This window comes from Mustela lutreola, chromosome 12 (assembly GCF_030435805.1).
Source record: "Mustela lutreola isolate mMusLut2 chromosome 12, mMusLut2.pri, whole genome shotgun sequence".
Lineage (NCBI taxonomy): Eukaryota > Metazoa > Chordata > Mammalia > Carnivora > Mustelidae > Mustela > Mustela lutreola.
In genome coordinates, this window is record NC_081301.1 from 86,220,911 (window position 1) to 86,465,599 (window position 244,689).

The 244,689-nt window shown below is 38.3% G+C and overlaps 1 protein-coding gene and 2 long non-coding RNA genes across 4 annotated transcripts; 1 reads left to right on the forward strand and 2 right to left on the reverse strand.

Moving 5' to 3' along the window:
• Positions 1-62,268: 62,268 nt before the first annotated feature.
• Positions 62,269-79,072, reverse strand: ANXA1 (annexin A1). The gene is made up of 13 exons (XM_059142413.1): positions 78,902-79,072; positions 72,295-72,374; positions 72,092-72,200; positions 71,479-71,573; positions 70,539-70,652; positions 70,023-70,113; positions 69,704-69,783; positions 69,458-69,514; positions 67,484-67,577; positions 66,508-66,603; positions 65,194-65,252; positions 63,501-63,623; positions 62,269-62,625 (listed from the first exon to the last, which is right to left on the reverse strand). Exons 2-13 carry the CDS (start codon positions 72,358-72,360, stop codon positions 62,572-62,574), a joined length of 1,038 nt encoding a protein of 345 aa, XP_058998396.1. The 5' UTR covers positions 72,361-72,374; positions 78,902-79,072; the 3' UTR covers positions 62,269-62,571.
• A 2,918-nt stretch (positions 79,073-81,990) lies between these two features.
• On the reverse strand, positions 81,991-88,242 carry LOC131812527 (uncharacterized). The gene is made up of 3 exons (XR_009346384.1): positions 88,068-88,242; positions 84,504-84,748; positions 81,991-82,058 (listed from the first exon to the last, which is right to left on the reverse strand). It is a non-coding gene; the product is annotated as an uncharacterized LOC131812527 (long non-coding RNA).
• A 418-nt stretch (positions 88,243-88,660) lies between these two features.
• LOC131813035 (uncharacterized) lies at positions 88,661-209,160 on the forward strand. 2 transcript variants are annotated; one of them, XR_009346580.1, is made up of 7 exons: positions 88,661-88,795; positions 96,243-96,507; positions 115,487-115,681; positions 121,137-121,325; positions 134,778-134,894; positions 155,510-155,607; positions 209,031-209,160. It is a non-coding gene; the product is annotated as an uncharacterized LOC131813035 (long non-coding RNA). The 2 variants fall into 2 exon arrangements; XR_009346581.1 differs by having other exon boundaries at positions 121,221-121,325.
• The last annotated feature ends 35,529 nt before the right edge of the window (positions 209,161-244,689 follow it).

Here is a 244,689-nt window from a genome sequence, read left to right on the forward strand (position 1 = left end):
CTGCTTACTTGTAATCTGTGCCTGTCAAATAAATAAATAAAATCTTTAAAAAAAAGACTTCGCCATCTTAAATAGAAAAAAAAAAAAAAAAGTGCATCCTACTAAAGAAATGGGTCAACCAGGAAATTAAAGAACAGTTTTAAAAATTCATGGAAACAAATGAAAATGAAAACACAGCTGTTCAAAATCTTTGGGATGGAGCAAAGACAGTCCTAAGAGGGAAGCATATAGCAATATGAGTCTTTCTCAAGAAAAAAGAAAGGTCTCAAATACACAGACTAACCTGACACCTAAAGGAGCTGAAGAAAGAGCAGTAAATAAAGCCTAAACCCAGTAGGAGAAGAGAATTAATAAAGATTAGAACAGAAATCAATGAAATAGAAACCAAAAGAGCAGTAGAACAGGTAACGAAGCTAGGAGCTGGTTCTTTGAGAGAATAATAAGATTGATAAGCCCCTGGCCAGACTTATCAAAAAGAAAAAAGAAATGACCCAGATAACTAAAACCATGAATGAAAGATGAGAGATCACAGCCAACATTAAAGAAATACAAACAATTGTAAGAACATATTATGAGCAACTATATGCCAACAAATTAGGCAATCTGGAAGAAATGGATGTATTCCTAGAAATGTATAAACTACCAAAACTGTACCAGGAAGAAATAGAAAACCTGAACAGACTCATAACCAGCCAGGAAATTAAAGCAGTAATCAAAAATGTCCCAAAAAACAGGAGTCCAGGGCCAGATGGCTTCCCAGGAGAATTCTACCAAACATTTAAAGAAAAAATAACACCTATTCTTCTGAAGCTGTTTCAAAAAATAGAAATGGAAGGAAAATTTCTGAAGCCTACGAGGCCAGCATTATCTTGATCCCCAAACTAGGAAAAGACCCCACCAAAACGGAGAATTAACAAACCAATATCCTTGATGAACATAGATTCAAAAATTCTCACCAAAATACTAGTCAATAGGATGAAACAGTACATTAAAAGGATTATTCACCACAATCGAGTGGGATTTATCTCTGGGCTGCAAGGGTGGTTCAACATCTACAAATCAGTCCATGTGATACACTGCAGAAGTAAAGGAAAAGACAAGAGCCATATGATCCTCTCAATAGAAACAGAAAAAATTTTTTTTTACAAAGTATAGCATCCTTTCTTAATTAAAACTCTTCACAGTGTATGAATAGAGGGTATATACCTCAATATCATAAAAACCACCTATGAAAAGCCCACAGGGAATATTATTCTCATTGGAGGAAAACGGAGAGCTTTTCCCCTAGGGTCAGGAACATGGCAGGGATGTCCACTGTCATCACTGCTGTTCAACATAGTACCTGAAGTCCTAGCCTCAGCAGTCAGACAATAAAAAGAAATAAAAGGCATCCAAAATGGCAAAGAAGTCAAACACTCATTCTTTGCAGATGACATGATACTGTATGTGGAAAACCCAAAAGACTCCACCCCAAAATTTCTAGAACTCATACAATTTCTAGAACTCAGCAAAGTTACAGGATATAAAATCAATGCACAGAAATCAGTTGCATTTGTATACACTACCAATGAGACAGAAGAGAGTGAAGTTAAGGAGTCAGTCCCATTAACAATTGCACCATAGTTTATTCACTCTCTTATAAATAGATTTTGAGTTACTTCCAATTTTTAGCTATTATTTACAAACTGCAATAAATATTCTTGTGTAAGTCTTCTGTGAACAAAAATTTTGTATTGAATAATTACCTAGGTATGTAATTGCTAACTCATGGGATAATTTATTTTTTGTTGAGGTTTAATTGACATATAACATTGTGTTAGTTTTAGGAGTACAACTTAATGATTTGATATATGCATATATTATGAAATAATTACCACAATAATTCAAAAAATCTGTCACTATACACAGTTACAATTTTTTGTCTTGTGATGAGAACCTTTAAGATTTGCTGTCTTAGCAACTTTCAAATACAATATGGTATTGTTACCAGTAGCCACCATGCGGTATATTGCACCCCCAGGACTGACTTATCTTGTAACTGGAATTTCATATCCTTTGACCACCTTCATCCATTTTGCCCATCTGCCACCCCCAACTCTGGCAACCACCAATATGTTCTCTGCATCTATGAGTTTGTTGTTGTTGTTACTGTTGTTTTAAGATTCCACCTGTAAGTGAGATCATACAGTATTCAGTTTTGTCTGACTTACTTCACTTAGCCTAATACCCTCAAGGTCCATCCGGATTGTTGCAAATGGAAGGATGTTTTTCTCTTTCTCATGGCTGATTAATATTCCATTGTGTGTATTTGTGTCTATGGGGGGATCAGTGGGTGGGAGTGGATAGGACATTTTCTTTCTTTATTCATCTGTCAGTGGACACTTAGTTTGTTTCCATGTCTTGCTTATGCAAATAATGTTTCAGTGAATGTGGAAGGGCAGAAATCTTTTGGAGATTGTGATTTTGTTTCCTTCAGATAAATACTCAGAAGTAGAATTGTTAGATTATATAGTAATTTTATTTTTAAATTTTTAAGGAAGCTGTTTGCTGGTTTCCCCAGTGGCTGCACCAATTTACATTCTGACCAACAATGCATTGAGGGTTCCTTTTTCTCCACATCCTTGCCAACACTTGCTATTTCTTATCTTTTTGATACTAGCCATTCTAACAAGTGTGAGGTGATACTTCATTGGGATTTTGATTCACATTTCCCTGATAATTAATGTCGTTAAGTACCTCTTTATATACTTGATGACCATATGTATGTCTTCTTTGAAAAGTGTCTATTCAGATTCCTTGTCCATTTTTTTAATTGGACTTTTTTCTATTGAGTTATATGAGTTATTTGTTTAAAATTTACATCCTGGATGTCAGAGGAGAGGGGGGAAGGATGGGTTAAATAGATGATGGAGATTAAGGACAATAATCGAGATGAGCACCGAGCATTGTATATAAGTGTTGAATCACTAAGTTGTATACCTGAAACTGATACTATATTGTATGTTAACTAATTGCAATTTCAATTAAATTAAATTAATACATTAAATTTAATTAATAAATTTAATGTATTAATTTAATTTAAAAAATAAAATAAAATTTCCCCCTTCCACATTTAAGTGTATAGTCCATTAGTCTTAAGTATATTCACATAAAACAGATCTCCAGCATTTTTTCATCTTAAAAAAAGTCTTTAAATACTTCCTTTCTTCCCCTTCCCTCCAGCCTTTGGGAACCACCATTCTACTTTTTTGTTTCCATGAATATGATAACTTTAGATACCTCATGAAAGTAGTATCATATAGTATTTGTCTTTTTATAATTGGCATATTTTACTAAGCATAACGTCTTCAGAGTTCATCCATGTTGAGGCATATGACAGGGTTTTGTTTGTTTGTTTGTTTGTTTGTTTTTTTCCTTTATAAAGCTAAGTAATGTTCTGTGGGGTGTGTGTGTGTGTGTGTATGTATAGTGAAGGTATATATATCTCAGTATCCGTGGATAGATATTGATGCTGCTTCGACCTCTTTGCTTATTGTGCATAGTGCTACTATGAACATGGGTTTGCAAATATCTCCTCAGGATCTTGATTTTGGTTTTTTAGGATACATACTTAGTAGTGGAATTGCTGAAATTATATAGTAGTTTTATTTTTAATTTTTGAGAAACTGTCATACTGTCTTCCACAGTGATTATATCATTTTATGATCCCATCAACAGTGCATAAGGGTTCTAATTTATCCACATCCTCGCCAACATGGTATTTTCTGGTTTTTGGTTGTTTTTTTACATTGGTCATCCTACTGGGTGTAAGGTGAGAGGTTTGTCAATTTTATTGATCTTTTCAAAGAACCAGAACCAGTTCTTTACTTATTTTTTAATTTTATGGATTTCCTCTCTTACCTCTATTATTTTCTTTATTCTGCTTGTTTTAGGATTATTTTGCTCCTCTTCTCTAGGTTCCTGAGGTAAGAACATAGGTGTTCTTTATTTGAAACTTTTCATTTTCTCTACTGTATTCATTTAGTGCTGTAAATTTGCCTTTTAGCACTACTTTACCTGTGTCTAAGGAATTTTGATGTGTTGTGTTTTCATTTTTATTCAGTTCGATTCTTTTTTTTCCCCCTTTAGGACTTTCTGTTTGACTCATGTATTCTTTAGAAGTGTGTTGTTTGGTTTCTAGCTGTTTGGAGATCTTTCTGTTACTTTTTATTATTGATTTCTACTTTGATTCTATTGTATCAGAGGATATACTATGTATGAATGCAGTGCTTTTGAACTTGTTGAGGTTTGTTTTACGGAATATGGTCTGTCTTGATATAGATACGACACTTGAAAAGAATGTGTAGTCTTTGTTGTTTGGTGATGTGTTCTATAACTGATATAAATTATGTGATTTATCTTCTTTAATGTGTTAACGTGTGAGTTACATGGATTGATTTCCATATATTAAACTAACTTTTTATTGCTGGGATAAAACCCACTTGGTTATGATAATTTAATGTCTTTATATCTTGCTGGATTCAATTTGATAATATTTGTTTGGACTTTATGTCTATGCTTACAATGGGTATTTGTCTGTAATTTCCCTCGTATATATATATGCCCTTAGTTAGATGTGGTATTAGAGTTATGTTGGCCTCATGAAATAACTTGAGAAGTGTTTCTAGCCTATAATTATATGAAAAAGTATGTAGAACATTAAAAATGCTATTTTATTAAATATTTGATAAAATTCCTTATGAGGTGCTTTGGATCTGAATTTTTCATTGTGGAAATTGTTTTAATTACAAATTCAAATTAATAAATAGATATGGAGGGGACCTTGGGTGGCTCAGTCAGTTAAGCATCTGCATTTGGCTCCGGTCATGTATCCCAGTGTCCTGGGATCTAGCCCCAGGATCCTAGAATCTTCTCCCTATCCTTCTGCCTTTTCCCTTTGCTCCTGCTCTCTTTATCTCTCTCAAATAAATAAGTAATTTTTTTTAAAAAAATAGATAGAGAGATTTTAGATTTTCTGTTTATTGTGGTCAGAGCGTATACTTTACCCGATTCTTTCCCATTTATCTTATCAAAACACAGTTGACATTCAGTAGAACTTGTAATTTTAAGCATACATTCTAGGGGTTTTGACAAACATATTATAGTCACCAAAATCAAAATACAGAGCAGGAATCATCCTTTACGACCTCTGGGCCAAATCTGGTCTATGGTCCACTTATGTTTGGCCCTTCAGGTAAGAATCTTTTTTATATTAATAAAAAGTTGTAAAAAACAATCTATGACAGACACAACACGTGATTCCAAAATATTTACTGTTTGACCCTTTATAGAAGAAAATTTGCCAAGCCCTCATATAAAGCAATTCCACAACCCCTCAAAATTCTGTGCTCCTTTGTCATCAGCTATCCACCTTAAGTTCAGCCCTTAACAACCCCTGAACTATTTTCTACCTCTGTTAGATTGGTGCTTGCAAGAATACCATCTAAATGCAATTGCTAAATTATGTAACCTGCAGAGTCTGGCTTGTTTTACTTAGTACAGAGCATTTGAGAGTTATATGTGTTATGGCATAGATGCGTAATTCCTACTCCTAAAGGATGGACTCCTAGTTTCTCAACTCCCACCTGGAGCATTTAGTCAGATCTCTTTGGTCAGAAATCCAACATCCCCCAGCACTGGGCAACTGCCAGAATCTCTGGTTTGCAGCACAGCATTTGGCCAGAGACCAAATAACTTTTTATTATAAATTGCTGGGCTTTCTTCTCTGCATGGGGTCTCCTTTCTGTTACTATACCAGCAAATTCCAGCTGACTCAGCACACCCAGATGGTGCTCCATAAGAACATTGGGCCTCACTCTTCTGGGCTGTAGTTAAGAACATTCAGGAAACTGAATGCTGAGTTCACTGCATCATTTCCCTTCTCTCAAGGACCATAGCCCTGCATTTGTCCAACACCAAAAAGCAGTCCCTTTGTATGTTTTGCCCATTTCTTACTTTTTTAATGGGGTTAGGGGAGAACAAATCCAATACTCATTCCTTCATGGCTAGAGCTAGAAATCACTTTGTTTTGAAATACTTAAAAAACTAATAAATTATCTGTAAGCATTTAAACAATACTGAGATCAACCCAGACAATGTCAGTTTGGCATTCTATTCTAGGTAAACTACACTTATACAAATATCTCTATAAATATAACTTCATAAGGGTGATGCACATTTATTAAATTATAATAAAATATAACACACATTTATTGAATTGTTTATAGAAGGCAACTTTGATTTTACAAAACTTTGTATAAAATTCACCTGGAAGTGCTGTCTTTGAATTGTGTTTATTATCTGTAGCTATCCTGCTATTGTATGTAATTAATACAACTAAAAATAATGAGGCCCAACACAGTGCAATGGTTTCTCCTTATCATTGAGGTATATGTTTCAGGACCCCCAGTGGATGTCTGAAGCCATGGATAGTACAGAACCGTGTAACTCCTAGGTCTTTTCCTATATGATCATACCTATGATAGTTTAATTTATAAATTACACACAGTAAGAGATTGACAATAACTAAGAATCAAATAGAATGATTATAACAATATATTATAATAAAAGTGACCTCTGTCTCAAAATATCGTATTGTGCTGCACTCCCTTCTTCTTGTAGTGATGTGAGATGAGAAAGTGACTACCTACTGAGTTGCAGTGAGGTGAAGTTGGCTTTATGACATAGTGTTAGGCTACCATTGATCTTCTGACAATGCATCAGAAGGATTGTCTGCTTCTAGACCACAGTTGACCACAGTAACTGAAGCCACAGAAAGCAAAACCACGCATAAGGGGGGGACCACTGTATGTATTGCATTTAATCCATTGAAAGTCACATCTTTAGAGTATTACATTTCTCTGTTAAGAGAAAAAGATAAATAATGAAGGGCTGGCCATTTTGAATTTTTAGTCTTACCATTGCTTTGATGCTCCAAATATGAATTAGAAAATGTTGCATTATGTACCATAGTTTGCAAGTCAAGATTTATTTGTTCTATACTTTTCCTGCAAAACCCTGGGGTTTTGTGAGGAATGAGCAAAAGTAACTGTCTTCTGGGCTTAGAAAGTACCTCCCAGCAAATCAGGGAAGTGGAATGGAGTGAGACTATGGTTCGGAGTCAGCCTAATAGAGACTTAAATCTTTTATTGAGTATATTGCTTTAGACAAACTTTCTTATTTCCCTGTGCCTTATCTTCCATTTTAATCATAATGGAGGCAGAATTTCCAACTTAAATGGATCGTTTTGAGATTTAAATGATATAGTATATACAAAGAAACCCCGCACCCCAATCCTGGGGCATAGTAGAAACCCATTGGTTAGGTACGTCTATTCTCACCTATTCTACTGCCAGCACTTACTAAAAAAATTTTCATATATATATTTTAATTTTATATGTGTGTATAATATATATAATGTATAATACAGACATATTTGTAGAAGAAAGAGTTAGCAGTTTTAAATCACATCTCTGTCCTGTGAAATTGGAAATTCACCACCTTTGTGCCTCAGTTTTCTAATCTGCACAAGAAGTGTTATGTTCAGCTGCTTGGGAATTTTTTGAGGATGGATTAGCTTTCTGTAGAAAAAGTAGAGGTTTTGGAAACTCAGAGAAAGGAAAAATGAAATTCTAGGAAAGAATTTATTCATCAAGATCTTACAGAGGAAAGACAAGCTTTTGGTACTACCTTTAACTGCCATTTTCATTTCTCTCAGTCTTAGGTTTGGGTTTCTCTAACAACCATAAGCCAGAGTGTATTTTTGTTCTAAAAACAAAACAAGTGAAAATCTTGAGTTGTACAGAACCAGTTCCCACAGCCAGCATCACCATTCTGGAGGCTACAGCCCCTTTGATTCACTGTCACAACCCAAAACATAGTGCCTTTCAGGTGAATGCTTCTTGGAAGCATCTGAGTCCAGACGGACATCAGTGCGAATATTGTCATCAGCATTGGCAAGATCTTCTGACCTAATGTTTGGAGGTGACATGTAGTCCCTGTGCCGTTCAGCAGGAGTGCCCTGTAGAGCAGTAACAACCAAGTACCCAAAATCTGATGATGACAAATCTGAGTATGTTCCCTCCATTTCAAAGTCCCAGAGTCCCCTTTTAGTCAGAAGGAAAGAAATACCTTTAAATAAATGGGAGAAATAGTGAAGTTAAATTCTTGCTTAAAGTGTTTTGATCATCAGACTGCATGATAGAAATGAATGTGTTCACTCCAGCAAACATATAGCATTACACAAAAGGCCTAAGGAAAAAAGAAATGAGTATGCTTGAGAGAAAAGGAGAGACAGAAAAGAAAAAATCTGCAAAGCCATTAGGGTGCATGTGGGATGGGGGGTGGAGGATGAGCAAAAGGCAAGAATATCACACTTGCATTTGTTTTTTAGTAACTTTTTTTAAAAAAGTTATCTGTGCACCCAATATGGAGCTCAAGCTTAGGACCCCAAATTAAGAGTCAGATGCTCTACCGGCTGAGTCAGCCAGGCACCCACATACTTGCATTTAAACAGAACCCAGAGGTTGAAATTCACACTCACTCTGAGTTGCCATTTTGCTATCTTCAGGGCCTATGTGGCAAGATCGTTCTAAGGATGAGCAGGGACAGTGGAAAGAAGATTTAGAGTCCAAGAGACCTGAGATCAGCAACCCTAGCCAAGTTACTTTAAGCCTTCTGATCCTCCATTCCGACTTCCTGAAAAGGGGTGTATAGCAATAATTGTATTTTTACATGGGTGTGATGAAGAGCCCATGAAGCCTGATAATGGTCACACAGTGATAGAAACTTTTTAACAATGCAAAGTTTACTAACTCTTATTTGTAAGTATGCAGTGTTAGCCCTGCTTTGATTCAGCACACAGTAAATTCCACAACAAGGCAAATTATATTAATTTCCAGTTCACAGATCATTTTTAAATCAAATATTTTAGGGTCTTTAAAGTATTATTATATTTCACAATAAAGAGACTGTTTTACACAATTTATTGCCAAAGGTCTACCAATAACCATTTTAGCATATTCTTCTACCACTGACCCTTCTAACTCCCAGAGTTGGATATATCTTATAGGATTACTTTGTCTCATAAAAATACCGAAGACCTCAGACATGTACCCCTGAAACAAATAATACACTATATGTTAATAATAAAATAAAAATAAAAAAGAATGGGACGCCTGGGTGGCTCAGTTGGTTAAGCAGCTGCCTTCGGCTCAGGTCATGATCCCAGCGTCCTGGGATTGAGTCCCACATCGGGCTCCTTGCTCGGCAGGGAGCCTGCTTCTCCCTCTGCCTCTGCCTGCCTCTCTGTCTGCCTGTGCTTGCTCGCTTTCTCTCCCTCTATCACTGGCAAATAAATAAATAAAAATAAATAAATAAATAAAAAATAAAAAAAAAAGAAAAAAATTTGAAGACCTCTATAATAAGGGTTTTTTTTTTTTAATATTTATCTTAAAATTTAGTGGGTAAAGTTTTAAAAGAATCAGCTTCATGAATTTTCTTACAGGTTTCAAGGTACAAATTAATAACCAGTATTGATCAACAGAATGATATTTCTTGCTCTGACACGTATCCTTCCTCTCCCTTCTCACCATCCCCAAATGCCTTACTTCTAAGTCTTTTTTTCCTGTTGAGTCTGTGGCAAAATTAACATGGAGTTCAGCAATTTATTAAGTAAAGTTTCAGAAAATGTCTTTTGATCTGACATATCAAAGAAAAGAATCTGGGATCCCAAAGTCACCCAGCAAAAGGCAGCATTGTCTTTTCATCCTACAGCTGTGTTGAGGCATATTTGATAAAGCTGCTTGGTTATACAAAACAGAACTGCACAGGACTATCCTTCTGGGGGTTAACTCCATAACCTCACCAGTTCCTCTAGGGTTCTCAAGCAAGAAAGACTTTGTCCATATTGCTTCTGCACCATGCTGCTAATCTTTGAGGACACAGAGTGACATTTTACCAATCTCAATAACACCTGGTAAGTGCCTCCTGTTGATAGTAGTACTGTGTTTTAATGAACAAATAAATGGCTTATCTACCCTTCTTGGCAAGAAACCCCAGCTATTGAGGCGAAGCACCAGCTCTCCCTATGTTACTTGGGCTAATTGACTCTTTGGATGAAGTTAAATCACACTTATCCCCAGTGGGATGTATGTTTGCCAGTAATCAATAGCTCAACAAGATCCACATGGCAGGTAATTAAGTGGAAAGTAATTAATACCCATCAAAGGTTTTATTAACTGTTTGCCATTCCTTCACTCAAAAGTCCCACTGTCCTGTAAATAAGGGAGGAAGAGGCAAGAGGCGGGAAGGCGGGGCTAGTTTTATTTTGTAGGAAGCCAAAGATTGCGATTTTCCTCCTGGGTTTGTCCCATTTTGAGGCTGGAAACTGCTCTTCAAGTTATTGTTTCATTGGACGTGTTCTCTTTGTTTCATTTTTGCACATACTCAAAAAACAGGATCTCAAATAAATGCACTATTGTAGAAAAACTGTTTTATTCTGATATGAAGAAAAGAACATAGGCACAGTACTAGTGTGTTGAAGAAATTGTGTGCTGATAGGCTAAATTTGGGGAAATCAATTCTACCTAAGAGGAGGAAACTCTTTTCTTGGTGAATGGAATGCTCTAGATGTCTTCAGTTATTTTTTGTTACTCTCTTATGTTCTTTAGTTTAAATTAATCATTAAAAATATTTTTATTTTCACTTCTAGTGAGAATAAATTCTGCCTATAAAACCTCACTTACATCCAGAAAGATTTTATGTTGTGGACTATCCTCTATTTTTTTTTTTTTAATCTGTCTTTTGTGCCAATACTCTTTGGAGGATACGTTCAGAGGACCAGAGTCTTTTCTTTATTCTTTTACCTCCTTGCTCATCTTTTGATCTGGGAAAGAAATTGAGTCAGTTTCCAAAGAAATCCTGACTGTAGGTGAGACTCAAAAAAGGTAGGAAAATGACATCAGAATGATGCCTAAATTAAGAGAACACAGAACAGGTTAAATCCCTGGGAGCCATACTTCATTTACTTAGAAATGTCTCACCTTGGAAATGTCTCACCTATGGTAAAACTTAGGTTTTGACGTCTGGATCATTTACTTTCAAAGTCCTTCAGTTAGAGATTTAAGAATACAGCAGCATATTTTAATGACAGGGCCATGGGGAAGAGATTGTTCTCAAATAAGATCTTTGTTACCAGACCTCTATGATATCATACTAGCATCCCTTTCTTATAATTACTGAGACTCCAAAACAATTTTCTTTGGAAGTAATAGAGGCACATATGTTCGGGATGACAAAGGCTACCAAACCTATGAATACTTGCCCAAGTGTCGTGGGCACATTTCACCCTGTTAAAATGATCCCATACTTACAGAATCGTTATAGTGCCAAACCAAAAAAAAAAAAAAAAAAAAAAAAAAAATCTTCAAAATATAACACTGTTTTATTCCTGAAAATGAGTGTTTTAGCTGTAAGTCTGAGGACGAAATTGAGCAATGAGCATGTATGTCTCTGTAAACTTTTCTGGAAAGGGAACTAAAACTACAGATGCTTTGAGTATTGTCTAACTTTTCTATGGATTACTTTTATGCTCGGAAAAATACATATTGTTTAGCTTGCTATTATTTATATTAATCAAACATTCTTATAAGTATTCATACGTGGATAACATCTGAATAATATAAATGAGTAAACCATGTGATCACATTATAAATGTTTTTTTCTTTACAGCAAATGTTCCCCCCCTCCTTTGCTTGACGTCCCTACGCAAACCTCCAGAGTACTCTCTTACCTTATTGTATGTATGTGTATAATAAAATCACATATATAAACACATATACATACATACATAATATACATACAATCACATATATAAACACATATACATACATAAACTCACATGCATGTATTAAAAATGTTGAATTTTTTTTTAAGATTTTATTTATTTGACAGAGATCAGAAGTAGGCAGAGAGGCAGGCAGAGTGGGCAGGGCGAGGAGGAAACAAGCTCCCTGCCTAGCAGAGAGTCCAATGTGGGTCTCGATCCCAGGACCCTGAGATCATGACCTGAGCTGGAGGCAGAGACTTAACCCACTGAGCCACCCAGGCAGCCCCCAAAATGTTGAATATTATCTAAGTCCTTTGCCCTTGCAATGGCACAGGGGTTGGAAAATTCATCCCTGCCCCACCCTTTTGTGACCTCAAAGAACCACCCTGCCCCCTGTATTAGGAGATAAAACCCATTAGATTCTTCCTTAGAATTCAGTCTTCCTGTTCACCTTTCCTAATGACTCCCTTGTTCATTTGTCTTTGCAAAAACCTATAACCCCTTCCTCTTTAGTCCTTTTTTGTTTGACATGTCCCTTATTAGTGAATGTTCTCTTCTATTGCAGTTGCCTGAGTAATAAAATTATCTCATTAATTGTCCACTGCATTTTGCCTTCCACCATACATCACACATACACACACACACCCATGTACACAGTCACTGTTTTTTGTTTTTTCTTCTATAAGAAATGAAATCGTATTATCCTATTCATCTCAATAGGACCTCATGCAAATTCTCCCAATAAAACTAGTGTTGCTTGAATTCCCTATATTTAACAACTATGTGATATTCTTCGGTTTGAATGCACTATAATGTATTCCCCTATTGATGAACATTCTCTTTGCTTTCAATTTTTGCTACCATAAACTTCACTTTTATATTTAAAAGAGGATACCATATAACTTTAAAAAAAAAAAAGTAACATTTCACATTTCCAAAATTTAAGAGTATCCTTTATTAGCATCCCTGCCAACAATTTTGCCAGTCTGATTGGTATCATATTAATGTGACTTTACTAGTCCACTGTCTTTGTCAATATAGCTTTGTTGTTTTGGGAGATTCTTACTCAGAAAGACAAGAGTTGGAAACAACTTTATTTTTAATTCCAAGAACTGCCTGAAAAATTCCTCAACTCTTCAACAGAAAGTGTCAAATGACAGTTTACATCCAAGACTCTAAGCATCTTGCCTCAATATACCTGGCTCTATCCAGTAATTTTAAATCTTATTTCATGATTCTTTCCCAGCCCTCACCAGCTCCCTGCACTGACAGACCTAGTTTAAACTAGACTTCAAAAACTCTTGAATATCCTCACTTGGACTGCCTCTCTCTGAAATACTAGTAGGCTCTCTAGAGGGGGTACAAAAAAGCAAAATAATTCATCTCTGTCTTATCTATAGGTTGTTTTGGTGTTATTTTGCAAAGCCTGTATTTACAGGAAGAATTTCAAAATTTCTTTCCATGGGAAGTTGAATTCATCCATTTTGCAGAGAAAGGGATAGACAAATTTTTTCTTAAAGATTTTATTTATTTGACAGAGAGCACAAGCAGGCAGAGCAGCAGGCAGAGGGAGAGGGAAAAGCAGGCTCCCTGCTTAACAGAGAGCCTGATGCGGGACTCATCCCAGGACTTTGGGATCATGTCCTGAGCTGAAGGCAAATGCTTAACTGACTGAGCCACCCAGATGCTCCACGATTTTTTTAATTTATTCATTTGAGAGAGAGAGTACACAAGCATGAACAGGGGAGGGGCAGAGGGAGAGGGAGAGGCAGACTCCCCACTGAGCAGGGAGCCTGGGCTCAGGGCTGGATTCCAGGACCCTGAGATCATGATCTGAGCTGAATACAGCTGCTTAACCCACTGCGCCACCCAGGCGCCCCAGCAACAGGGACAGAATATGACTTGCCCGTATCAGTTAAAGAATGCATGACCTAAGTGACTGAAGGGAAAGGTCCTAAAATTTTGTCTTTTGCTACTATGTTTCCAAAAACTTATCAAGGACAAGCATTGAATTCTAAGGAGAGAAATGGCTCTTTCTCCTGGAATCTTAAATTATTCTGATATTATGAGAGAACAGGAATGTTTTTAATTTGACACATACCTCATAGCTTCTCACATGTATCCTGTACTCCATCACCAGAGCAAGACAAGTTTAGAGGATTTTCTTATAGTTGCAATACTCAAAAACATACTTAGGGGAAAAAAAAATGGGTATTCTGCTGGCTTCTTTGTATGTATTTTCTCATTTACTTCTCATCCAAAAAGTACCTATGAAGTAACTATGACAACAGTCTTTTCATAAATGAAAAAAAAAAAAGGCAGCTACAAAAAAAATCTGAAGTCACTAGTCACCACTCACGCAGGTAAGGAGTGATAAACTGGACCTGAGATCCACACATACCTGCTCTTCTCGAGCTTGTCATTGTCCCCTAAACTCTGCACATTCCAGAGGAGAAACTAGCTATCTCTGTTAGAACCATAAAACGCTGTTAAATGGGGACTTTGATAGTACGTTAACACTGTTGATGGCTCAGAAAAACTCCCTGACTTTATTCCTGAGCCAGAATTTCTGTGAGACATGGGAAAAAAAAATACAGCAGTCCAAGGCCCCGCAGCACTGTTATACTGTCTGCATTTCCACAGAGGAAGACTATGAGCAGGTCGGTTGTTGAATGGCCAAGATTCTGGAGCTGGGCTGGAGCTGTATCCAGATTTGCTTTTTAGCACAAGCGTAGAACTCAGGCAACTTGACATGTGCCTAGGAAACCCAACGACAGAGAAAGGAAATCCAGCTGAGTGGACAGGGTTTCAAGAACATGAAAGAAGGTGAACTCAGACAAGAGGATTTTTAAATCTCTTTAAGAAAATGAAACACTTACTTGCTGATTTCTAGTAATATTGTAGGAAACACATCAGCAGAAGGTTAAGTCAGCAACGAGAAGGAAACAAAAAATAGAGTCTGGATGATTGCTTCCTGTGCCATAACAATCACAACAACGTCATTTCAGCTACCGTTTTTCACATACTTCGTCCTCTGTATCCAGAATTTTTATTTTTAATGAATCTTCAAGGGGTTGCTATTCTCAACCCCACTTTTCAACTAAAAACTAACAAAAAAAACCACCCTGAGGCTTAAGAAAGACATTTCCCAAAGTTCGTAGACCCGGTAAGAGGCAGAGCTTATACTCAAAGTCAGGCCTTTGACCATGAGGCCAAAGTCTAAAGAGAGGCAAATCCTAATATATGGATTTCCACAATTAAATAATTTCAAGGATTAAAATAAATTCAATGCCAAATATTCCAGTATCAGTCTTCTGATAGGTAGAAAAGAAAAGATCCTGCTACCTGGGTCTAATAGGAAGCAATTACCAGTACAAAGAGAATATTCTGCTGAACTACTGATGCCGCATGCTATATTGTTTTAAAGAGGAGTTGGCTCCTAATACACCCAGCATGGGTGCCGCTCTATAATTACACTGCTAGCAGCCTTGTAACGAGGACTTTCTTTTTCCCCTCCAATCAATAAAAATGCCTATCAATGTAAAATAGCCACATAGTTTTCTACAATCAGAAAGCGAAAAAGCAAGCGTGGGCTTACATAGTATCTCTAATATATCTAAATGTGGTGGTCTTTTTTCCAATATGCATTACTGGTATTATTTAACATGCATTGAGGATGGCCAGCATGCAGGAATAATTAGAACAATGGACACCTCAAAGGGAACACGTAGATAATGAAAGGTGCTATCGGAGGCAAATCACACCCAATTAAGACATAAAAAGGAGACATTATTAATGCTTAATTCTGACTGTGTCAAGAATCTCTATTTGCCTTCCTTTCTTGCTGATAAAATCATTGCCTGGGCCTTACTACAAAATTAGTGGTTTGCATTACATTGTGCTGTAGTCACTGTAACCTACTAGAAATTTTTGTGTTTGTGTGTATATTTGTGGGCTTTGTGATTTGTATCTTTATCATCATACCACTTAGCAATAACTTTATTCATAATTCTTCCAAAAAATGCAAAGCCTCAGAGCAAAAGCAGGAAATAAAGCAAAAACTCTTTTCACAGCATTCAGAACAATTCAAGATGAGCTTGATTTATGAGCTATATGGACTTGTGAGCTGGGTCTTTGTTTGGTTTCTTATTTTTTTAAACTCTGTACACTTTATCGTGACTATATGAAGACAGTACATTAGTAAGTATACAGTAAGGAGTTTTGGGGGGGTGGTTGTGGGGATGGTTAAAATGATTGTACCTCACCTCACTAGGAATTGATGGTAATCCTTGAGCAGTGTGGCTAGATTACCTTGGTCTTGAACTCCCCTGGTAGCTGTTCTGTGGCTTTCTGCTCCTGTCCCTCACCATATCTCTGTTGTGTTAGATATGTGGTTCCCGCTGCAGGACCCTTTGCTCAGTCTTGGTCCTTTCTTGCAAGTTCTTGAACGGTCAGTATTTCAGTTTTGATCCTATCTTTGTGAAAGTTGGGAATATCTATGTAATGATGGAGAACCTATATTCTCTGTAATGACTTGAGATGTTTTTGTTTTACTTTGGTATATGAGAGGGGTCATAAAGATCTTTGGAGGCAACACAACTCTTCCCATTTGAAATCCAAAATAAGAAATGGTCTTCCATGATAGCAGTGTCATGAAACTTTCAGAGTAACACCATTCACGTTCTCCGGACAATAGGAGCTCAGTGTCCTGCGTAATACGGCATACTTTCATACGTGTGAAAGTATACAGGATAAAGTCAATTCAATTCAGCAGATATATGTTGAGTGTTTAGTAGAAGTCAAGCTTATGTAAGCTGGTTTCTCAACATCAAAATAATTCATAAGCTGGTCCACTAAGGACTCGTGTCCATGATGACTCATGCTATAGGGAAATTCTGAAAGTGGTACTGATGCAACATAAGAGTGCACAAGGATCCTCCCACACATGTTCTAAGAGAAGAGAGAGAGAAGCACATTGCTCTTCTGGTAATAATTTTACCTCTTCAAATGTTACACTTTTCATAGTCAGGGTAGGAGAACAAATACAATCTAATCAACATGTTGTATCTCTACTGGGTCATCGTTACTCTTGAGTAGCATGATATTTCACTGCTCTCTACCAAAAGGGACCATGTAAATAATTGTCAGCTGGTGATAAAAGAAGGGAGAGTTATGAGTGGCCAGTAAAGGGACTAATGGCTGAGTCTTCTATGGGAGCACAATGAAGGGAAGAAATCGTGCCTTTTGCTTTGCTTCAGTGTTCCCTCCAGTTCCTAAGTAAACACTGTTCACTGATGGCATCAAAACGAGGAGTAGAGATGGCAACAAAGGGCCAGGCCACAGCAAGGCCAGTCTGCATCTCTCGGGCTGGTGACTTAACCCTGGGAGATAGAATCTGAGCAGGCCCTGGTTCCCTTTATTCCCCAGCAGAAGAGTTTAGTGTCCAATCTAAATGCTCAAGAAAATAGGAGTTAAATATGCTTGAAATTGTCCAACTCTATGACAGATGGATTTCTGAATTCACAGAGACAATGGAATTGTTACATTTTAATATACCTTCACTTTGAACGTTGTCTACGATCGATCGTCTTTGCTGGTCCTCTATCATACATTGTTTCTTCAAAATCAGTCATTTTTAACATGCAAGGTTATGCACATGGATGTTAATTAAATTTTTTATTTTTAAGTTCTGCTTCTAGTCTGGAACTTTTTCTTTCATATTTCCCCAAATCAGAATGCCAGGTACTTCACAGGTATGCTGATGATCTGCATTCTCCAGCCATAGCAGGTCTTACTAATTGATTTTCATGTGTATTCCTGTTGAGTCTCAGAATCCTTCTCAACACAGCTCTCCTCCAACACCGTGATCAGTCAGAGTTGTGCTATGAAATTTTAAAAATGACCCTTGATGTAGATAGCTGCAGAAACTGTAATTCAGAGTTCATCCCTTCTATTCTTCTCTGTGTTGTATACTCACTGGCTTGTGACTGGATCTGTGTGAAACAGTTTTTTCGTTAATGATGCTTTTCTGACGTTAACTTTATATCTTTTGTTAATTTTTTATATATTTTCTTGTGTTCCAACTTTAACCAGAGTATGAATCAGTTATACCACAGTATTGTTAGCTGCCCATTGCTCCGCCCTCACTCATTTCAGAATGTCTTTACCTTTGCCATTATGATCCCAAGAATTAGTTACTTCAATTTTCAGTGGGTAGAGTGAGCTCTGGAGCCAGACAGCCTGTTTTATATGGTCTTCCATTGGTTTCTTTATCTGAAAATAGGGATACTTAAGAGTTTCTGCCTCCTATAGCCGCTATGAGGGTTAAATGGGTTAACGCATGCCAAGCACTTAGAATAGTACCTGTCACATGGTACGTGTCTGGGACGCGTTAGCTGTTGGCCATTCTGGTATCACTGGCTATTGCTGTTGAAAGCGTTCTCAAGTGGTCCTAGGAATCTTCAAAGACTAACTTTCCAGGGTTCCATGCTACAGCTGTCCTGTCCCCCTGCTTTCTGATCTCCCACTCAGCATCACAGTCTTTGTTGTTACTCTGCTCAGCCCTGCAGTCAGATTCTATTGCTGTCCAATCCATCTTTCTGCGATTATGGGAATGCTTTATGTTTACCCTCTCCAGCATAGGAGCCACTAGCTGCAAGTGGCTATCGAGCACTGATGTGGCTGGAATGACTAAAGACCTGCATTTTTTATCTCGTGCACTTTAATTACTCGAAATGTAAATAGCCACATATCACTAATGGCCATGGAATTGGACAGCAATTGAACCTGTAGCCAGAGCTATGCCATGTTCCATGTGGATAGGAGGAAGGCATCCATGTTCCTATATTGTGATCACTTAGTCTCTTGGATGCTTAAAACAATCCTGTGTGTGCCCTGTGCCTCACAGAGCCCTCTTTGAGAAGATCTTCAATTTCTCTCTGCAGCCCCCCATTCTCCAGGTCACAGGTACTAGCCAGGCTGGAGAAGGACACAAAGGAGACATTTAAATTACGTTTCTCAGTCCCCCCTCTACCTTCCCACCTTCATCACAGTGCCCTCTTTCTAATTTCTTCCCTTCCACCTTCCCTTTTCCAAATCAATCTATTCGCATTCACTTCCCCGAGAGTACACAACAGTCTGATAGGCATCACACACATGAATCCACCCAGATATGGTGCACATGGATAAAAACAAACTAGTATGTACTGTGTTCAAAGCTATTAGCACCAAGAAGTGATGAGATAGAAACTTCTCTGGTTCCTCTTCCTGCTCCTTTCATCTCGTCTCAGTGGGGTCTACCAACCTCCAGGAACTCCCCCCAGCATGCAAGGATTCAGCCCATGATGCACATCTTTGTCTTTACACTTCCAGTCATCCTTAGTATCTGAATTGCTTGAAAAATGCAAATTTATAACCCCGAAATACTCCAGCTACGCGGTTCCTCAGTGTTAACAAATTCATTTGCATTCCTTCTTTGACACCTAAATGTGGCCGTATCCTGCCTCCCTCATGTTTTGGATCTAAAATCCTATGAGATCCTGGGGCGCCTGGGTGGCTCAGTGGGTTAAGCCTCTGCCTTCGGCTCAGGTCATGATCCCGGGGTCCTGGGGTCAAGCCCCACATCGGGCTCTCTGCTCTGCAGGACGTCTGCTTCCTCCTCTCTCTCTGCCTGCTTCTCTGCCTAGTTGTGATCTCTCTCCGTCGAATAAATAAATAAAATCTTTAAAAAAAAAAAAAAATCCTACGAGATCCTCAAACCCAGAAACCCTCTTTCCTGAGCTGCTGTTATCCTTCCCCTCCTCTCTCTGTGTTTTATGACATGCTACCTTGGAATCTAATTACTTGTATTTATTGCTTCTCGTCTTTAAGATATTGTAAGTTTATTGAAGGAAAAACAATCATTTGCTTCCTATTTACCTTCAATGCCTTATGCATACAAAGTGACATTTTACTGTATGTAAAATAAATCACTATGTTGGATAAATGTATAAAGATATCTTCCCCTATTCCTTGACTGCTCTCCTGGGCTCCTTTGCATGATCTGTCCCTAACAAATCATCCTGTACTTAGTTTTCATAAAATAAATCTATGCCATTTGATCACAGACCTGCACTTTAGCAGTGGGGTGTTTTGTGGGAAAGTTTTTTTTTTTTTTTTTTAAGATTTTATTTATTTACTGAGAGAGAGAGAATGCCAGAGATAGAGAGAGAACGAGAGCATGAGCTGGGGTCCGGGGTGGGGGAGCAGGGGGAGAAGCAGACTCCCCACCAAGCAGGATGCCAGATGCAGGGCTCAGTCCCGGGACTGTCAGATCATGACCTGAGCCCAAGGCAGATGCTTAACAGACTGAGCCACACAGGCGCTCCTGTGGGAAAGATACTAAATCTCCTAGAGCCTTGTTCCTCATTTATATAGAAGAGAGAGTCTTTCCAGTGTTGTTATGAAGTGATAATAATAAAAAGTGCCTAATACAGAGGTACAGCTGTTATTCAACGTACCCCTCTTGGGTATATTATGTGCCCTTTCAAAAATTTGAATACACTGAATACATTTTAATACATGAGAGATTACTTTTCGCATATTGAAAAAGAGTGAACTTTTTTTCTTTTTGGTAATGCCTAGTTTTTATGAGAATGTAAAGAAATAGAGGTGTTCTCCATAAATGCTGCTGTTGGTGTAAACTCTTGTCAACTTTTGAAAAAGGCATGTGGCAATTGAGAAAGAAAGAGAAGGAAAAGGAAAGAGGAGAGCAGGGAGACGGAAAAGGGAACTCAGAGGGAGAGAAGGAAGAGAGAAATCAGAACAGACTGGGGGAGACAGGAAAAGGAGAAAGAAAAGACATGTAGGAGTAGCGAAAAAGAATAGCAAGGGGGACAGAAGAGCAGAGGAAAGGAAAGGGGCCGTAATGCCACAGGTCAGCACGACGCTTCTGGATGGGGAAGAGACTAAGCCCCGGAGGACTGAGCCGAGCACCAAGCACCCAGCACTGCTTCCGCCTTCCCGTCCCTCCTCTCCCTCCCATGGGCCTCTGCTCTGCTCTTTTCCCTGCAGGCACCATCTGGCCCTGCTCCCAAAGAGGGGAGAACGCGCCGCCACTCTAACAAAACCTTCTGTCCTACGCTTTGTTTTCCCTGGCCACGCTGAATGTTTCTCGTTTTCTTTTGATGGTCACCTATGAATGTAGGATCCATAGGAATTTGATAGCCAACTTAATGGACATCAGAAAAAAACAAGAGAAATAATGTATAGTATTTTCTCATTCATTCCACTTAGCAACTCTCAGTGTGTGAGTGTGATGTGATTTATGATAAGAATTACACATTTGGTGTTTGTCCCTATTTTTGGCACAGAGCTCCTAAAACCCTAATTTCCTATGTGATGGGGGGAAAGGGGAGGTGGTATCTTTTGTTATGTTGATGAGGTGACTTCTGCACCCCACCGAAGGATGGGGGCTGGTTGCTAGAGGAGCCAGCTATATGATTAGAGGGTTGACTTTCAGTCCCACCCCAGACCTCCGGTCAGGGGCTGTAAGATGGAGGTCAAATTAGTTGCCAAAGGCCAGTGATTTCATCAGCCATGGCTATGTAATGAAGTCCCCATAAAACCTCAAGAGGATTGGGTTTTCAGGGATTCCAAGTTGGTGAGCATGTAGAGATTTGGGGAGAGTGGTATGCTCAGAAGGCAGGGAAGCCCCCCACCCCTTCCCCTACCTTGCTCTATGCATCTCTTACACCCAGATGTTCCTGATTTAATATCCTTGTATAGCAAACTAGAATCTAATAACCAGGATGTTCCTCTGGGTTCTGTAAGCTTCTCTAGCAAATTAAGCAAACCCAAAGATGAAGTCATGAGAACCTCTGATTTGCAGGTGGTTAGTCAGACGTACAGGTAACCACCTGGACTTGTGAACCGAGTCTGAAGTCTAAGGAGGGAGTCGGGGAAACTTCCAGTGTGAGCCAGTCAATCAGAGCACAGGTGGCTCGCAACTGACATCCGAAGTGTGTGTAGGGGGACAATCTTGAGGGCCTGAACCCCTAACCTGTGGAATCTGAAGCTGTCCCTGGGGAGGAGAGTGTCAGAGTTTAGTTGAATTGTTGGAGACATCCTACTGGTGTCCAAGAATTGCTTGTTGCTGGTGTGAAGAATCCCCCCTCATGGACACACACACACACACACACACACACACACACACACATTCGTATCAATACCAGAACCTGTTTTATAGGAAATGCTAGCTGACCCCATTTCTGCCACCACCTTGATGTGTCATTTTGCTTCTTTTTGCTCTCTGGGCCTCAGTTTTCTATCTTTCAGCTGAGGAAATCGGTAATTTTAGTTAGACATCTGAGTTTCCCAGAACCTGGTGAGTTCTATGGCTCTTTGGTTAGACACTGATGTCAGCAACTCTCACAGAAGGTCAGGAACTATCTAGTGGACAGGGCTCAGTGCAGTGACTCTGCTTTTTTGCATTTCATGCATGACTTTGACGGAAAAAGAGTTTGCATTCTCTAAACCCTCATATATTTAGTGGTCACACAACTGTGTCCTGTTGGCAGAAGACACACTCACCATGTTGCCTGTCTCCTCTCACTTCATGTATCTGTGGCCTGTCCTTCCCTTGTTTCCAGAGTTTGCCCAGTTCACTCCAACCCATGGGTACTAATGGGTTCACATTGATGTAACAATTACAGCCCTCAATGGTGAGTGAATTAATACCCTTAAGAATGGCCTGCACTCTCTACAGCCTCCTGCAGTTTCCCTTCCCTGCACTGGTCTTTCCGTTCTCATGAAGTATGTACTGGGGTGTCTGTGCCCGGTCTGGTCCCCTCTGTCATCAGCTTCTTCTCAAGCCATCTGAGGTCAACCATCAGCCTTGCCTTCGGGAAGGTGGGATTCCAGTGCTCCAGAAGCTAATGCTCAAGGAGCCAAAATGGGATCACATCCTCCACAACACTGAGCACTTGGAGTCACAAGATATTTCCTACAGAAGAGAAGTTGCTACTCTGCCCCACGCTGTGATACCTTTTGTCCTCTAAAACTCTATTTCCTATAATTCCCAGGTCTTCCCTTCCTAGGATTACTTTGTTCCTCCTATTCCTGACCCCACCCCCTTCTCCTCACCAGACTGAGACACTAATCATATGATGGTGGTGGCATGATACCAGCCTCTGACCTAGGTGCCATGCTGCATTTCCCACCCACCCTCTCTTTTACCAGGCAGGCAGTATAGACCTTTGCTCTATGAGCCTTTTCTTCCCAGACGACTCATCACATGAAAATAGTGGCCTTGGACAACCCAGTTCATCAGACTTTCAGAAATTTCCAAGCTCATGTGAATACCAGAAATGCCTAAATCTCAGCTGTATCCTGGGGGTAAGCACACAGGTTCCTGTTCCTTTGAGATCATGCTCTTTACAAGCTGGTGAAGGATGAGTTTGACAATGAATTTGAGGAATGACTCAATACATAGACTCCAAAACTTAAATTTTTTATGGTAGAAACAAGCAAAATGAATATGGCTTGGTGTGGTAGGCAAGAGATGGAGGAATGTATTTATTCTGTGTGTGTGTGCATGTGTGTGTGTGTGTGTGTGTGTGTGTGTGTAAAATCAGTGACCTATGTCTTATGTGAATATTTCTATTTACTGATCCACCAAGGGAATGAATGTAGAGCACTAACATAAGAAAGTATAAGAAAGCAAGTTCTTACTATAACAGGAAAGTAAAAGCCTGAACCAAGGCCCCCGAAGAATCGTAAGAAAGAAAAACAGCAAGTTAATCATGTCCCTAGCTTCCCATTGGCTATTAAAAAGGCTTTAGACCCACTTGTGTTGTTTCCCTGAAGCAAACATACAGATGTACACTTTGTGCATATTAAACCATTTCCTGGATTTATTGTCTCTCCCAGGATGATCTCATTTTTAATATTGTATGTGTTTTTGAAAACTGAATAAATTGTTTCGTTAAATTGTTAAATTATATTGTGAAATATATAATGAACACAAATACATACATATAGACACAATTTATGTGTGTATATGTGTTTTCAGATCAAAACTCTTAAAATATTTTTAGGATTGGCTAAATTATGTTAACTTAGCTGAGGAATATATATCAAAACCAAAATAACTTCCACTGAATGCTTACTGATATTATCAAAACTGCCTAAGTGCTTAGAATTGTGCTTTGCAAAACAACTAAAATGGTTTCACATCATCTAAAAATAAAATGTGTATCTTCAGAAATAAGTGCATACGAGAAGATATGAGAATGGAGAAATAAAACACGAAAGGAATAAGGTGCAGTTCTAGAGACTCTGATGCTTACTACATCCACAAGTAAATTTATTATCATCTTTTAAATATGCAAGTATAAGGAGAACCCAAAGAATTTCAACTCCAATGCTCTAAGTATTCCTGATCAAACACAAGTTTCTGAGGTGTTCTAGAGGGCAGTTGGGGAAGTGTGCCTACCTCAGTGTTTTGGAAAATATGAGTCAAGACCCTCATTGAGTCATGAAATCAATACAATATAATAGAAGCATTTTTCATGGAGTAGAACAAAACAAAATAGAATAGAACATAAAACAGATAAGATAATGTCCTTGTATTATCCAAGCAAGACTGCTATTTCAAAAAACTTTGTTTCAGATACATACATGTATGGAGATAGAAGATGCATTTTTTTTTTTTTTTTTAATGTGGCTACCTGCCAAATGTTTTGATAGCTCCTACCTTTCACGGTATTTGTGAGAAACAATTTGCATGGCACCCATAAGGGGATGTTCTACTTTGGAAGTGCTGCCAATGGTGACCTTTCAGCTAGTACGAATGACAAAGCACTTCACAAATAAAACCCTGCAGTCCAATAATCAGCACGAAGTGAGGATGTTGGGGAAGAAAAGGAAGGGAGGCGAGAGCGCCAGCGAGTGGTTGGCGGTGATAAAGAGCCACTTCAATCTATCAAAGAAAAAAAAAATGTAGCTATTAGATTAGCTCCTGCCCACAACCAGTGGTTTATTCTCCACTTCCACATCCCATACACCCCCCCCCTTTTTTTTTTCAAATGTGTGAGTTCTTGGACAATACAGATTTTGACATTTCTCATAATATAGAATGGCTCAAAAATCATTACAATCAACAATCATTACAATCAACTGGGGGAAATGGCTGGAAGAAGCTTAAATGCCTTCAGTGCCAGCTTGTCACTCACGGAAGCAGACCGCAGACCATCTCTTGCCACTGATTAGGCCGTCACTTAATGCATTTCCAGCAATGGAGCTGGGGCTCTGATTTCCTAGGAAAAGGGGGGAAAAGGAGAAAAAAAAAAGAAAAAGTTAAATGTTTTCATATGAACTGAAAGGTTTCCCTTCATCTTTCTATAGCCTGTAACTTCACATCAACAGTTTTTCCCTTCTAATTGTGCTGACAAGAGATTATTTTGGATACTACTATAGGGCAAGCTTCTTTAGTCTTTGTGTTTGGCTTCTCGGTCACAAGGGAGCACTAAGAGTGAGAAGGTTTCCCACACGTGTATATTATTCTGGCATTTATTATGAAAATGAGCTTCTCAGAGAAGGTCAGGAGAGACCGTGCCATATAATGGAGGGAATCGTAGACTGTGAGTCAGTTCATGTGGGATTCTCCCCCAGTCACTAACTAGCAGTATAAAATGGAAATATTCCTGTACTTCTCTGGGTTTAGTTCTCTTGTCAGTAAAACAAGTAAGTACTTGGACTAAATGTTATCAGATATTCTTTTCATCCTAAAACTTCTATCTTTAATTTCTCCCTAAATCCATGGAACAAATACAAAAATGCTCAGCAAATAATCCATTTCTCCAAAATTCCCAACCTCCTTTGGACTTGGGTTAGGACCACATACTAGTTCTAGGCAATGGGTTGTGAGTGGAAAAGAAGTGTGTCACTTCTAGGCTTAGATACCTAAAAGCAGGTTTGATTTAGGATTGCTAGATTTAGCAAATAAAAATACAGGATACCCAGTTAAATCTGAACTTAGGGTAAATTAAAACATTTTTAGGTAAGTATGTGCCGTGTAATATTTGGGACACACTGATACTGAAAAAGTTATTCATTGTTAATCTGAAGTTCAAAATTAACTGAGTACTATTTTGTCTGATAACTTTTAAGAATCCCTTATCCACTGCTGAAGCTATACTGCCCTTGTTGCCCTAGAGGCATAACTAGTTGTAGGAAGATGGGATTCCTGAAAAACTAGGTACAAGTTAATTGCCTTGGAGAGTCCTACAGACAGCATCAGAATTCGCGGGGGGTGGGGAAGGACTTGGTTGGGTTAAGTCTTTGCAATTTCAAGATGTACTATTTAACAGCTTTATTGAGATATAGACATATAGCATTACATCATCTTAGGTCTACAACATGTTGATTTGAAAAATCCACGTACTACAAAATGATTACCACCATTAGCTAACACTTCCATCACATCACACAATACCATTTCTTTTTTGTGGGGAAAATATTTGAGATCTATTCTTTTGAGCAACTTTCAAGTATGTAATACTATATTATCAACTATGATCATCAAGCTGTACATTAGATGCCAAGAGCTTGTCTTATAACTGGAAAGTTTATCCTCTTTCACCAGCACCTTCCCATTTCCCTCAACCCCCCCCCCCCAGCTCCTGGTAACACCAGTCTACTCTTCCTTTCTATTAGTTCAGTCATTTTAGATTCCACATATAAGTGATACATATAGTATTTATCTTCCTCTGTCTGGCTTATCTCACTTAGCATAATACCCTTAAGGTCCATCCTCAAGGATGTCAATGGCAGGATTTCCTTCTTTCTCATGACTGAAGAATATTCCTTTGTGTACATACACTTTATCCATTCATGGACACTGAGTTTGTTTCCCTGTCATGGCTATTGTGAATAATGTTAAAACGAACATGGGAGTATAGAAATCTCTTCAAGATCCTGGTTTCATTTCCTTTGTGTAGATAGAGAGAAGTGGATCCTTCAATACTTCCATTTTCAATTTCTTGAGGAACCTCCATACTGTTTTTCATAGTTGTTAACCAGTGCACATTCCCACCAAAAGAGGTTCCTTTCCCCCCACAACTCCACCACTACTTATTATCTGTTGTCTTTTTGATAGTAGCCATTCTAATAGACATGAGGTGATATCTCATTGTGGTATTAACCCTACAAGAGGCTGTTTCCCCCAGAAAATTTTCTGTTCCAATAAAGGGGTCTGACATTCAAAATAGTTCAGATTGAGTCTCTCTAGGATGTTCCTCTGAATGTTCAAACCATAGAATGTTCCAATTTGTTATGTGAGAGATTCAGATTTTAATCTAGTCTATCTAGGATAGAGTTGGAAAACTCAAATGTCTTTAGGAGAGAATATATGAATAAGTAAAGCATCCCAGGAATTAGAGACAGGAGGAAAAGCAGGACTGGAGGGAGCATGTTCAGAACAAAGGACAGCCCTGTGACTTATGTCCAATTAAGTAGCCGTGGGATTAGAAGTCCAGTATTGCCAAAGATTCCATTATCCAATGGAAGCCAGATATTCAAGGGAAATATTGTGTGAAATCAGCTATATCATATATTGGGAAAATGTTTGTTTGTTGTTTAAGCACTGAGCCCAGATACTAAATAAAATATACTTACTGGCTAATACTTAGTTGCAGCTTCTTATTAGTTATTAGTTGTTAAAAACAGAAAAACTGTAGGAAAACTATGTGATGCAAGATACGGAAGAAAATTAAAAAACAAAAAAAAAACATAAGATTCTACCAAAGAAGAGAGCTCCAAAGACATACCTTTAAGAAGAAGTAAAGAGAGTGGCAGGCTATATTCAATTTCTCCTTTGGCTGGAGATCATCAACAATGCATTACACAGTCTGCCTACCAAATTCTACTTGAAAAAAATGACTGAGGGAGCTTGTTGGTGTGGGGAGGGGGACAACAAGTGATCCTAAGGGAAGAAAAAAAATCAAGCTCGGTTCATAACATCTCCATACAAGGCTAAGAGCGTTCCTCCGTACCTTCACCTTCTCCTGCCTCTCCCCTCCATTCCAGCCACACCAACCTACTTGCTGTTTCTTAACATGGGAAGCCCAGCTGCCATTCAGCGCCTGTCCTCTTGCCTGGAACTGCCTTCCCCAAATATATATGTGACCTTCCTCTATTCCTTTATGTCTTCACCTGAAAGCCACTCTGTCCACAGAGCCTGCCCTGGCTACACAATCCCCATTCTTTACTGGCCCCTCTACACCCACAGGCCCTCAGCCCCATTATGTGTTCTTCTAGCACTCAAGGGTAGAGTCATTTAGCACTCCATCAGAGTCAAAACAATACATTTTGCTTATCTCTTCTCCCCTAATGCATCTCCTTTCCCTTTTAGCTAGAAACTAGTTTCTGACTAGTATCCTCAATGTATTTTCTACCCCTTCTATTAATTTTTCTTTTCTGCTCTTACATCTTTTTCAGAAATCCAAGTGTATACTTACTGACTTTAAATATCGCTTTTCTCAAAATAGTATCCCAGCCTAAATTCGAGAAAACAATATCATATTTCTTTGAGGATATTAATTATAGTTTTTTCTTTAACGTTCTCATGTTACCTTCTGTGGATTGTATTTGTGTTTGTGTGTCAGCTGGTCCCTCATGAAGAGGCTTTCAGCAAATACTGGCCACACTTGACCGTCTGCTCATATTTAAACTTGAGGCCCTGGGAAGCTTGATTAGATTCTCTCATTTCCCAGGCTGGACTTGTCACCTTGTGGATGCTGTTGTGTGTGGATCTTACTGGTCAGTTTCATTCTAGGTGGCCCTTAGTTAGGAAGGTCAGTTTCCCACAAAAGAATCTTCCAAAATGAGCCTGGGAGGTACAAGCCCAGCTGCCAGGTTCTGAGTCATACACGGAAAGGCAGGTGTCCAAGGTCTCACCATTTAGTAGGTGGTTCTTCCTTCCATCCTCTGCTTTCAGTTCTAGTTGCCTAGGCCTCTTCTGGGACTGGGAGGAGATGGTTCCCAACTCTAGAAAAAAGAGGCAGAGATGTAGGAGTCTAGTTGCTGCTTACTCCTCAGACTCTCATCCAGTCCGATATTTGAGATCTACCTTTCCCAGGACTCTTAATTCCTGAGCCATCACAAATCAGCTTGATTCTTAACTTCCTCTCTCATTAACTTATATCTCCATTATTTTCTGTGTTCTTCCAGACCAGTTTCTACTTACCCTTCTTCAAAACCTTTCTCCTCCATCAGTCTTTTGTTTTTATGGACTTATTTGGTACTTCTCATTTTTATTGAAATTTTGAGAAACTGAGATTTGACCCTGGACCTATAAAATTTAATGGCCTATCTACTTTACCATAAGCAACTGTTGCCCAGCACAGACTTTGATGGCAAAAATGGGACACGTGGAAAAAGTGTTGACCAAAAGAGCAATAGCTTTGACCCAAAGAAGAATAACTTACTTGGATAGGATATAATTTCAAGTAGGCAAAAAAAAAAGTGTCAGTATATTAGCTGCAGAGTGGCAATGGTTATGGGATACTGTACATCATTTGGAAGACACTGCTTCTAGAGAATGGAAAGGGAACATCATTTTTCCTATAAGACATACCTTTCAGGAAGGACTAGTGGAGAAGGCAACCGTGCTGGTGGTAGGGTACTGAGACCAGTCCCACGTAAAGATTGTTGCAGGGAAAGGCAGAGACAAAGGAAAGCGACAACTCAGGGTTAGTTTCCTTAGGATTAGGAAGTGACTCCTGAGACTGCATGAGACTCACCCGGTAGAGAAGTAACTGAACCGGCCATTGGGAGATCGGAGTTCTGGAATAGCTCTTAATTTAACTTGCTTTCCAACTGAGGTGGTGTTAGGTGAGGGACTGGGTAGGATGGAGAGGCCAACAATTATTTTCTTTCTTATTTTTTTTAAGATTTTATTTTTATTTATTTGACAGAGAGAGAGAGAGAGAGATCACAAGTAGGCAGAGAGGCAGGCGCGGGGTGTGGGGGGGGAGCAGGTTCCCCACTGGCAGAGAGCCCAATGCAGGACTCAATCCCAGGACCCTGGAATCATGGCCTGAGCCAAAAGCAGAGGCTTTAACCCACTGAGCCACCCAGACGCCCCCAACAATTATTTTCCTGACACCTTTAAGCCCACACATTTCCCAGTGAGTTAAAACTATGAGGCCGATGACATTAGGTGGCACTGAGATGAATACTGTTTTGTTTTAACAGGAATATATTCATGTCATAACTTATATATAAAAACCTATACATTTTAGAGATATTTTTACTGGGATGCCTGGCTGACTCAGTTGGAAGAGCATGCAACTCTTGATCTCGGCATCGTGAGTTTGAGCCCCATGCTGGGTGGAGAGATTACTTAAAATCTTAAAAAGAAAGATATTTTTCCTTAGGATGTTGAATAAAAAGAGACAATTTTTTAAAATGCAGCAAACAATAGTATTTGTGGCATGCAGATGTAGTAAATATCTTAACAGTAACTAACCCATGAGTGGGCAGTGTGAGAAACACTTGACTTGCTAACTTCCTATCAATGTATTTATGTTTGGATTTCATACATGGTCTCTTTTTTTTTTTTTTTTTTTGAGAGCATTTTGAGAAGACACATTTTTAAAGTTAAAGAATCAAATCAAATTGCTAACATCAGCTTCCCATTTGTTTTAAGGGAGATATTTTTTTCTCCTCCTAGAACAAGGAAAGGCAAGGCTAGGTACAGTTCATTACGTCCAGGAATCTTAGCAGAAATGGTTTGCTGTAGGCACTGTTGAAACAGATTGGTTATAGCACCCAGTCTAATAATACCAAAGAAAGCAAAACTATGACAGGCGTCCAACTTGGCAGTGCTCCTCCAATGAGACCATTTCGTTTTTGGCAACCAAAAATTAAAGCTTCATCTGATATACATAAGAAATGATGCATAGCACTCGAACTCCAGATCTTACTCTCCTTCTTCCCAGGGACACAGGAAAGCCAAGGCTTTTACCTGTGGAGACAACATTATAGGAAAAGGTTTTCAAATTCCTCTTCCTAGTCGCTGACTCCTATGGATTGGAGAATTTTCCTGTTTCTTCCATGATGATGAATAACAACAACAAGACACATGTTCTCTGAACTGAATTAGGTAGAGATGTATCCATCACTTGACCCTCAGGTGATCTGAGGTGAGAAATCTAAGTTCTTAGATATACCACGTTACGCTGATTAATCAGTTTAGTAGTGCTATGGAAATTACTGTAGATACTAAGTACGTTCTTTTTTTTTTTTTTTTTTTTTCTCCCTTCATTGAAAAATAGCCAGTCTTGAAAGGGACATTAAATTGCCTCAGAGCACTGGTTTGGAGGACGGGTCTAACCAGCTTGTTGGCTGTTTGGCCCTAGGACTGATACTAAGCTTCCCTAAGCTTCAGGTTATCTATCTGCAAAATAAAATAGTAAGAAAATCCAACTAAAGAGGTATGCATAAGTATTAAATAATATAATATATCAAGTGCTTGGAAAAAGCAATTGGCATACTTAAGATTAAAGGCATTTAGTTTTGTATTGATGTTCCAAGGTCAGTTTGGTACTATAGTTAAAATCTGGAAATGTCAGATTTTTCCACATAACAATACTTTATTAACGTCGTTCATTAAATTTCCACATTTTCCCCCTGTTTTGCTCTATTTTGTTCTCTATTATCTTCTCTCAAAACCCTGTAGTTGTTGCATTGTTTCCCTGCATAGTGGAAGATGTTGGCGGCCTAGGCTTTTTGTTGTATTTTATTTTCAAAGATGTGTTCTCAGACCTTTAAATGTGGCTCTGCATCTCTTTTTTGTATTGTCAACTTTTTTAAAAAGCTCGATTCATTTAGCTGTGCGCGGGCATGTTGTTAGAACGAGGCTCTCACCATCCACTTGGGAGAACAAATAAAATCTTGCAGCCTTTGCTGATGCATAATCAATCAGGACCTGGCTGCCAGAGATTTTACTTATCTTACAGCTACCTCTGCAGCATAAATGGAGATTAGAACACTCGAGGGTTCGGGGGATATTCATAAACTTTGTTGAAGGATTTTGGTTTCAGACTTCCTGAACCTACTTTGAATGCTTTTTATCATTTTTCATCTGCTGGAGAGAAATTATCTATCTAAATTCCCTAAAGACAGCCAATGTTAGCACCCTGATTTATTCTTAAATTAGTAGGTCCAAATCCTTATCTCATTCCTATTGAATGAGAAGCCGTGCTTCTAAGAGGCTATAAAAGCATGGAAGTATCCTGATAGGACGGTTGTGAAGGGTACTGCAAACTTCCCACTGTGTTAGTTCGTCTTTTTCATTTAAGAGGGAACATGGCTCACAGACTAACTGTAATTATTTTCCGGGGCTGCATCACAGATCCACACACTGAGTGGCTTCAACAACACACATTTATTATCTCATAGTTCTGGAGGCAGAAGTCCAAGATCAGGGTGTTCATGGGTCCAGTCTCTCTGAAGACTTCAGGGAAGGATCTGTGCTAGGCCTCCATTCTAGCTTCTGATAGTTCCTTGATGTGTGGCAGAATGATTCCATCCTCCACGTGACTTTCTCCCGATTTGCGGGTCTGTCTCTCTGTCCAAATTCACTCTTTGTAAGGACCCTGTACCCTGGTGTGACCTCATCTCAACTAATCTGCAAAGACCCTATTTCCTAATAAGTCACACTCTGAGGTACAGGGGTAAGGGGGGATTATGACTTCAACATAGAGGTCAAGGAGGAGATACAGTGCCACCCATAATTCATTTACGAATCACATTTTGAACATATAACTTCATTTATGAATCAATCACTTTATTCTCAGACCTAGTCCATAAGAAGAGCTTATTCTTCCAAGTAGTCCCTAGGAGATGAATCTATAGCATAGGACTCAGGGATTTCCCTGACAATCCGCAGGAATACCTCTACAGTGTTGCGACTGAGGTTTACAGTATGTAACGTTTTAGCAAATCTAAAACACACGGAAGCAAAGCACATAAGACTCTGATACGGCACTGGGTCCCAAAACAGTCACACCTCTGAGTCCGTCTAAAATTTCAAGGTAGGTCTCTTCCTGAATAGAGACCTAAAATGAGGTATAAAATTGTGAATATGTTACTCTAATTCAGATAAATTAATCAGTTGTTAAACCTTCCGATTCATAGTTCAGAAATGATGGAACTTGATATAAATTTCCATCTCTTATCTAGCCACTCTAAATTCTTTAAACTTACAGGGGTGGGTCTTCACCACTCACACTGGCATACAGAATTTAGTGAAAAGTGTGGGTTATGAATTTTTGGTATGCATTTTACTTATAGTAACAGAATTTTACTTGGGAGGCAGTCACTTAAATAATTCCTTTTAAGGACTATAGCTTACAGAAAATCATGATTCCGCCTAACAGAATACTTAGCACACGGTTATTGCTAAAAAGAAGTATTTGTTGAATGAATAAAAGTGCTTTACCAAGAGATCAGTGCTTATCCTACTTTAAATTTTTTCCATCAGCATTCATTCACTTCGGACAAAATTTGAACTGAGGAAAAAGAGAATAAGGGAGAGAAAAGGCTGAACACAGAAGGGTGGGGGAAAATGACAAAGAAAAGGAGAGAAGAAAAGAGAGAAGATCATGAAGGGATTAAGAAGAGATCCTAATTCCTTTAATCACGTGCGCGTTACAACACGCTGCTCTTGGAGAAGTCATTCTTATTAAAGTACCCTTGTACCCTCAAACAGAACTTGGAATTTGAAATGGCTTTCAAAAATTCAGTACATCCATTTAATGCAAAATAAGTGATTTGTTAAAAGCGGGGGAGGGGTGGAATCCGAGAGGCTGAGTCATGGCAAGAAGTCTTAAATCCCATTGGCCTATTTTGATTGCATTTGCAAGTACCTGATGTAAATGTGCAAATCAGCCCATCTCAGCATCCCAGCATCTCAGGCTTCCTGTTGATTGTGTGACAGAGTTGCCAGGCACATAACACATTTGTTTTACAGCACTGCACGATGAACTCACAGCGTTTTACCTCCAGGACTGAAAGTCCTTAATTTGTTCTTTGAGGAACAGTCTGTTTTCATCAGGAGACACGCTTTCTTGATCAAGCAATTCTACGGAGAGCGACATTAGAGAAAAATAATCTGGGGATAAGGGTTAGCAATGAAGTATCTGCCCAGTGCCCAGAAAGACATAGCAGTCCTTATTTTCCAATTAAACACATTTATTAATTTTTAAATGAAGTTCTCAGAATATGCCCACGTCCAGCACTATAGCAGTCTCCAGGGCGAAGGAAAAATGAAACAAAAGCAATGGGGAAAAAAAAGATCAGTGAGTTTATAGTGAGTGCTCTGTTTCAGGGAAGTAAGATTAGGTGTCGAGGCGTACGAAATGTGTTTAAAATATGGCTTTGAAATATGGTTTTGGGAAAACATTACCGTCTGCTTAAGAATGAATCTATTATCATTTTACTAAATCAAGTTTAAAAAGTTGTGGGGTGAAAAAAATATATGTACAATAGATACTGCTTTTTGAAAATTGGTATTAGAATGCCTCTCAGGGAAGGCCTAGTGGGATTCATTATATAGATATATATTATTATATATCTCCAACATTTTAGCTACCTCCACCCCAACTCTTGCTTCTTCAGACAGGAAGGAGATGCGAGGATAAAATGAAAGATACTCTCCCTCCCCACATGGAGCCTACATTCTAGTCTGAGCTCATCATCACAGGCCTTTGGGGGTGAAGGGGAGGAAAAATCAAAAGAGATTCATATAGTGCTCAGGGTGGGAAAGGAGCTGTAATTTAGGAATCAGTGCAGACACGAAATCAAGTAGAACTTGAGGCAGTCTTGGGTAGGTCAGGATTGAAGATGAAAAGCTAAACAGATCATAAAGGCCAGATTGGGACCCCAAATTGAGTGCACGACAGAAATCCCTCCCTGTCTCTGCTTGTTTCTCTTCATATGTGCATATATGTATTTATGAATCACATGCAAATAATTCACTTTAAACAAGAATTTTAATTTGAACCTCCAACTCAGTAACCAGTGAGTTTCTGTTTGGTTTCTTAAGTTGTAAAATTGATCTCTGACCTCATATCACAGAGCCTCCGTGTTCTCATCTGTGCAGTAGGGGGTTTCTCTTTCTAGTCTGCAGGACATTTCCAAAAACCAAATTCAAGAATACACATGAAAGCAATTTGTAGATTGCCCCCAGTAAACAAGTCATGATAGCAATGACTGTATTTCTTTATAAAGCTTTTTTGCCATATATCGCCTGCTTTTTCCTATTCACAGTCACCCTGCAAGATAGACCTTACCGATCCTACTGATAGATGCTGAAGTTCTGAGAGGTTAATTGAGTAGCTCAAAGTCACACAGCAACTAAATCGCAGAGGGGCCCCGTCCTCCTTCAAGAGCAGTCTTTTTCCCAGGGCGCCTGGGTGGCTCAGTGGGTGAAGCTTCTGACTCTTGATTTTGGCTGAGGTCGTGATCTCAGGGTCATGAGATAGAGCATGAAAAGGCTCAGCGCTGGGCATGGAGCCTGGTTAAGATTCTCTCTCCCTCCACCTCCCCCCGCCCCTCCCCCACACCTTGCACCCACGCAGGAACGCACTCACTTTCTCTAAATTTAAAAAAAAAAAAAAAGGCAGTCCTTTTCCATAACCTCCATTTCCTTCTAGCTATTTATTTATATATTTATTTTTGTTTTTAAAGATTTTATTTATTTGACAGATGGAGATTACAAGTAGGCAGAGAGGCAGGCGGGAGGTTGGGGGGATGGGAAGCAGACTCCCCGCTGCGCAGAGAGCCCGATGGGGGGCTCAGTCCCAGGACTCTGGGAGCTTTACCCACTGAGCCACTCAGGCGCCCCTCCTTTTAGCTATTTAATGAGACATCAGATAACCTTCAGTAGCCTCGGCTTCACCTGACCCACCTTGCCTGCTGGTCACAGTGAGCCAGCTCTGTACAAATGACCCCCTGTCAGAAATCTTGGACTATCCAATTTCTCTATTTAGTTAAAAACAAATACCCAGAGGTATGGTGAAGGTAGACTAAAAAGAAGGCAACTGGAGAAGACACTGAGGTTTAAAACAGAGCTCTTATCGTGCTGGTTAATTGCTCTTCATAGTTCTGGGTTGTTTTTTTTTTTAAGCAGAAATTATAGATCCATAATATGCTAATGAACGTTCACACTCACAGCATGCACTGTAATGACTCTGGTGGAGGAGCTCGCAGCCTCCCTTGGGTTCAGGACAGGCTGCCAAATGAGATCATACCTAGTTTCAAGCAATCACAGATTAAATAATATCTGTAGCTTACTCTAATAGACACACCATCACCACCACCACCACTTAAAAAAATAACATTTTAAATTACTATAGTATAGAAATGGAATCAGAGAGGAAAAGAAATCTCTAGAGCGAACAGTGAAATTGGGCCAAAAAATTAAGCCTTTTTAAAGGTTAAACCAAACAAATAAATTAGGGATCTGACGGAAACTTTATGCTCACCCGAGCTTACTGTCACTCATGGTTCTTAGAAATGCTAGAACAGGGGCGCCTGGTTGGCTCAGTGGGTTAAGCCTCTGCCTTCAGCTTGGGTCATGATCTCAGGGTCCTGGGATCGAGCCCCGCATCAGGCTCTCTGCTCAGTAGGGAGTCTGCTTCCCCTGCTCTCTCTCCACCTGCCTCTCTGCCAGCTTGTGATCTCTCTGTCAAATAAATAAATAAAATCTTTAAAAAAGAAAGAAAGAAAGAAATGCTAGAGCCTGAGAGACGTAGCATCAATGAAGAAAATTGCAGTCCCATTAGACACAGGACAATCGCCTTCACGCTTTGCCTAGACCCATACGGCTTCTGCCCTCAACATGGAGAGGCTGAAGTGTGGGTCTGTTTTATGTGGGCGTGAAGAGACTGCTCCATGCAGCCCCTGCCCGAGTCCGCCCACAGTAACAGAGTTGCCAACATTTCAGATCTGAGCCCATCAGACTTTTTTTTTTTTTTTTTGTAGGCAGAGGCTTTAACCCACTGAGCCACCCAGGCGCCCCAAATCTGAGCCCATCAGACTTAAATAATTTACTAAAGGTCTCCCCACATCACTTTGCCCACTGATGGACGAAGACCCAGTGTCAGTACGGAGCTGATTCTTTTTACCATTCCTGTCTCTGTGACTGCATTTTTGCGCAGCCATGGATTTTACAATGCTGGCCCCTCTCCCTTCCTCTGTTTTCTCTAAGAACTGAAATAGACTTGACTCCCTGTCATAATTTGAGTCTGTGTGGTTAGTGCCCTTCCTTAAGCTGAAGTCCATTCTATTCTCCTGTCCCCCTTCTGAGGCATTCCATGCAATGCTGAGGTAAGACTGTCCCAGTCCCAAATATACACATCTCATTTATTTCCCCAGTGCAAGGCAGCCTCTAAGTGTGTGAATGCATGTACAAGTGACTCTACAGATGTGTCTCCATTTGGGTTCTTCCAGAAGCCAACCCTGAAATAAGGATTTGAGAGCAATTAGGATATTTGGAACATTACCCAGGGAAATAATAGTGAAGCGCAGCAGTGGTGGGTTGTGTTAATTCTCCTGTACTTCATATTGCTGTGCAGGAAGGGAGACCTAGCTCCAGCTGTCAAAAAAGCCACTGGGCAAAGAGAAGCAAAGGACTCCAGGGGTTCCATGGTAAAACCCTAGAGAATATAATGGAACTTCAGCATCGTTGGCAAGAGGATAGATACAACCAAATGGAGTAAGAGTAGAATCCATAATCAGGATGCCGTTAGGATGAAATGTATACATGTGTGTAAATCTTGTAGGGCCCATGTATGGTAAGTATTCAGTGGGCATTATTATGGTATACCTATAATTATTTAGATTACTGTGATATTTATTTTACCTGATTGTTGTATATTCATTTTTATTTTCTTGGTAATCATTCATTTCTGTGATTTTTTTAATGTGTTTCTTGTCTATCCCAAAAGTTACTTTCATGACTTGCAATAATATATAAAATGTAAAAAATTAAGATGTGAAAAAGAGAAAGACATTTAGCATTATAGTATGGATCATTGAAGGTGAGAAACAGCTATCACAATGACTGGCTAGACATTTGTTTACAAGCTATTTAAGAGACAATGTAAAAACAGCAAGATTGCCAGCCAAAACTAGCTTCTTATTTAATTTGAGCAAAAATGCCAATGGAAGAATTGGGAACCTCTTCTGAATTCAAGGGGTGTGGGTATTTGAAAGTCAAAGAGAACATGGGGAAAATTTTGGCCACATTTTCCATAAAACTTGTATTCTGTTACCAGGAATATAGAACCCACCAATATATAATATGTGTTTGCCATTTATACAGAGATAGAGTGTGTGTGTAGTCATGTGAGGTTCCTCCTGCTTCTGAAATCCCAAATAACTTGAGCGTGCAGAGAGCAGGTCTGTTCTTACGGACCCCCCCTCCCCCCCCCCCCCCACCGCAGCCCATAGCAAGAAGAGGTAGGTTAGTGCTTCTCAAACTCTGGTGCATGACACTCTAATGTTTAGCAATACTTCTGTGGTCACCAAAGTTAGAATTAATACCTCACAGTTCCATTTATTAAGTAGTTAAGAGTTAGGTCCAAGAAATTGAGAAAGTATTTATGTCCTAGCAATAAAATAACCATTGAAAATACAGTTGACCCTTGAACAACGTGGGGGTTAGGGACACTGACCCCCTCACAGTCGAAAATCTGTATATAACTTTTGACTCCCCAAAACTTAATTACTAATAGCCTGCTGTTGACCAGAAGCCTTACCAATACCATAAATAGTCTATTAACACCTGATTTGCAAATTATATGTTCATGTACTGTATTCTTGCAATAAAGTAAGCCAGATAAAAGAAAATGTTATGAAGAAAACCATAGGGAAGAGAAAATAACATTTATAGTACTAGACTGTCTTTATGAGAAGAAATATATGTATAAGTGGGCCTGCACAGTTCAAACCATGTTGTTCAAGGGTCAACTGTAATAATAATAATACACACAAATTTAAAGAAGATATAAGAGTTTACTTATTTCTTGATAACACTGACGATGGGATGTGTTTTCTGTTGGACTCTGCATGCTAACCCTACTTCCAGCTTCCAACACTGGCATTTCTTCAGCTGAAAATAATCTCTGGCCTCAGAGCCCAGGTTGGGTAAAGCTCACTGCACTTGAGAAGTGCAAGGGAATTAACATGCCCCAAGAGCACTCCCAACTGACCAGTAGTAATGTCAGTGCAGGACTACTCCAGCTCCCCTAGCTGTTAAGGGCCTAACTCTAAGGGGTTTGTATCTGTTTATCTCCCAGAGCTCCCCATTTGGAGTAAGCTCCCATTACCCACAGTGGGAGTTTGCTCGATAATGACCCCTTTTATTGGCTGCCTTCCCTTCTCTGTCTCACTTTCCTACTTCCTCCTTCTAGTATTGCCAGGAGTTACCTCCTTAAGCAATATACTACTGCATTTGAACTCTCAAGGTCCTCTCCTGGAGAAAATCAAGCTAAGACAAATGAAGTAATGATTCATCAGCCTTACACCACGTACTAGCTATTCTTAGAAAGTTTCTCACTTCTTTCCTTTGCTCTTCATCCAGACGCTAACTTGAGATGTTATTTACGATAGGCACAGAGCTAATCATTATATTCTTATGGTGCCTAATCACACTACTGTTCATTCAGCTGAAATGCATCAAGCTCCCAGGTTTTACACACTGTGCTCAGGGCTGGAAATACCAATATAAATCAATATAAATAAGACATACAATTTTTGCTTTCAAAAGTTCATAGTCTCAGGTAGAAAGATTTATCAACTGGTGACAATTAATATATAGTAAATACTTGAAAGCCCTCAATAAGTAGTTGCTGTGTGCCTGAATAAATAGGCATCCTCCTCGCTCCCATAATTTTCTTTACTGCTTTCATTGTGTTCTTTATTTCTTTATACAACAATGTCAGGAAAAAGTAAGAGCAGTGGGTAGAGGTCATAAGTCACATGTTAGGACAAGTTCACATTGTCATCTCTGCAGGAAAAGGAGGGTCTATTTGGTCCATTTGTTTAGAATAATGCATCGTGAGACCAAGACGATAAGTCTCACCTTGGCAGACATATGGAAAAGAAAGCGGAAAAGAATTAACACAAATCCATCACTACTCCTAAAGAAAGAGCTTAAAATTATCACTCATGGTGGGATAATAGCATCACGCTTATTAGTAAAGGAGATAGATTTGTGAAAAGAATCATGTGGAAATCATCCCCTTTACCCAGCTCGTTAATAATAAAGGTCCATTGGGAAGGTCTTCCTCGGCGGCCCGGGATCAGGAGAGTGCTATCTCGTCCGTACAGATTAAATTCAGTAGTCCTCTGTGAGATGAGCCATCACTTTCCATACAGAATTAAGTTAAATACCTGGAGAGCTAGATACACATAGAGATATCTGTTGAGGGATATAATGAGCTCATAATGCCTTGCTCACTGCCCCACAACAACAAAATGTAAATAAAATTACTTTAAAATAATTAGAAGTTATTTCCAATTTAAGTATATTTTCATCAAAGGTTCACAGCCAGTCTTATTAGCAGAGTAGAAAGAAAATAATTCTACTTTTCACACATGATGTCATCAAGCGATTTATGATGTGAGCACCACCACCGCTGGTAACCACAGTGCGAAGATGTAGCTCTCGGGAGCTAGTGGAAGTTTGCAGCCACAGTGGCTGCACATCTGTCGGGTGCAAGGGAATGCCATATTTCCCCTGAAGAGTTAGTCCTCTGTTGGTCAGCTAGCACCTACGGTGTATGCCCCTGGGGTTAAGTGTTGAAGGAAAAGAGATTTAAAACTTGGGGGAGTGGGTGGTTCTTCAAATGAATCACAGACAAGGAGATACTGTGTTTACATGTTATGGTCGCCATGTTGCTGGGACAGCCCTCTCGAAAGGAGCGACATGAAAAACAAAACTCTTCATTGCTCTCCATTTCATTCATTTTCAGACAACAAGAAAATTGAGTTATCCACACCTGTGTGCATGGATGCATATGTGCGTGCACATACACACACACACCCCAACACAAACACATGCACACACACACACACACACACACACACAGAGGCAGGAATAATTTAAATCCCCATACAAAGTCAGACATGGTAACTATGTCCCTGAAAATTTCTGCAGACAGCCACTGGTTAAACACAGGGAATCAATAAGTGAATATTAAATTTGTATTATAATATATTCAACTCCTGTGCATCGCTGCCAGGGACAAAGGAACAGGAATCACTTTAGAAAAGTACACTTCTTTTTTTTTTTTTTTTCCTTTATTACTTGTAATGACCTTTTGGAAAATAGTAACAGAGTAACTGTTCTTGTTAGATTCAATATAAGGAACTCACAAACACTATGAATTTCCATTTTGTAGTATTTTCTGGTTGTATTTCTAAAAGGAAAGAGGCATAGGTTTTTGTATGTTTGTATTATTTAAGGGATTTTAAATATGTGTGTTGAAGCAAGGGGAAATAAATAATCGGTTTAGCAAACTCCCCTATTTTTAACTAACTAAAAGGGAAACCGCCTGAATTAATGACTACGTTGGAGTCAGTGCCATCTTTTTCCCTCCTGAGTATGTTCAGTACCTCACACCAGGCTAATAAAATGTTGCCTAGAAGCAGTCATTAGAGAAACTACTTTACTAAATAAGAATGTAAATAAGAACAAGTCACAATTTATAGTGTATCAATTGTTTTAAGGGAATATTCCAAAGCACCATTTACATAAACCAATTAAAGGCAACCCCAACGAACTTATTTACATGATAAAATCAAGCCATGGGCTCCTACAACTAGAAAACTAATAGTCCAAAAGTTTGTAGACATTTACATAGCAAGCTGGCTTCAAGTGTTGCATGATACCGCTCATCCACAATTCTGATACTCACCCATTTTACTTATATTGGACAAAAAGCGCTGACGATTCTCCATAAACATATAATGCACCCATCCTTTGTTGGTGTTTAGCACAGAGGAAATGAAAACCTCATGCCTGTTTTGCTCCTGCTATCTGGGGCCTGTAAGAATACCTTAAAGGGTGAAAAGTAGAACATCTGAAGAAAAAAAAAAAAAAAGAAATCAGGATACTGATCACCAATAATCAAGAATAATTTTGTTCTGGAACTAAACAAAGCAAAATACGAACAACAAAAATAGTCTTTTTAATCTCCCGGGAAATAATTTTAATTACATCTTTGTTTTTAGGATGCAAAACTCATGATACCAGAAATCAAACGAACAAACAACTGTTGCAATTATAGTTATGGTCAACTGCTGATGCATCGATGCAGGGTAGAGTAGAAATGAGAAGAGAATTAAGACGGCACCTTTAGAAACATGATTCTCTTAATCAAAGGAGGAGGCCAGACAGCAGGCAAATGCCAAGAAATAAGGGTCTGATGTCTGCCCTTTCCAGGACATTTGTGTTAAAGAGCAATGTAATTTTTAAAATGTGGGAGAGAGCAGTGCCCAGTCAAAGAACACAGTGCATTTGGAGTTTGCAATGAAGACTTTTCCTTGATAGGCAGGGATAGCAAACACTGTTGCTGGATTGATTCAGGATAATTAACCACCAATTCTGTAAAGGATTCTCTTCAAAAATCACAACAAAAAACAACCGTTCTTTGTTTCAGCTTCAGTCAGATACTGTTCGTCACTTATCAATAAGGAAAAGACATGACTTGTTTTTCTTATTAAGAAAACAATTACATTTCCTCCACTGGTCTCTTCATCATTTTAATTTGAATTTCGGAGGCTCCTATAAACCATCTAAGCCAACATCAAAGATGCAAGAGGTAAAATGATTTCCTCGGTCTCCTAAATATTTGGAGACCAGACTTCAGCTAGAATGGGCTATCCTGACTGTATCTCTAAGTCAGCTGAGGGGACTGAGTGTTTCTTTGGTACAAAGATAGAACAATAACCGAGAAAGACAAAGCAGCTCACATTTCCTTTTTTTTTTTTTTTTTTTTTTTCCTCATCAGTGTCACAGAATCATCAGCGATTAAGTGTCCTGGTACAAACAGCATGGCAATAATCAACACGATTAGTCTTTTTACTAAAATGAGGAGAGTCTGAAGAAAGTGTATTTTAATGACTCTCAGTGTAGTTAGTCCTTGGCTTCTCTGCTAGGATGGTAAAGGAGAGTCAGGCTTCATTAATGTCAAGTCTGATCAAATTGCTGGGGACATGGGGACTTCAGATGTGGAGAAGTGGACTGAGTCTACCAGTTCTTTTTAAACCAACATTTAACAAAGCTTTCTGAAAATATTACATATGGCACATATCAACTTATGACATGTGGCCAATAACAACAGATGTAAACTTAACTTGGGAAATTAGATATGAAAGGCATACTAACTCATTAATAACTTGTATTATTGAACTCTGGAGACAATACACAAGTAATTAGGCATGACACAGTCAGTGGAGAGTTTTGACCACCAGCGCTGTCACCATCAAGGGTGCCATGTAGGATTTTACAGGAGCAGAGGAGATGAAGGTGTAGTTTTTGAATGTTCCCAGAGACTCGATATTGAAAACAGCCTTCTGGCATACATGTCAAGGTTACCTAGGAACAAAGACAGTGGTAGCCAGGAAGATGTATTTTCATTGGAAAAGCAAGCCAACAGTGGATACCGCAACATACGGGGAATAATGGCATCTACTGGAACTGGTTCTCATCAGGGGGCAACAGCCCAGCTGTGGAGGGGATGCTAGGAGTAACAATTATAGTCCTTTCATCCAGAAGCCTGAACTCTACCTGAGACATCCACAAACAAGAGTCCCTAAGAATACACACAGATACGGTTACCAGAAATGATGTACTGAAGATAATGATCATTTAGAAGATATTTAGCTTTAAAAAGAGAGGAGTCAAGAAAGGCTATTGGAGGAATTACAGTAAGAGCTGGTCAGTTGAATTTCACATAGAAAAGGATAGAAGTGCGTTTAAGTTGTAAGGTATAGGTGTGAGTTGTAAGGTGTAGGTGTAGTTAGAAATGATCACTCTTTCAAAGGGATTGTGAGTAATTAGACTGGACTGCAGCATTAGGTTCTGGACTGTGAACATCTTGACTGCCTCGCTGAAAATGACATTATCCTCTAGAACAGGGCTGCCCCATAGAACTTTCTGTGATGAGGAACTGCCTGATATTTGCACTGCCCAATATCGTAGGCATATGTGGCTATGGGGCATTTGAAGTCTGGCTAGTGCAACTGAGAAACTGAATTTTAATTTTATTTAATTCTAATTAATTAAAATTTAAATTTAAGTAGCCACATGAGGCTAGCGGTGTCAGTGTTAAACAGCACAGCTCTGGGGAGTAGGGAATCACTGTAGGTTTTAAGCAGGGAATGACAAGATAAAAACCATATTTTAGGCAAGTTAATTTGGCAGCAGTGTTTAGGAGAGTTAGGTGGAAAATAAGTAGTTCTCTTGAGATTGTACTGAATTTATAAATCAATCTAGAAAAATTGACATTTTAAAATATGAGTCTTCTAACAGGAGCATGTTAGAAGAACATGTCTATGAGCGTGATGTATTGCTACATTTATTTACGTTTTCCCATCTTTAAACACCTCTGAACAGGTTTTGTAAGCTTATGGCAACACAGTTCATAACCACCAAAATATGGAAACAACCCAAATGTTCATCGGAAATATAATGTGTAAGTAAAATCAATGGTGTGTTCTATTGCAAGGGAAAGGGAAGAGCTATTGCTCTCTGCAGCATTATGAATATATGAGGTAAATGAAGTAAGTCACTAAATGATACACTTAGTATTACTCCATTCAAGAAAAGATACAATAATAGGCAAAATGAAATTGTGTTATTTATATGAATCATAAAATCATATAGAAAAGCAAAGAAATCATTGATTGTAAAAGTCAGGATAATGATTTTTTCTACATGGAAGGGATGAGGTTGCAACAGGGTCTGTTTCTAAGATTACGGTTGACCTGGTTATTTCTCAGTCTGGGGGGTCTGTGTCAAAAGGCGGTTTCATTGTATATATTAGTGATGACTAAAGGCATTGCAGCCATACACGTAAAAGATATTATTTCAAACAAAAACAAACATAGCTCAAAAACTTTGCTGTTACTGTCCACAAAACCTCCAGGCTATAGGCACCCACCAGTTTCCTTTAACATTATTACCTACAATGGTGTCAGATGTTACACATACTCCGTTTATATGTTGAAAATCAGAGGGTTTGCTGCTTGTTGGTTATAATTTGTCCTGCTTGACAGTCTTCCATTATCTTATTTCACACTTGTATCATTTCATATTGATGACAAATCTACTCTTACTGGCTGGTGCTACAATTTCCAGTATTGATAAGATTCTGAAGTTAGGTCAGCTTGCTAAGGCAAGAGTAGTAATAATCACAGACCACCTGACAAGTGATCAATAAAAGGGACCGCTCACCTCTCTGCTCCAAAAATAATAATAATCATAATACTTAAAAATAAGTATACTTATTTGACATATATAAAGAGCACACAAAAAAAACGGTAACGTGAGTCCAGGGCTCACTGTATTTTATAAATTTTTACAGACTATCATCCAAGGGAAACTAACATTGGCATATGGCAGCTGGATGGTTTAGAAAATAGCATAGCAAAGAAAAGAGAAATGAAGATTTTTAAGAGTTCTAAAATTTGATACAGTAATCTCAGGGGCAGCTAGAAGATTTAAAAAAGAAATCTTGCCTGCATTCTCTGAAGTTTTCCTATACTTATTTAGTCACTCTCTGATTCCTTGAAGTGCTTTTCAGTGTCAGAGAGAAGAGTGGAGGATTGTTTGGGGAGGACAGGATGTGGGGGGGAGGGGGAGGGCAGAGCCTCTTGGGAGAGAGAAGAAGAGGATCCTGAAGAAAGGGAAAGAGAGTTATTAGACCCAGCGATGGAAAGAAGCTGAACATATTCTGAAATTCAGACGGCTGAGCAAAGGAAACCGTGGGGGAGCTTCTCAGGACCTGAAAAGGGAATACGGCATGAGAAGCCAAAGGCTTGCACGCAGCCCCCTGACATGTGGCAGAAACTTCAGTGAGAGCCCACAGAATAATTAGTCCTAAATGCTGAAAAACAGGCACACCGGCAATATGTGTCTTTGCTTTGTTCTAGATTCTGAATCCGAGTTCACGGTCCACAGGAGCGTCTTTCTCTTCTGTCTGTAACACTTAGCACACAGCTACAACATTTAACCCCTTTCTGTTCGTACAGCTATGAATGTGTTGCACACTTCTTCGCACATTTAAAAACAAAAACAAAAACCCCTTACCTTTATTTCAAATGATGTTTTCACAAGAATCCACATTGCCTCCTCATCAACTTCTCTACCACCATGAATGGAAAGTACCGTTGTACCTATACGGACTTCGTGGTGTGAAATTTAGGCACCAGAGTGGTAGAGGTAGGCCTTTTTCGGAAGCTTCTCCTTCCGCCACCACCCCTCCCTTCCAGGAAAGGATTTAACATCCTTAAATTGCAAAAGGCAGGACAGAAAGGTGATGTTTTGACAAATTGAGTTTGGTTGTTTGGAAGCAGCCCCCAAGGCAGAAGCTCTGAATTGGGGGCCTGATGTGGATTTCTCCATAATACAGATAAAACTTCATGATATATTTAAATCCTTTTCCGCAAACATTTCCCTGATTTGTTGCCAAGCTGTCACTGAATTTAGTAATCCAGACAGATTACCATAGGGGTTCTATTTTTAGGGTCCTTCTGTTACTGTGGCAGTTGCAGCTGATCGGATTACAGCTATATCCTACCCATGTAAAATGCATTGATGCTTCAAGAGGAACCTGCACTCCACTCCCGTAATTACAATGTCAGACTCATCGCTGGATATTTCTCTCTGAATTTACTCTGTAGCTCCGTTGTGGCCAATCCATTATTAACTCATGAGATGGTGTGTTGTCTTTTAGTTTTGCTCTGTGCCTTCCAATACTAGCTCGTGTGTGTGTGTGTGTGTGTGTGTGTGTGTATGTTGGGGGGTGGGTGATGGAAAATGCATGCTGTGGATCACAGAGGACATATATAATTTCTCAGATTCTGAAGGCAGAAAACTATGCAACGCAGACATTAGTCTCCTGTAAATGACAATATCTCCATCTAGTGGTGAAAATGAGCATAATAATCATATTACCTTCCCTGATGAGGAAAGAGACATTTATGAATATGTCTCAAAACAGAATCTGTATTTTACCTACAGAATATAAAAATTTTCCTAGGAAGAGTAGTTATTCACATAGCCAAACTGTATCCCTTCCTGCAGGCTTTGCAAGGAAAACATAAGTCCATTTACGTCAAAGAAAGTTTGGCTTCCCGAAATGACTGCCCCTCAATGCTCAGGTGTGCAAGATTTGTCAATAATCTCTTTTATGGTTTTGTTACGAAACATTGGAAAGGAGATAGTTATCAAGTATAGTGAAATAACAAGTTGAATTAATTTCATTTGGACTTTTGTATTTGCCTGAGAAGTAAATTTCCCAAGAAATTTTTCATCTCCCATAAACTACCTTTTAATAATTTTATAGTGTTTATACCCCAGTGAACTATTATAAATTATACACATATATGCAGTAAATTGCATTTTTTTCCTTGAAGGAATAGAGGCTAGAGAAGAATGTGGAGTTTTTCCTATTCTGCTGATTACTGCAGTCTGCAACCAAAAGTCCTTGCAATGTAAAACCAGTAACGAAAGGCTGTCTTTCAGAAATGCTCTCTATTATGTTCTTGTTATTTGGTAGTGCAAACTCATGATTGTTTCTAATTAATCTTCCAACTCATACCAATTTATATAACTTGTAGTAACAAATTTATTTTCCTCGGTTTAAATACATAGTGGTCAGGCAGAAAACCAAGATGGCAATGAAGACAGACACCAAACTTGCCGCAAAGCCCCACCAGGTAGCAGCACTCCTGTGGGCATGTTTGAAATCCTGATCCTTGGACTTAAGAGTACTGAAATCTCCACTCATTTGGTGTGCCACAAGAATTTAGTCTCTCCAGAAGGCCTGAGTCAATAACCCAGTGCAAAAGAGTGAGGTCTTCCAAACCAGAATGCCAACCTATTAATGTAAAATTGAGGATATCCCTTTCCTGAGATTGTAATGTCAGAATATACAAAGAGAAATTGGAGCGAGTAGGTATGGAAATATATACAGATGTGTGGGCATATACATGTATCCGTCTCCCCGTTCTGTGCACTGAGCAGCCCTAAAGGGAATCACACTGCAGTAGCTAGGCAGACCTAGGGACAAGATCCTGGTTCTGAAAATCATTCTCCCTTAATGGAGGTAGGGCTCTATGAAGAAATAAATGATTCCAGAGCTCCTATAAGAAGTACAAGATGACCTTGTAGCATATTTTTGCCCAGAAAATATGGAGGTTCTCAAAACAATTGGGGCGTATCAAAATGACACAGAGACCAGCCCAAAGACTCTCCCAGCGTTTAACTTTGGAAAACAATGCACATCAAAATAAATTATGATATTAAGATGTCAGACTTATAAATGTCAGAGATAAACTGAGGAATTATTCCAGAATAAGGAACTGCAAAACATAAAGTAGGTCTATAGATTAGATAGAAGTATTGTATTGAAGTTACTTTCCTGATTTTGATAATTAAATTTTGGTTTTGTAAGAAAATATTCCTTTCCCCAGGAGACACCTGATGAGATATTTAATAGTAAAGACTAAAAGTTACTTTCAAATGAATTAGAAAAAAGTGTGTGTGTGTGTGTGTGTGTGTGTGTGTGTGTGTGTGTTGAAAGACACAGGACAGAAAAGAGGGAAAATGTTAAAACCGAGGAATCTTAGTGAAAGATATATGAAAATTCTTTGTACTATTCTTAAAGCTTTTTTGAAGGTCTGAAATTTTTCAAAATGAAAAAAAAAAAATAGAGGGTGCCCAGGTGGGTCAGTTGGTTAAGCAACAGCCTTCGGCTCAGGTCATGATCCTGGAGTCCCACGATTGACTCCTGCATCAGGCTCCCTGCTCAGCATGGAGTCTGCTTCTCCCTCTGATCATCCCCCCTCTCCTGCCCTCTCTCTCTCAAATAAATATATAAAATCTTAAAAAAATAAAATTAGAAGTTTAGTGTCTAGAAAATATTATTAACAGATATCCAAGGACATGCAGCTTTCATAAATGTCAAGCTTAGAACTCACGATTTTCACAGAGCATTGTGAATTACTCACTGGGTATGAGAAACCAAAGTAACATGTCTCCATCATTTATCATCTAATAATTCACAAGATAAAAAATAAAATATCCGTATTGTTATGTTTAGGTTAAAAAAGACACTTCAAAGTGATGCTGACAAGCTTTTAGTTCAAAAAAACTGAAATGAGCACAGGATTTTTTCCTTCTTTCCTTTTTAGAATCTCCCTGAAAAAAAAATAGTAAATATACAAAAGAAGAAAAAATTACTTACAGTGCTAAAAGCAAGAAAATATGCCATCGACCAGCCACATAAACCTACATTTTTGTAATCTAGAAAGTTGGCAAAATCCTATTGATGGATAATTAGAACAGAGAAAAATGACTCCAAACTTGTGCAGGAGAAGGCTGAAAACAGATGGGAACAATTTCTCTCTATGGAACCACAGAGTGGCCAAGCTCAACATTGGCAAAGATGGAGACAGTGAGGGGTCAGAGGGTGTCCTCAGTATTACTAGTAAAAGGCTGGATATGGAATGGCTGAGTTTCTGTAGTTTCAGCTGGCTGGGCTATATACTCCCAAATAATGACCCAGAAAAAGAAGTAATCAGGTGGAGACACCCTTCTCCCCCTCCCTCTTCGGGTGCAAATGAGTGAGGGTGTCCTCAAGAAAGAAGGCTGAGAGACTTCAGGGTTGTAGTCCCGCTGGCTCCTCGTCCAACCCCAGAGCCATGCACCTCTAGACCTCCTCTTATGAGCAGGAAATAAATCCTGACTTGTTTAAGCCATAATCCTTCAGGTTTTCTTATATCTGGAGCCAAAATCATTCCAAAACGAACTGAACATTTAAGTGCACAAATACAATCATTAGAAAAACCAAAAAATAATGCAAAAATTAAAAGAATATTTGTTAGGAGCAGGTGGGACTGGGGAGGGTAAGAAAGCTATGTTCATCTTTTGCAGGAGAGATGTTAAAACTTTCTAAAGTTCATGAATTAAGAAATAGATGTATAGGTTTGTAATAAGAATTTTGGGGCTAAAACATCAGAGGAAGTAAAAATACATTTTCAAATGAATTTACCCACTTTCTCAGACAAGAACAGATGTAAATGATTTAAATGCCAACATTTTAAATAATAAAAATCATATATTTTGAGAATATGAAAAGAGATCTCATGGAATATGACATATCATTCACATAACATGTGACTACTTATTTGTACAAATCAAAGAATATAATAAAAAAATACGTACCAAAATCCCAGCTATTTCCTGAGTCTCTGTTTTGCAGTTTGTTCTCAAGATGGACTAAAGAAAATCAAAATAATTTTCTTTTTTTTTTTCCTTCTATACAACTGAGAAGGAATAAAATGCTTCCATTGTAAAGAAAATTTACTTAGTCCTTGGAGCAGAGTTTAAAGATCCCTGGGAAGATGTGATTATATAATATTACCTGATTTCATATACCATCAATGCATGCTTTTTTCCTTCTGTAATATTTCCATTTTTGGTACTCTCTTTTCATTACTCCTCACCGGGTCAGGTATATACCCTCAGTTTGATGCTGATAGTCTTAATGATTTGAAAATCCCCATTTAGAGTGTGACCTGACTTCGAGCAGTCTGCAATAAACCCAGGGGTCCTTTGGCATAGTACCAAGGGCAAGAAGCAAAGAGTATTTAAAAGCAAGAATCATTCATCCAAGCACAGGGATGCTTTCTGCCAGATTTCAGTTTTCAAATTACTGAGTTCTAAATGGAGTTATGCTTTCTTATTAATAATTTGCTATCTTAATAGCCAGCAAAATGCTTCTGGTTAGTCAACAGAACTGGGATTTGTTTTGTTTGTTTGTTTGTCTCAACCCTCACATGGGCGGCAGTCGGGATCCTCGCCATGTTTCTGTTCTGTACCAGCACAGTAATGAGTCTGTAAGAGGCTGCTGTGCCTGATCCTGTCTCTCACAGATTCATTCACTACTTCAACGGGACCAAAATTCACGTTTAGATTGAAAGTGCAGACATGATGAGCTTTGGTTCCCTGCAGGACATCCTAGTGTTCAACCAGGCTAGCACTCTGGGGAGTCAAAGCTTACACATTAGATTGGACAGTCATCAAAATGTGGTCAGAAGACAAAAACATACTTGTGAATGATACCACCGTCGGCGAGTCAAGTACCCCAGCCATGGTTAAAAGAGTCTGAATGTGTCCCCCTGAAATTCCTGTTTTGACGTCTAATTTCCAAGTTGATGATATTAGGAGATGAGGTCTTTGAGATGTGCTTATTAGGTTTTAAGGGCAGAGCGCTCATAAGTGAGGTTTAATGCTCTTATAAAAAAGGCTGCACAGAGACCCTTCGCCCCTCCACCATGTAAAGTTGCAGGGAAAAGACAGCCAGCCGGCCATCTATGAACTAGAAAGAAGGTTCTCACCAGACACTGACTCTGGACTTCCCAGACTCAGAACTGTGAGAAACTAATTTCTGTTGTGTTTAAGCCATACAATCTGTGGTATTTGGTTAGAGCCGCCCGAAAGAGCTAAAACAACCACTAACACCTCAAACTTAGGCAAAGGAAAAGGAACCCATTAAAAAGGAGAATGGAGGGAACCAGGAAGTCACAGGAGGAGGGGACAGCATCAAATAGCACATCAAACCCACCAAAGGAGCCCAAGAAAATAAGCACTAACCGTGGTTACTGCACTGATAAAGCCACCGTGGGTTGGCCAGGGGTCATTTCAGTAGAGTCGCCTTTAATAAAGGGAAGTGAGGAAGCAGAGCTTGTCACCGAGCTGAGCTCTGTTAGGAAGTATGGACTCGAAGGAGGACAAGAATGACTTGTTTGGTTCCTAAAATATGCACTCCCTTAATCAAATGCGGTGTACAACGGAATTACGGAAAATGGATAAGTTGGCTTTCTAATATCTCACTTCAAATAAAAATAATATGTATAATACATAAAACCATTGCTCTGTTTTTACTGCACACACAGCTTTTCCCCTTGATCATTTTTACTCCTTTCTATTCTTTTAAAGATGTTTTTCTCTACTTTTCCTGGCGACAGTTATGTCTCTTGGGCTAGACTGTAAACCACAGGAGGAAATAGAACTTCCTTCTAGTTCTTTTATCCTTCCTCAAGCAGTTCTTTGTATACACTTAGGAGGAAGTTCTTAATGTTTATCACTAGATGGCGGTAAAGGTCAAACGTTGAATGAAACCAGGCCAGAAAACTTCCACGAGTAATACTTTTGAAATAAATGATGAAGGAAAACATTTGAAATCAATAGAAAAGTTATATTGCCAAATGCTATTGCCAAAATATCTGAAAATAATTCTGGCACACTGTTGGGTCTTAAAAAAGCAGAGTCTTTTGGGAAAAGCAATGGAAATATGAAAGCCAAATGGTTGAAAAACGCAACTTAGTATTGATGTGCCTGTTTGTATGACGACGACTCCTAGAGACACACTCACCAGCTTTTTAGACAATATGAGAATCATACCTAAAATGTTAAAGTCCAATTCTGTGCCTTCTGTCAGAAAACGTGCATTTCCCCAACAAGTAGAGTAGAGCAATTTCTTCACTTAGTATTTTACCGTTCCTCATTCTAGCCTCGTGTCTGTTTTCAGGAATAATTGGCTAATGCAAAAAATAGAAAATAACATCAGGATAGTGTATAATAGTTCTCACCGGATTTAATGGCATTCGTTTTTAATTTAAAATAATTTTACACTTTCTAATTTTTTGCCAGCCTTTTATTTTAGAAAAGACGTAGGATTCTTTGCTGGTTTTTGAGTATGTTTATCATTTGCTTCTTTGCATAATGTGAATAGTTACAGTAGAACAATTTGGTAATATAGCTTTTGCTCTCCAAACAGCACCATTTGTGACTTTTGAACAGAGATGAAAGGGACCTCTAGCACCTAAATGGATCTATCTCCTAGAAAGAATCACAAAAATATGGGGGGCCTGGGTGGCTCAGTCAGTTAAGCGTCTGCCTTCAGCTCAGGTCATGATTCCAGGGTCCTGGGATCAAGCCCCGAATTGGTCTCCCCGCTCAGCAGAGAGTCTGCTTCTCCATCTCCCTCTGCCTGCTGCTCTGCCTACTTATGCTCTCTATCTATCTCAAATAAATAAATAAAATCTTTAAAAAAAAAATCACAAAAACATGATGGTTTAGTGAAAATAGCCTGCTGGATCGGATGTTCCTGCCCTCAGTCCGTTTTGATGTAATTTTTCCCTAAACAGCCCCTGCGATGATTCACTCATTAATTAATTGTGAAATGGGCAGCTTATGCTTCCAGTGGTACCAGACCCCAGGGGCATATACTGAACAGGACACTATTTCTGTTTTTATTTTGTATCGTCTTTTGAGATGGAGAGTCCTTGACTCTTTTAAATGAAGATGGGAAAGAACCCATGAAGGAAGAGATTCAAAATAACAAAAAGCAGTAATGAGTCCCATGAGGTATAAATGTTTCCCTATGAGTCGTATTTATGTATTTGTTTCACATAATCCACCCAAACACATAGAAACAAGGAGATACAGTGGATTAGTTGTATCTACTTAAAACAAAAACAAAAACAAAAACAAAACCATATAGTGAATCATTTTACTTCTCTGTTCCTTTAAATAAGAAGTAAAATTTGTGATTTTATATCAAAGTGAGGATTTTCTTGTTTGATATTTTGTTTCAGGAAAAAGATATAAAACTCACCCAAAAAAAAATCAATATCTACTTGTAAATTATTTTCTTTATTTTTTACATCTTACAGAACTGTCACACATAACTAGGTCTGAAATTTTACACATCCTAAATTTCACAGGAGTCATAGCTCGGATGTAGAGTCAATGTATGAACGTTTATTTTGTCTTTGGTTAATCAGGTCTTTCCCCCAAGTTCCAAACACTGGAAGAAAGAATGATCTTTGAATCCTGTCTTGTTTAAAATTTGTTAAAGCCAGTGCCTCTGGGAACAAATGACTAGTTCACCTCCAGTGTCAAGTGTCCTCCAAGTAGAAAAGAGACGTTAGCCAGCAAACAGAAAGGCCAGGGAACACTGAGCCAGGGACCTCAACCTTTCCTCTGCAATGAACCCCTTCCACTAAGCACACTCCAAAACATCCTTGAGACTAGCCAAGGGAAAAAATGGAGGAAAAACAGAAACTAAGCTCTTTTTTTTCTGGACAGGTAGAGGGTATCTAAACAATGATTAAATCAGACTAAAATTCACACCAGATGGCACTAAAAGTTCATGTTTCCCCTCCTTAAACTGAGTATGAAGGTTTCTGATGAATAGATTATTTTTAGATAACATAAAGTTATCTTTTTTAAGAGTTTACATTCTGGGTCAGCTTCATGAATATAAAACCTGTGCAGTTGCCTAGGTTCAGAAATTGTCCATTCAGAATGGCCCCACATTTGGTTTAATGGTCTGTTCCCACCATCTTTAAATTGTTAAGTTTTGGGTAACGACCCTTACATTTTTATTTTGCTGTGCAGCCATGCTTGGCTATATTTTCTTTATATTATGCTATGACTTCTTCTTCTTCTTCTTTTTTAATCCCACTAGAGATAAACAACTAAATTTGCTTTTTAAATTTTTTTTCCTTTTCCTTCTGAGGATTACTATAGCAGTTGGTTTTTCTAGGACTATATGGAGAAATTTTGTGTGTTCTTCTTTGATGTTTTACTTCTATGGTAATAGATTTAGAAAGTAGAGGACTGAACCTGGAGGAGTTAAAAGGAAGATGCACGGGGTAAAGATTTTTAAAGTATAAAAATTGAGACATTTGAACTCAATAATTGGTTTCCTTTTTGACAACACAGAATTTCCAGTTGTTAACAATCTTTGTGAAAATGGAATGGCAGTAATTGTTTCCAGTTAGAAGCAAGAGACTATTTCCATTAGACAGGTCCAAACAAAACAGCCTTCTTTCCAGATGGGTTATGTGGTAGATGACTCAGCCTGGGACTAAGCTTGAGTTTCTGTGGATTCCTGCAGCAGGGCCTAACACACACACACACACACACACACACACACACACACACACACACACAGTGAAATTCTTCATGTACAGATATATTCAAGTCATTTTCATTTCCTTTTCCCTCATATCTATTTTTTGCATTCTGCTCTGCCCCTTTTCACAGATACTTCCCCTACTTTTACATTGGATCCATGTGTGGTTCCATATTCAAAGAAAAAGATAAGTTTTCCACTCCTTTAAAAGCTGACACTATCGAATGTAATAATCTAGATTGAGATAAGAATATAAAGACTATAATCCACGACTTAGTTTACTACATGAAGCCATTTATCTTTGTAGTAGCTAGGAATGGTCTGACATTTCTGATACTGTAAGACATATTATAACAAACGACCATAATAAAGGAAGGTCTTATTGGTAGACATGCGTTGGATAACCCCTCGCAGTAGCAGCTCCTACTTCATGTTAATATTTCCTTAGTTTTTTAATTGGTGCTACAAGCTGATTATCTTACTTAATTTTCATCACCACTCATCACTACAGATGAGTAAACTGAAGCACAGAGAAGGTAAGAAACTTGGCCAAGTCGCAGAGTCCGTTGTGAAGACACTGACTTTTGAGTCAAAAAGTAAACAGTGGTGACAACTGTAGGAAGGCGTATTGTTTACACATCAGTGTTAAAGAAAGGATTTGGAAGGTGTCCCTTTGGTCACTGAGTCAATATCCAAGTTTCCACATGACTGCGTTTTGGGTTTCCAGACACCAACAAGCTCTTTCTTTTCCTGTATTTCTGGCTCAGCCTGAAGGAGATACACAAACTCCAGGACAAGGATTTCTTTTCAGGTGCTCCAATATTTTTTTAAGTCATTTTAATTTGGAGCTGAGAATGAGCTTTGTCCAATTTAATCACCATAAGATTTATATCGTACCAAGAGCTGGAGGGAACATAAAAATTCATTCAATCATGTTGACTATTCGGCCTATCGTTGCTAATCATCTTAGTGTTATTTTTCTTTTCACTTTCTCTCAGGTGGTTTAATGCTAGCTGTCCCTCCAATTTCTTACGCACGTATTAAATGTTACTTTAATTTCATTAGGTCAATCCTTATAGCAACTCTGTAAGGTAGGTATTAGTAACAATAGTACTAGAAGTAGTAGTAGTAATGGTATCTTACTGATGAAGAAGAATATGTTAGAAAAGGTCATTATTATCCCCACAGTCAATGAATAAGCACTAGAGGTTTGATTAGAACTCAGATCTCCCTGCCCCCAAGTCACTGCTCTGTGTACTACTCCACTCCCATGTGGCCGTGAACCTTTAACAGGTATCCACAGATGTCTTTTCTTCTCCCTTCTCTGTGCTAGCAACGCTCTATGATTTTCATTTTTAAAAAAGCATAATTAATCTCAACCTTCATTTGCTAAATGTCATCTTTTGAACTATAGTTATGCCAGGAAATTGAACATACCTTATCAGCATCCCCACTAAATATTTTTCCCAAGATGATTATTTAATTCTTGTATCATAATGACCAGAATAGGAGACTCCCGACTTTTTAAAAGCACTGCCAGTTTGTGAACTTGCACAGCCACTCCATGGACAATATTGCAAGCAATGGTACAAGGAAAGGAAAGACGTTCTGGTACCTTATGCATGGCCTGTCATCTTTACAACAATGGGTGTCACCATATCGCTGGTCTTCCCCAAGTCATCCAGGACCCTGCGACTTCCCTTTTAAAGCTGAAATGTAATTACCCTCCATGTGGACGTAGGCAGGATTGTGACTTGCTTAAACCTAAAATGATGTGTCAGAAGTAACGGTGGGATCTCTGAGGCTAGGTTGTAGGAGGTGATGTAGCTTCTGCATTGGTAGACAGAACACTTGCGCTGGAGTGGCAAATTGCTCTTAGGGGGCTTACTTCCCGAGGACACCATGCTGTAAGGAAGCTCAATCTAGTCTACTGGGAGAAGACTTATATGTATTATCATATAAAGAGAGAGATGCCTGGCCGGCCCTTATTTTTCTAGCTCCAGTGAACTATGATTGTAGGAGATTCCTCTCGCCAGAACTGCCTCACCAGGAGGAGAGAGCATTGGTGGTGATTCCCCACAGAGGTCTTGGTAACAGCAGAATGGTGAGGGTACGGGAGCCCTAAGCCGATTGCTGTGCTTTTTCCCTCCTGCTTCCCATCCCTTCATAGCTCCCAGGTTCTTGCCTATTTCTAAACCTGGACTCTTGGTCTTCTACTCATTCCTAGTCCTTTACCCCAACACACTCATATCTGTAAATCCCTCCTTTGTAAGTTAGCCAATCTGTTTCTGTTTCTTGCAACCAAAGACCAAACGGATTTTCCTGATATTTAAGCTTATAGATGCCTATGGCTTCATATCAGCACATACATATACTGATCCAGATCCATGTTTAAGTAAAAGGATGGGTTTAGGGAACCTGAGTAGTTCCCAGACATGATGAACCCAGACATGAGGTCTGAAGCTCTAGGCAGCCTCGTTGAGTCCAAGAGATAACCAACATAAGGCAAATGCCAAATAAGCCTGAGATTTCCTGATATTGTTCAGCCTCAATGCAAGCAGTAGTCTTCCCTAGATTTCCTGTGGGGGGGAAAAATGTTTATTTAGCCACTATTAGTCATCTTTTTCTGTTAATTACAGAGGACCACAAAATTAAGTGATATGTACACTGAAAATATCCCTGCGCATTCCATATGAGGTGTGTAGGAACAAGGACAGAAGAGGAAGAAGAAAAGTCAAAAGGGAGTCCTGTTCAGAGTACTTAACCTCGGCATTCTGGTGACAGAGGTGTCACCTGAGGTGCCCCATAGGATATAAAGAGCAGAGGAGGGTGACTTTGTAATCCTAAGAAAACAAACAAACCAATGAGGGTAGATAAAACTAACATAGAAGCAAGGACCAACTACCTTAGGGGACATTTTAGCCATAGATGAAGTGTGCGGAGCATATGTGTGTGGAGCGCAGATAGAAAGGGATAAAAGACCAATGAGTAGTATATGGGGTGTGGATGGTTTCCAATGTTAAATAGTCTGTCTTTTGTATTGTGCCTATATTTATGTAGATTGTTGAAAATAATATCACTATTTTCTTTGAGAAAGTTATCGCTAGTAGTATATAGTTTCTACTCATCCATGCCAGACTCAGCAAGTGTTGTGTGTGTGTGTGTGTGTGTGAACAAAATCACTATAGCTTTACAAAAATTCACGTTATCAGACAACAAGGGATAATGGAAGGTTTTTTGGCAAATGCAAAATGCTGGCTACCTGTTTTATGTGTTTGTTTACTTATTTACAAATTTAAATATTTAAGTGTATGCTATCTACTAGGGACTGGGTAGGGTTCGAGAAAACCGGAAGTGAATAAAACAAACACAGCCCCTCTCCTTCAGAAGCTTAGAGAGGGAAAGGACAACTGAGCCAGCAACTGTAATCCAGTGTTACAGAAGCACTGAGGCGGAAGGCCAGATCACGATTTCGAGTTTCAAGGAAAGTTTGGAAGAACTGCTGTCCTGACACAGAGCTGAAGTCTTAGTGTGAGTTAGAAACAAATGGAGGGAATGAGGAGTTTTCCTAGAGTTTAACCATTTTATATAATATTGTCAGAGGTTTAACCTATACCATGGTTTACCAAGAGGACTATCTTATCCACATGGAAAAACTGATTTCTTAGCATCGTGTTTAATTTCAGTGTCTGGTCATGGAACCTGAGATGTTTTGTCATCTTTTTCTTTCTCTTTGTCAATCAAATCCTGACAATAAATACACTTAAAACTAATAGTTGACATTTATATCTCCAATCGTTTTTTTCCTTTAAACCTAACCATTGAAGGGAAGTGAGCTATCAAAAAAAAAAAAAAAATTGACAGTGAATAAATTGCTTTTCATGGCCTTGTGAAGTAGATTCGCACACACACACACACACACATACACACACACACAAATATCACTGTAAGCAGAAGAAGATGTTCTTATCTTTACTTATTATTAAAATAACATCTTTGTCAAAAAACATAGCTTCCAAAGTAGTTTCTCATTCAGTCTCGCTCGTTCTTTGGCCTTTCTTCCCACAGATAACTTCAGTAAGATGGATCTGAGGCCAGGAGATCTGTGCTCAAATTCACATTCATTCATTCATCTACTGTGTGAACCTGGGCAAGTCAGATGACCTTTGGGAACTTTTGATTTCTCATCCATAAAAAGCAGATAACACCCCCCTCACAGATTTGCCTGAGGACTAAGTAAAAGAAAATTAAACACTAAAAATAGTTTTTAACGATGAAAGATGCTTGATAAGCAAATGTATTCATTTAATCTTTCAACAAAATGAAATACCACTTGTTCTTCAGGCATTCCCTATTTTCTACCTTTTACCCCAGTTCTGTTGCCTATTTCCTATTTTGCTAAAATATTTCATATGTGTCTTTATTAATAATCATTACATTATGCTGTCATCTTATGCACAGTTCTTTGCCTCTGGACTTATTTTAAGCTTCAAAAGTTGAGAACTGGTTTTTCATAAACTTTGTTTTTTAGGACACTTTCAGGTTTACAGATTATGCAGAGTTCCAAACACCCTATCTCTATCTTAGTTTTCTTTATAACATCTTGTCTTAGCTCCTACTAACTGGGGCTCATTGTTACAATTGATGAACCAATACTGATACATTGTTACTAACCAAAATCCAAGATTGAGTGGTCTGTGGTATGTTGAACATTTCTGTAGGTTGTAAAGTTCTCTGGGTTTTGTCAGATGCATAATAGATCCACCGTTACCGTATCATACAGAATATTTTAATTACCCTAAAAATGTCCTGTGATTCTCCTGTTCATCGCTTCCTTCCTCACCCTAATCTCTTATGCAACCACTCATCTTTTACTGTCCCTATACTTTTGCCTTTTTCATCACATCTTATAGATGGAGTCATATAGTGTGCAGCCTTTTCCAACTGGCTTCTTTCACTGAACAATATGTGCTTAAGATTCATCCATGTCTTTTCCTCCATGTCTCGCTGGTAATTTTTTTGATGGGTGACTAATATTTTGGTGTATGAATGTACTACAGGTTTTTTTAATCATTAGAAGATAGCTTGATTGCTTCCATGTTTAGAAAATTATGAACAAAAGTACTGTATTCACTTGCGTGCAAGTTCGTGTATGGACATAAGTTTTCAACTCATTTGAATAAATACCTAGCAAGGTCATTGCTGAATTTTACAATAACACTGTCTTTTAATTTTGTAAGAAACTGCCAAATTGTCTTCCAAAACGGCTATTCTATTTTGCATTCCTATTAGCAATGAATCAAAGTTCCCACTGCTGCACATGAAATGGATTTTGGTTATTCTAATAGGTGTGTACTAGTATCTCATTGTTGTTTTAATTTGCAATTCCCTAATGATAGGTTAAGTATCATTGTATGATTATCTGCCATCTTTATATCTTCTTTGAGGAGGTGCCTATTCAGATCTTTTGCTCATTTTAAAATTAGACTGTTTTCTTACTATTGAGTTTTTAGAGTTCTTTGGAAATCAATCCTCTATCAGATACTTATTTTGCAAAGATTTCCTCCTTCTCCTGGGCTTGTCTTCTCATTCCCTTAGCAGTGACTTTTGCAGAGCAGTGCTCCCTTTTAATGAAGATGACCCTTTTTTTTTGTTGTCCTTGCATGGATCATGGAGAGCTATGTATTTTTATCTTCTAAGAATTATCTTTATATCACTACTTACTACTCTACTATGCAATTGTGTATCTGCTTACCTATCCTAGTGTATGGAATATAGTCAGGAACCCCCTATTCGTTTTTGATAATAAAATAATTTAGCACCTTCTCCTCATCTCCCATCTTCTACCACTAACTTCATCCATAAGTTGGAAGGCGAGAGAACCTGCATGATAAAGTCTTCGGAATCATCTAGAGGAGAGCAGAAAGGAGCAGTCAATGGACAGGAGTGAAAGGCAGCCAAAAAGATAGTAACTCACTTAGGCAACTTCTCCCAAGTTAATTAGAAAGAGGAAGAGGTGTGGTTGCAGTCCTGGCTAGCAGAAATATTCATACCACCTTGACCCTATTTTTTAGAAGAGTGCTAATAAAAATACCTTGATAATTTCATCCTGCCTCGATGTAGCAGCCCCAGGTGCCCTCTGATTTCCCACTCAGGTACTTCTCCAACCAAACAAGCACACAAAGGAGGTACCTTATGTAATAACAAAAGAACTAAAAAATTCAGAGGCTATAATAATCAGCATATCTGCCAGCTTCAATTTGGCTGATATATTAGGACCCAAGCGATCATGATTGTTCCACAGGAGCTTTGACCTAAGTTTCACACTTCACACAGAAATTACTTCAATATGGATCACAAACTTTAAATGTTAAATGGAAAACTATAAAACTTAGGAGAAAACAGTGGAGAAAATTCTCAGAGATTAAGGTCTGTAAAAAGTCTGTAAATGGGACACCAAAAGCACAGTCAATGAAAAAAAAATTGAAAATCTGAACCACATTAAAATTTAAAGTGTTTGCTCTGAGAGAGACCAAGTAAGACGAGCTGCAGACTAAGAGGAAACATTTGTGAACCATGTATTTGACAAAGGACTACTATCTAGAATATAAAAAGAATTCTCTAAAACTTAACAATAAAAAATAAACAGTATCAAATGCAAAATAGTGGCAATTTCAAATGCTGGCAAGGTTTTGGAGAAACTATTCATTTATTATGGAAAAGTGAAGCGGTATAGCTACTCTGGAAATAGCTTGACAGTTTCTTTGAAAACTCAGCATGCAACTACCATTTTTTAAAAAGAGAGAAATTTTCATTGCTCTTATCATTTTGTCTTCACACTGGTTTGTGAAACAGCAGAATGTTCAATTGTTAAAATGCCAATGCCATAAATCCATTATGACACAGGCATGCTCTCAATTATCTGCACCCAGGTGATACAATGTAAGGAGTCCATCTTCCAACTCTGTGAATATTTTAAAATTTCTTAGTAATTTTAGTATGCAAAATCAATTTCATTAAATTATTGTAATTTAGGATTCAAGCTCCTTTCCTTGATACAAAGTTAAACAACTGCCTTACATACACACACACACACACATACACATACATACATAGAGAACCAATGATTCACAATTGTCCTGCAAAATCATTTTATTTTCTACTGCACAAACATCTTTCTCAGGTAATGTTACTAGAACAACCTGCTTACGAGGTTTTTATAGCTTGGGATAAATATAGTTGTTGTTTTTTTTTTAAAAAAACTTCTATTATATGGAGTTGTGATATAAAAATGATTTATAGGCTATATTTTTCAGAAAGCATTTAGCTAGAATGTAATCCCGCTGAGAAAACTTTCCCATTTAAGTCTATGATATGGAATGAAAAGATAGGATTAAAAGTCTTCTGATCAAGAAGCTTGCGATCATCAAAGGAATGTTAGTCTCCACAGAGAGCCACCAGGATTTTTTCGTAATCTCCCTTGGTTTCATCCTGTTGGTTAAGAAATAGAGTATACTTAATACCATCTGAAACCGTATTCAACATAAAGTATTTTTAATTATAGAAGAATTGTGTATTTATAGATTAACAGGTATAGAACATATATCACAATATGCAAACTCCAGGATCTTTTATAATATCATTTAAGTAATATAATTAATATAGCAGATAACTGATATTCATTAATCAATGATTATATAAAAAGCAGTAGCTTTCAAGATTCAGATTATGTTGACATGCTGTATATTAGAGCCACTATTTTCCAAGTATGAAATATCACACAGAATTGAGTGAGCTTAACACAGCATAATTTCATATCATAGTAAAGGCTATCTGACTCACTCACCAGGGAGAAAGTGATAAGTCTGTGATTTTCTCACCTTTCCTTGGTAGATTTAGTTATCCAGTGTAAGTGACAACTTAACTTGAAATAGTCATCTTTCAATCTTTCAATAAGTTTAAAAACCTTGACTTGTCTTTTTCTTTATTCTTAACATCATAATGAAAATTCATACATGCATGTTTTAACACATTATGTGTAACAAAATTAAGGAAAACTTAGAAAATTAAGTTTCTAATCTCTGATCGATATTCATTGCAAAATAAATCACTATATCTCCCTACTAAAATATTTTGGTTGCTAAATTTATATACGGGAAACTAAGTATTTCCATGGCTACTGAAAAATCTGTGTAGTTTTTCACTGGTCCAATCAAAGTTCAATTTACTTATAAATTACATATCCTAATATTATGAATTAATTTTACATATAAAATCCACAGATACGTAAGTCAGACTTTTTCTCTGGAGAAGTTGCAAAGAGGACTGCCATTTGTGGAGGCAGCATTATGAAAATCACAACCTACCAGAATGGCTTGGCAGAGAGAGATACCATACAGCTTCTGGTAGCATGCTTTGATATCATTCATGTCGATTTCAGAACGGGAAACCATGATTCTGATCAAGGTCTTATGACGAGTTCCAGAACCCTGTTTAAAAGCAGTGTTGGTAAATGTCATATTCAGAGCATACTCTTCATAAAGCGGGGGCAGGTCTGAATGTGAAGCTCTTTTGTTCATTCATTAAAACACCCCCCACACACACACACGACACAGATGGAAATAAAATAACAGGAAACCTACTGCTGCATCAGCTGTATGTAAGAACTTTTACAACCTCCTCACTGTCTTCCATCATCCAGGATTTTTTTGGTCTAAACTATTCAAAAATTACCAATAATGTGAACCTTCTAAATTGCAATCTGACCATTGAATCCATCTGTTTAAACCCCCCCATGGTCTTTGGCTGGTTTTAGGCTGAAAAGGAATCATTTTATCTGGGTTTACAATGCCTGCCTAATTCCACAACCTCCTCCACTCTGCACCAACGGCCTCATTACATTCATTATCTTGAAGAGTCATGCTAACTCCTCCCCTGGACCAACTTTTCCCTCCAGCTCTTCCACAGCTGCTCTCATCTAGTTAACTCCTATTCAAGTTTCAGGTCTTCGTTTAGCAGACAGCAAGTTGACATTGATTCCTCCTGCTCTTCTGTCATACTAGGTGTTCGTCCTTACCCACCTAGATAGCAGCAGGCATGAGGTCTGGGACTCCACTGCCTACCACATGGGGACACGATGCCTATCATGTATCATTTCAGAAGGACTCTTTCCATTAACTGAATGGTTAGCTCTCTCTCCCTCTCCCCCCCACTTTTTCTCTTGATGCTTCCTTATTTTGGAGTTGCAAAGGGAAAAAAAAAAGACTACCTAATAACTTTTCACAATACCTGCATACAGGTGGCACCTGATGCATGCTAGAGAATAAAGTTCAAATGAAAAGTGGCTGAAGTGGGGCGGGGGGGGGGGGCATGGTTGGCTCAGTGGGTTAAGCCACTGCCTTCGGCTCAGGTCATGATCTCAGGGTTCTGGGATCGAGTCCCGTATTGGGCTCTCTGCTCAGCAGGGAGCCTGCTTCCCTCTCTCTCTCTGCCTGCCTCTCTGTCTACTTGTGATCTCTCTCTGTCAAATAAATAAATAAAATCTTTAAAAAAAAAAAAAAGGAAAAGTCGCTGAAGTGGGATTGCAAATCTATCTCAATAACACCTTCCACTTCTGTATTAAAATGACATTTTAAAATCTTAGAATGAAATATGAATCTAGGGCATGGATGACAGAATAATAAAAAAGGCAAGTGAAACTTAGAAAGGAGGAAATTATAAAACCCACAACCTTAGCGGAAGTAGGTTACTAAAATCATGCAATCAAAGAAAAGGTACAGAACTTTCTCTGCTGACTCAGGTTTTATGCAAACACTGAGAAAACCACAAATTATTGACAGGCTCACCTGATTACCTTAACTGTAAAAAAAATACAACAAATCTGACAGAATTTTATTCCAATAACTGTGTATTGCCTCTTGCATTCAATGGAACAGTGATTCTTTTTAATAGGAAGATATGAAAATAAGTGTGGTTTACAAACAATACGAAGTTTTCTCTTTTTCTCTCCATAAACAATAATTTCACCCCTCAGCGAAGCATGAAAATAGAATGTTATACCTTCATGGCCTGATGAAGCTTCTCGGCAAAGAACATCGGTTTGCTTGTGGCACACTTCACTGCAAGACAAGCACACTTTAGTGGACACAGTCACCACACAAGAAGAAAAATGCGTGTGAAAGTTTTACCAGCCAGACTCCATTTTCCACTTCTCGAAGTTCCTCATCCCCCACTTAATAGGGGCTATTGGGCCTATAACAAGCTTTCTCCAGATGGTGGTCTTGAGGAATCTTTTCACTGACAACATCGCTATCTCCTCTATCTTAAATCCACTCAATGGCAACTCCCCTTGGAAGTGGGGAAACTGGCAGGTGTTAAAAGTCATGTGGGCATAGAGTAAATACTTTCTTCATGTCATAATAAGAATTTTTTTTAAGGGAAATAGGATTTTCCTTCACAGATAAAACACGAACAGACAGCCATTAGTAATATTCTCTGGCATGCTACTCAAAGTGTGACCCATGGACCAAACATACTGATACAAACTGGGAGCTTGTTAGAAATGCAGAATCTGAAGGCCCCACTATGGACCTGCTAACTCAGGATCTGCATTTTCAGATGATTTCCAGGAGATTGACGTGCACTTTCCTGTTTGAAAAGCACTGCTTTAGAACATTGGTTCCCAGGTCATGGGGGGAGCGTGGGACCCCTATAAAGCCTTTTTATTCTGAACACCTACTGAGCTAATCCCTCTGGATTTGTCCAAGATGACCCAAGCAGCAAGTGACAGACCAGGATTTGAATCTGCATTTATTTATTTCCAAACCGCATGTTCTTAATGACCACTCTGACTTTTCCCCGAGCCATGCCCAGCCTGGTGGATCACCTGGCATACGTAAATGCTCAGAAAGTATTTCCCACTTGTCCACCTTTTGGAAAAATTATTATTTTATTATAATATTATAAATATCACATTACATATTCAAATATTATATTAAACATATTACTTTAATATAACATTTTAATGTAATATTAAGAAGGCATTATATAGCTTTAGCTAAATTTATAGTCGTTATCTTCTACATTCCCTCTATATAAAACACAAGTTCATTATATCTTAGTTTTTTGCTTTTTTAATTTTTAATTTAATTTTATTTGTGTATTCATTTATTTTTAAAGAGGCTCCACTCCCAGCATAGAGCCCAACCTGGGGCTTGAACTCATGACCGGCAGACTAAGACCTGAGGTGAGATGAAGAGTCAGAGGCTTAACCAGCAGAGCCACCCAGGCACCTGTGTTTGTTGTTGTTGTTAACTGTGGGACGGCATTGACCGTTTCAAGTTAGAAAAGCCTCCCCCCTCCGTGACTACATACCGATAGCCGTGAGGCATTTCTCAATGTCGCCTTTCATCTCCAGGTCCAGGACTTTGTTCATGTCGTGCTTACTGTACTTGCGGTACTTCTGGAACACTGAATATGACATTTAAACTAAGAGAGGTACAAAGGATCCTGTTCTCTAGCAAACTAGCAAAATCAGGGTGACTGACGCAAAGCATTCCTTTGGATGACTGAATTTCAAAATACACATTTTAAAGCTAATCATTTAACCGGGCATATTTTGGATACGTCATCTCCTCCTAGGAATGTAACTCATGTGGCCATTTTAGGTGCTCCTGTATATTTTGGGGAAGTTTTAGCAAGTTCTGACATTTATTAGAACTGGCATGTGACTGACAAGCATGACACTTACTACTTCAGAGCTACATGCCGTACCAAATGGGTCTTCCCTTATAGAAAGATCTGTGCAGGAAATGTCTCTTACTTTTATCCTTAAAAATCAGTGTGCTATTATGAGATAATGAACTTCAAGTAATCAGTAGGATGTCCCCTTTGCCTTGGCTTCTGAAAGGTTCCAAATCTAGTGCTTGAAAGACAGAACTCTTGTGCTTTTTGATTTGGGAGCATCTCTGTCTTTTGTTATTTTTTGGTTTTTTGTTTTGTTTTGTTTTGTTTCCCACGTAATCTTGAGTTTAATGTTTTTCTTCATTGTCATTTCATTCTGTTGTATGTGTATATTTGTCACACCTAGTCCAAATATTAGGGAGGAGTAGAAATAGTCAGGATAATTAAATAGTGTTCTGCCTGCCAAAGTCACAAAGCGTGTTTCAACTCTTACAGAATGGTGGCCGTACAAAGTTGGACAAATGCACAAACAGCAGTAAAGGGTCAGGAGCACTACATCCACTTGGTACGAGTGACACTGAAGAAGGCTTGTCTCTCTCCTTTCTTTGATTTGCCCTCAAGAAAACTGCATCTACTATAAAAGGTTTTCAGGAATTTTTCTTCTTACCTTGGCGAAGATGGGGATAGGCTCTGGTGGTAAGGATGGTCACGAACACGTTCACATCTGTCCCCTTTCTCCTTTCTCCTGCTTCATACAAAGCCTACCAAGAAATACAAACATAGGGGCACCTGAGTGGCTCAGTCGCTTGAGCGTCTGCCTTTGGCTCGGGTCATGAATCTAGAGTCCTGGGATGGATCGAGCCGTCCGTCAATCCCCTCGCTCCTAGGACTCCCTGCTCATCCGGCTCCCTGCCCACGGGCTGCTTCTCTCCCCCACCTCTGCCACTCCCTGTGCTTCTGCTTTCTTTCTCTCTCAAATAAATAAATAAATGAAATCTTAAAAAAGAAAAAAGAAACACAAACATAAACATCGGACTGTCTGCTGACTTGATATCTGCACAGGAATGTCAGATCTCCTCAGAGATTTTCTAGGCAGCTGCTTCATGTGTGTCTAGTTCAATGACAGTAGGCAATGCCAAGAATGCAGGTTCCTTAAAGATAGGGACCTTAATTCGTTTTCAAGTATCTTCCACAGTATGTCTTAAGGCAACCCTGCAAACAGTAGAGACTGAATATATTTTTGCAGAATAAGTATTTGCTGTATTAACTTGCTTTCAGATGATGCTTTATATCAAGACAACTCCATGGGATCCTCTAAAAAAATTTTTTTTAATTGTTCAAAGTAACTAATACATCAGTAATACAACCATAACCTAGATCTTGAATTTTGATATTAAAATTTCTGGATTCAGATTCTGACTCTGCAACTTAGTTGCTCTATACTCTTAGATAAATAATTTAACCTTATGAAACTGCAGACTTTCCTCTTTTGTAATTGGAAAAGATAATCCTCGCCTTATGACCACAAGCATGCTCTGTTAACTTTGAAATGTTAATTGCTGTCATCCTCCTGGGCCACACTAATCCACGTAGCTTCCATAAATATACATCTAGCAGCCCTGTTCGTCTTTCAGAAATGTCACAGGCAAATAAAAATCATTTTTTTATTATGGGCAATTATTCAAATACTGACTTTTGTATTTTTTTTATATGCTTACACAGTTTCTGTTAAAATGGCCCAACTTCTGATGGACATAAGGTATTTTGGACTTTTTAAGCAAACGTCTGGAATGCATGCATTTACTCAACAGAAAGTTAATGAATGTCTTTTATGTGAAAGGTAGCATACTGGCACTGTGACGGGGTATGGACACATGAGTTTCTATCCTATTGTCTCACTGTGAGGAATTTATAGATACAGTACTATCCCAAGAGGGAAGCATATGCAAGTAGTAGTTGGGTATTTTGTTTGTTTCCTTCTTTTTTTTTTTTTTTTTACCTTTAACAGAAAATCTAGGCCCTAAAATGGCACAGTTTATCTAATATTGCCAATGGATTGGTGTATAAATAACCAACAACCTCACCAAAACTATGTGTGTCAATATACTTGAAAGTATATAAATACATTATTACAATTTTTATAATTATAGTATCTTTACTATAATTTTTTTATACACTGAATGCCTTTACAATATACACTGAATGTCTATAAACCAGTCCATTGTTCACTGGTAAAAGAATGTTCGATGTGCTTGCCTACTCTTTCTACTTAACTTAAAAATTGTTCTTACTTTTCTTATACATGGTAAGATAAAAATTCAGAGTTTTCTCAAAAAAATGATCCTTACGAATGACAAATCAAATTCTCATTCTTTTCTTTCCATCCTTGCCTACTTTGTGGACAATGAAATCTTTTAAAAGCATAAAGACCACATTTTTCTCTCTTGAGCTCTCCAAGCACAGGAGACACATGGTGTGCACCGTTCAGGGAATAAACGCTAGGGGCCATCGGTCTCCAGAGGACCTCAGATTTGCTTTCACGTAGCTTTCACGTAGAGGCATCAAGTGGTGACCCCAGCTAGCTCAGGACGCATCCAACATAGGAAAGTTGGCTCCAGGAGTATTTGCAGCACTTGCTTACCCTAGCATCTGTATCAGCCAAGTCATCATTCCAGCCCAAATCCTCAGATCGGTCACCCTGAAAAAAATCCCATTCTCTGGTAAGTTGTTTTCTAGCATGTAATCACAGGATTTGCTTAATTCCCTTAAAATCAGATAAATAATATTTTTTGAGAAAAAGAGACTCAAGTGCTTATTTCAAGGGAGAGAGAATCTCATTTTACTCTTCATAAAGGAAGAGGTATGTCCTGACCCAGAGGAGGTATACCTTAGCCAGAGAAAGCAGAGCATTCCGATAATCTCCAGATGTGTCTGAGGTGATATCTTTAGCCAGATCTCTCTTCAGTTCTGAGAAATGAGAAGACCGTATTTTGCAGTAAACTAGAGATAAATCGGCACCCTAGCAACTTGAATACTGTCCGGTAACAGCGTGCCTGCGCCAGACCCATGCCCAACAATGAAGAAATATTATACACTGCAGAATCCCCAAAGCCCCATCATTAACATCTACATTCAATTTTAAGAAATGCATTATCAGATTTAGTTTCCAACTGAGGTAACTTGGATGGTTGGGCATTGAAATGTACCTTCTCTATAGACTCTGTTAATTTCTCTGATCTCTTTGTTAGTTCTTGATGCCAAAATTTCATCCAGAGTGTCTTCATCAGTTCCAAGGCCCTGAATTAAAAAAAAGAAATGCAAGAAAAACTTTGTTCAAAAGCGTCTGCTAGTTTATGGGTCCCAGAATTCATTTGAACCTAGCATTTAGTAAATTTCCCATAGTATTTAGTAAAAATCCACAATGTTTAATAATCACAATCAACTCTATTATATTGCTCTAAAAACAAAATGGGTTTAAAGCCATTACTTTGCACAAAGACACCTAAAAGGATGTATAGAAATCCGTACAGTGACAGACAACACGAGGAGAATGCAAGTCATACAGCTGCCGACATCAACATGTGATTCATGCTACTCACTTATTTTATTTCTGCTGACCGGTGTGCCAGCACTAGGTAGAAGGATATAACAAGGACATATAAGGAGACTTGACCTGTCCATTCTGCCCAGGAAAGGAATTTTGCTTCACCCAGATTATTTACCTTCATGGCAGCACGAAGTTCATCAGCGTCAAACTGGGCTGGAGTTTTCAATAGCGCCAAGACAACTTCCTCGAGGTGACCAGAAAGGGCTTTCTTCAGAGCTTCATCCAGGGGCTAAAACAAAAAGATTAGAGTCAGGGCTTCTAATAACAGACATGCTGGGCGATATAGCCATATAGGGTTACCTAACCTTTAGGATCAAGATTTCTAAATCCAGCCAACTTTTAGATACAAAATATGGTATTTAGAATGTTAGCTTCATTTTTTTTTTTTAAGCTATAGAGTGATTACAATGCAATGTACTGGCTTCATTGTTAACTTGAAAAGGATTTTTTTAAGGTTTCCCTTGATCTTTTACAGGAGGAGGAAATCACAAAGCTCAAAACATAGGGGTTTGTGTATGGATAGAAACAGAAGTAAGAATGCCTTAAAAATAATGCATTAGTGATTTTCCAGACTTTGGAGTTTGCACTGCTCAAATAAGCTCACATCAGACATTGGCTTTAGATCATTTTCTAACTGCACTCCTTAAAAAAAAAAAAAAAATGACCCATTTTTGGTATAAAAAATACAAAGCTTACTTTTAAAGTAGAATTATAGGGATATACATTTAGACATGAAATTGCTGTTTTAAGTTTCAGCAAAAAACACACATCAGTCTGAGCACAGTCCTTATTGCCAACAGTGCTCTTGATATTTGTTATATTCAAGTTAAAGACTGGTCTCCATTAGAGGAGTCATCTGCAAAGAACCAAGACAGCTAATGTCTGAAACCAGAAATTTGCTAGTATTGATTACAATTAAATGGGTAAATACTGTAATCCTAGTCTTAGTTGTAAATGGAGCACAGAGTTAGAGACTGAAAAAACTAGCTTCAAAATTCATGCTTAGACATAAATGTAATTGAAATTGAATATCGAAGTTTCCCACTCCAGCCTACCTTTCCTTTTTCCTGGAGATACGCTGCTTTAATCTGCTGACGCTGTGCATTGTTCCTCTTAGTTAGAATGTCAATGATGGTTGCTTCATCCACACCTGGAAATAAAAGGCCATGAAGCTTTAAAAGCAATTTTCGTCATCATCCATAACTGACATAAAATAATTCATTACCAAGATGGTCCAAATGAAGTTCTAGAAAACTAAAAAACATAAGTGACAGAACCCAAGGACATAGAGGCAGTATTAAAGGGAAGCATTTCAGATGGCACTCCAGCCATTTGAAGGAGAAAGAAAGAGGAAATTATTCCTGGCCCTCTGTGCTGCATTGTTTGATCCCAAATGAAACCCTAAATGTGAGCAGAGTTGATTTCCACAGTGAGTTTCTGCTAGCAGTGAGCTGGTAAAAATATCAGTCGTTGCAACAGAGATTGTACTGATTTGGCCAAATTTCCTAAATGCTGAGAAAAGAAATTCATCTTTGTTTGACAAAGAAATCTTTTTTATCTTCAAAATGAAACATACTTTTTCCACCGCATATGTCCCTTTTTTGATAGCCATTCAAATGGCCATTGTGAAACGTCCAGGAGGGGACTGTTTGGGGAAGACATACTTACCTTTAACTGTTATCGCGTTATGCAAGGCAGCAACATCCGAGGATGGATTGAAGCTAGGATAGGGGCTCACTGCTGACCCAGGACCGCCTTTGGATCCTTTCACAGTTTTCTGTGGATGAAAGAGAAATGGAGTCAGGTCCACTCATTCTCATTAGTTTCTATTCTGATCTTTAACGAAGTTATTTTATGGTCACTTGACTTACAATGTATTCCTGCTCTTCATTTTCAATAAACCAGGCCTGTTTGAGGAATTCTGATACCATTGCCATTTTGAAAGAAGGATCTGGAAAGAAAACAGGTAGATGCTATAACAAAACACAAACTGACTATATATCTGTATCACCCTACTCTCTCACATACACAAGACGCAGAGTAGCCTTGACCTTACTTATGGATTACTTTAGGAGCATAACAAAATGCTAGAAGTAAGCTTTTTACAAGGAGGGTCCTGCCCTGGAACAGAAACCCATAGCCTCCACTCAGACAGTTGGCTCTTTCTTGGCATATTCAGTCCTAGCCAGAAAATATTGAAACAGCATCCTTGTCTCAGCAAGTGTGTGCTTCCTGTGCGAAAAGACAAAAGCTAAGAGGCTGTGCTGGCTGATCTGAGCCTCTCTTGAAATGAGTCAAGATTAACCTGACAGAAAAGTTAAAGAGAACAAAACAGAGAGGAGGTTATCATATTTGGGACACGGAAAGAAACCTACCAAAGCAAGAAATATTGACAGAAGCCCAATCAAAGAAGTCTAAATGTATCTCCAAAGCTTTAAGAAAACATGAATGGATTTCTAAAAAGACGGCAGCATGATTCCTTTTATATTTCAGAAAGATCACTTATCCTGTATCATAGAGAATGGCTAAGAGATGGGCAGGATGAAAGATTGGAGACTGCTTGTAGACCTTTAGAGAATCTGTGTAGGATTGGTGAGGGCTTAAAGAAAAGTAATGGCTAGAGAAAGAGCAGAAAGTTTTACATTTATGAGGTAAAAACCATCTGTGGCAGTCTGCTGTCTGTCTCAAAATTCAGATTCAGACTCAAAATGTTAAAGAAGTTTGATAAAGATTCAGAAATACCATCTGAATATGGTATTTCTCCCTCAAATAATTCAGTTTCCTTTTCCATTCCTTGATATAAGATTATTTCAGTACTTGGAGTAATTGCTATACTCACATTGCTTCCTAGTTGAGCCGTCCTAAATACTAGTTCATATTTTCCCACCCAACACACAAAAAAACTCGGATTTTGTAACGGGTTCTTTGTTCTCACAGGAAGCACCAGGGTAAAGGTTGCAACATAGATGCCCCCTTTTGGCAAACTCTATCTTGAAATTTTTTGAATTGCTATCATGGCTCAGCAGCATTTTTATTTAATCGATCATGTATATTTTTAAGATCTGAAGCATGTTTGAAACCTAACGTGTTCCCTGGTTTATCCACAAAAGAAGCTACCAGTGATCCTTTTTGTCTGGGGATGTGTTTTTAGGAGTCCATGTTTAAGGTCGATGTATCTCTCCATACCCTTTTGTTTATCCCTCTAGAGACTATGACCGTGAATACATCTGAAAAGAGTTTGGAAGGGTAATCTCAGTAGTTTTAAATTCTTGATATGAAGGTCAATGAATCATGAGGAGTAAGACTCATAACCTGATCCCTGAACAGCATGTTCAGACAAAGTATTTCAGCCACACCTGCTGAAAAATAACCTCAGTTTCAAGTAATGAGATTAAATACGTGAGGGAAATCGTATCTAAAGCAGAAACTATCTCCACTTAATTATCAGGGGATTGTTCAAATTACTATTCTGTCATCTGTGAGAAGAACCAATATATTGTGCATTCATTTAAAGTAATCTCCTCCCCACCCCACCCCCGCAACTGATAAATTTGAAGTTATTTCCTGAGGTAAAGTCATGATATACAATTTTGCACAAGGCTTTAGTTCCCATTACAGTCGTAATCTGGTGCAATTGCTGTTGGCACGTGGAGTTTCATTTTCCAGTTATTTAGTTGGCGCATCCAGAACGTCTAGCAATTTCTGGCAAGGTTTCTGGTAGTTGAAATTCCCATTTTTATAATCTCATCTATGACCTTCGTAAAGTAGAAGCCTCAAAATGACTGATGCGATTGGTCACTTAGAAAAGTATTTTCCCATCAGCAAAATAAGCATTCCAGTATTTCCACTCTTTTCAGTTAGAAAACCAAACAGAACAAAAACTTCAGAAGAGACCAGAGACTAAGAATACTGTCAAATATAATTTTAAACATGAATCTCACAACTTCAAAATAATTTTTATGAAAGCTTTTCTCTCCTTCATTTTTTCACTTCTAAAAAATGCTCACATAATCCATCAGTTTATTTACATAACACAGAACAACAAAAATAAGGGGACTGAATAATTTGTATGACACAACAGAGTCTACAGAGGAGACAGCTTTGTAACATATCTTCTGAGTTCCTAGAACTTGTCATCTGAAACAATTTGGATAGTCTAAAATCATGGCCTAGAGAAGAAAAGCAGTCTGAAGAGACCATCTCAGAAAGGCAATGAGAGGAAAACAGAATCTCAATGTAGCCAAATAATAGCTCCTAGATCTTAGCTTTAAAACATAGGAATAGTGGTAGGATATAAGAAATTGCCCTGAAGGAAAGAGATTTTATCATGTACTAATAGTTAATTGCTTAATGCCAACTGCATATATTAGTAGAAATCTTTAACAGTTGCAACATAGCCTTGCAAATACCACAGCAGAAGTATTTTGGCCAAAAAAAAAAAAAAAAAAAAAAAAAAAAAAAAAAAGGCAGGGAGTGGGGCACCTTGGTGGCTTAATCGATTAAGCCTTCAACTCTTGATTTCTGCTTCTGTGGAGATCTCCACAGAAGGGTTGGATGGAGCCCCCATCAGGCTCCACATTGGGTGTGGAACCTGCTAAAGATTCTCTCTCTCTCCCTTTGCCCCTCCCCCAGTCTGCCCCCATACACCTCTGTTTCTACCCACCTCAGCACACACACTCCCTAAAAACAAAAAATTTTTTGGCCAAATTGAATTGCTAAACCATTCGGTCTCTTCAGTAATTACCCTCTGCATAAAAACCAGCATTAACCTATTCAATAATAGAAAGATAACACTTGGCTTAACTATACATAAATAATATATCCAAACATACTTTATAGACTGCTACATGTTATACAAATATCAGATACGATTACTATTCAGAGAATAATTTGACCTAGAAAATAGAACTGTACAGTTCAAAAAGTAAACTAGATAATTCTATGACTTCACAAAAGATCTTCTTTTTTTCTGTTTTTTTTTTAGTTGCAGTGTTTATAGTAGGTAATTAAGAGCTTATTTTATTAATATACCTTGGCTCTATGTATACATATATATATATATACACATATATATATGTATATATATAAAATCTGGCTACTAATGAGCTCTGAAACCAAGTTTATCTCAGATCTTAACAGCATCTAATTTGAAGATGAAATTGGTCATTTATAGATAGGTTGACCTATATGGACATTAATATTTCAGAGTTTCTTCTAAATGTGTTTGTGAACGTGCACTGCCAACCGATCTCATTTATTTGTGCATAAATGTGTAACTTTCTAGAGATGAGTCTTTTTTTGTATATTTATGTTTCAGAAGAGAGATCTTCCTCATTCAGCAAGGAATTAAAGAGGGTAAGACACATAAAAATATAATAGGCAGAATGCAGTATCCATGCTTGCTAAACTAGAAGATAAAGGCATTCCAGAAATGGGTACATTAGTAATTGCACCAACTCGAAATTTGAGAAACTAAGGCTTGTATCAAAGTTAGTTTCCTGATTTTTTAAAACTGCACTATTGTTGTGTCCTTGTTTTTTTACTATATAGAGACAGAAGTCATTTAGAGGCATAGGGACATCATATCTGTCATGTTCTCTCAAATGTTCCAGAAAAAAATACATTGAGAGGGTGGAAGGGGGAAGAGGCGAAAACAAATGAGGCATATTAGCCACGGGGGGATCTGGGTATAAAGGATATGGTAATTCTGTGCAATATTCTTGCAGCTCTTCTGAATGATTAAAATGATTACAAAAAGTGTTTGTTTGTTGTTGTTAATCACAATTTCTATCTCTCTTGGCCTCATGAAAGACCACTTCCAAGATCTGACAGAAGCTGAGTTTTGTGGCCTCTCACGCCTTCCTAGTATGATCTGGAATGATCAGTTACACAGCAACTAATCCTTGCATCAGACAACTCCCTTCTTCCCATTTTCTACCTGGGAAAAATGGTGTGATTTCCTGGCAGTGTTTTAGACGGAAGTGGCAAGCATTAAGTCATACATAAACCCATGCCTTCTGATTGCATATTCTTTTAAATTAATGACCAAAAGACAGTGGCAGCAATGTTATTTTTAAATAGCTCACACTTGAGAATCAAATTCATTAAGAGCGAAACCATGGAGACTGGGGCAGAGTTCGCCCTAGCCCTCGGGTGTTTATTTTTTTCAATGATTTGGCGTGTACTCCATTTTTCCCTTGAATGTACATTTCACAAATCTTTTCCACACCTACCTGTGTGAGAGAAGGAATTAGACTATACAGCAGCATGACTTATGAAGAACCACTTTACAAAACGTAGTCTCATGAATATTTTGTTTCTGGGTCTTTGGACAGGGTGTTTCCTTTATCTGGAATACCATTTCTTCCTCCATATTCTCTCTCCTATGCCAAAATGTTGCTTCTAAAAGGACTCAGCATAGATGTCCTCACATCCTCCAGAAATCTCCCCTTGGTTCAGCACTCAACTGGATGAGCTTCTGTGTTCTCCCAAGGCTTCTTCCTTTACTGCACTAGCCCCTACCATTCTGGATAATTACCTTCTATTGACCTATCTGTATTCCCCAGTAGGATTACCATGAGAGCAGAGCTAACCCACTCTTCACTAGGTTCCTCCAATCCCTGGATTTCACTATGGTAATAAGTGTTATTGAATCAATCAGCAGTGTACCAGTGCTAATTACTTAGGAAACATATCTATACATTTAACAAAAGTTTTCTCATAACTATAGGATATAAAAATAAGTACTGAGGAGTGCTAAACCCTATTTTGATTCTCTTTAACGGACTGTATGGCCTCAAGAAAACATTAAACTTCTCCAGGGGTCTTCATTTGTAAAAGTAAGCGTGTTGGAACAAACAGTATCTAAAATGCTTGAGATCTCTGAAGTGTCTACTTAAATTTCACCTCAAGTGGATGGAGGTGAAGAAAATTAGCATAATTAAGGAAGATATTATATAAATTGTATCTGTTCTGATCTTTCAGATAAAATCTTATCCCATTTTAAAGAAAAATGAACTCATTTACTCTAAAAACCACTTTGGGTTTAATCACGGAAAAATAATAGTTCCATTGGTTTAGCTGTTTAGCTCTGATTTCAAATACAACTCTAGGGTCTAGAGAGGATTAAGAACAACCAACTCAGCAAACTAAGGTCATACACAGAAATTAACCTTTGCAGATCTTCTTATTGAGATGGTACTTAAGAAGCATGAAACTCTGAATAATGTTATCATAAACTGTTTTGTCCAAATCAGTCTGGTGTTGGCTGGCTACCTCCTGTGGTTGGGCCTGAAGCCAGGGTGGTATTGTAACTTCTGGAGAGGAGGCCCTTTCAGAATCAGGAAACCAGCACTTTACCACATCTGAATCATCTTACAATGTGCCTTCTCTTCCAGCTACCAAAATAACATTCCGGGGTGCAGAGGGGAATGTTCTTTTTTCAAAGTCCATGTGTAATTTTAGATATAAACAAGGCAAGAAAAAGCACACCTTTCCTAATCAAACTAGCTTTAAAAAGTCAGACTTCAGGACATTTAATTTAACATTTGAAATGGGCTAAGAGAAAAAGTCTTGGAGGAAATCTTGTAATGAACACTAGCTGGCTATATTATGATTCAAATTCTCTCACTTCTGCAAATATATCGAACAGCAGTTAAAAACTCTGCTTTAGATCTGCTTTGTCCTTTTCTGGGGAGTTTTATGGCCATAAGTTCTCATTCACAATCTAGATACTACTAAACAGAATAATTTTTGGAGGACCCAGCTGGCATTCACAGGAAGAACTTAATCTGATGCCACCCAGAAAATATTTCCCTTCCCCTTAGGTTTTCAGAGCAGCACTGGAAAAGCCTGTCTGTGACACAGACTACAGGAATAAGAATGTGGCCACACCCTCTTTAAATGAAATGATTAATAAGCGGATCCTCTTGTTTATTTATGCTGCAAGAATAAACATAACGTAATTTCAAATGTTAATTACAAAGGGCATGATTATCACTCTGAGGTCGGAGTCTGTTTGATTCTTACCAAAAAAGAAAATTAAGAAATCCTGCTATTTTGAAACCGTTTCCTGAAACCCACCTCTGGCACTTCTGCTCTTCTGTGCTAACTGCCCTTAAGTATCCAACCTCCATCATGATTTCCATGTAAGACCCACACAGCTCTTGGAAATGTATAACTCGGGGGAGGAAAACACATTCTTTCCTTTTTTTTCCATGCTAACTCCTCAACACTACAATAATCCAGTACTAAGCAAACGGTCCATATTTGTAAAGCTGTATTTCTTAAGTAAAACGAAACATTACGATTTTGTGGTTTCCAAAATATAAATACCCAATGTGATTTTACAGAAAGACTTATCAAAACATAACGAAATGCAGGCAGCCATAAACCCTGGAGAAGCAGTAACATGTAACGTCAGGATGGAAAAAGTTTTCCAAACAATCAAAACTAACTAAAAAGAAAGCTAAGACTTACCCTCTTTCCCCAACTTCTTCCAAAGCACTGAAGAGAGATTCAACTGTGAATGTTTCCTACTAGAAGTGAAGCCTTGTGCTTCTGATTTTATGGAGTTTGAAAGGGGACCACACCTAGCAACCAGAAGTTAGTAATTGGTTGCCCTTTGTTTGAAATGTGTGGCTCAGCCTCCTCTGAAACAAAGTGAAACAAGTCTTGCAAAACTATTCACTAAACCAACTCCTAGCTGACAGCACAAAGGGGAAAAAAAAAAAACAAAACGGAAGGACAGATTTTTTTTTCTTTTTCCTCTTTAGTTTGCACTACTTTTTCCAGAAAAAATAGAATGCAGTATGTTTTCAAGAACACAGGACTGTCTACCCCAATCCTGTTACCAATGATTGGCACCCTTCTTTAAACAGATTGTGAAATGAAAAATGTATAAACTTCAATATAAACCCAAGAAAACCCTTTCAGCTTGAATCCCCAGCTCCATCACTTATTACTATGTGATCTTGGGGACATAGTTAATTTCCCTGAATCTGTTTCTACTTTTTGTAAAATAGGGGTAATATTATCCAGGCTGTCTAAACAGTAGAATTCTTGTGACAATTGAGAAATAATATATTTTTTTTTGTAAATTTTAACATCTTGCAGTGCTGATTACCTTTTATTTACATATATTTTTTAAAGATGTTATTTATTTATTTGACAGACAGAGATCACAAGTAGGCGGAGAGGCAGGCAGAGAGAGAGAGAGGGAAGCAGCCTCCTGGCTGAGCAGAGAGCCGGATGCGAGGCTCTATCCCAGGACCCTGAGATCATGACCTGAGCCAAAGGCAGAGGCTTTAACCCACTGAGCCACATAGGCAACCCCATTTTATCTATATTTTACCAGCATTTTCCTGCCTTAAAATAAAAGATTTCTTGGAGCATCTGGGTGGCTCAGTTGATTGAGCATCTAATTCTTGACCTCAGCTCAGTTCTTGATCTCAGGATTGTGAGTTTAAGCTCTCCATTGGGCTCCTCACTGGGCATAGAGCCTACTTAAAAACAAAACAAAACAAAATTAAATTAAATTAATACTTATTGTGCTTGCATATAGCTTGTAGATATAAATTAGAAATGTAAAAGAAATAAAGCTCCAGATCATCCCAAAATTGTGAACAAAATCAATGCTAGAAATATGATCATTATGACATTCAAAAAAGGTATTGGCCTTTGAAGAAGGCCTATTTATAGTAATTTCTTTATATAGAATGAGTGTTACAGATAGACATGCATACACCCTTGACATTCTAGAGTAGTTGAACATAAACCAGAGCATTAGAACTGTAAAGTGAAAGGATTAATAAAGCTATTACAAAACGGGTGCCTTAAGAAATTTCCTACTTGACACAAAGAAGGGAAATTTGTTTTGGTAGCCTCAAAGGTGATTCAATTTTATTCTTCACAAAACCTAACAAAATTTTATGTATTTCCATTGCACTATGTAGAGGTATAAACTCTTTCATAGTGTGTGGTTCCGTTTATGGGACATTTTAGTGGTTTGTTCTTTTCCCTCTTTTCCTCAGAGACATTTCAGGTCATTATATAGATGTTACTATATGTGTGTGAGTGTGTGTGCGTGTGTGTGTGTGCGTGTGTAAGCTTTACAAAAATCAATGAAAATACTTTCTTAATATTATCAGTTTTAAAATTCTCAATGCTAATTGCAATGAAGTCAACATATCCTGACGTAGGATGATCAGCTAATCTAAATATTTGAGAAAATGCCAATTTATATCTTCGGCACCCAGCGTAAGTATGTGTTGAATGAATTAATTAGCTACTACCTAATTAGTTGTTTCATATTATTGCGTTACATTTTGACAGAAGACACAGACCAGCTTTCTAATAATACATTTATTTAGTCAGGTGCAAAGAGGAAAAGATAACTGATGAAATTTGTGTATGTATATTTGTAGTCCTAACTCTGGTAATGGAAGATTTGGAACAATTTTGAACAGAGACACTCTTGTGAAAGGAAGAAAAAAGTCTATGTGCCTTTTTTAAAATACAACAACGTAAGAGGAACATATAGGTTCATTTTGTTTTGTTTTTGTGGTTACCAGTAGCACAAGTCCAGAGGAATTGCTTTATCTCCCTGGATTTGTAAGGTACTGGCTGACCTTTATAGCAACAATAGATGTGGCCCTTGTGGAAGAATTGAGAACAAAAAGAAGAAATTTTTTTTCAAAGTTAACTTTCAGCTATAACTCTAAAAGATAGTGAAATTCCCAAATATAAAAAGTAACGAAAGTCAGTAATCATATAGGAATATTGTTGTTAGTAATCTGTTGGAAACTTCCTCCACCCACACAATCAAGTGGGTTTGTGGAAATAAAAGAAAGCATAGCATATGTTAGCATTAACAGCTGAGGGATAATCAGGAGTTAAATGTTTTCTGCATTTGAAATGCCACATACTGCAGCCTTGGAGACATGACTCACTACTCCTGCTGCTTTTATAAGATGAGTCACCAGCTCCAGCTCACTTTACTGAGAGAGACACCAAAAAGTAAAGGAAGAGAAGAAAAGAGAAAAAAAGATCGCAGAAAGCAACCACTATGTGTTACATTTTCAAAGCCTATTTATTTTTACTCCTTTAGTGTAGGCCTGATAGGGAAGAGGAAGCAAAACAATGAGACAACATATGGTGTCTCTCACACACATTATGTGTTAACAGAGCAAAAGTATATGCCTAAGACTCCATCCAGCAAAAGATCTGGTTTACTAAGGGATTTCCTCGCACCCCTTTATGTTAGGCTCTGTTGGATGCATTACTTCTCATATGGAGAAAGACATATATTCAGAATCACCAAGAACAGCATTTCACTCATCCCAAACTTTATCCACATCCAGACTTCTTCACTCCTGCTGTCCACAGTCCATGGAAACATTGCTTTAGTTGGCATTTAAAATGTTCTAAATGGGTTTTCCCTTTACCTCTGGATATGTCAATAGTCAATTATCGTACGTGCACACACAGACTGAGTTACTAGGGTGATGACGATGGTTAATACTCAGTTATTCCCAACAGAAAAAATATATACACTTTTTAAATTTTACCTGCTCAAGGTAATGAGGTCGTCACATGGATAGTGAAGTTCATATGAGTGCATCTTTATTGGACCTCACTTAAGGAAAAACAGACAAAGTGAGCTGTATAGAACAAGTGGAGGGAACTTTGTTTTCTTAACATCAGTGTGGGAGGCTGAGAATGTGATGGATTAATATTTGATAAGTTTATCTTGCTAAGGATTCAGCAAGAAAAAATGAAAGGAATCACCCTGCCTCCCCCCCCAAAGTAAACCATGATTGGAATTCCTGAGATTGGAATTTCCTTATCCCGATGGACTTTGGAAAGAAAAAAAAAGTTTCTCAGTAGGTCAGGTCCCAGCAAGACAATTTTTTGGGTTTTGGATATCCAGGCACATCTGTAGCAGTGTGTTTCAATGTTTAGGTCAAAATCATTAGTAGAGTACGAAGTCGATTTACTATGTACTGACTGACCAAGATTTAAAAAAAAAAAAAATAGGAGAAACTAGACGAAAAGGAAAATCATGGAAACTATCAGAGTGTGCCATATATTATAAAGTAAATACTATTTTATGAACACTTAGCTTATGGTGATATGTATATATATTTATGAGTGCCCGATGTAAAGATATAAATGTATTCCGACTGAATGTTATGTTGTGTTTTAAAAAGCTTGAAAAAGATTGAAGATGAGGAGTGAAGTACACATACCCAAAAAAAGTAGAAAATATGTGTCTTCCTAGTTATATAATCGAGAGAATACAATTATATCATAAGGTGCTATGTATACATATCAAGATTGAAATATCACTTGTATTATCCAAAAAATGAAAACAACCCAGTTATCTATCAGTAGAGAAATTATCCCAAAAAATGATATAAGAGGAACAAACTAGGTTAATAAACTTGAATCCATGCTAAAAATGTAATGTTAATCAAAAAGAGCAGTATCCTCTGAAGAAAATGATTTAAACATCAAAACAATAGTATATATTTTAGAAATGCTCACATATGAGACATTACAATAGCGTGATTGAGAAGGACAATTACAGACTCTGGGTACAGGTTAACCCCGAGGAGAAAGGAAGGTGAAAGCCAAAGAGTAAGGGTTTGTTCACCATTTTGTTCACCATACATACATCGCTCTCTCTCTCTTTTTTTTTTAAAGCATTCTGAAATAAGTAGCATTTGTTAAACTTAAGTGTTGGATACAAAGGCGGTTACTTTGTTACTTTCTGTATGCTTAAAAATTTCAAAATTGTATGTTTAAAGTAATCGGACATTGTGTCGAATGTTTCGTCCAAGGTCCTGTTTGTGAGATCCAACCATGTTATGGCAGATATCATTATTGTTTGTACATGTATATATATATCTATGTATATATACATATACATATATATGTGTGTATATGGCTTTTCATTATTTTCATTGTCCTATGGTATCCTGTTGTATAACTATATCACGATTTTTTAATCTTTTTTTCTAGTCAAATATTGGATGTTTCTAATTTCTGGCTACTACAAACATGTGGCTATAAGTATTTTGTGTGTATCTTCCGATCCTTTTGCTAGTTTCATAGGATATGCATACATTTAGCGTTAGTCAGGACTGCCACATAGTTTCCCAAAGTTGTGCCAACGTACCAACACAGCAGTAAAGGAGAAATCTAGTTGTTCTTTAGCCTTCTCAGTATTCGACATTGTCTTTGTTCATTTCAGCAACTCTGGTGTTATGAAGTAGTATTACTTTAGAGTTTTAATTTACCATTCTCCATGACTAATGAAATTGAACATTTTTTAATGTTGGTTATATGTTATATATATTGGTTATATGTTATATATATATATATATATATATATCCAATAACCAACTTATATGTATCCAATAACCAACTTATATGTTGGTTATTGGATATTCTTTTTTTGGACTGCCCGTTCAAGTTTTTGGCCCATTCTTCTAATGGACCATCCACCTATTCCTTATTGATTTGTAGAAATTATTTTTTTTTTCATTCTCTGTACAATGTTCACAAACAGGCAAAACTTTCTACTTCAATTTTTTAATATTTTAAATTTAAATAAATTTACTTACACACACATGATATGCACAAAATAATTGGTCTGATCTAAGGGAGTAATTGAAAGATTCTTAGTCATGGGAGAAACATGGGTTTCGACTTCTCTAAAGCAGATAGTCGACTTGAATCTGCTCATATACATTTGTGTTAGCATGACCACAGCAACGGTTGACGTTGGGGCATTAATTCAGGTTCCACTACTAAGCTGGTCGTTAGCAGTTGAGATCACTGGGGAAAAGAACAAGGTGGTCCCATTTCCCATTTCACTAGATTTTCTGAAACTTCGTATTCTGGTACGATCTAAGGATAAAAGAAAAGGTGCTGAAAACTCATTTATGTTGGGCTTACTGCTATGTTCCTGGTGTGAGTTTAGAGGTAAAGGCTAATTTTATTTATAACTTAGATGAATGCTACATTTTTTTTCTGTTTAATTCCAATGTCCACCAAACAAAAACAGCTAACATACTTAGGCTTGGGTCTCTCTGCCTTTCTATATTTTCTTCTGTAGTTGAGAAATCTTAGAGAAGACAGAAACTCAGATTCAGTGGTGGCTTAGTATCTATTCCTGTGTGACTGAGGAAAAGTCAGTAGATGATTTGGTGAGTCATTTCTGACACTTCCGTCCACAGGATCATGCTAGAATTAGTGACTTGATGTTGCAGAAATCTGTCTTATCTTTGCATATGGAATCCTTCTTCCTCTCTTTTTATCCTAAAAAATAAGAGAGAGAGAGAGAGTATAACACTGTCACATTGGCTGTTGTAACTAATTTTATTCCAATAAATTTTCAAGAAGTTTTGGAGGAGGAAAATTAAGATGTGTGTTAAGATCAGGAGGTCAAACTCTGTTTTCTAGGCTCAAGGAAAGCAATGGAGTTATTTAAAGCCAAAGTTAGGAAATTTCAGGTTTCCTAACGCCAGTTTAACTACCACACATTTTGTACACAGATCCTTCTACAGCTCTTAGTATTTTGTGCCATCACAGTGATTTTCCCTTCTGTGTCAACACACTTGGAGCAAAACCTTTCAGTGGCAAAAGAAAAAAGTAGGAACTCATTGCATAATAATATTTGTATGAGCAATAGATACTTCTTAACTCAAAAGCCCAACTGACAAGACACTCATTCATTGCTGCTAGAAATACAAAACAGCACAGCTTTTTAGGAGATAGCCTGTCAGTTTCTTACAAAATTAAACAAGATCTTTTATAACCCAGCAATTGCACTCCTAGATATGTACTCAAATGACTTGGGAAATTCATGTCCACACAGAAACCTGCACAAAAATGATTCTAGCGGTTTTATTTACAAATGCCAAAAACTGGAAGCAACTGAGATGTCCTTCAGTAGGTGAACACATGAACAAACCCTTTCATGTCCACACAATGAAATTTTATTCAATGATAAAATCAGGTGTTAATCCTGGAGAAGACCTGAAAAAATCTTAAATACATATTGCTAAATGACATGAGGGGTTTGAGAAGGCTCTATACTATACGATTCCGACTACATGAGTTTCTCGAAACGCAAACTGTAGAGACAGCAGAGAGTCTCATAACTGCCAGGGGTAGGGAGAAGGGGAGAGGGAAGGAGTAAGTGGATTTTTAGGGCAGGGAAATTCTTTTGTGTGATACTGTAATGTTACATGCATGACATTATTATTATATGACATTATTAGCAAAATCTACAGAACTATACAGCATGGAAAGTAAACCCTAATGTAAAAGTAGGGCATTAGTCAATAATAATGTATCAATATAGGTTCACCAGTTATAACAAATGCACCAGACAAACACAAGATATTCATAGTAGAGGACACTGAGGGGCACCTAGGTGGCTCAGCCAGTTAAGCATCCACCTTCAGCTCAGGTCATGCTCCCGAGGCTCTGGGATCGAGCCCTGCACTGGGCTCCCCTCTCAGCTGGGAGCCTGCTCCTCCCTCTCCCTCTGCCCCTCCCCTGGCTTGTGTGTATGCTCACTCTCTCTAATAAATAAATTTTTAAAACTTCTAAAAAAGTAAAATAATAGAGGACACCAAGGCCAGTGGTAGAGGGAATAGAACTCTCTGTACTTTCCATTATTCTGTAAATCTCGAATTTCTCTAAACATGACATTATATGGATAAGAGTTTTGGAAGCATCTTGGAGAGAAAGTGGCTTGAGAAGAACCTAGGAGCTAAGAATGTGGGGGAAAGTGTAGGCAACTCTTAGATATTTGCATATACTTGCATAACATGTGGGAAAATGGGGAGCGACAAGATCTTAATTGTGATGTAGAATTAGAAAATCGTAATGTATTTTTAATTGAAAATCTATAAAATCATTAAAGGAAGAGAATTGAAGTAACAGGGGAAACAGGATACTGAAAGAACAAGCTTCCAGAAGCTTTTGCAAAGACAGAGCTCTGGTACGGAACAAGAGTTACTGCCCTTTGGGATGAGGGATATCTCTTCCACAGAGAAACTCCTCATAGTCTCCTTTTTTGATCATTTGATGGGAGAAAAAAGAGGAACACTGAGTCCTTGGGTAGAACAAATGTAGTCCTGCTGAGGGGCAGCGACAGAGAAGTAGTGGCAAGAAACCTCACCTATGTTCAAAGGGAAGACAATACAAAGACACAGGGAGAGGACAGCCATCTACAAAGAAAGAGCATTTTGGAACAAGTCCATGCCTCACGGCCCTCAGAAAAAACCAACCCTGCCAATACCTTGATCTTCGAACTTCTAGCCTCCAAAACTGTGAGAAATTAAATTTCTGTTAAGTCTATAAATTTCTATTACAGACTCACTTAACCAAGTACCTGCTTGATTAAAGCCCCACTAGCATATGATTAATAATTTTTTTCCTTGTAGAAAATTCAGTGAATTAGCAAATTGTGAGTGTTCGGTATTGTTTTTTGTAATTCCTGCTAAATCTATGAGCCCAGTGTCCAGAGATAAATTATACATATATTATAATGGAGATAAAATGTAATGTTTAATGGATTTCTGTGAGAAATTTCTCTTTGTTTGGAAAATATTGCTACTTGCCTCTTACTTAATCCTTTCCAGTGACCCTCCCTTCTTGATGTAGCAGAGTTGAGACTAGAGAGTCCTGTGGTCTTAAGGAAGACAACGGATGGGTCAGAATGCCTCCCTCATGACACCATTGCCTCGTCATGCCTATAGAATTATAGCTAAAGATCAACAAATCCTTTAGTGTGCATCCCCAAGAATGTGAGGTCCAGAAACTTCTTACAGTTGAAAAGAAATTTATCTCACTGATGAAAAGTGAAGATAAATTTTGTTTGTACTCTTTTAGATAAAACAAATAGCTGGACAGTAAGATAAACTTTTGACTGATCTTTATCTCCTGGTGTCTTGAAGTATTGATATTATAAAAATTAAAAATATTTTGTCCACAGTAAATGGCTATCTCTAATTTTGACAAAGTCCTAAACAACCTCTTTCACTTCCTTATTGCAAGACAGATGTAACTTAGTTTAATGGTAACAGATAATGCTTGGGTTTTACAACAACACACCACCTTTTTTCTCCATGCATAATGATGGCATGGAATTTAAGACCAATTTTCATTATGGAATGATTTGAGATGTCTTGCAATGCCATAATTGTAAAAAAGAAAAATAAAAAAACTATGGGAAGTGACTTCTGTGTAGCTAGCTAGTATATAAAAACCATCTTTGAATTTTTTTAGATATTTTATATTTTTTATACATCCATGTAAATATGGAAGATTATGAAACTGTCATAAAATAAGCATCAAAATATAAGCTAAAAGGGGGGGAAACGCTGCACACATTTTATAACCAAGATCACATCTTTAAGCTCAAAGCCAAACATGCAAATTCTAACATTTTCCCTAAATCTGCTACATAACCAGGAGTCTTTTGGAAAGACTAAAAATAAGCAAAATGTGAAAAAAAACAATTCTAAATTCCTCATGTGATAGCCAGATTCAGAAGAACCCCAAGAAATTTAAATGCAGCTAATGAGTGTACAGTGCACAATCTGAGAGAATTAAAGATCCTTACCCTTCCGATGAAGGGCACCAATGTAGTTCTTCTTCCTCTCTGAAACTATATCCCTGTTGCCTGGTTAAGGTCTTGCATTTTTAAGAGGCTGTGGCAGGTGCTTGCAATATGCACATTGAGGTTTAATTTCCATCTGGGTGAACAAGAAGTCAGCTGCCTGGGGCTGAGGCATATTTGCTGTGAACACAGGTAAATTTGTTTAAAGTACTCTAAGTGTCAAGAGAATAAGGGCTTAGTTGGGTGGAGAGAGAGCACAAAAAAACTCACCAGGATTAGAAATGATGGGTTAGGCAAATACTCTTTACAGCACTTGATATTTGCAATATGGAAATGAAATGAAGATCAGAAAAACTGCCTCATGGACTTCTTAAAATTTAGTATCTCCTCAACTTCCTTTACACCAAAACATCTAAGTTACATGTAGCTTGAGTGTACTGAGTTTCATATCACCATGAGATTTTTTTTTTTTAACTCTATAGATGGGGTTTTGTGAAAACAAGTACTGCTTTGAAGGGAGCTGTTGTGTGGCGAATGTCACTACCCTAAGAGAGACTTTCTTAGAAAATGAGTGAGGAGTCCATTTTGTGAACAAACCTGTTTTGCTGAAGGAGTTACCAAAGTTCAGCATGTGTAACTGCGGTTTGATGAGTCACGACTTTAAAATTTTCCCCAAAGTGTTGAAGAAGGGGAGGGAGATTTGTCAGGGGAGAACATAGTCCTGTCAGAAGGTAAGTAATATCAAGCTAATATCATTCCTTTGCTTGGAATAACTGTATTTTTCACTAATAGGTAGTTCAGTGGTAATGTGGCAGAGGCTTAAAACGGAAACCTGAACTCTTAAAAAAAAATTTTTTTTTTTTTTTCAAATGACTCATGTCTCTTCAAGGAGAAGTGGTAGAAAAGTCACATTTTTCCCCTTGGGAGGGCACTCCAAACAGCTTAAAGCACTTATGTCTTAAAGAAACCAAAGTGCTTCATGAAGTACAGTAAAGTTATCTCAGCTATCTGAACACATTATGTTTTATTTCTGCTGGCTTCGTAGAGACTTAGAAAAGACATTAAGACTGATGTGGGGGGCTAGTCATTCTCTGGCTTGGAGCTTCTCTCTGTTGGAATCCTAGTCAGATTTTCAGACCCAACTTAACAGCCAGTCCTCTACAGCGAAACTTTAAGTCTCTGTAGAAAGGAGTGGTAGCTTCTCTGGAAAGCAAACAGTAGTACGTTGGCTGGATCTTGAATACAGAATCATTTCATTTGAATTTTTAATATGCCTGTTTTTAATATCATCTCTCTCCTCTCCTAGACTAAGTTTCTTCAAGATGAATTCTGACTCATACCATAATTGTCCAGAGGGCTTTGCGCATTTTAGGAGTACACACACAAAATTTAAAACATATACTCAGTTATTTGGCAAAATGATTCAAATCTAACCAGTCACAGGTTAGGTCTCAAAAAAAAAAAAAAAAAAAAAAAAGTTAGCTATCACATGTATTAGCTGCTCTTTCAGGCATGGGGAATTTGGTTAAAAACACCACCAAAATTTACCACCCTCACAGGACTTAAAGCTAAACACACAAGTTGCCCTATGTTAGAGAATCTGTCCTGGGAAGGGCGCTTACTGTTCTTTGCTGTGTGGAATTTCTGAATAGTCTACTTACAAATAGTGCAGATTTTGACATTGTACTTTGACCTCATAAGGTGATTTCAGTCAGCAGATTATACTCTTTTAAGCATAGCCAATATCTTCCATAGACGAACAAGCAAAAAAAAAAAACAAAAACAAAAAACAAAAAACAAAAACGAGAAGTTTGATAACCTAAGGCAATAATAGTTAACCTATGAAGGCATCAAAATTCAATTCTCTGCCCCTTGTGGCTCAGTCAGTTAAGCATCGTGTCCCTTCAGCTCAAGTCGTGATCCCAGAGCCCTTGGTTCAAGAACCACATCAGGCTCCCTTCTCGGTAGGGAGTCTGCTTCTCCCTCTCCGTCTGTCCCTTCCCCCGCTCACTTGCTCTCAATCAAAAATCTTTAAGGAGGAGCAATTACAAGAGAAGGGATCGGAAGACAAATCAATGAAAGCCAGCTGTAGCAGTTCTTCATAGCAGAGGGGCAAGAGGCCAGACTGTTCCAATCCCGTGTAAAGGGCCAGAGAGATAGGAATAAGGAATTACTAATACGTATTGAGCTCTTGCAGTAATGGCACGTAGGCTTTAGTAGGGAGGAGGGTTCGAGACACAGAGGGAAGATCTTAGCAAGGTAAGCACTGTGGGATCCTTAGCAACCCACAAGGGAAAATAACATTAGGAGCAAGGGACACTTTTCAGCTAGCTTGTATCATTTTACTATTTAATGAACCTCTCCTTAAATATGAATAACAATTCTTAATATATAATAACCTCACCTTAATATAACTAATATTGTCAATTTGTGTTTTGGGATTAGTTAGGATTGTTAGCTTAGAAGCTGAACCCCCGGCAAGGTTAGTCAGAAAGAGGAATGTGTACGAGAAAGATACTAGGGGGTCTTGGCAACTCATTCATAGATCTGGCCCTCAGACTCTTAGAAGTAGGAATTAGGATGCAATTAGAAGTTTCTTTCTTTCTCTTATATCTGTATTAATCAGAGTAGCTCTTCCCCTAACAGAAGGAAACTTGACAACCAACGCTTTTGTTGTTCACACTTCTGAATGCCAGAGAAGCATTGTTTCTTCTGTTTAGGAAGGAAAATCCTGGAAAAGTGTTCTGATTGGCGTAACTTGGATGAGTAGCCTATATGTAAATTGCCCGCTGTGGACAGAGAGCTGATGTACTGTGACTGGAAAGCCCTGCTAGCGCTTGTTGGTTGGTTTTATCCAAAAGAAGATACAGCTGGGGCGCCTGGGTGGCTCAGTGGGTTAAGCCGCTGCCTTCGGCTCAGGTCATGATCTCAGGGTCCTGGGATCGAGCCCCGCATTGGGCTCTCTGCTCAGCAGGGGGCCTGCTTCCTCCTCTCTCTCTCTCTCTGCCTGCCTCTCTGCCTACTTGTGATCTCTCTCTGTCAAATAAATAAATAAAATCTTTAAAAAAAAAAAAACAAAAAACAAAAGAAGATACAGCTGTTCTTAACATGAGGAGGAACGCTTCTTAGACAAAATAACAAATGTCCACAACGTTCTTTCAGCATTGGAACCCACCGTCTCGTCCTCAGTACTTCTTTTATTGTGTGGAAAGGCTTAAAATCTGTAAGCTTCAGTCCAAACTTAATTGCCTTTATTTTCCCCTTAGTATAGCTGAGAAAAAGTCTTCTGAAGTCTCTATAGTGATTTGTGGATAATTGGGAATTTTAAAATAAGTAAACTTTTTCTACATTGCTCCCATCAGAGCACAGAACAAATTCTTCCTCTGGTACTGACTTAATCTGAAAAAAAAAAAAAAAATCAAATCCCACTTACAGTATAAATATCATCTCATTATTATTTGAGCATCCAGGTTAATTGGTTTAATGTGTATGCATTTGATATTTTTGCAAAAGTGGTTCTGTACCCAGTTGTCACGAACAGCTATAATATGACAAAATTTGAAAACTTATATAATGAAGGCCTTTTTTTTTTTTTTCTTTTTACAATTGTCATAGAATCTCACTCCTTTATTTTTTGGCTTAGTGAAATATTGTGAAGATGGAGCAAATACGGTTCGTATCCCTGCACAAGCACTGACCTGATCCTTTTGTTGTTCTTAGAGTTTGTTACTCTGATCACAGTCCTTTCCATTTTATAGCAGAGCACTGTTCGCAGAGTCCCATCATGTTACCAGGTTGACTGCCGTGTACTTTTTTAGTTCAGCTCGGTCTAACATAACCCAGCTTTTGGGTTAGAGATTGACTGACTTGGAATAAGGTATGCCTTATCGTATAGGCATAGACAGAGATCAAAAGATTAAAACTGAGTTTTCATGTACATTCAGCTGCACATTCAGGTGGAGAGCCCTCAAAGCTACCAAATTTGAGATAATTAGAGATTATTAAAAGCATGTTTTTGTTTCATGGCTGGTCTGTAATGCCTTTAGTCTCTGCCAGTTTACTGCTTAGCTTGCTGGTCCATTTGTAGTCAGAGGGGAGAAGTATTCATGTAAGGTTTATAATCTATCCCAAATCTGAACAATCCATCCTAATAACAGACACATAGAATGTCCATCATTTTATACTTAGGAAAACCACCACTTTTCATATGGAATCTAGGATTTATGTTCAGATGGGTTCTTGGAATTCACACTTAAGTCAATGGTGCATTTACCAGGGGCGCCTAATTGGCTCAGTCAGTAGAGCCTGCAACTCTTGCTCTAAGTTGGAGCCCCACATTGGGTGTAGAGTTTACTTAAAAAGAAACGCTTTAAAAAAAAATAGTGTATTTACCAAAGGTACTGATTCAAGTCATTTTGTAGTTATAACTCTAAATAATATATATGTCATTGATAGCTCCAGAAGAAGGTTTGATCCAGGTTCTGGGAACTAGAAAACAATTGCCCAAAGCCTTGGAAGCTTCCTGTGCAATATTACGTTTAGACCTCCTTTAAAAGAAAAACAAAATTTAACTCAAAATATTTATTTTGTTTTAAGATATTAAATATTCTTCTGTTAAAAAATAAAGTAATCTTTATATGGAGATCAGCACTGAGATTATTAACCAACATCCCTTATCTTAAAACTTTCTTTCTCTCTCAATGGTTGACCTTCTCATGTTGTTCTGTTGATGCCTAAAGTAATGACCCTCTTTCACACATATTCATAAATGGTGATTTCACTTATAAAGGAAAATGATGGTTTCAGGTAGAAGTCTATAGAAGAAAACTGGTGAAGGTAGGTATATAAATATATATGTCAAGAATATGTATATATATATATATATATATGTTATATACAGACATACAGACATACATACATACATGTATACATAAAGAGAAATAATGAAATCATTCCTATTTCTAATTGACCCTCTTAAGCAACCTCTCTGTTCATTCAAAGCCTATTGTCCTGATTCTGACCTAACCTTCAAATTTTGCAGTTTCGGGAAGAAACTCTTTCCCTCACTGTCCTTTCTGAGGAAAAACACAGAACGCATTTTTAGAAAGTAAAAAAATAAGAGTTTCATCTATTGCCTGACCTGACAAAAAGACCTAAAACAGGAAGCTAACGCAATGATTAAATATTATTTTTGTTTGTTTTATTTTATTTTGTTTTTCTCATCCCATAGTTAAGAGCTAAGATCCTGAGGATTTGCCTCTCCCTCACCCATTCTGCGTGCTCAGGACCACATGCATCCTGATCCTGACAAGACCGGATTCCCTACCATTTTTCAAATAATCTCGAGTCCCCCTTGTGCATATTTGCTCATCATGTTCCTAGTAAAGATGCTTCCTCTTCCCCACCACATATGTTTCTATATTCTTTCAAGTCCAGCTGCAATATACTGTACATTATACTATATAATATACTAATATACAAGTGCACGATATACTCCTTAACTTTCTAATTCAGTCCTTGGAGTAATCAATCACATTTTTGTTTATAATAGTACTTAGCAGTTCCATAATTTTGGAAACTTCTTTAGAGCATCCACTACCCTTTTAAGACCCCTTTAATTTAAACCTTAAAAAAAATCCTGCTGGAAATCATGACCATCTCCATTTTTCTGCTTATAACAATGAGATGAGGCTCACAGAATTTCAGACATTATTTTCTCTAAAGGAAAAGTGAATTAAGTGATAATAGTTTAGGACTACAAATGCATATCCACCTACCACATAGAACTAGGCTCAAAATAAAGCAGATGTTTGAATTCATTGTTATACACACAGAGACTGTGGACTCTGAGAAATGAACTGAGGGTTTTAGAGGGGCGGGGGGTAGGGGGATGGGTGAGTCTGGTGGTGGGTATTACGGAGGAAACATTGCATGGAGCACTGGGTGTGGTATGTAAACACTGAATTTTGGAACACTGAAAAAATGAAATAAATAAAATTTATGTATATTTAATTTTAAAAAAATAAGGAAAAAATGAGAAAACTATAATTAAGGCCTAGGAAGAAGATTGTACTGGGCCACCTGGGTGGCTCAGTCAGTTAAGCGTCCAAGTCTTGATTTCAGCTCAGATCATGATTTCGGGGTCCTGAAATCAATTCCCATGTCGGGCTCTGCACTGGGTGTGGAGCCTGCTTGGAATTCTCTCTCCCTCTGCCACTGCCCACCACCCCCCTCTCCCTCTCAAACAAACAAACAAACAAACAAAATACCGTACTGAACTTCTTTTTTTTTTTTTTAATGTTTTGGGGTTTTTTTGTTTTTGTTTTAATTTTTTTTTTTTAATTTTCTTTTAGTGTTCCAGAATTCATTGTTTATGCACCACACCCAGTGCTCTATGCAATACGTGCCCTCCTTAATACCCACCACCAGGCTCATACCCCCACACCCCTCCCCTCCAAAATCCTGTTTGTTTCTCAGAGTCCACAGTATCTCATGGTTTGTCTCCCCCTCCAATTTCCCCCAACTCACTTCTCCTCTCCATCTCCCCATGTCCTCCATGTTATTCCTTATGCTCCACAAATAAGTGAAACCATATGATAATTGACTCTCTCTGCTTAACTTACTTCACTCAGCATAATCTCCTGTAGTCCTGTCCATATTGATACAAAAGTTGGGTCTTCATTTTTTCTGATGGAGGAATAATACTTCATTGTATATATGGACCACATCTTCTTTATCCATTCATCCATTGAAGGGCATCTTGGTTCTTTCCACAGTTTGGCGACTGTGGCCATTGCTGCTATGAACATTGGGGTACAGATGGCCCTTCTTTTCACTACATCAGTATCTTTGGGGTAAATACCCAGTAGTGCAATTGCAGGGTCATAAGGAAGCTCTATTTTTAATTTCTTAAGGAATCTCTGAATTTCTTTTTAATGAATTTGATGTGAATATATAGTTACTTGTGTGGTTATCTATGTAATTACATGTTTGATATCAATCTCCCCCAACAGACATTAAGTTCCTTGATTTATTTCTTACTAGCTTCATTTATTAGCACAATGCTTGGCACATAGTAGGCACTTAATAAATACTTCTTAAATGAGTAATGACCCATGAGTTGCCTCTATATTAGAATGAATTCATTTGTCCAAAGAATTCTTTAGTAGTAAGTAGTTAGGAAAATCTGGTTTACTCTCCATGATTGGGAAGCTGATAATGTTCTCGGCAGTAGCTCAGAGGAGATCTCCTGGGAGTGCTTATACAGGATAAAGGTGAGCCAGTACTGTCTGCAACATAATACAATGGCAGTTCTATGACTGAACAACAGATATGGAAAGTTGGTCCCTTGAAATCAATTCTAGTTTCAGTTTCTGCATTCTAACATGTGTCTCCCTTTCTCATCTTAAAATGAAATCCTTCCGTATTAGTGATATGATGACAGTAAGGAAGAATGGCTTTCTTGTTTAATAACCCACTGGAGACCTGCTGTTAGCTAACACAGTTTCTAGTGATCAGAATAGGAGTTAGAATGATTTCATTGCGAGGGGCGCCTAGTGGCTCAGTGGGTTAAGCATCTGCCTTCAGCTCAGGTCATGATCCTAGGGTCCTGGGATCAAGCCCTGTATCGCTTTAGTTTCCTTGCTTGTTGGGGAATCTGCTGCTACATCTCCCTCTGTCCCTCAGTCCCTCCCCCTGCTCTTCCTCTCTCTTGAATAAATAAATAAAATCTTAAAAAAAAAAGAATAATTTCATTGCAAGGGAAAATAGATATTTAGGTATATAAAAACAAACAAAAAACCCCAGCACTAGGAGGTAGGGGAGGGTGGAGAGGAACACACTGAGGGTGAAGCTAACAAAGAAAATAAAAGATAAAAGAAGCACTGTTAATACCTGTCTGACTTGAATAGGTTGGTGAGTAAATAAATACTTCACATGGGGCCAGTACAAAGATATTTGAAATTGAATGAGTAAGGAGGAAATTTAATCTATCATTATAAACCTGAATTAATCCTCTTTGTTTTTTTTAATGCTCTGGGTTACTGATGATATAAAGGACATCTGCAGTCGGTGTTTTTTAATCTACCCATGACTATGAAACTCTGAAACATACATCTTGCTGAGCATCTGCCTAGGTGGGCTGGTGGAATGTAATGGCATGATTATTTTTATTTATAGGGCTGACTAGCTGACTCCTTGTGGCTGAAGACTGAAACTCAACAGATTCCACCCTCTAGGGTACACTTGGAACAAACAGATCCCTGAGGCCTTCTCGAACTTTCCTCAAAAGGGCAGATGGAAACCAAGGAAGATAGAAAGGGATGTCAGCAGCCTCATGCCTGTCTCTGACAACTTCCAGAGAAGCAGCAGCTCTTGTTCCCTGAAAGTTCTTACACTGAACTCCACGCTGCTGGAGTAAAAATGTCTTACCTTCTATAACAAGGTTTGATCATTTAAGTTTTAAAACGGAGTTAGTTCTGTTCTGCTGCTATACAGATGTGTGTGTGTGTGTGTATAAACATTTACTCGATGTCAAGGATCCTAAATAGCAGTTAAGTTACATTTTCTTTTTTTAATGAGTCTTTATTTTTTTAAGAGTTTGTTTATTTATTTATTTATTTGGCAGAGAGAGTGCACACAAACAGACAGAACTGCAGGCAAAGGGCAAGGGAGAAGCAGGCTCCCCACTGAGTGGGGCTCTATTCCAGGACTCTGAGATCATGACCTAAGCCAAAGGCAGACACTTAACCTACTGAGCCACTCTGGCGCCCCAGTAACTTACATTTTCTTACTATTTTTAACCAAATGGTAATCAACAGCATTGCATTTGGAAAAGTTTAAACACATTGGGACAGTAGACTCAGCTACTAGATCTGGATTAAAAGGGGCTACAATTATCACATTATGTTCATTTTACTCTGCCTTCTGCATACAACATATAATACTGTATAGATTTTTTCAAGAATAATATGGCAAATGATTATTCAGAAAGGTAGGTCTAATCATGATCATTATTCGATTTAAGGCTGCTTTATTTAGAAAATACATTAGAACTATACTCACTAAAACCAGGAACAGTTATTTATTAATAATTTGCTGCATTTATTAGACATCTCAAAAAAGGCTTCAGACTACTTCCTTGAATGAAATACATATGAGTGTGTATATATATATATATACACACACATATACAATATTGTATATTGTATGAAGAAGTCAGAGTAAAATGAACATAATGCGATAATTGTAGTCCCTTTGTGATCCAGATCTAGTAGCTGAGTCTTCTGTCCCAATGTGTTTAAACTTTTCCAAATGCAATACACACACACACACACACACACACACGCATATATATATATACATATATCTCCACTTATTTTTGAGTGTAGATGATAACGTTGTTTCATGCCAAGGATTATGTCACTATGCCAATTAAGTATAGCATTGGTTTTCTAGAACTTAATCTTCTGACTACCTGATTCTTAAACTGGGATAATACCACCCTAAGAGCAGGGATATTAAAAAGAGCCTGTGGACAGCTGGGTGGCTCTTAAGTGGCTGACTCTTGATTTCAGCTCAGGTCATGATCTCAAGGTCCTGGGACTGTTCCCCACATCAGTGGGAAGTCTGCTTGAGAATTCTCTCTCTCCCTTTCTCTCAGCCCCTCACATGCTCTCACATGTGTCCTGTCTCATAAATAAATAAATAAATAAATAAACAAACAAACCTAGCATTTTGGTCTCAAATATATAACTATAAAGTCTTTTATTTTATATTTTTTAAGATTTTATTTATTTATTTGACAGACCGAGATCACAGGTAGGCAAAGAGGCAGGCAGAGAGAGAGAGAGAGAGGGAAGCAGGCTCCCTATGGAACAGACATGCGGGGCTCAATCCCAGGACCCTGGGATCATGACCTGAGCCGAAGGCAGAGGCTTTAACCCACTGGGCCACCCAGGTGCCCCAAGTCTTTTAAACCAAAGAGATAGAAGTGAAATCCTATCCGCTACATCTGTCAGAAGAACTCCTAATTAGTTTACTACGTCAGCAGTTACAAAACTTTTTTACATATATTTATTCCATCCTCACAATTATACTGTGGGAAAAATAAGGGGGGGGGGTGATACTGCCATTGTATACATTTCAAAACTGAAGCCTGGTGAAGTTGAGAGTTAGCTAAAATCAATGATTAGTAACTAGAGGAGTCAGGACTTGAATTTATATCTTCCGTCTTTGAGAGCAGACCATGGTGCCTACCTTAGCTTAGATATTTGGAAGCATAAAATTACATAAATTCTAAATATAGATTGATAAAACATTACAGGATGCAAGATTATAGACTGACAGTAAAAGCCAAAAATGAGCCAGTAATTTGAGGACTTTAGTGACAATGAACCCATATATGCTACCATTGAACGCTAAAAAGCCGGTAAACTCTCCTCTCTAAAGTCCCATGCTCAGAGTAGGTAGAACTACAGGCATCTACTTTGTTTCCCCTCTGTAGGAGAGTGTGGGAACCTCAAAAGGACACATATGTTTCTAACTGCTTCATCACTATTTAATTTCTGGCATGATTCTTGAAAAACCAGCTCTCCTGGAGTTAGCACTCATGGTGTGTTCATACTGTTCAAAGTTTTCTTTCTTTTTGAAATTTTGTTCTCAGTAATTTTTCATAACTGACAGTTGAAACAAAGCAAGATGATGAAATAATGAGACAGTTCGACTTATTCATTGTCATTATAATGAAGGGAATGCAATGTAAAAGCATTGTGCGCGCTTAGTTTTTGTCCATCTGAGATCTTTTCTCTGGGTTGATTGTTCCAGAGCGCTATTGTTTTTCATGATTTTCTTCGACTTTTTCTCTGAAATTCTTCCTCATTGAATTACCTTTTATTCTTCAGTTCTTATGTTGAAATCTTCTTTCATTATTTCTTTGCTACCATTCCCTAAAATCATTGACTATAAATAAATGCTTAATTTCCGATTATCTTAGAGTGTTTCAGAAACATAAATAAATAAGCTGACTCTCCAGACAGCTTTTTTTTTTTTTTGTATTTTTGGTTTCAAGTAAGTTATAACCCCTACAAAATTGCCAAGAATAAGTTTTATCAATTGCAGCAAATGTAATAAAAAATGCCAATATTCCCACTTCAAAACAAACCAACCAGAAGAATACCAAAGCATAAGCTGAGTCAAAGAGATAGATGTCGTGGTTTACTTTGATCTCTAATTAAATGAAATTCTGGATACTCGACTTCTGGATACTCTGAGATGTATTTAAATTACTGGTGATACTACTGACTAGAATTCATGTCTATTCATATTTCTTGAAATTTAGAAAATTTTATGATATAAAATACTTTGCTTGCATTGATGACATGAATGACATAATTTGGCAGAAATACTAACAATTCCATCTGAAAGTCTTAATAATTGTTAAAGAGCAAAAAGCAAATTATTTGATTCTCATCTTTTTCAAGCTACTGATCTTAAGTTTAAAAAAAAATTATCAAGATGATGATACCAAAAGAAAAAACCTGAAAGCTCTATAGATTCTTGGATTAAAATGTAGTAATGACTTTTAAGAAATAAACTTTAGGAAACCATGGATTTCTTCTTAAGGAGATAAATTTAGGAAAGAAAAAGAAGCAACCCGATCTACCATGAGTTTATCACTGAGAAGAGAGGAGATTTCGAAAGTTCTGGTGGGTCACTGGTAGATTTCTTTGCCTAAGAGTGTGATCGCTCACGTAGCACAACTTCTGATAGAGAAACCATGTAACTGAGAAACATTCCAGGAAATAGGCTGTCCTCTTTCACGTGATACACAGCTGGTGTGAGGATGGCATAACTCCTCTCTGAGCGTATGACAGGACATATGCGGAAAGTCAGGGAGTATCAGTCTACCAGGAGTTCTTGAAAGTATCTGGGTTGTAGACGGTTTCCTCAGGTGTCACCAACACAGAAAGCTGCTCTGATGAGTGAGTACAAATGCTGGGCTTGTTGCAACTGACTGGTCAGGGTGGGGCCGTGTAGTCACCCCAGTCAGAAACCACATCACACACCAGATGCAGATACCATGCCAGTTTTTGGCCAGAGTCCAGAATAGAGTCCTTAATAACATTATTAAGAAATCAACCTCTTCATTCACTATAGAGCATACAGTGTGAATCACAAATGTTCATCAGGGTGACTGATCCTTACGGACATTACAGGCTCTTAAATATTACCAACAGAGTTATGGTTGTAAAGGCGGTTATGCTCCTTTAATATTTTGATTATGGAACTGGACACAAAGAAAAACTCATAGTTAGGAGTGAATTTACCTGAACTTTACCAATGTTTAATGAAACCCTGAGTTATGAAGTATTTTTATTTAATTATTTTTATTGAAGCTACAATATAAAATGTTAGATGAAAACTAGAAGTAGCAAGAAAAACAAAAAGAACTGAACGAAAATAGAATTCATAATCCAGTTTTACAGACTCAATCAAAGTGAATCAATAAGTTACAGAATAAAGCAATGGCATTAGGTGAAGATTTAAAGCTAAAATGAATCAAACTGCTTCCAAAATATACTTATTTCTCATATTTCCCATTTTTTTCTTAATTTTTTAATTTTTTATTAACATATAATGTATTATTAGCAGCAGGGGTACAGGTCTGTGAATTACCAGGTTTACACACTTCACAGCAATCATCATAGCACAGACCCTCCCCAAGGTCCATAACCCCACCACCCTCTCCCTACCCACCTCCCCCCGGCAACTCTCAGTTTGTTTTGTGAGGTTACAAGTCTTTTATGGTTTGTCTCCCTCCCGATCCCATCTTGTTTCATTTATTCTTTTCCTACCCCCCAAACCCCCCATGTTACATCTCCCCTTCCTCATATCAGGGAGATCATATGATAATTGTCTTTCTCTGATTGACTTATTTCACTCAGCATAATACCCTCTAGTTCCATCCACATCATTGCAAATGGCAAGATTTCATTTCTTTTGATGGCTGCATAGTATTCCATTATATATATATATATATATATATATATATATATATATATATATCACCTCTTCTTTATCCATTCATCTGTTGATGGACATGTAGGTTCTTTTCATAGTTTGGCTACTGCGGCCATTGCTGCAATAAACAAACATTCGGGTGCACCTGCCCCTTCAGATCACTACATTTGTATCTTTAGGGTAAATATCCAGTAGTGCAATTGTTGGGTTGTAGGGTAGCCCTATTTTCGACTTTTGGAGGAACCTCCATGCTGCTTTCCAGAGTGATTGTACCAGCTTGCGTTCCCACCAACAGTGTAGGAGGGTTCCCCTTTCTCCACATCCTCGCCAGCATCTATCATTTCCAGACTTGTTATTAGCCATTCTGACTGGTGTGAGGTGGTATCTCACTGTGGTTTTGATTTGTATTTCCCTGATGCCGAGTGATTTTGAACACTTTTTCATGTGTCTGTTGGCCGTCCGGATGTCTTCTTTGCACAAATGTCTGTTCATGTCCTCTGCCCATTTCTTGATTGGATTATTTGATCTTTGGGTGTTGAGTTTGATAAGTTCTTTATAGATTTTGGAAACTAGGCACACTTTTTTTTTTTTTTAAGATTTATGTGTTTATTTGAGAGAGAGTGATCAAGGGGGGAGGGGCAGAGGGAGAGGGAGAATCTCAAGCATTCTCCCTGCTGAGCACAGAGCCAGATCTCAGGACCCTGAGATTGTGACCTGAACCAAAACCAAGAGTCGGAAGCTTAACTGACTGAGGCCCCCCAGTGCCCACCCTTTCTGATGTAGAACCTGAACATTATCCAACGAGAAATCCTGTCATTCATTCAAAATCAGCTTCCATATTTTCTGTCTTCCAGTTTTGCTTCAGGCCTACCTTAAGTAATAAGGACAAAAGATAACATTGACTGCTTACATACCCACTGCCCAGCATTATGCAGAAAGTTTGTAACATGCATTCCTGGAGGTAATCCTCCTCACAATCTGCAAACTGGATTCCACTATTATCCTTACCGGCAGGAGGCCTCACATTGGTTGGTTAAATAATTTGCTGAAAGTTCCATGGTCCCTAAATGGAAGAATTAGAACTTAACTGGGCGATTATTTCCTAAAGACCAGGCTTTGAAAAGCTATGGCATAAACTATCCAAGAGCAAGCTTCTTTCTTATAGAATTTGAGTGTGAATGCAATTTATTTTTTTTAAGATTTTATTTATTTATTTGACACAGAGAGACACAGTGAGAGAGGGAACAGACATAGGGGGAGTGGGAGAGGGAGAAAGAGCTTTTAAAATTTTTGAGAAAATATATTAAACCGGGGCAGTAAAACTATATGTTTCAAACACATGCACACACAGTGGGTTTGTTTTTGTTTTTGTTTTTTTAGCCATTTATTATAGAGGTCCTTAGACAAGTGACTTTACAACCAAGTTCCCTCATCTATGAAACAGAGATGGTGTCACTTACTTTTTTGTGTCTGCATAAATGATGTAGAAAATGATGATTTAGCGATTCACAGACCTGTATCCCTGGGGCTAATAATACATCGTATGCTGATAAAAAAAGAAGAAGAAAAGAAAATTATGATTTATGTTTTAAGAATGATGAGCTGATGAGGCTAAATAGGAGCTAAGAGCTAACAGCAGAGATTCTGGAATCCAGTTGTTGGACAACAATCTAATGTGTTACTTACTAGCTAACTTTCGACAAGTTTTGTTATCTCTCTGTGCCTTAGCTTGCTGTCTATAAACTATACATAGCAGTTAGTATTCCATATAGTTCGTGGACGATAGGAGAAAATCTATGTAGAAATCTGTGTAGAAAGTTTAACGTAGTTTCTGATACATACACATTTTTCAGTGAAGATTCATTTTTGTTTCCTCACATCAAATGGACTAAAGACTACATTGTAAAAATAAGAACAAAACTGTTTCCTAATTAGACCATATTAAGGAAAATGATTTACATAGCTTTGAAATGGGACAAGTAAACATTTTCATTCAGAAATGGTTATTTTACCATTTTGCATTTTTTTTTCATAGTGAAAATGAAGTTATGTTGGGGAGTAGATTCACTTTACGTACATCTTCAATGTTCTCGGAACTTCTCTGTTGTTAAAGACACAGGAGTTTGGCCCTTCAGGAGAAGAGAGTAGAAGGGATCTTAAGAACTGGAAAGAAAATAAGTGAACTGTTGTTAGTTGTTCTCCCAGTCGTGATTATAGGTTGCCATTCAGAACAAGCAAGATGTTTATATTATCAGAAGACTCTTTGTCATTTAAAAACAAACAAACAACAACAAAACAGAAAAGGAGGGAATACCATAAGTGATTCTATGAAAAACACTGATGGGCGCCTGGGTGGTTCAGTAGGTTAAAGCCTCTGCCTTCAGCTCAGGTCATGATCCCAGACTCCTGGGATTGAGCCCCACATCAGGCTCTCTGCTCAGCAGGGAGACTGCTTCCCCCTCCCTCTCTGCCTACTTGTAATCTCTCTCTCTGTCAAATTAAAGAAAAACACTGAAATGAAGAAACAGCATGTTCAGGGAAATTGCCAGTCATGCTGCAGTAATGGGAGCCCAGGAGAGGGAGAGACCACAGCGAGTGCTTCCTTCCGGGGCTGCAGTGTTTTAACACTGGAAACCAGAGGGATACAGCTCTATGGCTGAGCTCTAAACCTGTCACAGCAGGTTTTCCTTTTGAATCCTGGTGCTGTGAAGTCACTTCCTCAACTGGTTGTTATGGAATAATTATACTACAGAACTTTGAGAATCCAAAGCACATGGGTGGTAAAGGAGAGATGCGTCATCTTTATGTGTTTGCTCTAACAACCTTAGGATTCAAAAGAAGGGAAAAACAAAACGCCTCATTATCTGAACTGCGGATTTAGAAATGCAGGCTTCCTAGTTTAGCCAGGTAGCTCAGTTCAGCACAAGGAAACAGTTAAGTGAAGGCCATTTTCCCAAGGCCCTCAGAGTAACCCAGGGAGTGCTAAAAAAAACAGGAAGTAGGGGTCCCAGTCAAGTGTCAAGTGAAGGGATGTCTGATTTTAATCAAGAAACTAAGGATAAGTATATCTTTGAAGAGATTATTATCATCCTGTAAATGATCTCTTTTAAGTTTGTGGTTTATGCTGGGCTGTCACTACCTTGGGGGAAAAAAAAAACACTCAAAAAAAAAAATTCAAGCTTTTTTTTTTTTTTTTTTTTTTTGCTAACACCATATTCACTTTGATTCTTTCTTTGAAAATTCTTTTCCTGTGAGTCTTATCATATATAAAGAAGCTTTTACAAACCATATATTAATGTGTGCATGTGTGTATATAGGTAGGTAGATAGATATGCTCTTCTGTTCCATCTATATTTTAATCTTTCTCTTAACCAGTACCGTAGAATCTCAAATTTGAAAGTTGTCTAATGCATTCTGACATCAGCTACGGTGGTTCCAATATCGTCAGGTCTCTCTGGACCAAGACCCTTTGATAGTTTTTGGCAGTTAGGAAACAGCTAGTCACATACCCCACATTGGTATGATACTTTATGAAAAGATTTTTTAATAAGTATTGTGGGGTTTTAGTCATTATGAAAAATGAGATGACAGAGTTACAAAAGAGCCCAAATGGTAATGTGTATCTGTTCTATAGTGGCTATTAACTTTCCTATGACTCATCTGATGTTGAAAACTTATAATTCCAGTTTAAAAAATAAACAGCCCTGAATTTAATCTACATGTATATGCAAGCTAATCACCCCATATTAAGTTCTCCTATCTAAGTTTATTTCAAGGATTTCAAGTAATTCTGCCAATTAAGAATCTAAGATAAATGTATGGGTGTAATTGCATGTTTATAGGTAGTGATAAATACATCCATTCCTAGTTCAAAGAACGGAAGGGATTAAAAAGCTAAATGGGAAATTCTAATTAAGATTTTGTTAGACACAGATCATGGTAATAAGTTGTGGGGTATAAGATTAATCCTGTTTGCAAGGGTCTAAGAAGCAGGTTGGAAAAATGAACTTTCCTTTATATATAAAAGTTTCAATAAACAACCAGCACTAAATAGTTAATGTTAAATGTGTTAAATGTGTTAATGTTAAATAGTTAATGTGAAATGAATGTTTAGAGGTAGGGGTGATGACCAAGAGATGGGGGCCATTGGGAAAGGCTTTTCTGAGGCCTTAAAACAGAGTAAGACTCACATAGAGAGAAGGTGCAAAAGGGTATACCAGAGATGGGAAGCATCACTAGAGACTAGAATGTTCATAGAGGACTTGCTGATTGTAATTTCAAATTATATGCAAAATATATAAAATTATATTACAGAAATATATATGAGCTGTACTTGTAGCATTGTAGGGGCCTTCTGTGGGTGTAGGCACTAGCTCAGGTCTCTAAACTGGATGAGGAAGTCATGTTCCACAGGCAATAATGATATCAGGCTTCTGCTCATCCAATTTTAATGCTTTTTTTAATGTGTGTCAAACCATGCTCTTGTTGGCTGCCCATCTATTTTTCCTATAGAAACCCCCTGGTATATTAGCCATCACCATAGATCCCTAATGGTTCAGTATTGCCCTTGCCGTCTGCTATTCTGGAATCCTGTCATTCCCACGGACAACAGTTCTCTAACAATACCGTCTATCATCAACCCTGCCACAGCTGCCGCTGAGCCATTCAGACATGCCAATGCCTCTATCACTAGCATATTCCTTATGAGCTTACTGATGACAGCATTCTCTGGCCCTTCCGAGAGCATTCTCTGGTTTCCAAAGAACCCAGCCAGTTGGTGGGCTCTCAAGGGTTATACAATACAACCATTCTAGCATGTTCACTCCTCTGAGCCTTTTGATCCCTTCCTCAAAACCCTGCCAGGGTAGCTCTGTCATTGCACTTAATTTGGTATGAGCCTTTTGTTTCCCACAAGCTTCTAGTAACCATCCAAGCAGTATATTAGGACCCTTTCCAGGTGCTCTTATCAGTCATGGGAGAATGCTCTCTTATTGGCCAATTCTCCTTTATTTAACTTATCTTTCACCACCCCCAGACCCTACCCAAGTCCAGTGCTATCAAGACTTACTTTCCGGCATGCTCTCCCAACCCCTGCTTTCTTCTGCTGCAATTAATCATGTCCTGAAATTCCTTTCGTGAATAATTCTTTTTTTCCTCTAGCAAGAAAGTAGTTCCCTAGCTGGCTCGTGCTGAGACTTAATCCTAGTTACAGGAAGTGGGTCAGATTTTGAAGAGAACAAGTATTATTTTCCAAGGCATCCTTCTCAGTTGATGTTTTCATGGTCTTCAGGCAAGAGAAGGCTGCTCTTCTGCAGCAACACAAAGTAGGCCATACCAGCAGGCCCAGTGATTCAGAGGAATCTGGGGTCCATCCATGTCCCCATTCAGTGCCTTAGGGCCCCACTCCTTTCCTAGCAGGGTTTGATTTTAGCATTAAAGACTTGCCAAATCGTGCTTGCTTCAGCAGCACATATACTAAAAAAAAAAAGACTTGCCAAATCAATGGATTCAGTCGTCATTATAGTTCTATTATTTTTACAATAAAGTCCATGTTAAATAATAGAAAAATATATATTATACATTTTATATAATTATATTTAATAATTTACATATGGCTATGTGTAAGTATATATATATATATATATATATATATATATTAAATATTTTATTTATTTATTTGACAGACAGAGATCACAAGTAGGCAGAGAGAGAGGAGGAAGCAGGCTCACTGCTGAACAGAGAGCCCGATGTGGGGCTTGATCCCAGGACCCTGGGACCATGACCTGAGCTGAAGGCAGAGGCTTTAACCCACTGAGCCACCAGGCACCCAATATATATAAGTATATTAAAAAAAAAAAAAAATATATATATATATATATATATATACATATATATATACATGTTTCTGTCCTGGGTTCCTGACATAGAACTCCTAATCTTTGTGATTTCCTCAGTGATAAGAGCACTAGGAGCATCACTCCTAACTCCCTTGGAATTTATTAGATAATAGCAGTATCTTTCGTTTTAATGAGGTGACTCTTAGTGGGCTCCTAGATGACATTGATCACCAGAAAAACTCAGCCATGCTTAGAAGCTTGGTAAAATGAGGCCATCTGGGCGATCCTTAGTCCAATACAACTGGTGCCCTTATAAGAAGAGATTAGTACACAGACTGCACACAGACAGAAGGATAACCGTGTGAGGACACAGCAAAAAATTACCATCTACCAGTCAAGGAGAAAGGCTTCAGAGGAAACCAAGCCTGCTGACAACTTGAACTTGGACTTCCAGCCTCCAGAACTATGAGAAAATAAATTTCTCTTGTTTAAGCCACCTAGTCTTTGGTGCTTCGTTAAAGCAACCCAAGCAGACTCACCCTGACAAACCTGTAGGTTCCAGCTCGTGGAAGTGAGAGCACACTGGGGGCAGCTATGCATGGAGTGGAAGACAAATCAGAGGGCATGTAGAAAGAGAACCCATGGTGTCTGCTCTAGCCTGGGACCCTTAACTCCCAGTAAAGCGTTTCTAGAATGTGTGCTTCTTGTCTCTACAACTTTGGCCTTTACTCCATTAGACCTTCCGGTTTCCAGAAAGGACATAATAAAGGTTCTCCTGGAACCTGAAGTTGTGACTCATCCTTTGTCAGAGGGGTCTCTGAGGCATTTACTAAGGCTTGCTTTTATATAATGGAGGTGGGAACACATGTATCAGGACCTTGGGAGATTCATCTGGATGAGTTGTACACCTGGAAATAGCAGTGAATGGGTTGATACAGCAATGGCCATAGGAGGAAGGCAAGGAATCAAGAAAACAGGCCCTTCAGAATTGAGGAAATGGGTCACTCCACAAAGTGATCAGCCTGGACCAAGTACAGTGTAACCAGCAATGAGGAAAACGTGGGATAATTAATAGAGGAGTGAGGACAGCCTTTTGTTGATTGGTTACTACTAAAAACTCATTGCTTAGTTCAGTATATCTTAAATTCTATTTTTGTATTTGTACCGACAAGGGATTTACATCATAGTTCTAAAACATGAAAGGTATGGCCATATTTGGGGCATCGTGGTCTGTAGATGGGAAACTACACTAAATAATCACACGAAACAGACTCTCTTTGCTTCTATAAAGGACTCATTGTAACACTAACATATAGTCTATTAGGTTAATTCTGATTTTATATGTTTTTGTTTCCAAATCTAAGTACTGTATGTCACCAGAAGGGTGTTCTGTATAATACAATATTAATGACGCAAAGTTGATCTTACTTTAGTCATTTCTAATCATAGCTCTATTGCTGGAACAATTTTAACTTTACTTGAAATTATAATTGTATATATTCATTTCCTACAAAGAAGTTACTATGGGTCTGTTAAGTAAAAAATTAAATTATATTTTGAGTATCTTATTATACATTTAAAGAAAATTGTCACAATGATGGTAATTCAGCTCTCAAACCTTTAAGAGTAAAATGTAGAAGTTGCGTTTCTATTTTAGAAAAAGGAACAAAATGGTAAATGCAATATTACAATGTTGTTCTTTTTCAAATCAGGAATACTTTGAGTAAATATATACAAAAGAAGACAATTATGTTTTTTATTTTGTCAAGCTTAACAATGAATGCGAACTCATTTGGTATAATTTTTAATAATAGAAATTGAAATTTTTGCTTGTGTGACTCTATAGGTGATTTAAGAAAATTATAGCTTATTGCAGGGATGAATTTACTTCGAGACACTGTTTATAGCCATAGAATGGAAAATACTCTAAAATAATTCAACCTATGATAGAATAATCTTCAACATATTTTCAAAACTAAAATAAGCATCTAAATAAATCTTACATTATGTTCTGTATGAATAATTATTTTGATGGTAGTTTCACAAGTGTTTTATTCATATCCAATGTTAATTAACTTCTACACCTATTAATTAAAGCAGCAGAATTCCATATTGTAATACAAATATAGAGACAGTTTTCTTCCCAGGGAGCCAAGCTAAGTTAGTATTCAGAGCCTAAAAACAGAACATACACAAAAATATTAACGCCCCAACTCAGCCCATCTCCAATGAACACATGCAGGAAAAAATAAATGAAACAAAATTCCTAAAACTGATAGCACATAAGGTATTAGTTCATGATGAAAGACGAAAAAAAAAATTGCCTAATTATTACATATTTGGGCAAGTTATGAACTGATGGTGGAAATATTTTATAAAAACACAAATTAGTATATGTTCTACTACTACCTCATTTAAACCTCATGAATCTACCATCTTCCTGATTTTCCCTGCCCTGCAGACATTCTCCTTTATTCTTCATCCCTCAATATCTCTGATTGTCCCTAGGGAAGTCACGGAGTCCAGTGGCTGAGGAGAGTTCCTCGGAGGACAGACATCCACTTACCTTCTAACCTAGGCAGCCAATAGCAATCAGCCAGGCAGTATTTTGGATACTGAAGATAGAGGTGTGAACAGAAATTCATTCACTTGTCTTCATCAACGTTATATTTTCATTGGTGTAATAGTCATAAATAAGTGAAAAAGTAACTTAGTAATTATCTTAAAATCTTGAATCTTACCATGTAACTTTGAGTAAGTTTTTACCCTTCTAAGCCTCAGCTTCAGCTATGTCTTTTTTTTTTTTTAAAGTTTTTATTTATTTATTTGACAGAGAGAGATCACAAGCAGGCAGAGAGGCAGGCAGAGAGAGAGGAGGAAGCAGGCTCCCTGCTGAGCAGAGAGCCTGATGTGGGGCTCCATCCCAGGAGCCTGAGATCATGACCTGAGCCGAAGGGCAGCGGCCCAACCACTGAGCCACCCAGGCGCCCCTTCAGCTATGTCTTTAACCTATAAATGGGTATGATAATATTGCTTACCAATGGGTGTGTGTATGTGTGTGTGTGCATATCATATACAATAAATAACATTATATGCTACATATGTTTTATGTAATAAATAACATGTTATATATAATGTTATATGTCTTATATGCCTTGTAGATATTTTATATATATATATTTTTTTCTTCCTTGAGATAAAATTAGCCTTTATTAGAAGGGAATTATAAATCACAATTAGACTGGGCATAGAGCCTTAAGTAGACCGAAATCAAACTCATGGAACTACACATACCTTACTCAGATTTTGGATAAAGATTGCCTCTGTTGACATGATCAATTATAAAGAAACATATGAATTAAGGACAACCCAGTGAGCAAAGACACTTGTTATCTGACTTCTTGGACTGATCCCCAGAAAAAATTAGAACATGTGCTGTTCTCTATCAGACGTTGGCAGACTCTTTCTCTATCTTTCCTGACATTCAGTGTGAAGATAGTCAAGACTCTCCAATATATCAAATCATTTTACTAAAGAGACCATCATTTTGTGTTAACCCCAAATCTTGGAAATCTTAATTTTTTAAAAAAAGTTATTAAAATGACAACTGTATTCATTGTGTAAAACGATGTTCACAGATTTTGTCTTTCATTAATCAGTGAGCTTGTGAATAAACTCGAGTTCTTTTTTTTTTTTTTTCTTTTCCTTTGATCTTCCAACCAATCTGAAACCTCTTACAGGAGAGAAGCACTTGCTCAGAAGTGACTTGTCTCGGGCAGGTGTTCAAGTCAGCCTTTGCTTGACCCTCTCCACAGTGGAAAGCTTTGGTTCTTCCACTTTATCTCATAAGCTTGTTGTGACATTAAAGTGAGATAAGTCATGCAAAATTCATTGCACACCGCCTAGTATGTAGTAAGTGATCACTAAGTATTAACTACTGTTATTATCTGATCCCCTTCTGTATCCTACTGGGCTTACCATAGTTTAGAATCTTAGTACTTTTTGCCTTGTTATATTTGCAATAGCCTCCCCAAAAGGTTTTTCCATGTCTAATATAACCTACCCTCACCTCCCGTACGTGTTATGTATTGCCGCCAGGATTAAATGTCCTGATATTTATATAATAATTTACATAAATTTTTATATTATATTTATATAATAAATAAATATTTATATAGTAATTTATATATTAATAATTCTGGGTCATTCAGGTTACTGATCAAATGCCTTTAATGACTTCCTACCTTAATCAGGCATTCAAGACTTACCACCACCTCAATCACTTTCCCTTTCTAATTTAATGCCCCTTGTGCGTTATACTGAGTACCATATTCTGGCTCAGATAGCTTGTTTGCTCTTCTTTTAAGTGATTCAGACTTTTCTTTCTACCTGGAATGCCCCACTCAGTGCCTCACGCCCAGCTGGCCCACAGCTACAGTCCCCATCCTCCAAATGCCTCTTCCTCATAATCCAGTCCTCTGAAAGCATGTTTTCTCCCTTCTTTCATTTTCCTCAAAGCCCTTATCAGTCTCTACCTTTCACCTGCTAGCGTTGTTATTTGTGTACCTTCCTTACCTCTCCTAGTAAAGTGTAGGTACTTGATGGAAGAATCCATATCTGGTTCATATTTTCATTCCCAAAGTATCCACACTGAATAAATATTTGTTGGCCAAATGAATGAATTAATGTTCCAATTCTCCAGGCCAGCAAAGTGAGCAGATTAAATGTCAGATATAAATAATATTTTACTACAAGGCTGGTTTCTTAACCAGAGAGGTGCTGACTTAATTTGTGATATGATTTATGGAGAATAAGGGAGGTCACCTTGTTCCAAAATGCCTTCTAGACCTCAATATTTTGTAAGTAGAAAGCCAGTAAGAGTTATTTCCTTAGTCTTCTTAATGGCTTTAAGTGAGTTTAGCTTTCAAGAGACACATACTTGCTAAATAAAGTTGGTTGCCAGGTTACCGACTATGCAAGAGACAAGGCAGGTTAAAATGGCACTGAAGGAAGACACAGATTGGTGCAGAAGACACCTTTTGCCTACATTGAACTTTTTTAATGGATAATGCCGTTTTAGTATTTGGCAGTGATCTAATTTCTCAGTAGGATGTGTCATCATTGACCCGGCATGAGCCAGTCTACCAGCAACTTCCAAGAACCTGCCAAGGAGCGGAATCAGAGGGTGTAGCTGAACCTGAGATAATTTGAGGGACCTCAAAGGCAGGCAAGAGTCACTGTGAAGAAGGGAATTGCAGGGCCAGGAAATAGGAGATGGGACTCGAGCAATTCACCCATGCAAATTCAAAAGTCACTGCTGAGTCAAAGCAGGCGTGAGTGGTCACATGGTACTTTGGGAAAATCCTCAGCCACGGAAACGACTGTGTTAAGTTGGGAAGAGAGAGTTACTAAAGCAGCAGACCTGAAAGGGAAATAACCCTGTCAAACTGGAAGAAGACCTGGGACCCACATGACCTTGTGTTAGACATTCTATTGTTCCATTCTACTTGTATTCCTGTTTGAGCCATACACAAAGCTCTTCAACATACCTTCAGGACCTTTCATAATTATGACGTTATTCATGCTGCCCAGATGTCTCAGATTTCCCTGACCTCAGACCATAGGGGAAAGAATTAAGTAACACTTCCTAAAAGGTGTTCTGATTCCTAAATCATGATGCAATAGTCCATCCACTTGGCTGGTAAAATGTAATGATCATGAAAGTGTAAGACCATCGTGTGCATCTTAAGTCAGTTTTCAGCTACAATCAGGATATGCGGTCTGTGATTAATGCCGTGCTGGGGTGTGTTCCCATGAGCTCACAAGACCCAACTGTGTATAACTCTTCCCAAGTCTGTGTTCAGTGAATTTATGATGGTAGCTTGACATTGGATATGGGGGCAAAAACTAAGAGCTATGCCTTTTTCTCACCAGGTTTCCACTGGCCTTTTTTTCCTGCCAGCTCTCATTTGTGGTTTATTCCACTGCCCATGAAGCCATCTGGAAGAGCTAAACCATTGTCACTCTTTTCCATGAGTTCAGTAGTAATGCCCATAGTATAGTTTACAGATGCTTCAAAAACTTCCAGTCTTGGGATTGCCAGAATATTCTTAGATTCCATGCAAAGATGGTGAGAATAACCTGTCTCAACTTTTCATTTTGCCACTAGGACTCTGCAAACTCTTAATATTTCCATGGCTTTTCAGTCTATCTTACTGACTTCTTTATGGTGTCTCAAAATGAATCCAACAAGCCTTGTAAGAGATAAACACTATTGCATACTTTTTCTTACTTGTTTTGCTCCTTAAGGGCCTCCTGCCAACCATGAAAATGTATTTCTCCTTTTCTAGGGACAAAACAAAAACATGAGGAATAGAAGGGCAGATAGAGTCCAGCTTACCCAGAAAGCAAGCCTGCCATTTGAATTTATTTTTAAAAATATACATTAGTTGTGCTAGATCTATATTTTTTTTGCCTCCTTTCCCAGATGACCTTTCACCCTTTTTCATCCTGCTCTGTGTGCTAGGAAATTAGTACACAGGAACTTCTTCAATGGTTCCCTTTTCCTCTAACCTCCTTTTGTGTTTGGCCAAAAGAAAAGTTTGGCAGAAGATTTGGAAGTCATTGTTGAATGGTCTCCATGTAACCGCTCTTTCTGGGTTCTCCTAACTGTCCTCTCCTCTGTCCCTCTGGCCTAGGGAAAGAACCAGCTCCTTGGTGGTGGTGGTCCCAGGAAATAGCACCCTCCTCATTGTCCTCCTAAAGCCTCACCCTATTCCTTTAAAAAAGAAATCTTTTCTATTAAAACCTCATCAATTGTCCAGTTTGAGTATGCTTTCTTTATTCTGTTGGAATCTTGGCTGATAAGCTAATCATGTGAAATCATAACCTCTGAAGCTTACTGTTCTTCTCACTACAAAAAGGTGTTTCTATTTGATATAATTAGGAATCATATAATCATGTTGTTTCAACTGTTGAAAAGAACTAATAATCATTCTGCCAAAGAGAGCTATTTATTTGACCTTAATATATCTGCCTCATGTAATTTCATGAGACTTTGTCAGTTTGTTACTATTTTAAAATACATAACTCCACTTGAAATAAATAGGTACTTTAAGAGAAACTTTGGGAAAATAAAGGAATAGTGAGGACATAGAATCTTATCATACATATAAAAATATTGTTGATGCATATGGGTATAAGGCAAATCTAGCAATTAGGGGCACCTGGGTGGCTCAGTTGGTTGAGGGTCCAACTCTTGATTTCGATCTCAGGGTTGTGAGATCGCCCCCCACCCACCCACCCACCCCTGTCAGTCTCCCACTCAGTGCTCAGCATGGAGCCTGCTGGAGATTCTCTCTCGTCTCCCTTTGTCCTTCCCCCTGCTCACACTCTCTAATTAAATAAATAAATATTTTTTTAAAAAAAGAAGAAGAAAAGAAAAATTCAGCAATTTTATCAGAGTGTTAAATGCACAGTGATAAATTGGAATAAGCTATACCTCACGATCATCTCTGGATTCAATTGCGTTAAAGTGAAAATCAGGTGCTTAACTTTGGCTTAATATGGGGACGTGTTAGAAAATGGACTCTGAGGTTAGCAGGACCTTGAGTCTCAACATTATTTGGGTGAGTAGGTTCTGGAAAATATTTTCCAACTTACCTATCCCAGAAAAGCAACAAGTGAGACAATTCAAGTGAGGAATTAGCTGGGATATGTTTTAGACTCTCCAGCCCACTACGCCCCAGGCTCTCCTGAGTCATTCGTCAAACCAAGGTGCTGCTGAGGCAATGTCCAGGGTGAGAAAGTCAAGGCACCCTCACCCTGACCTGCAACCAGAGACTAAGGGAAAGGTTGTATGACATGATTGACTCATTGTGAAAATGTGGGAAAGGAAATACTGTCTCATTATGTGTATCTCAGTGACTACATAGTTTGTAAAACCTATGTATTCAACTTATGGAAGATGTTACCTTAAACTTTACCTTCCTAATGATACATTTTCTACTGTCTTACTTAATGGCTCTAAAGAACGTGATCTCATAACTCTGTGTTTAAATGTAGTTAACAAATAACGTGATAAAAATGGAAAGCAAAACAAAAAAGAAAAAAGAAAAGGAAAAACACGTTAAAAAAACAATGTGAGGGCGCCTGGGTGGCTCAGTGGGTTAAGCCGCTGCCTTCGGCTCAGGTCATGATCTCGGGGTCCTGGGATCGAGTCCCGCATCGGGCTCTCTGCTCAGCAGGGAGCCTGCTTCCCTCTCTCTCTCTCTGCCTGCCTCTCTGCCTACTTGTGATCTCTGTCTGTCAAATAAATAAATAAAATCTTTAAAAAAAAAAAAAAAACAATGTGAGTGCATGAAAGGAAAGTTATTACCTTACCCACCCCATCCCTCAAAGGGCCTAACTTGATGATATGAACATATTAGGACTTCAATGCCTATTTATTAAATTTAATGCAAATATTCAAAACGAAGTTAAAATCAGACTGGCTATTTCTGGAAAAGTTCCAGACTTAAGCATTTGGTTTTCTTTACATGTCACGAAAAATTAATCCATTTACAGAATCTTGGGGACTCCAAGAAATCCAGTGACTCTCTCGAGAAGCTAAGGGTTACCTAAGAAGGGTTGTCATCGGAGCCTTGACATCAGCAGTCATTGTCCCTGATGCTTCCTTGCCCGGAATTGTTCCTGATGAAATGCAAGCTCCTCCGCCCTGTGTGACTAAAGGCATTGAAAGCAATGAAGAATATGAACAGGGTAAGCCATGATTAATTGCTTAGTACAATCAAACTAATCCACAATGTACATGAATCTTAATTTAATGCTCGTTATAAAAAAGGGGATCTCTGATGTTTTAACACACCTTTGAAACCATTACGTTCCTAAAATTTTCTACTCATGAGCTCTCAACTCATGAACAGTGATAATTCTAGAGAAACTGGACAATCTAAATTGATCAGGTATAAAGTTTCCCAGGTTATTATATTTATCTGGCATGAAGAGTTTTGATGATATCTAATTATACTGATGTTTTTTATTTAGAGTTGTCTGTAGATTGATAGGTTAAAATATTTTCTTGCTACTCTTAAGCAAACAAAAGAAAAGAAAACAAAACAAAACAGAAAAACATTCCCATATATAAATCAAAACATCAGAGACCCTTGAACCCAGAAGTACCGACAGAGCCAAGGTTGCAACAACAGTATCTGACAAAACCCTGGGGGTGATTTGAGGATAGAAAAGAGTAGAGTTTGTAGCAAGTTGGTGACCTGCATTGATAAAGGAAGACAAGACATTTTCAATCCAATTGATTTTTCAGGATAAGGTAGGTTATATTATAGTAACAAGATGACCCCTGAACACCTCTTTGTCTTCTCTGCATGGGGAGCAGCTCTCTTATCCCCTGGAAATGGACGCCTGTGCAGTTTGGCTCTGCCCCCTTCTTAGTCCGGAGTCCCTCTCAGCTGTTGAGCTGATCACTGTCTGCAGGGGTGCTAAACACCTCCCCCCCAGGACACTGACAGATGAGAGCCTTAGCAGCTTGACAGCCACAAATCCCCTATCCTTACTTATTCCTAACTACAGTTCTGAACTAGTGTCATTTCAAAGGACGTGGACACAGCAGCCAAGTTCGTTGGGGCTGGGCAGCCATGGGAGAGGAGTTGGCTCTGGGGCTGGAATTGGGACTGTGTTTGGGAGACTTATCATTGGTTATGGCAGGAATCCCTCTCTGAAGCAACAGGTTTTCTTCTAGACCATTCTGAGCAGTACCCTCTTGGAGGCCATGGGGCTCTTTTTTCTGACCATGGCCTTTCTCATCCTCTTCACCACGTGAGAGAGCCATCTCTACCTCCTGTGGGTCTTTCTCCTGTGTCTCGTCTGCCCTCTATGTTCCTTTTCCTATATCTCCCCAGGCAGCCTGGGGAAAGTGGCTGGCTCAGAGTTTAACAGAAGGAAGCAAACTGTGCTTTATTGATAAGGGAAAAAAATGACCCCTGAAATCTCACCCACTTGATACGTAAAAGTTGATTTCTTGTTCACCCAATTCAGATATAATTTGGTGGCTTCCTAGAGCTGTGTCCTTCCCAGCGACAGCACAGATACCCAAGCTCTTTCTATCTTATAGCTCCATCATTGAAAATTCTTGATTTCCGGGGTTGCTGGTTTAGGAAAAAAGAGAGCTGGGGATTGGCTGCACTTATCACTGCGGAGGCTCCCAGGTGTCATGCGTCCTGAGGCACAGACCATGGAATTTGTCAAATATTGCCTGGGCTTTCCTACCTATCCCAGTTTCCACATAGGCTACTCTTGGCCAGTGTTCTATGAACCAAAATGATGTGTCACCTCTGGGATGAAGCATTTAAGAGCCAGTGTGGGGTTCTTCAAGCTTTTTCTCCCTCTGTTATATGACTGCAGTTCCAAATGGTAGAACTATAAGGGTTTTTTAAACTTTTTTTTAATTTTTTTTTTTTTTTTTGGTAGAACTATAAGGTTTTGTCTCCTCCTCCTTCTTCTTCTCCTTCTCCCCGTCCTCCTCTCCAGGCCCCTCCCCCCCTCCTCCTTTTCCTCTTTCTCCTTCCTCATCTTCTTCTTCTTCCGTCTTCCATTTTCTTTCTTCCTTCCTTCTTTCTTCTTTATTTTTCTCCTTCTCCTTCTTTTTTTTTTTTTTTTTTTTTTTAAGAACCTGATCCTCAAATTCATTGTTCGGATGGGAGCTGCCCTACGGAGCTCCTGGTCCCAGAGATGGCTCTATGCAGGCAAGAGAAGAGTCCAATTGTATGTGCTAAGTCTTGAAATTTGGGAGTTTGTTCCCACAACATAACCTGGCCTATCTTTACTGATGCCCCCAGGAAAGATAAACACTTCAGAGCCCAAGTCTTCCAATGGAAGGAGTTCTGTGGAGCTGTTTTCTAGAATCCTACTGTTGTTGAAATGTATTATAACTCAAAGTAATAGCATCACATAACCAGGGATAACGTTCTGTGACTGGAAGTGTATCTATCCAGTTTAGAAGCTGCTGTACATTTTAAGTATAATAAAAGAGCTAGTTCTCCCAAGAACAGATTTTATCTTACCCCTAATCATTTTCCCCCAGTTTTCCTTCAGGACCTATAAAAGTCTGGGTAGTGTTTTTAACTGACGGCCAATAGATACTTTCATAGCAGACCTGAGTGGTCATTTCCTCATGGAAAAGAATAGTAAACCCTCACAAACTCAGGTTTGTTTTGTTTTGTTTTTTATTAAACGGGGTCTTTCAACTGCCTTTTCTGACACATCAAAAATAAGTTCAAATCTATTTTTTAATTGAGTATGATGTAGATTACAGAACTGTCAACTCATTATCTCACTCCCTATAGAAAAAGACACTGTTAGTATTTTTTAATATATTGACTTCAGATGTGTTTTCAAATATTCAACAGTAGAAAGGGTCTGACCCTCTCTAACATTGGAAATGATTCATGTTAAGTATTCCTAGGGCAAGCAAGGCTATAAAACTACTTTTAGTAATTGCAAATATTAGTTTAAACATAAATTGCACATAGTTTGCAGTTACTTAATGGGACACAGACATCCTTGTCTCTGGGAGAGCCAAACCTCATGAACTGGAAATGTACAGTCAGAGAAACCATTTATAATTTTGATTTGAGCTTTGGATGCTTTGGTTTGAGTCAAGATATATGAAGTCAGGTTTATGACTGAGAAAGCTACTTTTCCCTCTCATGCAATGGACAATTAGCTACAGCTAAGCATAAATTAACAGAGGGTATTGCTAAATTGCCAAATATTTTCCTTTTTAAGCCAATAGAAGAAAAAACAGCATTCCAGTACTACTTTAAATTCATAGAACTATTACAAACTAAGAACTTTCAACACCCAAAGCAATGTAAACAAGAAGACTTAAAGATATCTTTCAGGCCCCTGGATGGCTCAGTGGGTTAAAGCCTCTGCCTTCAGCCCAGGTCATGATCCCGGCATCGTGGGATCGAGTCCCGAATTGGGCTTTCTGCTCAGCAGGGAGCCTGCTTCCCCCTTTCTCTGCCTGCCTCTCTGCCTACTTGTAATCTCTGTCTATCAAATAAATTTAAAAATAAATTAATTAAAGTTTTTTAAAAAGATATCTTTCATAGAAGAATATAGAAAGTGGCCATGTTATGAAGTGATGAGAATAAAATAGTTCTCTCCTTGTTTGTGTTTCTTTAATAATCACTTTTAAATACATTAGTCTTTTGAACATCTTACCCTTTGTAATGATCCAGGAAAAAAAAATGACAGTGACTATTCAGAATCTCTTATACTTCTCACATCCCCAGGAATTCTTTTTTATTTTGTCTCCACAACTGGGGGCTTAGCCATGTACACAATCTGGAATGATGAGTGAGAAATGAAGCAGGAAGATCTGTAAGCTGAAACCTACCTGACTACTGTTCACTGCTCAGGGCCAGGAGTTATTTGTAGAAAAGGAAGGATAAAAGGGCAGGTACAAGAGAGGTGAGAGATTGGGCTGGGTTGGAAGAGGAGATTAAATAAGACTGTAGAAACTGAGGGAGAAGATTAGGACTAAGTTGTCCAACGGTGATGAGTGAGTCTCTGCAACGACCGAAGGGTAGGCAGAGAAGATTTTTATTGTTGAGGTAGGTGTTATGCATGGAAGTATTCTTTTGGAGAGAATTCAGCAAAGATTAAAGAATCTCTCTTTCTCTTTCTCTCGGTGCACCTGGGTGGTTCAGTTGGTTAAGTGTCTGACTCTTGTTTTAGGCTCAGGTCATGATCTCAGGGTCATGAGATTGAGCCCCGATTAGGGCTCTGTGCTGGGCATGTAGCTTGCTTAATATTCTCTCTTGCACTCTCCGTCTGCCCTCCCCCTAAAATGAATGAATGAATGAATAAAAGAAATTCTTTCTCTCAATGAGAGATGATGTTTCTAAAACTAAAAAAATGCTGAACTGAGCCAAAGCATGATCTGCTTTGTAGGTTGTTCTGACTTGTAATGAGATATTTTAAATTTCTATAAAAATAAAGTGAAACAGACATCGTTGTGCTCTACCAGGCTGATAGGAAAACACCAAATAGTGATGGATCAACATGGCCAATCATTAATGAAAATTGCCAAAACAACAGGCTGGAATCAAGATGTGAATTTCAGTGAGGAACACTTCCACGTACAAGGAAGATAAAATTTGTCTAAAAGGAGGTTAGCATTAGAGAGGTTCTTTTCTTATATAACAAAAGGTCTGAGAATTGGCCTCTGTTGGCATTTGTTACCTTCCTTACCTTTCTCTCATGATTGAAGAGTGTCTCTGACACTCCATGGCAAGTCCTTGAGATGAGAGAAGACTGGCTTGTTGGCAAAGGAAGAGGAGGCATAGAACGCAGAGTGACCTTGAGAAGACACTAGAAAGGCTTCTGTTTAGTTCAGTATTACATACTTCAAGTTTAGTTTCTAGGGGTATCCCACAGAGAGCAGTATCTTTGCATTTTTATGATTTTCCTGTGAATATTCTCACTATTCAGATGTTGCCAATTAGCCTGGTTAATACCAAGTCGAAACCAGTCAGAGAGCAAGGATGTATCTGGGCCCTGAGGCATAACTTACCCTTATTCCCTCCTTCCCAAATAAAAATCCTTGCACAAAACAGTATTGATGGAAACAATTTGACATGTATTTGTGCCATTAAAAAAAAAAATCAGGCTCTTTGATTCTCAGAATGAATGCCTCTTGGATCATAACGGAGGGGAAAGTTGCATCATCAAGAATGTTACTGGCAAAGTGAAATAGTATGTTTTATAATTCTAAGATCTTTAACAACATAAAAAAAAAAAAGTTCCATAGGCTTGGATTGAGTTTAGTTTGGATTGTGACTCAAACCTTTCGTATTTCCACCTGGATGATGGAGATCTGAAAACCAGAGGGGTTTCCAACAAAACAGAGTAAAGTCAACATAACCCAGGCCACTTACTAATTAAATATTTTAGATATGTTTGAAATAACCAAGAAATTATAGCTTCCAACATCTTTCCGTTGGCGCAACAGCCTGCTCGTCTATGCAGTGGTCTCTGGTAGAATTGCTTTGGTCTGACCCTGCTCAGTAGATGTGAGCATCTTTCATCTGAGATAGAAAGGCTTGAGCCAGAGTGAGGAAGTGTTCATTGCAGGAATATTTTCTTTTGTCTTCATTACTGGGTGGAATTTCTTACCACATCTCTTTCTTAGGGTTGGCTTGAAGCTAGACCTTGATCGCTGACAGATACATTCCCATGGATGTTTTTCACCTGAGTTCGTTTATCTCTTTTGAAGTGGAAGAGCTGGGAGTACCCGGGGAATAGATTTGACATCAACAGAACACGGAGTTTTCTCAGGTGGCTCATCGGATAGAAAGAAAAGAATACAACAGTGGAAAAGGTATTTTTATTACACAACAGGCAAGTATTTGTATTAACTTGTAGAACAAGTTTGATAAAGCACACCTCAAAGCAAAATAAATAACATACAAATAGCCTATTCTTTCTGCTAATTCTAGCACAATAAAGAATGTTTCCAACCCCCTTATCGTGACAGAGGATATTCAAGAAACAGCTTTTGGCGCTATATTGACAAAATCTAAAGATGGCAATAATGGGTATAATCTAAAGGTGATAAGAATAGGAATAAACCATATACAAAGAGGTCTGCTACTGACATAAGTCAAAAAAATATAATTTGTTTTCCAAAAAAGTAGAAATTCTTTTTATTATTGACAATGATGATAATGATAATAATATAATAATGATAACAGCTACTTTTGAATGAATGGCTTGATAAATATCTGGTGGCAAATAGATTTTATTTAAAAGTAATTTTTTAACTACTTTATTGAGGTATGATTGACATACAAAAAAACAATATATAGTTAACGCATATAACTGGATGAGTTTGGGGGTAAGTATATGCTTGTGAAAACATCACCACCATCTAGGCCATAAATGTCACCATCAAAACTTTCCCTATATATATTTTAATTTTACATTAGCCCATTTGATCCTCATACCAACCCTAAACAATCAGTAGGTATTGGTGTGGTTTCACCACTTTACAAATGCGAAAAATGTGCCCTGAAAGGAGTAATTTGCCCGAGGTCTAACTGATTGAATGTTGTAGAACTAGGAATGGAGAACAGGTTTTTAATACTTCAAAGCTTATTCCTTTAACTATTATTGTTGTTATTTGCTTCTCAAGCTCTAGAATATATCAAAAGGAAATAGTAAAAAAGAGGAAAATAATCAGGGATATGTATCTGTATATTGCAACATTATTTATAATAGGGAAATTTTGGATTAAAATCTCTGAAGCATGCATCAGTAAGTAAAAATGCTTATAGTAGGATGGTTAAAAAAAAAGCTTATTGTACAAAAGATAACTGATCTGTAGCAATAACTAATAACTCTACTTCTCTGGACAGAGATTTAGAGATACATAAATAAAAAATATTTATGGGGGCAAGGTGTTTACAAGATTGGAGCATTTTAAGCGATTCTAACACTGCTTTCAGTGTCTTGTTTGTGGACATTGGAGCAAAAAAATAGAGGCTAATTGTCTTCTTTTTGAAAATAGAGTAGTAGGAACTTTCATTCATAAATTCAGATTAAAGCAAAAGTTACAGAACAAAACAAGCCCCTCTCCCTTCACACTCTCCCTAGTGTCATGTTTTTTGTGGATTATCTTCTAAATTCCTAATGGTGGGAGGCTCACAAATATAAATTATCAGTTGCAATTTTAGAACAGTGTTTTGGAAAGAGGCACTCTAAAATGGGGTGGATTACCCAAATAACAAACTGAAGTGAGCGAGACAAAGCATCCACATCCTGGGAACTTACAGAAACATCAACGTGGGATAGAGGACTACAGACAACTTCCAAAAAAACAGAAGAGGCTTTGAAGGAACCAAATAAATCACAAGAAAATTAGGGCCAAGATCTTGGAAAGAAGAGAGAACAGATATATTCAGGGCTACTTCGCTAATTCAGAAAAAGCAATAGAGAGGCAAGATACCAAGCAGATACTTACCTGTTTGTCTCATGGGGCTAATGGAGAAGAAAGAAGAAATACAGTTTGAGTCCTCTTAAGGAAGAGAGCTCTGGTAAATTTCCCAGCTTTTAGCTTGAGCTCTTCTTTCTAAGAGCTATTTCTGAGGAACAGAGGTGGAAAGAAATCAGTCCTCTTAGAAGCTGAAATTTAGCTTGAAATCATCTCAATCCTTGATTGGAAAGGGGTAGTCATCTACCCTAACTGCCTGCCAAAAGCAAAATAAAACCACCGTGGAAAGGATAATATCATCAAGAGACTTAAATTGTCATGTACGTTTCACACTGAATTTCCAGAATTAATAAAAATTACCAGGTATGCCAGGATACAAGACCAAATAGCTAAAAACCCAAAGACAAAAGCCAGACAATAGAGAGAAACAAAGTTTTGGTTACTGGAAATTAAAATAGATGAGAATCATAGTCTAGGAAATTGGATGGCAGAGATTTTCAATAAAATATTAGAAACTAGAAAAAGAATCAAATGGATATCTTTTTTTAAAGATTTTATTTATTTATTTGACAGAAATCACAAGTAGGCAGAGATGCAGACAGAGAGAGAGGAGAAGCAGACTCCCTGGTGAGCCGAGAGCCCAATGCCGGGCTCCATCCCAGGACCCTGGGATCATGACCGGAGCCGAAGGCAGAGGCTTTAACCCACTGAGCCACCCAGGTGCCCTCAAATGGGTATCTTAAAACAAAACAAAACAAAACAAAAAGGCTAAAATGGTTTAATAAACAGATTTTTACAATGATGAAAGGAGACAAGAACTGAGAGACAGGCCAAAAGAAAATATCTCAAGTGGGGAAAAATAGATAGAAATTATAAAAAAAATTGTGTAGAAAACATACATAAATGATGTGGTGGGAAGTTCTAACGTATGTGAAATTAGAGTTCCAGAGAAGAGGGAGGGAGTGTTGTAATATTTGAAGAGATAGTGGGAAATAATTTATCAAAACTCTTCCATGGATTAGGAAAAGAGGATATACATTCTAACTCTATTTATGATGCTAGTCTAATTTTGATATCAAAACTTGAGAAGAAAGATTACATGAAATCAATATAAACCCATCTCTTTTCTGAATATGTATGCAAAAATCCTAACCAAAATACAGGCAAATTGAATACAGAGATATAAAAAGGATGATATCTATCATAACCAGTTTGGGGTTATTCCAGGAATCTGAAAATAATTAAATTCACTGAATTAACAAAATGGAAGAGAAAAATAATTTCAACTAGATGCAAATATAATTCTTTAAACTTTAACCCATCCATGATATACAAAACCTCTCAACAAAGTATAAGTTGAAGGCCATTTATTTAATTTAATAAAGTTTATGTAATGAAACACTATAGCAACCATAATAGTAAAATATGGAATGTTTTCCCTGAAATGAATAAGACATAGAACAAGTTTGTCCACTATCACCACAGTTATTCAATATTGTCAGAGGTCCCAAGTAAATAAATGAAAGGAATATAAATTGCAAAGAAAGAGATAAAACATTATAATATGCAATTGACATGATAGTGTATTTTGGCATTCCCCCCCTTAAAAAGAAAAGGCAACTGTAGCCACCTGTTACGATTTGTAAACATATTTAGCAGTGTTATTGAATACTGTTATTAAGTATTCAAATATCAATACATTTCTTTTTACCAAAAAATATATAAAAATAAAGATAGAAACAAGTATATATTACACCAAAATTTTAGGAATGTATTCATAGATGAATCACATAATTGTTGAAATAGAGGCAGAATATATATTACAAAAAAAATGTAAGAAACAGAATACGTCATGAGACATCATCAATTTTTTTACAACATAGGAAACATGCATTAACTAAGGCTTTGGTGTGTTTCAGGCACTGTATTTGACTTAAAAATAGTATGAAAAAAGTAGTATGAAGTGAGGTAGAGAGCATCGGGTAAGAGAGATAACCATTTTCTGCAACTAGACACATTAGTAACAAAGATTAAAAAGCAAAGACCTTGAGGTACCTGAGTGGCTCAGTTGGTTGGGCATTCGGCTTTTCATCTGAGGGCCATGAGTTTAGGCCCCACAACCAGTGTGGAGCCTACTTTAAAAAAAAAAAAAGCAACTAACAAATACTTTTTCTCATAGGTTGGAATTTGAGGGAGACTGTAATTGTAAATACTGGTATAAGTGAAAATTCAAGGCAATTCTTTGTTTTGTTCATGGATATAGCCTTTAACTTTGGTAGAAAACCCAGCATGTAATAGAGCTCTAAGAATATCTGAGCTCTGCTCAGAATCTCATAAATTTCTAAATATTGATGCAAATTAGATAAAAATGACAGGCATAACTACAATTCTTATTTTGAGCCAGGATAAGTTCTAGGTGCCTTATTCGTACTAACTCATTTAAATTTGTCAACATTATGAAATAGGTGCTATTTTTATTCCCATTGGATAGGTAAGGAAGCGGAAGCTTTAGGCAACCTGCCCAAGGTCACACAGCTGGTAAGCGTAGGAGTTGGGATTTGAACTTAAACCAGCCTCCTCTGAGTAATGTGATCGTAAGTAGTGTGCCACACTGTCCCCAGAGGACCTGAGGAATTATCTAATCTAAATTCAAGCCTCACCTGAGATCTCAACGCGTTATGGACACAGTTTGTTGGATTAGATCCTCATTCTTCCAATTCCCTGCCTCACATGCCTGCCCTCTCTATTACAGCCCCGTCCTTTAAATCATGCGAAAGGGGAAGAGGAAAGGGTGGTTAGAGATGTGTGTGCAGTTTTAAATAAATAGTAGAATTGATACAATGGTTTTTTTTTTTTTTTTTCTTTTTGAGAGAGAGAGGACATGAGAGTGGGGGAGAGGGAGAAGGAGAGAATCTAGAGCTAAGTGAGGAGCCCAACTCAGGGCTCAGACTCAAGACCCTGAGATCATGACCTGGGGCAAAATCAAGAGCCGGATGCTTAACCGACTGAACCATGCAGGCACTCCAATATTTAACTATTGTTAAGGAACCAGTCATTCAGCCTACTGGACATGTCAGATTAAGCAAGAATCGTTCGACAAAATCAAAATGGTAAAAATTTGGACATAATATGTTAAAGTGAGGACAAGAACCCACCCATAACAAACAAAATCGAAGTGTAAGCATTGCCAATATAAACAGTAGTATCTTTAAGATAAGTTCGTAATAAAATAATGAGTCTTTGGCAAATGACTATATAAATACACACAAAAAAACCTCATGAATCATAACTTTATTTAAACAGAGGTTATGCTTCTGAGTCATGTTTCTTATTCAAATGTACTTTATGGGCAATTTCTAAAAATTAAATGAAATCATTTAATAACTCAACTTCCATTTTGATAACACAGTGTTGATATAGAGGACACACCTTAGCTTTCGAGTAACATATACTGATGGTGATCTTGATTACCAGAAGATTTGGATTTAGAACATCTCTCCTTATACCCTAAAATGCAATCATAAGGCGTTTTGTGTTAGATGGTGAAGCAAATGCAAAATCAGCATCTGTCAGAGAGTGAGCGAACATGGGAGAGGGAAGGTCAGAAGGAGAAGCAGACCCCCTGCTGAGCAGGGAGCCTGATGTGGCTGGGACTTGATCCCAGACTCCAGGATCATGACCTGAGCCGAAGGCAGTCACTCAACCAACTGAGCCACCCACACGTCCCCTACTCAGCTTCTTGATGAATCTTAGCCTCAGTCAATTTCCCAGTATTCTAGGTGGGTGACAAGACCACTGACCACCTCAGGTCCCCAGAACATTCTGCTGTAGGCCAGGCCAGCCAGAGCAGAGCAGCACAACAGGCTCTTCTTAGATTTCTTAACATAAAGATCACATGTTCTTTGAGTGACATCAGTGCCTTTAGCACATGGCGAAACTCGGCAAGATTTTGTTCTCAAAAGCAGAGCATGAGAATGAGGAAGAGAAAACTTATATCCAAGAGAGAATAATCCCATATACGTGGCGTGTACCAGGGACTGGGTGAACAGCTGACTGGAGGAGTAATTTAGGATAAGCTGTAATTACATGGGAATAACAGTCAACAGATTAAAGCTGATATGTCAGATTAACCACTTCTTAGTCATGTGAGTGTTAAGAAGTCCCCTACCTTCTCTGAGCAGTGATTTCCTCACCTGTAAATTTGATTAATAAAACTGAGCGAGAACATGATTTTTGAGAATTAAGTAGGGTAAAATAGGAGCCTATACATAGTAGATGATAAAAATTTCTGAGATAAATTTCGAAAACATCATGTTACATTTTAAAATTTGATTTATAGGTCACATGGACTTTTCTCTTCCTCCTTTTTAATTTTTCTATTTTTTGTGGATGGTAAGGGTATGTACCAAGTAGGAGCACCTGGGCGGCTCAGTTGATTAAGCATCTGCCTTCAGCTCAGGTCATAATCCCTGGGTCCTGGGATCAAGCCCCATGTCAGGCTTCTGCCGTGTGGGGAGCCTGCTTCTCCCTCTGCCTCTACTGCTCCCCACCTCTTTTGATGTGTGTGCTCTCTATCTCAAATAAATAAATATAATCTTAAATAAAGATATGTACCCATACAACATAAATACAGACAAATATCCAAACAGTGGAGTTTATGAGAAAAGAAGATAAATGCTGATAAACATCTGATACCCTACGAATGCTGTGGTAGATAAATGCTAATGATTTACCATTGATCCAATTTATTATCTAATATTATAACTGATTTACTGTTAAACAAAATCTAGTATGTACTATAAGCTGTCTTATGTTACTCATTCCTAAGTCTCAATTTATCTGATTGGCCTATTGACATATTGGCCAATCAAAATCTATAGATTTATTTTGGTAGAAGTTACCACTAAGGTACAAGTCCTCACACAAAATGAATTTGCACCTACAAAGTCATGCCACAGTGACAGGTGACAGCTCCCCCTACTGGCCACAAGTGTAGAGGACAGTATGCATATTGGATCATTAAGAGCTTAATCTTGAAGGTATGTGGGTGAGACAGTATCTAACCATACACACATGTACACGTGCACACATACGAAAACACCATTTATTCGTATTTTCATTCCTGTCCCACATACATAGGCTTGACAAATGCTGAGCATCTGGAAGTTAAGTTGATACAATTCACATCTTTTTTTGTACTAACAGGAGTACAATTCAGGAGGACCAATTTAATAATAACCACATAAATCTGCGTTCCAAGCACCAAGACTAGATTTTAATTTCAACCAAGTATGAAGTACTCAGAAATCAATGTCTGCATTAAGTTTAAGTGCAATTAATTTTTTGTCATATTTATTAATTTTTAACTGTTCAGATTCATCTTACTTTATTGAGCTTCCTTTATTGAGCTTTTCACTGATATTCATTAGATATCTACTCTGGGCCTGGCCGTAGGCTAAGTGCTAAGGAGGGAGCAATTAACGAAGCAAAATCTCTTCCTTCATGAGGGTTACATTCTATTGGAGAGAAATAAATATTCACATTAATTCACACTAATCTCTGAAGTTTTCAATGTATAAAAAATTTCAAATAAGTAAAAGTGAGTTTTAATTTTTCCTTTAATGAAACCTGGAAATGTGAGTTTTAATCCTTCTATATTGCTTAGACACTGTAGTTGACCTGTTTCTTAGGAAGTTGATAGATCCATTTCTAGTTTCCTGCTGATGTTTTTAAGTAAGTTCAAAAATGCCAATAGAAATATTATGAAAATCAGATATCGTGATATGAAAAATTTAAAACTCAGTGGTGCTTGTGATATGGCATTCAGTGGGAGATATAATCATGGAAGAGAAGATACTGATCTTTCTTTAAGACCTCGATCCTTTTCCGCTCTTCCGGTATTGGAGCCATTTCTATCACTACATTTATCATTCTCCTCATTTACAGGGAGTTACAGAGAATGATTTACAAAATCCCCATAATCCTTGAAAGAGCAGGAAAGATTGTCAAAACAAAAATGCCTGTGCACAGACCCTGGTGGGGGGTTGTGTTGAAGGTTACCTTCTGTGAAAGCTCTGTTTTTAAGCTACTCAGATTAGATTTTTGAAACCAAAAGGTTACCTTCCCAAGGCTGCTATGTGAGCATATTAACTAAGTCTAGAGCGGGCCACAGAACGCTCTTGTGTTACCATTGAGTTGGAGGCTGGCGTTGACTACCATTGGTTCAAAAAGTGCTTGAGTACCGGGAGGCGTGAGATCCAGAGTTCCCAGCTGCTCTTCTGCTTCAGGACAACAGCTCGATGAGAAATGGGTGGCTTGTGTGGTGGGGTTATGGGCATTGGGGAAGGTATACTATGGTGAGTGCTGTGAAGTGTGTAAACCTGGTGCTTCACAGACCTGTACCCCTGGGGCTAATAATACATATATGTTAATACGTTAATTTAAAAAGAAAAATAAATAAATACATTTTATAAAAAAAAAAAAGAAGAAGGAAAGAAATGGGTGGCTTGACAGTTACTGTATCTCTCTACCATAAGGGGCTTGTGGAGGTGTCCTCCTATAGCATGTACCCATGTACTAAGGACCAGAGCTCACACAGGTTTTAAGGATCCTCCAAACTTTTCTCTTCTCTACATAATGACCATGAGAGGAACACAAAAATACTAAAGAGACTTTTTGAAGAGTTTGATGACCAAATGATACAGAAAGGAACCAACACTGGCAAGATATAGTGAAGATAATGTTTGAAAGTTAACTGTCTTCCAGAAAGGTAATTCTGCACAACATACTAAGTAGGCCCACAGAGATGATTACAACACGCCAAGAAAATAAACAGCTCCCTTTGAATATTAAACTTCATTACTGCTGTGTTTTTCACACATTGTTCTCTTCTGCTCTTTTCTAGCTTTCTACTCAGTTGGGAAAAGAAATGATTCAAAACGATTTGCAGCAAACTTCTTCATGTAAAGTAAACTATGCAATGGGTAAATGCTAGTTCTTTCTCAGCCTTCAAGATTCTTACCCTAGTTCTAAAGAGTAAGGTTTCCTATGACTGCCATGCCCTATTTGAACTGATTTTCCTCATTTGCAGAAAACTATTAAATAATAATCACATATTTTTAAAATAATAAAAAATAATTTAAAAATAATAAAAAATAATCACCTATTTTTCAAAGTCTGAAAGAGCAGTTGTAGGTCATTTAGAGAATTCCATATTATTTCAAGTGTCCTGTTGATATTTGGTTTACTGAAAGAGGAAACAAAGAATTTCCACAGCCGGAAGTCACTTAGGAAACCTTTACTCTCTGAGACAGTCCTATTCTGTAAGACAGAGTACTCGTCCCACACATACCTAACTGGAGAATTAGGTTAGGCAAACAGGTCTCATTGACTCAAATCGAGGTGTCAGCAGAATGGCATTCCTTTGCAGAGACTCTAGGGCAGAATTTGTGTCCTGCCTTTTCCAGCTTTTGAAAATGCCCACATGCCCCAGTTCTCCCTCCAACTTTGAAGCCAGCAACACAGCGTCTTTCTGATGCCTCTTCCATGTCACATCTCTGTCCCCGACTCGCTTCTGTCTCCCTCTTCCACCTTTGTGATGACATTAGCTCCACCCATGTAATCCAGGAGAACCCGTTAATTTAAGATCAGCTGATAAGCGACCTTAACTGTATCTGCAATTTTAGTTCCCCTTTGCCATGTAACCATAACTTATTCACAGGATTTTGGGGTTAGGACATCCGTGGGAGAACATCTTGGGGTGCTACTCTTCTGCCTACTGCAGAGACAGTGGGTGAGTGGCATTTCAGTAAACTTGATAATATAGGGTCAGTTTATAAATCCACATAACAAAACTTGAATTAAACCTTCAACCTGACCTCCAGATAATGGGGTGAGGTAACAGCTCATTTTGGCCTCTACTAATAGGACCAGATGCTACATCTGAATTCATCATCTCTATGCTGACGATTCACTCGATTTATACTCCAGCATGCAGGCATGATATTACTCTTAGTCCCCAAAAATACACTTTAAAGTTTCTGAGACCATAATTGACTTTAAAGTCTATTTTTCTATCATTTACAAAGATGACAAAAATGTTTGAATGGGAAAAATCCTTATTCTTCCCTTTTCCTTTCATCTTCTTCCAGTGTAAGTAGGCTCTGATGAAGAAAATGATTAACTTAGGGAAGAAAAGAAAAAAAATCTCTTTCACCAAGCAAATAAACAAACAAAGGGAACTAGGAGAGAGAAAAGACAGGTTTCAAAAAGGTGTACTTCATTCATCATGATTTGAGCCTGGTGGAGTTTCGGTGAGACACTTTGATCGGATTCTTGCTATACCATGCCTCAAATTTCATTTCTAGCTTTTGTTAATAATAACCCCTTTTTTTCAACTGCGATTAATGAAGCGAAGTGCTAGCTTCTAGGATTAGAAAGAAAAATATAATGTAGTGTGGCATAAGGACATATAATTTCAGTGAAGTAAAGGAAGTGTGTTAAGAAAGTTGTTTATGGATTATTAAGGAAACACTAAGAATGGGTATCTAGACATCTTGGAGAAGAAAAATGAAAACAGATTCGGGAATAACTTCCTAGCATATAGATGCCTGAGCTAAATACTAGAGTTTAAGCAAGTATGAGTCAGGCTTTCGGAGAAAAGTAGAGTAACTAAGTCAGACTCGAGGCAAACCATGAACTAAAGAAAAGAAAGTGATGGAACCCCTGTGTATTGGGAACTCCAAGCTTTTCATCCTTAGCATGGCCAACTTCTTCTCACTCTCAAAGATTCACTTCAAAAGCCACCTCCTCTGGAAGTCTTTCCTGACCAACCATACTGAATCCAAACTCCCCAGTAATTCATTATCAAAGTACCCCATTTCCGTCTTTACTGGTATTTCTTACAGTCTTTAATTGTGTTCATATATATGTTTCGTTTTTTGCTTCTCTTCTCCCTTACTAGAATGTAAACTATCAGGTACCGCCACCATTGCATTTTTCTAGAATCATCTAGTAATGAAATATCCACAGTGATTTTTTAAAAGATTTTAATTTACCTATTTAAGGAGAGAATGTGAGAGAGAGAGAGATCATGAGCAGGGGGAGGGGGTAGTGGGAGATGCCGGCTCCCCACCGAGCAGGGAGCCCGACGTGGGACTCAATCCCTGAACCCTGGGATCACAACCAGGGTCGAAGGCAGAAACCCAACTGACTGAGTCACCCAGGTGCCCCCACAGTGATTTTTTAATGATAATTTATTGTAAAGCTATTCCCTACTCTTCCTCTTATTTCTGCTGCTGATGAACTACAAGAAATCAGTGTGGAGTTGGAAAAAGTCCAGGAAAGTTTGAAACTTGCACATAGCCATCCAAATGCAACAGTGTCCCCAGGGAAGATAATATTTTGGGATTTGCTTGTAGCCCAGAACAAGAGAGCATAAACAAGCTTGGGAGTGTAATCCTTTCTCATGGCTTTAGAATAACTAGAATCATCTTTAGCAGTGTTAATCTGGCCACCCTTTGAGTAATATCCTTCTCATGTTTGCATTTGTCATACAAGAAAGCAGGCTAAAAAACTGAAACCATCATGTTACTTAACATCCATAGGGAATACATTTGAGGCATTTATTTCACAGATGCACAAACACATATATGCCAATTCTCCTACAGATCTATTTTTACCCCTCAAAAAGTTATTTAGAAAATTACTTCACCATAATGTGTGGAGATATAGGCTCTAGCTGTTATAGGTAAAGCACATTCTCAAGATAAACAACTCATTAAATTCTGTATCTCAGCCTGAGAATCTTCGAAACTATATCTTTGAAATCTGAAATTTATTCTTTCTGACTTTGGGGGAAATAGACAGATACCTTTCTATTTAGAGGTCTACCAAATCACTGCTTATACCTAAGACAAAACCCATCTTGAATGTTAATGATTTAGGCCTTACTTAAGGTAAAACAGCTGAGGAAAAATACTTTAAAAGAAATAAGACAACAAGACTATCATTTTCTTCATAAGGGCTTAAGTACTATTTTAAAAGTAAAAACTCAGGACTCCTGGGTGGCTCAGTTGGTTGCACGACTGCCTTTGGCTCAGGTCATAATCCCAGAGTCCCAGGATCGAGTCCTGCATCAGGCTCCCAGCTCCACGGGGAGTCTGCTTCTCCCTCTGAGCTTCTCCTCGCTCATGCTCTCTCTCACTGTCTCTCTCTCAAATAAATAAATAAAATCTTTAAAAATAAAAGCAAAATCTCTGAAATCTAATATCTAGACAGATAGATAGACATAGATAGATAGATAACAGTGTATTTGCCCAGAAAAACTAGAGGACATCAGTTGTGTTCTTTCCCTCATCAGAGTCTTTGCCCCTCAATTATTGGTATTACAACTGATTTTTAATTTCTAATAGAATTACTGATTTTCAGAGGTGCAGTTTAACCATCCACTTTCTCACAGAAGGCCATCAATTCCCATGCTGTATTTACATTTTTAAATTCACTTCAGGGCCCCTGGGTAGGTAGCTTAGTCAGTGAAGTGTCTGTCTGCAGCTCAGGTCATGATTCCAGAACACTGGTCCGGCTCCCTGCTCAGCGGGGAGCCTCCTTGTCCCTCTATCTCTGCCCCTCCCCCTGCTTGTGCTCTGTCTCGTTCTTGCTGTCTCTCAAATAAACAAATAAAATCTTTAAAAAAATAAAAATAGATTTATTTCAGTATAACAAATATTTATTTTACTTTTAATGTTCGACCTCAGATTTACTTCAGTGTTTACAAGATTCCCCTCTGTAAGCAGGATCCTCTGAGACCTCATGTGGTAGTTAGTGGATAATCGTGGGAGACACCACCATAGATGTTGTGGAGAAAGAATGTTTCCAATCCTGGAACTGTCAATACTTATCTCTGATACAAGAGAGAACAGGAAAATAACTTTAACAGAGGAAAAAGTTTTGTGAAAACAATAACATTATAACTAAATAGTATTTCTGAAAATGCATAGAGTATCCCCAAAACAGATCTTGAAATTAATCAAATAATTCTACTTTTTAAGCTTTGTAGCAGCTGATAAATTACCATGGAGTCCATAGGAAATATTTCAAGATGACTTGCAAATTAATGAGTTACTAAGCCAAGTTCAAAGCTCAAGACACCCCTGAAAATTTCTGAGAAACACGTAACTTTTGACTTTGCAAACCTTAGAAGAGGATTAATTTTATGACAAGAATTACATTCAAGAATGCAATTATATGTATGAATTTTATTTTAACTTACTTTTACACCCCCAAACCCATACTCTTACTCCCTACTTCTTTAATGCATCGATTTCATAGCATCGTAGCAAATTAAACATGAGAACAGTTGGCTAACATCATTTAAATTTACCAGAACAAAATATCAACTAGATATGTAAATTGTGACTTAAAGAATATATCAAAATATTACTCCCACTGGCTGTAAAAATAATTGCTGAAAATTGTCCTGTTGCAGAACTTTTAAGAATCTATGCTACTAAAATTAATGGTGATGTAGTGATGTTTCTCTAACATTTAGATCATTAATTAAATGTAATTAATTGTTTCTTGATGGGAGAATAATTTTAGAAGACAATTGGATAACTCGGGGGCAGAGATGGTGTCTCTTTCACTTGCATGATATTTGTGGATAACCACAGTCCAGGGGAAGAATACCGTGGAAAAGTGTCTTAGGATTATGATGGAAGATGGGAGATGCGTTGTGGTTGGTGGGATGGAGCCGTTGAAAGTCTAGAGGGACAGATATTTGAAGATCCTGGAAAACCTAGCCCTCCAGGACACCAATGACATAATGCTCTCATTCTGTCCTAGGAACAGCAAGGAGTTTATGTGACAGATAGCTAGTACCTGGTGAGCTGGCATCCGTCGACTTCTCATCTGAGGACCTCGAACATATCTTCCTTCAGCCCGTCTCTTCAGAATAGACAGGTACTGCAACGAAACATTTATTAGATGTGCAAGCAGCGCTGTATTTGCCTTCCCAAACCTCAATTCAATTTATGATTCAAGAAAAAGGAATCAAGTATGCATGTTTTTCTTATCTTTTATAGGAGAAAAGCATGGATAATACAATGTATTTCTTTGAAAGGATGCTCAGTAACATAGTAAAAGGTGACACGATGACATTTTAATATAGACTTTTTCTTGTGCTCTTTACCATAATCAAGACTGTGGTTAATGTGTGTAGCACAGCTGATTAGAACATTGGGATAATCATAGGTTTGATTTCTGTGTGGGCCGCTTGGTATATATCTCTCACTGGCCTTTAATTAAAGCAGTTAATTATCTTTCAAATGCTAAGGGCAAGAAAATGTTGATGGATTAAATCTTAAATCTTGACAGGCTACTAAAAACAGATGTGGAATTATAATGGCCCCTATCAACTTTATCTATAAAGTATCCTGTTGCTAATACCAATGTCTTAATAAACATTTAAATGTCATGATTCTGTTCCAAATTTTATACCTTTATTCTCCACCCCCCCTCCCCGACTGGTTGAAAGTTAAAGTTGAGCAGGTTAGTGTCAGGTTAATGATGAAGTTTGCTCTCAAAAGTTATTGTGTATGATTCTGATGACCTAAGTACAGGAGTGATATGGTCTAGATGAATAATTTAAGTGGTTGCTGCATAAAGACCACCCATGGACAAAATGAAACATTTAATGAAAAATCTCAACAGCAGACATATCTTAAAATTAAAAAATGGGATTATTTGCTAAAACATTATATGTCTATATGTATTTCCACAAATAATATCATAGCAGAAAGTGCAGACCATTTTAGAGAAAACTTTTTCTCACCCTTGAAAGGAGAAAGCATAAAATTTGAGAAGCGATTCTGACTATTTCCAAAATGTCAGTAATAATTCGCTAAAAAAGAAGTCAGGAAATAAAAATTGTGTTACAACAACGCAGAACTCAATCAGAGCAAAGCGCTGCGGTTCCATGGAGTTACAGTGGGTGAGTTGGTGTTTCTGCAGCTCTGGGAGATGCAGACACGAGCGTGTAGCCCTAAATAAACATGGTCCCAGCTCAGTTACTGGAATTTATTTTAAAAATTTGCAAACCAACGTTGAACTGTTTTGTCAGTGTAAAACACAGTTAGTCGGCGTCACGTGCATATCTGATCCAATGACTCTCCTGACTCTTGAATTCTTCCTGTAATTTCCCAGCTTCTTGACCATTTAAATTTTGACCCTGGAGGGGCGCCTGGGCAGCTCGGTCCCTAAAGGGGCTAGCTCGGTCCCTAAAGGGGCTAGCTCTTGATTTCCTCTCAGGTCATGGTGCCAGGGTCCCGGAGTTGACCCCGGTTTGGAGCTCTGAGCTCAGCAGGGGTCATGCTGGAGGACTATTTCTCTCTCTCTCCCTCAGCCCCTCCCCCTGCTCACATGCTCACTGTCTCTAAAAGAAATAAATAAATAAATCTTTAAGAAAATAAAAATAAAAATAAACTTTGTCCGTGGAGCAAACGGTGGAAGAGAACTTGAGTAGTGGTTACGCAGAAAGTTCAAAGCTTCTGTCAGAAATGACCTCATTGGTTTGAGCAGGTCCCCGTTACATATTGTGAAATGTCAGCTGCTCAGCAAGGAATCCATGATCTGTTCACGTAATGATGCTGAAGTATTTGAGCACAAGAAAACAGCTTGTCTCAGGTTGGCAAACAGTTGATTTCGTGAAGATTTTGGAAGGATGTACCAGAGAACCATGAAAAATAGGTTGGGGAGTTATGAATGTATGAGACATATTCTTGAATTTTATTTTTTGTATCATTCACGAGTTAATGAAATTATTGCTTTCAAGGGAGAGTCATAGCTTGTAACAAATCCTGCCTTATTGGAGATTTGCATAAAAAAGACAATTCTATGAAACATCTGAAAGCTCAGCAAGGAGAGAAATAATAGCGTGAGACCTATTCCCCTGCTTTTTAATAGGCACTGCCAAGTTTCCTACAAATATCTTACTTTATTTTGATTTTCCGTGAATATCAACTGATCTCAAGGTTGTAATTTTATTTTAAAAAATCTGACAATTTATCCAGATATATGTTCTTGCAGTTGAATGGGAAGAAACCAGAAAGGGAGACAAACCATGAGAGACTCTAGACTCCGGGAAACAAACTGAGGGTTACAGAAGGGAGGGGGTGGGGGATGGGTAACCGGGTGATGGGTATTAAGGAGGGCACGTGTTGTGATGAGCGTTGGGTGTTATACACCACTAATGAATTGTACACTACAACAAAAACCAATGATCTACTATATGTTGGCTAACTGAACATCATAATAATTTAAAAAAAAAGAAAAGGAAAAAAAAATGACAATTTAAACTCCTGGCTAGCAAATGGACACCCTATCCTAATAAATCCAAAGACATGAAAGTAGTATTTTCTAAGGCGTAATGGGACTCCAAACTTTTAAATCAGTTTTACTTAATGTAACATGTGACCTGTTACTCAGAATGCCTTAATTCCAGTATCAAAATGTATTATTTTGATCCTCAAAGTCTTTGTGACTTCCTAAACTGTGTTGTTGATGAATTTGTGCCACATCTTTTCAGAAATCTTATGATGCCTAAAACTCACTACATAGAGAATCCTCAAGACATAGAGGAATTAACACTGGATTGCATCAGAAATGGCAAACTCCCTGAAGTATCCCACAATTGCTGACAAGTGAGATAATTTGTGACATTAATTCTGTACTTTCCACATCTATAATCTGTGTTCTGACTCTGTTTATAAACCGACCCATGGGGCTATTATGAAAAATAGATTTCTCCTAAAATTATAAGTTATTTAAAGAATAAAACTGACATTAAGTAAATACACAATATCTGTTGAACATTTTAGTATATACCAGATGCTGTTTTTGTTAATCAGCTTTATCATGATTTAATTTCACTAAAATGAGCTCTTCACAAAGGTGAACTTTTTTCTACTAAAAGGACCCCTTTAAGTGTACAATTCAGTGAGTTTTAACAAATGTGTATACCGTAACAAACACCATGATCAAGACACAAAGATTTCATCACTTGAAAACACTCCCTATCCCACACCCTCCTCTAGACACCCATTGATCTTTTGATTATACAGGCCTATTCTAGAATTTCCTATCAATGGAATTAGTCAGTAGGTACCATTTTATATTTGGGTTTTCCATTTTTATTTTTATTTTTATTTTTTTAAGATTTTATTTATTTATTTGACAGAGATCACAGGTAGGCAGAGAGGCAGGCAGAGAGAGAGAGGAGGAAGCAGGCTCCCTGCTAAGCAGAGAGCCCGATGCGGGGCTCCATCCCAGGACCCTGGGATCATGACCTGAGCCAAAGGCAGAGGCTTAATCCACTGAGCCACCCAGGCACCCAGGATTTTCCATTTTTAATCAGCATAATGGTTTTGAGAATCACCCATATTTTTGCATTTCCATAGGTCATGCCTTTCTATTGTGAGCATTCTTGCTGTATGGATAGACTAGAATTCCTTTCCTCATTTGCCTATTGTTAGGCCATTGTGAACAAGTGTTACAAATATTTATGAAAACATCTTTGTATAGACATGTTCTTATTCCTCTTGAGTAAATATCAACAAGTAGAATTGCTGGGTCATGTGATAAACTTGTGCTTAATTTCCAATTGCTTTTTTAAACTCTAAAAATGCTGTTGTGAGAAAAAAGAATAGGGTTTCTTCTCTCATCAAACATATGCAAACTTAACTGGAGTAAGATAAAAAAATCTTTGAGCCTTGGTTTAAACAACATGCATTTAAAATCCATTTTTATGATTCATAAGTCTAGGTGTAACTTAGTTGGCCCTCTAATCAGGATCCCACAAAGTTGTAATCAAGATGTTGGTCAGGTGGTGGTCCTTTGTAGAGTTTGGGATCCTGTTCCAAGTTCACATGGCTGTTAGCAGAAATCAGGGTTGCTTGTGGTTGTAGGACTGAGGTTCTTATTTTCTTGCCAGCTGTTATCAGGGAGTTGAGCTCAACTACTAGAGGCTGGTCAGTTCCCATGTGGCCTTCCCACAGACCTCCCGCAACATGGAGCCCACTTGCTGAAGGCTAGTATGATAATCTCTCTGACTTCCAGGACAGACCTAACCCCTCTTTTAGAGGGTTCACCTAATTAGGCCTGGCCCACACAAGATAATCTCCCCTTTATTTAACTCAAAGTCAACTGATGATGGACCTTAATTATATCTAAAAAACTCCTTTTACTGTAAAATGTAACATAATCATGGGAGTAATACCTCATTATATCCAAGCTTATCTATACTCAAGGATAGAAGATTATACAGAACATGTATATTAAGGGTCACATATCTTGGAGGTTATTTTAGAATTCTGTCTGCTACACAAGGCAATACATCGGATTTATTCAAGTTTGTGGACTTTATCTCTATACGTCTCTTAATTTGAATGGTTATTTTTCTGAGCAAAATAGAGTACTCATTTTGCCCCACAAAGGAAACACTTGAACTTCCATTGCCTTAGAAGGATCATGCCACATGTTTTTGTTCTGTTTATAGAAGTGTCTACTTTAATCATTTTAACACAAACACTTTAAGAAAATATCTTGTTTTTTGAATCTGAGTAATTTCCTGGCTATGATAATGGGTTTTTTGTGACATTAATTTCTTTGATTTTTGATTCGTTTGTTTCTTTTGAGTTATCATCTAAAAGTTACTTAAATGAGTTTAGATCTACTCTTGGATATATCTTACGTTAATAATACTGTTCTCCCTTAGCATGGGATGTATATCAAAGGACACCACTCACAACAGATGGCCCATAAAGCAGAGGAGCTAAAAGAGAACTAGAAGGATAAAGCAATAAAGAATTCTCCCTTTCGGATATTGAAAAAGAAAGCCAACGTTGGTGGCATCACAATTCCGGACTTCAAGCTCTATTACAAAGCTGTCATCATCAAGACAGCATGGTACTGGCACAAAAACAGACACATAGATCAATGGAACAGAATAGAGAGCCCAGAAATAGACCCTCAACTCTATGGTCAACTAATCTTCGACAAAGCAGGAAAGAATGTCCAATGGAAAAAAGACAGCCTTTTCAATAAATGGTGCTGGGAAAATTGGACAGCCACATGCAGAAAAATGAAATTGGACCATTTCCTTACACCACACACAAAAATAGACTCAAAATGGATGAAGGACCTCAATGTACGAAAGGAGTCCATCAAAATCCTTGAGGAGAACACGGGCAGCAACCTCTTCGACCTCTGCCGCAGCAACATCTTCCTAGGAACAACGCAAAAGGCAAGGGAAGCAAGGGAAAAAATGAACTACTGGGATTTCATCAAGATCAAAAGCTTTTGCACAGCAAAGGAAACAGTTAACAAAATCAAAAGACAACTGACAGAATGGGAGAAGATATTTGCAAACGACATATCAGATAAAGGACTAGTGTCCAGAATCTATAAAGAACTTAGCAAACTCAACACCCAAAGAACAAATAATCCAATCAAGAAATGGGCAGAAGACATGAACAGACATTTCTGCAAAGAAGACATCCAGATGGCGAACAGACACATGAAAAAGTGCTCCATATCACTCGGCATCAGGGAAATACAAATCAAAACCACAATGAGATATCACCTCACACCAGTCAGAATGGCTAAAATCAACAAGTCAGGAAATGACAGATGCTGGCGAGGATGCGGAGAAAGGGGAACCCTCCTACACTGTTGGTGGGAATGCAAGCTGGTGCAGCCACTCTGGAAAACAGCATGGAGGTTCCTCAAAATGTTGAAAATAGAACTGCCCTATGACCCAGCAATTGCACTATTGGGTATTTACCCTAAAGATACAAATGTAGTGATCCAAAGGGACACATGCACCCGAATGTTTATAGCAGCAATGTCCACAATAGCCAAACTATGGAAAGAACCTAGATGTCCATCAACAGATGAATGGATCAAGAAGATGTGGTATATATACACGATGGAATACTATGCAGCCATCAAAAGAAATGAAATCTTGCCATTTGCAACAACGTGGATGGAACTAGAGCGTATCATGCTTAGCGAAATAAGTCAAGCAGAGAAAGACAACTATCATATGATCTCCCTGATATGAGGAAGTGGTGATGCAACATGGAGGCTTAAGTGGGTAGAAGAATAAATGAAACAAGATGGGATTGGGAGGGAGACAAACCATAAGTGACTCTTAATCTCACAAAACAAACTGAGGGTTGCCGGGGGGAGGGGGTTGGGGAGAAGGGGGTGGGATTATGGACATTGGGGAGGGTATGTGATTTGGTGAGTGCTGTGAAGTGTGTAAACCTGGTGATTCACAGACCTGGGGATAAAAATATATGTATATAAAAAATAAAATAAAAAAAAAAAAAAAAAAAAAAAAAGAATTCTCCCTTTCAAAATTAAATGTAAATCAGGTCAAACTCTTCTTAATTTAGAAGGCAATGAGATGGTGTAGTCCATAAACAGAAATGTTAATAACATCTGGTTAAGCATAGACATAAAACTCAAAAGCATGTCGAAGACGTAATTTATCCCAAGCAAATTCTGCAGATTGGTGGAGATTTGGGAATCATTTCTCTAATCTGTTCAACTAATCCCAAATGCTGTGCCAGATCTTAATTTTAGATTTTTGGACTATAACACTGAACTCTTTCAACACTGAATTAAATGCTACTTCATAACTTTCTGTGCTAAATATATGAGGGGGAAGGATATTTCTTTTTTTTTAGCAGTCATTTTTAAAGAAACTTTTATTTATTTGTTTGTTTGTTTATTTATGGAGGAAGGGACATAGAGGGGGAGAAAGGGAGGGAGATAATCTCATGCACACTCCATGCTGAGCTTAGAGCCCAACACAGGGCTGGATCCCAGGACCCTGACACCATGACCTGAGCCAAAAACAAGAGTCTGACACTTAACTGACTGAGCCACCAATGTGCCCTCTAAAGAAACTTTTAATGTATATACAATGATTTAATATATGTACACATTGTGAAATGATTACCATAACCAAGTTAATTAATGCATTCAACATCTCTCATAGTTACCATTTCTTTTTTTTTTTTAAGATTTTTATTTATTTATTTGACCAAGAGAGATCACAAGTAGGCACAGAGGCAGGCAGAGAGAGAGGAGGAAGCAGGCTCCCTGCTGAGCAGAGAGCCCAATGCAAGGCTTGATCCCAGGACCCTGGGATCATGACCTGAGCCGAAGGCAGAGGCTTTAACTCACTGAGCCACCCAGGTGCCCCCATTTCTTTTTTATTATATTGGGAAATACTTCATTTTATCCCAAGGAGAAAATATAAAGTCAGAAATCCAAATGAATGCATTTCTAGAAAACTCCATATGAATAAAAGAAAATAATTATGTATATTATTGAACAAATTATTTCACAAAGAAAGCATTAATGTTTGATTTTAGAATATTCTTAAATTACATTGCTATGATTCAATCTCCCTAGTTTAAAAAAAAAAAATCCAAATAAAACAACATAGAGGACCATGAATTTGTTTAACTCTTTGGAAAGTCAACTAAAGTAATTTAGCCAAGGCCAAAAGATTCCACTATGGTTCAGTGATAAGAAAGTTGGTTTCTCCATTCTGCAGACCTATTCCCTGTGACTCCTGCATTATCCCGTCCTTTCTAGTCTCTGGAACATTACCATAAAGGCCCTTTCTGTACTTTATAAGTTTGATCCAAGCTGAGGCAAAGAAAAACAAGTCTTCCAATATTTATTTTTATCCTTTCTGATGACTATGAAACATAGTTAATGGGCAAAGGGAGATATCATAATAAATACAGTAAGACAAAAGAAAACAAAATGAGGAAACCAGCAATGCCTGATATCAAAGCAAGATTATCGAACCAAACTGGCAAGATCTTAGAGGATTGTCAAGGGAATGTCAAGGGGTGGTTAAAAGTTGATTCCAGTTATCCTAATTGTCTAGAAATTATAATGCCATAGGAATAAAAACATACACAAACTGAATCTCAAATGTCCATTTGAAAGCTAGATAGTCCACTTAACTATCTGTGACTTTGAATGTGTTTATTTTCTATATGTTAAAGCATTCTCATCTTAGAATGAGAGTAAAAGAGTACCTCCATCACAGGGTGATGATAAGAAGAAAAGTGGGAGGATTTTAGGGGCAGGCCTTATTGAGTGTTCTTGCCCAATACATTTTAGCTGTTACCATTATGTGGTAATCATAAGCTTGAAACTGCATTAAAAACATCATAAAAAAAGGTAATAATGGTTTTTTTCTACTATACTATACACAATGCATTTTCTGCCCTGTATTGAGACAGAAAATACTGATTAAATGTTTTCAAATATCTTTTCTAAGAAAAAATTTAGAATTTCAGCGATGGAAATAGTAACACTGTTTATTTGTAAATAATTTCATGCTTTCTAAATGTTTAACTCAAAAGGCAGTTACTAAGTTTCGACCTTGGATAAACCCCCTTCTCTGCACTCTAAAGCTCTAGAAGTGAATGAAAACACAGTGTCCTCAGAGGTGTAATAATAACAGAAAACATTTACTGCACGTTTATTTACTGCATCGGAAGGTGCTCTGCCGAGGAATTTATGTGCATATGTATCATTCATTTCTGACATTACTGTGAGTTATGTGATGTTAGCACTGCCTTTTTCCAAGTAAGAATATAGAGATACGGACAATTGGGCAGGCTCATAGCTAGCTAGTAGAAAAGTGGGATTCAGTGGGGTCCAAGCAGGGAAATACTAAGCCTTAATATGAAGTATTAATAGTTAATACATAGGAACACCTGGGCGGCTCAGTCGGTTAAACATCTGCCTTCAGCTCAGGTAGTGATCCTGGTGTCCTGGGATCGAGTCCCATGTTGAGCCCCTGCTGAGCAGGAAGCCTGCTTCTCCCTCTCCCTCTGACCCCCACTTGTGCTTGCTCTCTCTCTCAAAAAAATAAGTGAAATCTTTAAAAAATACTTCATATATAAAACAATGCTTTTCTGAATCCAGTTAGCCACGAAGCATCATTTTTAAGGTGAAGACATACGACCTGACGTGGACCTCTTTTTTCCCCATCTGCAGCCTCTCCACATGTCATGAAGGGGCTTGTTTTAGACAATCATGTATGAGAATTACATCGAGAAAGTCAGAGTATTTCTAACAGGTAAAGGAAAATAAAGAGAAATGAATAGAAAAGCAACAAGACTGAGGAAAGGGAAGGAGATAAATGAAATGTTTGGGGAAAGAATCAGGTTTGGGGTTTTCCTTAGAATTTGGGGCACTGTAAACCAATAGCCAGTAGGTGGCGCTAGAGTATGCGTCTTCCAACATCTAAAAGGTTGGCTGGTTCGCCTTCCTCCTGCTTACAAAACAAAACAAAAGCCAAAAATAATAATAATAATAATGATAATAAATCTCAGAACTGATCGAATACTGGAAGTTGAGCACTGAGTATATGTTAGCGATGCCAGCTTTAAACTGTTCCCTATGAAAGCAGACTATTTGAAATGGGGTGCTGTTGTGAGGAACAGCTAGAATGCCAACGTGCATCTTCATCTTGCGTCCAGTTCTCTTCCTCTCTGGTTTCTTTCCGGCATTCACCAGAGACGTTTTCTGGGGCCGCGTCCGAGGTCGAGCCAGTGGAACTTTAGAGATTCCCAGCTGCGCAAAATAAACGCAATATAAGGGGGGTAAAAAAATGCTCACGTTCCCCAACTCCTTTCTCAGACTGAAATAAAGAAGGAGAACAATAAAGTTTCAGTCTAATATGAGATGTTAGTTAAGAACACATTGACAGGGGCGCCTGGGTGGCTCAGTGGGTTAAAGCCTCTGCCTTCGGCTCAGGTCATGATCTCAGGGTCCTGGGATCGAGCCCCCCATTGGGCTCTCTGCTCAGCGGGGAGCCTGCTTCCCTCTCTCTCTCTGCCTGCCTCTCTGCCTACTTGTGATCTCTGTCTGTCAAATAAATAAATAAAATCGTAAAAAAAAAAAAAAAAAAGAACACACTGACAGGTAAAAAAAAACCAACTTTTAAAATTTTCAACCAATGGACACAGTCCTACATTCCCAAGAAACGGAAAAGCTGACAAAATAATAGCTCTTTCCTTCCTGACCCGGGATCGTCTCCAACATACACATGCTCATTGGTGCCGATTAGACTTTCTGGTTTGTTGAGGAATGATCACTTGCCGTTTGCAACGATGTCTTTCATTTAACTACATATGACTATTTGACAAGGCATTTATAAAAAGCAAACCTATCTCCATTGGTTTCTTAGCAAAAGCAACATTCACCTGCTTATTATTCCCGGCAAGATCTTTCCACCATAGTCTCACCTGCCCATGGGAGGCAAGAGATGATTTCATTTCTTTCATACACTAAAGGATATGCTAGTACAGAAGGTTTAGAAAGATGGCGAGAGAACACGAAACATCTGTGTAAGTAGAATGACATAATTTTTAAATAAATGCGCCACAACATTTGTAATCTAAGTTTCCTCCTGCCTCTGACTTCAGATTTCAGAAATTAAAAAACTGTGATTGTAAAAAGATTATAAAGGTCAGGCCACTGATGGAGGCTTTGGGCACTCCCTTGGCTCACCCACAAACTGGGCAGTATATTCGGGAAGGACCTTGCCCTCCTTTATCAGGCATTTCCGGTTATGAGGGGAGGGCACGCTTGTAAAAGTTATGAAATTGTAGAATTGGGATATTAGTTCGTGCTTTGTCCCTAATGCACTTTCCCGCACTCAAGCGCACTCCAAGAGGGCGGCGAGCCCCTGCGTGTTTTCTGGCCTCATAGGAGGTTTGTGCTATAGGACAGAATGGATGGTCTTTCTGGCCCTCCTGGAAGGTAGGGGAAAAGAGACCAGTGCCTGTGCTACAGAGGAGGGGGTGGGGGTGCATCCTCTGAAGGCAAGGGTGGAAAAGCAGATCTGGCATTCCCAGTTGGAACCTAGAGCTTAATCCCTCCGAGCATTTCCGGAGATGAAGAGAGTTTTTGATTTGGGGTGGGGGGCTATATTGTTGCCTGAGTCCACAATCTAGGCTCAGGTTCTTAGCCTTTGCAAAGTTGACTGGGCTTCCAGGTGAAACAGAAAGCCAAGGCTCTCAGTTGTCAGTAGCCCTGTATGAGCTGAAACAAGGCATCTTAGAGGGATCCCAATGGGTGCAAGATGGAAGGCCTTTCCTCAGATGCCCTCTTTTTCATAAGATGCCTGCTCGCTTACTCACACCCAGATAGAGTCCGACTGAATTACCATGGGACTGGAGCTCAGAGAAAGGTCTAAGTTAATTTTAAATATAAGTACTCTCTCTGAGATTTTGAGCTAAGATTTATAATTTCCCTCAAACTTAGTTTCTCATCCTGGGATTTTTTTCCCCCTTCAAATGATTCATTTAACCATTTCGGCAAAGGAAAAGAATGTCTGTTTAAAAGAAAAGAAAATATGGGAGGAGGGGAAGGAGAATTCTGTGCGAACCACTCTTTTTCTTTTTTAGGGTTCTTGCCTGGGGTGAGCAGATTAATTGACGGATCGAATGACAAAATAAAAACTTAAGTAAATATCATTATCATGTCACCAACCAATTCTTGCGAGATGAGACTTGGAGAGGGATGGAATCTGCAGATTTTAATATCCTTGTGACCTGTATGTGTGCACTGCAATGGAAGAATCATGTTTGGGCTTTTATAAGCCAGGGTGAAGCGAGAGACGCCCTTCTAGCTGAATTATGCAGTGAAATAGAGAAGTCATCCTTTATAAATTCCATGTCGGGGTAGCAAGGAGGTGACAGACAAGGACCTAGAAAAAGAATCTCTCCCGGGTCACATGACTACGCCTTTAGCTTATTATGTTCTCTCTAAACCTGCCTCATTTGCGTTCCTCCACACATGCATAGTGTGGGCTAGTTTGTGGTTAGGAATTCTCAGCGTGAAGTTTCTTCTTTTATTCTGCCTCAGCCAGAGCTAGGACCAAAACAGGGCAAGTACTTTCACTGTCTCCGTTTTTAAGGGAAGGCAGGTTTGCCCTTGAGAGCTGACCCTTTGAAGAATCCCAGTCCTCAGTTGCCCTCAGAGTCCTCCCTCCTACCCAGCTCTGGTCGCCAGCTTTGTTTCCTGTTCCAAGGGCACAACTAGTTCTCGGTTAGCCCTCTGGATTGCTTTCTTATTATTCAAGTGTCTAGTTTCCTACCATGCTTCAAAAAGTTGATCTGTAAATTCTACTAACAATTTTCATTGTGCTTTACCAAAAAAGATTTTGCTGAATATCAAACCGACTGTCTTGACCCTGTTTTCCCTCAAACAGCTTGAGTCGGTCTTCGGCCCACATCTCTATACCAAAACTAATGTTCAAAGACAATTTTCAGAAAAAAAGGTAAAATCGTGACTCTCATGCAGATGTAAAATGAACATGAAAGAATTTCTTTTATTCCTATAATATGAGAGAACCAGGCAGGTGTTAATCAGTTCAAAGGAAAAGTCAAAACAGCGAAATTTGTATGGAGTAAAGCCATGTTGAAATGAATCATAGAATGGAGACCAAACTGGTTTTTCCATAGCCAATTAAGTCCCCACCGAAGTGGACAGAAAATGTCGACTAAATACTGCCAGACAAGCCAGAATTTCCCTATCACTTACCTATGTTCACAAGGATTTGCAGAAATTGCTCAAAAACAATCAACTGATCACCCAGAATGGTTGCGATGAAATGCATCGTTTTCCATTGAAACACAATTTTTTTTCTACACTAATCTTAGGAAGGTCATTAATGACTTCTACATTGAAATAAATTAATATCATTTCTCAGTAATCATTTTTGACATAACAAATGACTCTCCTTTTTTCAAAAAATTTTCTTTGCTGTCCTTTTTGCTTTTCGTGATTTCCTCTCCGTCAATACTCATTGACTAGGTGATTTCAACAAGTTCCAAGGGTTTATACATCAACCGTATGCTTAAGATTCCTCCTGTGCGGTCTTCAGTCCCAACTACTCCCATGTCCTCCGGACATACATTTTTAAAATTCACATCTACTGTCAAATTGCCAAATAAAACTGTGTTATCTGAAACTGAACTTTGATTTCTTTTAATCTAACCCTTTTTCTTTTTTTTTTTTTTAAATATTTTATTTATTTATTTGACAGACAGAGATCACAAGTAGGCAGAGAGAGAGAGAGGAGGAAGCAGGCTCCCCGCTGAGCAGAGAGCCCGATGCTGGACTCCATCCCAGGACCCTGAGATCATGACCCGAGCTGAAGGCAGAGACTTTAACCCACTGAGCCACCCAGGCGCCCCTTTTCTAACCCTTTTTTAAAGCACGCACACACACACACACACACACACACACGTACGTTCACACACACCCTATCATTAGGCAATTCCAAGTACTCAAGCCAAGTCTGAAGGGTCATTGTGTCTTCCACGTGTCCTCCAAGCTCATTCTCCGCCCTTCTTCCCCTTGATTCATGACAATAAAGCACACACGTGTAGGAACTAAATCAAGATGGTCTCTTGCTCTTTGTCTTCCACTTGGTTTCAGTCAACGGAGCCTTTGCTGAAGATGGGAGCTGGGGAGAAGAGTGAGGCCAAAGCATTGTTTCCCTTGTCTGTATTTTTATGAGGCAGCTTTGGGCTGGGTGTTTTCCTTAAGGCTGGTCTGTTCTAACTCCACTTAACACAGGTTTTTTGGGGTGTTTTTGTTTTTGTTTTTTACTGGACTTTCAACTTCCAAGATTGAATAACCACACCTTCCCTTCATTCTTCAGGGCATTGCGCTACCTGCTGCCAACATCTTTCTAAATAATTCCTTTATTAAACACACTTCTAATTATCTTAATTTAATGTCCTGTATTACAGAGAGATATGAGCCCTGTTTCACATCCAGCAAATTCTCTGCACCTATTCTCAAAGTATTTCCAGTTTGACCTCTTCTCACTTAGAGTTTTTTGGTCCAAGCACTGTCATCTCTCTGCTGTGTTCTCATAATAGTCATTTCACTCGTTTTGCCCTAGAATCTGAAAACACAGAAAAGCCTGCTATGGAAAACGTATAACTTTCTGTCAACACCTAAAATTCATTTTTTTCTACACTAAGTCCCCATACCTCCTCATCTTCCTCCTTTAAATGCAGTTCCCACCCACTGCCCGTCTTGTGGACAGACTCTCCCTTTTGCTGTGCCGCCTGCTGCCCCCCTGCTGCGCATTCTGTCGTTTTCTCTCTTTTGTTCTGCCTCAGGTGAATCCTTTCACTGCCATGTGCCGCCAGCTTCCACCCCTTGGCCCCACATTTAGGCGCCCCCCCATCCAATCGGGAAAGACACTGCAAGTAGGTAATAGCCCTTTACCCTTGCACTTCTAGAGTCTATTCTCATACACAAACACGAGCCATCTTCCCAAACAAGTATGTCCCTGATGATAGAGCTCCTGAACACGGGTCTTCTGTCTCTCCTGTTTCCTCGTAAGATTCCAGACCTGCCACATTCTTGCCCCTCCTTGGGTATGATTCAGTGTATTCTCATCTCAGGGTCTCTTTCCTTGTGTATCCCTTAGATATCCGTTTAATCCCTCATTCACTACAACCCTCTGCATGAACGTCACCTCATAAGAGGGGCCTTTCCTCGCTGTCACATGAAAGGGCATCCCCACCCCTCTCCGCTGTCATTCTCTGTCCTCTTCTGTCTGCATGACTTCCTGGTGTTCCTCACCACTTTATTTATTTATTGGGTCTTTCCTCACTGAAATCTAAGTTTCATGCGAGCGAGATCTTTGAGACCCACCCAAAGAACTGTGCAGAGTGAAATGAAAGAACACGTAAGTGAATTATCAAATGACACACGAATTCTGTTTTGAGACTCTGAGTCATAAATGGTCAGTCCTAATCCTGTCGGAGTCTCCACCAGTTTCAAAGAGGAAGCAAAAGAGTCTCCTGCATATAATCTCAAATATAATCAAATATTTGCAAACTGTTGATTGGCCTAAAGGCGACTTTAAAGCTGAAAAACAAACAAAATCAGAGTTGTGCAATGATTTGTCAGAAAGCCAATATTGAGGAAACCAGTCAGCTGGACAAACAAGATGGAACAAGATGGATATGAAAGAAATTTCAGTATGTCCTTGTGGCGTTAAGCTTTCTTTTCCTTAAGTGGAAGAACATGATTATGCTATTAATATTATGATTAGGGCTTGTTTTTTTAATTAATAAAATTGCCTTGAATAAAAAAGTGATTATCAAGTGAATTTCTAATCACTCCATTAGAAGGGAAATGTTAATGTCCCATTTATGTTGACACTTTATGGAAATCAATAGCTTTTTCTCTGTCTTCACAATAATGTTTAAAAATAAAGTGGAAAAATATATCCATTTATAATATAGACAAAACAAGAAAATTCTTGGACCTGAATGTAGCGAGAATAGTGTTAGACCTAAAAATTAAAGTATGAAATCAAAAAAAGTACATAAATCGCTTGAATCAGAACTAACTACAGAAATGTCAGTACTTCCAAAATTAATATAAATTGTTATGCAACTCAAATTATAATCTCAATGAACTTGTCTATGGAACCATATAAAATGATTCTGGAATGTATGTAGAAGACCAAATCTTGAAGAGTAGTCAAGAAAATTATGAATATTGAATACGAACCATTAGAAAAGTGAAGTGAGAGACTTCCAGATAGTAAGATAACTATAAAGTCACTACAGTCAACAGTGTGTGATATTGGCACAAAAATACACAAACACATTAGTCAGATATGACTGAGCATCTATAGAAAGATCAGTATATATGTGGTTTTAATCTCACTTAAAAAGAGTGACTAATTTAATAAATGGTGCTATTGTGATTGATTATGCAGAAAGAACTGGATCCTTATTTTATTACTTTTTTTAATATTGGAAGGAACTGTAAGAGGCTATTTGTATAAATTTGGGGTAGGAAATGTAGGTTTTCCTAAGGATAGTAGGAATCTCAAAAATCATAAAGGAAACATCAGGTGGATTTGGCTATTTTAAAATTAAATGTATTTATGGTAAGATATAACCATAAACAAAATGAAGAGACAAATTCAAAGTTCAAAGATATGTTTATAAATTAAGTGTGGTAAAGATTCTTTTTTTTTTTTTTTTTTAAGAGAGACTCATCATTGAAGGATCATTGCATATAAAAATCCCTGTGGAACTCATAGGGTCACCTCACTGTGTTCAACAGAAGGAGAAATTTCTAACTTTCTCAATCAAATTACTAGAAGAACTTCAGAGTTAAAACGTAAGCTTGTATTACCAAAAACAAAACAAAACAAAACAAAAAAAACTTTCTAAATAAATGACACTTTAATAAAAAATATGAAACTTAATTCAAGTCTTTACTATAAAGTAGCTAAATGTTAAACAGAATGCTATTAATTGGAAATTACATGAAGTAAAATAGAGCAAAAGAAGCACAAAGACAATGAAAAATACTAGATCTCAAAATGTTTCCTCCCTGATTTTCTTTTCCTGTCAGAAAGACACAAGTTTGGAATGGTCAGCAGACTTACACTTTTGACCAAGAAGGAATTTTAGAAATGTGCATCAATAAAGGGAACATCTTGTTTTTCAGTCTCAACTGTTGCAGTGAAAAGCAGTGTCCTGAAAAATACATGAGACATATACTACAAGACCAACAGGTATAAAAAACCACTTCTACCCTCCCCTGGAATCATGAACAAAACATAGACGTGGTGGCAACAGATATATTTTGAAAGCTGAGATTGTTTTGGTTCATGGGAAAAATCCTATAGCATCTCTTCCCAAGGAAACTAGAAAAAGATAGTGTTGGCAAAACCTACTTTCTCAGGAGGCCATGGTAACTGTGAGCTAAGTCATTTGTATTTGAGGGGAGGTAGCAGAAGGTTGGGAGATCATTCACTTTTGAGGGACTCAAGTGGCCGAATCCACTTAATCTGCCCTAGATTCCTTTCATTAAGAGAGAACTAACCCGCACACACTGCCAAAATCAAGTTCATTTAAGGTAACAGGCCAGGGATGTTTCCGACCATCATACCTCTGAGGGTATGTTTGGCATCATGGTGGCTAACACAAAATTACAGAAAACAGCAGTTGTTGAAGAGGGTGTGGAAAAATCTGAGAACTCTTTTACCTTGCTGGTGGGAGTACACGTTGATACAGCCATGCTGAAAAACCGGCTGGAAGTTGGAAAGAGAAGCATATGACTATTTTATGACTCAGCAATTCCAGTCCTATGTTTGTGTGGCCAACAGAAAGGTAGGCATAGGTCCACCCAAAAAATGTTTATAGCAGCACCCGTCATCATAGACCCAAACTAAAAACTACCCAAGTGGCCTCTATCAGCAGAAAAAAAAATCCGTGAACTGCAGTGTAGTCACCTAATGGAATACTACGGCAATGAGAAGGAATGAAAAGAAAACTGCGCACAACAGGGGTGGGACTTGGGAGCACAAAAGAAGTCAAGCCCCCAAGGGTATACGCTGTGTGATTCCCCCATTTCCAATTCAAAAGCAGATAAACCAAACAATGACATTGGAGGGCAGGGTAGTGGTTAGCATTGGAGCACCGAGATCTGAACGTGGGAAAAGGCACAAAATGATGGCGGGTGGGGGAGAAGCTCCAGGACACTGGTGGTGTTCAGTCCGTAAACATGCATCAAACCTGAAATTTATACTTTGTGCAGCTGTCTGTGTGTGTGGTTTAATAAGAAGTTTCCCGGCAGACTTGTGTTTGTAGTTTAGCGCAGGAAGCCATGGGCAGGAGCAGGGAGCCCATTCACTTTCTTTAAATGGAGAGAATAGTTTATAAACATTTTACCCAGAAACACAAGCGGCAGCTTCCCGGGTCCGGAGTCCTTGGGTTCATGTTACCTCGCCCAACAGCCAGGGAGAAACACCACCTCTCAAAACCAAAGTCAATCATTGTCCCTGCTCCGAAGAACAGTTCTGATATACTAGGTTCTGATGAAGTTCCTGAACCTAGGTGGGGTTCGGTGGGGTGAGGTTCGGACCCGACGGCTAAAGAAAGAATTCTTAAGACGTCTCTGGTGCAAAAAGGTGGTTTATTAGAGCACGGGGACAGGACCCGTGGGCAGGCAGAGATGCAGCTGCCCAGGGCCTGTGAGGAGTGGCTGGTTATATAACAGGAGTTGGGTAGGTGAGGATAAAGGGGTGTTCAGAAGGGCTATTGGGGTAAAGAAGACTGTCAGGATATTGAAGGCCTGGTTACTATCAAGCCAAGGCCACTTTCCCTCTAATGAGGCACTAACATAAAGACAATTGGGAGTCTCCTGGTGGAATGTTACATTCCTGCTATCAAACGTCCTTGTTACTGAGATTTAGGTCTTTAAAAGAAATTTAACTTTATTTACTTTTCCTTCTACCTCCGTTTCCTTTGGTTTTTTATGGAGGGGAGGGTGACATTAGGGCTTGAAGAAATGAGTTATGTGTCTTTGGAAATTGGGCTATTGATAAGACAACTTCTTTGTTGTAAATCTCAAGGACATTTGTAAACCAAGAGAGACTCCTGCCTTGCAGGACTGTGATCTCTGCAAGATAACCATATTTGCTCTTCTTTTAGGGCAGTCAGGGGTGCCTGTGAAATGTCACACATATTACCAAGGGGAGTGGGTGGAGAGGGGGTGCAAGGCGCCAGCCCCTGCTCCGTTCTCAGCCAGCCTCCTGCTCCCTCATCAGGTTCCATTTCTCAATCTTCTGAAATACGTAGAGTATATTGTTAACTAAAGAGAGATCCCCTTATAAATCATTTCACCGCCCGCCACAACTTTGACTTCAGAGAGCCTTTGCACACAATACTTTCCCATAGCCCACAGAGCCCATGAAGACCCAATGAAGATTGCCAGTAAATGCTTCAGGAGTGATTCATCTGAGTCCATGCTGAATGACTTTATGTTCCAGACTCTGAGCTAAGCCCTGCTAGGACAGGAGCTGAATTTCAGCCCTCCAAAGGCGTTGAAACCCTCTTCCCAAGGTGCTGGATTCTGAACGGCCCTGTTCTCGCCTACACTGATGTGGCAGACTCCTTGGCAATTCTAAACAGATAGATGAAGGTCAAACTACAGGCAGAACAGTTCAAGTTACACTGAGACCCGGTGAGGACCACAAAGCGTGCAGAGCTCTGCCTAAAACAGGCCAAGTTAGCACAGAGGCGTGAACGAATAAAGAACCAGCTGTGCAAATAAGTGAATTAGCAGAACTATACAAATATACTTGATTGAAAAAGGACATTCACCCTGTCAGGGACTTTTTACAAAACAGAACTTGCATAGGAATTTTCAAGCGCACACCCACCTTATTTACATGAGAAGAGTGAGAGGAAGCTTGAATTTTTTACGGCCAGTCTTAGAACAATTAAAAATATGTATGCATAACTATGTATATATTCTCATGCATATACACAATTATCAATATTTGCCTCTCCCTTGAAGAGCTTCTGAAGTTAGGGATGTATCTCGGTCATCCATTTTATGCCTGGCTTAGAATAGACACCTGAAAACACTCATGAAGAACTAAACAAAAGGGGGCACCTGGGTGGCTCAGTGGGTTAAGCCGCTGCCTTCGGCTGGAGTCATGACCTCGGGGTCTTGGGATGGAGCCCGCATCGGACTCTCTGCTTGAAAGGGAGCCTGCTTCCTCTTCTCTCTCTCTGCCTGCCTCTGCCTGTTTGTGATCTCTCTCTGTCAAATAAATAAATAAAATCTTTAAAAAAAAAAAAAAAGAACTAAACAAAAGTGTTTTGTTGGTGTGGAGAGCTTCTTAATCAATCAGTCAATGATCCTTGACTTTTAAGGTTTTATAATAGTTTTTGCTTCCTATTCTCAGTTGCCAAATTTCGTTTTAATTTAGTTAATGCCAAGTTTCTGTGACCTGGAGTTTGAAGTCAAAGTTCCTTAGTCTAGTTCCTTTGTCAGAGAGTCTGAAGAGCACCCCCGTGTCTAGACCAAATCCATGAATTTTATGACACAGATTTGCCATCCATAGGCCTTTCTTCCCCCTTGATGTGAGTTCACAGAAGTAGAAGGAATTTATAATTTATATAAATGCAATATTCAGAGTGTAAGCCGAAACAGAAATAGAAAAAATATCGTATTTAAAAAAATTTTTTTCAAGATTTTATTTATTTGAGAGAGAGAGTGTGCCTGTGGGGGGACGAGCGGGGGCAGGGGAGGAAGAGGGACAAGCAGAGTCCGTTCTGAGCACAGAGCCCAAGGCAGGTCTCCATCCCGGGGCATAGGGATCATGACCTGAGTCAAAACCAAAAGAAGGATGCTCAACTGACCGAGCCTCCCAGGAGCCCCCAAAATTGTATTTTTGTGAGCATTCTATCCACATCACAGCTTCCTCTTCTCGTGTAACAACAGGCAATAGAATCAATAAAAATGTATATGCACAATCCACAAGATACTGAATTTTGTGCCAATTATCCCTGTACACAAGTCATGGAAGGCTAGTATACCGGTTTACACCGTTGTATTCTATTATGTAATTGCAACATAATTACATTTGCCTGGCATCTCATTTACAAGCATTAACTCGTTTCCAGTTTTCCAGCAATATAGGAGATAGAAAGCTGGAGTGGACAACGCGTGCCTTCTCATGCATACGTGCGACCGCTTCTCTAATGGAATTGCTGAATATCAAGTAAGTGCATCTTCCAAGTTTATTAAAAATCTCCAAATTTCATATTGGTTGTACCCTTTACACCCTGAACAAGAGGGAAAGCAAGTTCTCATTTCTCCAAAAACTCAACATTGTTTATATTGTCAGACTTGTAAATTGTGACCAGTCTACTAAGTGAGAACTGATAATTTAGGGCATTTTAATATATACTTCACTGATTATTACTGAGATGGGTGACAGCTCATGTTACTTGGCTTTTCCTTTTCTTTTTTTGCTTTTCTGCCTATTCAAAAACTTTGCTCATTTTGAGGGGGTATGGGAAGGCAGTACTGATGACTTTTTCATACTGCTCCGAAAAAATTCTTTTTAATTCCGGATGCAATTCCTCTATCTGTTGTATGTGTTGCCAACATCTTTTCCTACTCTGTGGCTTGTTTTTGCTTTTGGGTTTTTGTTTTTGTTTTTTGCTTTTGTTTTTGTGTTTTCTTAAGCAGAAATTCTAAATGTCAATGTAGTTAAATGAGGTAGTCATTTTTCTTACAGATTGCATTTTCTGCACCTGGTTTAAGAATTTTTCCTTATTTTTCTATGAATAATTTCTTCTAAACATTTCAAAATTTTCCTTTTTTCATTTAAGCTTTAATCTACCTGAAATTGATTTTCTGAATGATGTAACTTTGGAATATATTTCAATCATTTCATATATACTTAGATGGTTTCCCTAAATCCATCCTACATATTACCTCTAGGTTTCTAGCCTTATGGGTGGTGGCATGAGAAACAAAGGGGCCAAGTTCTAAGCTCTTGATCTTTATTTTGACTAGAAGCCTAATTTTATATATTAAAATGCTGCCAAAATTTCATGTGAATTAAGGGATATACTCTGGAAACCATTACCATCATGGAAACCATACAAGCTTTGAATTGAGTTTGATGTAGATGTTCATCCTGGATTAAATTATTATCAGCAGAAGGAACTCAGACATATCACTTCCTCTTTCTGAGCCTTGTCTTCTACAAAAAAGATACTATCAGTAACTATTCCATGATTTGTGTTTAAATTAGTAATTTAAAGATGCTTATTACATTGCCTGACACGGAAGATATTCAAAGACTGCTAGAGCTTCTGTCTTTGGCAGTGGGACAAAGAAGCTTGAGAAAAGTGGAACAAATCAAGACAAATGCTTGTTTTTCTAATTTTAGTAGAAATATGGCAATGAAATGGGAATAAATATCCCAGATTTTGGAAAGCACAAATACGAGTATCTGTTGAGATTATATGACCAGCTTTCTTCTGTGGGACCTAAACTTGGCCCTGAATGAAAGAAACATTTTGGCTTTAGTCATCCCTGGCAGGGGTTAATCCTAGGGTAGGAAGTGGAAATTCAGAGGTTATGCCTGGGACAAGGGTCAGAAGACAAACTGCCCCCCTCACCGCCCCGTCCAGGACTGAGAGAAGGCTAATTTGTTTCTGTGTTTGACCAGCCTCTGAGTGTGCAAAAGCTGGAGTGAACAGTTCTAATGGGGATAGGGTGCTGGGGGAAGGGCACCTGTCCATAGGGAACAAAGAGAGCAGGGACTTGGTTCAGGATGAGGTCCTGGGCACAGTCTGGGCTTAGGTCTGGGCAGTAGGTTACAGGACTTGATTTTTTTTGGAGGGGAGTGGAGGGTTCAGTCCTTTCCAATATCCCCAAACCTTCAAGTAGGCTTTCTTTAGAATTACCAGTAACTCTCGGTTGTGCCATTGTAGAGTAGGTAAATGCCAACACTCATCCTTGAGTATAAACATTATAGGGAGGAAAGAGTGACTGCTTCTCAGTCTCAGAGTGGGCAGGAGAAGTGACAGATGGTACTAGAAAAACTGATGTTTCTCATGAAGTCAATGACATGGTCAGCTGCCTGTATGTATGTGCATTGATAAGACAAAGAGGTTAGAGTGGGAGAAATATAGTGACATTCTGGAACATGTTTGAGGTACTACTATTGGAGAGTTTTCCTGAATGCCTGGGATATACTTTGACACTGGTTCCGGGGAGAGAGACAGGCAGCTAATTTCTAGCTGGTATCTGGGGCCATAAAAATGTAATGGAAAAAAAAAAAAAAAGACTCATTTGATGAGACTTTCATCTTATAGCTTAAACAAGTGTGAGACGACTGAACGGATTTGCAGACAGAGGAGATGTAGGCTATGAGGTAGAAGTTAAACTGGGAGCAGACAAGCTGGAAATAATATCCAAACTAGAAAATCTCAGACCTTTCTTTTGCTAAAACCTCTCCTCCTCCTCCTCCAACTAGATCCACTGACGGAGCAAACCACTAATTGGTTGTCTGCTCCGTGCCTGAAACGGTGTTGGACACTGTAGCTACAACGGGAAGTCAGCCAACATGTTTCTGTGGAGTTTGCAGGGAAGTTGGAGAGATTGCCATTAAAATGATAAAGCAAACCAAGTACTGGGGCTGGAAGGGAATTATGACCAAGAGAGCATAAAATGCTTCCAGCTCAGTGCAGGACCTATAGAAAAAAAATGTCACTATAAAGTCTGGAAAATATGAAAGTGTGTGTAGTAAGTGCATTTTCAAACACCAGGAACCCAAAAAGACTTTTTTGAAGAGTCATTAAAATACACCTTTGGGAGCTTGGTTATCTCGCTTAGCTGGAAAATTCATTCATGCCACATGTTTCCATCCACAGAGAGGAATGGCAGTGGTATGGTGTGTCTGTTGTAGCTTCCTGCAGGGGGGGCCTGAGGGTTACACTGAGTTGAAGTGAGCTACTCTCAGTAAACAACTTGAAGGAAAGGGGAAGACCTATAAAGTTTTATGATTTTTATTTATTTTGGCTCTCTCCGTGTTAAAAATGTATGTGATGGGGAATCCATTGCCTGCCTCCTGCATTATTACTCTTATCTTAAGAGAAAGCCAGCAGTGTACTCCCTACAGAAAATTTGCTTTATAGCCTGTTAGGCCATAAAACAGCTCCCGTTAGCTATTTCTGATTTAAGGTGTACGTAGTCGGGTACTGTTTTCTTTGCTTTAAGTATGAATCTTGGATTTTGTGGGGGAAGTCCTGTGTGAATCAGAAATAGCATGCCGTGTATCCACCTAGCTGGAGGGCCCGGAAGCATCTGTAGACTTTACAGCCCAATTAGTAATTATGTAAATGGTAAAATCCCCTTCTGCCTCTCAAAAGAGGATGATTTCTCATCCTGTTGCCTGGATTGGTATCACACCTTCATGTTGGGCTTAACTGGGATGAAATTAGAGAATTGCAATACGGCAGTATATCGATGCCTTTCTGAATTTTGGTGCAAGATTTCTTCTTTGAAAACCTCTTGAAGCAGACACATTCTGTGCTCGCTCACATCATGAAGTGGATAATGTTTCTAGACGGGTCTTGGTCCTCATAATGTGACAAAGAGCCCCAAGGGGTTGTAGCTACAAGAAGGACAGGAAGTTATCTGTAGATGCTTGTGTGTAGCAAGAGGTCTAATTTTTATGACTCTGCGTTTTTGCTTCAGATGTAATGATTTTGGGGACTTTACTCATCTTGGATTATCACTGATGCTTAAATCCATATGCTATCAACTGCTCTATAGTCATAAAGAATTCTGTGTGTGGTTTCCAGATGATTATTTAAAGTGTGTATGTTAATGTAAGTTATTTCAATATAATATTTTGGTACACTGTATCGCTTTGGATTATAATGTATAAAATATGTTACTTCCAGATAAATACATATAATTAAAAGTTACTCATTTTTAGATATTAAATGAACAAGGAAGGTTATTCCAATTTTGCTTTTAAACTTCCTTTTCGTTGGGGTGCTTGGGTGGTTCAGTCAGTTGAGTGTCTGCCTTCAGCTTAGGTCGTGATCCCTGGGGTCCCAGGTCGAGCCCCACATCAGGCTCCCTGCTCAGCAGGAAGCCTGCTTTTCCCTCTCCCACTTCCCCTGCTTGTGTTCCGTCTCTCACTCTCTCTCTCTGTGTCAAATAAATAGCTAAAATCTTTAAAAAATAAAATAAAATAAACTTCCCTTTCCTTGTTTTATCTATGTTTTTAAAAATACATAAAATGTAAACCATGAATTAAATAAAAAGCTTATAGTATCCTATTTAATTACATCTTAGGAGCACAGTAAAAGTGAAAATCAGCATTTTACAATACAATGTGTGAAAATAAAAGTATAGAATCATATTTGTTGTATTGCTTAGAAAAAAACAACAAAAACAAGAGGCTAGAAAGATACAATTCTTTAAAGAAAATACCAGATAAACAGATTCCTGTAGTGGTCTAGTCATTCCCATAATTGTTGAGTACACAGAAGATTTGACAGGTTTTTTTACAGAAAAAAAAGGAAGAATAGTTTCAGTTTGACACACTGTCATGGGGATAATATAAATAATTTCAAAAGATTTTACAAGAAAGGACAAGCAATCCAATTTGTTTATTTCCAAGGATAATGCTGGGTTTATGTATATTTGGAAAGAAAGACCCAGTCCTGACACTAATTCTCGATGTCTCCAAATTATTTTAACTTCTCTGCTTCCATTGCTATGTCCTAGTGGGGAGGTCAGTAGCTAGAGCCTCTCCCTCCCCATGTGCATTAGATCTGAGATCTGCTCTTATCTCCCAGCTTTGACTCTAAGTCCTTTATATGGTTCTCCTTAACCCTTCAATCTGAAATACATGGTCTTTCAAACTGTCCATTTTATGTTCCTTATATGCATTAGCTCACTACCACTTTTAATTAAAGGACTACATACTTAGTGTTGGGTACCACACTGAAAATATATATATATATATATATATATATATATATATATATATATATTAAAGATTTTATTTCTTTATTTGAAAGACAGAGCTCACAACTAGGCAGAGAGTCAGGGGAGAGAGAGCAGGCTCCCCGCTAAGCAGAGAGCCCAATGCGGGGCTTGATCCCAGGACCCTAGGATCATGACCTGAGCTGAAGGCAGAGGCTTAACCTACTGAGACACCCAGGCGCCCTGAAAAATATATATTTTTTAATTGCTATCTTTTCTTTCCCCCTCATAACATGTTATGGACTGTATTTCCCCTCCCCCACACAATTCGTATGTTGAGGGTCCAACTCTCCGGTATCGCAGAATAAAATTGTATTTGGAGATGAGGTCCTTAAAGGTATAGTTAGGTTAAAATGAGGCTCGGGGTGGCTCGTTGGTCTACTGGGATGATTCTCGCTTTAGGTTAAAATGAGGCTCTTAGAGGAGGCTATAATCTAATATGACTGGTGTCCTATTAAGAAAAAGGAGAGATACCAGGAATGTGTGCACACAGAGAAAAGGCCATGTAAGAAGGTAGCTACCTACAAACCAAGAAGGGAGGCCTTGGGAGAAACCAACCCTGCCAATACCTTGATCTTGAACTTTCAGCTTCCAGAACTGTGAGAAAATAAATTTCTGTTGTTGAAAGCACCCAGACTTTGGTATTTTGTTAGGGTTTCCCTAACAAAGCAATACACAAGTGTATTTAGCAGGTATGAGAAGAAATCTGTGACATGGTAAAAACACCAGTTTTCTCCAAAGTTAAATAGTTAACACAGAAAATATAAGAGCTGATATAAAAATGGGTTTTGAAGAAATTGGCCCTCATGTGCTTTTCCCTACCTTCCTATACCTAACATAGCTTACTTCTCATCACCATTAAATCTTCTTTGGTGTTCTAGGTGACTTTAGCTCCTTTCTCTGAACCTCCTTGAGCATCTGTTATTTCCTAGGCAACTGAAAGAAGTATATTTAATACCAGAACCTTGTTCTTATTCTGATCCCTATATTTAAAACAGATATAAGTGTACCTCTCTTTTGGGAGCTGTGGTAAAAAGAAGGTAGACGGAGTCCTGTGCTGCTGGCTCAGTCCACCAGCCATCTGTCCCTTCTTCCCCACTCACAGCACTTCCTCAGTGACACCAGGAATACGACCACATGAGACACGGACTTCAGACCCCCCGAATTACATCACACTTCATTATCTTCTTAGAAGAGTCTCAGGAGACAAGATCTCGTATATTAGAACTGAGGCTATGACACACTTTGAAAAAACACTTCCTACATTAGGATGATAGACAGGGACAGGAACTAGTAGTAGTTCAAGGGGTGGGAGCTTTAATCTGCTTTTATCAAATGATTTTTGAACCCCATTAATCTTTTTGAATTACACAAGAAATCTTCCACCCAGTCTGAGAATCTAAGAACACAAACAGAATTGGGTTTCTGTTTGGCAAACAGAATTGGGATTCTGTTTGGAGTTGATACGTTCTGGTTTCTTGGTTAAGTTACCTGTGGGTGTCCAGTCTCCTTCAGCTCGAGCCACTGGAATGATGAAATGCATCTCTCCTTTTGTTCAGTTTCTTCCCCGAGACACTTCCAGAGCCCCGTTCCAAATATCAACATTCTGTCCTCAAGACTTTCATTTCCTGTTTTCGTTTAGAAATCTCTGACGTCTAAATAAGTTGGGATTATCCCAAATAGTTCTGTATAAAGTAGACAAAAGTAAAATTTTAAAAGGAAGTCATTTTATCACTTTCACCTTTGCTGCCAGCTTCACAATAATTTTGTTTTGCATGAAATGTTTTGTTCAACTTTGGCATATCTGTTAGGGATTTTATATACACAAACACACAGTATGTATGTACATATATACCTGTGTCATATGTATCTACGTAATTATGAATATATATAATTTTACATATATAATTATAGTGGATGTAAAAGTCATTTTTTCTTTTAGTTTATTGACAAATTTAGATTTAGTATAATTATACTTAATTTTCACTAAAATGACTTCTGAGTCATTAGTGAATAAGATATTTGAGTATTTATTTCAATTTTTAAAAATGTTATATCAAGGCTTCCCCCAAATTCTCATAAGAATATTCCAAAATTATGGTATAAATGAAGAGTAATCTCCCCCATCTGCTCTGCTTTAAGCAAAATGAGCCAGAGTGATCAGACTTGGAGCCACACCTCTCACTGTGCTGCAAACATATTTAGGAAATGGCCTTCCTGGGGTGCCTGGGTGGCTCAGTCATTCGTTAAGTGTCTGCCTTTGGCTCAGTTCATGATCCCAAAGTCCTGGAATCAAGCCCCGCCTCGGGCTCCCTGCTCAGGGGAAGGCCTACTCCCCCTCTCCCACTCCCCCTGCTCGTGTTCCCTCCCTCCCTGTGTCGCTCTCTGTCAAATAAATAAAATCTTTTTTTTTTTTTTTTTTTTTTTTTTTTTAAAGAAAGAAATGGCATCCATGCATCACCACAGAGAGAAACCATGTTTCCAGAAAGTGGCCCTGGTTGACCGGGTTCCCCACAGCTCCCAATTTGTGCATCTGGTTCTCTCTTCTCCCTCCACATTTTGTTAACAGGCACCATATTTGGCTTATCTATGATGACGAATGCCAGCATGTCTCCTAGTACATCCTAGGGGACCCACTTGACTTTACAAAGCAATGGGCTTTTTTGCGTTATAGATGTCATCCCTCTGTCTAGGAGAAAAAAAAAAATGTTTCTCTTTGCACCTGATGTCATCTGGAGACCTACAAGTCATAGTTGGTCTTCTAATAAATTTCATTTTCCTCTCATAATCTTTTAAATGTAATTCATTGTTGCTAACATTTAAAAATCAGAAGATTCCACGTGAAAAGCTGCATTTCCAAGTTCTGTTTCATAACGGAAAGAGCGGACAACACAGGGACAATGGCAGTTTACTGGGCTAGATTAGAAAGAACAAATGACCACTTCCCCGTGTTTCAGTGAATGCAATTCTCTTATTTTTGGTATTTTCCACTGCTCAATGGGTGCTTGAGTTTGTGACCTCTGTTTTTGATTAAACATTAATATGTTTAATTGAAATGTTTTCTCCATTAATATCAGGTCTTGAATCACATAATTACTTAGCTTCAACGAGTGCCTTCCTGCCAAGGGCATTTCTTTATCAACACCTGTGTTAAAACTCTGTCTGAACATGACTTAATATTCAATACAGCCACAAGTGCCTGGCATCGTAGACCCCTTGGGATACTTGAGCTTGTCCTCACTGAGAATAAATGCCATTAAATTTATATCAGCTGTATTTCTTCTCATATTGGGTTTCACAGTGCTTAGTTTCATTCAGTACAATCACCAGGTCTAGTGAATGGAAGCATCACTCTCGCTGATGGTTAAGTTTTCCAGTGGGACTGCCCATATGCTGTGTTCCTCTGTTTTGCTGGCTACAGAGATGATGAAGATGCAGTTAGGTGCACAGAATACAGTCCCCAGCCTAGAGCAGGAGATATCACCCAGATGAGGTCTTGCATGAGGACAAAGACAGAGGAGCTGTATGTAGAGCCCGCTGGGTGCATAAGGATGTCGTCTTTACTAGTTTTCTAGAAACACTGAGCCTGGACCACATGGGGCATCTGCTTTCCATTAAACAAGATTTAAGCACCTAGATGTGAATCCTGCTTCTGCTACCTGCTAAACAGGTGATCTTCAGCGATTTGTTTAGCTTGGTTGAAAAATTTCTTCTGCAAAACTGGGGTGATGGTAGTCCCACAGTATGGGGTGATTATTGGGAGTCAGAGGTGGCAGTTCAGGATTTGGGGCTCAGCACACAGTAGGGCTCCATGAGTCTTAGCTGCGGAGCTCAAGATTCCCACCAGAACCTCGTCATGACCCTCACTTACGCTGTGTGACACACCTTCAGCTTGGCCTGCCTGTTAATTGTTGATAGCGGTGAGTCTCTAGCGACATTTTATTCACAAATGTGTATTGAGTGCCTACTCTGTGCCAGACATTAATCTAGGTACTGAAAAATAGACAAAAAAGCAAACAAAAACAGAGAGGGGGAAAACAAACCCTGCATTATGATGTATGGTCCAGTGGGGGTTTCAGGCTACATTTTCCAATATCAGTGGGCCATACCCACACACAGGCTGAGTCCACATCTTAGGTTCGCACATCTCCCAGGAACCTGCTTATGAAATTGGGTGGCCCTGAATGAATTTATTTTTTTTTAAAGGTTTTGTTTATTTATTTGACAGAGATCACAAGTAGGCAGAGAGGCAGGCAGAGAGAGAGAGAGAGAGAAGCAGGCTCCCTGCTGAGCCGAGAGCCCGATGCGGGCCTCGATCCCAGGACCCTGAGATCAGACCTGAGCCGAAGGCAATGACTTAACCCACTGAGCCACCCAGGCGCCCAGCCCTGAATGAATTTATACTAAGACTTCATCTTTCCCGTTATCAGTGAGGGGAGAAAACTGAATTTCTCTCCGGTTTCTTTTAAGAGAAACAGAAGGAATGATGTTTGGTTAGGAAGAATGTAAATCATTCCCAGGTTAATAAACAGTAAACAAACAACCAAAAAAAACAAAACAAAACAAAACAAAAAAACCTGGGAAAATGTCATACCTAATCTATGATTTCATTTCCTACCTGTGAAATAGATGTTAGTTTTGTTGGGTGATCTCTAAGTTGCCTCTAGAACAAATAGTCTATATTTTAGTCCCATACTCAGACTTCTTTATACAGACTGTATACTTCTCCCCTTATGCCTCTGTGATCATATGTGAATTGGATTAGATCTGTTTGTTTCCATCTGGTGCTCCCTGACTTCCTGGATGGTCCTCACACTTCTCAGAAGAGAAGCAGTGACATTTCCATTGGATGTGTTTGAGCAAAGACGCTGGACCCATCTGGCTTAGCCACTTCTCAGTTCTTGCTATAGGGAAGGTACATTTCATCTATAACCAAGAATGGGCTGTGGTTTTAGGAGCAGGTTTTGTATTTCTAGGAGAGACCGAGTGGACAAGTGTGACTAATTCAGGTGAGAAGTATGAGCTAGCCAACTTGCTCTAGCTCTGAGATAAGTTGTGCAAACTAGCTCTGATTATTAAAAGGCTAATATTTGAATCGTTATCTGATCTGTGTTCATCCGGCAACTAGTGCTGATCTTCGCCAAATAATATGGACATGATTTATTGCGTGCCCCCAAAATGCAACCAAAGGGGAGGTAGACACACAACAGATCTCGTTTTGGAAGGATTACCTCCTCCTATGCATGGTCACTTCCCTATCTCAGTACATTCCTGTTCACACACCCTCTGTGGAATAAGCTGCTCAAATTATATTCTACATTAAAAAATAATAATAAAACCCACACTCTCCTATTTTATGGCATGTATAGCAGGCCATGTCTCGTTACATGTATAGCATATAAAATTTGATTTCACCAATATTGAAATATAAAAGTGACTGTTTATTCTAAATATTGATTCAGTATAGAAATGCATTAATTACAAGGTTTCTCTCTCTACATATATATTCCTGGTTAAAGATGAAATTTGTTTCAGCCAGAAGGACATTTGAAGCAAAGGGATCACTGCAGACAGAGTGAGTATGGAGAGCAGCTATAGATGCCAAAGAAGGAGCTGCGTAGCTCAGTCCGACCTTGACTCTGCTCAGCTTGTGGTCGGAGGACACCTGGGCTGAGGGCACTAGGCACCTGGTGTGCCAATTAGCACATGATCACAGCAGCTTCCTGGAGTGAAAGATATTCCTACTCCTTCACTGTTTAAAGACGCGAAGAGAAAAGAACCCGAGAATTTCATTTTTTAATATTAATTGTGTGCAATGAGAAGAGAGTCAAACTATGGGAACTTTGTCTCTCTGCATTACGATTCCATAAAGCCGATCTGCCTCCTCTATACGGTCATGCATTTGCAGGCTGGGGAGCCTGGCATAAGTTTTAGTCAACTTTAAGACATTTACAAATGGATACTCTGTTTCTTCTATCTGTGGCCACACTGGTTTTATTAGTCTGTCACCCAGTAAAACTGTGAGCTGCTGAATATAAAACCCCATCCACAGGTGACTAAAGCTGTTCATAAGAGGAAGTTAAGTGTCTGTAGGACACCTCATAGCCAGATACATATTATGGCTGGATTATCTATTGTTTGGAATTTCTCTTTCTCTTCCCTCACTTAGTCCATATAAGATGAAAAGTAATGATGTCATAGTTCAGTTATGAAAAATAGTCACAAAATGTGCCTTCGTTCTATGTAAATATTTCAGCAGAGGGTTTCAAAACAAAGTGAAATTAGATTAAAATAATCAATATAATAGAGATTTTAAAGCACTTATTCTTTTTTTTTTTTAAAAGATTTTAATTATTTATTTGACAGAGAGAGCAAGGAAGCACAAGCAAGGGGAGTAGCAGACGGAATAGCAGAAGGAGAGGGAGAAGCAGACCCCCCACTGAGCAGGGAGCCGGATGTGGGACTCTTTCCCAGGACCCTGGGATCAGAACCTGAGCTGAAGGCAGAGGCTTAACCAACTCAGCTACCCAAGTGCCCTGGCTCTTAAAATATTCTAATGCCTTTGATGCCTCATGCTCCTACCCTACCATCAGTTGCCATTTCAGAGGAGACTCATATGCGGACCAATGTGAAATAGTCAAAAGGAGAAAAGAGAGATGTCTGAATAATTCATTTATGGAAACTTCTCTGCAGGGTAAAATTCTCCTGCCTTCAAATCTGACTCCAGCCCAAAGTGTTCACCTGAAAGAAAAGTATTATTTTAACTTAATAAGAAAAATAATTACATCAAATTATATTTGTAAACTGAAAGCATTTTACTTATTTTGGCCTGAATTTCTGAATAGTGTATCAAAAAAGAAAACTCCAAAATAGACATGTTGATACTGTTTCAAACCCCGAAAAAGAAATGAGACAAAGTGTCTATTGGCAAAATTGCTATCTTCAATTTATTTTATATTTGAACACTTAGAATTAGGGGGAAATGATACAAGTATAACCACACATTAATCCGATCACAATAAAGCAATTATTATACATCAGAGTTTCTTTCAAAATATAGGCATCACCTCTCACCCATTGGGATAGCCACTATCAAGAGGGCAGAAAACAAGGGATGGCCAGGATGTGGAGAAACCGAAACCTTTCTGCAGTCCCCGCGGGAAGGTAAAATGGTTCGGTCTCTGTGGAAAATAGGACGCAGATTCCTCAAACAATTAAAAAAAGAATTAGCATGTGGATCCGGCAACCCCACTGCCGGTATGCATCCAAACAAATCAAAAGTGAGGTCTGGAGATTTTGCAGGGAGCCCAACGCAGGACCCTGGGATCATGACCCGAGCCGAAGGTGCCCCTGGAGGAGATTCTTGCCCACCCAAGTTCACTGCAACATTATTCACAATCCGAGGGGTAGAAACAACTCAAATGTCTATTGACAGGTGAATGGACAAACAACATTTGGTCTATACATACTGTGGAATGTTATGTAGCCTACAAAAGACAGGAATCCTGTCACTGGCTGTGACACAGAGGAACCTTGAGGACACTGCTATGTGAAATAAGCCAGTCACAAAATGACAAATCCTTGATGTCTGGACACACATGAATTATGTAAAGGGGTCAAAGTTAAAGAAACAGGAAACAGAAAAGTGGTTGCCAACGGCTGGGAGTAGGGTAGCAAAATTGATGTTTAATTGTCAAAACTGAGTTTCAGTTTTGAAAAAAAAATTCTAGCGATCTATTGCACAGTAATGTGAATATACTTACCACCACTGAGCTGTACACTTTACATGTTTAAGATCGTTATTTAACATTATGTTTTATAGCAATTCAAAATAAAACAGTTAAAAATGTATAATCGTTTCTTATAAGACATGTGAAAAAAAGGGGGGGGGTCTTAATAAACCGAAAAACGTTCTTGCAAACAGCAAGGAATTTGTTTTCCAGTTTAGAGGAAAGTGATAAGGTGGTAACAACCAGTACATTTGTGTTCTATTAAAAAAAAAAATGCACCAAGCATCAAAGATGCTTTAAAGCTTCCACTCTCAATATGCAAATAGGTTCTTTGTCACCTATCTTATATGTTTATTTCATCTTTGCAAGGTCACAAATGTGACTAACTACTCTAGCTTGGTTTGCACTGTTCCCTAAGGAATGAACTGGATTGAATAAAAGCATGAGATCAGCTTCATTTTTACAGGGTGTGGAGCTGGGGTAAAGCACCCAAGTGTGCTTTTAAACTGAAAAGAAAAAACTGAGTCCCCAATCAATGCAACAGCTACAGTTTGCAAAAATTCCTTTTTCTCTCTGTTCAGAAGGAAAACAGCGAGATCTTCATTGTGTTTCTGCTTTGCAACGGGCTGATTTTGCAAAACCCCTCCTGTTACTACAACCGTATGTTGTTCTCTTCCCACGTGACAGGTCCCAAACTAAGCACTGAATCCGCTCCCTCTTTTCCAGTTCCTACCTCTGTGAGGTAATGCATCTTCTTGCTGTGGAGAGGTTTGGAGAGATAGAGTCATTTTTCCCATTTATTTCCCACATTTTTTTCGAGTTTAATAATGAATCACCAATTACCACTAGCACTTGCTTGTTTACAAAATTCAATTTCTCTTAGGCATTTACCAAACCACCAATTTTTATGTAGCCGGTTAGCGGCCCCATTTCCAAAGGAGACTAAACGTGGAGAATGGGTGTGGCTGGAAAGACAGTGGACTCGCAGGCAGATGACTGTTTCCTGCCTCCCTCTTCCCCTGTGCAGCTGTGAACCTTATGTCCAATCATGATCATCTCTCCTGGCCTCACTTTTCTCATCTGTGAAATGGTCCCCTCAGACTAGAAGACTTCAAAGTCCAGCTCCAGCCATCAGCAATCAAACCTAGGAGGGAAGAGGGGGCAGAAACTCAGGGGTGACACACAGGGTTACTGCCCAGCACCGTTGTTTTGCCCCAGTTTCCAGGGAAGTTCACAGTTCATCGAAAAATGTAAGCCACTGTTGTGTGATCACCCTGAATTCCTTTTCAGCCAGGGCCCTTCTCCTTTCTTCTATTAAATCTTCTTTGGTAGTTCACCAGGCCCAGATGGGTTGCCAACTTTCCCTGCAACTTTCTTGGAAAGCTCTGAAGGCACATTCTGTTCCTGTTGTTTTGGGGTGAACTAGGGCAGAGGACAGGGGGTGAAGCCTCCTACAGGTGGGCTGCTATGCCCTCAAAAGTTCAAGGTGAACTCTAACCTCCTTGGAGAAGGGCCAGGGGAGATGAGCATGTGTAGGTTGAAGCTTCTGGACTGATTCCCAAACCTAGACAAGCACACTAGTGTTAAGCCATAGCAATGTCCACATCCCACCCGTCTAGGAGGATGCATTTTAAAAAGCTCCTCAATATGACGAAAGGGCATTCTAGGTTGAGGACCTTTTGTAGGGAAAAACAGCCTGCTAAGGAGATCAACAAATCCATTCAGCCAAATCACAATGAAGTTTGGAAGGCTCACCTGTGCCCAGAAATCTTGCCCATCAGTGTGAGGAATCTGGCAGAGGAATCAAAAGACAGAGAAGGTTTGGGGGAAAGCCGTGGGTATCCTAGGAAACAGGATCATTCTGGTCAGAGCAGCAACAGCAGGCCTGGGGAAAGGCTGGGGAGAATGTTCCAGGAAGAGAGGGTGAGGGACGGACCTTTGATCTGTGCACAGAGGGGTCCAGAGATGCATTAAGGCATTTGAGAGCTGGACGAAGGGATAGGAGGTCTCTGTAGTCAGACTTGGGCCTGGGCAGCTGGGAGAATTCAGCGTGAGTGACGGAAGAGACGTCACATCTGGAACCATGGGCTCTGATGAAGGGGGTAGGATGGAAATTAGGGAAGAGGGCTAGGGAAACTAGGGAAAAAGCAAGACAGAACAGGGGAGACAGAAAGACTAATCATTTCTAAATTGCTGGTGACAAGCAGGGTCGATGGAAAGACCTGTAGCAGAGAGGGAAGGGGCAGGGAGGAAGAAGACAGGGGACGGAGGCATCGTTTTGCTGTGAGTTTCCGGAAACCAGGAAAACATGCAGGCACAGGGTTGGGAAGATGGACGAAATACAAAATCCAGGACATTTAGGTTCTCCTTCTCAGGTGGGTTGGGTAGGCCGTTGGGAGTTTCACCAACTAGACAGATCTGTATTTCCACAACTAGAACAGTTACCTTATGAATATGATATTCGTAACTTTGGCTCGAAAAGATATTTCTGTGTCTAGGCACTTTTCTCCAACCTGGATAAACACCAGTTTTTCTACCTGAAGGCTCCTTTTTCTACTTGTGACCAGGTAAACAATCTGTGGTTTAGGGACATCTTTCTGTCAAGATGTCCGCAACTTAATACATAAGAGAGGTTTTTTTTTTTTTTTTTTTTTTTTTTTTTTTTTTCTTAGAGCTTTGCAATTTGGGGCTGAGTAAATACTAGAGGTTTTGAGGTCACTTTTTTTTTTTTTTGAGGTCAGCTTTTAATAAGAACATCCAAGAATGATCATGGGAGCCCCCACTTTCTCACACAGGGAAGAAAGCAAGCCTCCAAATGGAACGGGAAACCTGACATATTCCCTCAAGAGTAACCTTCAGACTCTGAGCTACATATTCATATTAAAATATATCTATAGATATATCTATATATGGCATAGATTTCTAATATCTGAAGTCTAAAAGTCACATGGCCAAAAAAATCAGACAAAGACTTACAAACCATAGGGATTTTCTGACCCACTGGCAGAAGTTGTGTTAATTAGCATTTAATCGTGTCATATTTCGCTACTGAAAAACAAAGCTAAATATTTTTACTCCTAGTGTTTCTCCATGAAGCGTCACCTTCTCTAATATAATTAAGCCCACGCTGGATTCGTGTATAGACATTATGTACCCATATCTAGTTCCTTGTGCAAGTACTCATATTACAGACAATTGAAACTAATTGCCTGACAAATCTGTTAATTAAAAGGTTTGTTAGAAGAGGATAATGAGAATTACCTTGTATTCCTATTGGTCAAGAGGAAATTGTAAAATAATTGTGGCAGTTCATGTTGTGAGCTTACAAGAAACAGGCATTTTAAAATGCTTTATATATTATTCCAGTTACTTCTCATAGCCAAGATGGGACAGAACTGCTCCTTTTTTCTCTATTTTGACTGATGATGAATTCTGAGGCACAGAGAAGCTACAAAATTTGCTCAAGTGAACAGCATGGCATAGGGGTAGAAGAGATTTGAACCCAGTTAGCATAGCTCTAGTGTCTGGGTCCCACCTCATACTGGAGAAATCTTCAGCTGAAACCTGTGGCTTCTACCGCTAATGACAGCCGTCCTCATTGAGGTGACTTCTAATGTGAGAGATGCTCACTTAAGATCACGTGGGCGACTCCTCCAAATTAGCTGGCAGGGTGTGAGTTCCACCCTTGCCCTGTGTCGCGGGGGATTGTGTATTAGTGTCTTGGGGATGCGGTCAGCAGTTACCATGAACTTGACGGCTTCCAACAACAGGAAGTCACTAACTCAGAGCCTGGAAGCCAGGAGTCTGAAATCAAGGGGTCAGCAGGACCCAGCTCCCTGGATAGACTGTAAGAGGGAACTCTGCCTTTCCCAGCTTCTGGGGGCTTCCAGGCCTCCTTAGCTTATAGCTGCATCACTCCAGCCTCTGCCTCAGTTTTGTTTTGTTTTAAGATTTTATTTATTTGACACAGAGAAAGAGAGAAATCACAAGTAGGCAGAGAGGCAGGCAAAGACAGAGAGGAGGAAGCAGACTCCCCGCGGAGCAGAGAGCCCGATGCGGGACTTGATCCCAGGACCCTGGGATCATGACCTGAGCCGAAGGCAAAGGCTTTAACCCACTGAGCCACTTAGGCGCCCCTCTGTCTCAGTCTTTATGTGGCCTTCTCTTTCCTCGGTTTTGCCTCTCTGTGGCTCTTAAAGGACATGTGTCATTGGGTTTAAGGCTCAGGTCTCAACTTGAGATCCTTAACCTAATTATATTTACAAAGTTATTTTTCCAGATGAGCCCCTTGATTTCAGGAAAATCCCTAGCTCTCACCTTCCTATAGCTGGTGGTTGGCTGATGAAGAGAAGCAGAGCTCCCCTTGCCCTCACTCCCTTTAGGAGAGCTGCAAAGGCTCATTCCTGCCCCCATCACTGCCTGAGAGGACCCACTGAGCTGGTGGTCACAGCTGTACCCACCTGGTTCCCTTGCTGCCCAAATCTGCTTTCCTCACTTCCTTGCAAATGTATCTTCTGGAAGTCCTCCTCAACAAGACTTCTAGGTCGAGATTTCCATTCAGAATCTTTTTCTTGGGGACCCAATTGAAGACAACTCTATTGGAATTTGTGACCAACTGCATGTAATCTTTTGGCCAGTCTCGGCCTTGGAGGGATATTTAGCATTTTTATAAACTGATTGTTGTCTCGCATCAGCTTTGTGGCAGGGGTCTGGACTCCTACCAAACCAGGAGGATTTTGCATCTTGCATTCAAAGTTTAAAATCAGAAGACATTTTCTAGAGAAAGTACTATTAAAAAGGCTTGCGCTTCCTCCTTAAAATACTAGAGCTTTTGTTTGATGCTTCTCTTTTTGTCTTATCAAAATTACAATCATAAAAGCCACAATCTACGAATACAAAAGTCTGTATCCATACAGAAGACTTACATTACCTTTTAGCATCACCCCTCTATCTGATTATGCCCTCATGAGCCTGAGCCCTCCCCACTGCCACCACACACATCAATACCCTCCCACATAAACATCTAGCGTGTCCTTGACAGTGAGTAGGGGGTATACAAGAGGTCTCAAATACAGCCCACCTACATGGGCCCCTTCTCAGAAAAGTAGCTTTAACCTCTTTGCCAGGTAGGCATATCATATAGAATAAAACTGATTTGCTACCCATTTTGGTAAATGGAGTTTGGTGCAAGCGCTGAAGGTAACCCACTGTGGATGAAGTGTAGTAGACGTTGTCCGTGTATCTTTGCTCCTCCCAAGATCCAACCATTTTCTTACTAGGAAGAACCAGCACAGGGAATGATGAAAGGTTAACTCTGTGATAACCACTTGGGGGCTACCAGATGTGGGGAAAGGAAGCAGTAAAATAGGAGCTTTATGCTTTTATTTTGGTGCTCAGTCTAGACTCCTTGAAATGATGTCTTCTTGAATATTAGAAGTGCAGACACCTTCTGAAGGGTATTTCAATCTGGTGGAGTCTGAGATCAGGAACTAAGGGGTCCACAGATCATTCTATTAGCCTACAATCTGTGTTGGGATCTGAAATGCCCTCATTAAGCAAGTATTTCCAGTATATCAGTAGATTACTGTACCCCTATTGGGGACCTGTGAGGCCAGCTGATGGTTGTGGCTCGCAAAGGCCGTTGTAATTGATGCCTCTGTTAGAGAACCAAAAGTCTTCATCAAAAAGGACCACGTAGCCTTAGAAGAGCCTCAGTTTGTTCATTAAAACCCAATAACTATTCAATAATAAATTATGAAAAACAGAAGTCAGCTTATATATCATATATTACAAGTATTGTGTATAAACTTTGGCAAAGCAGTTAAAGTAGCTAATACACATTTCTATCCTTCTAAGAGTGGCTTATGGTTATAGACTGCAATATTACACTTCTGTCCTTGGACCCAGACAGATAATGTCTTTGGACTTGTCATAAAGAGATAATCAACCAAGGACATAAAATGTGGGCTCAAAGATTAGGACAGGGAAAATTTTGAAGTCACCTAAGCTTTGTTCAGTATAACTTCTTTTTGAGGAGTACTTTGCATCCCTAGAAAGTATAGTAAGAATTCACTATTTATAACCATGAAGATGTATATACCGTATTGCTTAGTACAAAACAAGATACCATACCACATGCATAGGAAGAAATCATCTCTAAAATTATCCATGCAAAACCAAGCTCACACACACACATAGTCATAAAGTTACAATATCTGGAAACATAATCCTCTGTGATCATATGAGAATTGCAGAAACCATTTACTTCTTCAGACTTTGCTGTACTGATTAAACTTGTTGGCAGTGAGCATGTGTCATTTCATTCAGTTAAAAATGTCTAAAAATCTACTTTTGATTTTTAAATCATGCTTTTAGAAGTCATGCTTTTTTATCAGCATGTTCATATCTATACTTGCTATACTTATTACTTGTTTTTACCTGTTATACTATTATTTGTGTTGTTCTGATTATTAATGACACAACACTTCACCTTACTTGAAGAGACCATTTTGGTGGGTTGCAAACCTTTCGGGAAATGGGACTGACACACATAGCCTGTGCTCTGACCTGACCAGTCCTGGTAGCAGGCAGAGAGTGTATCCCCCATCCTCCAAGGCATACAGACTAGGGGGGAACATGCAGATATGATTGGGGAGCCTCTCCAGTCATGGTCAGGTGGTAGACAAGCTGGCATCAAAAAGAAATACAAAAAAAATTTTTTAAAGATTTTGTTTATTTATTTATTTGACAGACAGAGATCACAAGTAGGCAGAGAGGCAGGCAGAGAGAGAGGAGGAAAGAGGCTCCCTGCTGAGCAGAGAGCCTGATGCGGAGCTCGATCCCAGGACCCTGGGATCATGACCTGAGCCAAAGGCAGAGGCTTTAACTCACTGAGCCACCCAGGCACCCCAGAAATACAAAATTTTTAACATTAAAGAAAGTAGAAGAGGAAACTGAGCATGATCCTAGCTGAGTAACCCACCTGTCCTTTCTAAAGGTGCATTCCTTTTCTGTCCTTTATGAAGGTACATTGAAGTTTGCTGTGGTGACTAGAAAAATCTATGTTGGGGCATCTGGGTGGCTTAGTCCGTTGAACGTTTGCCTGCTACTGAGGTCATGATCTAGGGGTCCTGGGATTGAGCCCTGCCTTGGGCTCCCTGCTGCAGGAAGTCTGCTTCTCCCTCTCCCTCTGTCCCTTCCCCTGCTCGTGTTCTCTCTCAAATAAATAAATAAAATCTTTAAAAAAAAAAAAGTGTATGCAATGCCCAGTTGATAGTTAGGCTTTTAATGGATGATACTTTTACATGTTATTATTGTTAATGTTGTGGCTACTATGTGCTACTGAGAAGTGTTGCTATGAAGAAATTTAACATTGAAAAATCACCTGCTGAATTTTATCATGTGGCCATTCAAAACAGGTAGTTTGTGGAGGGGAAGAACTATGTCTTGCACTATGCAGGACATTTCTTTCTTTTTGTAAAGCATTAAGTATTACCAAATTTCTATACTTCCTTACTCAGAATGATTCAGCCTAAAAGGGAGAACTTTTTCTTCTATATCTCACTTGGATGTGATAAAATGTAAATTTTAATTTAACAGCACCTACTTCTTTCCTAGAAAATCCAATTTTCTGTGTAGGAACCAGACAATTAATTTTACCTCAGATAGGCAAGACTTAGTCCGTGGCACATTCTGCACTGTGCTAAACTTTTTCTTCAGTCTCAATTTCCACAAAGCACAAAAGCAGTTTCCTTCATATACTGCAGAATATTTTTCATTCTGATAAATTTCATATCACCAGTGTGAAATATTACTATTAAAAACTGCTTGCGTTGAAAGCAAGGGCAGCATTAATGAGTTTCCCCTTAATTTTTCATGTGTGTGTGTTCAGGCTTGACAAATAAATCACAGTCACATATATTGGTCTGTGATGCAGTTTATTAGCCTAATACTTCCTATATCTAATACCTGGTACCATGGCAAAGAAATAAAATGAATCAGGTAGTAAGCTTTTATCATACAGCAGTATTCAGTAGGAAGCCGTTCACATAAGATAAACTTTATAATCCAATATTCAGAACTCCATAATACTGATTTTTAACATATAATGATCTCTCAAGTTGTTTAGAAATGTGAATTTCTGGTTAACTTAGTACTTGGATTGACTGTATAAGAGAAACTAATGAACTGTGTGGGATTAACTAATGGGAGAAAATATTTACGAATCACATTCCTGAAAAGGGATTAATATCCAGAACATAAAAAACAAACAAATAAATAAACAAAAAAACTTCTACAACTCCACCACAACCACCCAAGAGAAAAAGGTGGGCAAAGGACTTGGGTGAGCCTTTCTCCAAAGAAGATACACAAATGACCAAAAAGCACATGAAATTTGCTCAACATCACTAATCATCAGAGAAATGAAAATCAACACAACAGTAAGATATGACTTCCCACCATTAGGGCAGCCATTACAAAAACCCCAGGGAATACCAGGTGTGGTCAAGGTCGTGGGGATATTGGAACGTCTGCGCCTCACTGGTGGGACTAGAGAACCATGCCAGTAGCTGTGGAGGGCAGTTCCTAAAGAAATTAAACATATGCTTGAAAAAAATTCTTCCAAACCAAACAATAACTAGCCTTTTCTGAACCTTCTTTCATTTTTAATTAAATTTTTAAAAATATTAATTCTAGAGTAGTTAACATACAGTGTTATATTAGTTTCAGGTGTACAATACAGTGATTCAAGCATTACTCAGTGCTTATCATGGAACCTGTACTTTTCACCCCCTCTGTCACCTAGTTCACCTGTCCGCCCCACCCACTTCTCCTCTGGTAAGTATCAGTTTGTTCTCTATATTAAGATTCTGGTTTGGGGAGCACATGGGTGGCTCAGTGGGTTAAGTGTCTGCCTTTGGCTCAGGTCATGATCTCAGGGTCCTGGGATCGAGCCCCATGTTGTACTCCCTGCTTAGCAGGGAGTGTGCTTCTCCCTCTCCTTCTGTGCTCTCTCTCCAATAAATAAATAAGATCTTTAAAAAATAAAAAGTAAATAAATCTTTTTAAAAAATATTCTGGGTTTTTTTTTTGTCTCCTTTTATCTTTGTTCCCTTGTTTTGTTTCTTACAAAATTCCATGTATGAGTGAAATCCTATGGTATTTTTTTCTCTGACTTACCTCAGTTTTATACCCTCTACATCCACCTATGTTGCTGCAAATGGCAAGATTTCATTCTTTTTTATGGCTGAATAATATTCCTTTGTACAAATATGCACCACCACATCTTCTATCTATGGACACTTGGGTTGCTTCTGTAATTTGGCTACTGTAAATAATGCTGCAGTAAACATAGAGGTGCATCTCTCATTCTGAATTAGTGTTTTCATATTCTTTGGGTAAATATCCCATAGTGGAATTACTCTATCATCTAACAGTTTTATTTTTAATTTTTTGAAGAGTCTCCGTATGGTTTACCACAAAGGCTGCACCAGTTGGCATTCTCACTTAACAGTGCAAGAGGGTTGCTTTTACTCCACATCCTCCCTGAGCCTTCTTTTTGACAAGGCTTTGTCCTCAACCTCATCTCCATTTAGCCTCGCGCAGTTGTAGCAAGAATCCTGCTAACTCATAATCTCTCACCTTTGACATCAGTTCAAGTTCTTCCTCCTCCTGCCTTGATAACTGATCACCTGGTCAGCCTTCGGTAAAAATCCTAAGTCAGTTTGGCACAAATCTCCCTATCCTTGATGTCTCTTCTTGGTACTTTTTCATCCACTGACCCCCCTCAATCTGCTCATTGCCTAGAAACCTCCATCTGTTCTTGCTGTAATCAGAGTCGAACCCAGTACCTCTCCCCTACTGTGATAGTCTTGACACCTGCTGCAGTAATCCTGAATAAAGTCTTTCTTACTGGCTTAACAAATGTCTGAACAATTTTATCTTTAACGTGATCCCAAAATTCACTTCTGGCTACATACTCAAATAATCAAAATTGGGTATTTTGTACAGATATTTGTGCACCCATGCTCACAGCAGTGTTATTCACTATAACCAAAAGGTGAAAGCAATGCAAGTGCCCATTTGTGGGTGAATGGATAAACAAAATATGATATATGTAGAATGGAATATTATTCAGCCTTAAAAAGGGAGAAAATTCTAATGTATGCCAGAACATGAATGAACCCTCAAGACATTATACTAAGTGAAATAAGCCAGTCACAAAAGGACAAATATTATATAATTTCACTTATGTGAAATTCCTGGAGTAGTCAAATTCATAGAGATGGAAAGTAAAATGGTGGTTTTGGGGGGTTGGGGACAGGAGGAAATGGAGAGTTACTATTTACTGACTATAGTTTCAGTACAGATATCTAGTTCATTTGTTCAAAACGAAAAACATCTGGAGAAGGGAGGCTGTGGTGTTTGCTCAACAATGTGAAATGGACTTAATACCACTAACCTGTACACTTAGAAATGGTCAAAATGGTAAACTTTATGTTCTGTGTTTTACTGCAATTAAAAAAATGACTGAAATTCTCAAGTGAGAAAAGCTATAATTCTCAACACAATGAACTTCTTTTTTAGTTCATAGCATCAGAATACAGTTTCCACTGATTTATTGTGCGTTTCTCACTCAGTGGTACCATGATATGACTAAAACCAAAACAAAAACAAACTTGTGAAAAATAAACAAAACCAGAAACAGACTCATAAACACGGAGAACAAAACAGAGGTTGCCAGAGGGGATAGGTGAAGGGGGCTAAGAGATACAAGGTTCCGGGGGCGCCTGGGTGGCTCAGTGGGTTAAGCGTCTGCCTTCAGCTCAGGTCATGGTCCCAGAGTCCTGGGATTGAGCCCTACATCGGGCTCTCTGCTGAGCAGGGAGCCTGCTTCCCCCTCTCTCTCTGCCTGCCTCTCTGCATGCTTGTGATCTCTCTCTGTCAAATAAATTAAAAAAAAAAAAAAGAGAGAGATACAAAGTTCCGGATAGAAAATAAATTAGACACAAAGATGAAAAATACAGCATAGGAATCATAGTCGATAAGACTGCAACAACTATGTGGTGACAGATGGTAACTACACTCACCATGGAGTATTTCCTAATGTATATAATCGTCAAATCATTATATTGGATATCTGAAACTAATATATTTGTCAACTAGACTTCAGTTAAAATGTGGTCAAAATTTTCTTCCAAGTATCTTCTTTTGTTGATTAAGAAAAAAAATAGTTTAATACTTTTTTTTCTTTTTTCTTTATTTTTTTTTTGTTTGTTTGTTTTGGTATCATTGCTAAACATTTCAGAACTGAGTAAGCCGGAACACTTTCTTACCCTTTATTTTAAAATTGTGGAAAAGCTTTCAGTTTTTCTCCATTGAGAATGATATTTGCGGTGGGTTTTTCATAGATGGCTTTGATGATATTGAGGTATGTGCCCTCTATCCCTACACTTTGAAGAGTTTTGATCAGGAAGGGATGCTGTACTTTGTCAAATGCTTTTAAAATTGTGGTGGTTGAATACTTGAAATTTTTAAAAATAAATCCAAAAGCTGCATGCTTGACCCCCAAAGTAATTACGATGACTGTTTTAATAGGTCTGGATTTGCTCTGAGACCTGATTTGGCTGGATTTACTTGAGACAGGGAATCCATTTAAAGGATTGAAAACAAATTCTAGAACCTATCTAGTCCACTTGTTCTAAGAAGGACTCACCCATTCCAGGAAGATTGCTCTTTATTATTTTATTCACTTTTCTAAGAGTCTCATTCAAAAGAATCTATTCTATGTCTTAATGATACTCTTCCTGGTTCAAATTGTCCATCTTTAACAATAGCTCTTAATAAAATGTATTCCTTTTTTTTTTCCTTCCTACTTAGGAAATAATACAGTCTGTTTCTATAAGGCGTGTTTCTGCAGTCAAATGCTCTTCCCCTGAGCTATACTCCCTATAATGCGTGTTTCTGTAAGAGGAATGTGCTCCTATCTGTCAGGGGAGTCTTGCTAGTTTAAAGAGCAAGTCAATTTATTCAATTTATTGTTCTCCCCAGTTACGCAAGCTGGACAAAATTTCTCTCTAAGAGAAATTCTCTCTCAAAGACAGAAATTATCCCTCAAAGACAGAAATTATCCCTCAGGGGGGAAAAACATAAATCTGACAAGAGTCTTTCCTGGTGATTGGTTTAGTGGTGATGCTTTCTACACATTAAGCTATTTGGTGAAACAGAAAGAAAGAATCTCTAAAAATATATTTACTCTTGTGGTTTAAAAACTAAAAAATGGATTGCTTAAGAAGCCTATGATCTAAATCAATTTTTTTATTAACATATACTGTAGTATTTGCCCCAGGGGTATAGGTCTGTGAATCATCAGTCTTACACATTTCGCATCACTCACCACAACACATACACTCCCCATGTCCATCACCCAGCCACCCGATCCCTGCCCCCTCACCTCCCAGCAACCCTCAGTTTGTTTAGTGAAATCAAGAGTTTTCTATGGTTTGTCTCCCTCCCTATCCCATCTTGTTTCATTTTTTTTCCCTCCCTATCCTTCACAAACCCCCACCCTGCCTCTCAAATTCCTCATATCAGAGAGATCATATGATAATTGTGTTTCTCTCATTGACTTATCTCACTTAATGATACCCTCTAGTTCTATCCATGTTCTTGCAAATGGCAAGATTTCATGTTTTTTAATAGCTACATAGTACTCCATTGTGTGTGTGTGTGTGTGTGTGTGTGTGTGTGTGTGTATACCACATCTTCTTTATCCATCTTTATCCATTCATCTATTGATGGACATCGAAGTTCTTTCCATAGTTTGGCTATTGTGGACATTGCTGCTATAAAAATCCGGGTGTACATGCCCCTTTGGATCACTACATTTGTATCTTTAGAGTAAATACCCAGTAGTGCTATTGCCAGGTCATAGGGTAACTCTATTTTCAACTTTTTGAGGAACCTCCATACTGTTTTCATAGTGGCTGCACCAGTTGCATTCCCACCAACAGTGTAGGAGGGTTCCCCATTCTCCAGATCCTCACCAGCATCTTGTTTCCTGACTTGTTAATTTCAGCCATTCTGACTGGTGTGAGGTGCTATCTCACTGTGGTTTTGATTTGTTTTTCCCTGATGCCCAGTGATGTGGAGCACTTTTCATATGTCTGTTGGCCATTTGGATGTCTTCTTTGCAGAAATGTCTGTTCATGTCTTCTGCCCATTTCTTGATTGGATTATTTGTTCTTTGGGTGTTGAGTTTGATATGTTCTTTATAGAATTTGGATAATAATCCTTTATCTTACATGTCATTTGCAAATATCATCTCCTATTCTGTCAGTTGTCTTTTGGTTTTGTTCCAGCAAAGTTTCCTTTGCTGTGCAAAGGCTTTTGATCTTGATGAAGTCCCAATAATTCATTTTTGCTCTTGCTTCCCTTGCTTTTGGCACTATTTCTAGGAAGAAGTTGCTGTGGCTGAGGTCAAAGAGGTTGCTTCCTGTGTTCTCCTCAAGCGTTTTTGATGAATTCCTTTCTCACACTGAGGTCTGTCATCCATTTTGAGTCTATTTTTGTGTGTGGTGTAAGGAAATGGTCCAATTTCATTCTTCTGCATGTGGCTGTCCAATTTTCCCAACACCATTTGTTGAAGAGACTGTCCTATTTTCATTAAACATTCTTTCCTTCTTTGTTGAAGATAGTTGACCATAGAGTAGAGGGTCCATTTCTGGGCTCTCCATTCTGTTCCATTGATCTATGTGTCTGTTTTTGTGCCAGTACCATACTGTCTTGATGATTACATCTTTGTAATAAAGTTTGAAGTCTGGAATTGTGATGTAGCCAACTTTGGCTTTCCTTTTCAACATTTCTCTGGATATTCAGGGTCTTTTCTGGTTGCATATAAATTTTAGGATTATTTGTTCCATTTCTTTGAAAACAATTGATGGTATTTTGGTAGGGATTGCGTTAAATGTGTAGATTGCTTTAGGTAGCATAGACATTTTCACAATATTTGTTCTTCCAATCCATGAGCATGGAACATTTTTCCATTTCTTTGTGTCTTCCTCAATTTCTTTCATGAGCACTTTATAGTTTTCTGAGTACAGATTCTTTGTCTCTTTGGTTAGGTTTATTCCTAGGTATCTTATGGTTTGGGTGCAATTATAAATGGGAACGACTCCTTAATTTTTATTTCCTCTGTCTTCTTCTTAATTTTTTTTCTGTCTTTGGTGTATAGATATGGAACTGATTTCTGTGCATTGATTTTATATCCTATTCTTGTATGAATTCTAGTAGTTTTGGAGTGGAGTCTTTTGGGTTTTCAACATAAAGTACCATATCATCTGCAAAGAGTGAGAGTTTGAGTTCTTCTTTGCTGATTCAGATGCCTTTTATTTCTTTTTGTTGTCTGATTGCTGAGACTAGGACTTTTATTACTATGTTGAATAGCAGTGGTGATAGTGGACATCCCTGCTGTGTTCCTGACCTTAGGGGAAAAGCTCTCAGTTTTTCCCCATTGAGAATGATATTCACTGTGGGTTTTTCATAGATGGCTTTAATGATATTGAGGTATGTACCCTCTGTCCTTACACTTTGAAGAGTTTTGATCAAGAAAGGATGCTATACTTTGTCAAATGCTTTTTCAGCATCTATTGAGTGTATCATATGGTGACTGTTACTGTATATTCTCTATGTTCCTTTCTAGTTTGTTACTTTTAGGCTCTCTCTTTGCTTAGAGGACCCCTTTCAATATTTCCTATAGGGCTGTTTTGGGTGTTTGCAAATTCTTTTAGTTTTGGTTTGTCCTGGAAGCTTTTTATCTCTCTTTCTATTTTCATTGATAGCCTAGCTGGATATAATATTCTTGGATGCCTATTTTTTTGTTTAGTGCTCTGAATATATCATGCCAGTCCTTTCTGGCCTGTCAGGTCTCTGTGAATAGATCTGCTGCCAATCTAATATTTCTACTATTGTGTGTTATAGACCTCTTTTCCTGAGCTGCTTTCAGGATTTTCTCTTTGTCACTGAGACTTGTAAGTTTTACTATTAGATGATGGGGTGTGGACCCATTTTTACTGATTGGGGGGGGGGGGTTCTCTGTGCCTCTTGGATTAGTGAAATTCTGTGCTATGATTTTCTCCAATATACCTTCTGCCCCTCTCTCTCTGTCTTCTTCTTCTGGGATCCCAATTATTCTAATATTGTTTTGTCTTTTGGTATCACTTATCTATCAAATTCTCCCCTTATGGTCCACTAGTGTTTGTCTCTCTTTTGCTCAGCTTCTTTATTCTCCATCATTTGGGCTTCTTTAACACTAATTCTCTCTTCTGCCTCATGTATCCTAGCAGTAAGAGCCTCCATTTTTTATTGCACCTCATTAATAGCTTTTTAAATTTCAACTTGGTTAGATTTTAGGTCTTTTATTTCTCCAGAAAGGGATTCTATAATATCTTCCATGCTTTTTTAAAGCCCAGCTAGCACCATGATGATCAGCATTCTGAACTGTAGATATGACATATTACCAATGTCCGTATTGATTAGGTCCCTAGCCTTTGGTACTGCCTCTTGTTCTTTCTTCTGTGGTGAGTTTTTCCACCTTGTCATTTTATCTAGATAAGAATAGATGAATGAGAGAACAAAATACTAAAAGGGTAGCAGCAACCCCAGAAAGATATACACTAAACAAATCAGAAGAGACCCAAAAATGGGGGGAGAAGAAAGGGGAAAAATAGAAAAAAAAAAAAAGATAGATAGATAGATAGATAGATATGAATGACTGGTGAATAGAAAAGAGTCCCCCACTTGATTAGAAGAAGCTACCTCCCAAAATTTTAAAGAAAAAAATACACACACACACACACACACACACACACACAAATAAGGGTAAGCACAATGAAGGAATGGAATATGACTGTAAGATGAAAATTCAGAAAGATTCCAAGAAAGGAATTGATAAGATAAGAAGTTGGTTGAAAAAAAGAAAAGGAAAAAAAAAAAAGGAAAGAATGTGATCAGCTGGAGACTAAAACAAAACCATGCACTAGATTTAGGATATATTTTGATCTATTAGAAGAAATTTTATCCCAAAATTTTAAAGAAAAAAAAAACCATATGTATACGAAAAATAAGGTTAAATACAATGAAGGGATAAAATATGACTATAACAATGAAATTTTTAAAAGATTTTTTAAAAAGATATTGATAAAATAATTAAAAAATGTTAAAATAGGAAAGAGGAAAATTTTTTAAAAATAGAATAAGAAAGAGATAAAATTAAAAAAATTAATTTTGCAATACTAAAGGATCATGGGGGGAAAGCCATGAATTCTATATGTGTTGCTTTCCCCTACCTCAGTGGTTCCGCAGTTCTTTTTGATCCAGTGAACTTGGTCTTGGAGGGCTGTTCTTGCTGATCTTCTGGCTGGGGCGGGGCCTACTGCCTTGATTCTCAAATGTCTTTGCCTGAGGCAGAATTGCGCTGCCCTTGCCAGGGGAGGGGCTAAGTAATCTGCTCGCATTCGCTCTCGGAGCTTTTGTTCCCTTAACGCTTTCCGTAGAGCTTTGCCGGAGCAGAATGAAAATGGCGGCCTCCCAAGTCCCCGGCCCAGAGGAGCCCAGAGCTCAGGGCCCCACTCCTCAGTGCACCCTCGGAGGAAAACAGTGAATCCCTCCTGTCTCCCTGTCTCTGGCCACGCTCAGAGCGCACCAGGCCTGTGACCAAATGTTTCTCTCTCCGGCACATGGACCCGTTTGGAGTCTCCAAACCCAGCAGATTCCTGCCGTGTGCTCACACGCCACTCCTCCCAGAGGTGAGTCTCTCTGGATCAGCCGCTTGTGGGGTTCTGCCCAAAGAGCAGTTGCCCGAGGGTGCCTCGGGTCACGGTTTAAGGTAACCCGAGCTGAGAGCTCCCCAGCTCCATCTCTGCAGCCGGCTTCCCCAGTCCCGATACCTGGGAGCTCTGCCACACTCAGACACCCTCGGTCTTTCTGTGACCCCACGGGTCCTGAGATTACACTGTCCCCACTAGGGCTCCACCCCCTGCTTAGCCTCTGGAGGGACATCCCTCATTGGAAAGACTTCTAAAAGTTCCGATTTTGTGCTCTGCTGCTCTACCAATTGCTGGGAGCCACCCCCCCCCCCCCCCCGCAGTCTACCTTCCTGAATGTTGCTTCGGATTCACTTCTCCACTTTCTTTCAGAAAGTGGTTGATTTTCTGTTGCTAGAATTGCTGCTCTTCTATCTCTTGTGGAGTTTGCAGGTGTTCAGAATGGTTTACTAACTATCCAGCTAAACTCCTGGCACCTGATGACATCTCAGTCTCCTACTCCTCTATCTTGCTCCTCCCTCCTCCCGTAAATCAATTTTTAAAAACATGTTTTGATTAAATTCGTCTCTTTTAAAAAATAAAGATCCTCTTCAGTCTACCTCCCTGGGGAGAAATTCTGAGGTGAGAGGAATTGCCAGTCGATGTAACCATGTTGAGATCTTACTAGGATTTTAATTATTTTCATCTGTGCTCTGGTTACAAATAAGAACACATTTTGAGCAGTCTGCTTCTAACCCTGGCTTGTGAATGTCCCTGTCGGTATACCTTTTTGCAGAAATCCAGGTTTTTGTAGAACAGATATATTGTGGTATAACTAAAGAACAAACACCTTTTTCTGGAGGATTATTCCCAGCTGTATACAAATTACCTCATTTAGTCCCTATCCCTAATAAGAGTTTTTTGAGTTTGGTATAATTATGCCCACTTTTGAGAACATTTAACTGTAATTCATGGTGTCTTTTGCAATAATGAATCAAAGAACTCTCCTATTATCCGTCAGTCTCCGGGAATAATAATATTTATCATCTTGGTTTTTCATTCTCTTTCTCAGCTCTGGTAAGTAAAGGACACAACATCCCTTTACTTCTACATAGTTTAGAGTTTATTTCATAAAAATGAAGGCATACTACAGTAAAATTAAAATCAGGAATTAACATTGATACAATAATATCATCTTACTCAAGTTACCTGAAACTGTTCTTTCTAGCAGAAGAAAACCACAATGAATTTAGGTGTCCTGGTTCTTTAAACTCCTTCAATCTAGATTTGTTCCGTAGTTTTCCGTTGTCTTTTGTCACTTTAACACTTCAGGAGGGTACAATAGTCTCTTGGGATCTTGTTAAACATGAGTTTGCCTGATGTCTCCTTGTGATTTTGTTCAGGCTATGCATTTTTGCCTGAAAGGTCCCATGGTAGTTCATAACTTTATCAAAGTTACACAGTTCAAGTTGGGGCCACCATTTGAATGGCAACCACCATTCCTAACTTGATGGATAATTATGGAATTTCTCATACAGCATCCTTAACAAATGTTAATGATTCCTATAAATGTCACTGAAGATTTACTGGAGCCCCTACCACGTGACAGAATCTGGAGCAAGGAAATCAGAGAGTATCATAATATAGACCTATTATAGGACGTACATGTTTATTATCCATTATGTGGGAGATTAATAGAAAACTCCATCAAAGTCTATCCTGTATATCTTAGACTATCAACTGCTAAGATTCTATTTTGCTTTGTTATTGTTGTTGTTTTTTTTTTTTTTTGGTATCAAGTTTCTATTTAAATTCTAGTTAGTTAACACATGGTATAATAGTGGCTTCAGGAGTAGAATTTAGTGATTAATCACTTCCATACGATACCCAGTGCTCATCATAACATGTGCTCTCCTAATACCCATCACTCATTTAGCCCATCCGCCACTCCTCCCTTCCAGCAACCCTCAGTTTATTCTCTATGGTAAGAATCTCTTACGGTTTGGCTTGGTCTCTCTTTTTTTTTTTTTTCTTCCTTCCCCTATGTGCACCTGTTTTGTTTCTTAAATTCTACGTATGAGTGAAATCATATGGTATTTATCTTTCTCTGACTGACTTATTTCACTTAGCAAAATATACTCTAGCTCCATTCACATCCTTGCAAATGGCAAGATTTCATTCCTTTGATGGCTGGGTAATATTCTATTACATATATAAATATACCTCACATCTTATTTATCCATTCATCAGTCAATGGGCATATCTGATAAAGGGTTAATATCCAAAATCCATAAAGAATTTACCAAATTCAGGGCACCTGGGTGGCTCAGTGTGTTGAGCCGCTGCCTTTGGCTCAGGTCATGATCCCAGGGTCCTGGAATTGAGTCCCGCATCGGGCTCTCTGCTTCGGCGGGGAGCCTGCTTCCCCTCTCTCTGCCTGCCTCTCTGCCTATTAGTGCTCTCTGTTTGTCAAATTAAAAAAAAAAAAAAAAAAAAAAGTCTTAAAGAAAAAAGAATTTACCAAATTCAAAACTCAAAAAACCAATAATCAAGCTAAAATTTCTTACTTTACTTGCTTTTTTGGCTCCTGTCTTGTTTTCTTGTCCTAAACATTTGTTATACAATATGATTGTATCGCATTTCAATGTAAACTAGTGATTTGCTTAAGAACATAATACAAACATTATAATCAAATGTCCCTGCTCTCCAGAAATTCAACTCCTAGAAGTTTTGCAAAAGCAGGTGATTTGTCTGTAATTTCCCGCTCTTTTAATTACTTCAAAAGCCAACAACTTAACAAAGTAAATTTAAAAATAGCAGCATGAGTCAATATGAACAAAGAAGCCTTTGTATTTTCAAAACTCTATACATTTTGGGCTAATTTTTCTAATGTTACTATTATAATGCAAGTTGAAACTTAAACAATAAGCAATTAATACTGTGAATTATCATTGATGTTTTAGTCATGAGTATCTTTAAATGCAAGCCCAAGTTCCACAAATAGAAATTTAAATTTATCCTGGATAACCTTTTATTTTAAAATTTCAGTTTTGTATACTCTCAGAATCATGACTGACTTGATTTTGACTACTGAAAGTACAAAGTCCTTGAAAATGAGCATACATTCTCAATAAATTGGTGTTGCATCTGAAAGAGTAAATAAATAATAAAATGATCATCACTTAATAGTCTCAGAATTGTTCCATATCTCAGCAATCATCGTAAACTTTCAGAACCAAAGCCCTGGGAAAATTCATGGGCCCTTGTGAAGTAAGGGCTAATACACAATGACCTGTCACTATTTTATTTAATCCATTGTTTTCAAAGATGTGAAATTAGCTTCTAAGTATGTCATGATCAGTGCTTTTTAAAAATGAAGTGAAAAAAGATGGAAAAATTTTCAGGGTGTCCTGTAGGAAATGTAAATATTAATATCTGAAACATTTTTTTTAATTTATTTTAAAGATTTTATTTATTTACTTGACAGAGAGAGATCACAAGTAGGGAGAGGCAGGCAGAGAGAGAAAGAGGAGGAAGCAGAAAGCCCAATGCAGGGCTCGATCCTAGGACCTGGGACCCTGGGACCATGACCTGAGCCAAAGGCAGAGGCTTAACCCACTGAGCCACCCAGGCGCCCCAATATCTGAAACTTTTGTTTGGTGTATGTGTGTGTCTGTGCACATATGTGCACATACATATCTAAGTGTGTGTCTCTTTCATGTACTGTGTGGGAAGGGAAAATAGTTTATTTATTGTTACACAAAGAAATCTTGGAATCCACTTACTTGGTATCCAATTCAAACTTATTCTTTGCTGTCATTTCCTACAGGCTACATAGGTGATATATTATATTTTTCATGACTTTGCTTTTTCTCCTGCACATTATAGGTATTTCAAAGGCCTTCTTCACAGTCTCTACCCACCCTCCCCCAGCAATATACATAGATAAACTCCACCTAGGAAAATTACCTTCCACTTCCATCCCTAGCTTTTTCATGAGCATTAAAGCAGTTTCAGCCAGATTCTTTATTTTAGCTGTTAGGGTTCCTCTTCCTTCCATTGGTAATGATCCTAATTCCTTTCCTATCTGATGAAATCTGTCTAAACAAAATGTAGATTATCTAATTTGCTCACCCTTACATGCTGAGTTCCTACCACAGAGTATGAGCTCTAGAAGCATTTGTTGAATAAATAAAGAAGCATGTATTCCTAACACGTGCAGACGTATTAATAAGAGCGATCCTATCTTCCACTCTACAGTGGCCCTTCCTAAATCATCCATCTCTACCAAATTATTGAATCCTGTCTTCACAGGGCCAAAAGCATTGTTGCCTGAGATGGCACAATTTAAAGGGTGAGGGAAATAGAAGAATCTCTTCTTGATTGGGATTACAGTAGAGCTGGATGTAAATTTTATCTGGCTAGCAAAAATCCTTTGTTTGCTCCACACATTTTAATCAATGTCCTATATTTATGTGTTAGAAATTCCCACATAAAAACTCAGCTTGTCTTAAAAGATCGTAAGATCTGGCAACATTAGTTTCAGAGTTGGCTGGAGCTGGAGTGGCTGATTCTTCTTGATGGCTCATGTGTGTAACTTTTTCCTTTTTGCTAGTTTTCCCTACTAGATTGTGAGTCCCCCAGAATCATCATAGCTGGGGCTCGACAGCCATGTGAGAATGGATGTGTAAATTATGAATGGACCGCAGTGCTTAAGGTCTGTTTCAAGGAGAGCTTACATAACTCTAAGGTTTGGTCCTCTGTTTTCTTCCTCACTGCATCTAGAGTTTGTCCCACAGAAACCTTATCTAATCCCGCAGCTCAGCTGCCATGTCTACCATAAAGCTAAATTGGCAAGCCTGGACTGTAATTAGAGATCTCTAACTCCCCCTCAGCCACAGACCTTCAAGAGCTTAACCTATTATCTGGCCAAAACGTACTTTCCAACTGACTGCCCAGTTTTCTGTGACACCACCAGCAGCCTCCTTCTCCTTCCCTAAAGCCACACTCCGAGTTAGCAAGCGCCCTTCATTCTTCAAAACAGTGACTGTCTCCGTTCTCTTTCCTCTCTTCAAGGTAAGCTTTATCATCTTGATAAACACTTCATTGCTCTCCTTGACTCAAGTCTTTTGGCTCCCAATACAGACTCTTCATAATATCAACAAATACTTATCAACTACCCACCACTTCACTTAGGGGTTAAGGATGCAGCACAAGCGAAAGCGAGAGTCCCTACCCTATCCAATATGGGGGTGGGGTAGGGTACAGCAAACAGGTAAACACCTATATCATCATACGAGGTCAGATAGTAGTAAATTGTACAAAGAAAAGCAGAGTAAGAGAATAGTTAATGATACGATAGAGAGGGGCAACTTTTTTTTTTTAATAACTAATTCTTTTAACATTTCACTTCCTATACAATTAATGGGAATTTGTCGCTTATAGGTTCCAGATTAAACTGCATTTTTCTCTTGGTGATGTTGAGCCTATATCTGAAATAGAATCATACTTGAGGCATCCACTTGAGTACGCCTTGCATTTTTCCCTTGAAAGCAAGTCTGTCACTGTAATCCAAGTAGGTAGTATAGGGGTTTGTGTCTAGGATGAAAGGCTTTGCTGTCAGGGCGGTAGCTTCCTACACTTACCACAAGGGGGTGCAGCAGTCATTTCCAGGAGTCTGAATGACCAAAGATAAGTTTGTTTTCCATACTTGGCTCCCAGGAATTTTTCTATTCTAGTGTTTTATCTCCTGCATGTCTTTCCCACAACTGAAGAGAAATTCCTTCTTCGCCCTAAAAAGAAAATTGTACTTTAGTTTGCTTGATTCTATTCCTCTGGCCACTAATTGGTTATTTTATTTATTTTTTTTTTAAACCAGATTCTTATTTCTCTGTTTTTAAAGATCAGGGCATCTAAAAAATCACCAGTACTTTCAGAGAATACTTGTTGGGAATAACAATTCAAGGGGAAACCAGAAATTATCTTTCAATCAATGTAACATGTTTATGTCCCTCAGTTTGCGTGAAGTATTGAATGCAGATAGATAATGGATACTTGACAAATAGGAGAAGTTCTTCACTAAAACTGGCGGTTCTAATACTGAGCACATATACAATTCTAGGGTTAGCAGGAATATTCCAAATAATCTGAACTCAAATATTTCAGTTTACAAAGTGAGCACAGAGGGGTCAAAGGATGAGCTGAGCTACTTCCCTGCCCTTTCCATGAAACTGTTGTCTTTCCTGTGATTGTAAGGTAAGATCTGGGCAATAGTTTTGATGCAGATCTAAAATATTTTTTTTCACAAGACTCACAGTATTATTCTAAGAATCATTTGAAAATGTGGCTTTGGGTTCTGAATACCACAAAACATCTGACATCCACACCCGGTACTAGGTGTTACCTAGCGGTTATCCAAGGAGATCTATCTGTTAGAAGCAAGGTAAATAATAATAATAAAAACAATAGAAATAAGAGTTGTACTCCATAAGCATGACTTCTATTTATATAAAGAAAATTCTGTTTGTCAATGTAGGCATAACTTTCAGTAGGTACATACAGTCAAAATAGCTAAGATATTGTAGGGAGAGAAAGAGACAAGGGAACAGGTGACATGCTTTCCTAGGAGGCTTTCAATTTACACTGTGTCTACTTCCAGAATATTTCAGTTTGGGCAACAAACATGTATAACTTCTGAACTTATGAACATTTAAGAGGAAAAATTAAAATCATAAAAGAAGTACCACTTGGACATTATGGGAAGAAAATGTTACTTTTATGAAAGGCTCTTGAACTTGCCGAAAAGACAAAGGCACCCATTATTTTCCCACTGCAAATATAGTCAGTTGGTGACTAACCAGCGAGCTCAACATCCAGTTCTAATGGTGGCTCTGTATTGAATTATGAGTAACAAAGAATGGGCTTGTTTTGCAGGAGTGATTAAAACATTCTCATGAGCTCTGTCCTAGTACACCAGCTACATGAAATTGACTATCCACCACAGCGAATATCCTGGAGAGATAAAGACATCGAGGCTTTTTTACTGCTCAAAGTTCAGGCTCAGGAGTGCATCACCCTCCAGTGCTTGGTTCTTAAGAATGGCCAAGCCTTCCTAGACTTCTTACTAGTGTCTTCTTATGTCCACTAATCCCCTATTAGCTGATTTATTCAAATGTAATTATATTAATGAGTTTCTTGGATCTAAACTGGCTCCATAGTTTCTCCTTTCCTAAAATTAGAACATAAGAATTCGAACCCTTTATATATGTCTTGTCTTTTATATGATTTTGGTGCCTTTTATCAAGAGAATAATTTATCTGTTCCCCTCATGTTGCCATATGGAAAACAGTATTCAGTCTCAACGCGCCAACTTAGAGCCATATCAAACACTTCTAATCCCTTTTATCTACATGGCCATTTCACTTTTGGATGAAGGAAGAGTTTTATCTGTTTGGTGAGTTGTGTGGGAATGTGACCTTCATTAATGCCAGGCTTCCCCATGGGTTGAGACGATTCGTGCTCAAGTTCTTGTTTGTGACTAGCCCTGCACCTTGTTTATTGTTCTTTTTCTCATGGGCTGTTCTGTTCTCAAACAGAACATTTTCCTTCTGTTCCTTTTCAGCATCCATCTGCTCCCTCCTATAAGGGATGTCTGCCATTCTCTACTTTGTCCACCTTAGACTGGGGAGGTCAAATCCCAGCAACAGGAAGCCCTTAGTATACTCAAATCCAGTATTATCAGGGTAATTCTGATTCTGGACCTGGATCCTCATTCATCTCCTTGGATTAGCTCTGAATTGTTTATTACCATTGTCGGAACTATGCGTATACATAATATCTTTCTTTAATCTCTAGAAGTGTAATGTGTATCTTCTCTCAGGCATCACAAAGTCACCTCAAAACTGACATACTCAAACTTAATTCATAATCTTCTTCCTTGGGTAAAAATCAATCTTCAAAATCCTGGTTCCCTTTTGAGCATCTTCTACCACAACAAATGACATTACCTTCCTTCTCATTGTGCAGGCCAGCCACCAGAAGTCTTCCCTAACCTCTCTTCTCTCCCATTTTTAAGATCCAATTCATCATACTTCCCTCCATCCCCACCACGTCTACCCTATTCTAAAACATCTCATCTCTCACCTAAACTATAACCACTGCCTCCTGACGGGGCTGTTCACATATTCTCTGGCCTCTGTTCAATGAGCTCACCATGTTATGGCCAGAGGTATCTTTTCAATACCACGGATGGCATTTTATTTCTCTCTGGGGCCCCTGGGTAGCTTAGTCTGTTAAGCTTCTGACTCTTGATTTCGGCTCAGGTCATATTCTTGGGGTCGTGCGATGGAGCCCTGGGTCAAGCTCCTCACTCAGTGCGGAGTCTGCTTAAGACTCTTTCTCCCTCTTCCTCTACCCCGTCTCTCCCTCCCACTCACATGTTCCTGCTCTAAAAACAAACAAAGCAAAAAAATCCAGTCACATTACAAATAAATAAATAAATGAAAACAAAACTCCTGGCATAAAAAACAACTGGGGTCAGCAAACCTTCCCTCCCAAGGCGCTACATGATAAATTCTTTACATTTCCTGGGCTGTGCTTTCTCTGTGATAATGAGTTCCGGTAATGAACAAATGAGCACGGACACTGTGAGAAGAGGTGGCTGTGATCCAACCAGAGGGTACAGAGAAACACACGCGATAGGCTAGCTTAGACTCACAGGCTGTTTTTGGCCAATGCCTGTCCTATAATCTGCATATCACAACCCTGTGTACCTCTGTGTTCTCTTATGCAGGGTGTCCCACCCCCACTGCCACGTCAACGTCACTGACTTCATGTTCTTATACTTCTCTTCTCTGCCACTAGAAGGCCTTCATGTCCATCCCTCTGCCTGGATTCTTTTGTTCTGAATTGTCCTTCACCTGGCTTCATCTTACCTGTTCTGCAGATCTTAGTCCAAAGCTGCTTACTCAAGGATGTCATTCAGGGTCTCTCTGCCCTTGTATGGTTTCTGCTAGCCTCAGAGACTTCCCTCCAGAGCACAGCTCACAAGAACAATTATTACCTCTGCAATTAACTGAGTAATGTGTGTTCCCTGTGCTTCCCACCAACTGTGAGATCCAGGAAGCAGAAATAGTCTTTCCTTTGTTTAACATTGCATACCCTGGACCCAGTGCCTGTTGGTGGCACCTGGTAAAGTCTCATTGACTGAATATACCAATGGTGCATGCGTGAGTTATCCCCACGCCACCACCAGCAGCCTCCAATGTCCCATTGTGACTGCTACCTGCCTTCTCAAGTCCTCTCTTCCTATATCATCTCTAGCAGTGTTTCTTCTCTCTGTCTTTCTGGGCTAATCTCCCTTTTTCTGCACACTTAGAGGAATTTCAATTGCTACTTTCAATCTCTGTGTCCTTTGCATATGTCTGTCTTTTCTGGTTGAGGGCCCTTCTACCTTTCCTTTGGGTCCTGGACACTCATCATACAGATTGGTCAAATCTCTCCATCCAAAAACCTCTGGAACATGTTTTTAGTAGAACATAGTTGCTTTTACTCATTCATTGCAATGAGAGAGAACATGCACTGTGAAAACCATAGGAGCATCTCAGTAGAAGGGAGATGAAAAAGGATTTAAAGATTAGAGGAGAAAAAAAAAAAAAGAAAAGAAAAAAAAAGAAAAGGAAAAAAAAATAAAGATTAGGGGATATGTTTGGTAGTTGTAGGGAGAGTTCAAGGAAGCAAGGCTTTTGCTTTTGCTCCGGATTGGTGGCTGCCCTCAGGAAGTGAGGACAGTTCTTTGATCTGACATCTTAATGCTTTTTTAGGAGGAAAGAGAAGGGAAGAAGGGAGCACAGCTGAAGCTGAATTTGGTTAGAAGGCAGTAATAGCCAGATTAGGGTAATCTGGGCCTTTTTAATCATTTGGCCAGTGTTTCTGGTTTTTATCTTTGAAGACGTGGTTATGAAATGTTCTTGTTTTTGCTTTGATCCAGCACATTTACAGAATGGTCTTGCTGTGTTTTGTCGTTCTCTGAACTTGTTTATGTTCAATAGAATGCTGTGGCCTGACTGTGAGGAACAGGCCAGATCCCAGCGACACTGAGCCCCGAGAGCCGGGGCAAGCACCCCTGGTCTGCAGAGCTGCTTCCCTTTTCTCAGCGTGAGCCCTCCTGGGGAAGAATGGGTACACACGGAAGGGTGCCCAAACACACAAAGGTTCTCTGTGCTTAGTTCTGGTCTGATAGTCCATATCCAGGCAAGCTAACCTTGGCCGACATGTAATAGAATTTCGAGAGTGAATACTTTTGTTTATCATTTTTCATTTTGTCCTAGCTAAGAAGTCACATTAAGTTATGAAGTCAGATAAATAAAATTACCTATTGAAAAGCACATGGCATTCTTTGGCCTTTGCTCATTATTATAATCACTGATAAGATAAACACAATAGCTTTCAATAATCTCCCTTAGTACATAATTTAAAAAAAAAAAAAAAAATCTTGAGTCATGTTGCCAAGATCTTCTGTGCATTCCCAACTGAGAAGGCAAACAACTGAATTCTGGACAAGAGCCAACCTGCTTGCATCAGTTCATAGCTGTGGCCATTGCCCACAGGTGAGGCATATCAAAGGGATTTATGAGTAAAAGTCAAGTGTATGTTGCCGCCTGAGGACCGTAGTAAGGAAGGATCTATATTCTGTATGCAGAATTCAAGGTTTCATTATGACGATTAAATGGCCAACTGATACAAGAGTTACATAAAGTTGCACTGAGAAATAGTTGAGAAAACCACCTTATTCATCCAAATCCATCTGGGAATCAGTAAAGCACAAGTTATGAAGGTTTCTGGAACTTTCTGTCCTGTATGTATTTGTAGAAGAGATTTGATCCTATCTGAGGCTTTACAAAGTCAGTGACTGGACACCAGGACAGTACTGAACAGAAGCAAATGCTAGGCCTTTGGTTAGACTTCATTTCTTGGCTGGAAGTTGTGGTGTTGAATTTGGGAAAAACAAAAAAAACTTCATAGATTTCAAGTACCACACAATGTAAGGAATGCATATTAATATTATTTTAAATGTATTTGCATAAAATAACCTGCAGATGTGTAAATATTAGCATGTGTGTGATTATCTGGAAGATAGGACATTGGAAGTTAGGGTCCTGAGAGAAAAATATTTAGAAATTAAAGGATTTCAAATGAGACCTCAGGAGTATACAGGATCACTAGCTTTCACATGACTTAGAATTCTTTTATGTGTCCGTAACAAGGTCCTTCTCCCATCCCCCTCTTTTTTTAGGAAAGCTATTAAATTTCTTTATGCTTTAATTTTTCATGTATAAAGTGAAAATAATAATATCAGCTACTATCTTAAGAATTAAATTAAGGAATATAGTTAGTGCAGGAAGAAGAGTGCTTGGCCCATAGTGAGTGCTATTTGGTCACCACTTTTCTTGAGTTCTAGTATTTTCTTTTTTAGCAAATATGCTGACGCTGAATTTCACAGAAAAAAAATAGAATCATCAGAGATGATAATGCAAATCAAGTACAAAAAACAGGTCGCGGCTAGAAACGATTGCCCTTACTTGGTGAGGACTCCCTTCTATCCATGATTTTTTTTTTAAAGATTTTACTTATTTATTTGACAGAGAGATTAGAGAGAGCACAGTTAGGCAGAGCAGCAGGCAGAGGGAGAGGGAGATGCAGGTTCCCCAGCAAGCAGCGAGCCTGATGTGGGGCTCCGATCCCAGGACCCTGAGATCATGACCTGAGCTGAAGGGTGATGCCCAAACTTCTAAGCCACTCAGGCACCTCTGTATCCACGGTTAATGCTTCTACTGCGTTACCGACTCTCCATCTTCCACCTCCTTGGGAACTTTTTCCTAAATTCTTTCTCAATACACACACAAACACACAGGTGTGTGGGTATGTGCACACACATGCTTCAGTGCCCCCGCATCTATAAGCTCTTTTATTTCAGCACGCAACCTGATCTAGTCTCTCCTATTAAAAAAAAAAAAAAAGCCTTCCAAGAGTCATGTTTTTTAAGAGCTATATTTTAATTCGTTATTCTCTCTTTAGGAAATGAGAAGTAAAGATACCTTGTCTTCCTAACAAAAACATTTTTTTTCTTTTGCAAGAGTTACCTAAACTCATTAATTCTCCTGTTTAAATGCCTGTTTACTCATCATTTCCCTGGAAATTTTCCTGTCTTCCAATTTTTCCTGGGAAATTGTTTTCACACATTTGACTCATTCCTCACAATAATCCTATGATAGATACCATTTATATTCTCCCATTTTACAGATGAGAAAACTGGGTTATAGAGCAATTAAGTATCTTTCCCAAAGTCACAGAGTTAGTAAAGACTTACTGAAACTTAAATTAGAATTTATAAAGGCTATAACTATATTTAAGATGGGAAATATGTGCAAAATAATGTTATCCTAAAAGTAGAAGGATCATCCTACGAGTATTTTATTTTTTCACTATTGTGTCTTATATATGATTTTCATCCCTTTATTGCATTTTAAACTTTTATGAAAGCAGGCATTTTAAAAGTCCTCACAGCTTATAGAAGAATGCTGAATTAATAGTGATAAAAATAGTAGCCTGTATTTGCATACACTTATGTATGTAAATAGCACTTACTATATGCCAAGCACTCTTCTTACTACACTAAATATATTACTTAATTTAATTCTTAGGATAGTAGCTGATATTTTCACTTTATACACGAAAAACTAAAGCACAGAGAAATTTAATAACTTACCTAAAGCCAGTGGGTTTGCAAATGGCAAAGCCAGAGTTTGAACACAGCCAATCTTGTCTACACTCAGTGCTTATAAGCATTGTTCTATAGTAATCGCTAAAGGCTTAAGAGTGATTAAAGAATCTACCGAAACATATATTTCATTATGGGATAATATAACTTGAGGCATGATTTATCGAACCAAGTTCCAGATTTATACTCTTGTATAAACCAAATAAAAACACAGGCTAGGTGTTAGTGAATCATACTGGCTGAAGTAAGAATTGCGTTTGCGGAAATACACCACTCTTTTCTCCAGGAAAATACTGGTCATTAACTAATATTAAATTATCAATGATTTTTGAGAATCACAGCCATAAATTTTGCACTTATTCAATAACATTCTTTAAATGTTATCCTCTAGATACAATGTATACTGCATATTAGTAAAACACAGCTCATAAAATTATACAGGCATTTAGCTATTTAAATATTAAGATATTTAAAATAAATACACAGATATTTAAAGTATAGTTGCCAAAATAACCTTTCTAAACTAGGAATGACTAGGTGATGATTCCTCTTCAGACACGATCTTATTTAAACAAATATAATTTATTTTATTTTCTAGAGTATTAATTTCATATTTCAAAAGAGAAGAAAACAAGAGATGATTAAGTGCAATTTCAAGATAAAACTTGGAATTATTCTCAAGTTCTTGACTGCAGCTTATCATGAAACAAAAGTAATATCTTCCAAAAGAAGATAAACAAGTGTTAACGATAACCACAATTATAAAACACTGCTGGATTGAGTGTGTGCGTGGAACACTAAGAACTGTCCTCACATCCTTTCTTCAGATGAGTACATTTACAATGAGACAAGATACATAATAGCCAGCAGAATACATGCTTCATTGTTTGAGACTTACTGAATCATCAAGGAGACCTGTTAATGAGGCATTGGATAACATGAGGACATGAATCACTACTTCTTTAAATTAAAAAAAAAAAAATAGTTTCTTATCCAAAGAAATAAAGTTATATAGTATCTTATATACATTTCTAGCATAGAAATATACAGTAACCACAGAATATAAAAGAAAGGGGATATAAAAACTGTCACTACAGGAAAAAAAAGGACATTGTAGCATGATAAAAAAGAGAAAGAGTTAAAAACTGAAAGGAAATTAATAATGATTGATTGATAAGATTGCAGACAGACTTTTTCCTCTCAAACATTCTCTGTGTTTCCATATTTTCCATATTTTCTAGAATCAACTGATAATGCTTTTAAATCTTTAAAGTGTTACAAACTTCTGCTACAAAAAAATGAGAATAATTATTTATTTGAAAGGATTAGCAATTGGAAATAGGAAATATAACTCCTATATGACTTGAAAACCATAACTTTCATAATTTCAAGGTTAGAAGTTAGTTTAGCAATAAATAACAGTCATCAGTCAGCACCTCAGCAACGTAAATAATACATTTATAGTGCCTCCATTGTAACATCTCTATAAAATAAAAAAATACATATCAATTTATATCTCCAATAACACACTGAAAAATCAAAGGACTATGGTATCATCTAATTTGAGCTACCAGTAACAACTAATAGTAGGAGTTTATAAAAAATTCACCTAATCTATGTAAGCACTGTATACACCCTTATTTATCGTAATTAAGCCAAATAACATAACTTACTCACATAAACAATTATAGATATTCTAACAAGAAAAATCATTAAAATCAGAGGGACCTACCTTCTCAAAGACTAAAATCCAGAAGTATTTTCTCCCCTTTAACTAAACTTTAACTAATTTTGTTGGTAGGTAACAGAACTTCCCTAACTGGGTCTACATCCAATTACAAATTTCCAGGCCGGCAGTTACATGTTCTGTCATCTTCACTCAAAACGACTAGAAAATGTACATGCATTCCAGAAAAAAAATATTAGAAATCAGTGCATATATGTAAATATCATTACCCATGCTAGGCTTCTTCTCATTCTTGCCAGAGTTTATATCAGACAAGAGGACTTTCTCCTGGATCATTTATCTCCATCAATGCTCATTCTTAAACTCACAGGAAATCAGGGCTTACTTGTCTTTGATTTTTAAATAAACACACGTCTTTATATGTGAGGAAGAACCCCCACTAACAACTTTGAATCATTTCCTTAAAATTCTCAGAAGGTTCACTTGACCAGACTCGTTATATGGAAAACAACAAATCCTTATCTTCAACAAACTCCATTTCAAGGCAGTTTGGGGGTGGGGGAGACAAACAGACAAAAACAAAAACAAAACACCACGAGTGGAACCAGTGTTTGGGCAGGCAGCAAAAGAGATCATCTGAATTTAAGTGGAACGTTTCCAGGAACAAGAACATAGGCGAGCTTTTCCATCTTCTTCTTCTTCTTCAGTCTGATGTGGAGATCCAGATGGAACTCCCACTTCCCAGTTAGTCAGCTCTAGCCGTGGGCTTCTGTCCTTTGGATACAGGTAGGGATTCCTAGCCTCTGCATATGGAGGTGGTCCTCTCACTTCGCTGTGAGGACCTTCCTAGGATGCGAGAGCGTATGTGTTAGATCCTTGTCTGTATCTGATTTGGGGACCAGTGAGTTAAGGCATAAGGGTTTGCATTGCCGAAGAAAGAGAAAACCGCCTGAAGACAATTTCATTCCCATTGGGGACTTTTTTGGGTTCCCTACAAACTCCTCCAGAAAGAGCTGAAGCTGATTCACTTGCTTCAGGGACACACTTACTGTGGCCAAATTTTTTATGGCACTTGATTGTGAGATCTTAGATTAGCAGTGTTGCTTGGCAACCCACCAGCCCCCACCTAGATTTTTTTTCATTTTGACTTCCCTAAATTCACATTTTAAACTTTCAGAAAGAGCACAGATGGTTTTAAGTTTTAGTATTTAATATTTGCAAGGGAAAAAAATGTTCAATTCTAATTTATTCTCCTAGCACAAAAAATTCAAAGTTTTTGTGCTAAGCAATTCCATTTATATCCATGTAAAATGTCCTTGCAATTTCCCTCAGTCTCCACCCAGCTGTTCCTACCACGACCCACACTCAAAGAATGTCTCTCTCTACCCATTTGCGGACTTAATTTCTTCTCTAGAGAGGAATGTACAGTAATCGAAGCAATGCCTCAGTCTAACATCATATCATGACTGGTAGAGAGAGAGAGAGATAGGGAAGGAAGAAGGGGAGGGAGTTTGCCTCTGAATTGTCACTCAAGAAATTGCTTTCCGGTGTGTGACAAACACTACTTCCAAAGAGACTGTACAGAGTAAATATTGTTAAGATTCCAACAAAATGTCATTAGAATGAATGAACATTTCTCCAAAATGTAGCATATCGACCAATGTTTTTAGAGAATTGAAAAGAAACTTGTCAAAGTATAGCTTATTAATAATATAAAGCACTTAACACATTCAAAGATGAGCAAATGATTTATAGTAGTACCTGCGATAGAGAGATATACTCAATATCCTTGTGGATGATAACGTTGATGTGGATTATTTAATGATGAAGATGTCAACAGTATATTAGATTATTAAGTTTAAAATTTAGTTTCAAATATTGCATGTAGAATATGACCCTATTTTTTGCTAATATTAAACTGTGTGTGTATGTACGTAATCAGGAGATTAGAGGTGTCGCATTTTTTAAATAGTGTGATTACAGGTGAGTCTCGTTTTTCTCAGTTTTTCTCCATAAATACATCCTTCTTTTATACATGTCATGCAGGGGATGACGTTGATGATCCATTTCATACTCTGTTCTTCCCGTGCAGACTAGTAAGCTCGTGGATGTCCTCTCCAAATACACTCTTCTCTGCGCTGGTTTGTGATGCTGAACTTGGAGTCTGCAGATAACCTTTCCCTTTTCCAGCAGGTTTCCTATTAGAATCGGCCATTAGCATCATACGACTGAAAGGCAAGAGCAGGAGGAAGGGGCCTACTTCCTATTTGCTGGTTTCTGTCAGTGTCATCCCAGCCAGGGTCTCTTACATCATCATCAGCAGCAGTTTATCTCATTCACTCCACAAAGCACTCCCAGAACACCCCACCCCGACCCCGTGGTGCCAGGCTAAAGTGGGCAGTATACTCTCCCAGTTACTACCACCACTGACCAAGTCACCTCTAAACCCGCCATGTTCGAGTAGGGACCGAAGAGAAGGTTCTGCAGCAAGTCCAGGCTGCAGGGCCCTTTGCTTCTCCCCCTGCAGACTCCTGGTGGCAGATTCAAGAATTCTAAGTATCAGTGGTGAAAAGGGCTTCCCCGAGGAGTCTCCAGCCAGCCCCAGTAGGAGGAGCATGGTGCAGACCTCTGGGCTGTGGGAGCAAATCTGCATTCTCCTCAACATATTCTTTCCTTCTTTGGAGAAAGTTCCTGGAGGGCTTTTGATTCTTGTGGAATCTTTTTTTTTTTCTTTTAAGATTTTATTTATTTAGGCAGAGAGGCAGGCAGAGAGGGGGGTGGGAGAAGCAGGTTCCCTGCTGAGCAGGGAGCCCTATGTGGGACACGATCCCAGGACCCTGAGATCATGACCTGAGCCAAAAGCAGAGGCTTAACCCACTGAGCCACCCAGGCGCCCCCTGGAGTCTTGAACTACTAAGCATGGGACATCAGAATGACCACATGGCCTGAACTGCCCCTCATAAACCGGGTATTAGATGGCCCACCAAGTCAGAAGTTTGGGCAAGTAATTAATCATCAAGCAGATCTGCTTTTAAGGGTTGTACGGGAGTGGATGTTTGGAAGCCTTCATTTGTCGTTCAGTGTCCTTCTTTGACACCCACTCCTGCTTCATTTGTCTTAACTTAGCCATGTCACAAGATAAATAATTGTCAAATCTGGATTTAAGCCAACATCAGATTGACCCAAACATCCATTAGCTGGATAAAACAAAATGTGATATATCAATACGATAGAATATTAGTCGCCAACAAAAAAGAATGAAGTGTTCATTTGTGCTACAACATGTGTGAACCTTGAGCTCATTATGTGAGGGAAGCCAGACAAAAAAGGCAACATAGGCATGATTCCCTTTATATGAAATGCCCACAACAGACACATCTGCAGAGACAGAAAATAGATTGCTGGTTGCCAAGGGCTTGGTGGGGCAGGGAATGGAGAGTAACTGCTAATGAGTATGGGGTTTCTTTCTGGAATGTTGTAAATCTTCCAATAGCAGATGGTAGTGATCATGGTACAGTATCCCAAAATATCAGCAAGTATATCCCCAAACCACTGAATCATATACTTTAAAAGGATGGGTTTTATAGCATGTAAATTTTACCTTAAGAGAATTGTTCTAAAAATTGTAATTAAAACCAAATAATGAAAGGTAGAGATGAATGGCTTCATCAGTTTTTACTCCAGGAAAATGGTTATTTAATCAGCCTGAAATACATACAGAGAATAGTTTTCTGAATTTGGGGAGTAAACCAGACCATTTTCTGTGTATGGGTATGTGTATTTTCCCCCAAAGGCTATCACACAGAGAGCACTTATATTTTTCATGGTATCGTTATATTGATCTCTGAGTTCTTACGAAGTATTAGTGATCCTGCACTAAAACATAAAGCAGGAGGGCAAGTACAGAAGAGGAAGTATGAATAGCTAATATAAAACAGATGTCCAGCTTCGCTAAGAGTGAAGTTCATTCATAATGTAAATGAACTGAAAAATAGGCCATCACCTCTCCCCCTCCGACTGGCCCAACCTGGAGTGGTAACTAGTGAGGAAGAGAAGCCTCATGCATTACTCATGGAAGCATAAATAGTCACAGCCTTTTAGAACATTCTGGCACTATATATTGAAATTAATAATCGGCATGTCCTTTCATGCAGTAGTCTCACCCTTTCTATTCTACCCCATAGAAATGAAAGTGTCAGTGCATAAGGATATAATGACAAAGATGTATTTGGCACCTTTGGAAACCAGGTGAAGGTCTGTTATTTGGGGAGTTTAATTGCGATAGTTTCATATAATATTTCTTAGCCATCAAAAGGAAAAAAATGAGATCTCTGTATATGCCCCTGGAAAGATATTCATGATACATAGCTAATATAAAAGCAAGATTCAGGGGCATCTGGATGGCTCAGTGGGTTAAAGCCTCTGCCTTCCACTCAGGTCATGATCCCAGAGTCCTGGGATTGAGTCCCGCATCGGGCTCTCTGCTCAGCAGGGAGACTGCTTCTCTCTCTCTCTCTCTCTCTCTGCCTACTTGTGGTCTCTGTCTGTTAAATAAATAAAATCTTAAAAAAAAAAAAAAGCAAGATGCAGAGAAATATGGACATTTCATTTATGTAAAGCAAAGTAACAAAATGTGGTTTATATGGGCCCTGTGTATTTGTATGTATGTGTATATGATTTTATATGCATGGAAAAAGGTATAAAGAGACATACCAGATAGGTCATTTTTGGCTATGTAGCTAGTAAGCAGGGGATGGGGGAGCTGTGGGGTAGAAGGAGACAATGTCAGTTCACAAGAACAAGTGACCCAGCATGAATGATATTAATCCCATTTTGTGCTGTCTTATATATAAATATAAAAGATTGAAAAAAGATGTGTGGTGAATTCAGCCAAGTGCTACAAAAGGACAGATCAAAGTAGCAGGATCTCAGAGGATGTTTTCATCCTCCCCCACGATTTGCTGTATTATTTAAAGTTTCACAAAGGTTATGTATTATTTATATAATCAGAAAAATTGAAAAGATTTTCAGTGGGGAAAACAGATAATATAACCAATATTTTATTATTATTATTTTTAACTTGAAATACCTTCGTTAATTTGTAGGTTCAGAAACTATAATATTTTGGAGAATGGCTGGGATTGGAGATTACCTTTGCTAGACTGGAAGTAAAATTGTCCAGCTGATAAATAGTGTTAATCCCACATGAGGAAGGGCTGTGTGTAACTCACATCATGGACGATGGTTTCAAAAATCTTAACACTCCACCCCCTGCAATGAAACCGTCTCATCTGAAAATGAGAACCGGCATGTGGTCCTTGTACTAACATCAATGTTTTCTTGTATTCTCTACTCCTTCCTTCTGCTGGACTGGGGGGTTTTGATCTGTAAAGGGCCTGGATTAGGTTAGATGTCTTCTAACTGAATGGAGATCTGTTAAGATCACCTAGGATGAAGTCCATACCAAACATAATGGATCAGAATTTCTGGAACTAGAGCTAAGAAATTCATATAAAAAAAAAAAAAATCTGCGTCACTTGGGTGGCTCAGTGGGTTAAAGCCTCTCCCTTTGGCTCGGGTCATGATCCCAGGGTCCTGGGATCGAGCCCCGGTATCCGGCTCTCTGTTTGGCGGGGAGCCTGCTTCCTCCTCTTTCTCTGCCTGCCTTTCTGCCTACTTGTGATCTATGTCAGAAAAATAAATAAAATCTTGAAAGAAAGAAAGAAAGAAAGAAAGAATAACCAAGGTCACTCTGCTAGTTAGTGGCTGGCCAACAACTCAAACAAAGGTCTTCTGACTCTTAAACAGCATCTCACACAAATTTAAAAAAAAGTCCTTCAAGTCGAGAAGTCTAGAAGGCTTAAGAATCCCACAAAGTCTCTGTCACATCTAACCATGATTGTTTTAAATGCCTTTACTGTTGCTGCTGCCATACCCTCTGAGGCTGAGAAATGGGCTCTCTCCAAAGATCTGTTGCTGCTTTGGTGACTGATGCTAACGATGGATGCACTAGTCTTGCAGTGGTTCCCCAAGATCTAGGGAAGGGAAAGAGATGTTTTTTTTTTTTCTAGAGTTGTGTGCAGCTGGGTTTGTTGGGGCTTAGCTGGTGTTGTCTGGATACAAGAGAAACTTTTGTTGCTGTGATTTCCTTATCTTCGTGGTGAGCCCTGTGTCTGTCCTTGAGAAGTAAGGAGTTGGATTTTCTGGGAATGTGTTATATTAGTTGATCTGCCCCTATCTATTAATAAGATTTTTCAATGTACAAATAAAATGTAGGTATCAAAAGGAGTAAAAATTTCCATTTTGTTATATAAATTACATTCCAAAAATTATTATCAGTCAAATTATACCACTTTCATTGAAGGTCTCCTAGAAGATTGTGTGTCTCAGAGGAGAAAAATGTGTCCTCTTAATGCTCTGTAGATTCCAGATACCATTTAAAGATAAAAGTTCATTATATGATAGAGTGCTTTTAAAAAAAAAAAAAAGAGAGAGAGAGAGTTTATTTATTTATTTATTAGAGAGAGAGAGAGAGCAAGGATGGGAAAGAGAGAGCATGAGAGGGGAGGAGTCAGAGGGAGAAGCAGGCTCCCTGCTCGGACTCCATGATCATGACCTGAGACAAAGGCAGTTGCTTAACCAACTGAGACACCCAGGTGCCCCAGATGGAATGCTTTTTATTCTCTGACTTATTGTGAATGTTTGTGTTAAGTACCCTTCTGTGTTACTTGTTAATTCTCATAGAGCTGAAAATATAGTGTTATCAATTAAATATTCGTTGCCACTGATGAAACCATTGGAAAAATTTCTTTTCATATATTTTATACATACATAACTAGTTTCAATGACTGAAGAAGGAGAGCTGTGTTAGATGTTAGAAAAATTAATTTCCACCCTTCTGAAACTGTTCTTACAACAAATATGGTGGTATGTAGAAGATCTATTTTTATTCATTTTTTTATTCATTAAATATTTACATTAAAAACTTATTTTGCCCCAAACATTTTGATAGCTATTCAAAATTCAAGGATGAACAAAATATCCTTCCCCTTTCCCTAGATCTTGGATTCAGTTGGGGCAATGCTCATATAAACAAAGCACTTTGGTAAAACGTGATAAAGTGACCATAATAAAAGCATATCAAAATGTTCACCTCATTTTTTCACTTCTTCCTCATATAATAAAGTACGATGACCTATTAAAATGCTTTGATATGCTGATGTGCCCTTAGCCCCCAAATAAAACATATTTTGATGTTGCCATTGATCCTGTTGTCATTTTAAGAAAAGGCAGTTTATAAAAACGGTGCAAGTTAAATGAATTGCCTGCTAATTCCTAAATATCAGTGTTTTAAAATGGAGCATAATGCATGTAGAACTGTGTATCTATTAGATTTAATAAAATTATTAAAATCCAGATCTATGTAATAATATATTTAGGAATTATGAATGTTGAATTACACGTTGTTCGATTAGCAAAGCCATTTCAAAAATGCTCTATGGGGTTTTCTCTCCTTTCCTCATTTTTCCTTTATTTCTTGATTTCCTCAGCATCAGGATTCTAGTGATAAAGCGTGCGAGGTGTTAAACAAAAATTTTTCAAAAGTAGCCATAATAACAACAATAACAAAAAAGGGAAAGAACAGAAAGTCAGAAACCCAGCGTTAACAAAATGCATGTTTAACCAAGTCTGGGAGATCAAGCCAGACTGCACTTGGTAAATACCTTTTGGAGACACTAATACCCAAAGGTTGTGTTTGCTGTTGTGCTTGAAGTTTGCTTTGCGTGGGCTCTAAGACACCAGATGACCAGTAATCTCACTTGCCCTTTCTTCCTCTACTCTCTGTGGGCTCTGCATACACCTCGTTTCCCCCACAGCCTCGCCTGCCCCTGGCCATCCCCCGGCTCCCTCGTCTCTCCCAGACTCTCCAGATGTCTGCGGCGGTTAGGATTCAGTGGGTCACACCTTACCCTGTCAGGAGCTGGCGCCTCCGATGCCCCGCGCTTGCTCGTCGCTTCATTTCCCCTGCAAAGGGCCCGCTGACAAGTCTGCCTTGTTAGAGGCAAATCTCAGGGAGCCCAAGGCAGCCAGCGGTTTCCCGTTTGGTTACCTGTCATATCTCCTTAGGTTTGGGCGGTCTGAGACCCCCGCAGTTCTCAACCTCTGCGAGGGCCCTGCCAGGGAGGGCCAGCTCTAGGCCGGCCAGTTCGTGCGAGGGCTCTTGGACGGAACCTGCAGAGGGTACGCACACATCGGGAAGGTGTGCAGTCGTGGTAAATGTTTCCTCAGTTTTGGTTCAGCTTAATTCAACTCCCTGAACATTTATTAAGGCTATGCAAGCTGAGGGAAACCGTGGGGCACTTGAGTTTTTTATATATATATATAATATATGTATAAAATTATATAATAAAATATATTTATGTATGCTTTATTATATATAAATGCATATATCAAGTATATATTTTTATATTTATATACATATATACCATTTACATATATATATATTTTTTTATTGAATTAGCCAACACATAAGGCTTGAGTTGTTTAACAGTCCAACACACATGCTTGCTTTCTGATCTTCACAACAACCTTGAGAAACAGATGGGTAAATATTTCTTCCATCCCATGGCATTCCATTCAGTTATTCAACCATTTAGTCATTCAACAAACTTCTTTGTAAAGAATCTGCTCTGTGTTGGCACTGCTCTCGGAGCAGAGCTTAGGGAGAGTGATGAAATACTCTCCTCTGTTCTTCCTCCCCGTGGGCTACCTGCCTTAGGAGAGAGCCGCAGATTCAGGCCAATAAGACAGAGAGTAAATAAGAGATCAGCAAAAAAGAGCAGAGGGGAGTGTATCCAGTAAGGTGAGGAAGAGGCTGCCCACAAGGGCTGGGCGCTCAAAGAAGATGATGTTTATGTGAGGCAGGAAGTGAGAGTTGGCCTGGAAAACAAAACACCCCAACGTATTTCACCCCTATTCGATATTCCCCCGAAGCCTTATGAGGTTCTCATTACTGCATTGCATCTGCGGGAGTTTAGACCCAGGTTTAATACAGCGAGGAATGAGGCAACGTCAACCAGCAAATACATGTAAACAGGGGACAGAGCAAACTCCTTCTGTCTGACTCATAGTTGATGCTTTTTTTCATGAAACAACATAATTTCCTAGGAGGAGCCAATTCTGTTTTGAAGAAAGTATTGATATTAGAAAAGAAGTGAATTATACAATTGAGATAATTTAATATAATTATAAGCCAGAGAACACCATTAAGTTTGAGAATTGTTTCTGAAACACTCCAATATTCTAGCTCTGCCATACAAAATAAGTGTACTAAAATGTCTATCTGTATTTTCAATTAGGCATAGTATGTGGTAATTATTATGTGTTTTTTTAATGAAGTATAGGTTCTACTCACATTTCACTGAAGGAGAGAGTTGAATTTACAGTTGAGTTCCATGTTGAAAAACTCTTTCCTATCATCTTCTTTTTTTTTTTCTTTTGGGAATCATCAGAGACCTTAAAAGCATCTGCTTACCGAACCAAAGAGGATGTTTTAAAATCATTTTATTCAATAATGCGAGGAAGTAAACCCAGTAATAGAATCTAAATGCATTCCTCTTGTAGACTTTCCTGGAAAAACATCAGAGACTATGTCACAAAAGGTCACTAAGAAAAATTACCGAATGGAAAACCATACAACTAGAAACGACAGCTCTGCCAAACTTTGCTGTGTGGCCCTGGACACATCATTTCATCATGGTAAGCCCTTCTGCTTCTTTTTGTATAATAGAGTAAGTGGTCACAATGGTGTTCCAATTGACAAGGTTTTGGTAGACAAATTAATTAACATATGGGAAATAATTTGAAACATAAAATACTATGCATAGGGTACTAAAAAGAAGAATGCTTTTATTTATTATTACAAATTGAATATCTTGTGTATATTAGTAAAGGAGAATGTCTGTATTAGCAGATATCTAGGAGAAAGAGTTGATAGATGTCTTTGGAAAACCCTGGGTCTTTTCATGGGTGGGTTAGAACAATTCCTGTTACATTGCCTATAGTGTATTTTAAATACTTCAACATAATATGATATACGGATAGGATACATTCAGTATAACCTACATACTAGAATAGATTATTGGCATTTGAAACATTCTAATTAGGATAGATAGATAACATTTCAAAGTTGCTAATCAGTGTCGTATAGCTTCCAATAACAATGGCTTCTAATATCACCATCTCCATCCACAACAGAGTGGGAGAATGTCTCAAATGCTTTTCCAGTTGTAAAGATAATATGAGAACATGGCAAGCCAGCCTCCTGATGTTCTTCAGAGCAGTGCCCTAATGCTAGGACGCCTATTTTTCCCATGGCTCATGGGCAGGATAGAAAATGCACCTCATCTAGTCAACTAGATGACTGGCTGATTCTCAAGACTTGTCAAATGGGCCTGAGAACCGTTGATGCCTTGTACTGGTGAATGACTGTGGGATAGAGTTGGAATTTTACCTACTTTAGAGAGTAAGTTGTTGGAATGTTTTCATACCTTGTTGGTAGTAAATCTGTATGTGCAGACTTGATTCTGAGACTTGCTTCTGTTGTAACATCCCACTTGGTCTGCTGGGGAAGGAACGCAGTCTCATTACTAACCTCATTCCCTACCTCTAGAGAAGGGACTAGAAACCAACCAAAAAGAGCCTAATAATTGAGAATGGACAAATCAGCTTAAGTCACTTTATCAAAGCTCTCTTTTTTATATTATTTGGAATATCAACTGATATTCTTCTTATAAATGTGCCAAACATCTACTATAAACAGTAGTCTTATGGAAGAGATTATTACTTTGTATGCCACAGTGTGAATTCTTACTTGAAAAACTTCTAAGAATATACTTCTTGAAAATACTGTTTCTTCTGAGATACTAGTATGATTCCATCTTTTTATTTTTTTTTTTAATAATGAGAGTCATGTAGCCTAAAAAGAGTCTTTTCTTTAGTGTATTAAAACTTTTTAGTTCGATATTTGATTATATGTCCTCTGGGTTTCATGTTAGGTTTCTTCCTTGATGTGGTTCTGATTTTTAAATTTTAATCAAATTGCTCTTATTTTATTATTGCAGTGGGTTTTCATTTTTTTATTTTTAAAAAATCTTTTAAAGATTTATTTATTTTTTTTTTAGGAAAGAGAGAGTGAGGGGTTTGGGGCAGAGGGAAAAGGCAGAACAGACGTCTTCAGTAGACTCTGTGCTGAGAACAGAGCCTGACTTTGGGCTCAGTCTCACAATCCTCATGATCAGGACCCAAGCCAAAACCAAAGTTGGGTGCTTAACCAACCGTGTCACCCAGGAGCCCCTACTTTATTTCTTAAATTCTTCACATTACATGGATTAGAGTTACAAACATATACTTACAAATGAGTTTATACATAATCTAACTATCTAGCTGTGTTGGAGGGATGAGACAAACTCAGGGCCCTCCTCCTCCTCCACCATTTTAACTCTTCTGTCGTATAATACAGATTTCAAACAACATGACTGGTGTAGGAGAACCTTGCAACATGAAAAAGATGAACTTTCTCTAGAAACCTATTTTCTCTCTTTTTTAAAAAAATTCCAGTTAATTAAGATACAATGTTATGTGGTTTCAGGTGGATAATATAGTGATTTAGTACCTCCATACAACACCCAGTGTTCATCACAAGTGCACTCTTAATCCCCATCACCTGTATCACCCATCCGCCCCCCACCTCCCCGCCCTGGTCCGCCTCCCCTCTGGTAACTACCAGTTTGTTCTCTACAGTTTAAGAGTCTGTTTCTTAATTTGTCTCTCTTTTTCCCCCTTTGTTTTGTTTCCTACATTCCACGTATTAGTGAATGGTAAGATTCCATTCTTTTTCGTGGCTAAGTAATACACCATTAACTATCTATACTGCATCTTCTTGATCCATTCATCTCTTTTGGGACACTTGGGCTGCTTCTGTAAATTGACTATTGTAAATAATGCTGGGTGCATGTATGCCTTTGAATTGGTGTTTTTGTATTCTTTGGGTAAATATCCACCAGTGCCATTGCTAGATCGTAGGGTAGTTCTGTTTTTACCTTTCTGAGGCATCTCCATACTGTTTTCCACAATGGCTGTACCAGTTTGCATTCCTACCAACAGTACAGGAGTGTTCCTTTTTTCACCATCCTGCTGACACTTGTTGCTTCTTGTGTTTTTTATTTTAGCCATTCTGATAGGTGTGAGGTGATATTTCATTATAGTTTTGATTTGGATTTCTCTGATGGCAAGTGATGATGAACATCTTTTGAAGTGTCTCTTGGTCATTTATATGTCTTCTGAGCCTATTTTTGTAGTAAACAATTGAGAGTTCAGAAAAATCAGTGAACATTAGAAGCAACAATAGGAAAGTAACATTTTTAATAAGCTGTACACTGTGGGAAAGCAGAAAGTGTGCACATTTTCAATAAGGAATTTCATTTAATGCGTATTTATAGTTAATAAGTGGTTTCCTCAAACAATATCAGAATAAAAGTGCTCATTATATGTCTTTTACAAATGTCTGTAATATATAACACCCAGTCTTTCTAAATTTTCTGTGCTTTCAACAAATTATTTTTAAATCAGTAACATAGTTTTCTATCCCCATCACTTCCACCCATCCCATTCCTGAGCTAATGATAAATACTTAATCAAACACGAGAAGTGCAAGAGAAGGCTTGACGCCATTTTGAAACGCGGGCTATTGGCCTTTAGGTGCTGAAACCCTTCCTTGCAGAAAGTCAAGAACTCTCCTTCAAATGGGTTAAACCCACTGCTTGGTTAGCACTAATTTCCAACATCTTTGAAGTAGTTAGTGGCCCAATTTGCTTCTTTAACATTTATTTCCTTTGTACCCAATGTCTTTGAGGTTTAACATTAGGATTAATTTCCTAATCTTCACGTTGTAGTGCTTATCATCCCTCTCATCAGTCTAATTTGAGTTAATTAGAATCTGTAGTTAGTTCTCAACTCGTGTTACAGTAGAACAATTGGAAAGAGAGGCACAGACACAATTATGCTGTTTTCTTGTCTGGAGGAGACAGAAAGCCAGTGGGGCTTCCCTTATTAGGTTAATATCTACCTGACTTCAAAATGTTCTGGGGATACAAATAGCAACGGAGCCACTGTGCCTTCTACCCCCCCATCCCTCCTCGCCTGGTCCTCCCCCTTACAATCCAATTAATTCGAAGGTGATGGAAGAAGAGACATGTTCTACATGCCAAAGTGACAACGTTCATTACAGGATCCACGGAAAGATAGATGTCGATGGCTTTGGGTAAATTCATGCTTTTACTTTTAAAATAATTTCTCTCTTTGTCACATTTTATCAAACTGCCCCTCCAATCAGCCTGAAAAAAGTCTGTTGCCTGAATAATCTCTTTTGATGACCACAATGGCTTGATAAACATGAGAATTAAGTAAATATGCAATGTTGTGGGCCCATCGCCTCCAGTTGGAAAGGAAATTTCACATTTTAGTATAGGTTGCAATGCCAACTTTTGCTGTAAAAGTTATACATTGCCTTCTTCAAATTTGATGTGTCTGGAATTAGTCCTGGTCTGAAATGCAAGGAACAAATGAGCTATTTATAAAAACATCAAAAGAGAGGCAGAATATTTGGTATAATTGTGTATACACGGCATTTATTGTATTCAAGTGAACTCTCAGCCTTCAATTCAATAGTTAAATATTAGTAACTGTTAAGAATATTATCACTCTGAGTGGGTCATTAATGTTTAACATATTAAGGTTTTCAAAATACGTAGGTTCCAACAATATTTCTTGTACGTGTAGAAAGATCTAAAACCCACTCCTTAAGAAAATTCTAGTTGAAAATCACTAGGAACCATTAGAATATGAATAAATGTAAAACAAATGAAAAACAGGTTTTAAGGTACCAAGATCAGGTGGTAGGGAAACAAAATAAATGTCAGCTACTTAAGAAATCTACATTGAATAAGAAACTACTAATAATCTTTCAAAAGGGATATTAAGGAATTATCTTAAAGATATTCTCCTCAGAGTCCTGTAGATTCATAAAAGTATTAGCCACTTTTTTTTTCTTATCCTTAAATAAAATACATAGCATGAAAACAGTGTTTATTATTAGCTAAAAATAGATTTAATTGACTCTAATGTCAACTTGTTTCTCAAAGGTAGCTGTTATTGTCAGAATATTTTCAAGGGAGAACTTTTGTCATAGGCTAATGGAGATAAACTGTATGAAACGAAAATTATAAACAAATTAGATTTGGGGGTATACCACATTGCCTTTTATTTTTTGCTCTTTTAAAACATAGAAATTAAGTAACAAAAGATGATGAAATATTTTTATTAGAAATCAAAATTCTGATTGAATTTAGAAACCAAAATTGTGGTTAAATTGTTTTCTTTTATTACAATCTGTTCTTAGCCTATAAATGTGACGTTCATTTTTAGTTGCAGTGTTTCTTTTTATGGAGCTGCCTCATGAGCTGTAGGAACTATAATTTTATTTGCAAGTGGAAAATAAGGAAACTTAATTCCATTACCTTTGTTGTGAAATGAGAACAGTACACTCCTATCTTTCCACATCTCCTTTGAAAATACTGATAAAAATATATGTGAAAGTTGGGAAAATAATAGAACTTTTGGCAAATGTAAGATGATACCAGAATTATCTCACCTGGAAAGATCACACACTCTACTTGGATGATTTGAGCAGCAAACAATTTTCTGAGCATGTATTTTATAATATCGCATGTTGTAATATTGCATCTGAAGCAAACCCACAGAGTTGGCTCACCCATATGCTGTCTTTGTGCCATTTAGAAAACAAAACAAACAAACAAACAAAAAGCTCCATTTTCCAGATAAATGCAGGCCCTTCCCAGGGTCATCACTTGGTGGGTGAGTGTGGGCTGGATCTTTTACTTAGGAGACCTTGTGTTGTGAACAACCTTTGTAACTGTACATGTGATGCAGCAAACGGGCTTTAATTTCAAAACTCATGTTTTCAGTAAAAAGGAACTAACCTTAGGGGTGCCTGGCTGTCTCAGTCGGTAAAGCATGCAACTCTTGATCTAGGGGTAGTGAGTTCAAGCCCCATGTTGGGCATTGAGCCTACTAAAAAACAAACAGACAAAAACCTTAAGAGTCTGAACACTTACTAACAACTGAAATGGCCTCACATATAGAAACTTGGGCCCCATGTAGTTAGATTAGCTGTGGCTCTATGAAGAGGGATATACTAAAAAATATGTGTGTAAAATTTAGTGAAAGATTTATTGGATATGCTCAAAAATATGGGTAGTGATAATTGGCCACAGATTTTATAAACTGCAAAAACTATTAAGTTGTAATTGCTATTTATAATGTAGGTCAGCACTGTTCATTGAAAATAAGATGCAAGCCATGTTTGTAACTTATAATTTTTCTAGCAGCTACATGAAAATATTAAAACTGGTAAATTAAAAGAAGTTCAGTCATGTATTTTCTTTAACATACTATATCCTAAATATTATTAATCCAACCTATAAACAATATACAGTACTATTCAAAAAATTTTTTCCCTTTTCCTCATCGTGCTTCTGAAACTCCGTGTATTTTTACACTTACAGCAAATCACAGTTCAAAAGACTAAATTTTCATCAGAAACTACTTCATCTGTATTCAGATTTCATAAAATTTACAGTTGTGGGGGTATATAGCTCAGTGGTAGAGCATTTGGCTGCATAAAATTTACAGTTGACCAAGTTGTCCCAAGCATATTTAACATTTTTTGAGTACAATGAAGAGACTGGTTCTTCGGTCATAGCCGTATTTCCAGGCTAGTATGTGTGGTCTGTATCCACTGTCGTGGACAGCATAGTTGAATGACGTAGCTACAGTCAAAATTTTCAAGTATGTGTTTCTTGATCAACAGATACACTTCTGGATATTTTAAAGGTATGGCATCTGAATGCATAACAAACTTTTAAAATTTAATATTCAAATAAAGACCTAAGTCTCCAATCAAATTGAAAAAAGTAATAATTTAATGAAATACATAGGTTTATTTAAAAGATTTGTAGAGAAATAGATGTCTATTTTGCTGAAATGGTAGTTTCCTATACTTGCTTATCAATTTACCTGCAGCCATCACTTCTCCACCAAATGATTTCTATCTGTAAGAATGATGCTCACAATTTTTTATTTAAAAAATGAATAACTGAAATGTTGACTACATTAAAAAAAAAAGATGTATTTTTCTACACATCTTCCAACTTGGGACTTCCTGACTTTCAAAGAAGAAAGGAGTATTTCAGTTCATTTTTTTTTTTTTTTCATATTAATGAGAGTGGCTGTTCCATGTAGAGGAAGGATTTAGAGAAGACAGGTTTGATTCTTAACACTTCTTTTTTTCTTTTTAAGTTGCAACTTTGAACAAAATTCTGAATAGTCACACTCAGCTATTCTCTTTCCTAGTCGCTGGAACCATGTAAGAATTGAGAAGATTTACCAAGCACTTTTTTCTTTTTTAAATCCATCTTTACTGCAAATTATATTTTATTTTTTAATTTTAATTTTTTAAAAATTTTATTTTATTTTTTCAGTGTTCCAAGATTCATTGTTGTTTTGTTTTGTTTTAAGATTTTATTTATTTATTTGACAGACAGAGATCACAAGTAGGCAGAGAGATCACAAGTAGGGGTTGGGGAGCAGGCTCCCTGCTAAGCAGAGAACCTGATGTGGGGCTTGATCCCAGGTCTTGGGATCATGACCTGAGCCGAAGGCAGATGCTTTAACCCATTGAGCCACCCAGGCACCCCCCCAAGATGCATTGTTTATGCCCCACACCCAGTGCTCCATGCAATACAGGCCCTCCTTGATACCAACCACCAGGCTCACCCATTCCCCTTACCCTTCTCCCCTCCAGAACCCTCAGTTTGTTTCTCAGAGTCCACAGTCTCTCATGCTTCATCTCCCCCTCTGATTTCCCCCAATTCACTTTTCCTTTCCTTCTTCTATGTTATTCCTTATGTTATTCCTGAAGTGTTATTCCTTATGCTCCCCAAGTTAGTGAAGCCATAAGATAATTAACTTTCTGTGCTTGACTTATTCGCTCAGCATAATCTCCTCCAGCTGTATACAAAAGTTGGGTATTCATCCTTTCTGATGGCTGCGTATTTTAGCACACTGTTTTTCTCTGCTTTTATATCTATCCCATACGTTCTGAAGAATGATCACATTTTAGAAATAAGATTTATTATTTTGATGGGGAAAAACTCTTGAGAATTTCTTCCATTCTATTATTTTATACTACCTTAGTCACCATTAAGTACAGGATGAAAATCTTGAATATATGTTCTCTATAAGAAAACAAAATACAATATAATAATATTCCCTTCTCCAAGGATATGGATAAATATAATTCAGATTCCTGATGTTTTTTTCTTACTTGACCTCAAAAATTTGCATGAATGCCATACATAAAAACATGTGCTAAAACATGTGTTAAATATGTGCACCGAGTAAATAGTTCAGGAATTGAGTATTTTTGTTTTTCATTGAAAATATCTATACCTCAGTTTTCCTTTAAAAAATCTTGAAATAACTTCTGCTTTTTTAAACACTTGAATGAGATGAAAGAGATCAAATTTCTTTCATGAAAGTCACATAAATTATTATTTATTATTATTGTTTTAAAAATATGTACTGAAAATAAATAATACTAAAATATCCAAACAATTGGATATTTTAAAAGAATTTTGCAACCCAGGACGAGTCAGTGAGCAAGTGTCCAAAATAAAAGAGAGCCCATTAATCAGTAAAATCTCAGGTCTTACTTTCTGCATCTTTTCAGTTTGCAAACTGTATTCAGTTATGTGGACAGCTTTGTGTCTGGACTTGACTTGGTGTGAATTTGAATGACTTTTATGGTGAATGACACACACTGGCTCTCAGTTTGCACATTGTTCTTTCTCCCATCGAATATTAGAGGGCTCATGTAATTCCCTTCAGAGAAAGCAGATGTCTCTTAATGCTCCTACTCGTGATGCCCTATGATTACAAAAGCATTGTAATATTTATTCCAGCAATGAAATCCATGCCACTATAATAACTACGCTGGACCATACTAAGTCCATGAGGAGGCAGTGAATTGCAGAGACAAAGGGGTGTTCAATCCAGAGAATGGTGTGCAAATAAGGAAAGCATGCAGCCTCATCGCTTTAAAAGAAAATAGCTTTTGCAAGACAAATCTTATTGCAGCAAGTTTGTTAATACACCTGACAGTTTTTATACTGGCCTTTTATTTTGTGTAGTGCTCATCGTAAGAAGTGAGACATCCATGAGAGTGGAGAAAAACATTCTTTTCACATATTTTTATTTTATGGCAATGTTACAATGGGATTTGAGCTCCAGAAAATACGAAGGAAGCTCGATCTCACTATTTGTTGCAAGTTTATGCACTAAATAAATCTTTTTCATATTTTGGTGTTCCTACCTGGAAAATGTTTAAATCAGCTTATAATGCCGTATTTAGCCATATAAATGTGTTTATCCATATGTTTCACAAACAGCATCTACTCGTGTTTAGCTTTTAAAACATTCTAGTTAAAGCATAGTAATTTTTCCTGTTCTTTATTTAAAATACATCCAACCTTCCTGTTGTTTTCTAACACAAAGCTGTTGAGAGTGGTCACTTTTTACACTTGTCTTAGCCAGAAAGCTGAGAAGTGATGAGAGCGGTCACTTTTTATGCAAAGAAAGATCGTATTCCTACCAGCAGGATAACTTCAGGTCAGCTTTGTCTCTTTATGTTTCTCTATAATTTTGGATTTTTGACCTCCAGGATACAGTAGGAGCCAGGGCAAGGATGGCAAGCTGGAGAACGTACTTGGAATTCTCTGGTGGTTTTTCACTCTTCCCCTGAACTGCTCTGGGTTCTTTACCTCCAAGGGCTAGGCCCATCTTCTACTTGATAAAATTAAAAACAAAACAAAACAAAACAAAATGGGAGCTAGGTCCAAATGTGTGCTTTTTCTTCTTCCCTTCATTCCTGCCTCCATTCCCATAAATGCACACCCCCCCCACAGTGCCATCTGAAGACCATAACACAAGGCCATGCTGCCTCCGCCCTCATCCCTTTGCTTCCCCCCTCAGTGAAGAGGAACAGATGGAGAGATGTGTGAGTTGCTGTGGTTCTCAAAACCCGCCCCCTTTCAGAGCATTAGAAATACCTGGGAACTTGGGAGGAGATGCAAATTCTTAGGCATATTCAACCTGCTAAATTAGAAACCTAGGGGATAGGAAGCACCAGTATGTGTTTTAACAATTCCTCCTGGTAATTCTGAGCCTGAAAACCATTGGTATAGAGAAAGGCAATGCAGAACTGCCCCCGATCTCATAATCATAGGTTAAACTAGTCTAAAAGTCGTGTACCCTGACTCTCAGCCCAGAACAACTTGCCCAAGTCTCAGTGTGTGTGACCCTCATGCTCTCCTTACACTTCTGTTCAGGCTTATTTGGATCATTTTGGAAGGGACAGCATCGATTTTTGTGTTTTAATAATGCAAGAAAAAAGAGTATGATGCATAATGAATACTTTTTATTAAATATTTCTTAACTTTGAAGATCATAGCAGAGATAATGGCTCTCTGATTAGTCTCAATCATTTGTTTCTAGAAACACAGTTCTACAAATGGGAAAATATGAATGTTTAAAAGTGCTCAACAAAATCTTGGCAAAGTCTGCTTCAATGCTTCTGTTCGAGAAGTAGAAATTGTCTTGTAGTACCACACTGATGTCCTAAATACCATCCTTACTTTTCTTCGCCTTGGCGTCAGAAAATTTATCTCAAGCACATCAGGGAAATGGCGCTCGGTTCTCCTGGCACTTTCAGATACTCCCATGCTGTAGTACTGTGTTATTTTATTGGCCTTAACCTTGTCAATGAACTATGAGCACCATCATAATTGTTTTATTATTTGCAGCCAAGATTTACTCTATCTTTCTACTCATAAAACAGCTCTTTCTCAATTTACTTCTGGTTATATCCACGAATTTGCATTTTATGTATTTTAAGACATGAATATGGTGGCCTGTCTTACCCTTCAAAGTATTTAGGGATCTAACAAAGTTCATCATTTGAGAGGGAAAAATGAGCCATCTCTCCTCTCAAGATTAGCCTTTCAAAAACGATCACAGTAGGGTGGTCGACAGAAGTATGAAATCTTCAAAGGGGGTTGGCCCTAGAACCATTTTACTGCAATACAGATTTAAATACCCTGTAGGGTAAGACAGTTCTAAAGTCACAAACTGTGGAAGGAAGATAAGTTATCAAGGGTGATTCTGTAGAACAGGTTTGCTTCCCCTCAACCTCAGGTATCCCCCCCCCCCCCCCACTGCTGTCTCTAGGAACACTTGGTGATAAAGTACAATGAAATTATCATTCCCTGGGGGTTTGCACTGACAGACATAATCCAGGTAAAATGCATTTGTAAGAAGCAGCCAAGTAGATGACTTAGTGCCTATGATGGGATTCCTTTGGTCTGTAAATTGATAGGCACAGCCAGGGGGATTATGTAAATCACCAAGGGGATGAAACAGGATACAGAGGATGTAAGTTGATCCCAGGCACGATGTGGCATGTACCTGGCTCTGGACTGAAGGGAGTGGCTAAAAATGGAAGCAGTGACTTTTTATAGTTGTGCTTCTCAAGGGGACCTACTCTCCACAGTCTTGTTAGCCGATCTCACACTTCCAAGGCTCCCGTGGGAGATCCTAAATCATTCCATGGTTTGCTGCTTACAAGCTCTTGTGGCACGAATTTCAGACTTCTGAATTTAGTGTGCTCCATTTTCACAACAAATTTTTTAAAAAATCTGTTATGTGCCTTGTACTTAGAAGGAATGATTTCTCACATCACCCCCTAGTACCATGATCAACATGTATTTGTGTAATTAATAATTACTGATTAACTTCACCCATTAAGCTACATGCAGTCCTAGTTTCTGAGAATATGATGGTAGCAAAACACAGTCCAGCAATACCACAATGGATGCAACAGATTCAGAGACACCCTAGTGTGGTAAGAGCCCAAACAGTCTTACAGGGTCTGAGAAGGTTTCCGAGAATAAAGTCCTAGGAAGGCTAAGATCTGAAGTAGTCATTGACCAAGTAAAGAGAAAAAGGAAGGTGGGGGAAAAAAGAAAAAAAAAAAAAAGAAGAAGGAAAGAAAAAAGAAATGGGGAATTTTACAGATAGAGAAAAATAGTATAATAACATATTCTAATCTGCAGAAGCAAGAGAGCAAGTTCTGTTCAGGGAAATAGTGTTCTGTGATGGAGATCAGCATTTATGGGCAGGGAAGTGAGCGGTGAATGGGAAGTAAGCAAAGCCTTCACCGTGAAGCAAATTTAACACTCCATGCTAAAAAGCTTGAATTTTAGCATCCAGAGCACAATGGGGAGCCACTCACCAGGTTTTAGCAGAAGGTGACAGCCAGATTTGTGTTTCAGAAGGATTTGTCTGGCCCTATGGAAAAAGGATTAGAAGGACCAACCTACAGGCAAGCTACATCAGAGGGAACAATCTTGAGGCCGTCCTGTCTGTCCGTATTTCTTGTTCCTTTCCAATAAGGAAATATTTTCAGTGCTTATTCAACCATTCTGAACTGCAATGGGGACTTTTTCCCCCAAATAATTATCATAGAAACATAACTTGGAGAACTATCTCATAGTTATATGGAAAGTAGGCGCTAAGGTCATGAAGTCTAACCCCTGTCTTCCATACCAACATACTCCTAGCCATCATTTCTGTCGTATGTTGCAATTGCCCTACATGAGCTCTTCTAGTACTGTCTTGCTCTTATAAATAACTCCATAGCACAGTGCCTGGAAGACGTAGAAGCTCCATAAACAGCTGATGACGTATTATTTAAAATAATCTCTCCTGATTCAGGGTAGTTTAGTGTAGGTATAGAAAAACAATGAAACCCTTTTTTTAACCAATTTCTGCACATATCCCTTCCCTAAGGAAAAGCTTTCCTTAAAATACTCCCATCAGATCGATAATATCCTTTCTGTAAGCGCTTGGTCTAGGTGGGAGTATGTGTGTGTGATAGAGGGCATCGTTTAAAGAATAACTTTTAACTCTGAACTTTGGCATCAGACTAATTTAACTCGTTATTCGGTGATGGCAAAGCACGTTGGACATGACCTTTCCCAATGTTATGGAGGAGAAAGTGTTTCACCCCTACGCAATTATTCCTGTTGTCCTATATCACTACATGTATGGACTCAGTCCTCCATTCCACCGGGCTCAGAATGCAGTGTCGTTAATGTGATGCCTAATAGCAGAAATATTTATCTACAGATTTACTGCCCACATTTATCAAACATTTAAAAATCAAAGGTTGCCTTAATCTTGGCTTTGAAACCAAGGTGGTTTCAGGGAAAGTTTCAGGTTGCTTAACCCCAGTTGATTTCAGCAAGATGGGCTGATTGGTTCACAGCTAGCTGCAAGCCGGTGAGGGATAGGGATCTATGAGTCTACTCCCATTATATTTAACGCAGAAGACTTACCAGTTATTCCTTAATCTTTGCATAAAAATAATTTCTTTTTTTTAAAGTAGGAAAAACTCATGTTAATGTTTAATTTGCCCTTGTTATATATGTCATTTGAGTCAGATTACTATCTTCCACGGCAAATAAATAGCTAATGAGCAGTTTGGAAGTATAAAGTTCACATGGCATCATGCATGATAGAGACTGAAAGGCAGGCTTCTCTGGTCCAAAGCATTTTTTTCTCAGTTGGGTACACAGAGGACTTGAAGGTCCAAGTGCCTCCATCTGCCAGGCTCAGACTGATAATTTTCAGAGGAAGGGAACTGGGACCTTAGACAAATCAGGACTTTCTTCACTCCATCCTGTAGCTCAATGGTTATATGGGGATTTTATAAATTGTAGCAATTAATAGTTTGTGAACTACTGAAGAAAGAAAGAACAGTCCTTTGCAAGGAACAGCTTTATGGTTTAGCCATTTGTAGCTGTTGACCTCTAGGGAGGATATTTTCCTTTATTTGCCTGCTTTTAACTTCCCAATGCCAATAATGAACTAAAGTTTCACAAATGCATGTGAACTTATGTAATTAAAGTTAAAATAATTTTGTGTTCTCTAGTGGCTACATATACCCAAATTATCCCTTTGAGAGAAAGGCTTTGAGGATGATTCTTTTTTTTTTTTTTTTAAAGATTTGTTTATTTATTTATTTGACAGAGAGAAATCACAAGTACACTGAGAGGCAGGCAGAGAGAGAGAGAGAGAAGGAAGCAGGCTCCCTGCTGAGCAGAGAGCCCGATGCGGGACTCAATCCCAGGACCCTGAGATCATGACCTGAGCTGAAGGCAGCGGCTTAACCCACTGAGCCACCCAGGCGCCCCTGAGGATGATTCTTAATACAATCATTGACTAGCTTTCACAGATTCTTTGTCTAATTGGTAGCTATTGTGATATATTAACCCACGATGTCTATTCACTTGATTCCCTAATTTCTTTTTTTCTCTCAAAGCCTTTTTCTTTTAACGGAATGATTTGGTTCAGAACAGGCTCAGACAATATAATTTATGCATAGTCTCCTAAAATACAGAGCAAAAGATATCCCAGTGGATCTTCTAAGATCATTCAGGATCCTGGAGGAAGGCTAAAACATAGATCCTCTACGACATCACTAAGGAATGCCTAGGAGTAAAGAATTGCAAGGGCTTGTGACTTTGAACCTAGTTCGTCCTAAGAAATTGTAATTTTAGTGAGAATTTTCTTCATTAAAGACTCTTCCCATCAGACCGTTGGACGCAATGAGTCATCCAGCCATGGCCCCAGATTTGGAGACACAACTGAAAAGAGCACCCTGCTGATAACAGAGCCCTGCCATTGCTCTTCAAAAGTTTGTTCTTGGAGTCAGGACCGCTTCTCTTGACGAATTTACTGTCAGGGTACTTATCCCCTTGACAGCGGCTTCTCAGGGATGATTACTTTCAGCAGCTTTTATTTATTTTTTTCCAGGAAATACTTAATGAGCTAACATATTATGCAGTGTTCTTTTTCGTATGACATATTTAATATCATATATAGTATAATCTCATATATCATATAAGCATAACTGAAAAAATTACTGAAATAATACCACATACAGTTCACACGAATCTATGATAGCCCCCTGCCTTCTTTTTTAAATGATGATCTCGACCCACTAAATTCATATCATTACATTTGAAGTTTGACAGTTAATTTGACCAATGATTTGATTTGTCATTTAAAATACTGTTTTGAGCGAAATTAACTTTTTTAAAGGCCTGATAAAAATAATTTATAGGCCTTGTTCATGATATTTGGTTTTATCTTGTAAGTCACAAGAAGCTGTTGAAGTGCTTCAAGCAAAAAAATGGGGCGATCTTATGGTATTTTATTTGGTACCTAATTAACATTTTAATTAAAGGTAACAAACAATAATGAAAGAGATGACATTTTAATTAATTTTCTCAACTAAAAATAGCCAGATGGAAATTATGATTGTCTTATTTAAATATTTCTCCATGCAAAAACAGTGTCCTCAAACTACCCACAATCAGAAACATTCCCCACTTTTTTCCATCTTTATTGAAATAGACATACAATATTTTATAAGTTTAAGGTGTACAGCATATTGATTTTTTTGTTTTGTTTTATATGTTTCATTATTATTATTTTTTTTAATTTATTTTTTTATTTTTTATAAACATATAATGTAGTTTTATCCCTAGGGGTACAGGTCTGTGAATCGCCAGGCTTACACACTTCACAGCACTCACCATAGCACACACCCTCCCCAATGTCCATAACCCCACGCCCCTCTCCCAAACCCCCTCCCCCCAGCAACCCTCAGTTTGTTTTGTAAGATTAAGAGTCACTTATGGTTTGTCTCCCTCCCAATCCCATCTTGTTTCATTCATTCTTCTCCTACCCCCTTAACCCCCCATGTTGCATCTCTACTTCCTCATATCAGGGAGATCATATGATAGTTTTCTTTCTCCGCTTGACTTATTTCGCTAAGCATGATACCCTCTAGTTCCATCCATGTCGTCGCAAATGGCAAGATTTCATTTCTTTTGATGGCAGCATAGTATTCCATTGTGTGTGTGTGTGTGTGTGTGTGTGTGTGTATATATATATATATATATATATATCACATCTTCTTTTATCCATTCATCTGTTGATGGACATCTACATCTAGGTTCTTTCCATAGTTTGGCTATTGTGGACATTGCTACTATAAACATTCAGGTGCACGTGCCCCTTCGAATCACTACGTTTGTATCTTTAGGGTAAATACCCAGTAGTGCAATTGCTGGGTCGTAGGGTAGTTCTATTTTCAACTTTTTGAGGAACCTCCATGCTGTTTTCCAGAGTGGTTGCACCAGCTTGCATTCCCACCAACAGTGTAGGAGGGTTCCCCTTTCTCCACATCCTCGCCAGCATCTGTCATTTCCTGACTTGTTAATTTTAGCCATTCTGACTGGTGTGAGGTGATATCTCATTGTGGTTTTGATTTGTATTTCCCTGATGCCGAGTGATGTGAGTATTTTTTCATGTGTCTGTTGGCCATCTGGATGTCTTCTTTGCAGAAATGTCTGTTCACAGCGAATTGATTTTTTGCACATGCATATTGCAAAACAGTTCCCACCACAGTGTTAGTGAATACCTTCATCACATCACATCACATAATTCTCTTCTGTGGGGAGAATATTTAAGATTTACTCTCTAAGCAACTTTCCAGTATATAGTGCAGTATTATAAGCTATAGTCACAACGCTGTACGTGAGAACCCCAGAATTTATTCATCTTATAACTGGAAGTTGGTTCTCTTTGACCAACATTTCCCCCATTTTTCCCAGCCCCCAGCCTCTGGTAACCACGATTCTAGTCTCTGTTTTCCTTTTGGTAATTTAAAAGAAAATTCTGGCTGTGCCATGGAGCATGGCTTGGAGGAGAGGAGACATCCCAGGTGTCCATCATCTGCTCAAGAGCCTGGAGTCTCATCGAACAGCAGAGGGGGATCTATTTCTCCTTATCATAACTTAGCCCCGGGTGTCCAGGAAGCAATTGGAAGGCCAGTGTTTTAAGATGGTGATATTCATGTAAGCAAAGGTCAGATCAAGGAAACAAGGAAGTATGGTAAGGAGGCTATGAAATTAGTCTAGTCTTTTGGAGCTGCAGTTGAGAAACTTCATACAGCTTACTGGTTTATTAGCCCCATGTATTTGTTGTCCAAATTACTTAGATATTTCAGTCACTCAAGTATTTGTTCATTCAAGTGTATCAAACAATTACTATGTGTCAAGATTGTGCTAAGTGTCAGGGTTTTAGAGGAATAAGGTGAATTCCTGGCCCTGAAAAAATTCACACATGTTTCCCTGAAAGAAAATAAATCTTTTGTTTTCAGTATTTATTTCCTTTTGTGCTTCCTATGTACTTAGTAAAACTCGGAAAATCTAGCCTGGCTTTGTTTTAGTGACAGGGGCCTCTAGTATTTAAAAAAAAAAAAGAAAGAAAAGAACAAAAAAAGGAAGGGAGGAAGAGGAGAAAAGGAAGGAAGGAAAAAACTCACCATCATGGGAAAGGAGAAACTTGAGAGAACAAATCTGGAGCCACTTGGTTCCAAATGGACCTCCATATGGAGATTGTGCCTTTAGTAAAAAAAAAAAATCTTTTGAGGTTCTGTTTTTTGTTTTAGAGAGTTGGCATTCCCTTAATCCTATATCATAATCTTACTATATATATATATATATATTTTTTTTTTTTTTTTCAAAATATGTTGGGTAACTACTAAGAAAATCAGTTGTTTGTCATCAGGAACCAAAAGATGAATGAAAGACACTTTGCATTATTCATAAACACATCTCTCTAAATGTATTTAAGCCAACAGCCAGTAATGCTGGCAATAGCTGAAACAGGTTTACAAAATACTAAAGGACATATGATAAAGATCTGAGCAGTAACATAGAACAGAAGTAAGGGTTATTCAAAGCACACTTTCCCCCAAACTCAGGCACACACAATACCTCCCTCTGTGAGTAGCAGGCTTCGTAGATCAAAGAACTAACACTTGAGACTCTATCAAGAAATCTGGTCGTTAAAGAGCCAAAAATGTAGATCAGAATCTTCTTTCAGATTAACTCAGGATATGAAGCAGAAGAAAAATGGGCAAAATAACTTTCCAGTGAAGTGAAGAAGAAAACAAGTAAAATAAAAGAAAGCCATAATCCACAGTTCAAAGTGGATGCTTAAAATATGGAGACTCAAATATAGTATTTATTACCTGCAGACTGTCTCATCCCCCCTAAGTTGCTGATTATTTGTCCCACAGTCCTGAAAATTATAAAACCACTACAGAAAGTTTAAAGAGCTAACTGAGAAACAAGGAAGTTCTGGAAACTCTTCAATAATCCTAGTAATTATCACTGCAGGGGAACTGGGTTAAATGGCAAACCATTCTTGGGTATTCATTATTTCTATATGTGGTTTGTCATACCTAATGAATACTTCTTTATTGCTGCTTAAGCTTGCAAATTAAAATAGTAAAATGAAATGATCTCTAAGGCATTTTTCAACTTTAAGACCTTATACTTTTTAAGACCTTATACTTTCAATTTGGAAGGATAAACCACTTGGTTAGAAAAAGTATATATATAAATATATTTCATATATATGCTATATGAAATAATGAAAATAATTTTCTATATGAAAAATATATATGAAAAAATTTGTCGGGGCACCTGGGTGGCTCAGTGGGTTAAGCCTCTGCCTTCGGCTCAGGTCATGATCTCAGTCAGGGTCCTGGGGTCGAGCCCCGCATCGGGCTCTCTGCTTGGCGGGGAACCTGCTTCCCCCCTTCTCTCTGCCTGCCTCTCTGCCTACTTGTGATCTCTGTCAAATGAATAAAATCTTAGAAAAAAAAATTGTCATTAAAGAACACACCTGAACTGTAACATTTCTGATAGAGGCAGACCTTTGAAAGCTACCACTGTCTCAATGGATAATTAACACATTAAGTAAAAGCCCCAAATGGGCATTTGACCTCATACAGCCTCTGCTGACAAAGGCCGTATCTTTAACCTGAGGATGTAGTTTTCCCCAGACTTAATCTGTATGTTAGGGCTTGACCTTTCATTTCTTGCACAGTGAGTCAGCATTATTTGATGTTGGTAAAGAACTTTAATTTTCACACCAGCAGTTATATAACCCATAAAAATAAAATCTACACCCTTCTTTTTTCCCATGGCATTCTCATAACCTGGCACCTCATTACTACCCCAGAAACCATTGTGTATGCTCTTTTGCAAGAGTGTACACACCTTGTGTCTACATACACCTGAGGTCCTGTTTGTATTTGGTTGCTGTGGTGGTACCCACAAGAGCATTTTTGTAAAAGGTATTGCTGTTTGTGCCAAAACTGTAATTCAAGCTTGACTTAGAGACACTAGAACCTGGGATACATAAGTGAGCTCCCCGTGACTGCATTGTTTTGTAGGCGAAGAGTGGTTCCTACAAGTCTGCAGAGATAATTACCTCTTTGGTAGAAACTTGCGGGACTAGTGGGGGGCCTTGCTCTGAGGAAAAGGCTACATAGTAAATTAAAAAAAAAAATGTGGATATGCCTGGTTATAGTAGTTCAAGTCTTGCTAAAATGGTTGCCTTTTTATCTAACAATCATTTAGTGGCTACTCTTGAGCGTGAACCATCGTGGAAGGGCTTGGGACATTATTTCAAGTGTATTGGTTCATGAACATATAATGCCCTAGTTTATCTAAAATATGTGAGTCTTAAAGCCTGTTCATCTATCAGTAGGTAGAAATTGGATGGGAGCCAGTAGATAAAAGTGCCAGAAGGAAATACTTGTAATGTACTGCATTATTCAGGCCTATAATCTGTTGGATTGTTATATAACATTTCACTTCACTATTTGAAAATGCTTCCAAACCATAGAATGTCTTCAGCATTGCAAATAAGTCACGGTGCCAACATACTTCTGCCACCCTGTTGAGCCCCATTATTAGATGAGTTCTCTTAGCACCAAGTTTTTTTTTAAGGGACTAGATTTGCTTGGTTGGAAGGATCATACTTTCCCAGTAAGTTTTTCACACAAAAATCCAGGGTCTTATTTCATACATGCATTCAGTCAGTATACATGTGTCTGGTCAGTCATTTGCTAGAGCCTATAGGGCTCTATAGGTTCTTAATTGTCTTTACTGTGAGGTAAGTAGTGAAGAAAGTAAAGACAATTAAGAAGTGGTTCCCATCCTCAAGCTTCTCAAAGTCAAGGATAGAAAGCAGACACATAATTGTACTTATAAGACCATGTGATTAAGATCCTAAAATATGTGAGGGAGGAAGTGGGAGATGACAGGGAAGGCAGAATGAGTTCTTACTCTGGGTACCTATGTGCCAGGCAAGAGGGTTGTGCTTATCCCATAAGAAACTGGAAGCTTGGAAGGTTTTTTTTTTTTTTTTTTTTTTGAGCAGGAAACTAGAGACATCATTATAAATTTATTTTAAAGTGATAATTTTGGAGGTCATATTTCGTTAACATCTATTAATTTTCAGCTGGACCCACCAGCCTTTGCTTTGAATAGTGCCTTCTCTTCCCTGCTCCTTGTGATTCTGGTAGGGCTGGAAAACTCAAAGTCTTCACCTCTCTCCTCAGTGAGGTTTGGCAAACAACATAAGCTTGCTAATCCAAGTGGTCCAGTAGAGACCCTGACCTAAGAGAGTGTGATATAGGCCTTTGGGGATAGGGAGTGTAGATGGCACCGATGCTATGGGACATTGTGCTATTTTGTCTAGAATTTCTAGTGGAAAGACTCATGTAAGCCTATGCTCCTTGGTCATTCGTGTCACTCTGTGGCCAGAACCTGCCCTTAGGAGGTCAATGGTGAAGAAGGCAGAGTTGAAGGGGGGAGAGAGAGAATTCCAATGGCGTCATTTGAACCCCTATCTCCAGCTAAGTTTAAAGTCAACTCTATTCTTCAATTCTTTAATTCAATAAATTATTTTTGCTGCTGTTGTTGATTTCATAAAAATAGTTTGTGCTGCCTATATTTGTCGTTGAAAATGTTCTGACCAATGCAGAGTAAAGGTCAGATAAGAGTGGCGGCAGAGAGAGGTACTGAGTGGAATGAAAGTAATCTAGATAAGAGAAGATAAGAGGCTGAACTGAGACAATGGAGCTAAAGAAAAGAGGGTACGTCCAAATGTATGACTCCTGAATGAACAAGATTCAGTGAGTTATTAGATGTGAGAGAGGATGAAGAGTGACAGATGTTATCTATAAAACACTCTCCACCATAACATCGAGGCAAGTGAAAGGGTGCATTCTTAACTAAAACGAATGAATGAAGAAGCAGGATATGCTTTAGTTCTCCTTGGGGCTCAGTCCAAGGAAATCCATATGGTGTGTTGAACCCTGGTGAATAGCAAACACGAAGAAACAGAGGCCGTGTGTACATTTCCCCCCAGCCCTGGTACTCCAGGAGTCCAGTTCCAAGCCCCGTGTAATTAGTTAACATAGCACTCGATGTTCCTTCATCTAAAAGCTGGGCACTGTCAGATGTGACACGCCAGCTAAGCTGAGTGCCCACAGAAGGATGAGGATGACTCACTGTGTTCTGCTTCTATGTTTGCCCTGCTTTGAATGGGATAGAAACTTAAACCCTCATCTTTGAAGCTGATCTTTGTGGGTAACTCCAAGCAGAGCAGTAATTCAGTCTCCAGTTCCCAGAGGTAAAAGTGATAGTGATTTCAGAGACATGATGCCACATCTGTGCCAAAATGCAGCTGGAAAAGAACTCCTTTGCCTCTATTCAAGAGCTCAAGATTAATCTTGTTTGATTTGTCCAATATGATGGAATAAAACAAAGCAGACTAAGTGAGGGCTTAAAATAGATGTTAGCGCTTAGAAAAAAAGAAATCAAGTTATACAGTATGTGGTACAAGTCTGTAACCTCCAAAGAGCCCATTCAGATTTTCGTGTAAACTTCAGTGTTAAGAGAATGAGCAGGAGGAGGCCCACTCATGAAGGGACGTGCATAATAATGACTCAAGGTAGCTGGTTTAACCTTATGGGCAATCAAATAAATGTTTATTAAAACCAAGACAGAGTATCATTCCATTAATAACAACTCAAAGGCAAAAAATTAAAATGTTCAAGTGAAACCATGTAATAGTATTACTCTTAATCAAAATGCCTATTCTTTTGATTATGTCCCCAGGATATTATTCAGCATAAGAAAAAGATATATGCATGAAATGTCTATTATAGCACTCTCTGTAATATCAAAAAATATTAGAAAAAATTGACTAACAAAGAACAGTGAATGAATAGATTCAAATGTTCCAGATATGTGAATAGGCACAAATATTATAGTTATAAAGCAGTTAGAAATATGGAAAAAAAGATAACTTTTGAAACAGAGAAACACTATACAAAATCGTATATCTATCATGTAGACAAAAGTATGCATTTAGACAAAGACTAAATTGGCTCAAATAAACAGAAACAAATAATATGTATATTGTAACTTAATTTATGACTGAAAGTAAAAGACAAAGAGGAACAACTACTCAATAAATAGTACTGGATAACACAAAGGCAAAATCAATTCCAGGTAAATTGAAAAAAAAACTGAAAAATTTTCTGACTCCAGGGCAAGGAAAAACTCCTTAAATCATATAGTAAAAGCATTTACCATAGAAGAAAACTAATATCCAATTAACCTCATGAAAATAAGAAACTTCTCTTCATCCAAAGACACCCTAAGAGGGGTAAAAATGCATGCCAAAAAGTATTGAGAACAGATATTTGTAACACGCAATTGACAAGGACTAGTATGCAGAATACAGCAAGAATTGAAATTTGGGTAGAAGTCATGAATGTATACTTCATAAATGAAGAAATATAAGGAGTCATTACATAAGTGAAAAGATTCTCAAACTCCTTAATAAGCAATTATAAATTAAAAACACTGAGATATGTTTCATACCAAGATTGCTGTATACAGATGCATGGATGGTGCACTGCTCAACTCCAGAGAGCATCATTCCTATGCACTCAGATATGAATGTCACCCCCTCCAACTGTGGAATGCATTGGCCCTGTTTCATAACCCTCAAACTGGCAGAAATTCAAAAGTCTGTAATATCAGCAAGGATGTGAGACAATAAGAATCTCAGTCACTGCTTACTGAAGTGTAAATTGGTTCAACCACTTTGAAGAACAGTTTGTCATTATCCAGGATGATTAATGGCAGGTTTAGGAGAGGAATGGGAAAGAATACTAAGTAGTGATGAACACACAATTGAGCAGATATTCAAAATAAAAATGTGAAATAGCACTGATCAGCATAATATTTCCCAGATACATTTAGAAACCTGGCAACAAAAGTGGGGAAAGCAGATTTTAAAAACTGTCATATGTTACATTGTATGTCAACTAACTGGAATTTGAATAAAACTTAAGAAAATATATATTAAAAAAAACTGTCAGGATGGATGGTGTTAAAGTTCTGAAGAACACAGGTAGAGATGAAGGTAAAATAATTATCCATAGTGTGGATAAGACTAAGACATGGGCCAGCAAGCTATGACTGTGGACCAAATCCAGCCACTTCCTATTTTTGTAAATAAAATATTACTGGAATACAGTCCCATCCATCCATTTATGTAGACTCTGTGGTCATGTTAGCTCTATAGCAGTGAAGATGAGTTGTTGTGACAGAGATCATATGGCCTGCAAAGGCTAAAATATTTAGTGTCTCACACATGGTGACAGTTTGCTAACCCCCAGACAAAATGTTAGGCAAACTTTAAAAAAAAAGAGAGTGCTCAGTGAAAATTTAAAAAATATGTATTTTAATGAAACGATGAAAAGATTTTTGATCATTATCATGGAGAGGAATTACAGAATTCATGTATGCTAAGTTGGAGAGAAACCGGAAGATAATAAAGCCCAATGTGTGTTCTGCCAAGCTGATACCAAATTGTGACTAAATATAGCCGACTTTGTGATATCTCATAAGCATAGTGGAAAATTTGGAACACAAGGCCAAATATTTCTTAGGAACTGAAAAAGTCCTACCTCATGTGCAATATAGATAGAATTGACCCTATGTAAACGACCAAAAATTAAATGGTGAGAGGTTGAGTTTTGCCAGTAGATTCTCTGGATATTCTGTTGGCCTTTATGACTCCTGCAGTTATGACGATAGTCTACAACAGTGGTATCTATTTGCAGATTATTTGCCAGAGTAAGAGTAAATAAACTACTGTAACTGATTTCCAAAAAACAGTGATCTAAAGATAAAAGCTATCCATGTTTCTTCTCATAAATGCCCCTAGGAGTTCACCCTAAATTTGCAGAGGTCATTCATAAACCAGATTCCTTCTGTCATTGTAATGACATCCCTCAGAACTAGCTTCTTGTTGGTGGAAGAGGGAAAGAGAACATGGAGGAGGTATACTCAATGTCTAAAATCCCAAACCAAGAAATGGACACACCACTTATGGAACTATGCTGTAAAGGTGTGTACCAGCCTTCATTCTCTTGCTTTGGAAGAGGAGGACAATGAATTTTGGTGGACAAACAGGAGTCTCCCTCTTGCAAGAGGTACTAGTTTTCTATCTGGTAGAAGAATACCAGCCCAAACAATGATAAGCAGACAGTAAAAAATATGATTCTAAATGTGAAGATCATAAGGTAATTTATGAATGATATTTGCTTGAAAGAAAAGTCTATGAAAATTTTCCATGGTTTTCTACTTTTGAACAGACTGAATTCAAAGAAATGTGCAGAGATCTCTTCCTTCCACCAGAGGAGGAGAGGAGGAGATATAATATTAATAATAAGCTTCTGTATATTTAGATTTTTGGATTATGAGAACAAAGTTGGCAGAATGACAATGTGGTTACAGAACAAATTAGCCTCAACCTAAGATAACAAGAATACTGGCCAGGTGACATGGTTGTGGTCTTGCCTCTGAAGGCAAATAAACATAAAGTTTTGTGGGAAGTACCCTTATATGGTAACCAAAAAGGAACACTAAGTCTTCTGTTTTGTTTTTTTTTTTTTTTTAAAGGTTTATTTATTTGAGTGAGAGAGAGAGAGGGAGAGAGAGCAAGAGCATAGGGGGAGAGACTGAGGGAAAGGGAGAGAGAATCCCAAGCAGACTCCACACTGAGCATCGAGCCTAACGTGGGATTTGATCTCATGACCCTGAGATCACGACCTCAGCCGAAACAAGGTTTTGGACACTTAACTGACTGGGCCACCCAGGCATCCTAAGTCTCTTGTTGTATTAGCCAGATTAATCACAGTTTTGTGGATGGAAAGCTATGATGCTAATGACTTTCCAAATATTCTTTGCACCAGGTCTGCTGGTTGGGGGTCCTGGTTCTTAACTATAATATGAGTACTTTTATCTGTGGCAACTCAAGTTGAAACATCAATCAGGAAATATGAAACACTAAACCATTAGGTATTCAGAAGATAGATACTGGGTGGTCTATCCCCAAATCTGGGTACTTTTCTAATATCAATGTCAATAATTTACAAAATCTGGACACCTGGTTGGCTCAGTTGGTTAAGCGTCCAACTCATGCTTTCAGCTCAGATCATGATCTCATGGTTGTGAGACCGAGCCCCACATCAGGCTCTGTGCTGAGCATGGAGTGCTGAGATTTTCTCCCTCCCCCTCCACTCCTCCCCTGCTCCCTTTCACACACTCACACTCTCTCTCTCTTTCTAATAAATAAATAAAATCTTAAAAAATAATAATAGTAATATGTAAAACCTAAAAATAATTATGCAAGGTTCTATTACATGCAAGGCACTTCCCTCTGTAGTGCATTTGGTACAAAGCTCAGTGAGATAGGTCATTTCCTCAATTTCTAAGCCCCTGGAAGAAGAAGCAAGGGTTTATATAGGTGCTAGATTAAGAGATGTGGGAGGACAGATTTCACACATTTCTGTAGGATGTGGCAAGTCAAAGGAGGTAGGCACTAAATTGATTTGGAATGGTAGGTTAGGAAGGATTAGGAGGACAAAAATTGAGGATATAATTGGCCTCACCAAACCACAGTTTTCTCGTCTGTACAATGGGAAAATAGTTGTACTTTTCATCTAGATTTTAAAAAATTGAGAGCAAAATCGGGTTCATAATAATCATAAATGTCAGTTGTCATCATTGCTGTTTTTGTTTTGGTTAACATAATTCTTTGAAACTTTGATTTTGAATAATGAGCAGGATTCCAGTCGCTACAACTTTTGGAGTGTAATATTTCAGGCCAATGGAATGGAATCATCAGCTACTGGATACTTCAGTGGTATGAATCCAGAATGCAATAGGCTTTAGTATGGATTTACTAAGCGAGATGCCTTTCTAAGCCACATGTCTAAAAGGACTCCAAAGCACCATGGTTTCTGTGCCCTTGGTTCTATATTTACAAAGAATAATTTTATTTATTCAATTTTATGAATTTCCTGTTTTACACTTTTTAGGAAGAAGTCCACCAGCCTCTTTCTGTATGTTGGCTGGGGTAAAAGAATTTGTCGCTGCAAACATCAGTGATAACCCAGATAGGGAGGCATGTAAAATTTCTTTCTATAGGGTCAGTCCCCACTCAAATGGTAGCTGAAGTAAGATTAGTTACGCAAGGTCAGTTTCAACAGCCAGGAATGGTATACTTGGGTAAGGAATGACTAACTCATAATTCTGTGGAACAGAGTGGAATGTCTGGACACAGGTGCTCGTTAAAATCCAAAGAAACAATATTTTGGCATTAGCTGTGTATTTCCTGCAATTCTGCAGTTTGGGGATGGAATTGAAAACCTAAATTGGTATTTGGGGGAAAAATTCTCATGGAAAATCAACTAGTTAATGCACATTTAGGATTCATACTGTTAAAGTTCATTTATTTATTTATTTATTTTTTGAGGAACAGTTTGGATTGCCTACAGATAATGTTACGTGATTATATGTGTTTATGGAGTTCATGATCCACATATTTAAGAAAGTCATTTTTTTTTTTTTAGATTTTTTTATTTCTTTATTTGACATAGAGAGATCACAAGTAAGCAGAGAGGCAGGTGGAGAGAGAGGGGGAAGCAGGCTCCCTGCTGAGCAGAGAGCCTGATGCAAAGCTTGATCCCAGGATCCTGAGATCATGACCTGAGCCGAAGGCAGAGGCTTAACTCTCTGAGCCACCCAGGCGCCCTCAAAGTCATTCTTTATACAGGAACATAAGGGAGAGAAATGTGCCATTGCTGTTTTGTCTAGTAAAGTTATACCCTGGGAGAACCACCCCCCCGGGGTTTAGAAGGAGGCTTTGAAATCTGGGTCCAGGGCAAGTCAGGACGCCATCACCTGAGGGAAGCCATTTCCGATGTTCACACACCATTTGCTTTTCAAATGTTTCAACTCCAGATTCTCCATTGCTGCCCCGTGCTTTAAAGCTATACTAGCTCGACTTCAGAGAGGAATAAATTCCGGATTCTCAGGACAATGTACAAACACTTTCCGCAACTAATCAGCATGACTTACAAAAGATTTTGGATTAATACCTACCTTTGTTTTATTATTTGAAGGGAGGGAGAAATGAGAGAGAAATCATCCATGATCCTTCAGAAAATGATCAGAAACAACAAGAAAAATATATAAAAGTTACCCTTTTAGAATATTCTTGAAGTGTTATCCAAGACAAGCTAATCATTATTTATGTTGTCACAATATCTAAGAATCGAGACTGAAACAATAGGACATGGGAGCAAAATATTTTAAATGGCATGAAACTCATATTTCCCCAGGGCAACCATTCCTGGATCAGTTTGAAAGTAACAAAAACTCTGTTTCTCAGGGTTTTCATATCCATGTTGTTGTAAGGTCCAGAGCCCCACAATAGAATCATCCATTATTTAGAGTGATTCTTGGGTCATCTCCTCTGGTCAAGAATAAGCTTCCATCTTCCTCCCCTTTCTATTTTTCAAATAATTTATTGAGATGGCATTTTCATAACACAAAATTAACCATTTGAAAGTGAACAGTTCAGTGACATTTAATTCACAATATGGTTTGGCCACAACCCCTGTCTAGTCCCCAAATATTTCTATCACTCCGAAGTAAAATTCCTTACCCATTAATCAGTTTCTCCCCAGGCTCTGGCCACCATGATTGGGCATTATCTCTCATCTCCTTCCCCTTTTGTGATCCATTCTTTTTAGTGAGGGCTCTTCTCAGCCTTTTCCTGTCCATAAAATCATCTGAGAGTACCTCATTTACAGCTGAAGAAAGCTAATCCTAGAGCTCAAGGCACAATCTCTCTCTTGGTAGTCACTAAGCTGCCAATTCCAAGTCTCTGCTACCTAATACTACCCTATCTCCCTGGTTATCCTATCTCCTGGGCATTGCTCTAGGCCCTACATCTTTGCTGCTGCGGTTGATATAATGGTGGTCGTCTTCAAGAATGCCAGTGATAATGTATTTTCTGGGTTCCTTAATGCCTGTAAGCCAATGTCTGAAGAATATATTTGCCTCTTCCCTTTTATATTTCTCTTTACCATGTGGGTAACTGAGATAAGTTGAGGACCCTTGGAATTCCTTCATGTATGTGGAAGGTTGCCTTTGCATTCACCAATGACTTTCATTAATTACTTTCAGCCTGTTCTGTCCTTATCATGATGGTGTGACTCCAGGCTTCAGAAAGGAAGTGCTGAGTCAGTAGCAGATCTCAGGAGCAAATAGCAAGTTGTGATCAGATTCAACCCTCATCTCTGACAACCAAAGCATTATACAGACCCAGGTTTATTTGTCTGACACCACCTTCCCTTAGAGAATTATCCCCAAGAAAGTCTTAGCTCCTCCTTAACAAAATACTCCTCAAGAATATAAAAAAATACTCGAGTGAATTAATCTGAGCAGTTCTCCAGACAAATCCAAAAATATCTGAATAGTGGTGGACTTAGACTCAATCTAGAGCTCTAAATACAAATTTAACTTAGTGTTGGAATGATAACAAACTGGTATGACTTTGTAACTTTAGCATAAATTGACCAGGAGTTTCTGAAAAAGGAAAAAAACTGAAATTTTTGGAATAGCCCCAATTTAAGGAAGATTTGTCTATACAGATACATCCTTATGCATATATGTAATAATTAAGCAAAAAAAAAAAAGAACTATGAGAATAAGAAGATATTATGTTATTGATTGCCATTTATAAAGAAAAAGCTTCCCCAAAATATGTACAAAAAAACCCCAAACAAACAAAAAAACAAAACAAGACATAAACCAAGCAGTCTGTAGAAACAACCAGTTTCACCTCTTTTTTTTAAATGACTATGTCCTTTTGTAAAAATGATTTCCATGTCACTCATTATAGCAGACTGGTAATTTTCCTTAAAAAAAATACAAGATAAAAATATAATTAGTAGCTATCAAAAGCATACTTGGCCCAAAAAGAAAGCGAGAGAAATCTCCAGAAGCCAAAAGAAAGAGGAAACTAAAAATCAGGAGGTAAACAAACTGTCCTCCCCTTGAGAATTTGTTGCCTAGATAGCCAAAGGGCTTGATAGCCAAATAAGGAGGTTAGTCAAGGTTGTCTGAAGAGGAGCTAGAAACTGAGACTCCATTTCCTGGAATGACTGATACTCACTAAGGAAAGTAATAGAAAAATATGCCCTCTGAATCACTGGATGGGGAAGCAAGAGCTCCTTAGCTTAGGCTGTGATGTAAAAAAAAATTCATTCTTCTTTGTGATTTCAAAAGCACAGGCTCATACTCTTGTCTGTGTTCTATAACTTAGACATGAAGCTGCAGTCTCCCAAATGCTAATGAACGAAATATCAGAAAGATAACAGTAAAATATCCCTCACCCCCCTTAAAGTACAGAGGAGCAGATATAACTTCATGCCTTCAATTTAGTTCTGCTAAAGTGGTGAATTAAAAACACTCACAAAGTCAGCTCAGTATGGGGTGCCTGGGTGGCTCAGTGGGTTAAGCCTCTGCGTTTGGCTCAGATTATGATCCCCAGGGTCCTGGGATTGAGCCCCGCATCGGGCTCTCTGCTCAGCAGGGAGCCTGCTTCCTCCTCTCTCTCTGCCTGCCTCTCTGCCTACTTGTGATCTCTGTCTGTTAAATAAAAAAATAAAATCTTTCTTTTAAACAATAAAAGCTTCATGGATACTCTAAACAGTAGATTAAAAATAACTGAGTAGAGATTAAGTAAACTAGAGTATTGATTGGAGGAAATTATTTAATGAGCAGCATGGGAAATTAAAATGTAGGCAACAAGAAACATATTCAGGAATACAGAGGTAAAATCAAAAGATCCAACATACATTTAATATAAATAAAGGCTGAGACATCTCCAAAACTAATGAAGGTCATAAAACTCAGATTTAGCTATCAAAATAAACCCCTAAGGGGATAAAAATAAAATCTACATTTAGACATATCGTAGAAAAAATGAAAATATCATGAAAAAAGCAGAGAGGAGAGTACATATAAATGACTGACAGAAAAAAAAAAAAAAGCTGCCAATACAGAATTATTACTTAACGTAAATTTTCAGTCAAGAACATTTCATTGAAAAAAATGGAAACATTTTCTTAGTAACTGATTCTGATAATGGCAGAACAAGTATTTTGGGCTGGATCCTCCATTGAAGAACAATGAGAATATCTGGACAAAATATTTATTTAAATCTCTAGTAGACAGAAATTGCTAACCAGATGGTGAAATGCTCTCAGGGCAGATTCAAGGGCAGGATGAAAGTCCCGAGAAGGAAGCCCACTGTTTGGGCAACCTTTACATTGGGCATTTCCTGACTGCAGATCCCTGAATATCTGAGAGAGAGGATATTGCCCATTGGACAGTCTGGTGGTTCTTAGCCCAGAGCCTGCAGAGAAGGGAAGAATAGCTTTGATGAAACCCTTCTACTTTGATGCTAGAATATGGGAGCCCAGAGCTATTTGGGGAAACCTGGAAATACTAGGAATCTAGCAATAGCAAGTACACATATTCTTTGGGAGAAGATAATGTCATCATAGGTCTCTAATCATTTCTACAAGCACACTTTTCAATCTAATGCCCAGCACCAAATAGCTAGCAGAGCCAGAAGAGGAGGAGACAAAGAACAAAGGACAAAATGTATTTCTTGGTGCAGAGGTTTGAGATTGGGGGATTATCAGACATAGACTTGAAAAGATCTATATTTAAAAGACAAAAATGAAAATTTCATAAGACTTGGAAACTAACAAGAGGATAATAAAGGAATAAATCTTGAAATAAAAATGGCCATTATCAAAAGCCGACTAGGTGAATTATTTAATAAGAATTGGACACAAATAAAGGAAGCATCAGTAAATTCATTCGGATAGAAGAAATTCTCCTTAATGAAGCCCAGACAGACAAAACAATGAAAAGTGGTGAAGATTACTAAAGGATACAGTGACACGATCTATAAACATGGGGGAGTCCCAGAAGGAAGAAGATTCACTGCAAACCAAATGGAAATCCCAGAAAGATTTTGTGGAAATTGACAAACTGGTTCTAAAATTAATGTAGAAACAAACAGGATCTAGCCAAGACAACTTTGAAAAAGAACAACATTTGAGGGACAACACGGTCTGATTTTCAGACTCGTTATAAAGCAACAGTTAGTACAACAGTGTGGTGCTGGTCTAAAGACAAAGAGATTAATGGACCAGAATAGAGAGTCCAGGAATAAACCTACATATAGGCAGACAGTTGATTTTCTACAGAGCTACATAGGCAACCCCATAGAAAAGGAATAGTTTTTTCAACAAATGGTACGGGCACATTTGGATAAATTCATATGTCATTGTTGGTAGTGTTTCCTTTTTTAAAAAAAGATCATTATCTGCAAGCACGTACCATTTTTTAATCAAAACATTTTTGTGTCTTTTTTTCTCTTTTCTTTCTCAGTCTTACAAAGGATTCCATCTTCTTATTTTGTTCAAAAGTCAAACCTTTAGCTTTGTTGACTTTCTCTATTTTGTCTCTTTTTTTCCCATTTTATTCATGCCTATCTTTGCCCTCACTACGTCTTCTTTCTACTTCTTTTAGGCATATACTGCTGTGGATTTCTTAGCTACTTAAAGTGAACAATTCATTCCATTTGAAAAGTTTTCTTTGACCGAATTTTCAGGAACAAAAATTTCCTTTGAAGTATCTTTTTTCTTTTTTTCTTTTCTTTTATTTTTCTTTTTATTGGGCTTCCCAGATTTTAATACATGGTAATGTTATTATTGTACATTTCTGAGCAGACTATTGTTTTCATTCCCAAGGTAAGTCATCAAATGGAAATCCAATTTAGCTTTATCTCCTGCATGCAAGGATTTTTTAATATTAGAAAATACCATAAATGTACCTGACAACATACAGAGTTAAAAAGAAAAAGATAGGTGCACCTGGGTGGTTCAGTGGGTTAAGCCTCTGCCTTCGGCTCAGGTCATGATCTCAAGGTCCTGGAATTGAGCCCCACATCAGGCTCCCTGCCCGGCGGGGAGGCTGCTTCCCCCTCTCTCTGCCTGTCTCTCTGCCTACTTGTGATCTCTCTCTCTGTCAAATAATAAATAAAACTTAAAAAAAAAAAGAAGAAGAAGAAAAAGATATATACAAAAAGCTAAGATGATATGAAAGGAAATAATTGTACAGCGTTCAACACCTTCATAATAAAACAAAAGCTCTGAGTCAAGTAGGAATCAGAAGAACATTCTTTAATAATGAGTTTCTAAATATAAAAAAATGAAACCCATTGTAAAAATCAATCTAAATGATAAAACACTAGCCCATGCTGCAGAATTTGGAGCCTCAGGATCCTTTTCGATTGAAGGTGGAAGTATTGATTGATAGACCCACTTAGGCATTGTATCCCAAAGTTTAACATTTATATTCCTGAAGAACTAGCAAATCTGATTTCAGATATACAGTCAACAGAAATATACACAAGAATGCTTATAGAAGCACTATTCACAATTGCAGATCCCCCAAAACCCATTATCAAAAGACTGGATGAGTAAACTCTGATCAGAAAGGTGTAAAAGAGTCGAAATGAAGGAACCACAGTGGTGTGCAGTAATGTGGATGACTCCTACCAACGTAGCATTTCAGAAGAAAATAAGTTCGTTTTTATAAAGTTAGGAATAACTTAAATTCATATACACACCACGTACATGTCATTCTTGGAGTACAGAGAGACACAAGAGAAGTCATCAAGAGAATAATGAAGATGGGTTTTATAATTCTCTCATCTGGGTGGGAAAGAGGAGACAAAGCAGTCAGATAAAGGACCACAAGTACCCATGTAAGTTATTTTCCAAGTATTTAATTTTACATATTTGCTTGCTAATGCCTATTGTCATTATATATAACTATTTATATACCCCCACCATACACACACACAAAGATGCATCTGAAGTTCTAAAGGAATCATTTCAGAGTCACAGCAAAAAACAGTAGACACACCTGGCTGGAATTTTGAAGATGTTCTAAGAAAGGAACTCTTTAGGGAAGCGTGGGCAGCCCACAAGGGGTGCTGCAGACCCCAGAGCTGACTCATGTGAGAAGCCATTACCACTCCTGAAAGCCTGAAGTTGCAAGAGGGAGAAACGGTGTTATTGGAGCCTGGGGAGCTGTAGAAGCCAAAGCTCCACAGGAGGGACACTCAGCAGAGCCTGCGGTCCTAGGAGGAAGACAGCCAGGCCAGAGTGTCATTCAGGCATAAAATAAGTAAGGCAGGAAGGGCTTTTCTCTCTTCCTGTACTTTATTCTTCTGTACCACCCCACCCCCCCTTTCCTTTTAGTTGAACTAAATCAGAAGCAGTAGAGCTAGGTCTTGAGTCAAAGAGATGAAATGGATCTAGGATGGGAAACAATATCCAGTAAATCAACATGCATGTAAACATTTAAATCAAATGTACCGACAATTGCGTGGATTTGGGGAGGGATGTAAACAAGTTTAAAGTGTCCCGAGAATTTGTCTTCACCAAAAAAAAGACTAAAGTCACCAATTATTAATTATACTTTGGAAGTAACAAAGTAAAACCTTTTATTTCTTAAGTAACCATTAAAATAACAGTAAAGACAATATATAATTCCCAACTTGAAAATAAAGAATTAATTTTTAAATTAATTGAAATGAATGTACACTAAATGTAAACTTAAAATTCAGGAGCACCTGGGTGGTCTCAGTTGGTTAAGTGGTTGAGCATCTGCCTTTGGCTCAGGTCATAGTCCCAGAGTCCTAGGATTGAGCCCTACATAGGGGCTCCCTGCTCAGCGGGGAGCCTGCTTCTCCTTCTCCTCCCAGCTGTGCTCTCGGTCTCTGTCTCTCTCTCTCTCTCTCTCTTGAATACATAAATTTAAATCTTTAAAAAGAAATTTAAAGCAATGTAGTTAAAATTTAGTTTGATTTTAATGCCAACATCGTAAGTTAATAATTTAAAATCAGTTTTAAAAAGAAGTCAAGAGAGAAGAACATAGAGTAGATAAGACCGAAGTATTTAGTAAGATGGTTGAATTTTTGTTTTTGGTAAGATGGGAGAATTTTTAAACATAAATTCATCAGTACATTATGTTACATGTGAATAAAGGAAATGATCCAATTAAAAGAAAACATTTGTAAGATTGCAAAAGTACATAAAACCCAACTATGGGCCATTCTTAAAGAGCCACATGCAACAGGGGCACCTGGGTGGCTCAGTCAGTTAAGTGTCTGCCTTTGGCTCAGGTTGTGGTCCCAGGGTCCTAGGGTTGAGGCCGTGTAGGGCTACCTGCTTAGCAGGGAGCCTGCTTCTCCCTCTGCCCCCACCACTTGTGCTCGCTCTCTCCACTCAAATAAATAAAATATTTTAAAAAAAATTTTTTTTTTAATTAGAAAAAAAAAGACACAAGAAACAAATGAAAAGAAATTAGAGAACTATATGCAACACAGATGCAGAAGCTGGCGGAAGTGTATTATGCAAACCCCAACCAAAGGAAAAGCTCTTGTAGGGATAATTTATCAAAGGAAATTCCAAGGCAAAAAGTATAGAGAGGAACAGGGAGAGCCTATCATGATAAGAAAAAAAAGAAAAGTTCAATTCCCTAGGAAGACAAAGTCATGCTACGTTTATAAGCACATAAAAATATAGCTGTACTAATATAAGCTGCCATGATCCGGGGGTTGTTTATTGCCCGCCAATAGAGAAACTAAGAAATGCACCTCAAAATAAATCATGAGTCAGGGAAGACATCACAATGAAAATGTGGAAGTATCTTTAATTGACCAAAAATGAAAATGCTATATCCAATCTTCTAGATGTTGCTAAAGACATGCAGAGAGGGAAATTTAGAGCTTTAAATGGAAGAAGGCTGAAAACCAAATGATCTAAGTATCCAGAAGTTAGAACCTTGAGAAAAGAGAATGGAAGAAACAGTGAGATTATGAGCAGAAATTAATCAAACAAATAAACATTGAATAGGGCAATAACTATATAATTGTGATTCCTTTGGGATGGTGGAAAAAAATTTATAACAGACATACAGCGTGTAGGACAGGAATAGAGAAATTTTGTGTGAGCTGGTGATTAAAGTTACGCATGCTTATAGGAGTGTTATGAGGGTGTTAAGAAGTCTAGGTTAACCAACAAAAATACAAGAAAATAAGAAAAAAAGGCAAATTTTTGTTATTGTTGCTGTTGTACACTGTATGAGTCCACGTGAAACAAATACACAGGCTCTTGAGTTTGGAAACCCAGTTAAATGACGATGTGACATGTAGCTCAGGTACCCAGCAGGCATCTGATATGTACAACCAGGGTCTGGAAAATGAGTTTAGAATGTGGTTCTAGATCTGGGTACATACACGCAACTTTAAAATACAGGAACAGATCCAAGCATCCAGATGCACTTGTCCCAGTGAAAGGATTATTGAAAAAAATTAACAGTTTTCACACACATTGTCATCTGTCGCATTTTATTTTTGCAATTGAATAAATATCCACTTATACAGCAACTGAAAGTGAAAGATTTTTAGGAGGTTGAGCACCTGAGAAGGCTCTACTCCACGGTACAAATGGGAGGCTTTCCTTTATTTGAATGTGAATATTTCAATATAAGCAATAAACCAGGATAAGGTGTAGAGTCGTGATCAATGACAGCAGCTGCCTTTTCGGCAGTCCTGCTTTCAC

Excerpts from the sequence above, each read along its gene's own strand:
- ANXA1 (XM_059142413.1), bottom strand. The coding sequence starts at position 72,360 with ATGGCAATGGTATCAGAATTCCTCAAACAGGCCTGGTTTATTGAAAAT. Across the intron at positions 72,201-72,294 it reads ATGAAGAGCAGGAATACATT|AAAACTGTGAAAGGATCCAA; the intron begins GTAAGTCAAGTG and ends TTTCATCCACAG. Across the intron at positions 69,515-69,703 it reads CTCTGCTTTCTCTGGCTAAG|GGTGACCGATCTGAGGATTT; the intron begins GTATACCTCCTC and ends GATTTTTTTCAG.